General features: G+C 45.2%; 4 protein-coding genes across 4 annotated transcripts; 2 read left to right on the top strand and 2 right to left on the bottom strand.

The window, feature by feature from the left end:
• Nucleotides 1-121,477: 121,477 nt before the first annotated feature.
• Nucleotides 121,478-203,365, bottom strand: ADCK1 (aarF domain containing kinase 1). Its single transcript, XM_082485388.1, has 11 exons — nt 203,323-203,365; nt 200,289-200,426; nt 195,819-195,902; nt 170,745-170,948; nt 147,233-147,391; nt 143,342-143,500; nt 140,000-140,116; nt 128,207-128,356; nt 127,763-127,960; nt 123,901-124,094; nt 121,478-122,492 (listed from the first exon to the last, which is right to left on the bottom strand). Exons 2-11 carry the CDS (start codon nt 200,412-200,414, stop codon nt 122,321-122,323), a joined length of 1,563 nt encoding a protein of 520 aa, XP_082341514.1. The 5' UTR covers nt 200,415-200,426; nt 203,323-203,365; the 3' UTR covers nt 121,478-122,320.
• Nucleotides 203,366-218,044: 14,679 nt separating this feature from the next.
• Nucleotides 218,045-235,817, top strand: SNW1 (SNW domain containing 1). The gene is made up of 14 exons (XM_082485590.1): nt 218,045-218,099; nt 219,134-219,287; nt 221,728-221,889; nt 227,064-227,159; nt 227,252-227,358; nt 228,188-228,292; nt 228,386-228,455; nt 229,151-229,216; nt 230,490-230,606; nt 230,963-231,104; nt 232,781-232,877; nt 233,681-233,798; nt 234,815-234,978; nt 235,056-235,817. The coding sequence occupies exons 1-14, from the start codon at nt 218,086-218,088 to the stop codon at nt 235,258-235,260; spliced, it is 1,617 nt and encodes a 538-aa protein (XP_082341716.1). The 5' UTR covers nt 218,045-218,085; the 3' UTR covers nt 235,261-235,817.
• SLIRP (SRA stem-loop interacting RNA binding protein) lies at nt 235,750-239,977 on the bottom strand. Its single transcript, XM_082484799.1, has 4 exons — nt 239,847-239,977; nt 239,639-239,697; nt 237,770-237,877; nt 235,750-235,874 (listed from the first exon to the last, which is right to left on the bottom strand). Exons 1-4 carry the CDS (start codon nt 239,938-239,940, stop codon nt 235,815-235,817), a joined length of 321 nt encoding a protein of 106 aa, XP_082340925.1. The 5' UTR covers nt 239,941-239,977; the 3' UTR covers nt 235,750-235,814.
• Nucleotides 239,978-240,002: 25 nt separating this feature from the next.
• On the top strand, nt 240,003-254,873 carry ALKBH1 (alkB homolog 1, histone H2A dioxygenase). The gene is made up of 6 exons (XM_082484800.1): nt 240,003-240,150; nt 243,770-243,878; nt 247,875-248,037; nt 251,382-251,472; nt 252,649-252,842; nt 253,372-254,873. Exons 1-6 carry the CDS (start codon nt 240,025-240,027, stop codon nt 253,793-253,795), a joined length of 1,107 nt encoding a protein of 368 aa, XP_082340926.1. The 5' UTR covers nt 240,003-240,024; the 3' UTR covers nt 253,796-254,873.
• The last annotated feature ends 2,605 nt before the right edge of the window (nt 254,874-257,478 follow it).

Here is a 257,478-nt window from a genome sequence, read left to right as displayed (position 1 = left end):
AGCCAAGGCAATCCCTTTCTAGCTGTTTTGAAGGAACACGGTGCCAGTTCTATTTCAGAAAAGGAAGAAGACACAAACAACATGAAATACAGGTGTCACTTCTGGTTGCTTCATTGCCTTTTAGATACTGCAGCTCAGGTTTTGGGAAAGCTGCCTGCACCCAGCCACAAGCAGGCTAGGGCCATCTGAGGCTCCTCCTGAGCTCTGTCAGCACCCGTCAATCCTGACCTATGGCTATTCCAGTTTTGTGTCTCATGCAGTTCAGCCTGAGCAAACCTCACTGCACAGTAGCAGGGTCTTCAAGAAAAACTCGGAAGCTCCAGTGTCCTTTTTAACAGTGGCTAGGATCTGAATCCCAACATCAAGAGAGTAAGTTCTGACACAACAAATCTGTGCCTCACCCATTTCCCACAATGATCCTCCAAGACACACAGAGAACAAATAATTTTCTGCTCTCACCATTTTATTTTTAGCGTAAGTACTACCTTAGCAGCCTCATACAGCACACTGCTACCATAGCAATACATTACAGTTTGGGACAATAACTACAGAATCCCATGGTATTTTCTTATTTTATCTCTGAGAGATCTCAAACTTTGTCACTGCATGAACACATCTGACAAAAAAAAAAAAAAAGACTTCATGAGGGACACTGCCTGTTCCAGTCATGAATTAGCAACACCCCTGTTCCAATTCCACCTATTGCTCACACAGAAAAGCAACATAACGAATCTTTTCCATGTTATATTTTTGGCTTAATGTGATTTAGCAACACGAAACAAGACAGGTAGTCTGATGTGATTAGCCCTTCAACAAACCACTAGACGAGGTCTTTGAAGAGCATTTTAAACACTTGCTACCCTGAAGGAATGAGGGAGCCAGCAAGCTATCTCCTCCGCACCTCCAGCTGCCTGTACCACCTCCCTGGCCTGCTGGAGAGCTGAGACAGCAAGGAACCTGCACGCTGAACAGACGGCTCAGCATCTCGCACACGCAAAACCCACTGTAGGAAACACACCCACTTGCACTATTGAAACGTCCCACTCACAGGGCTGATAGAGCTGCACAATTTCCCAAGCAGGGGAAGGGAAGCAGGCCCACTGAAGTGCCGTGGGCAAGTGTTACCCAACCACCACCCACCTTCCCAAACTTGAGAGCAGCCTATTAATGCCAGGTCAGAGCCATCTGCTCAGCAGCCCATGGAGAGAGTCTCACCCTTGCTTTGGAGTGGCTCTCAACTGCTTATCAGCTGTATGCAGAGAGTGAGTGACATTATCTAATTGCCAACTAATTTCCATAATTACTGACTGGCACACTCTGTATGCGGGGTTAATATCTTTGCAAACGTCTCGCAATGCACCTGCTTAGGAAAGAGTGTGAAAGCTGGGCACAGTGCTGCTCTGCAACTTATTTACCCAACCGCACAGGAAGGTTGCAGGGGACGGGTTTGTCACTCCCTGCCCTCCCTCCTCCACTACCTCCCTCTCTGGCTGCTAATTGCTTGGGGATGGACTTTTTTTGCATTTGAAAGTGTAATTTTCAACAATTCCTAGTGCAGAAAGAATAACAGAGTTAGATGAAGCCAAGGACAGGATGGCTTCCCTCGCAAACCCCTGCCACTGAAGCCCAGTGCAAGTGAGTCTTGTTATTCCACTGAAGGATGCTGGACAAAATCCCACTGACACGCCGATGGGAAGGGTTTATAGCCCCCGCCCCATCTGCCACTCCCTTCCACAACCAAAACTATTCATTATGTCATACTTCATGTGGGGGGAAAAACATACATTGGTGACCTAGGATCCATGCATTTATACTCCATGTGAACTCACCCTTGTCCTTGCCTTCAGTGTAAAAAAAAAAAAAAAAGCAAAATCCAATTGCTTTATTCCTCAGGCCCTAATGAACCAGAGGAGGGTTAGGAAGGTGTAAACAGGACCCTAATTTGGCTCTGTGTGCATGTGTGTTCCCTCAGTCGGCCCAAAGCACAGCAATCAGATCATTGCTCTATGACATACACTTCTCAAAATGCTCCAGTGAGATTCACAATCAATAATTGATATTAAAACCAAAGCTTGCCAGTGGCAGAGAAACGGGGAATTAACAGTATTTTTTCAGTCTGCCTTCACTCATCCAGTTCTCTAGTAAGCAACGGGCTCCTTTTGGCTCATGCCTTGAGTGCAGGTCGCCACAGAGACTCCTATCTCTTAAGCAGAAATCTTTCTGCCTGGTCTGTCCCCAGCTGAATTGTGGCTAAAAAGAAGGGGGAAAAAAATAACAAAATACACCCTTCTGATGAAAAACACAGATGTGAAAACTGTGAGTTGCTACTGTCGCTGGGGAAAAAAAAAAGAACATAAAAATCATCCCACCACACAGCCTCCTCAGCAAGAAGGCATGGTGAGATGCTTACAGAGAACTGAGAGGGGACATAGAGGCTTTGAAATTCAAGAGACTAGAGAAAACCACATAGATTAATTTAGTTTTTAATACCTCTAGCAGCATTTGCATCTCGGCTATAAATCTGGACACTAGCATCATCCCCTTGCTGGAACAGAGAGGACTCCAGGGTGGTGCCAGTGCAGCTGAGCTGAAAGAACTAGGCTGAGGACAGAAGTGGACAGCTATTCTATGATTCTATTACCCAAGGAAAGTTTAGCGGCACTACACTGCTCACAGGGGTCAGGGGAAAGGCAAGATGGGGTCTCCTTAGTGAAGTGCTTAGGCTGGAAGCGCAACTGAAGATGGGGGCTTTGCCTTGCAAACCCACCCAGGTCCTGATGAAGTTGGCAGAACTTCATGCAGCATCTTACGTGACTGGCTGGAGGGAGAGAAGCAGAAGAGAAAACAGAGAGATGGGGCTTTATCTTGGATGTAGAGCCACATGTGGGCATGAAGGCCAGCATGTTAAAATTGGGGATTAGGGGTGACACAGAGCACTTGGTGACCTCTTCTGGATGGTTTCCAGGGATATAGTATTCATGCCAGTCTCTCACACCACTGTGAGAACCACATGTGCCTTTACCCCACCTCAAGCCCTAGGAGAAGACGTATTCTCCTACATTCATTTGTTCTTCCCACCACTGATATATCTTGCAGGCTTAGCTTTTCCATTCTTGAAAGCGGATATGGAGTTGCTCAATTCTCCTTATCTGAATTCAGCACAGAGCTCCCTAGGAGACGGTGGCAAAAAAACTGTATCAAAGCAAAAAGCAAGAAAAGGAGACGCTACTGTTCGGGGAGATCTAGGGTTCCAAACCAAGAGTGTCCTCTTAAAAGAAAAAGAAAATAAAAAAGCTAGACTAAAAAGCTGGAATTACTTTGTCTTTGCTCCCCTACAGTGGGTTAGGACATACACATGTACATGCATACACAGTCAGTTGTGATCTGCAAGTAGGTGGTTGGCTGGTCAGTTTCCTGGTAGCTGGTCATGTGATTTGCAATCAGACAGGTTAAGCCCATTGCCCTTCTCCCTGTCCCCAGTTCTCATGTGGGGAGAGCAAGAACGACTGTTTATGACAAGTCTACTCTTGGAGCTCATCTCCAGAAATGTTGTGTAATACCCAAACTAGGTACTTACGCATGGGGAGCTGAGCTCACATGCAACTCGCAAGACACACAGCTGAAATGCCACCAGCAGCCTCAGAAGGGATATGAGCAAGCTAGTAATGCATTCCATTCAACAACAAGCATGAGACCATGGCAGCGCAGCCTTACACTTCAGAGCTATTAGGCTGGGAAGCCATCTGGCAACTGGAAGAGTTAATATATTATCATAATTACCCTTCAAGGTTCTCACCTCCCAGGCCTATTTAAACAAACTTAATTCAGAACCAGAGCTCTTCAAATCTACATTGGAAGAAGAGGGTTAATAAAGCCACAAGGGGCAGTGTGACTCCCTTCTTAAACACTCTCCCCACCCCATGAGAGGAGGCCATGTAGACCACAAGAGTGACCTTTAACTAGCCTACCTAGCCCAAGCTCAGCATGAATGCAATTTACAGACCATTTCAGCTCTCCAGCTTTCTTAACACAAAGAAGAAAAATCAAAACCCAAGCACAATGGAAAAGAAAGAAAGAGAGAGAGAAAATAACCCCGCAGAGCAATCATGTCTGGGGCTGCTCTGATGGCTTTCTGTTCCCTTCCAGGACACAGAAATGACTCCCAGTGTGTTAATTACTCCCATTACCACAAACTCTCCACTAACAAGGACTAGCTAAAAGGAAGCATTGGCAGCAGCTGAGCAGTTATTCCTCTGTACTGCCACGCAGGAGAAACCAGACTCCCCCATCTCTGAGCTGGTACTAACCAGGAGAGCTATTTCTGCAAAACTCAACAGCTTTTATTGTAATTCCCAAGGCAGCTGTGCTGGGAACACTGGCCTTCCCTCAATTCCACCATCGTTAAAAGAGAATAAAGAATACCTGGCTTTTCTAAAGACTTTGAAGTTCAACAGTTGGAGAGCTCTGAATCATTATCATTTATTTTACTCCTTCTGTAGTTGGTTTGCCTCCATCCCCCGCATCCTCTCCTTTCTGCTACCAAGAAGCCTGGACAGATCAGTAGCATTGTTGATTCTACCTGATCCTAATATAACAAATGGAAACATCACAGCAGGGAATGTTAGCAGGGAATTCTGTGAATTCACAGTGCTGGTGTTACTGATAAACAGCAAAACTTCTTCCAGATCCCGTATCTGACACACACATTGTATTTCCACTTTCTTTTAATAAAAATCAAGTCTTTTAAAAATGCGCTTATCATCACTGAAAATTGAAGTTTGAGCATGTCATCAATGCCTGAAAATGAAGCTGCTTCCAAGAAGATTTTCCTAAGACTAACAGCCTGGAATGGGTTTACTTTTCCCAAAAAACTTATATGATACTACAGAGACAGACTAGTATTAGACACTCCTCAGAGGAGAGACACAGTTGGAGTGGGGGAGGGCTCAGAACACTGAAGCAAGAAGAGGAAAAAAAGTCACTGTTGCACTCTTCTATCACCTACTTTGTTTTAGAAAAAGATACAGAGCATAAAAAGCAACAACAAAATAAAACTAATGGCTGGGACACCAACCAATAACAACTTGCCTTTCCTATCTGTCTGTCTATCCATCTGCTTCTTCCTTTCATATGCATTTTTTTTTTTAAGTTCTTCATGAGCAAGAACAGTTTCTTTTCAGTTTGACAGAATCTAGCACAACACAGTCAAGAATAGAGCTCCCAGGCACTGCTCATGTACACATTAATAATTGGGATTTTCTGTACTTCAGTTAGCACTAAAATGCCTCTAGATTCCCGCTAATGTATAGTAGTTCCTTAAAAAAAAAAAAAAGAAAAAAAAATCAATAAAGGACTATCAGAAAGACTAGAATAAGAACATAGGTGAAACTTATTCTTTCCTTCATTTACAGATCACAGTCAATGAGCAATTTGTTCAACACATTTTTACACTCCTGAACCTCATTTCCAGTAAGTCAGAGAAGTTTGCATGTTTTTAAATGTTGTGATAGTATATTAGAGAGAAGGGAGACAGATGCAATCAGTTTGGTTATTTCACTGAAAACATAACATACCTAGAGGGGTACACTGCACCTGGCCAGATTTCCCTGTCATTTGTATGGCCAGTAATTCATTTTGGTCATTCCCTATAGTCTGCTGGCTCATGGGAAGATAAGCAGAATCCACTTACACGGGAAATAAAGGGCCCATGGACATCTGGAAATTTACAGAGGATTTTCCCATTATGTAACGTAGCACTCACTATGTTTTATTGCAACTTCATAATCTCATGCAAAAAATTTCTACTCAGCTTCCCACAAAGCAAACACAAACACCCAAACCCAGCAAACAGGTGTGATAAGCTGTCCCCAGTGCAGGGAACGTTCAGCTCGGTTCCTAAGCTCCTTAAATAGCTGATGCTCTGCTTGCAGACCAAATGGGAATGCCTTTCAGGAGCCCCATTAAACGTCAGAATCGAAGTGTGAGGGATCCATGTTCACACGGCTCTCACAGTGACTGGTGCTGAGCAGTGTGAGGGAGCAAAGACACTGCTGACCTGGTAAGCACTCTAAAAGTCTACAGCCACTGGGAGATTAGGTGTCTGCTTTCTGAACCACACTCCCTTACCACTAGCTCCAGAAACTTGTTGCTTTTTGTGGGTATATATGCAACAGCAGGCTGGGAATCCCCCGCCATGGGAAATCACTGCGTTCTTCCAGCTCTCTGCTCTTTTCATCTTCTGACATACAAAATTCCTGCCAAAATTCACTCCAGCCCATTCCCCTCCCCACTTCTACCTGAGGGTTATTGGGAGAATGTGACAAGAAGTTATGCATAGATAGGTTTCTCAGTTCTAGCATGCTAGAGAATGGAAGTGGAAATCTTTGCCAAGATAGACTGCGAGCAAAAATCTTTAAGCATCAAAGCCTTGGCTGGAAAAGGATAATACTTTAAAAGGCTCAGGATATTGAAAATTTTCCAGATCATCAAGGAAATGGCTTGTAGCTTTGCTCAATAGGGGCCAGTTTCTAAAGTAACCAGCAATTATGGCACAGGTAAGAAATACGCTAGGCACGCTGTACTTGCAAGGAGTCATTTTAGCCTGGCCTGTGCCTGCAGCACTACATGGTGACCTGTCAGTGTGCACCAAGCAATCCTCCGCCTAATCCAGACAGCCTGCTGGCAAGGCTGGAATAACAAACCTGCCGCTCTGCTGCAGCAGTGGCCTCACAACCAAGGACTAAGACAGCTCCAGTAAAGGCTACCTTGGCTCCCAAGCCCTAGGGACCCTCAAAGCAGAAATACAGTGCTTACGGCAGAATCTCTTTTGAAAGGAAGGCTGTTGATCAGACCAATTTAGGCTTAAAAGCCCTGTGAGCCCAAGAGCCCAGAGAGTGGGAGGAGTTACACACAGGACAGGGGTTTCATTATTGGTTTTTAATTCATGTACATCTTCCTGGATTGTATTTCTGTGTTTCGCACTATTTTGTCCTATAAGTTTTCTCTCTAGTTATGCCTTTTCCTCAGAGACTTGTTACTGTGAAATGTAGAAACACTGAGACGTGCAAAACAAAAGGATTTTTACAAAACTCAAGTATAAAGGATTCATCTGTTTATTTTAGGGAAACACCTAATGATGAGTTAATGACATTTCCCAGAGTAAGTAAAACACAAGTAGTCAAAAAGTCAGTGAATGAGCACATGTAGCAAAGCGTAAGAGGAATCATTGTAGACATAGGGTGACAATGAGGCAGACATTAGCTAAAACCAGAGTCCAGCACGGACATCCTGGGCTGTCAGAAGTACTTGGGCATGACTGCAGGAAGGTGGGGGGAGAGCACAATTGCCTGATACAGTTTAAAATGAACCTGGATAAAGAAAACACTAGGAAACCGTGTAACAGGGAATAACCCTTCACCACCTGAGAAACAGGTGGTGCACCGCACCAGCACTCTTCTATTCTCTCCCTGTATTAAAAACTCATTGCTGAAAACCCCAAACCAGGCAGCAGCACGCCAGGGCCACAGACTCGGGAAGCAAAAAGCCTGTCAGCCAGCTTAATACATCACGTGAGCCCAGGGGAAAAAAAAGCGCTAACTAGCAGCATTATGGAAATTAACACCTCTAGAAATTATTTCAAATTTTCTAATGGAGCGTTTTAACACTGCTGGAAAAGATATGTCTCTTTATTTAAGCATTAGTTGCTACATATTGATAAATCAATCACACTTGGTAGATTTAGAAAGACCTAAAAGATATATATTCTCCTGCAAATGTTCCTTTAAAAGTCAGATGGTCTTTTAAAGAGCTTCCAGCCTTGGGACTCACAGTGCAGTGCCCTGGAAGACAATTGACATTCTGAGTGACTGGGCTGCGAATTCAAAATCCCAACTCGACCTGCTCAAGCCAGGACTCAAACTCACATATTTTAAAAATAGGAAAGAAAAAAATAGAAGAAAAAAAAAAAAAAAAAAAGAGAGCGCGAGGAAAAGGCTTGAATTCCTGCAGCTCCCCAGGACAGAATCTCTCCGGGTACAGATGCAATAGTGGGTCAGGGAATATCTCTGCACAGCATCTGCATGGGACATATTTTGTGCTTTGTTGTACTAAATATGAATATCCATACAGTTAGCAATACAGCTGACAAAGGACAATTGTTGGCTAGCCACTAGTAAAAACAAAGAAACATTTATTGTATTGAGGCATTTTCATTGAATTTTCTGTTTTTAAATTAAAAAATTAAACATTCTCATTTACCTGGCTTTGGTTATAGTAACTTCCAGTCATTATTTGCTGTTTCCTTTTATTTCTTCTGGGAAAGGAGCATAGAACAGGAAAAGTGGGAAAAATGAGACTGCTATATAAATAGCTTCATTCCGAGCAATTGCATAACTTTTCATTTCGAATCAATTTTAAATGTATTTCCCTCCCTTTCAACAAAAAATTCTGAACATTCTGAATAATACATCCTTTCTGCTAACATTGTTTTCTCAGTCTGAAAAGTCATTATTTTGACAAAAACATTATGAGCATTTCTTGCTACTGGCACCCACTTTTTCCCCTTCATACCAAGCCCTGGGCTCAGCTCAGCATCTAGCTGGGAAGTTCTGCATAGCTCCAGAGATCAGTGATGAGAAAGTGATGGGTCTCGCTCGTCTTTGGCACCAATTTTCATCTCCTTCTTCCACATGAAGCTTTTGCTAACTGATAGCAAACTGAGAGCCAATGAGAAATGCTGCAAGATTAGCCCCAGTTTCTAAATTAAACACCACAAAGTCCCTCATCAGGAGCAACAATGATTCTTGTACTGTCCAGCAGTAGGGCAAGCAAGGAAAGAACAAACAGTAAAACACCTAAGGAGACACTCTGCCTAGAATATAGCTAAAACATGTGGGTGGAAAAAAAAAAATTCACTAGTGAGAGCAACTCATTCCTGGGTAGACTGAGCCCTTCCAGTCTCCCACCCCACACCTGTCATGAGTACAAAAATAAGTCTGGGAGAAACCAAGGGAAAAGCTTTTCTAATCAACACTTAAAAGGAAGATACCTGAAGTGCTTGTAATAACCTGGCAGAACTTCTGTTTCCAAATTGCATTGAGTAACTGAGATTTAGAAGTAACTAAGGAAAATGATTACTTGGTACCACGGGCAACAGATGGTTCCCGCAACCTGCCAGTTGCCAGATTCTAGGCCAAACTTCTCCCCTGTGTAACTTCATCACACATTAATTTAACTCATTTTATCTATGGTACCTTGTTATCAGCTGCCAATCTTTTGCTGCTCAGTAGTTCCTCGTGCAGTAAGATTCATGTTCTAGCAGTCAGGGTACATGCATGAGTCAAAAGAAGAAGGCTCATGACCTGTTCACGCGGCTTTAGGCAAAGTGCTCTTTCAGGGGATATAGCTAGGACTACGGCAGCCACATTGTAAAGTTTAATTAGTGATTGTAAAGTGCTCAACCCACTTGAAAGACAAGCTAACATAAGAGCAACCTATTTTCCTATGACATTAATAGTCCCCTTTCAAATTAAGCAAAGAAAGATGCATGTATAAAACGTAGCAGATTCTCTTTTGTTATTCCTGATGGCTCGGCCCCAAAAAGGTGCAGGTTTACTCAGTAGGCAGGGAGACAGGTAAGGCAATGGCAGGGAGGGGGGGAAGCCTTCATCTACCTCAACTCCTAAACCGCTTCCAGCTGCCCTCTCACTCCACCAGCACCAGACAGCCTTTCACAGCACAACAGGTTCCCCTGAGCTCCTCCGCACCAGTCCTGGAGAGCTGACACGGTCTGCACCTCCCCAGGGACTGCCATGCCCAGCCACATGATACCTGCCTCCTGTGAGAAAACGTGGGGAACCGGGGCACTCACCTTCCCATTTAAATACAAATTAGGTAAATCTGTACGTTGGCCACTCCGTGTTTTAAATGGGAATCACAGCCCACGGTTTATGCACCGCTGTCAGGAGATCTGCAACTCCTCTTTCTCCCCCAAACCTCCCTAAGGGATAACTCATCTCTGGGGCTCCAAAAACAGGCAGTAAACCACGAAGAGAAAAAATGGGTATATTTAACTCCATTCTTCACCAGTGGTCATCTAAACCACCTGAAAGGTTCAGAGGAAGGGAAAGGTGTAAAGTCAGGCAGGCTTCTTGCATGCAACACTTCCCAGCACTAAGGATCAGCTAAGTACAACTATTTAAGCTTTCATTATAGACTAGTGTGTGTTCCTCCACTTTTCTGGGGCTTTTAAAAGTAAAAAAATAATGGCAAGTTAAAAAAACATGCATCTAACAGTAGAAAAACCCTCTATGCATTTAATTAAGATCTAAATAAAGGGGGAAAGCTACAAAGTACATACCTGTATATTTAAGTTAGGCTTATGGGAAAATATAAGGGTTTAGCTACATTTAATTACAAACACTGTTTTAAAAAAATGAAAAGCTGCTTTCAAAGCAGCTGGTTTTCAAACATGTGCAATGTGTACTACTGCAAAAAGTAAAACAGCCTCCACAGTTTACAAGAAAAGGAAGACATACATCACAGTAAGCTGCTTTTACACAATCTCTAACATAGGATTTCCTACAGAATTAAATGGAAAGAGGAAAAGATATGGAAAACCCATCAGTCTACTGCAGTCTTCCGATTACCTCACAAACACAGGCTAGAAGCAGTTACCTGTTAAAAAATACATGTCAATAAAAGGTATATAGTTACACTGCAGCACTGAGCCCGTCTGTTGTCTTGGACTACAGCTCACCGTTGGCTTGCTGTCGGATGTCTCCCAAGAGAATCCTATACAGCTTCACTATGACAAACACTGCTCGTCCAGGGCAGCAGAATTAGAGGCATTAAAAGTATATCTCCTAAAATATCTATTCCCAATAGCTTTTTCCGACTAGTGGGAGAGATTAAGATTGCAACTGTACCAAACTACACCTGCCATTCACTGCACAACTAGTTGATTTTAAACCACAGTACTGCGGGCTGTTTCATGATGATGAAAATAAAGTCTGAGGTAACAGTACCATAGAGGCAAAAGTGCATGATTGAGAAGAGGAGGAAGGCAATAGTGTTGTTCAGCAGAATATTTGCTATTTAGGTAGGTATTAGCAATAAACTCAGAAAAATGGTTTAATCAGCACTGGTGGAGAAAAAAAAAAAAAAACACGACAACAACAACAAAAAAACCCCACCACACTGATTCAATTGATTTCACAGATTTCAAGAACAAACTTCCCTTAACCTTCACACCCATAAAAGCTAAGAATCCCAAACCCCACAGGGATTTCTTCCTCTCCAGACATTCATCCCCAACAGACTCCACAACACTAAGCTGAGAAAATTCTCCTGGTGAAGGTTTTTCCCCCAAGACACCAGCTGGATACTGATGCCCCCAGTTAACCCAGCCAGCACACACCCTCTTTCAGTACTTTCACACTCAAAACACAAGACCCTGCACATTGAAATCAGCCTGTCTTTATCGCAATAACCTTGCATTAAGAGGGGCTGGCACATGCTCCCTCTTTTCCTCCTCACCAGATTCTTGCTTCAGTGCTGCCTCATACTGCCCACTGCCAGAGTGGAAGTCTGCGTCCTGCTCAGTCATTTTATATCCTGCTTCTCAACACCTAAACACACATCCACACACTCTTAGTAAAGTCACCCCTATCATCTCCACTTCAGTCTTGGCTATAAGAGAGGAAATGGAGGCCACATCCCCCTTCTCCAGACCACTGTGGCTTTTACAGCACTCCCTGCTCTAGCCGTCTTCTCACAAGCTGAGGAGTCCCCGTCCTTCCAAGTCTCTTCATAGAGATGTCACTGAGGGTCTCATGAACTTTTTCCATACTACTTCTAGGCAGGATCACCAGAATTGCATGGAGCTCATAATTGTATCATATTGAGTTGGAATCTTGATGAGTTTTATAATGCAAAAAGAAACCAAATTAATTTAGGAATAGGAGACGTCCAAAGAAAACCCAACATACCCCAGCATACCACTCAGTCTGATCTGCAGTTCCTACTAACCTGGGTTCTCCTTTGGTTCTTTTATAGCTTAAATCTCAGAGGTATTCAAGTGCATAACATTAAGCAATGTGATTAGAATTGATCCAGTGAGTCTCCTATCCTGCCCCAAGGGAACAATTACACCATATTTAAAGGACAAAATTAAAGCACTTGATTTTGAACCAGAGATCCACAGGTGAAAAGCCATGCTCCCATCCTTGTACTAAATCTCCCAGCCACAAAACATTTCTCCATACATACTGTTACAATAATTATTTATACATATACATTAGTCAGCTACAAAGGTGACTGGTAATACTGATGAAATCTCAAGAGCAGCAAAAACCAAAGTGGCCAGTGCTACAGGTGGGAGCTAAGCTAAGGGCATGGGCCTGCAATGTAAAGCATACACATTTTCCACACTTATCAAAGAAAATATTCACCAATCCATTCAAGGTGATCAGGTGAGGGTTTTGGTTTGGGGATTATTTTTTTTTTATTTTCAGGTAAAAGATTAAGTAGGTTTAAGATTTTTCTGTGACCACAAGCTGGGAATGAGACTACTTTCCACTAGTGAAAGAGATTTAAAAAAGAAAAAAATCATAAGTGGCAAATCAAAAAAGAGTGAGAGTCCCTGGGACAGTAGGTTTGGGTACGTTAAAGATACAGCCTCTGTCAGAGACCAGGGTGGGGAAGAAAAGGCAAGAAGAGAATAACATGAGGCCTATAGTCTCCTGTAAAACAAGCACTTTTACTCATCATGCTATTAACCATTTTATTATTTCAATGACTCCAATATCCCTATTTCATGCTCCCAGGTTGGTGCTTTTCCGTTATCAAGATCTGTCCACAATATCAATGGCCCAGAAAAGAAATTAGTTGCTTCCCTTTTTTAAGAGCTGTGTTTGACTTTAATTACATTTATACTTGCTTGGGAAATCACACTTCACTCTCAAGAGGCTTAAAAGGGGGAAAGGAAAGGGGGAAAAAAGACATGGAGAAAAAGCAACAGAAAAAGGAGAGACAAAGGTAAGTCGGATGAATCCAATTAAAAGTTTCTAAGCTCCTATCCCTGAAGTTTCAGCCAAAGCCACTACTTAGGAATATGGAGAATGTGTTTTTTAATTATTTTTTAACTTTTCTTTTATCGATCATCTATTCAGAAAATTGCTGACATTATTCTTCAAGCAGACACGGTTATCAATCGTTAGAAAATGCTTTTATCTGAAGCTGCTCATAAGAAATTGAAGCCTTTCCAAGATGAATTTAATGCAGACAGATAGTAGTTCAAGAGAGAGGAAAAAAAGATGTGAACATGGAGAAAGTCTGGTTACTTTTTCTTCCACGTGGGTTATTACTCAAGACTGAAAAAAAGGAAGTGCTGCAGTCACAGTGCACAATCAGAGAAGATTCTGCAGAAGTGGGTAAGAAGCAGTTATAACAGAGACTGCTCCATGAAAAATGCTTTTGCTTTTTTAACTTGTTCCTTTCATCTTTTATGACTGAGTTTCTCAGTAACACAACACTATGTTGCTTGTCCAAGGTGTATCCACAAGTGCCAAAATATTAATTCTTAATTGGCTATTCTAGAGCTGCTGATCAGCACTCAGCAGCATGGTCAAACCTTCATCTTCCATTTCTTTCTCCCTCTTCTGCACTCCCCTCTTCCTCTCCTCCCAGCTTTTCATTCCTCTAGCCTTACCCATCCTCATTCCATTTTAATCAAGGTTCTTTCCTAATTAAAACAAACAAATATGAGGAAGCAATTAATGTCTTGAAGGAAGCAGATGGTGGAATAGTGCCATTTCGTTATTGCATTAAGCCTTAACTTGCTATCTCTTCAAACTTTCTGCACTTTAATTAAGCACTGTTACAGGCAAGTTCAATGGGCTCTAGAGTAGGGTTTATCCAATTAGCTCCTGAAAAGCTGATGGTGCACAGTGGCAGGCTGAGCGTGCTGTGCAGTACACAGCTGGGAAGGGCAACCCCAGGGCCAAAAGGGACTAAGAACTTCCCTTACACATGCAGCAGGCAGGAAAAGGAGCAAGGGGGAATTGAATATCCATGATGTGACAGAAATGTAAACTACCCCTGCCCTACCATGTTCTGGCAGAAGTTTTTTACTGCCCATGTCACAGGACTCAATGATCATGAATTCTATGTGCACACATTTTAAGGGGCCATGGTGACTTTCAATGTCTATGCCATCTTCCCAGAGAGAGGGCAGGAGTGAAGAAGATCTCAAACAATGGTCAGAGAAATTATTGATAGCTTTCAGTTCCATTCATCACCCCACCATCTCCAGCATTCCTGCCACTTCAATCGTCGACTTCCTTTATACCCTCAGATACAATGGGCCGAACTGGCAGTTAAGAAGCTTAAATCAGCTATAAAAGTACACCCAGAAACAGAGGGATTATTCTTCCTCCTCCCCCCCGCCTCATGTTTCTGCTTGCAGTCGGCCTGGCATTGCTGAACACAGGCCTTTGCAGATGAAGTAAGCATCAAAGAACAGTTGTGTTGGCCAGGGTCATCCTCTCACTTGGCTCCACAGACACATGCCAGAAATGTGGGCAATCAAAAGATGCAGTGATCCAATTTACCTCTGCCCTACCACATTCTGGCAGATGATCCATTACTATTCAAGACCAGAGAGATGAGTGTCTCTGAATACTACTTGCAAACATCTGAGGGAAAAACAAAACATCCAGCAGGACTCAGATGGACACAGCCCTACAGATCCCAAGCTTCTCTGCACAGAAGCATCTCAGTTCTCTACACCCATATGAGGAAAAATACATTAAAACCAATTTATAGATAGGAATGCGAGCCACAAAAATTTTTTGTGATTCCCAGTGTAATACAGGGACTTCGAGAAGGAAACACTTTTCTGTTTCTCTCAACTAAAAATCATCTTTTTTGTATAACCAAGGTTGGAATGTGACTCGTGGAGGATTCACAAATTACAAAGCCAGACAACATCCCTAGGGGTCATCTGGCCTGAGAACTTCTCTGAATTAATTTCTGTTTGAAGGAAGCGGGGGGGGGGGGGGGGGTCCAACCCTGCAACCCTGTCTTAAAAACTTCTATTAATGGAGAGAGTTCATAACAACTGCTAGAATGTTTTTTCAGGGCCTAATTATCATAGTTGTTAAAGATGGGCACCTTATTTCTAGTCCATATTTGTCTATTTCAGCTTCTAACCACTTGAACTCGTTATATACCTTTGCTCAACTGCAGAATCTTCTATTGTAAAAGCTCCTCTTCCTCTCTTAAGGATAAAAGACAATACGCAACACGCATTTGCTGAGGGATGAAACTCGTATCATAGTGTCCTGGCATCTTTTCATTCATTTAAGTTTCAAACTCAAATACAGAAACCATCAAACACAACACTAAGAAACGAAACCACAGCATGCTATAAGTGATGTTTTCCTTGCAGGTCTCATTTTACAATTACACCACATACAATCCAAATGTATTTACTATGTTGAGTATTTAATTGTGTAAAATTCAGAGACTATGAACATCCAGTTCCCACTATAACCATGATTTAGCCCCAAGTATAGATGTAAGATTTTGTGTTTTCCTGTGGATTTTATCATAATTATGGCTTAAACACACCATACGGAGAAGAGAGTTTATTAGTGTTATAGGAACAGAAACTCTCAATTTCTTGACTTTGGGTACTTAAATTCTCTGTTATATTATCACACTATAGGGTGGCATTTACACACAATAGGATTATAGAACCATAGAGTCATAGAATCATTTAAGTTGAAAAAGACCTTTAAGTTGGAAAAGATCATCAAGTCCAACCATAAACCCAACACTGCCAAGTCTACCACTAAACCATGTCCTAAAAGATGTGTCTACACGTCTTTTAAATACCTCCAAGGATGGTGACTCTATCACTTCCCTGGGCAGCCTGTTCCAATGTTTTACAACCCATTTGATGAAGAAATTTTTCCTAATATCCAATCTGAACCTCCCCTGGTGCAACTTGAGGCCTTTTCCTCTTGTTCTGTCACCTGTGAGAAAAGAGACTGACCCCCATATCGCTACAACCTCCTTTCAGGTAGTTGTAGAGAGCGATAAGGTCTCCCCTCAGCCTCCTTTTCTCCAGGCTAAACAACCCCAGTTCCCTCAGCCGCTCCTCAGAAGACCTGTGCTCTAGACCCCTAACCAGCTTCGTTGCCCTTCTCTGGACAGTCTCTAGCACCTCAATGTCTTTCTTGTAGTGAAGGGCCCAAAACTGAACACAGTATTCAAGGTTCAGCCTCACTGGTGCCAAGTACAGGGGAACAATCACTTCCCTAGTCCTGCTGGCCATACTATTCCTGATACAAACCAGGATGCTATTAGCCTTCTTGGCCACCTGGGCACACTGACAGCTCATATTCAGCCAGCTGTCAACCAACACCCCCAGATCCTTTTCCACCAGGCAGCTTTCCAGCCACACTGTAGCGCTGCATGGGGTTGTTGTGACCCAAGTGCAGGACCCGGCACTTGGCCTTGTTGAATCTCATACTGTTGGCCTCATCCCATCGATTCAGCCTGTCCAGATCCCTCTGTAGACCCTTCTTACCCTCAAGCAGATCAACACTCCCACCCAACTTGGTGTCATCTGCAAACTTACTGAGGGAGCACTAGATTCCTTCATTCAGGTCATTGATAAAGATATTAAACAGAACAGGCCCCAGTACTGAGCCCTGGGGAACACCACTTGTGACTGGTCACCAACTGGATTTAACTCCATTCACCACCACTCTTCGGGCCCAGACATCCAGCCAATTTTTTTACCCAGTGAAGAGTACACCCATCCAAGCTATGAGCAGCCAGTTTCTCCAGGAGAATGCTGTGGGAAACGGTGTCAAAGGCTTTACTAAAGTCTAGGTAGACAACATTCACAGCTTTTGCCTCATCCACTAAGCAGGTCATCTTGTCATAGAAGGAGATCAGGTTAGTCAAGCAGGACCTGTCTTTCATAAACCTATGCTGACCAGGCCTGATCACCTGGTTGTCTTGTACATGCCACATGACGGCACTCAAGATTATGTGCTCCATAATCTTCCTTGGCATCGAGGTCAGTCTGACAGGCCTGTAGTTCCCTGGATCCTCCTTCTGGCCCTTCTTGTAGATGAGTGTCAAATTTGCTAACTTCCAGTCAACTGGGACCTCCCCGGTTAGCCAGGACTGCCGATAAATGATGGAAAGTAGCTTCATGAGTACATTTGCCAGCTCCATCAGTACCCTTGGGTGGATCCCATCTGGCCCCATAGATTTGTGTGTCTCTAAGTGGTGTAGCAGGTCACTAACCATTTCCCCTTGGATTATGGGGGCCTCATTCTAATTACATTCATTCTTCATTATCAACACAACATTCAAACAGTTTGATATGTATATGTAATCTTACACTAGAAGTGCATTTATATGTAGCCGTATCACATATATCTTTATTTAATGCATGTTCAGGTTCATAGGTGAAGTATCACATACACCTATACCACATTCTCAAAACACAGATGTGTTCAGATCCACATACCATCAAAAAAAACTGTCACCCTCAATTATGCTAAAGGAGGACCTATTTTGTACTAAGAGTATTTTCTATCTGATTATTTAACCTCATAAATCAATTTGGCTGTGCAATTACATTAGGTAGATGCTTAACATAGATGCACTAATAGGAAGCAGCGGCATGATTTCTATATTAAATGTGAGTTGCCCTCAATCTATGGGGCTGAGGAAATCCCACCAATGCCTCTGGAGCAGGAATTGAGTCCATGTTGCCACAAGGACAAACACCCATCATCCATGCCATGCAAATCAGATCCTTCTGCTTTGTAAAACCACACAAGCTAGAACAGTTTGTGCAGAGATTTAAAACACAAGGGTTCTGTGCTGAGTCCTGACAGGGGGATCTGCACACAAACCTGGCAATGAGTTGACTTACAGCAGTACCCAGAGGCCCTAACACGTCTGAGGCCTGCCTCCAACCATCATGCCAGACACTGGTTAGGCCTGCTCTGAAACAGCACATGCTCACAGAGGAGGAAGCCAGACTAAGCAAGTTTCAAGAAAGCCCCCAAGGATGAACCAGACAACCCAGAGCCTATTTCACAAGAAGAGACTAAGACAACACGGCACTTTTAGCCTAACAAGGCGAAGGCCAAGAGAGATGACTACTGTCTATAAATACTTTGAGGACAGGGAAGAAGAGAGATTTAAGCTCAAGAGCAATACTGGCACCCGAACAAAGGTGTATAAACTGGCTATAAGTAAGTATATACTGGGAATTAACATAGCAGAAAAGAAACAGACATCACAAAAGTAATGGGGTTTATTTTCTTTCGAAGATATACAGCTGCATGTCATAGGACTCAGGAGGTCCTCTGCAGTCCTGTGTCCCTACCCTGCTCAAGGTAAATATTGTAAAAAACACATGGCAAGGCACAGTCTGTGCCCCAAAAGGCCAATAACTATTAGAAAGAATTTAAGATGAAGCTGAAGGATGGCAAGGGGACATAAACTGTCCCCAGCATACTGTTTCCAAGAATGTTTTAAGTCTCCAAAATAGCTTCATTGTATATGAGCATATGCTGTAGGTCATACATCTTCCCCCATCACACAGGCAATTGGAGTACATCATTATAATGGCCACTTCTAGCCTTAAAATCCACGGACCACAAGGCAAGGTAAAAATGATACAAGCATCAACAGAAAACCTGAAATTCTACTCCCATTCACTCAGCACTTAGAACCTGACAGCTGATTTAGATCTCAAATATCTTCCTAGCCTGGAAACACAGCCTGACCCAGGGCTCAAACTCCAAAACGTCTGATCTGTATTTCATAAGAGCCCAAGGACACCTTCACAGCACTTGTTTTTGCATTTCTTTGTCATCATTTAACACGATCAGGAGAAACGTCAGTCCCTAGATAAAAGAATACACCACCAGAAGTCAAAGGTACAAAGTAAATATAGTAAACATAGTTAACATAGTTTAACATGGGGATAAGGGTCAAAAAGCACTTACCCTAAGAAAGCATGGACAGACTGTGCAGTTGAAGTCTTTCAGACAACTTTCAAAGCAAAATCATCACTACAACTTTTAGAAGCCCTTCCATAGGAACAGGCAAGACAATTCCTGCCTCACCCACATTTCACCTCCTGCAATTATGGTCCATCTTTCCAACTGCCCCCCGCATGTTCGGCTGGCATGCTCTTCAGCCAGTCAGCCTTGCTGACTGCCCAACTCCAGGGACAAAACACATTGAATCCCTTAAAAAAAAAGAGTACAGTGACCATTGAGCTGCTTCTAGAAAATACCCTCAGAGAAGCACAGTCTCTAATGTGGATGAAGTGGGCAAAACAATAAGGATGGGCAAGGGCCAGAGCACACAGACTACACTAATTCAGTGCACCTTACTTTTTGAACTCCCAGACAAAATTCAAACCTTCCTTGCCTACAGGTAACCAAAGAGAGCGCATTTACCCCAAAGGAGAGCAGACTCCTACAGAAGACTTTACATGCACACAAGTCTTCTACGTGGCTGAACAGATGCCAAGTCTGAAAAGAACTTTGGGGATCTACAGATGAGAGAGAGTATCTAAAACCTGCACAAAACAAATATTTATGGTCTATAAATAAACACAGGCACATTCCTCCTCCTCCAGAGCAGAGACTCCCACTACAAAGTGTCTTGCAACATGTCAGACATATTGACAAAGCAAGCAGAAGTTTGGTTTTTTTCTCTGCTCCGCATAGCAAGGCCATGTTCTTTATTCCTACTCCTCTGATATTTATCCCTCCCTTTCTTCTCCATCTTCTGCCTCGAGCCAGAGGCTTGTCTGCTGTCTCTTCATATTGGAAACATGCAAGCTTGTTTGGATTAAAAGGTCAATCACAGCTTGTTTGTACTAAGTCTCTGATGCAAAAATCTCTTACTATAAGCACGGAAAAATACTGGAGAAGAGACAGTGTTGGATGGAGGAGTATGAGTTTGGGTAATATATTAGGGGCATAGACACACAGTTAAGGCACTGTGGCTTACCAAGACTACACCCATCTACTGAGGGGTTCACAGGTTTATGTTCTTGATCAACAGCAAATAATCCAATTTAATTCAGCTCATAACATGAAAGACTTAAGCCAAAAGGAGGTTACCTCATATTCATCATAAGCTAATAGCAGCCACAAGGATGGTGACCATCAGACCAACTGATGCCTTATACATTAATCTAAAGCAATTGACTGTGCATCACAAAATTTAACTCCTCAACATCAGGAAAGGGGCTAAAAGAACACTAGCTCTGTTTTACAGAAGGGGAACGGATAAAGCTATTAAGGCTGACAGTTCCATGATCGTGGGTCATGACACAGACCAGCACATTTTGAAGATGTTGTGATTAGTTTGGGGGCTTTTTTTTAATGCATATAAAAAGCTTTAAAAATGCAACACAAAATTTAAAAATGTATGTTATCAATGGGATGTTCTACTTAGTTTAACGGCAACAACTATCTTTCAAAATGAACTAGACAGAGTGTTTGGTACCACTGTTTAATTCTACCCAATTTGGCAATGCTGAACTGTGTGTCATAAGCTCCCTATATGTAACAGAGCAATTCAGTGGTCAAAAGCAGTCCAAAGCTGAAGTAGTGGATCCTATTCCCCATTTACCAATGGTTATACTGCGTAGCTACAAACTATCTGCCACATCTTTCAGTTTAATAAAAGAAGGTTACAGTTGTTTCCTCTTTCCGTTGCCTGCCAGGGGGGTATCATTGCAGAACCACATATTATTGTCTTGATAGCTGATGGTACTGCTAAGGCAACTCTATGATATTACTTCTTGGCCTACATCAGATGCTGTGAGGATGAACACTATCCTCCACCACTGGAGGACACCCTGAACCCCAGAGCCGGGTACCAGCAGCAAAAAGCCCACCAGGAAACAGAGTAAGTGTTCCTTCATGTCACACACCCCACAAACCACTTTATATCCACATTTCTGTGCTCTCTGTGCTGTAGGCCATGGAATTCATTTGCTCTTTCCTCCTCCCCTCAATTGTCAGAATAAAAAGTATTAATTTCCTTTTCCACTCCCAGGACTGCCCCTCCGCCATCTTCCAAACCAGTTGTTTTCCATGGCATAGCCAGCCTCCCTGGTCACTCCAGAACCTTAAGCGAAAACCTAACCAAACCACAAACTGTCAATTCAAAGACTAAAAACAGGTTTTGCTTTTAACTGGGTTTAAGAGGGACCAGCTCTTGTTACGTTATTTACAACAGTTATTGATGGCCTTTCATAACACACTTAAGGACTCCACTCTGCTCTGCCACTTGAGAGTTACAAGACCATCAATAACAACGGAAAATAATGTACCCTGAGAAGGGCCAGAGCAGAACCTCCTTCTCTGAAATCTTTCTTTACCTATGTAGTCTGCAGTGAACCACAGCACTGGGTAGCTCAATAGTACAGGCTTCAGCTGACACCCACACGCCAGAGAGGAGCAGCACTCCTCTTCTGTAAGTCAGCGTGTTCACTCTAAAAGAGGAAAAAAAAAATTCCCCAAGAAAAATAGTACAGTTTCATTTTTCTTCTGTGTGAAAAAGTGCAAGTCCTTGTCCTGTATAATCAGAGACAGCCTTGGAGCAAACACCCACATAGCACCCTGCTGCTATTCATTAATCGCTCCGGCGGCTCACAATGAAATCCCCAAAGAAATTTTATAGCCTTTCTGTAACTCTACACGTCTGCTTGAAGAGACCCCAAACAGACACACACAGAGGCACTTGTCACACACTACCAGATATTTGAGAGCTTAGTCCCTGTGGAATATCTGAGGTGCCACACATACCCGCTCCCACAAGAGACAAGAAGTAGAAAATCAGTGACCTCCACTTACTCACGGCACATGGTGAAATACAACTGTACAAACCGTACCTGCCTGCAGAGGGTATCAATATATTTATTGCACAACATGTCTTGGGAAATTCCAGTGAAGTATATGACATTCGAGGAGAAATGCTTCAGGAGCTAAATATCTAAGAGCAAAGCAGCCAAGAGGGTGCAAAGAAACCAAGCACAGATGTTCGTTACTCCATCAAAACAACAGGAAAGGCCAGAAGTCACAATTGCAGCAGATGATAGATCCTCCCTCAGTTACTGTTCTCAGACACACACAGTTCTAGTGCAGAGTCTACGTTTTATTGGGGGAAGAAGGTGCCTAATGCTATCCAAAGAATTAGGGGAAACAACGTAATATTCGGGTCTACTGAAGTCAGAAACAATCTTCATTGATTTCAGTAAGGCTAAAAGGTACTTTTTTTTATCCTAAATTGTTTATTAGATGCTTAAAGGAGGGGATATTTTATAGTCAAAGACACCAACAAGCCCTGAAGATGGAATTTTGAACTGCTCTTTTTTCCTGAAGTTTAACTTGGACATTTCCGAAAGACAAACAAACTCCGTGTTCTGTTGAGATTTGGAGCACAGGACAAAGCCTCAAGGATGCCTACACCACAGCAGATGTAAACTGCCACAGAAACTCTCACTCTTCATCTCCAGTCCAGCACCCTCCTGTTCTGGTTCACATCAACCGTCTGCGTCCTGTTTCAGAAACTGTGATTGTAGATAAAGACATAAAACCTGGTTAACTCTATTAACTTTACAACATCATGTCATGAAATGTCATCTTAGTTTCCACTGCTGTCAATTTATGCCACAGCCCTTCTGGCCTGGGTTGCTCTTGCTGTTTGCATTCAGATGTGCACTGCAGGCTGCAGCCTTTTTGAGCTACCCACCTTACCTGTGCACATGCACTCTAGAATAATATGAATATTACATGTAGCAGCATTTGCAGCAAAGGATATATTAAGTCCTATATTTTTAATGCCACTTTTAGTATGCCTATAAAAAGATTCTATGCAAACGACTGGATTATGTATTTTTCTGCTGTATGGGAATAGGGTACAAGCGAGAGACACAGCAAGTGGGAATGCTCTCATCCAGATACAGCAGCCTTTGGCAACCAGCATCTGCATGGGATTTGCAGAGAATGCTATGAAACTTATCTTCGTATGAGGACCACAGCCATTTGAGCCCATAGGATTTTTACATCTCAGGAGGCTTCCAATGGTATATCATATGAGAAGTGCTGCTGAATGCTGTCCCTTGCAGTGAGTGGATTACATGCTGCTCTTCAATTTCTCTGTAACCACTCAAAAATGTGACATCTTTACATCTCATTGTATGCCCTCCTACAGCTCGTATTAGAGGGCCAGAAGGAAGAGGAATGTTTGCCAGACATTTTTAACAAAATTTGATGATATTTGGAGCCTTCTTTCATATTTGTCCTTACTTCTAACTAAATTAGAGCACAAGTAACAATTACAGCTTCACAAGTGTCTTACCTTCCTCTGCATTACTCCTGTTACTGTACTTCAGTTCTGGCCTGAAGAGACTTCCCCAACAGCAAAACAACATTTAACCTCCATGATCCTCACAACGTTTGGTTTCCTTGAGATAGCAAACGTACAAAACAAGGAGGACTGGGACCACTTAAAAGCATGGATAGGTGAGATTACTGCAAGGCCTTTTTTTTCCCTGGCATGACATTCCAAGAGGCATGGTTTCCTAGCACCGCTTCTGCCAAATAACAGAGAAACTTACCTGGGAATTAAGTCATTAAAACAGAAGGCCTGACTCACAATGAGAGATGGATCGATAGGTGACCTTTGACAGATTGGAGCCACTGATCAATGATTACTTTTTTATTAAATTATTCTTTTCCTGTGCCAGCAGGGAGTCCTTCCCTCACACACAGCATTAACATTAACCTTTGCTGCACAAAGTTTAAAAGAGACAACACCACAGAGGACTGTCATGGAAGGAGTGAGCAGTAGGAAAAAAGGCAGAACAGCAGCTCAGCCCAAGGAAACACACTCTTCCCCTCTACTTAAGAGGGTTAGCTCACGCTGCCCAATTTCACCATTGCTACTCCACCCTCCTCTATTTGTTGTCCATAAACACTGGCAGGTCACACAGAATCACAGAATGGTCAGGGTTGGAAGGGACCTCTGGAGATCATCTAGTCCAACCCCCCTGACAGAGCAGGGCCACCTTAGAGCAGGTTGCACAGGACGCCATCCAGGCAGGTTTTGAATGTCTCCAGAGTGGGAGACTCCACAACCTCCGTGGGCAGCCTGTGCCAGTGTTCTGCCACCCTCAAAGTGAAGAAGTTCCTCCTCATGTTAAGATGGAACTTCCTATGTTCAAGTCTGTGCCCGCTACCTCTTGTCCTATCACTGGGCACCACTGAAAAAAGACTGGTCCCATCCCCCTGGCACCCTCCCTTTAAGTATTTATAAGTATTAATAAGATCCCCCCTCAATCTTCTTTAGACTAAAAAGACCCAAGTCCCTCAGTCTTTCCTCATAAGAGAGATGTTCTAATCCCCTAATCATCTTTGTAGCCCTTTGCTGGACCCTCTCCAGCAGATCCCTGTCTTTCTTGAACTGGGGAGCCCAGAACTGGACGCAGTACTCCAGATGCGGCCTCACCAAGGCAGAGTAGAGGGGGAGGATGACCTCCCTTGACCTGCTGGCCACACTCTTCTTGATGCACCCCAGGATGCCATTCACCTTCTTGGCCACAAGGGCACATTGCTGGCTCATGGTCATCCTGTTGCCCACCAGGACTCCCCAGGTCCCTTTCCACAGAGCTGCTCTCCAGCAGGTCAGCCCCCAACTGTACTGATGCATGGGATTATTCCTCCCCAGGTGCAGCACCCTACACTTGCCCTTGTTGAATTTCATAAGGTTTCTCTCTGCCCAACTCTCCAGCCTGTCCAGGTCACACTGTAAGGTGGCACAGCCTTCTGGCGTGTCAGCCACTCCTCCCAGTTTTGTGTCATCAGCAAGCTTGCTGATGGTACACTCATCCAGGTCATTGACGAATATATTGAACAGGACTGGACCCAGTACTGACCCCTGAGGGACACCACTTGTTACTGACCTCCAACTAGACTCTGCACCACTAACCACAACCCTCTGAGCTCTATCTGTCAGCCAGTTCTCAATCCACCCCACTGCCCATTCATCTAACCCACGCTTCCTAAGTTTGCCTATGAGGATGATGTGGGAGACAGTGTCAAAAGCCTTGCCGATGTCAAGGTAGACAACATCCACTGCCCTCCCCTCATCCACCCATCCAGTCACACCATCACAGAAGGCTATCAGATTTGTCAGACATGATTTCTCCTTGGTGAATCTGTGTTGATTACTTCTGATAACCTTCTTTTCTTCCAGGTGCTTTGAGATGACACCCAGAACAAGCTGTTCCATCATCTTTCCAGGGATAAGAAAGAAGGCAGCTCTCAATACGATTAAAAAGGCTGGGAAATGAGGCATACCCAGTGAAGGCAGATGGGGCAAGGTGACACACAATATGGCCGTAACAGCATAAATTACCCCCAGCACCACAATGAAAATCAAGGCCTACAATTCAAAAGGAATCTGTGCTGACCCACAGCTCCAGGCCCTTAACTGATGGCAGACACAACCTGAAGCCTTTCTATTTCAGTCTGGCTCCATCCCAAAACAATTCTGCTTCTATCCATGCCAACCTGTTTGACTTCAAACTATTTGCTTCTCTTGAGTGGACATCATCAGTCACACCAATCTGTGAGAGCTATTTTGTGAGATGGGGAAAAAAGCCCCTTAGGGAGAAGCACAGCTCATCAAATGTGCTGTGCCTGGGACTTGGATTCGATCTTAACTGAGGTCTCCTGGGGTGACCCTGTACACTAATCAGGTGTGCCCTTTGGCACTGTGTCCACAGCAGAAAGACCAGGTGGAAAGAGATTTTAAAACCTTGAACAGATGAAAGACTACAAGCATGACACAGGAACACAAAAAAACCCAGCAGATGGCAGGGAAGCAGCTTCTTTCTGCTTTTGAGGGTGGCACACTCCAGCATGGCACACTTCAGCGTGGCTTTTACTATGAAGGCTCTGCTGCCTTCTCCACATACTCCTTTAGATGATATATCTCACAGGAACCAAAGGGAGGATCATGTGTTTTCTTCTCACACAGTCTGACTTCATTACTCCCAGTAAATGTTGCACCATAGTCCCCAGTAGAGCAAAATGTCTTTGTCTTGGTGCAGTGCCAAAAAACAAGTGTCATTTGAGCCTCAGATGAGAAGAACATGCTACAGGCATTGCAGCCCTCAGCAAAAGGAAACATTTGGCTAAAGAGAAAAACATGGAAACCAGAGAACAATATGACAAGAAGTATCTAGTTCAACTTCACTTCATACATCTTGCATGTGTGTAATTCACCACCATGTATTTCAACAGCTGACACCCAAGGAGAGCTCAGACAAATCCGAAGTGTCTCCCCCCTCTCTCAAATAAACAGGAGACATGCTTAGCTGAAGTCCACCTCATCTAGCCATTACCAATGCAAAAGAAGCTGCACCGCTGGCAAAAAGGCATGCCCTGTCCCTTCTCCTCTGGTATGGTCAGTTGTTAATTCTTTAAGCCACCAGCTTGATGTGTGAACCAATAACTCTGCACGAGCCCTCTCTGTCAGAATACGGTGAACGCCTGCTATCTCCAGAAGAGAGACCTGTACTGCCCTCGTCATTTCATGTTGGGTTTTGTTCATGCAAAAAGAAAGGCAGTATGGAAGAAACGGATAGGAAGGGGATGGAAACAAACCATGCCTACTAAATCAGAGAAGAATAAGACAGCAGAGTGCTAACCATTATTTAAAAAAAAAAAAAACAGGTCTCAATTGTTAGGGAGAGATTGGGAAGCCTCACCAACTACTTTGCACAGAACAATTCCACGAATGTGCTCTCAGCTGAAGAAGATAGTATGCTCTCAAGTATTCCCATAGTCTGGCTTCGATAACACATTTCTTGATCTTGTAGGCCTCATTTCTTTCAACATACTTACATGCTCACTGGTGTCTTCAAGGTCTCAATCTGCATGCAGTGTTCCCTTGCATACTCAACCTCCTCTCCTCCCTCATCAGAGAAGAGAGGGGAGTGATCACAGGTAGATCTTATATTTTAAATTTACAGAATTGTTGCACAGACTAAGAAATTGCATCATACACACCATTTCCAAGTCATTCCAATTTTGTGCTTCCCTATTACTCTCAGCAGAGTTGCTGGGCCTCACTCCTTTCCCAGTCCCATACCAACTTCCACAAAGCAAGCCTCTACCTCCTCATCACAACCAGCACACATTACCAGCCAACATCAGCTTCCCAAGAGACCTTCCGCTACGACACCAAGCAGAGAAAGCCGAGCTCTTACAAGCATGAGCACAAGCCTCTACCTCTCCATCCAGAGAAGACAGAGAGAGATGAGGACACACAATTACAGATTCTAGCCTCAGGCTGGCCATTTGATGGAAGGTGTATTTTTCATTCCTAGTTTTAACCAAAGAAAATGTGATTAAGACTTTGAAAAGCAGTGGCATTCAGAAGAAAAGGGGCAAGGGCCAGCATGAATCTTTTGTTGACTCCAGTTTCCCCCAGAGAAGGAAATGAACCAAGAGCAGATGAAGCTAGGCCCAGGAAAAAGAGGCAGGACTGGCTGCAACAGACATCCCACAAGAGAGCTGCAGAGACCCACAGTGCAAAATGAAGGAGTAACACCATAAAAATGGTATCTGGAGTCCATACCTGGGGCTGTGCCCACAATATCCTCCCTCCCCAATCCATACATCCATGCTTTGTCCTTCCAGTCACCAGCCGCACATCAAGTGCTCCCCAGGAACTTGGTCAGACTTGAAAAGCAGATGAAAGAAGGAACATTATCCCCTTATTCCATGCAAACCTGCATCCTCCTCATTTCTTCACAATGCCTTTTCATGTTCTTCATTTCCTGCAATCCTCTAAGTAGCTGATTCGTGTGTTTCTACTCACAATGAATTATTAACCTGCCCAATCATTTAAGTGGTCCGAAATGATATGATTCCTCAAACCTTTTCACCATGGACACAGATTTTGGTATTAAAAAAAAAAAACCCACACAAGAAAAAAAACTGAGTGGGATCAAGGCAGTTGATAATAATTGAATAAAAAATGGCATTCAATAAAAAAGTTGGCCTAGCAGGCTTTAAAATTTAGAAACTTGCACTTGTTTTTAAACAGATCTTACACTGATTTTAAGCACATTTAAAATTAACGACAGAAACCTACAAAGCTTTCTTGCTATTTGTCTTTGATCCTTGTCATTGGCAAATTATATGCCATTAAAGGATACTACCAATTAAAAAAAAAATCATTATTGTATTTGAGTACTTTTTTATTTGCTATGTTACAAGCAACACCTAAGATTAATAGAACTGAAGGATTAGAAGGGAAAATGCTTTTCACCTAAATGCTTACTCCATGCATGTGACAGCATTTTGTGTCAAGTCAGTGACACTGTTTGTCTTGTAAGCAGTCAGATCCCCTGTTAGTTGAGCTGGATTAGACCCATACAAATAGGGAAGGAAAAATACATATGGAAATGTAACTGCAGAAATTCAAATATTAGCAAGTGAGCCCAAAGAGAGTACTTCTTTTTTCAGCTAAGTAAAATGAAGCTGCTGGGCACTCCTTAAACAACACACACGCACTGAAAATTCTCTGCCTCAAATAAACACACTTTTCCCATCAGGCACAAAAACATATTCAACATTCAGCAGACAGTGTCAATACTGTCTACGGTCTCTTTTTTCTTATTTCAGTAAAGCATGCAATCTGCTTTTTCACACACTCTACCCTAGAAACATGAGACATCTATGATTCATTCTGCAACCTACCTCTCCAATCACACACCTAGGGGGAAGGCATGTTGAATGTTTTGGGGGTTGTTTTTACGTCAAAGAATAAAAACATTAAAAGCATTGCATTTCTTCTGGGATTTTGTTCCTCCTCAAAAGGAGTCTCATCACTTAATTTTTCCCTTCCGCATTTCCCCAACACTTCCCCCACGTCCAACCCACTACCTGGCATTCTTTCCCTTCCCAGAGATTGTCTCCTTGCCCACCTGGCTCCTTCCAGACACCCCCTCCAGTGCTGCCTCCCAGCTCTCCCCTCTCCCTTTCCATGCCAAGTCTGCCAGGCTCTTGTGCAGTTTGTGAAGATGTCAGTGGGGCCAGCACACACATGATGTTAGACGTACACTTCATAAAACAGAAAGCTGCCTTCTGCTCTCTTTATTCTCTCTCTTCACTCAAAAACTTTTTCTCCAGTCCTTCTCCCTCCCAGCCTCTCCTACTTCCCTATATCCTTCTGCCTCACCTGAAAGCTTAGTAACTTTCATCACGGTTTTTCTCTCTTGCTCTTAAAATTTCCTTTTTCTTACCTATTCTCCACCCACTTCCTGTGGCTTCTTTTGCCACCAGACTGTCATCTATGCTGTTAGCCCCAACCACATCTCCAGTACCTCTACAGTTAAAACCTTTATTGGACTCCTTTAATTTTCCCCATTGGCTCCTTTGAGTCCCACCACTGCCAGTTCCCAATCACACAAACACCAAACCCATACTCTGTCTCCTCCTCCTCTCAAATAGCACAATCTTTCACTGGGAACTGACTGCTTATATAGGAAGCAATTACCAAACCTTTTCGCAAGGGTGCATGATGATACACCAGTGTTAAGAAAGTGGCTTACTAAGAACTGATTGGAGGAGCTAAGTCAAGCCTTGATAATCAAGGCTGACTCCATTTGAAGCTCAGACAAAGGTTTGTGCTGACTATTCTGGGTCAACTTACCCCTAGAAACATAAGAGAAAAAAGATTCAGGTTAGACATTTTGGCTGTGGACAGAGCTAAGTAAGGACACGAAGAAGTTACAAGGCAAGAGGAGTTACCCCAGCAGCCAAGTACCAGAGCAGCCATTTACCTCTTCAGAGTTCAAACTCTACACGGAGTCAGCATGCAACTGTGTAAGGCAACGTTCCAGCTGCTTAAAGAAGCTAAGAGCAATGAGTCACAGGGGCAGCATTTATGATGCTAAGAATTTCACCTGGAAAACAAGAGGAGAAAAGGAGAGTAACACCTGCTCAGTAGGCTGACCAATAAGGCACACCAGCAGACAAAGACACACATACACACACACCCCAACCCACAAGTACTGAGTCAGGATGGAGCCTTTCAAAATCTGATGTGTGAGACACTACACGAAAGTTGCTTGCAGTGACCTGTTGCTCCTGTACATCATAGGAAGGTTGCCTACAGCATCACCCACAAACTTATGGCAGGTTACACTGTGACATGACACACTACCCAGCCAGATGCAAAGGTGTGCATGTGGGTGGCAGAGGAGACGGCAGGCAGAGAAGTGAATGAACATGCAGGCAGCTGTGATTGAAAACTCTGAAAGTCTAAGGTCTCTGCAAACGCCCAAGTTAAAAGCAGAGGCAGTATCCTGGATCGATTATGCATGCACGCCACTGAAAACACAGGCTGCTAAAGTGCCAGAGCCCTGCTGGATAATTTATAGGCTGATGTTAGTATTCACAGAGCAGCGGGCAGAGTTCAAAGGAACAAGGTGGAGAATAAAAGTTTGAGCCTTATGAAAACACTGTCACAACCAGCATGAGCCTCAGCTCTACAAGGGGCTTCATTTGTGCTGGGTACAGGCAGAAGCCAGCAGATATTATCACAGCAGGAGCCAGCAAGTGCCATCTTGGCACAGGGGCAGACAGTTCAGGGAGGGTGCGCAACCAGAGCATGCAAACGTGCAATCTTTGCAAGTGTCTGAGCACATGCCTACTTGGCTTTTGGGAAAGTATGGGAGAGCTATGTGCCAAACATCCCATGACCCATCTTCTCCCATAACCCTTCCTCACATTCGTCTTGATTCTTCTCAGCCTGCCATACATCAGATTTCCTGGGCTACTTCTGCTGTAGTGATAAACACCAAACAGGAAATAACTGAAGACCTTCACATGCCTTTTTCAGTTATGGTCTCACCAGGAATTTGAAGCCAGAACTTCAGGGATGAAATTAATCATACTAAGCCACTCAAAATGCAAGCTTTATTTAGGTAAGCTTGAGTTTTCCAGCTTTATCACTGCCTGAGCCTCTTAGCCATCTAGTTATCAGGACAGAAAGATGGGAAGACAGTGAGGTCATCAATTTACTAAGCCCTATGTCTGCTCACGTTTGAGATTAGACACACCACCAATGTCATTAGAATAAGTACTATGTGGTTGACTTCAGCAGAGATGTAAAGCAAAGGCTGTCTCACCTGTCTTCTCTTCCCTCCCTGCTAAGGCTACTATAAAACCAGACCTTACAGACAGACATACAGGTGCATACCATGTACTGCCACTATTCACCATAACCGTCTAGCACAGGAAAAGGAGTACAAGAGAAAGCCCAGTATACAGACAAAATTAATTAGGGGGTTTAACCATTGTTATCCTATTGCACGCATTCCTAGATACCACCTTTAAATTCCTTGTCATAGCACCTTTCCACAGTGCTCAGAATACCCCTCTCCAGCCTTATTCATTCCAGAAGAGATTTGCTTGAAGGTACAAGTAATTTTCTGACCTAGAAACTTCTCTAAATTGAGCTCTCTGCCCCTTGCAACACACACCTGAACTGGAAAGGCACACAGGAATTTGGTATCATACTGCGTGCTGCTAGTATACCAACAAGCACTCATCTCACTCACTTCTTCCTGCAGGTTACAGTCTTCCAGGACATTCTGTCTAGGTGCAGTACTTGAAGCTCAATCAATTATAGAAAGATGTCTTTATTAGAGGCCACAGAGGAGCATGCTTTAGAGACATAAATCACTCAATAAAAACTTTTTGTTCTACATTTGGACAACACCACACAAAACAAGATTCTTGTGTGTGATGGGGGAATACAGTAATATAATTAAATAGACTAATAGTCACTAGAACTAGCCTCCTCTCCATACAATTACAATATAAAGTGGGATTTTTCTCCATAGAGTCTGGACGACTGGAGTATTGATAGATGCCCATTGTTTTAATCACAGGAGGTTTGGGGGGGGGGGTGTGAAACAAGGAACCTGTGTCTTTACTTTTTTGAGCAATGGCACAGAATCTCTGTGAAGGACTGGCAACACTGTTACATGGAATACCTAACTTGATTAGTTCAGTTTCTAAATAGGTGGTTATCATCAGGGTCTTGGCAATTAATCTATAGTTAGTCCAAAGTATCGCTGGATTTTCAACAGCAATGTTATTAAAAGCCTGAGGATTAAGGTACACACTGCTGTGGTGGGTTGAGTCTGGCTGCCAGGTGCCCACGAAAGCCACTCTATCACTCCCCTCCTCAGCTGGACAGGGGAAAGAAAATATAATGAAAGGCGCCAGAAGCCTGCTCCATTGTGAGCTTCCAACAGGGTCACAGCCTCCTTTGGGCATCCACCTGCTCTGGCATGGGGTCCTCCACAGGCTGCAGGTGGGTATCTGCTCCACTGTTAACCTCCATGGGCTGCAGGGGGACAACCTGCCTCACCACGGTCTTCACTGCAGGCTGCAACGGAATCTCTGCTTTGGTGCATGGACCACCTCCTCCCCTCCTTCTTCACTGACCTTGGTGTCTGCAGAGTTGTTGTTCTCACATGTTCTCACTCCTCTCTTCTGTTGTTGCCCCATTGGAGTTTTTGTCCACCTTCTTAAATATGTTATTCCAGAGACGCTACCACCACTGCTGATGGGCTCAGCCTTGGCCAGCAGCGGGTGCATCTTAGAGCTCTGTCAGACATCAGGGAAGCTTCTAGCAGCTTCTCATAGAAGCCACTCCTACAGCCCCCACCACTATCGAAACCTTGCCACGCAAACCCAATACAGGTGCACAGCACAGAATTTTGAAGGCTGGCAGCATCTGCTAAGTTTGACAACCATTAGCTGAGAGAACAGTTTGGGATAGAATCTCAAACCAATCCTAAGACGAAGAGTGTACTAAATGTGATTAAATAAATTGGTCTGTTGTCTATGATCTTCAACAAAAAGAATTTAAACTCCTTCTATTGAATTTGAGACCCATTTTAGAGATAAGAAGTAGAGATAGCAATTTGCTTTTGTCATGAAATAACTCAATGGCAGAATGAAAAAAAAAAAGTTTGTGCCTCCTGCCCTTTCCATTTGATTGTTTACCTCTGACAGTATAAAGAAGGGAGGCATTAGGAAAAAAATGAAGAGAAAAAAAGCAATAAACAAAAAAAAAAAAAACGTCAAATAAAGCTCATGAAAATCTAGACAGAGTCCCACAAAAAGAAGCTATAAAGCAGACAGAAAAGACTTACATGGAAATAGGGAGGAGAGGTACAATGTTTTTAACATGGAGAGAGACAAAAATTACAGAGAACAACCAAATGACATATACATCAGTTTACAAACAGAACCATTTTCCAAGCACCATTATGGTGACAGAAGAATCACTAGAGAGCTTTAAGAAATCATTCACTGAGCACTTACATGGGATAATCTAGCAAAGGGGCCCAGGAGACCTGGTTGATCTTAAAGAACAAACTCCTCAAAGCACAAGAACAGTCCAATTCTATGTGTGGGAAGCCAACTGGGTGTGGAAAGCAGGAAGCTGAATGGGAAACTCCTGGCAGAGCTCAAACACAAAAGGAAGCAAATGGAAGATGAAAGTGGAGGTGTGCTCCCCAGGAGGAATACTGAAACTCTGCCTTGGCATGTCAGGACGAAAACTAGAAAAGCTTGAAAAATCACAAAATGTGAAAGGCAGCAAGAAGGGCTTCTAAATGCACACTGGTAGCAAGAGGATGACTAAGGAAACTGTAGGCCCAAAGCTGAATGGGATGTGGGACTAGCAGTAAAAGGAAAACACTTCGATCCTCAATGCCTTTTTTGCCTTGGTCTTCACTGGCAAGGGCTCTTCTCAGCCTTCCTGTTCTATGTGCCCAGAGAAGGTATCCAGGAGACTGAAAAAGTACCCACAGCAGAGGAAGACTGAGTTAGAGACCATTTAAGCAAACTGGGCATACTCAAGTCCCTGGGACCAGACAAGATGCCCCAACAGCACTGAGGGATGCAACAATGGCTGATGTCACTGTGAGGTCACTCTTGGTCACATTGGAAAGGTCACAATGATTGGAAGAGGCTCCCGATGACTGGAAACAGGTAAATATCGCACCTATCTTCAAAAAGAGCAAGAAGGAAGAATATTCAGGGAATTATAGACTGGTCAGCCTAACATCAGTCCCAAGGAAGGTTATGCAGTAAATCCTCCTGGAACCCATTTCCAGGCACACGAATCACCAGAAGGTGATTTGGAACAGCCAGCATGGATTTACCAAGGGAAAAAATCAGCCACATTGCCTTCTGTGATGAGATGCCACACCCAATGAAGAAAAGGAGAGCACAGCTTTTGAAAGAGTCTCCAATAGTATAATTGTAAACAATGGTATGTAGCTGCGTCAGGGGAAGTTCAGATTGGACATTAGGAAAAGATTCTTCACAGAGGGGGTGTTTGGTCACTGGAACAGGCTCTGCAGGGAGGTGGTAAGGACACCAAGCCTGTCAGAGTTCAAGGAGCAGCTGGACAATGCTCTTAGTAATATAGTTTAGTTTTAGGTAGTCCTGTGAGGAGCAGAGAGTTGGACTCGATGATCCTTATGGGTTACTTCCAATTCAAGATATTCTATGATTCCATGATTTACAGACAGCCAGAACCAGATGGGTGTACTGCAAAGCACATGGAAAACTGACTACACCACTGCACTCAAAGACTAGTGGCCAGTGGTACAACAACCCAATGGCAGCCAGTTACTAATGATGAACCTTAGGGGTTCTCTGCTGGACTTGCTGCACTTTTTCAATGTCTGTCTTGTACTGGGGTGCCCAGAACTGGGCGCAGTAAGCAGATGTGATCCCACAAGTGCCAAGTATGGGGAAATAATACCATCCCTTGACATGCTATCTATGCTTTTGCCAACACAGTTCAGTATATGATTAGTTTTCACCACTGCAAGAACCATCCTGATGGTTCGGTGGTAGAGCATGATATGAAAAGAAGCTGGGAAAGCTGGGTATGTTCAGCTCAAGAAGAGCTGAATATTTGTTCCTCATTCTTCATACTCTTCAGCTCTGAACCTAAAAACTCTACAAGCAGCTATGAAACCTCACCATCCATTAAGTGAGCATAAAGGACAAAATGAAGCCCAGAGACATCACGAGCCAAAAACCACAGTGCTTTTAATTACTTATTTCCAAAGGTACACAGAATTCTGTAGTAGAGTCAGGAATAAACCCCAAAACAGCCAACCCTTATCCATAAACACTGCATCTAGTGTCCCACGATCACTTCTGGGCTGCTGAACAGTAAATGGTACAGCTGGCCAAAGTGGGAGATGGGTGTTGGTAATGTAAAGGTTAATAGGAGGCACATTTACAACATGCCTGATGTTGGCATACTGTGTGATGATAACAAACCATACAGTAAAAGAGAGAGGACATCACAGCACCACACAAAAAAACCTACCTTATGTCTATCCTGCATTTTGTAACAGTCTCAATGTAGCACCCAAAACAAGACACATGTGTGAACACAGCCAGTGGCATAGGCAGAGCCCCTAAGGCCAAGTATGCCCAAGTTCCCCAGCAGTATGATACAGCCACACATCTGGAATGACTGCTCATTGTGCAGCTGACTCAGAGCCCTCCACACTTTCAGGCACTCTTGCACTCACCAATATAAAGCACTAAGAGCAAACTATACGAACAAAACTGTTGCCTGTGAATGGCACTAGATAGTTTTTGCATCACCTTGGGAAGACACTTCAACCAACAAACCTTTTGCATTACACCACTTACTTCGGAGATTCATCCTGCTGACATCTGTCAGTCTTTTCCCAGCATCCTTCGAAAGACACAGCATCAAAATCCTGTACTTACTGTGTCATTCTCTTTCCATAATAAAAAACTAGTTTCCCTTAAAAACCGCAGTGGACACTTCATTGCTGGACTAGTGTGTCTCCCTAACTACACCAAATGAACGATGCGAAGTTTTGGAACGGAAAAACCTCATCAAGTGAGAATTAAGCTGTTTAAATAAAACAGATGGAAGATGCATGCATAAAAACACCGAAGCAAAGGCCGCAGCTTGAATTATTGTTGTAATCCTCTGCCACATGCCTACAGAAAGCTTGACAACAGCTAAGCTGTCAACATGCTATCATACCACCCATCCTGCTGACCAATCTTTGTTTTTCTATACTCCCCCAGTTATCTGTGTCCATCTGTTGTCTCCTGTCTCATCCTTAGCTTGCTAGCTCTTTGGGGCAGGGAACATTTTTTGCCCGTCATTTGAACCAGGATTATGTAGGTGCTACCACAATAGGCAGGGATAATAATAACAACAATAATTAGGTTCGATCTTACTATCTCCTTGGGTTGGAATGTTTCCCTCCTGACTTCACAGCAGTGTTCATAAACAATTATTACTTGGTGCAATACAGGGGCTCATAAACAAATAATTACATCCCAACCTACCTTCGACCATTTCACCAGTCACCTCTTGAGGCCTGAATCTGCTGAGCTCCCCATGTGCTCCAAATGGTGAGTGTGCATGAACTCAGCTCCAGAAGAAGATACCAGCCTTGCAGTGCAGCAAGACTAACACCCTGCATATAACCCTTAGATTTTCCCTGGACAGAACAAGCTTCCTACACACAAACTGTTGCCTCCTACTTTTGTGTGTCAACCACTCTGAAGAATGGCAAGAGCCTGCAGTTACAAGTTTATGTAAGGCAACAGAAAATGGTTATATTCTAGAATGTGCACACACATAGTAGCCAAGCCCACCATTGTCCAAGTTCAGTGAGCATACATTCTGGATGTTCTGTTAAACCAAAAGGAAGAAACTTCCTTCTTTGAGAAGATTTGTTAGGGGAACCAGTTTTCTTCACTGGAGATGCTCAGAAATTCACGTTTAGGCCCAACTGGCTCCAGACAGGCTGTTTGCATAGATCTGAGATTCAGAAGAAAAGATATAAGTAACACACCACATAGTATGTCTTGGGTTACTTTCTTGTAGCCACTGAAAGGTTTTGCTGAACCCTCAGGGAAGAAGAGTCCCATTCCCTGAGTAACAACATCGTCTCTGGAAGTGCCATGAGCCCCCTTCACAGGTACTGAGTATACGTCTTTACTGAATCACGTGTTAAGACTCCCTTTTCTCAAATCCACGGGGTACTAACACACCTCCTTGCAATGCCTAATCCACACTTCTTCCAGTTGCCTAAAGCAGAGAAAAGACGACACAGAGAGGAAAATCCTTTGCCCTTGTTCACTACATTTGACAGAAGAGCACAGAAAAATCATCTTGTAGCAACTGCAACACACCACACAAACCTGCAGTGGTTTTTGACAGGTGAAAGCAGAAGTCTTCTTTTCCATCTCCAAATCGTATCTCCAAATCTTCCCAGTGTTAATTAATCAGTAACCAGGATAAGAGTCTCAAATAACTTCCATTTCCTAGTTACGAGGATGCAGAAAGCTGGGCCAACACTCTGCTTGTTATCTGCAGAAATAGAAAGGCTTACAGTACTGGATGCTAACGTGACACTGCTGAATGCACAAGCTCCCTCAGGCCATTTCTGGGACATGCGCTGTAAAACCACATCATACCAGGGGTATGGAAGGTGCTGCAGGGGCACTTGCAGAGGGACTGTTTTGCCCTGGCCCTGCCTCCCCACACTCGCACCACAAGAGCCAGTGAATGGAGAAGCCTGCCTTTCAGGGAGTGCAGGATTTGTTAGGAGCAGACATCTGGAGTTCAGGCAACCCATTCCCCTTCTGAACCAGTAAAAACTATAATAGAAGAACCTAGAAAAATTTGGTGTATCTCTGTCTCATCTGCTCTTAAAACTTCCTGTGACGAGGGCACTACCACCTCTCTCAGGCAGCTGTTTTCATGCTTAACTATCCAAATACTCATAAAGCTTTTCCTAGCAGTTATCTCCACATCTTCCTTGCTACAAATTAAGCTGATTACTTCTCGTCCTATCCCCAGTGGACACAGAACAATTAATCATTGCCTTCTTAAAACAAGCTTTTAAATATTGGAAGACTTTTTATGTGCCTCATCAATCTTCTCTCTAGACTAAACCCACCCGGTTCCTGGAGCCTCTCCTCGTAGGTGGCACTTGCCGCTCTGGCTGCCCTCTCCTCATCTCCTTCCACCATTCCTGGCTGCTGCTTACACTGGACACAGTGCTCTGCTGTGGTTTCAGCAGCAGCTGCTAGAGTAGAAAAACTACTGCCTGTGTGCTACACGTGACATTCCTGTTAAATATACCCTAAAATGAGATTTGCTTTTTTGCAATGTCACCACACTGTTGACTCACATTCAGCCTCTGACTCACTGTAGTGCCTCCCAGATCCTTTTCTGCAGTTCTGTTGCCTGGCTTGTTATCCCCCATTTTACATGTAGGCATTTGATTTCACCTTCTCAAGTGCAGTACTTGTCATTTGTCATTAATAAATTTCTTCTTATAGAATTCAGACCATTTTCCAGTTTAGTAGGTATATGATCTGTGTTGTGCCAAAAAAGCAGATCAACTTCCTGCCTCGTGTTACACATCGGCAACAAAGAAAGCATAGAATGAAGAACTGCTGTGTTCAGGCAAACTTCCTAATAGAGTTACTGTCTTATCAAAAGCAAATCCTTTTTCACTCTGCATTTCTAACTGATACACTGTAGTCTTAGTAAACAAACAGTAGCCCACCCTAGCCTCATAAAATTCAATGAAATTACAATCTGCTGCCACAGAAGTACTGAAACATCCCAGGCACCACACCATTCTATGACCCAAGCCAGTACCAAATAGAGCTGCTTAGAAACTCATTAACTGGGTTATATCAACCAACAAGGAAGACAGGGGACACATTTAAAAAATTAATTATATCGAGTTAAATCTTTAAGACCCACCTGGCTCAACAAAATTATGCCTTTTGGTCCACCGTTGCTAGATACACCCCCAATATGTATTTCATTATTGATAGATGAAATTACATCAAGGGTCAATTTGTTTCCTTGTATTTTTCCATAAACCCCTTAACATTTGATTCCCAGATATAGAGCAGATATTTTAGGTGCATGTATCTGCATTTATATTGTATCATACCCTCTTTCAAAGGGCTGCATGAGCTGACCAGACAAGCCAGCAGATTTTGATTCCAGGACTTCAATGCAATATCAGGCATACAGAGTCCCTCAAGGTTTTCCTTAATCCCATCACAGGATTCCTGCATTCCCCATGTCTGTCCCCCAAAAAAAGTCAGAACTATCAATAATTTAAATTTTCTTTCCTTCATGGTCTACAAAAAGATTGCGGTGTGTAACCAGCCATAGTAACAGAACAATTAAAGAAACTGGAATTTCTCTCTTCCACAAATTAAGAAGGATGTTAGATACTTGAATGCATCCAGCGGAGGGCAACAAAGCTGGTGAAAGGGCTGGAAAGAATGTCCTATGAGGAGCAGCTAAGGACTTTGGGCTTGTCTAGTTTGGAGAAAAGGAGGCCAAAAGGCAACCTCACTGCTCTCCTACAGCTTCCTGAGAAGTGCATCAGTAGATGCTGAAGGTCAACCTGGCTGAAAAGTAGCTTTGCAGAAAAGGACCTGGGAGTCATGGTAGACACCAAGTTGAACATCAGCCAGCAATGTACCCTTGCACAAGAGAAGGCTACTAGTATCCTGGCCTGCATTAGAAGTGCTGCCAGTAGATTGAGGAAGGGGATCCTTCCCCTCTACTCAGCACTGGTGATGCCAAACCTGGAGTACTGTGTGTAGTTCTGGGCCATCCAGTACAAGACAGAGATGGACATAATGGGGAGACTTCAACAAAGGGCCATGAAGAGGATTAAAAGCATCTCTCATATGCGGAAAGGCTAGGAGAGCTGGGATTGTTTAGCCTGGAGAAGAAAAAACTTGGGGGGGGAACTTATCAATGTACATAAATACCTGAAGGGAGGGTGCAAAGATGACAGAGCCAGGCTCGTTTCAGTGGTGCCCAGTGACAGGACCAACTGAAAAACAGGAGGTCCTGTCTGAACATCAGGAAACACTTTTCTTATTATGAGGGTGATCAAGCCCTGGCACAGGTTGCCCAGAGAGGCTGCAGAGTGCCCCTCTTTGAAGATATTCAAAAGCTGTCCGGGTGTGGTCACCCTTTCTACATGGCCCTGCTTGAGCAGGGGGTTGGATCAGATGACCTCCAAAGGTCCCTCCCAACCTCAACCATTCTGTGGGTTTCATCAGCCATCAAGTCAAAAATCTTCCTGGAAAATAGTTGTTCCATGGCTTAATCTGTTCCTTTTCAAATGTGTCCTGATGCAGATCCTTCTGTAGTCCGGTATTGCAGATGGTACAGAAAGGAATTTAGCAGCCAGGATGGGTTCCTTCTCACGACAATGCTGCCATTTCGCTTATTGCATTAACTGACCAAGATCACTCACTGCGAGATCACTTTAATTCAGACTTACGCAATGCTCAGAAAGGTCAGACAGGTTATTCCTCCTTTCCATTATTTCCCAGAACTAGAGAAGACAGAAAGCACAGTGGTCAAAATAATTCAAATCAAACTGTTTATTGCCATAAGGATATATTGCTTATATCAGCAGAGAGGTTTATTCCAGATAAGATCTCCAACTAAAGCAAGGACTCTTATCTTCCCTATGCATCGCTAACACCTGGAAGCACAAAAGGAGGGCAGCATAGCCTCCCACTGGCTCTTCCAGTCTAATGAACAGAAGACAGTTCAACCAAGCAATGGAGGGAGATATCACAATCTTGTTTCACCTTCCAGTGCTCTGAGGACCAGAAGAGAAGCTGTTAAATGTGCACATGTACCATGTTCAGCAACTGACTTATCCACGTGCAGTAAATGAAGGTCAGTTGAGCTACTAGATATCTGCAAGTAATGGCAGCAAGTACACCATGATGACTGGTGCCTGAACTTGCACCACAGCATAATTAATTTATAGATACAACAGTAACTACAAGAGTAGAAAATCAGGAGAGCCAAACTGAATAGAAAGTCTCTGAAACACTAATATGTCTTGGAAAAAAAAATATCTCTTGCCTTTTTTTTTTTAATAAAAATGAAGTATTTTACTATTTATATTTTGTAAGAAAATACAGTTGGCTACCTGATAATTCCTTAGCACACATCTGTTGAAAACTGTGCATTTACAGAAGGAAAAAGATTCCCCCTTAAGACGAGTGAAGGATTCTAAACTTAAGGTGAACAGCTTTTTCTCCTTTTCTTCAGCCCTTTCCTTGCTTCCTTCCATGACTGGTCATGAAGATAGCTGACAGAAGGTCCTTCCACACACCCCTCACCAGATCCCGTTACTCCACACTCCGTTTATTTTCTGCAGTTCAAGCAGATTCCTTTTTCCCCTGAAATCAATGTTTAATTAACACATTATTGGAAAAAAAAAAAAAAAATGGGCTGCAACAGCAGACTGAAACGAAGCCAGCACCTCCCTGCTCTGCAGATGCAGCTGGTCCCATCAGACAGTTACCCCGCTGGAGAGTTCTTCCTCTCCTCATCCTCCTTCAGCTGCCAGCAAACATCATTCTCTTGCTTAGTTACCTTCCTTTCCATCCCCATTGGATTCCTCCCCTCCTTAGAAGTGGTTCACAACAGCAGGAAAGACAGAAAGTAGAGGGAGAAGGGGAGCAAGTGCTCTCTGTGTAGGCCCACGGTATGACCCATGCCTCACCTTTAACCCTGCCATCCCCATGGGAGCAGCACACCAATTCCTCTGACGACACCCACTATTAACACAGCCATCGGATCAGCAGTGCAGCAGAAACAGGACAGTATGCTTTGCCATGAGCACAGAATGCTCCCAGGATCAAACTTATGAACAGATTCTGGGACTACGTGCAGCTATATGTACCCAAAGGCAGTGGAGAAGGTACTGGCAGCTTCAAAAGGTTTACATCATACCTCCCCCCACCCTCATCAATTATTATTCTATCCCATTCCTTGGCTCTCATCCGGCTGCTGGGAGGTACTTGGATGCAGGGGATGCTGCAGCACTGTCAAGGGCATTATGAAGCAGGCCTAGGCCTCGGGCACCGTCCCTGCTAAACACACAGGCACCCTCACTACAGGGTTGGTGCAGCAGGCAAAAGACAACGAAGTCCATGAACTCCTGGGCTGGGCTGCCCTAGTTATGAAGGGACACATCAGGATCTTTCAAGAGAGTCTACTATCCTAGCACTGTCATTCCCAGGATCCAAAGCTACTAGTGTTAATTAGTTCCCGTGATGTGATGGATGACAAGCAGCAGGGCCAGGAATGACACAAGCAGATTGTGTTCAAAATAAGCTGTCCCTCACCATCAAGGGCAGAGGAAAGGAATTTGGAAAGGACAGGAGCTGAGCACACTGCTGAGAGACGACAGGTATGCTGACAGAGCCCCCTTCATCCCTGACATCCCCTTACCAACACCCTGGCTCACTCCTGCTGCCAGCAGACAAGAAACAGTCAGAGGAGCATGCCTGGGAAAAGAATCAGGCACAGGGCTGTGAGAGACTAGGGAAAAGATCTAAGAGACATGGGGAAGCAAAGCAGATGAAGGGCTAATCTGCTCTGTAGCACGGGGCTACATTTCAGACAGAGTTGAACTTTTGATTGCTGCAGACGCAGCTCCACCACCCTCTGCAAAGCCACATAGCGATGCCTGCAGCAGCCCAGAGTCCCGAGAGGCTGCAGGTTTTAGCCCAGACAGAGGACTCTGCCAAGCTAGCTGTGTGGTGTATGGTTCTCAACAGCTGTCCACAGTACTGAGAGTGCGCCTTTTTCTGTGAAAGGCAACAAGAGAAATTGTATCTTGACTTTCCACTAAGGAAGAATGCAGGGTCTTCCAACACCACCGGCATATTTCCACTTGGAGTCTTATTGCTCAACTTTTCAGCCACTACAGAGATACCTCACTTCGTCATTACTAGACCTCAGAAAAACCATACTTGGGCTAGTCCAACACAAAGTCATGACTTTTCCATGAAAAAAAAAAAAAGTACAAATGCAGAGCACTAAAAATGCCATCCACTGCCCATAACAAGGAGAAAGGCAGAACAAACTTCTCTCATGCCGCCTTTCTACAAAGATATCTGCTTGGCCGTTTGGATTGGCAGTGAGAGGTCAAAACACCATCTTTTATTCTGAGTCCTTTACGCACATTAATTGCCTTTGTCTATGCCCATGTGCGAAAGAAAGGAAAAAGCAAACGACCTGACCAAAGATTATGCAGTGTGCTGGTTTCATGAAGCTACCAATCCCTCTAGTGTCTTGGTTTCCTAAATGCAAAATATTTTCCTCACCACTTGCTGTATGAATTAAGAGTCAACTCTGCTAGACTGACAGAATCTGCTATTAACTCGAAGAGGGGGATGAGGGGGAGAAGAGAGCTGACAAAAATTTCTAAAGCTCAACCAAAATTTGGGTAATTTCTGGCTCCAGCTGCATTGGCAATAGTCCAAAAATAAAGCCTGTCTCGTCTTCGTGCTGGTGGGGGCAGGGACAGATAAAGTTAGATGCATTTTGTTTTTAAATTAAACACCATGTCTCTTGAATCATCATCAGAAGCCATCTCTTATCCTGGCTTTTGGTCATCACAAAGCTTTTGGCTCCTTCAGTTTGTTCTTGGCCAGATCACTATATGTCCTTATCCTCAATACAGCGTATCACAGTATCCAGACATCCACTTGCACATCCCCAGAGCACTGAGTTCAGGAAAGGGCAAGGGAAAACAGATCAAGAGAGAAAAATATGCTCCACTTCTCAAGACAGGTAAACTCAAGAGCCCTGGAGGAGGCTGCAAAAACAAAAGCAAGAAGTTCAGTAGATCCACCACTGCTGCTACAACAACAAAGGGACTAAATTCTCCCTTCCCAGGAATTTGCCAGACAAGAGCCAGAAGATCTTACGGAGTCTGAAGGTCTCCTCTAGGTTGAGGGTTTAAATCCAATCCTATCACAAAAAGAGTAAGAGTTGCCTGCACCTGATGGCTTGGTAACTGGCTTGAAAAAGAAAGTAAGGGAGGGAGGAGGCATACTTATTTCCTTTTTGCATAGGGACTTAGGTCTTAAAATCCACCATCATCGCTACCACAAACTACTCCTGGCACCACCTCTCACCCTCCAAATGCTCTGCAGTAACTGAGTTCCCCTCTCACCTCAAGGGTGAGGGCCAGGAATAAGTTCCAGCACTATGTGAAGTTTGCTCTGCTTTGTTGGCTGTGCAAGCTCAAGGAAGGACAAAACACCACAGTCAGAGACTGCTGAGCTACAAAACTCACATTGCAATCATTGAAGTTTACCTACAATAATGCTTTTCTCCAACCTTTCCTATTCCTGCTAACAAACAACTCATAAACGAAGGCTCACTGTGCCACAAGAGCACACTAGTACCTTAATCACTGGGGAATGGAGGAACCATAAAACCAGGGACCACCTTCACCCTGCAGGGTACAAGGGAGGCAGTCTCCAGGGGGAAACAGGCACACGGGCCCTGCAGCACCTTCTGCATCATCTTCGACAGCAGCCATGGCTGGCCGACAAGCACGGGAGCTGCAGCACAACAACCATTTCTGAAGTGAAGGTAAAGGGGAGAGCAGGGAGAGATCAACAAGTAACTACTGGTGAAGCTGGGCAGCTGAGGCAAGACTGGCTATGGCAAGCACAAAGCAGGGGAGCAAGGGAAACTGGTATCTCTCTGGACGTCACCCACACCAACAGTGTGGAGCACTGGACACGTCCCTGCCCCATCTTCCTGGCTGTAGTTTACCATTGCACCTCAAGGTCAGAGAGAAAGGAGAAAAGCAAACGACAATAGCCCCGGACAGATCTATTTATTCAGGTTTTGCAACTGCTCCATGAAGTGGAAAGATCCAGAAACATGGAGACCTCGGAGCAGGCACAGCCACACACAGGAGATGAGAAGCAGTGGCTGGTGGAACCGCAAGAGCACCTTCCTCCCCCAGCTCCCCTCCGCCTGGGTGCAAGCAGCCCGTGACCAAGCAAGGCGGTCCTTCACACCCAGAGAAGGAGAGTGCTGAACAGGTCTGCGAGCCTTGAAGAGGGTCCTGACCTGCTTGAAACCTAGGAAAAGCCTCCCTCTCACTGCCTCGGCTCCCCCACCCCTGTGGACCAGCCACCCGCAGCCACCCGCTGAGGCTTTCTGGGCCCTTCCCCATGTTCTAGCTGGGGGAAAAGAAGGAAGGGAGGGAGGGATGGAGGAAGAGACTCTCGTCTTCCTTTGCTCCCCCCCCCCCCCCCCCCCCCCCCCCCACCTTGCGAGCCTTTTCCCTGCTCTACTTAGACCTGTAAAGCCGTGGCCCTCCTGTATATCCTACAACAAAATACAGGGAGCTTTTTCCCCCCCCTCTCTCAATTCACCACCCTCCAAGCAGGGACTGCATGGAAATGGCGATATTCCTGAATCATCTGGATCAACAGCACAGATAAGCTCAAAGATGGCAAGGGAGAATGGCACAGGAGGATGAAGCGGGAAGGCTTTGTTTGGTCCTGGCTCCAGTGCAGCCCATCCCCTCTCTCCATCGCAATGCCCTCCAGCTTGGACATGCAAGGAAGCATTGGGAAGGGAGGGGGCCTGGGGTGCTTATGAATTTCGTTTCCCCCATCAAGGGGACGGCTCACTCCCCCAAGCATGCCTGGCTCTGCTGGAGCTCCCTGAAGTAACCTTTATTCCAGTGTGTCGCAAGCATGTATTTCACGGATGGTTACACTGAATCATTATCACCAGACGTTCATTTGACCAAAATAATGTTATTAGCATGGTCAGGTCCATTCCCCCCCCCACCCCCCCACCCAATTCCTCCCTCCCCAGTACACATACGCCCCCTCCAACCCCCAGGCCCCCACCATCTACATAGGGCACACCCCTCCCCGACACAAAATCTCATGATGTGTGACACAATGTCCAGGAAAAGAGAGCGGCAAGATGGGCTGGCGAAATGGATGGACGTGCCTTCGGCATTTACTGCGTTCCCTACCCTCTGCCAATGTTTATCAGCCGCACACACACACACAAAGACGCACACGCAAAAATCAGAATTAAATCACGGCCTGCCCTGGGTACGTGACTACGAGTGTATGACTGTGTGCATGTGTGCCCAAGCTGTGGTCACAGTCCTATCGGGAACCTGAATCTGTGTGGCATGAAGCAAAGGTCATCGTGCCACTGTTGTGATGCACTAAAAAAAAAAGCCGCAGAGCCATCAGGATGTAACACAGAATTTTCTCGTCAAGGGACGAGAAACCTTCGGGGGGGTGGGGGCTGGGAGGAGGAAAGCGGGTGTGCGGATAGGGGGGATGGGGGGAAATGGCAGAAAATGGGAAGGAAAACGAAGAATACAAAGCTCCACTTCGCTAATCCAAGATAGACAATCCATCCCTTCCCCCTCCTCTACGCCCTCCCTCCCTCCCCCCCAAAATGTTGGTGCAGATGGATTTCTGTATCTTGGTTTTGCAGCAGTGGGTCTAATGACTGCCATACCAAACCCCCTCGCTATGATAACCCCTCCCACTATTTTTTTTTTTTAGACCGGGCTTAAGAATAACGTGTTTTTAGAGATAATGGGTTTTATAAAAAGAAAAGAAAAAGGGACGCAGCACAGACATTATGCGAATAAGCTGCTCCCCGCATCACCCCCATCTTTCCCCAACCACACATCCTGATTTCACCCCCTCCCATCATTCTCCAGCCTTCCCCCATCAGCTCCCCCAAGGAAAGGAAAAAAAACCCCACAACAGGATCTGGGTAGCCGATCTCAAAATCCCAAGCAGTAATCCGCTTGAATTTGTTCTTCTTCTTATATAAGCAGCAGCACGTCAACATGTTCACTGGAAACGCAGCGTAAAATGAGGCCAGGCTACAGCCATGGAACAGGGGTGATATCGGCAGATATCGCTTCTATCGAGAAGCCATCACCACCACGATGATGAAATCAAGTATTGGGCTTTTAGCCATTCCTTTCCTTTATTTATTTATTTTCCAACGCTTACTCTAATTTTATTTTGTTTCATTTTGGTTTCGTTCTACTTCATTTTTAAAGGACAAAATTGAAATAAATAATTAAAATCCTAGAGACGTACCCCATCGGAAGGTGCCCGAATGCTCCAGAAAGAGAATCCTCACCTCCTAACTTCTTTTTTTTTTTTTTAAATAAATAAATACAGTCCTGTTGCTCCCGTTATCCCCAAACTTCCAATGTCCCCAGCTGCACCTCCCTACTCCCAAAAAACAGATACTTTGTTAGAGACATGAATGTTTAAAAAACTGCCAAAGACCAAAATGAAACTGATAGAGAAATGGAAAATTATGTCTATACAATAATCTAGTTTGTTCAGCTGATAAAGTGCGCCCAGTCCCAAAACCAAGAGCAATAATCTTTGCAACCTCCTCCCCCCCTAAAATAATACTAACCCTTAAATAAACTTGCCCACCTTAACACTGATGACCATTTTAACTTAAACCAGTGACAGACGTAACACCCTTCTGGTTCACGTTACAATTAATAACTGACTGTATCATCACAGCAAACAAAACCTTTTGTGATCAATTTTTCCCCCACTTACTCAACATCTTTCTTCGACTTTTCACTGGTCTAGTTAAGAGTTCATCCCCTCAAAAAATAGCCCCTCAAAATATGCAATAAGCAGGTATTGGTGAGCGGTTGTTTCAATAGTCACCTTTTTAGGAAGGCTGTGTGCTTATCACAGAACAATTGCGTGCAGTAAAAAATACAGGAGGAACAATTAATATTTAGGAAAACCAGAAAAAAAATTCTTAAAACTATTTGCAACGAAGCGTTGAACAGTTTGATGACGGAAAGGTGGAAAGAGAGCTTGGAAAAGCGAAAGGCTGAAAGTGTCCTTTTTATAAACGATTCGATGTTTTTAGCCTGGGTTCAGCCTCCCTGATCCTTTGGTTTTTCTGCCGCTGATCTCATGTCTAATGTTTTTTATTGTTTTCTTTGAGGGAGGGGAGAAATCAGAAAAAAAAAATTGTAACAGTAAGATTTAAATTTTAACAAAATGCATCCTCGAAGACTACTGGTTAAATATGTTACTTCCTAGCTACAAAAGACTGCAATTAAAATAAATTTAAAGAGTAAGCAAAAGACAAGTCACCTGCAAAGCACCAGAGTCAGTGCCCTTAGGTAGGAGAATTACATCACTCCCTGACTGAATGATGTTTCCTTTTAAATTATAAAGCAAGTGGATTTTTTTTTGACAGAAAAAGGAAAAAAAAAAAAAAAAAACACCCCACACTGGTTATTTCACATACATCTTGCACGAAGAAAGCATTGAACCAACCTTTAAGGTCACTCACTGCCTGAAAACCCACAGCAGTTGCTCACGGTGGAAGTTTTCAGGCAAGACGGCTACTAAATCATTAATACAAACAAATGGAAGGCGGGGAGGAAAGGCGCTACTGTAATAGATCCGAAGACTTGGAAGACGAAAAAATATTAAAGAAAGAAAAAAAAACTTTGATCTTCAGCCTCTCTTCTCAATTTTTTTTTAAAGAAATCCTTAAGCTTTAGTGAAACAGCAGGCTCTCTCTAAGCGTCTCCCTGCTGTAACTCAGCGTAGTGTCTTCTTCTGTTTCGCGAGGCCCCCCCATTTTCCACTCCGAAAAGCCCCGCCGTGGGAACTGCGATTTCCCAAAAAGTCGGGCAAAAGGAGCCGGGGTCGGAGCGTCCCGGGGGGTCGGTGCGCGCCCACTCCGCCCGAGCGGGCAGCGCCCAGCCCCGCCGGGGCAGCGGGGAACGGCATAAAACGATCCAAAATAGTTGTCGTGAGGGGGGTCAGGAGAAACCCTCCCGCGGAGCTCCGGAGCGGCGGCGCCCAGCGCCGGCCGGGCGGGTAGCCCCCGCCGATCCGTGCCGTGCCTTGTCGTGCTGAGCCGGGCCGTGCCGTGCCGCCCCCCGCCCGCCGCCCCCTCTCACCTCCGCAGCCGGGTGGACGCCTGCCGCCGCGCCAACTCGCGGCTCGCCTCCGCTGCGGGGCAGGGGGCTCCAGCGTGGCCCCAGCCGCGGGGGTCCCGGGGAGGCTGGGCTGGCCGAGCCGAGCCGAGCCGTGCCGTGCTGTGCCGTGCCGTGCCGTGCCGTGCCGAGCCGAGCCGAGCCGAGCGAGCCGCGGGCGGAGCTGCGCAGGGCTGAGCGCGCCGCGGTGCCGGAGCAGCCCGAGCCCCGCGCACGCCGCCGCCGCCGCCGCCGCCCCCTGCCGCCGCGCCCGCCCGGCCCGGCCCCGCCCGGCCCCGGCTTTTAAAGAGACCGCGGGTCCGGGCTACCGGTCCCCCGACACGGTCCTCCCGGCCTCGGCAGCGGGCACGGCCCCCGGGCAAGGGGCAGCAACTCTCCGTCGGGCTTCTCCTCCCGGGAAAAGGTTGGAGGTTATTCTTCTGCCTCCGGCCACTTCGTCGTCTCCTTCCCGGCGCGCTGCATCCGCCGGCCGGCACAGCCAGGCGCCGGTTTTGCCCCTCTGGTCCCAGGCAATGGGAGGGGGGAGATACCGCTTCTTTTTACCTTCCAGGGTTTGCCAACACTACCCAAGCGAGCAGGAGGGAACGCCTTCCGCAGACGATCACCTCCGTGATCGCCCCAAAACCCTTAAAGTTCACGAAGATTTTTTTTCCCCTTCGAGCTCAGAGTTTGACCCAAAGCCACTGGGTGTTTCAAGTCAATTTATACACTGCCCGTTTCAGGTAAACAAGCCACGAAGTTTCCTTGTGACCTTACACAAATCTCTCAAACTTTTTATCCACTCGTTTCCTCACTCGTAAAAGTAGAGACAATGCAACGGACACCACTGACTGTGCTGGGGTCAGCACTTCATTCAGAGTGTATATCCTAAATATTGTTATTTATCATTTTATCACCACTAGCACTTAGCACAGTAAACAACATGATTCGGAGTACCTTCTGCAGGGAACATCTCTGTGAAGATTTTTAATGTGTTATCATGCTGAAAATTCACCTCAAAGACGACTAGCAGGCAGGAACATCACGCACATGAAGAGCACACAAAACCAAAACTGAGAAATCAAACCTTCTGGCTCCTCTCTCCAGACCCTATGATCTTGTAAAATTTGTGTACAATGCTCATACTGCAATGCCAGACACTTAGAAATGCATTTGCCTTAGGGACAGACTGGAAAGCTATTTGCCTTTGCTTCCCCTTCTGATCAAGTATTCAAAGGTTTTTGTCTTTTTCTTCATTTTGCATAGCAGACAGCCTACTCACAGCACTCGATAAATAATAAATACTAATTATTTTATACAGTACATATTGATCACTATTCCCACTATCAAAATGCAGCAGTGTCTGAGGTGGATAACAGCCACACAGAAACACTAAATAATAGTTTCAAGTAGTATTAGGAGCCCCCTGGGAAGTTTCTCTGGAAAACACAGTCCTTCGCATGCCCTAACAAATTCAGATACATGCACAGAGAGGATAACGGAGACCTATTTCAACAAGGTGACAATGGTCCAGCAAAGAGGCATCTTCCTGACTCAAAATCAGCATCCCAAGAGCAAGAATTTATCCCTTTAGATATCTTTGCAGAGGCAGGTTATTGTTAAGCTCCCTGTTTTATATGGACAACATAACAGCAGTGAGAACTATCAATCCCTCCTCAGGGCATGGGATTAAATCCTGGTCTCAATTACTGTGAAGAAAATCAGGTATTACTTCGTTTACTTCAATAGTTAACTCCAGATTTAAAACGTGCAACTGGCAATAAAATCTGGCTTCTAGTACCTTTCTTCCCCTGCTGATAGTTCTGGCAATCTAGCATTTTGTAGCTTGCAGTTTATCAAAGTAATGATTTGATGAGGTAGTCATCTGAAACTGCACCACCTCTGGCCCTTCACTCTCCAAGGTCTTCTAAGACCACGTACGTACTTGCATCATAGTTTGATCCAGCTGCCTATCACCAGAATATCTTCCATGTAAAATCAATGACAACAGCACAGTCTCCACTTCTAGTTCCGAGCTAAACCTCTTCAGTTTGGCAGACAGAAAACAGCACGTAACCCGAGAGAAAAAACAAACTAGCAATGACAGCTTATAGCCAGCTGAATCACAAGTGAGCCCAAGAAGATTTGGGGAAAACAAGCTAGTTTTCATCCACACACTGTTCTCTAAAGCCAAAAAAGAAACACCTAGGACCCTCAAATATAGAATCATAGAATGGTTTAGGTTGGAAAGGACCTTGAAGATCATCGAGTTCCAACCCCCCTGCCATAGGCAGGGACACCTCCCACTAGACCAGGTTTGCCCAAGACCACATCCAGCCTGGCCTTGAACACCTCCAGAGATGGGGCCTCTCAACAACCTCTCTGGGCAACCTGGTCCAGTGCCTTACCACACTCAGAGTGAAAAATTTCTTCCTAATGTTTAATCTAAACCTGCCCTCTTCCAGTTTAAAGCCATTCCCCCTCATCCTATTGCTACATGCCCTAGTAAAAAGTCCTTCCCCAGCTCTCCTGTAGGCCCCCTTGAAATGTTTGCAAATCAGAAAGGGGGATAGAAGACTTCATCTAACCGAGGAGCTTCTATTCAGAGTGCTATGTATGAACCAAGGAAGATAACAACTACTTTGAAAAAAATCTTACTGTGCAAAACTCGGACACATAGACCTCTACTTCTGAAAAATTGTTACAGTTAGGCACCAAAATAGCAGACATCATTTTATAAATAGGTAGAGCATAGTGAGAAAATATTAGAAGAGCAGAGAAGTTTCTTTAAGGTTGTGAGACACATCTTTGCTGGGGTGTGGAGCAAAACAGAGGCAAGAGGAAAGCAGTGCAGTACAAGAAGTTTTGTCCAGCAAACAATACACAAATTGCTCAATAGGAGAGCAGACTTTTCTGACTAATTCCTCTAATTCTTTTCTTTCACATCTCTCACTCTAGCCCTGCAGTTTGCAAACAAGATGTGTGGAGAGGAAGGAAAAAAAGTCGTTACCACAGTGAGGTTCGCACCAGCCCCCTCTAATACTGTTCCCCTCCCCAGCGTATGCCACTGGCATTGTGGTGACACTTTTTCAAATGTATTACATGCTCTAGATAAAGTATTTTGTTCCCGTCTATTAGATGATCAGGAGATACATCAGCCTTTTCTGGTGTCTTCATTAAGAAAACAGACAGTTCCCTTTCCAAGGTGCCTTGTAAATTAGTAGTGGCACAGATTTATACACCGGGGCACCTGGCCACTCCCTCCCGACACAGGCACTGCGCTCTCTGCTCCCACCACCGGAGAGAAGAGGCAAAGGCAAGAATACACAGGCATAGACATGTTATACATTTTCTTTTGCTTGCTCCCTTTAGAATAAATGTCCAAAACTTTACCAAGCACATGTGCTTGTTTTAACTGAAAGACACAATGCTGTCAACAATTCAGTTGGTGCAATTTTCAATAAATTGCAAAGTGGGACTGTTCATCTTCGAGGTACTTACTCTGCTCTGAGATCTGGGCTTGCTAATTCAGGGCAGTGGCTGTAGTACCCACAAGACATAGCTTTTGCTTACATCTTGCTCGAGGAGCGAGCTGGCTCACAGGAGCTACCTAACTCCCTGATGCAGTAGAAACCGTGTGCACCATTATTATCAGTTCCTGCCCCCCGTCCCCCATCCCCCCTCCCCTTTTCTGTCAAGCAGGGGTGATGAGAGAGAAGGATCAGAGCCTGGAAAAGGCTCTGGAGACAGAACAGGCAGGAGTTAGAGGCATCATCCATCACGCCAGGATGTCCAAATGCTGTAACATAAGATCTAGAAGATTCCATCTAAACTAATGCCCCAAGTATGGCAGCAGGCGATGGAGAGAGAGGCTGCACTGCAATATTTTCCCCACAGACTACAATCTCCTAGGCTTTTTCCTTAGGTTCTCTGAATGGCATTCACCAAATACTTGAAATCAAGCATTTGTATGGCACTGTTTAATGGAAATGAGGCTCAAGGGGAATTTGCCATTGAAACAGTGGCAGAGAAGTCTGTGCAACAAGGCAAGAATGCAATTTATCTCTCTGGCTTTTTTTTTTTTTTTTTTTTTGCCATGTTAGCACTTTCAGTGTCTTTTTGCCCAGAAGTTAATACCCAAGGAGAATTCAGAAGCTGCAGTCCAAACTGTGATCAGATCACCTTGGTTGTGCCAAATGAAGCTGATCTTATCTCACTGGTGACCTTATCCTACTTAAGAGAGCAAAACTCATTACAATAATAAGAAATAACAGAGACAGGAAAAGAGCAATCATGACGGCACCTGGTCAGAATTCCCTTTACCATCATTTCAGAGGATTAGTTCTAAGCCCTTCTTCTGTAAACGTCATTTTTCACTCCAGCAGGAGGTTCAGCCTTCAAAGTTACTCTGGCCACTTGCGGGACATGTCTGTTTATTCTTGATTCACAGGCCTTCTCCTCCTCCTTGTGCGTTCTATTGAATTTATTTAATAGCTACAGAGAAATTCTACAGTGTATACTGCTTCTGAGCACCACTTTGTTTAGCTGAGTGTACAGGGGACAGGAACTACACAGACACACATTTGAGTGTGCGGCAGTTTATGCGTGGGAGAGCATGTGCCAAAAAAACTGATGTGCATACCCAGGTGTGTAAGGATGAACCCATTCAGATGGGAGGGTTCCTTGAAGGAGGAGTGCATAAGAGGGCTTAAGTAAGAATAGTGTGTGTGCCAATGCTGCAGGAGCACATTCAGGGCAAGACGTGTAAGGAAAGGGAGTATGTTTTATTACATCAACTAATATATTTGGAGAAAAAATCATGCAAGCCCTTCTCCAAGTCTCATACAGTGTTTTCCACTATCTTTAAAAGCATCATTGATGAGAGGGTGTCTTGTATATGTGTTTATACTTAGGAATACATAAGCACAACAGCAACAGATGAGACAGATGTGTGTGCACACTTGAGTGTGCAAGGGAGGGAAAAAAAAAAAAAAGAAGAGCTGTACATTCTTTCAGCCAGCAATATAAAATTTGATGGTTGTCACTTTCGCTTTATGACCTTTACTACCAGGTACACATACCTACACCTCATTCTAAAACAGACATTTTAAGACAGAAAAACATCCATTACTGTCTCTCATTGTCAACAATCCCACTGTGATCCTGACTGAGTGCTGGCCCAAAAGGAAGACAACCGCTTCTACAAGCAGCAGGTAGCATTCAGCGAAACGGTCAAAACCAAAGTCACAGTTCAGAGTTCACACACAGCCTTCCAAGTATTTCCACCAGTTTTGAACTCCATCCGTTCTTGCTTCTTGAGTCTCCTAACTCTGTGGGATCACTCCAGTTTCTGGGATGCTATCAGCCCCTTCTGCATTAAGACTCAGCAAATCCTTATTCCTTACTGCCTCCTCTTCTTGTTTCTGAATCTTCAGATGGAGCCATGAAAATGAACCAATGACATCACAGTGTGCTTTCCTGGCAACAAATACCATGTCATGCCTGCTTGTCCATCAGCAGGGTTGGGTAAGAATAGGAATTGATGAGTACTGAAAGAGGAAGTGCATGGAAAGACCTGCGATCAGAAAAGCTAGATTTAACATGAGTGATAGATAAACCTCTCTTTAATCAAGTGCTCAGCCAATGCATCCACAGGAGCTACTCCTTGAAGAGCTCCACCGACTCCTCAAGTAAGATTAAATATTATTTCCACTTTGCCCTTGATCCCTTCAGCGGCCCTGAAGTACAGACACCTTGATTGCTCAAGGCCAGTGGTACAAAATAGACACATTTCCTGCTGTAACCACTAGATAACATTCCTCACAGGGTAGGAAACATGGATAGTTTGTGGGTTTGTATCTAGTCTTGTGTTCTTTCTTCAGCAACCTCACATCAAACATTACCCGTAGCTGGCTGCTTATCCACACAAGACAGTAACCCTCCCTCAGCCAACAAGAGCAGGCGGAATAAGGACATCAGTGCAGAACAATGGCATCAGCGCAGGACAAGACAGGCTGTCCTCTTTTTCTCTCAAAAAGCAGCCCCCTCACACCCACTACAGCACCCATCTCATGACTAAGCTCAGATGTGCTCCACAGCATTGAAGTCTAAGTTTTCTGAGCAGAATTTCTTTTATCCCATGAGCTCTCAAAAGATGCTTGCAGGTATCTTTTTGTAACTAACTGATCAGTTGGGAACCTCTCCAGATAAGGAAGATTTGGCTATCTCATTTTAAAACCTTATGCATTATTTTAGACAAACACAATAAAATGAAACAATGTGTTATTTTCTCTATTCACATGCCAGACAAACACAGTGCCATCAAAGTTTGTTCTGTCCAGGTAAGGAAGTACTTCTCATTCACAATCAGATGATGATAAACATCTTTGTCTTACATGAGTCTATAACTTGAAGATTTTAGGTGAGATGAGGAACCCCAAGCAGAACTCCAATAAAACTGAGGTAAGGGAGGAAAAATCTCTCCCTGCTGCTATAAAACACTGGAGGGGGGGAGTGAGAATTTTCTAGCATAAGCAAAATGGTCCAGGGGGACAAAAAGATCAAAACATACCTTCTTTCCACTTAGTGAATGCTATTTTTGACAAAAGCCTTTTAGCCTGTGTTTAATGATAGGCGCGGTGTATCTCCAGGGCGAGCTTAAAGCACTGCTTTTGACCTTTAAAGCTCTATATGCTCCTTTTTCAAAGTTAATAGGCATTAGATATCCACGCTATTTAAGTACTTTCCGAAAATCCTACTGGGTACCTATCTTGGAAAATCCAACCCTAACTGAGTTTTGGAAACCCAACCATAAGTGGCTTGAGTATCATCAACTGTTTTCTCAAAGGAAGTTAAGCTCATACTGACTCCCAACCACACAAGCATGACCATAATGAACTAGCAGCCAAGGTTCTGCCCTACGCTGCTTGCAAGACTGTGTCCTTCCACATGTCTTCCCTCCAGACCCAGAGAAAGGCACTGACTGAAGCTGTGAGACTGGCAGCAGGCATGTTTTGTCCAGTAACAGATTCTGCAGCCATCACTGTGTATCAAGGCATGTTCTTGCATTTTCTGAGCTCAGCCTAGGCTTCAAGACAGGCAAGTTGGAAAGCTAGACAAATGCATATATTTGAAAAAGGGACAGCAAAAGAATGGAGAGCAGTTCCCCTTCTATAGCCTGGCCGCTGTGTCCCAGAGCAAATACAAAGCTTGCTTTAGGGCACCATATAAATTGGTATTATAAATTCAGATGGTGCACCAGGGAGTGCCTCATTCTGTGTGATTGGAGTCATTCTCAGGAGCAGTTCAGGCACTCAGCCTGCCACATGCGACTGCTGCCCCAAGGGCTGCCATTACAGATGCATTATTACAAAGCGCTGCAATAAAGCATGAACTAAAACAACTTCATTGAAATGAAGATTAATACGGAACATGTGTTCACCCCCGTACACTCAGAAGGAACAGTCCAGCAAACACAAGCACCACAGTGCCGGCGCTGATGGGCTAGGGGAGCAACACAACTGGCCAACCGCCGCTATTGCTGAAGGCAAGAAATACATTTCCATAGCATCTTTTAAGTGTCCACGGATGGATTTAATGCAGCAGCTGTGAAGCAGAGAGTGAGGCAAGCAAAACATGTGGAGTGCTGAAATATGCAGAAAAGTGAACTATCTGAGGCAGAGAACAGAGAGATGCTTCAAACCTAGAAAAGCAATACCACTAGCTGCAGAATGATCCATGTCTTTAGTTATCACAGGCTTCAATGGATATTGATGGATCTTTTCAGCACTTCAAAGTGTTGTATCCACATGAGAGTTACAGGGGAGAAAGATCAGCTAAAGTGATAGTTCATCCCTTCCCCTAACAATCAGAACAGGATTATTACCCATGATCTATTTGTTGGTGCCATTGCTGCCTCGCTCAAACTCTCCCATGCAATACAACACTTATACTACCTCCCCCTTCTGATGCCCTTTCAGAGCCTCACAAATTTCACCTCATAAATTGGCAAAAACTGAGAGCCATTACATCTATTTCCCTGCTCAAATTAAACTCACGATACCCTGTTATGGTTTAAGGGCCCAACTTTCATGCTTCCTTCTCCTGCCGTAGGTATTTCATTCTTCCTTTCCTTGAAATCGGTGTAAGGCTCTCATCAAAAACTGGCTATGACTACTGACTACAGGTCCCAGTGGATTCCTTCCTTCATTCTATCAACCAATTCAGCCCTGAACTTACAGTAGTAAGCATAAAGGCATCCAGGATAGACGCAATCCATCACATCCAGAATAAATAAATGCCTCAGTCAGTCCTGGAAGGTACTGAGTACTCCTAGATCCCTTTGAAGTCTCTGAGACATGACCCTGTTTGAAGGCATTGAGGGTGAAAGGTAGCACATCAGGTCTTCCAACTAAGGAAAAAAAAAAAAGCACAGGGGAAGGGGACATTTCATGACAGAAAATGAAGGGTTGGAGTTGTAATATAGCAACCAAAGTAACAGATTCATGATTAATCTGCATGATGGTATTTGGCACTTTAAGGAAAAAGCAACAATCTTCCCTCAGGGCACACCTCACTGACTTTGACCCTTGGGAATAAACTGCATGCAAAGGCTTTTATTTATCTTTTAGCAGTGCTTAAGACCTCGTAGGTGGCCTGTCTTTGGCATAACATCCAGATAGGTACGTTGTAATGGATGACACAGGTAGGGGTTATTTGGGTTTTGTCTGTGGCTGTTTTGGGGTTTTTCTTAAAAAAAAGACTGACGCATCTCTGTATATGGGCTGGAAGCAAGTGGGGGGAAAAGACTAATTAAAAGTAGAGAACAGATGCCCCCGTGATGCTGGCATCTCTATTGCTTTCTGTTTCTGGAATGAAAAAAATCATTTGTCATAAAAATAAATGAACTGACATCAAATATTTAAATAAATAAAATTTAAAAAAAAAAGAAAAGAAAAAAAGATTGAAGGGGAGATAAAAATACACAGTAAACAAGCAAAAGCTCCAGTTAGCAGGTTTGCTTTTCCTCCCCAAGCTGACTGGCACTGCACCAATGCAACTCAGAGAGAACGAGGTCTGATGCATGCAAACGATTCCTAACAGAGCTGAAACTGCACTGAACATGGATGAGCAAAGGTTGGGTAGCTGCCTTTAGATAAGGCTGCCGTGTCACTGCCCATTCAAAGGGCAATACTGTAAAGAAATGGGTATGAATTTTATTATTTCACAGCAAGGTGCCATCCATTCCTCCTAGCACTGCAATTTTATATCCCAAAAATAGAGTAGCCTTCACAGCCCTCCCACAGCGCACCTCTCATGCCACCACAAATACAACTCCACAACAGTCCATTGCCATCAATATTCCCCTGACTGAAGATGACTTAATAAAACATTCTTAGAAGCCAATCAACATGGCTTATAATTAAAAAGGAGCCAATGTTAAGCTCCTTTGAATTATTGCTTTCTCTCAGCTCTCCATACTTCTACTAAACCAGACACCACACTACATCCTAGGATGGATCTATGCTTAATGTCCAGCTCTCAATGGAGAGCTCTGCAGATCTCTGAAGTGGCAGGTTATCTTCTACAATTTTAAAACACAACTTCACAGACTTACAGACTTAGATTTAGACCACATATAGAACCCAACAAAGCTCCATATATTGATGCCTAAATGCCTGCGTAGACCTGACTCCCATCATGCAGAAAGATATGTGAATCCTTATGCAGGCTTAATACAGAATGATCATTAAATTTATGTAACAAGCAGATTTCTATCAAGCAAAATGCCATTTGGATGCCTATACTTATCATTGGAGGCACTGACACTTTATACTCTTCAGATCTAGGATCAGGATGTGAACTGCAATAAAACAAAGGGTGTACCTGGTTAAACAATAAGGCAGTGCCTCTCAGCATTGGCCTCTTGTAAACAGAAGTCAGAATCTTATGGGAACTGATCTTGCAACTGAAGAGAAGAAATAGAGTCAGAAGACCAGGTCTGCAGTTGATACATTTCATACTACGATCTTAATGAACGAGAAGGTTTCTAACAGGTTCTTAACAAAGTTCTGCCTAGCCTGTCACTGTCTCAGCAAGACACCCAAGGGGTTAAGTCAAGGGGACTATTACAACCCAAACACAGCTAGGTGAGTGTCAGTCACAGATGAACTGCAGTGTCTTGAACAGACTGCGCTCAACTCTATGCAAGGCATCACAGTGATCACATAAAGCGTGCTTATGATCACCCTATGCACAGGCAAATTCATAACAACAGAAGACCTCATCCTTCCCCTAGCCAGCTACAAATCACAGCTGATTGTTAAGATACTGACCTGCAGACAGAAGACATTTATTATCTTGTACCTTTTTGCCAGGCACCATCCTAGGACTACAGCTCAACCTACTTGCAGTGGTGATCAGTACTGCCACAGAAGCCACCATGTCATCTCTAAGTTCATCACAGTATCTGCAAGGATGATGCAGAAAGTGCTGCATCCCAGGTGAATTATTATAGGTTTTGTCTGAAACAGAGTTTTACTGGGCTTATCAGTATAACTTCAGAAATCTTGTTAAGCAAACAAGTGTTATAATTCCCCGTGTAGATGCTTGCTGCAGAATAGGAGCTGCTTTTTTTTGTTTTCCTTAGCTTAAGCTCCTTCCGAAGTGATGCAAGCTGACCTGTGAAAAGTTATCTTACAAACAAACAATGAAGTTATACCAGCATATCCATTTAACTTTGCACTTATACACACCAGTATCACTTCTCCAGGCAGACAATGTATTAGATAAGGGACTTTCATAGCATTATCAACAGCAAAAGGGAAAGAAGCTACATCAGATACCAGCACTGACAGAGAATTGGGGTCATCTCCTGGGTCTTGTCTCCTACCTCTGGAAGGAAATCATGGTTTGGTGTCAAGCTGAAATGACTGAGAGCTGGAACTTGACAGTCCAGACACCTGCAACCATGTCTATAAGCCAGCCTCCTTCCCTGAGCCTCATCTTATCCAACTGTAAAATCACCTCTCCAACCTCTTCCCATGTATTTTACAAAGGTTAACTATTTAATACTAAAAATAGCTTCTACAAACAAAAATTAATGCCACACTATACATGAAAAAATCTTTTGAGGAAACAGATGAGTTACCAGCTTGACTGTCAATTTTTTTAGTTTTCTGTTTCCAAGTAAGTTACTTATAGATACATGTACCAGTTTTACATGTTGCGGGCTCTTTGTCAGTTTTGGAGCCAGAAGCGTGGCTACACTCCATCTCTAAAGACCACCCATATTAACAAAACTTTCCCTACTGTAAAACATTCAAAGTTATTCCTCCTCTCTCCCTCTATCTCAGGAAAAAAAGAAAAAAAAAAAGGCTCTTGCAAGGGGTTATGATGCATCTTTAATGATGGAGCCGAGAGAAGCGCCTGCCATACAAAGAAGCTAATCAGTCAATCAAGAGCCAGCTCACCAGACAGAAGCCGTCAGTGCCTAACTGCTCTGTCTCCACCTGTCCAGGGAACAACAAAACAGCATGGGACACGCCTGACAATTGAGTGCAAAATAGCACACGTATTTATATATTTCTAAGCATTAAGGGTGCAAGTTGTTGCTGCAAACTAACATTTTCAAGAATAAGAATAACAAACCTAGCACCATACATGCTGACGTGCATTTGAAACAAGACTAGTGACTCTCTTATCCTTTCGAAAACAGCAGCCATCCTCAGCATACAGAAGGGCAGTAGGAGAGACTTGCTATAATTAGGCTAGCTGGAAAATCCTTTACAAACCTAGATCAGTTAAGTGAATGGTAGTTTAGAGAAGGAAATGTATCTCTTAAAACCAAAATGGGAATAGCTATAGGAGCTGTATGGCTTTGTATTAGTGACAGCACAAAGGTCATGGTCCATATGTCCCAGGTCTGACAGTGGCTGACTGAACAGGCTTAAGAAAACCACATTATCCTTATCTGACTCAGTTTCCCCAGCTGGAAAAGGGTAATGAAATTCACCTCGATTATAAAGGGATGATTGGTTTTGCAGCTGGCTTCATTAATATTCATAAAGTGCTTGGAGACCCTTGCATGAAAAGTGCTGCCCAAGTACTGACTGTTAAACTTTCCATTTCATAGAATCATAGTGTAGTCCACCAAATGGTCCATCAAATCCATGTCTCCCCAATTTAGAGACAAGGATGTTGTGTGGGACGGTGTCATATGCTTTGCACACGTCCAGGCAGATGACATCAGTTGCTCTTCACTTATCCACCAAAGCTGTATCCCCATCATAGATGGCCACCAAATTTGTCAGACACCATTTGCCTTTAGTGAAGTCATGTTGGCTATCACCAGTCACCTCCTTATTTTCTAAGGGCCTTAGTATAGTTTCCAGGAGGATCTGCCCCATGATCTTGCCGGGCACAAAGGTGAGACTGACTGGCCTGTAGTTCCCCAGGTCTCCCTTTATTCCCCTTTTAGAAAATTAGGGTTATGTCACACACACACACCTTTTTTTTTTTTCTGAGTGCTAATGTAAAGAACTTAGAATTTTTTTGCAATTCTCTTCAAACAGGTGGGTGTTTGGCAAGCATTTGGCATACAAAGAGTTTAAAGAAGCATGCAGTGGCTTAAAACAACACGCACGTTATTCCGCGGTGGCGCGTAAGGCTGCAGGAAGCGCAGCGCGGCGTCTGGCTGGCCGCTCTCCGTGGTGCTGAACGCGAACGGGCTGCCGGCGGCGCCCCTCGCCGCCCTGCGGGGCGCTGCTTGATGCCGCCCTCCGCGGCTCCACCCGAACGGGCAGGCTCCCACCAGTACCCTTTCTGTAACTGGGATTTGCTCCGCGTTGTGTGCTGGCTGGGCTGCATCACAGAGACACTGCAAATAACTCTGCAGTGCGTCGTTGGATTATTTCAGACCTACGGGTCTAGGTTCTGTTGCTTAATAGCGTATCCCAGCCTATCCTCACTCACTGGCCTGATCGCCCCCTGATGAGACACGTGGCTCAGGTCATAACTGATCTGTGATCTCACCAGACTTCACAGTACAGGCGTCTTTCCTTTCACCTAAGTCACAGAGAGTTCTGTGCCTGCATGGGTCTAAATCTTCCTGGGTACAGAAGTCTGCTGTGGAGCACTTTGAACACAACTTTATGCACCCTGAAGTGTGGCCTTATTTACAGCTTTACACATTGTCCATTCCTATGGCAGGGAAAGACAAGAGGAATAACTGTACTCTAGACTGCAAAATATATATAAAAATACTACGGGGGGGGTGGGGGTTGGGGGAGGGGGGTGGAAAGAGGGATCTCTGTGTCCCCAGATTATATACCTTTTCTTTTTATTCTAAGTCGCCACCTATCTAGTTATTCCTATGATCACAGGGGCTTGGGCCAACAGCAGGCGTCAGAGAAGCTGTGCAGCTCTTCTTCAGGAAACAGCCTGAAAAATAAGGGGAAGTGTATCTCCTCTCTTTCATCAAAAAGCAACACTCAGGTGAAAGGAAGTGCAGGCTTCCCATGTGCACTCCACAGCTAGGGCTCACATAACAGGAAAACCTGCCTGAGCAGAGAATCCTACTGCCAGGCAGGAGGAAGGGGGGACAGGCCAGCTGCCTAACATACAATACCCCATACAAGAACAAACTTGATATTTTTTTCATGAAACATACAGCGACTGGCCCCTTGTTCTGCCCGATCTCTGCAGTCACCATGAGCAAGGACAGCAACAAGGGGAAATGCCCTGTTTCCCCCAAGTTTTTTGAGGCTCATTAAATTACCAATTGTTTACTAACCTGGATATTTATGCCCTTTCCTCGTGCAAAAGGATAGCAACTAAAACTGCAATCCCCAGTGCAAGGGACAAACTAAATCTCCCCAGTCTTGTACTTCTCTCAGGAACCACTTCTAGGCATGAAAAGGCAGCTGGGAAAGTACTTCACAGCCTCACAGAGGTGATATTAGACTGGACTAGACATGTTCGTAAGGCTCAGATATTACAAGAATGCAGGTCATTGAAAAAGCTTATCAGGAAAATTAAATATAGGGTTCTCAGTGCCTAGCTCTAATCTTAGGAACTCTCAGGATGGGGAAGAGAGATAAATAAAATCATACTTTCTCTGAGGGTTAACTCAGTGTCATGGCTAAAATCCAAATTGAGTAATTACATTCTGTCTCCTGAGCCTGCCCTTGAAGTTTCTGCTAAGCATGTGACTTGCCTTCACTTCCTGTTGCCAAATTTTGTTAAGTGTGCCTAAGGATCAGCTCTACCCACCCCTATGACCTGATCCACACTGCATCCCCCACTATGAAATCTTTTGATGAAAGGTCTTGTTGCATTGACATACCCGACATAGCTCACATGAGTTCCAAAGGCATTTTGTTAGGGCTGTTTCATTATTAGCAGCGATACCATATTTGCTCCATAGCACATTTTATAAATACCCTTTCCTGGTGACAGCAGTACCATGTGCGTGCCAAACCTCTAATATCCACAACACACCTCCCTTATTTAACAGAAATGCTGAATAGCCTGAGAACATGCTGGCTGTTTGTTTTCAGCATGGGGTTTTAAGGTAAGGTTTAGCATCACAGTCATTCCCTGAACTACAGCAAGGGCCTATGGAAACCCAAGACAAAAATCTCCTTGTGATACTAACAGAACCATGAATTGTCTCTCACAGACACTTTTATACATCTCTTTATTGTATATTTACTTAGGCTTCCTTCTTTACAGCACATTTTCTCCTAACGGGAAACATGTTTTATACCCCTCCAACGTTACTCCAGAGAAACCAGGATGAAGATGAAGTGAAGACAGCATCTACTTCTCACAGGCTGCTTGATTTTCCTGGAATGCATCCTAACCTTAGAAATGCTGGGAAGGCAATTGCTGGTTAGGGTCTGCTCAGATCAGGAATCCAGGAACAGAGAATCCCTAACCCACAAGATTTTAAAATGCCACTGGGACAGGAAAAAACATACAAACAAAAAACCAAACTCACTTCCCCCAACTAGATCCCGAATCTTAAGGATATATAGGTATCTTATTCAAACCAAAACAGACTACAGGTAGCCACTTGAATATTCAAATATCTGGGCCCCAAAGTCTCTATTCCTTTTTTCACTTCACATCCTCGACCCTGATAGCCAAGATACAATATCATCTTATAAAATCCTGCAATTCACAAACAGAAGGCTTTCAAAAGATCTAAAAATGCACACATCCAAACAGACTACCTACATTTCCTGGAAGCCGCAAAGCAAGAGAACTTCATTCTGAAGTTAAATCAATTACCAAGGGGCTTCTTAAAAAAAAAAAAATTCCAATATTAAGCAGCAGTAGGAAAGGTAGCTTTTCACTACCAGAAAAACAATAAAAATAATGAAGTGTAGTTCTTATTAATGTTTTCCATCCACACAGTCTGTAACCTCCGTTAACAGAAGAGAGGTCTGTCTTGTAACGTGACACTCCAAAATGCTGAGACTCCATTTAGCTTTAATAAAAGTTGTGGGCAACAAAACAAAAATTGGTCCAGGTCTGTCTGATAGTATTTTGCTATACTGGGGGCAAGTAATTCCCTTCATCCATAGCAGAAAAGAAACCTGGCATTCCAAATGACTTCAAGCTTGAGCTCATGCACTAGCTACACAGAAGGCTGGCCACTTGCTCTTGAAGGAGAAAGATGAACAAGGTACTTGAAATCCACCCTCTGAACACAGGCAGAGCAACAGCTGCAAAAGAACAATCAACATGCTTGAATTGCTTACTTGCAGGAACAGCTATGAAGGAAGAAGGGGCAGCTAGTCCTCTGTGGCTCTTGGAAGTCTTCAGCTGAAACCAGTCAAGGGAGACACTATCTGGACTGTCAAGTCTCTATGGTGCTCACTTAGTGACTGGAAGATGAATACCACTGGTGACTAACCACAGTGACTCAGGAAATACATAGGCAGCTGACTCCAACACCTCACCAAGAAGTCCTACTTCTCTGAATTGCACCTACTTTTTAATAACTTCACCCCCAGGTCAAGGTGCCTGTTCATACAATCCAGACCCACTGCTGTCACCTATAAAAATGAAAGCCATCTCCCCAGGAAATGCTGGAGAAGTCCCACACAGCTGAAGTCCTTTGGCAGTAAGAGTAGAAATATTCAGATGTTCTAGGACAATATAGCACAATGACAACACAGACTGACATGAAACATTCTCTCTCCAAGAGAGCATTTTGCTGCTTTACACCTCCCCCCCCCCATTTGCAATACATTCCGCAATCTCAGTAAATGACCGTTTTCCATGCTTGACTCAGACCAGCTACAGAAATGAAAAGGCAGGAGCTACATAAAGAGTGACATAAGTGAATGAGCCATCTGATGACTGCTTACTAAAAGAGAACAAGGAACCTCGTGATCCCCCCACTCCCCAGTTTTGACACTGTACTATACAGAAGGATAGGATAATAAAGTCATAGCACTGCACACTCAGAGGATTGATGTAAAATCCTGCAAGACGTCATACACTCTGTTCATACAGGATAGTTTCCTAACTAGCTAAAATGGGCTTCATCCTTGCTTTGTTCCCTATGTTGCCTATCTCCCCTGTTGGACTTTGCCTCAGTGAACTCCCATTGTTCACAGCAGAACATGAAGGTTGATGAATTTATCCTCACATTACTCTCTGGAAGGCAGAGAAGTGTCAACTTCTCATCTGCAAAAGGGTGATAATTAAATGCTGAGAGAATAAATGACTTGCACAAGGTCACTTGGGAAGTATGTGGCAGAGCTGAAAATTAAATGCAGATCTCCAGAGCTGCAGGTCAAGGCCCAGAACACAAAATCTTTCTGCCCTGCTAGCACAGCAAAGATCAGACTCCCTGTGTATCATAAAGTACTCTGTAGGAATGTGTGTATTACAGGAGATAAACTGCACACAAGAAGTTCCGTTCATCTGTACGAAGAACTGGATAAATTTCAGAGAATCAGGTAAATATCAGAGATCAAGGAAACAGGAAAGCAACACAGAATCTACCTGAAAAGCTATGAAATGCTTTTTCAACATCTTGTGTAAGATGCCCTTGCAGACTTCTTCTATTGGACATACTACTAGTCCAGGGGAAGATCTGATATCAACACCATGTTTAATGTGCAGAAGTCACAAAACACAGCCATGGAGATATCTTTCCAATTTAACATGAGGCTTGTTAACAGATTAAAGATCTTAGTAGTGCTACAGATTGTGTCAGGGTTACAGTTTAATAACTATGGATCTGCACCTTCTTGTCTTCTCGCTTGCTATGCAAACTCCTGCTAAGCACCCTCTTTTAACCTCCCTTCTCTTCTTTCATTTGCAGATGCTTCCGGCTGATCCATATGATCACATTTATCCCTTTCCATGCATGTAACATGTTTCCTTCCTATCTCTCCCAGGAAGCTTTCTATCCTAAGGCTTTCAAAAGGAAACAATCATCTTAGCTGGTAGTTACACGGGTCCTCCTTCTTGTGTTTTTTGAAGCTAGAAGTGACACAGCACATATTCCCCACTGTCTCCACAGAACTGGAGGGGAAATGCAGGGGCACTGTAACCTATAAAGTCTCCTTAGGAGACTTTAATAGGCTGTCAGGAAGATGGCCAGGGAGCAGCACAGGGCTGAGCTGCTATGAAAGCAGCACTGAGCAGGCAGGAGGTACTTTTGAAGGCACCAAGAGAGGAGCAAGTAAAAGAAACAGTGGAGAGCTGGGAGAGAAAGGAAGAAACTCATTCAGGTGGACACCTGCACCACCTGGGTCCCAGGCCCATCTTTGATTTCAGAACAACCAGGCAAAGCACAACAGTATTCTGCAATTCCTTGATTGTTGGAGCTGCTTTTTGAGAGGTATCAGCACCATGACGGATTTTAGTGGCCCTTCCCATCATGAATCCCAGGTGTCCACCTGACCTCAGCAATGAATCTTCCTCATGTCTAATGCACGTAGCTGCACTGCTTTGCTGCTGCCTGAACTCTGCTGTGAAGTCCCAGAGTGGCCCTTGTTCTTAATGTGTGCATAGAAGAAAGCAGATGGGTAAAGCTTAACTCTGACAATAACAATAATAGTTGGGCTAATAATAATAAATCAAATGCTGTCACCATAGTTCTGGCAATTTCTACCGATTTCACAAAATTTGTTTGTATTAAAAAAAAAAAAAAAAACTCAATTCACAAAGTTGTGGCATTAATTCCCGGCTTCACCTGGACAGGTCAGCTTTTCATATTACATCCCAGTTTCTACATAATTTCATAGTGTTTCATCAGACAAAATATATGGAAAAAAATTCTAACTATAATATTTTTGTTCCAGACACACTCCACCATCAAAATAAGAGGGTATTTGTTTTGGTATTTTTAAAGCAATATAAGCATTCATGGTAAGGAGAAGTATCTGGAGTAAAGATCAAATCAAATGGCTATAAATTATAGCCCAAAGGGGATTTTAACAACCATAGTTCAATTTTCCTAGTAAATTAAAGTATTGAGGAAAATTTTCACCCTGAAACAATGTATTTATTGCTCTGAAATAACTGAAAAAAAACCAAATTTTTATGTTCCTGGACTTTAAAAAAAAAAAAAAAAAAACAACATAAAAACTGTTGCTTAATGCTTTTAACCCGGTCACTAGAGCGTGTATTTCCAAAGCTGTAATTTGATGACAATCAAGTTTGGATCATCCTAAAGACTTAATTCATCCTAAAAAGCATCCCCAGATGAGACATCCAAATTCGCTCTCTATTCTCGGCTGAATATTGCAGAGTGTCCATAGACAAAACTCTGCTTTACCGCCAGTGAAATGTATATGCTGCTGCCCTGTCTTGCTGCGGTATTCATGTAGAGATTTTGGTTAAAAAAAGAACAGAAACAAAGCCAATATCCCTAAAGTTCTTCTTGCCCTGTTCTTGGAGGATGTATATGCTGGTACATGAGGATAAACTCAGACATTTTTATTAAAATCTCAGCAGTGCAGCACTGTATCCCAGTCAGTTCTACGTAACCACTGCACACTGACTCCAATCATCTGTTTACAGTGTCTATACACAGATAACTTTGGAGATCTTACAGACAAGAACTGCCAATGGCCCAAAGGTGATCACTGGATTTTGCTGCTAGAATCAAAGCTGCATACCCCCTTCACAGCAACATCACTGCTAACGAGAAAGGGAAGAAAGGCTCACCAGGCTGGTATCATTAGGGAACACACCCTTTCCCTCCTCTGAAAAAGTATTTCTTTTTTGTCTTTCTTCCTTCTCCAAATCCACTGCTCTTTGCCCTAAGAAGCAAATTTCTATAGGACTCCATGTAACAGCTATTCAAAACAAATAGAAAAAGCAAAATCCAGTAAGACTAGATCAGCAACTAGTAACATCCATGGAAGAAGAAAACTAAAATACTTTCAGTATTGGTAGGGGAACTATGGAAGTACAGACTGCAGGTAAGTGCTCAGTTGCAGTAGATTTCTGTGCACAAGCCACGAATAACAGTTCTGGCTGCCCCACTGCAGACACTACCCCAGTGGATCTTATGGCCATGACTTGACAGTAATAACGAAATGGGACATCCCTCCCTGCAGGCTGCTACTCTAACTCTCCTCTGAGCAACAATATGCATACAATAATGGGACAGCCTAAACATTAACAAGAGAGGAGCCCTGGGAGCAAGGCTGAACGCAGGCATACACTGCCTGAGAGACCACCAGATACAACACAATGCAGTATCCTCCTCAGTTCAGAAAGAAGCGTTTCGAAGCATGTGAAACAGACCCAAAATGCCCCTGCGCAGAAGATGTGCCCTGCATGGATGGACCGATTTTGCAACCATGAAAACACTTGCATGTGTTAAAGGAGGGAGATGCTGCAGATGGGGAAACAAAGTCTACATTTCCATGGAACATTAGTTTGAGGGGTCCTGCAGGGCAGCATGCATCATTTTCAACCTGCCAACCCCAAATGTGCAAGGCATTTTGTGACAAAGACTCAAAATCAGGCACATAAAAGTGATTAACTTTCAAATCCTGGGGGTTTCTCCCTCAGGTGTAAATAGCTCTTCCTGTTGCTGCGGCTTCATTTTTCTTTGCATTCAAGGGAAACAGACTTTGATGATTCCAGTGAAAGAATACCAAACTTTGGATGGGAGTCAGAGCTTTGAAACCAAAGTGAGCAATGCCCCTGCAAAATTAGGTACAAGCACAAGCAGACTCACAGCTCTCTCTTCTTTTGTAATCTTGCCTTCAACATGCTCACTCTTCCCAGAGACAAAGGAAGGCACACTATGATGGCTTCACCGTGGCCTTTGCTGGGATTGGCAGCTTCATGCTATGCGAATACCACCTCCTTCTCTCCCTGAGAAGGGATCCCGCTTTCCATCCTCTGGTTAAACATCATCCCCGCTCTCCCCATCACACTCTTTCTCTCTCAGATGCACTTCACCATCTCAGCCTTTTTCCCACCTTTTGTCACCTTCTGCCCTCCATGCAAGCCCATTCCCAGCTCTTCCAATCTGCTCCCACCTACACATCTCTGCTCTCCCACTCCTTAGCCTTAACCCCTCTCTTTCTAACCCTTTAGCCCTAACACCTTTCTCTGCTCTCCCCATGCCCATAGCCTTCCTCCTCCCTTCAGCTGTACTCCATTCCCCAATACTCTTGCTCTCTCAGCTCCTGTTCCCTGCCCCACACCTCACTTTCTCTCCACAGTTCCCATGCAGGTGCTTGTCAGGCTCTCCCCACTTCACCCTGGGGTTGTCCCTCCCACTAGGCCCAGTTTGCTGCCTTTTGTTTACATGCAGTCAGGTCTTCTCTCCCTAGCTTTGCTTCTCAATCTGCCACGTTTATAGAGAGTCACCGTGACCTACTTAGGTTCCCTGACCTAGTTATAGCAGAAATACCAACTCTAAACACTTGAGAAAAAAGGGCAGCAGGAGGAGGGAAATATTATCATTATTGTTTGAAATGAAAACAAACTCACCAGCACAGGGCTGCTGAGTTATTCCAGCTCCAGCCATTCCTCAGGGAAGCAAGATCAGCAGTTCACTTGATATTGCAATGCCAGTCTGGCCATGGATCATCCAGGTCTAGATATTACCTGGAAAGATGGTCTGTAGTCTCTTGTCAGCATCCCATTTTCTTTTCTTTTCCTTATTCCAGCCTCTTTCTGTCTGGTCTTGCTCACCCAGAGCTTGTCTCCAGCTCTACCCAAGTATTTCATAGCAAATCTGCCTACTAGTCTCACTAGTCCTCTTTGCCTGCAAATCTAGGCTTCAGCTGTAGCTCTTGTTTGCTCATGAACAGCATTTTCTGCAGCTGAGTTTCATTTAGAAATCAAGTAATGCTCTGCATCTGCTTGGTTGACCTCCTCAGTCCTTTTATCCTACTTCAACTATCATCACAGCTGTCTTCTCTTTTCCCTTCCCTTCCAACCTGTGTCATTCATACACTTTGCTTCTCTACCTGGCTTGGTGTTGCAGTGCTGCCTCCTCTTTTCCTTACCAGCTCTGGAGGTGATGTCAGCAGTGCCAACACTGACACTGAGCTAGTAAGCCTGACTGGAAGCAGCAGATGTTCTCCACAACTAGTCAGGAGTCTCTGGCTTAGCAATGCCCATTTACTTGAGTGCTATATACTGTGCTTACGGCTTAATGGCCAGCAACTACTGCTCTGTGACAGCTGGGTCTGTGATTTGCTCCCAGCTCAGTTTTTATTTTAGTCACTGTTAATGGGTTTCCCCCTAGAGTTTGTATTTTAGGAGTCATATTGTCCCTGTAGTTCTGTGGATGAGTTCATGAAATCAAATTAACTTCTCCTTACAGCTGATGTTTTGTGGTGCTGCCCCTCCCTGTTTAGGGACAGCACCCTGATTGACACTGCCCTGCACCCTGAGCTCTGGAGGTACTCCCACCACCACTACTTCAAATCCCACCAAATATTCCAGCAGAGACTCCCCCTCCATTGTCAAAGCCCCATCAGAAACGTGTAGCTGACTGCACTGTAGCCCTCCTGCAATTCCACTAGATGCATTTGTACAGACATTAGAGTGCAGCTCAAACTGCATCTGTGTGAAACAGGCAGTTTTCGGTGTCAGCCACAGGTGGTCACTAGTCATTCTGCATCCATTTACTGTGATTTTGTACCTGTTAGCCAGCTTCAGCATAAAACACTTTTTGTCTATTGATTTCCTGGGTCACGCACTAATCTACTGTGCAAATGGCTGTGGAAATTTACTGTGGAGCACCCAAATCCCTATGTTGTCATCAACCACTGCCTGCTAAATGTGCACTTGTGGATATATTAAGCTGCAGCTTGGGCTTCTGCATTTCCTTTGTAACTGATTTCCCAGATCTGCCCCCCTACCTGCTGGTTTTCTGCTCCTCACTGCACTGTGTCTACATTTGGGCATGGTCCTACATAGGCACTGCTAAAACACAGGAAGTTCAGCCACTCTCGGTTGTGACTAACAGCATCACCTGCCTCTCTGCTGTGTCTCCCCATACATTTAAGTATGCCTCCCAGCCTACATTGCCACCAGCCAGCCCAGCCACAGGCCTCCACACTGCTCTGATAGTGCCTCTCTCCATTGACTTGCATCACATCACGTTTAGTCAGATCAATACTGAATTCTTCTAGCATGCAGGACTAACATGTAAGGTCTGCGATTTCACCAAGTCCTGAATCCCGAATACACTGAGAAAGTGGCTCACACCTATAGCCACGGGCAGGAACACCTTGAGTTAGCATCACCCCCTACCTCCATTTATAGACTACTAAGAATGGATAAGAGGACTGAAAAAGGACACGGTTGTGCCAGCACCAGCTATGCACAGAGGATCCCTGCCAGCTTCTCAAGACAATATAAAACCAATGAATTAAGACAATTCCAGACATGCTGATTACGTTTGCCATTGCAATTTCTGATGGGATTTTCAGATGTCTCTGAGCATTCTCTACCTGGCGTGTGTCAGCCACACTTCACTGCTGCCTTTATGTTATTAGTATTGACAGCCACTCAGTTTAAATGGAAGTTAGGATTGAAATCCTGTCTGTTTGCTTATCTCTGCCTTTTTATCTTGTTTGTTTCCGTTCATTATGGAAAAATCCTCCTTTTCATAAAGCCCTTTGAATCCCTCAGCAAGCATGCAAACACAATGCTAAATGGATTAACTGGGAGGTACTGGGGTCTGAAGCCTGACTGAATAGATGCTCCTGGATCAATCAGCTCTGCATACCAACACTAATGGTCTGAGTTCTTCCTGATCTTTCTGGGGGTCTTTTCTGAGAGCAGGTCCAGTGGCATGCTGGGTAAAACTCTTTCCTTTCAGGAAAGGCAGAAGGGAGAAGAATATCTGTAAGAGGGAGCCAATTACTCAGTAATATTACGAACCACTGCTGGATTTTAACACATGGCAATGGCAAGGGAGTGGGTGTGTCACGACTGCAGATTATTATGCCAAATTTTATCATTTTACTCTTACCTTGTCCTCTCCCCCATTTTATGGTTAATAGCCACATGTTGGGAACTGTCATCTTGTTCTTTTGAAAGGTGTTTTGGGTAGGGACTGCATTTCTCTTATGTGCATAGAGAAAGCTCAGCAGAGTGGCACTCAGGTCCAAAAATGAGACCTCTGAGATGTTACTGCAATATAAATAATAGCAATAATGCTCTTCCATCTTTAGGTCCTTACAGCACGTTTTCCAGACATGATTTTAGCCTCCAAAGATCCCCTGTTGGTTGTTGTTATTGTCATGTTATCCATCTATATTATACCAGTTATTTTAGTATCTAGTTCATTGTGAAGCTGAGACACCTGAGGCAGGGACTAAAGCATCCCTACACCACAGCACCTGGCACAATCAGAAAAAAATCCATGCCCACATTGGCACTGAGCACGGGTTCATATGTCCAGCTGGCTGGGAGGGCTTATGAGCTGGGCTGCAGTGCCCTGCTGTCAAACTGGAGCCACACTCTCCACAGAGCTCTTCTCTGCCCCAGACCAAGCAGCACAGGCCAGCTGTGACTTTCAGTGGCTCTGTGCTCAACACTCCAGACATCAGAGAACTGCCCTCAGAGACTCACACACACTAGCAGCAAACAGCAGAGGCAGGGGAGGCATTACGACACCAGGACCAAAGATGGGCAGTGGGATGGCCTCTGCTACTTCAAACCTTCTCTGTAGACCAAGAGCAGTGTGGGAAAGACCATCTTATTTTCTTCATGGCAATAGAAACCCTTCAGAATGAGCAGCAAGGTCTATTCAGCCCTTGACCTTTGCTAATATGGACAAGGAATTTACCACAGCGCACTACAGTTTGTGAGGGCTTTGATACACTGGAAACAGGATGAAGCACTGCTCAATCAGGTGTTACAATAACAGCTGGGCCAAGGCTTGCCATATTTCTTATGGGGACATAGTAAGGATGGAAACCCTCACCAGAGCCACTAGGTTAAACATACAGTCTCACTCTGTGCTAAGGTGGGGTGGCAGACCAGAAATTCAGCTTTTCAGGGAAATGGGAGAGAACAGTGTCTCTGATTTGCTCAGCACCATGATGGTAAGTAAGATGCACAGCTGCCTACTGTGACTGGTGGACTGGTTGTATATTCCACACTTCAAGTGCCCGCATATGATGGTATCAGCCCTAGCAGAAAACAATTTTGCCTCAAACTACACAAAAAGAAGGTGGTTAATGACAGACGATAAAACAGCTCATCACAAGAAGTATACTTGTACTTACACTACTTAACTTAATGGTTCAAAGATCAAGTACACGGCCAGCATAGGTACTGCTATCTAAACAAACCTGCTCTCTAAACAAAAGGTTTCATCCAAACCAAATCCATATTAATGTTGATGCTCTCTAGGTCTTTGATTACTACCAAACCCTAATTATGCACCAGCCTGTCTAGTATGCACATGAGTCTCTCTCACTTTTTAAAGCTACTAAGCAACTTCCTGTAAGCCAGAACGTGGCACAAGCCACCCACGCTAGGAACCCAGACTGCTAGGAATGACAGTCCACTGCATATTGTTTTCTAAAGCACACGTGAAGCAGGCAAAGTGTAAATTTAGTGCTTAGAATAATACAGCTCATAAATACTATCTGCAGGCTCACCCAGCAACACTGAACTTGCTTACTTTCTTCCAGCAGCTGAATATGCACATCTGTCTTAGAAAGAGTGGTACATGCTAAAAATCTAGAAACTGCATTGAACGAAAACTGTTGGTGCATCACTTGATGCCGCACACCAACTAGTGTGAACCATCCATACACAATTGCCTGGACTGGGCCACTGGAAAGCAGTTCCAGGCAATAAAGAAGTCACATAACAAACCAAAAACATGTGGCATTCAGGATACAGACACACCACAGCTGTTGGCCAATTGAAATGCCCCAAAAGCTTTCTTGCTACAACAACCATTTGAAAGCCCAACAAAGGCCACACAACCAGAAACATGCCATTCACAATTCAATGTGTTTAATAAGGGCCTGGTAATGAGCATCAATGCTGCCTAGGGACATCGGAACAGAATAACTAAACTGGAGATTTTGAATCTTTTTTGTATAAGAGTAGGCATAACAAAGCTGTTACAAGACGAGGGTACTACTCTGACAGAAAAGACACACGTAAGCGTGGGAAAACACAGGCGATGGCCTGTGGGCTCTAGGAGGAGCTGCAGAACACAGAAGACCCAGACACAGTTACTCATCAGATAGCATCATTTCCTGGCTTTGACATATTATAGGGTTGTGGAGGAAGGATACAAAAAGCAGTTGCTTGTAATTTGCACAAGCAGAAATTGATGAGGTGTGTGGTCAGGCTAGATGTGACCTTGCATTTCAAAAGGAACCAGGATAGACACAGACCACCTTGGATTTTACCTGGAGTAGTCCCTCCAACCTTGATCAGCCATTTTGATCATTCTTGAAGTTCTCTTTCTCCTACGTATTAATGTCTTGATGATGAAAAGTGACAAGCTGCCTGATGAACAAAAGCAAAAGAGCAGTTCCTATCAGAGCAGAAGGAAGATGCCTGTTAACTGCCTATTTCCCATGTCTGAGGGTAAAAACCCACCCTCAAAGTATGTAATTTCTATCTGTTGATAGAGCCATTTTGGTGTCATGGGCAAAAACAGTTTACTGATTTTGAGGGGAGGCGGTTCAACCAATGTAATTTACTGCCAATGAACAATGTTCTAACTATTGATTCTGATACTGAAACAAACAGGCACACAGTGAAAACACTCCTTGCATCTGCCAAACCTTTCTTCCCTACGTTCTGCACCCCGATCCCCTCCCCACACATTACACTCTGTCTCCCTGACAGGCACTGACACTAAGCCCGGGGGCAATGCAGGAAAATGGGGTCAGTGCCTTGTGCTTCCCCCAACAGCAGCAGCAACAGCCCCTTCAGAAGCCGTACCTCCAGGCCGCAGCCCGGCTGGCTGCCTTGGCTGCTCCTCTCCTCATCCCGCCTGCTCCAGCATGGTGGTCTCTGTCTCCAGCCTCCTCTCCCCTCCTGCTCTGGCCTCCTCGTTCCCTGCACACAGCGCTTATTGCCCTTCTAAAACATGCTTTCACAGAGGTGCCACTAAGTCCTCTCAGGCTGCTGCAGAGCCGCCGCCACCTCCCCTCAGGGCTGAGCCTCGTCCTGCCCTGGGGCTGCCATGGCGCTGGTCGGAACCGGCTGTGACCGGTATGGGGCAGAGCCGGCCCTCACCCACAGGGGGCGTCCTGCAGCCCCACCACGCCCTGGGGAGAGGCCTCCTCCTGCCCTGCGGTCCAGCAGGCTGCCAGCTGAGGCCTGCTGGCTGCAGGTTGGAGGTGGCACTGCCACCAGCCCCTCTGCTGAGCCCTTAGTGACAGGCCACCCTGCCCTTTCCCCTCCTGCCGAGCCGGGCATCCCTGAGGGGAGCTTCCAGCCCCCACAGACCTGCTTCCCTCCCAGCCCCTCTGGGCCTCAGCAGCCCCCGGCCCCCCGCAGCCACCTGCGTGGGTGACAGTGCAGTGGGTTTCGGGAATGGCCCCCTGGGCCACTGGTCACTCCCGTTTTGACTGATACATACATTTTCTGCCTGTTATACGTACATATTGGTTTTCAGGGGGAAAAGCATTTATTGCTTTTAGCACACTTAGGAGTTTAAATAAAAACAAATATATCTATATTGACTGTAGTTATTATGCTTGGTTTCATACAGCGTAAGTGGTTCAAATAAAAATAGATTGGTTGGAGTGAATGTGCATCAGTTCCAATAATAACACAGGCAGCTTCAAGAAGCATATAAGTTTCATTTAATGTGCACAGGGCTTACAAAGAAGTGGGAAGAAACATTGGTTTAGAGCAGCTTTTAGTCTACATTTTCTGTCTAAAGGCTTCTGCATTTACCAGATTTCTGAAACAGAATGAAAGTCCATAAACAAGTGGAGAGAGGGGTTTATTAGGAGGCCCAGAGGGGTATTACAAAGGGAGAAAGTCATAAAACATGACTCTGAGGTAAAAATTCCCAACTATATTACCTCTCAACAGTTAGTCCCCTATGTGTGGTATTATCTCCCCACAGGAAGGCCAGGCTTCAAGCTGGAGCAAACAAAAAGTTGGTATTAAAAAGGATTGTGGGTTCTGAGAGAACCGCACTAGCCAAGGGCTAGTTTTCAAAGGGAAAATTAAGAACAAATAGGAACTGAGAGCTTAACAACCTTCTTGGGTCTAGGCCATACACCTGGAGAGAAGGCTACAGGAAACCAGAGGAGAGAAGGAGAGGGGATGCCTTGGGCAGGATGCAGCCAGGCTTTCTGCCCCCGGTGTTATGAATCCAGCAGCTACTATGAACACAACAGCTCCAGGGCAGATAAACAGAAAAGGAAGAGACATCTCTTTGAGATATCATATGTTCTATGGAACAGATCCAGGAAACGATCATGGAGGCAGTGATTCATTTCCAGGAATTGTTGCTGATGGTGAGGGGATCAGTTAAATCCCGCACCTCTATTCTCCAAGGTGATAAGACAGAGCAAAGCTGGGACTGTAACTTAAGAACGAATATTGAAGAGAGACTTCTTCAGATCCACATTGACTCACAACATACTCTTAAAGCCATGCATTTACACCCCAGTCTCCAGCTGTGATGGAGATCCACAATGGTCTTACCCTGGGTAATGCAGGAGGCATACTGGGGGGCAAGAAGCCTTTTGGGAGGTACCAAAGAAAAAAAGCCTTTTGTTCATGGTCTTTAAGTCCATGTGTTTCACCTATTTCCTTCTTCACTCCTCAGATTTCTTCTATGTCCAGCAGAAAGGGGGACATTGCCTCTATGTTGAAATCCCCTGCTTCAGCGTGGGCTATGACAGTGACCTACCTACTCACACCTGATGGCAACAAAGAGGGATTTTTCATGGCATTAGAAAAGTACCAGAGGAGAATGCTCTCACTGTGCCTTTAGGACAGGTCTTTGAGGTAAAGGGTGGGATCCCATGTGACACCAAAAGACCCTGGAAGTTCCCAGCTCTGGGGCCATCTGTCCCCCGTGGGACCATCTGTTCCCAGTGAGCAACACCCCAGGAGAGTGTTTATTAAGCCTAGCAGATTGAAGCTAGGCAGGGTCTGCAAGAAAGCAACAGAAGGCCTTTAAATGCAGACTTTCTATTTGCAGTATGTGAAGCATGCACGTGTGTGTTTCCTTCAGCCACCCATATAGCACTGGGGAAAGCATTCAAAAACAGGACCCAAAAATAGAAGAAATTGTGACTCACAGCCCTGCCACCCTGAGTTGTATGCTCACCAGAAATCCCAGGCAAAGCAGCAGTAGGTACTACACACCCTCCGCACTCATAGCTGCAAGTGACCCCAAAGGAAAACCTATACTATATACATCTAACAATACATCACGTGATAAAGGCATCTCACTCAACAATGCTCTTACTTCCAAGTGGGCACTGCTGCAACACCACAGTAAGAAGGTTTGGATCTGCTAGCTGTGCAGGTCTTCTGATAAGAAACAGCTGAAAGGACCAGCTCCCTCTGGTTTGTGCAAAGCACAGGCCTGGGTGCCTGCAAGGATTAAGGCATGACACGTAAATATAGAAACATTGACACCGCTGTCCTTTGCCACATTTCTGTTTCCTTGGGATTTTCAACTAAGAAAGCTATTCTTTACTTCTGCTCTTGAAACATGTTGTGTTCAACAGTCACCATAGTCCTCCCACAGGTGTTCATATTTCAGAGGTCACTGAATCGAGTTTTTGTCTGTAGAGACAAAAAGATCATAGAATCATAGAATGGTTTAGGTTGGAAAGGACCTTGATGATCATCGAGTTCCAACCCCCCTGCCATAGGCAGGGACACCTCCCACTAGACCAGGTTGCCCAAGGCCACGTCCAGCCTGGCCTTGAACACCTCCAGGGATGGGGCCTCCCAACAACCTCTCTGGGCAACCTGGTCCAGTGCCTTACAACCCTCAAAGTGAAAAACTTCTTCCTAATGTTCAATCTGAACCTGCCCTCTTCTAGTTCAAAGCCATTCCCCCTCGTCCTATTGCTACCTGCCCTAGTAAAAAGTCCTTCCCCAGCTCTCCTGTAGGCCCCCTTTAGGTACTGGAAGGCCGCAATAAGATCTCCCCGGAACCTTCTCTTCTCCAGGCTGAACAGCCCCAACTCTTTCAGCCTCTCCTCATAGGAGAGGTGCTCCAGCCCTCGGATCATCCTCGTGGCTCTCCTCTGGACACGCTCCAGCAGGTCCGTGTCCTTCTTATGTTGGGGACTCCAGAGCTGGATGCAGTACTCCAGGTGGGGTCTCGCGAGAGCCCCCACCCAGGGGCAGAATCACCTCCTTTGACCTGCTGGCCACACTTGTTTTGATGCAGCCCAGGATACAGTTGGCCTTCTGGGCTGCGATCGCACATTGATGAGAAGCTCAACATGAGCCAGCAATCAGCCCACCCAGGTCCTTCTCCTCAGGGCTGCCCTCCAGCCATTCCCCGCCAAGCCTGTATTTGTGCTTGGGATTGCCCCGACCCAGATGTAAGACCTTGCATTTGGCCTTGTTGAACTGCATGAAGTTGGCTTGGGCCAACCTCTCCAGCCTGTCCAGGTCCCTCTGGATGGCATCCCTCCCCTCCAGCGTGTCTACCTCGCCAAAGAGCTTAGTATCATCGACAAACTTGCTGAGGGTGCACTCGACCCCACTGTCCATGTCGCCGACAAAGACGTTGAACAGTATAGGCCCCAGCACTGACCCCTGAGGAACGCCACTCGTCGCTGCTCTCCGGTTGGACATTGAGCTGTTGATCGCAACTCTTTGAGTGTGACCGTCCAGCCAGTTCTTTATCCACCAACTGGTCCATTTGTCAAATCCACGTCTCTTCAATTTAGAGACCAGGATATCGTGTGGGACAGTGTCAAACACTTTGCACAAATCCAAGTAGATGACATCAGTTGGTCTTCCCTTGTCCACTGTTGTTGTAACCCCTTTGTAGAAGGCCACCAAATTTGTCAGGCATGACTTGCCCTTGATGAAGCCATGCTGGCTGTCACCAATCACCTCCTTGTTTTCTATGTGCCTCAGCAGAGTTTCCAGGAGGATCTACTTCATGATCTTGCCAGGCACAGAAGATGAGACTGACTGGCCTGTAGTTCCCCAGGTCTTCCTTGTTTCCCTTTTTGAAAATAGGAGTTATGTTTTCCCTTTTCCAGTCAGCAGGAACCTCTCCAGACCGCCACGACTTCTCAAATATGATGGATAGTGGCTTAGCGACCTCATCTGCTAGTTCCCTCAGGACCCGCGGATGTATCTCATCAGGTCCCATGGACTTGTGCACCTTCATATTCCTCAGGTGGTCTCATACTTGATCTTCACCTACAGTAGGCGTTCTCCATTTTCCCAATCCTTGTCTTTGCATTCTGCAAGATACACGATAATCACCAGTTTTTGCCTGGGTAATATCCACTTTCCTGTCAGATAAACAGCAACCAGCTGGAAATTTTCTCTAGAAATATATTTCTAATAAAAAGGTTTTTGATTTTTTTTGTAAGACTGTCCAGTGTTTGAATATATTTTGGCCTCTACTGAAAGAACTAAAACCAATATTTTTTTAAGCAAGAATGAAAAAAAAATTAGGATTTTCTTTGTCAAAACCCAAAAGTTGTGAAGACAAGTGTCAGTCAGAAAAGATAAATAAAAATTTTTATTTAAAATTTTAGCGTGGGAAAAAGATCATTTCATGATCAGCTCCAACCATTCCCCTTTGCACCATGTTGGCCAGGTGGATTGTGTGATACAAACAGCAAACAGGTTTTCTGTGTGTACTCATGTCTCTCTCTAGTGGAAAGCCCTCATCACTGCACAAACACAGATAAGAGGCATGGGATCTTCAGTTCAAGCAGGGGAGACGTGCTCCCCAACAATGCCCTGCATCTCAGAGGCTGACGCGGCCCCACGGTTGGGGCAGAGCTTTCCCGCCTTGCGTAGGAACCCATTCCTTTTGCCCCTTGTCCCCAAGCAGGGCTATGCTATGGTTTAACATAACCACAGTATTTTGGAGAGGTGGAGACGTTAGCATCACACCCAGAGCTAAATCAGTACCCAAAAAGTCTTAGCATTTAGGGATTTGTGTCAGATCCATTTGCACTGTGAAGAAGGACAATAATTAAGAAGTCTTCCCCACAGAAAGAGAGAGGCATCATCCAAATTCTCACAGTGCACCCTTGGAAATGCAGCCAGTGTCCATCAGCTACCAGCCCACTCTGCCCAACTCCTCCTGTGGACAGGGAGGAGACGTGTCCCCGCAGATCCTGCTGGCCTCAGCTTGCCAGTCCCTGCTCACATCCCTAGGCAGCCACCCAGAGGCTCTGCTTTAGGCTGGGATGCAGCAGTTCTGAGCCTGCTGGCAGGAGGCACGCGCAGCCCTGACCCTTATTGCACTGCGGCCAGCGCTGCTGCAAAGAACCCAGGGCAAGCAGCGTGGAGTCCAGCAAACAGTGTCGTGCTGCATGCTGGCAAGTGCCAAGCAGAGGCAGCCCGCCGAGCAGATGTCAGGCTTGCACGTGGCTGGGTTTTCCCTTCCGTGGTGACAAATAAGCACCATTAGACTGGCAGAGGTGGGAGCTGTACAGCACAGAGAGGGTGGATCATGCTTCACCCTGTCCCTCTGCAGAGCCAGGGGAAGCCAGGCATTCTCTGCTGACCGGGGTATTTCTCCCTGCATTGCCAAGCCCAGCTCAAACATGCTGCCCCCATTTATTCACGAAGGGGCAAGCAGCCCTGTGTTGCATTTGCACAGGATGACTGTGGAGCATTATTAATCTGGACGCCATAGAGCCAACAGAAGGCATCCAGGGGCCCTGTGGGCAGCCAGTGTTTGGGCTGGTCACAGACTGCTTTCTAACACCCAGAGACCTTCTCGATAGCAGCACCAGGGTCCATCCCTGTGTTGTGCTGGGCCTGAGAGCATTGTCCCGTAGAAACCATGGGATGGGTGGAGGCTCAAGGAAACCACAAGGGCTTAGCCACACAGCTGGAATGAGCAGCCTGTGACAGTACCCAAGACCCGGCTTTCCTTAGGAGTAGCAAGTCACCCAAGGTTTCCCTGCTGCCATGTAGTGTGAACAGGCTATTCTGGCGTGGAGGCTTCCTACTAATCTGTTAATCTCCTGCAGCGTTGCCTCTGTTTCACAGAGGTGGAAACTGAGAGGCGTTGGAAGCAGAAAGCCCCCATTATAACTGTGAGATGCCTAACTGCAAGCTGACTTGATGAGCAGATGTGCAGAGCCTTGCTAGGTCCTGCTGATGGAGGGGCATCTGCAGGTGCTCCACCTGTTAGTTATCACTAATGAGGCACTCCAAACAACTGGGCACTTTTGAAAAATCTGGCCTAAATAACGTGCCTGGCATGGCAAAGCGTGTGCGAGGTATAGCTGGGAGCAGCAGCAGTCTTCAGGCAGTTTTCCAGGTCTAACCACTAAGCCTTCTTTTCCTGTGAACTCACCTTTGACTGAAGATCTTGTTATCAGTGGTTTTGCTGCTTACACGAAGCTCTGTTTTATTTCTATATAAATATATTAACATAGATTCCATGATAGAGATCAGTATCATGTTTCTAAGTAATTGTATGTATTTCTAAGTATTTGATATATGTTGAGAAGAGGGCAGTGGATGCAAATGGGCAGTATGGGCACCAAGGCCCTTGAGCTAAGCAGCACCCACAGGGCCCTCTGCTTACACTCAGCAAAGCTGAAGACTGTAATATACTTTACATGGGAGAGATGACTATCACGTATCAAACATGAGCTTTGCATCAGGGAGTAACAAGCATAAGGCTATTTACTCATTTCATTTGAGATACAACGTCAAGGGGCTACTCAAAACAAGATAAAAACATTTCAGAGAAGTCTTGAAACTCCCCTTGCCTTGTCTGTCAAAAATTGGCAGAAAATCTAAGTGGTACCTTTGATTGCCTAATTTGTAATATGTCTCTAACACAGGATGACAGCAGGAACTGTCAAGGCGGGTGCCTCCTTTTCTTGAATGCAATGTTTGTCTTCTACTAATAAACTAATTGATTGAGCTTGGCTGTTGGAAGCCCTGAGTTTTGTCCACAATGAACCCTGTATGTATTTAATACCTGTCAGCTAGAGATCACAAATAAAAGGTATTTTATCTCCTCCTTTCCTTCCCAGTCAGAACGATTTTGAAGTGATGGGTTTAAAGGCTCACATCACTTTTTGTTTCCTAAACAATCATTTCCCCACTTTCTTTCAGTTACCCTTTATCTCCAGCAGGATCTAAGCAGCAGCTATTGAGCCTGACTTTAAATCTCATCCAGCCTTAGCATTCCCTGTGGCCACAGAGGGAAATCTTTAGTGCCAGCCACTCTGCCGCTTCACCTCCTGACACAATATTATTTCATCATAACCTGTCCAGTGAGCAAATTGCCTCTTTGGCCCCCTCGCGGTCTCTGCATGAAGGCTGGGCTATTGATCGTGACAGTGTGCCAGTGCGCATGGGGCGATTCCTGGAGAGAAGGAATCGATGGGAGCATAATTGCTACCTCGCCAGCAGCAACCAGGGAAGGGGGGCTGGAGCACAGCTCAGCAGCAGAAGCAAGCTGACACTGCTTCTGGAGCATCTTCCTTCTGGCTGAAGGGTGCCCTACCATAGGGTGGGGGACACAGCTATGCCAGGGGAACAGGTGGCGCTTATTCCCATGGCAGTGATTTTGCAGCCGCTTATGGAGAAGTAGAGAACTGCAGACAAGGGTAGAGAAGGGATGAGGGCTTTGCATCTAGAAAGAAGGCACCAAGGGAAGGGTTGGTAGAGACAGTGCCATGGAGCTGCAAGTCGGTTACTCCTCCAAGGTGCACGTGCATTACAATCACAAAAAATAGGTCTGGAAGGAAAACTTCAAGGGTTGTATAATCCATCCCCCTTGCCCCAAGGCATGACTGACTATACTTACACCACTGCAAGGCTGCAACTCTGGCTCAGGACAGCACATAATGGTACAAAATGGACCAGAAACCAACATTCTTACCTTTAATGCAAGACTGTAAGCTTCAAAGACTTTAGCAAGCAGAGTGACCAAAACTGTGACAACATATTACATGTTAGAGGTCCATTTTATAGGAAGCATCTCTGCACTAAAGAAAACACAGGAATCTTCATATCTAATGAGTCCATTGGTCCATCTTATTGATATCTTCCATGTTCATAAGTATCAGATGCTTCAGAGGAAACTTCAATCACCAAGTAAATAATAACTATTTAACAAGTTGCCTATCAGGAAATTCCTTCTTAACACCAAACAACAGCTAACACATGCATATTTTTAACATACTGTGACTGCAAATATTTCCATTATCCAGATAGGTAATAACACCTTTCAGTGTTCTGCTAAATTCTTGCTCAGATCTTTGATAGCTAAACAGATGAATGTCACTAAGTCAAAACTGCCCTGGAGTATAAAATAAAGATTAATTTTCTGATAACTTGGAGGTGAAGAATCCACAGTGCTGATCAGAGCAGTGACAGTGATTCAGTGGCTAATGCTGGGGGTGTCATTTCTCCACTTTGTGCCTCAGTTTCCCCACCAAATAAATACAAAAACCAATGCTCATTGATTAAATAGAGATGCCCAAATTGGTTAAGTTCTAATAAACACAAAACGCTGATTTTACTATCCAAATTAATATAAATGACAACAAATTTTTCCAGAAAGCCCTGAGATGAGACGTCAGTAAAGAAGCAGCTGGTTTCATCCTGGGTATGGCTTTATTACAACATATCAGAAAGAAATTCTACTCAAGGAGAAGTGAACGACCTTTGAAAAAGACTGCTTTTCCTTGCCTAGTAGATATCATGAGCTAATTAAGTGAAAATGTTGGCTGGGTTTTAATTTTTCTTATTTATTGTCATATTTATCCTCTTAATTTTCATCCCTGCCTATCATCAGATAAGTCTAAATAAATAACAATAATGCTGAGCATTTAATACAGGGCTCTCAAAGTCCTTCACGCTACAGACAGTGTCTTAGTCTTGCCACCGGACAAACAGGGAAACTATGGCATGCACAGAGGGAAAATACGCATCGGACAGCAGAGGCAAGCACGACATCCAACAATGTAGGGAGATTTGTTTGGGTAATATTTCTGAACTGTTGCGAAGACGAAAAGTCCTAGATTTTCCATATGATGCTTGGCTCATGGGCTTCAATTTCAAAGACTCTTGAGGAGGCGGTGGCTACAAACAGTGGTTCATGCCCTCTGCAACACTGCCACCTCTGCTGAGCTTCCCAAACACAGATGCAAAGTCAGACCTGCCAAACACATCAAAATCTGGAGAAACTTAGCTACAGCCAACTACAGCATATCCCCTACGTCGGAGACACCAGCTGCGCCAGCCACAAATATGATAGATTCTCCTCCCCATTTAACACCTTTCCACACATTGGCTTGGATGTTACCACAGCTCAAGGAGAAACCTTGACGTGGTGCTCCCATTGCATCCATATTTGTGGGTGACTCTCACTGACACGGCCTGCTGTTGCACTTCCAGCTTTACAGACTCATCCAGGGAGTAAATGCAGGTGATTTATTGTCTAAGCACCTGGTGACAGCTGGGTGCCCTCATGCACTCACACAGCCAGGGACGGAGTATTTTTTTCTCATCTCAAATCAATCAACAAAAGCCTCTGATACAGGCTCACATCAATGATGCCCAGACAGGAGCAATGGTGGTGGCAGAACAGGGCACCGAGGTACAAGCAGGTAATGACTTCTTAGCTCTTCTGTGTACTCCCACAGCAAGGAATGATTGGGGCCACAGCGTGGACTCAGGAATCCTATAAATTAGGTCTCCTGGGGCCAAAATAAAGCTAGATTCAAAATTCTTCAGAGTATAGCATTAGACCTGGGGACTCGATCTCGGCTTGCTTTTGTCAGCACTTAAAATCATCAGGTTTTTGACTGCAACAACCACGGTATTTCCATAGTTGGAAAAACTTTCCCAAGCTCTGTATAAACTACTGCTGTGTTCAGTGCCTCAGTGGAATATTTTCCAGACTTTGCCTCAGAGATTGGTGTAAGCTCCGGGGAGCTTCCACAGGAAGCCAGACCTTGCAGGAATCAAAGCCTGCTGTCAGAAGTCAGGTACACTATGGCTAAGTCGCACCTGGTTTCTTCTCTGTTTTTAATTCCATTGCAATGTCACAAATTAATTTCTACCACATTGATGATGCAAAATCATGGCATTAGTAGCACAATGCCAAAACTCTGAGGCTAGAGCATTATAGCAGCTCTCAAATCTGTGTGGAAAAACGCATCTTCAAAATTCAACAGTGACCTCACGCCAGCAAGCAGACATCCAGACAGCCAAGGGCCTGAGGTGACAGCCCTTTTTGCTACCGATACTCATGAGCAAAGCGGTATGTGCACCATCCCAACTTTGCAGAGCTTCATGTATTGCAAGAGCCAATATTTGCTGTAAGTGCTGCCTTTGTCACCCTGGCAGGGACTGGAAGGGAAAGAGCCAACACGTTGCTGGTATCTCCAGTTCCACCTGGAAGAGGCAGCACCAGAAGTCCTGCCACAGAGCATCAGGCCTGGCAGAGGACAAGGAAACAACGTCGGCCTCTAACCACCCATGGTGGGAGACACAGAAGAAGCTAAGCAAGGAAGGCCAATATTGACACAGCAGCAGTGGGCTGAAGGAACGCACCAAAACACGGGTCTCAGCGGCCCAGGCTTTTTCCAAACTAATGTGGAGTGAGTGCAGAAGAAAATGGAACCCAGCCAAACTCGAGCTCTGCCATTGCCCTGCTGGAGAGCCTGTCTGCAGGACAGCTTGCTCCACACATGCTAGAATAGAAAGACAGAAATTGCACATGGTCTCTTACATGAGGTTTAGAGGTCTTTCGTCTTTTCACTTGTCACGTCACATCATCCTAGGGACTGGCATGCTACATCTCCATATGTGGAGATATTGTAGAGACGCAAAGTCACTTGCTAAAAAAGATTTAACTCCCCAACTTCCTCAAGCTTCATCCAAGTCTGGCACAGACAGCAGCAGGAAGAGGAAAGAGGCATGTATGTCACTTCATGTTTTGATCAAGGATTCAAGTTTGTTATTGATTCATCCAAGCCCTTTTACCTCTCTCCCACCCCTGAATTCTTCCCAGCATCACTGACTCTGTCTCCAGTACTTATACATCAAGGCAAAGAATTTCCTCCTCAAAACTGTATGCTGTGAGAAAGAAAAGGCAATGTATCGCTCTGAGAAAATCTGTGTTTTCGATCACACACTGGCCTCCTGCCTTCAGGCTGAGCTTGCAGCAGAGAACGAATTTGTCATCACTTGTAAACGAAGTGCTTTAATGCAGACACCACTGAGAGAGAATAAACACAAACTGCAGTGCTGTTTCAGTTACTTCTCTGATGTTCCCAACAGTATGTAGTGCTCACGTGGTGCTTTGTCTCCTAAGATCTCAAAGCAGCAGACTTGCTGTCAACTTGATCGTGAAAAGGGCTTCTCCCCACACCTCAGTCCCAGAATGGGATTAACAGCTTAGAACAGACTTCAGAAAAGAGCAATCAATGATGATGGTACTGAAGGAGCTGATTTATAAGTTAAAATAAAATAATCTTGCAATAGCTGTAAAGCTCAGTTAGTGTACCTGTGCTACAAGATGTTTGTGATAGCAATTAATAATATTACCATTAACTAACCATACATTATACATAATAACTGTATGATGGCAGAATAAAAAGACAACCATCTCTAAATCTTGGCAGACTCTCTGAAGAAGAGATAAGGTGTTATAGGAGGTTAAATCTAAATGGAAAAGAACAAGAAGAAGGTCATAAAATAAACCCACGATGAATGTTAGCATACATTTGTTGGAAATTCATCTAGTGCAGGAATCAGAACTGGAGCGAATAGTTCAGTTTTTGCTACAAGTCCTTATAGTTTCTGAAGCTAAATACAGAGGAAGATGCCCATGGCAAAATAACTCCCCAGGCTGGTGTGGACTGCATGCTTCACCCATTAATAGGGTGACCAAGCTGCATCAGTCTTCTAGTGAAACCAAGCATAATTCTTCATGGAGACTTGGCAATGATCTCATACTCAATGTCACATCATGTTTAGAGAAAAAATCCAAATGGATTGCTATTCATATATCGGATGGGCAAACAGACACCAGCTGCAGTGTCGCCCACTTACTCTGAATTAGCAACGACTGTATTGCAATTCAGCCTTTGAGCTTTTCTAAAATACAAGCAGGGAGAGACCATCATAATGTCTGTGATAATGACTGGGTGTGTGGATCATGGAGCTGAAAATTATTTCTCCTAAACTCCCTTCTTAGAAGAGGACATGTGTTCAGATTTGGCTGGTTTGTCTGAAGCCATGCCTGTGTTCATTCATTTCTGCTACCTATCCAGTTTGTGCACTGGGATGTATTACCATTCTGATTTCAGTTCAACAATATCACATCAAAGAGGTAAAAATCACACCACAACCTTAAACTAACCTTCCACTACTCCATTATTTAATAATTTAATATACTACATTAGTTAATAATTTAATAACAATTTTAATCTTGTAATTACAATTATACTATGTAGAAGCCTGGGTAAGAGTGCCAGTTTGATCGAACACTCAAAATACATCCACTTTTCAGAAACACAAACAAGTTTCTATACAGATTAACATTATGGGCTGAACTCTCACCTAGCATAACCTGGTAACACCACTGTGCTGCGCCGATTTATACCTACTGCAGAAGATGTAGCCCGGTGACTTTAAAATAATTAGATCAGCAATCCCATCCATAGTGCTTAGTAGAACCCTACACAGGTTTATATTACACATGCCCACTCACTATGGGTTATGTATTTACAGAGCAAGCTAACTGAAAGGAGTTAAGACTGTGCACTGTGATGCATTCAGTCCTTTGATGTGAGCAACAGGGGTGATGGTGTTATATTGGAATCGGATATGAAGGCATGAATGGGCAGATGCCAGCTGTGCTAATACTCAGGCTTGTGTAGTGCAGGATGTATGAGAATTTGTGGTTTTCTTGCACCGAGAAAAGACTTTCATCAGCCTCAGCTGAAGCCTATTGGTGTCTGAGGACAAGGGGGGAGCATAAGCATGTCCCCATAACATCCCTCCTTGCAGACTGCACCTGGAAGGTTGGTATGTCCCCATAACTCTATGGGCTAAAGCGGCACTTTTAGTGGACGCCAAGTCAGATGAAAAGGAGTGTCTTGGTCTTCCACATTCAGGACTGAGCAACAGATCAGCATCCTAGCCTCACAGGAAAGCTTAGGCGGGAGGTAGTCTCTCCCTTGTGCAGCTAGACAAACAGAACAAGAGAAGTCCAAGTCTGCATCTGCAGTGCACACCTTGGCTCCAGCTCTGAGCCAGCCTCCCACTCTCCCTTCCCATCCCACACAAGCAGTCTAGTGCCTACAAATACCTGCACAGGCAAAACCAGAGCTTGTAGCATTTGTGCAGGCTGCCCGACCCGGTCAAACACCTGGCTGCTCCAAGAGCGTAACCAGGTACAATCAGGAGTGCTGAGCACTGAGAGTGTAGCTTTGCCTTTACGTCTAATTAGCAATGCAAAGTTGCACCCGCAGCAGAGTCTGCCTAATATACAAAAAAAAAAAAAAAAAAAAAAAAAAAAAGTGGCCTATTTTTTAATGCTCTTATTAGCACTGAACGCCTTTCCTCCCTACCCAGACACATGGCTGGGAGAACAAGAGACAAGGGCTCTAGCCTTTGCGCATAATTGGGCAGTATCTGACCCACGCGTGCCTCCACCTCCCCCTTTCCAGTTAGTGCTTTCGTCATCCTAGCTCCTGCACTGTGGTTTCCAGGCGAATTTCCACTTGGTGCTCAGAGAGCTGAAACCTTTAGATTAATCCCAGATCTGTCAGCCTCCATCATTTTCAAGCAGGGCTGTGAGCTCCAGGGCACTCCGTTACTTTCTCTTGCACTGAGGAGCCTTAAGCCTCTTGCTTTCACTCTCCTGGAGAGTGGGCAGCCCTGTTCCTCTCCCTCCCCAACCTGAGATGACCCTGACTCTGTGGCCAGTCTGGTTGCAACAGGATTCTCTGTGAATCAGGTGATTAATTTGTTTCCTTTCCCTCAATGAATTTCAACTTGATCTGTGAAGTTCAAGCCAAGTAGGAGCCAAAGGCTACCAGCAATCCCCTTGCTCCCTTACACATGGCTGCCCCAGCCCCTGAGCTGCAGCCACTCTGGCTGGCACCATAATCCTGCCTGTTTGCTGCAGGTGTGGAAATGAGCCTAAATACCCTACAAAGAAACTCTTCAGCCATTTCACCGGTAGCTCAACACTCCTAGGCTAAACCTGAGATTTTGCTCAGATCTGGCTTTGGTTAGACTGAACCTCTCTGATTTGTCTGTTGGTGACCAACTGCCAGGGAAATCACTTTCCCCTGCTCCAGCCAACCATCATTGCCAGTTATCTAGCCCTCATCTCTAAAGTAATGTTCAGCAGTCATTCAGGGACTTTGCATCCTTCCCTCCTGGCTACCTGTCTTGTGCATTTCGCTCTGCTGCAGGCAGCAGCAGTGGCTGCTGACCTAAGGCTGCAGTGCCTAGGACTATGCAGCTTGGTCCCCAAGATCTTTGTGCTCACAAACCACATATGAACACAGGGACCATGGAGAACACCTCCACCAAGCTCTTCACCTGCTGGAGATGCTGCATAGCTAATCCAGCACCAGCAGGACCATTGTAAGTGGCAGGCATGGCCATCTGAAGCAAGCAGAAAGGAAAGAGGATTTGTAAAATTACTCACTAATGACTAAATTCTGGGATCAGTGCTGTACAAAGCACAGGCCAAGAACCGGCCTCCACTACACTGACCTATAATCCACCAAAACATTTCTTTCCAGCCTGCCCCAGTCTATGGAAGTGGGATAAGCTTACTCAGCCTGCAGCTGGCTCTGCTGGATTTCCTCCCTTGCTCTTGAGCATGGCATGGGGATGGAAGCACTTTGCGGGAGGCTGAGCCCTGCAGAAGTCACCACGGGTAGAGCAAAACAGTCCTGGTCCTGGCTGCTTGGCATTCAGGAGGAGCTGTGAGGAGCTGGCCTGAACCAGAGCATGTGTACCCCTGCATGAGCTGCCCAAAACTGTCTCAACCTCAAGGGCCAAGGCCTCCCATGTCTGTGACAGCCCTGTGCTTTGACCCTGCCAATGGCAGGGGAGTGCCAGGCAAAGAGAAGAGCATGATGCTGAAGCCCATTGAGGAGGCAGGAAATGAAGTAGAAATAAAACACAGAGAGGGGTTGAAAGGTCTGTCCCTGAGAAAAATCCTTGCAGATGCTAAGAAAGCCAGAGAGAGTGAGCACAGCGGTGCTGATAGTCACTGCTCAGGACTCCACAACTTCTTCTGGTCTCCTTTCCTTCACACAGGTGCTCTGAGACAGGCTAAGGAAACCTGGGAGAGGCCCCGTGGGCCCCAGGCCATGCCCCTGCCACCCAGCACCCCTAGGAAGAAGAGCAATCCTAGCCATGGGTTTAGCCACGGAGTATTTGAAGCTCCAGCCACAACCCAGGAAGCAAAGCCCCATACCCCCTTTCCAGGGTGCTGAGGAAACAGTGGTTTGCGCTGACCCCAGAGGAGCAGGTGATTACCTAGCACTGCAAGGAGGTCTCCCAGCCCGCAGCCCCTACAAGTCAGCCATGGGCAGCTGCGATCCTACCTTCCGCAGCCCTGCCCAGCAGGGACACCACAGCTCCTCCAGGTGCCAGGCTCACTGCTTAAGCAATTATTCTTTCTGTGAATACCTCCTCCTTGTGTGTGGAAAGGGGAGATACTCTGGGGCTGGGCACTGTGGAAAGAGTTTAACCCTTTGGCACATAAGAAATAAATCCCATTGTTCCAGCTCCCTGGCTAGCGGTCCCTCCAGCCTGCGCTCCCCAAATCCCTTTCGAGAGCAGCTGAATCAATGTTTGACTTGTACAAACAGCCGCCTGACTGCAATTTGGAAGGGATTCAGATGGGGATTACGGCAAGGCAGTGGATAAAAATCTATTACGTGGCAGTATTTATTCTAGATCCCTGTGGCACTCAGTGTGAACTCTGGCAGCATCTCTTGTTCCTTATTCAGTGGCACATGTGCTGGGGATTGAGAAGAATCACTTTCGGGAGAGCGTGCTGCACAGCAGTCAGAGGAGAGGACCGGCATCCAGACTGAGTACACATTTCCAAGCCAGACTGATTTGGCTCTGCAGTGTGTCCTCCCAGGGGGTGGGAACATCTTTAGTTTTGAGGAGAATTTGACACTGGTGAAATTGTATTGCTTTGATAGCCCTAAGGCCCTGTGCCAGCTCTGGCTTACCAAAGACCAATGGTTCTGGCTCAGTGCAGCTGTATCTGAGATCAAAATCCGATCCTGCCTTCTCTCTTTGGGCACAGAAAAGATCCGAGCCCCAAGTCAGCAGTAGGAGCTCCCTGGGTGCAGAAAGCCTGTCTGATCTCGGACCGCAAGAGCGACATTGCAGCGAGCCCCACATTGCTGCTCTCTACTAGCAACCAGCCTAGCAATGAGGGGAGCAGTTCAGGCAAGGGCTGAGGGGCACCGGAGGTGGCAGTCTCTGAGATGAGGTGACCCAGGAACAGGACTGCAAACAACTCACTCGCAGCCCTCAGGGGTCACCACCAAACCACCGCTGTTGGCCCAGCCTGGCCCAGCTAGTCAGGAACAGTCTCCCAGGACAGGCATTTGGCCCCAGTACCCTCAGTCCTTTTCCAGCACACACGCACGCAGTCCGCTGGCATGAGGGAGCACAGGGAGCACCAGGGCAGTACTGTGAGATGCCACTGACTTAACAGGCTGTGACAGGGCTGTCCAGCAGCAGAGAGAGGCAGAGAAGCCACTGCTCTCGAAAAAGAAACAGAGATAGGGGAGGGGTCTAAAGGGACTGAATACCCATCCCCAGCTTCACCTGTTCTTGTGTTGAAAGTACCACATTTTCATCTGCCAGAGGTACATCACGTGTCAAGGGAGACAGACCTCTCTACACAAGCACTGCAACATTTTCTCCGCAGGGTGATAGTGCTAAGAGCAAAACGAGCACCGGCCAAGGCCCCCTTGCCTTGCTGCCACCGACAAGGCAGCGCATGCAGGCACCCTGCTCCCTGGCAGCAGCGTTTCTGGGCTGAGCGATACGGAGATGACAGGAACAAATGGACTGGAGAAGGGCTGGAGGAGCCAGCACCAGTTCGGGCAGCCCCAGCGATGAGGGACCTGCCCTGAGCACAGCCACAGACTTCAAAGCCCAAAGTGGCCGTGTCCTAAACGCTTAACAACTCCCTCTGGGGACTGCTCACGTGGCTGGATCCGCACTGGAGTCAGCCCCATGCCAGTCAATGAATGTCTCCTACAAGGTGCTGGAACAAACACGAGGTAGCAGTGTTTGCTAGCAGGGAGCACCATGAGCCTCCTCTTCCTCAGCTCTTCTCTGGGCACAAGTCACTGCCCCTCCTGTACAGCTGCACAGGTGACTGCCTCAATGGACAGGCTTCAAGTTAACCAGCATTGCTGGGGCCTGGGATGCCGGGTCATTTTCTCAGCTTAGTCATTTGGACTTTTAGTTTAAATTTTGCTATCTGTAAACCAGAGATAAGCCTGACCTGCAAAGATACTGGGAAACTTAATGAATGGAAAGCTTGCAACGTGCTTTAAGATCACCAGGAAGAAGATACAAGAGACAGGCAAAATATTTCAATACATATAACATTTTATCAGATTATAACAAATTTTAAAGTACTTCATTCACCAATCTTATATAAAAATGTGCTCTATCATACATGATGTCTTACAGGACCCAGACTGCATTAAAAAAGAATTAAACTTCTAGAGAGAAACTAGCAAGAGGTCATAACTTGCAGATTCCTGTCCCCTAGACTCATCCCCTTCCCACAGTCTTTTTTTTTTTTTTCTCCTCACTTCGTCTTTCACTACAATCCACACTTCTGTTATCCTCCATTTCACCCTGTCTTCTTCTGTCTGCTGGTGTGAACTTATTGCTCACTGGGTTTTGATTTCATGCAGTGGCCAAAAAGCCTAAGTAACCTGAAGCCCCAGAGGCAGCCACACCAGGACAGCAGCATTCGCATCCAACTGCCTTTGGGACTCACAACAGGGCTACGAATCTGGGACTCCAGATTTATGTGTCACTTCTGTGGCCACACAGGTTTTCTGCAGGGACCAGGCTGAAGTCCTCCTCAAGGAGAGCTTCACCTTCATGCCGCAGGAGAGCCTCCATCCTTGTGAGTGTAATTTGGTCCATCCCAGTCCCGAGCAACCCTCGTTTCCCTGAGCAAGCCCTGTTCTTTTGCCCAAAGGCAGACACTCCGGCACTACATTATATATTACTGCTAATGAAGTTGCTTTGTTTGTTCTGTTGCTTAGGGGAATAACTTAATGTCTCAGGATGCCCTTTAACAATATTTGGCTTTGTTTATTAAATATTTATTTTGCAAGATAAACATGGATAAGCGTTTCCTATTGGGATTCCTTCTGGGAGGAGGGAGTGTCCAGAGTCTCAGAGGATAAAATAGGTATAGAGATCAAGGTTGGGTTCTTATCCAGAACAGCATATAGCACCCATTCTTCCTAACAGCATAAAAGATAAAACAGTTTCATCTTCCTAATTCTCAGTTTATTCCTAGCAGCCAAAAGAAAGTCGATCTGACATGCTGAGGGTGCTCTTTGCCTGGGGTCTGACACTCCTTCCCTCCTCCTGGTGTAAAATGACTACGCTTCCCAAAACAGGAAAAGGGAATCCTGCAGGTTGCCATATCATTGCTGCTGCTACAGGAAGGGTTTGGCAGGGCGGGAGGGGAAAGCAGGATGGCACGGTATAGGAAGCCTTCAACAGCAGTCTGGAGGGAAGAGGAGAGGGGGAATGGCATGGATGGAGCACAGCTGGGATTAGCCTGTTCAGAGGTGAGCCTGTGGGCTGCGTACACACCTGCTGAGCCTTTTTTTGGGTAAGCGAATGGCAGAGGAAATACAGATAAATGCAACCAGTTAAGCGGTTATGATGAGAAGTGAGCACTATAGGCTATCCTGAAGCTTTGCAGCAAAGTCAGGACAGCCACCAACCCCCTCCCCAGCAACACTAGCAGAGTTTGATGAGTCCCTGCAGTCACTCTAAGGCTCACAAGATTTAACTTACAGGGGGTTTACAAGTGCCCTGTGCGATGCATCCCAATTCAAGTACAAGTCAGAATGAAAATGGCATCTCCTTTCTGCCCACGCACAAGGCTGGCATTTCAATCTGGCCTTTCTGGTCAGACCCCACTGCAGCTGTTTGCGGAGAGAGGATCACCCCCATGGTGTCCTCCCGTTGGGAGGGTGACTTCCCTGGCCTCTCTTGGCTGAAGCAGCTGTAAGGGAGGAATAGCCGTCTCTTTCTGATGTACGTGGGAACAGAGCTGAGAGGGAGTGGTGTGGATTCAGCCTCCAGCCACCTGCTGTACAGAACGGGCAGATCGTTACCCAGAGAGCTCTGTAATTTTGCTTTGCAAATGCTTGCCCACTGGCGCAGAGCCTGAGGAGGAGAAGGGGGAGAAGGGGGCTGCTCACAGCTCTGCATGCCAAAAAGGCACTTTACCACGCATGAGGCCACCAACACTTTTGCAGCCGTGAGACCTCGCAGGCTTAACCCTCTCTACTGCTCCCCCAAGCCAGCTTTTTGTAAGAGGGGAGGAAGAAGTGGCAAGAGGAGGCAGAGAGGGAAAGATGAACAAGGAACTCTGGGAAAGAGTGAAGAAAGAGCAACACAGGGAGGGGAAGATGACATGGTGGCTAGGGAAAGGAGAGCATGCAGGCCATGGAAGTATGTCGAGACAGGAGTCCCTGCAAAAGTTGACAGCATGAAAGGGAGAAGACTCCATCCCCACGGTCTCCAAAGCAGGCAAACTGTAAGCATCCTCTGGGAACTAACAGCAAGAGCAGGGAAGAACCTGCTTGGGACTTTCTAAGTGCACTAAAGCTTTGCAGAGCCTGCTTCCCAGGGAAGCCTGGCTCACATAGATATACTGCTTGCAACTACAGCAGCCTGCCATTCCTCCTGCCTCCCCCACCTCCCCAGAGCTTTTAAGTTTGTGGGCAAATTTCAGCTAAATCTTTGACATGGCTACATCTCCATCTGGTATTATATTTTTACAAGTTTCATGAAAACATGCAAGTGGGTAGCGGAGAAAAGCCAAGTTTCTATGGCGGAACAAGCTGAAATGTGAATTCAACAGTATTATCATCCAGCAGAGAACCCAAACAGGAGAGTGGTGCTATGAACAAGTATCACAACAACGTTCAAACTCCAGCTCTCTGAATAGTAGTTTTTTGGCCAGCAATTGTGCAAAACCACTCCTAGAATCTGTTCCATGTTGATACCTGCTCTCCCTCTGATTTTGTTTGAACCCATTCCCCAGGGATGTCCTTTCTGAGGTGTACATCAGAGAAGGCAGCAAGTTGAACCCGGCTGAGAACAAGTGTAAACCCAAGTCTTCATCAATCATTTTCTTTGAAGCGCTCCCTGCACTGCAACCACTGAGCCCACACACACACAACCAGAAGATGGCTGCATCTCTACACAGAACTTCCCAGGCAGGAGGGTCTTGACTGCATTGTCTTGCAATGCACCAAGAATAGGTGCAGCTCTGACAGAGGTATGGCCCGAGAGGTTGCATGTGGCTAGGGGCTGGTTGCGCACACCAGCAAGTGGAGAGAGGGGCTCTACTGCCTTCCACATTTCCCAGTTGATATTTTTTTTCTCTGCTGCTAGGTCTATGCCCAGCCAGGGAAGATGTTTTCGGTACAGAAGGGAAATAAGGCTCAATTGCTCACACCCACATCCAGCTCCCACTACCCTAGCAAGCTGGGAAAACATGTTCTTCTAAAAGCACCTCTAGAAGTTCCTTCTACATTCAGGTAGCTCCAAAAAGGGCAACACTTCACACTTTTCAAATACCATTCTCCAGCCTCACCTTAAGGGCTCTGGCCTTAAGCAACATGCCAACATCAGAAACATCTGGGGAAAAAAGTATCAGTCATAAGGAAGCAGGTCTTTGGTATCCATAGCCAGATGTTCTCCTCTTTATAACAGAGCACCTGTTTTCTACTTCGCAAGTACTCTTGATTTCTAACAGAATAAGCCACAAGAAAACTAGATCCGTTGTGGCCACCTGATCTATTGTAGCAGCAAACACACATCCTAATTCTGCTGGCACTATTACATGCTCCAGTAGCACCCATGACTTGCAGGATATTTACTGGACTTAAAGTCAATTTAAGAAGCAGCAGGATAACATTTTTGCATGTAATTTGATGACATTTTGATGAGTCACACCATTCTATCACAAATTTGCATCAGCCCTTATTTTTCTAATTATTTCTAAAAGTGTGCTATGAGTTTTTCAAGCATCTAATTAGGGAATCGTTGCCCTGAAAAGCTCCAGTCTGAGCCCCTTGATCCTACATATATTCATGAAAGCTTGAGTTCAACGTGAGGGTTTCAGATATAAAAATGGACAAGAGACAGGCATGATGGGGACAAACCCCAGAATGACTAAGAGAGCGTTCTACATGTTGGTTGTTATGATTTTTTTTCTTCCCTTTCTCCTGAGTTTTCCATCCAGCTCTCACCCACTCACAACATGGTGCAGTGACAGGTGAGTCTTTCCTTGGCAGAGCTAAGAAACTGAAAACCTTAACTTTAAAATGAAAGAGTCCCTTCAGCCACACTAACACTGCCCAGCGTGATGTTGGAATACAGCTGGGAATTAATGGGTCAGAACAAAAGATTTTCCCCAAACTGGAAAAAAAATATGTATTGCTGTTGAATTGCTTCATTTCTTTCCTAAGTACATGAGGCAGAGTTCTCATCAATAAGATTTCAAGAAAAGAAAAAAAAAAAAAGGTAAAAATAAGCTGAGACTTTCTATATTTAGTAGCTTTTGCATTTTGGCACATTTGCTTGCTAAAAATACCTAAATGCACTTATTGGTGGGGTGGGGGAATCAGCATTTCTGCTTTTTACCATCCAATTATCCCAGCAACAAGAGAGATAGACAACTGCAATTTGAGATTCTCTGACAGTTGTCTGCTGAATGTACAGCATTTAAATGCCTGTGTTCGCAGAAGGCGCCGAGGAACCCAATCCAGCAGGTTGACGCTGGGGTTAGCACGTAGCCACAGTGCTCGGTGACACACGTGGGTGTGCCAATGCTCAGCCCGGAGAGCCAGTGGTCTGAAGTACCGCTCCTCACCTGAGGCAGAGAGATGGTACCCCCGTCTCCCCCAGGCAAGGCAGATGGGACGGGGCCACAGGCCGCCACAGGCATCAGCAGGGCATGCACAGGGAAGGAGGACATGCCTGGAGCAAGGTGCCTGCCCAAACTCTCAGCTCAGGATACTTCTGAGCAACTGGGATGCACAACGCGATCCTCATTCCTGGGTTGGGATGCAAGTTATTCCTTTAGGGAATATGGGACTATGCTTACACTGTTTCTTTTAGGCACTGCCCCTACATGGTGCTTGTTAGGTGGCCCAGTGCACAGCACAGGTGGGGTTGGTTGCCACAACCAGCCCCATTTGGTGGCTGAATCTCTGAAGAAAGCTGCTGATGCTGCTGCAGGATTGTGTTGCCCACACGCACAATTAGGGCATGCATTCTGGCTCACCCAAGTTACATTTTTGGACTGGGACCTATGGATGAGTTTCCTTGGGTCAGTTCTTAGGTTTAACCTTCTTTGCATGTGACTGATCAGGTCAACAGGACTTCCTGGGACTCAGCCTTCCCTTCAGTATAAAAAATATAATTAGTGACTACCTCCAAGCATGAAGTGGATTTTATGAGTATACTGAAGCTGCTGAGACCTACTGGTTTAATGCGCTGAGCCACATCCTTTCAACACAACAGGCCCTGAACCTAAAGTAGAAGTTATTCTTAAAAGAAGCATAACAGCCAAAATGGATTTGCAAGAGCAGTTCTAGTCACAGTAATCTAGTTTCCTTTTCCAACAGAGTAACATGGTTTGGGAGGCAGCGGGTGCTATGTCTCGACTCTAGTGAAGCTTTTGACATTTTGACATGTGACTCATGACATTCAAGAAAAAATTGTCTAGGTGAACCTACTGTGGGATAATAACATTTGGTTAGAAAAACATTTCTTGAAAATAGGTATCATTATTTCATTGCCAGATGAAAGACGTATTGAGTGGATCCTACAGGTGTTTGTTGGAGGGTCCAGCACTAGTCAATGTTTCTATTAATGACTTGCATAATGGAATAAAGAGTATACTTATTAAATCTGCAGATGACATCAAGCTGGGAGGGACTGAATACGCTGGAGGACAGAAATAGAATACAAGACAATCACAGCAAATTGGACAAATGATCTGAGAACACAAGATGAAATTCAACCAGGACATATTCATATAATTAGACTTAAGCAGGAATAATCAACTTCATAAATACAGAAAAAGGACAGCCAGCTAGGTGGCAATTCTGCAGAAAGGGGTCTGGAAGTTACTGTGCATCGCAAGCTGAAAAGCAGTAAAAAGACATGTCTCACCACCACAGGACAAGCAAGCATCATATTGGGACACTAAGGTTAGTCTGACAGACAGATGTAGGTTTTTCCCAGGATGATTATGTCCAGTGTTGGGCTTCCCACTCTGAGACACAGGCCAATTGGAGAGAGCCCAGGACAGAAGAATGGGAATAGTCAAACATTTAGAATCCGTGGACAAGAGCACAGAGGTTGTCTGGATAAGATGACTGGGAGAGGACACCATAACAGTTTTCAAATATCTGAACAGCTGCTCCAGGGAAAAGAATGTTTTCCACACCCATGGTGAATAAGAGGCAATAAGTTCAACTTCAGCATGGAAGATTTGGGTTATCTGTTAAGAATAGGGAAGCACTGGAATAGATTGCCTCGAGCTCAGTCAAAATGTTGTCAAGGGCAAAGGAGGTGCAGCTGAACATGCCTAAGGCAGGGAGATGGACTAGATGATCTCTAGAAGTCCCTTCCAATCCTATTTCCTATAGCTTTTTTGATCAGTAGTAGCAAATTTAAAGAGAGAATTCTCCATTCCCTTTCCCTTGTATCAGATATTTTTCACAATGAAAAGAGAGAGTTTTGAAGTTTTTACAGTGCAGCAAAACACACACACCAGTCCCTACCTGGCTTCGGCAAATCTATTTTCTAAATACGCCAGGCACACATTTAGGTACTCTCAACCCTATGTGGAACAGAGCTTGAGACATGAATCTTTCAGCAACAAAAGCACAGTCCTCTTCTAACAAGCCTGCGTGACTGTTCCTAGGGGTGACTACGGAGCCGCGGAGCCCCACGGCTCACTGCACATGCCTTCCTCGCTCAGGAACTCCGGCTAAGAACAGTGCTGCATCCCAGGCTCACCAGTCTGTGCAGTCCTCAAAATAAAGAGGTTTGGGGGGAAGGGGGTGGTGTTTTAATATTTTCCTGTAGAAACTCCCCATACATTAAATCTCATGCACTCACCCAATAAAGTAAGGTCACATCTAAAAAGAGTACAAAACCCTAAAACCAGTATTAGTCTCAGATTCCAAGCATAGGGCCAATGGTAACTTATGTTTGCAACATCTGTATTTGAAATCAATGCCCTGCCTCTTTATGAGAAGAGGAGAAGCCCTTCTGCCAAGACCCAGAGCTGCTGCAGAACCCATTGGGCAGGCAGACGCCAGGCTGTCCTGCTGGAAGGCAGAGTATGGCCTTGGAAATGGGGAGGGAGCAAATGCTGAGGACACGGTGCCCTGCAGCCCTCCCAAGCCGAACAGGACATGGGTTATGGATGTGTATACTACCAGGAGAAGAAAAAGCAACCACAGGGCTATAATCAGCAGAAGTAGGGCAAAGACCTACCCTTTCCTTCTTAAGTGATTGTAAAACTTTCCTGGTATTAAGATGATCAGGAGTGCATGAAACACCCTCTCCCATGCCATAGATGTGTGTCCATATGGATCCATGGCAACTCTCTCCGAGGTCATGCTCCCTGTTCAGTCTGCCAGCGATGAGGATAATTAATGCCATTTCTTAGATCAACCATAAAGTCCCAGACCAGCACCTAGCAAAGTCAACGAGTAATGTATTTTGATGCTAAAGAGGTTCTGAGAGAAGCTGTCAGCTGGCCCCGGTTGCCCCAGCTCCTCCTGCAGGGCCCCAGCTGCTGCAGGGTTTCCCTCCCAGTGCTTGGGCTCCGTCTGCCTGGCAAGGGGCTAATCCTGCCCCACGCCGAGCACCCCTTGCTCCGGGGGATCAACGGGAAACGAGGGCTCAGGGCAACCCCTTAGGGTCGGAGTAATTTTGGTACGAGACAGAACAAGCTCCCACTGCGCCTCGTCTGGGGAGATGCGGGTCCCCGCAGCCCATCCGAGCGGCTCTGCTGCAGGGGCAGCGCACAATTACACTTTTCTGATCAGCGCGCTCAGGTGGGCAGCGGGGACCCGCGGGGTGGAGGACGATCTCTGCGGCTGGCCATCCTTCCTCGCCCATCTCTCGCCCACGGCATCTCTGAGCGATGCTCCCATCGCTGGCTGTGCCCCTGCTGCTTGAGTTAATTACAGTAATTATACCTGCGCTCCTCAGCTCCAGCTCCCTTTTGTTGTCACTTCCCTGCCCGTTCATTTGCAAATCTAACCGCTCAGTGGGTTTTTTAAAAAGAAAAGGGGTAGGGAGGGCAAAGATACGAATGAAGAAAGAAAGCATGATTCCTGAAAACAACAATACAACGGGAATTGAGAAGCCATTGAGCAGCACCAGGTGTTTTATTTAGTGCCCCTGCGAGGGCTGCGTGCTGCTCCCGGCTCTGACAGCCAGGCCTTTGCTGAGCTACAGCACCAGACCTGAGCGGGGGGGGGGGGGAAGAATTGCATCAGCCTCCCCCAGTGCCTGCCAAATTGCCTCGATTGAGGTTCACAGCAGAGCTCAAGATGCTGCTCAGTGCTTCAGAGCACACCTGCAGAGGGGCAGGAGAGCTTCCCCAGGCACCCAGTGCTCCCAGCACGCCTGGCATGGCAGGATGTCCGCATGGGCACCATGAACCTCCAGCAACTGCTCTTCTCAGTGCTATGTCCTATCCGTTTCCTGGGCAGGTTTCCTGTGGGCAAGGGGTGCTACGGTATCAGCTGTGGAAATACAAGTCTCCTCTCATGCCTGGGAGCAGAGGCTTTCCAGCGGTGACCGTGGAAGAGACACTGCCAGAGGTGAGCGTGCAGTTTGGGTCACCTGTCTGATAAGGACAGATTTGAGGTTGATCCTTTGAACAAAGTGGAAAAAAAGCGTAACCAGAAGAAAAAGGACAGAAATGGCTTCCTGACTGTTTTCAGGTGCTCTGAAGAAGAGGAAGCGAGAAGGGGAAGCCTCTGACATGTCCTGCCAGCTGACACTGGGACCAGTGTTATATCATTGTCACTGCGCAGCAAAGTAGAGCAGTGGGTTTTGTTCCCTTAATACTGTGTATACAGTTTCAAGGAGAAAAGTACAAGACTCTGATTTTTGTCTTTTCGGGCCAATAGATAGAGACAGTGAAAGACTGCAAGGGGCAAAGAGACGCTGTGGTTCCTTTGCACTAAGCACAGCAATTATATTATACTGAACTGAGGCACCTTCACACCAGCCCTTACACCAGTTTGTCCGTGTAGCCACACACTTCTGAGCTTGTTCACGTTATCATCCCAGATGCTAGAATTTCCCACTGTGCAATGTTTTGCCACTTGGCACTAGGGTTGATTTCTCTCATTGCCCATGCTGGAAGAGTAGCCCAGGTGGCTGCAAAAGTCCAGGGGTTTGAGAAGGCGAGAATTAAACTAACTTCCCTGACAAAATATTAGAAGAACAGACTTTTTGTTTGTTTGTTTGTTTTAAGAAGGGTGAAAATAGGTGATTTTTTCATTATTAGAGTAGATGTTTCTTATCATCATATATTTGTACACAGAACATTTATTGTTTTGCATAACTGCATAGACAAGAAAGCACTTCTAGAGAATGGACAGGAGCAAGAGGTAGAGACCTTCTGGCCGTGATGGGCAGGCAGCAAGGTAGTCAAGGAAACAGGTCAGAACTGTAAAGCATTCCTACTTTGAGGCAATATCCAACTGGATTTTTTTTTAAGTGAAGCAAGAGCAACGAATTAATTTTAATGTAACTGTGAAAAATATGCAAGCCCCCCAAAAGTAATGCCTTGTTTCCAGGCAAGAAATATGAAACAAGTACTGCACAGATCTGAGCAACATGTAACTGCAGTGTGGCAAACTAGAGAGTCTCCAAGTCCTTTAGATGACGTGCTCGAAAGGATTTTCCATCTCCCAGGAGGCTGATTGCAGAGGGAGGAGAGAAAGGACCTGCAATTAGGTTGATTAAAATAGTGGTCCCAGTATGGTCTGTTCTTCACTGTTGCCAGGAGACTAGAAGGCTGGGATGAACTGTTCAACCTTTTTGTAACAAAAATAGGTGTTTACTTCCACACCGTATGATCTTGGCCCTCTCCAAGGCTGTGCATTCTCTGTTAGTCCTCCACAAAAAAAATCCCAACCCAACTTCACTTTCTTAGACCTGTGTCAAGATGGATTTACCACGTCCAAAACCACACTGATTCTTCCCTGCCTCCATCTTCCCAACCCAGTGCCCAAGTCCAGGCTCTATGCTAACCATTCAGTGGTTGTTCTTTCATTTATTATAATATTAATCCTGTCTTTCCCTCCTGATCTGGATCCTAGGCGCAGGCAGGCAGGGCAATTCCAGGTTACTCACCCCCACCACGGGATACACATCTGGCTCAGCTGATGGGTGAGGACATTGAGATGGGCGGCCACTCGCGTGTTACTAAGTGGACATGCACTACCCACAGTCAGTGACTTATGCTGGAAAAGGATACCATAATACTTCTGGAAACAGAGGATCTCAGTGTAGAAACCAAGCCAGGCTACCTTACCAACTTTCTCTATTTTTCCCCTCTCTTTTCACAGCTGATACAGAAGTGAAAGGAAACACCGAGTACACTGGTGGGAGACGGTTATAGTCTAAAGTGAAGCCCTAGTTTTTCCTTCAAGCCCCTTTTGGGGACCATCCTAAAGCATACTGAAAAAAAAAAAACAAACCCAAAGAAAAAAAAAAAAGTCTGCAGCAGTAGCTATTCCAAAGTTAAAAGCCTGAAGATCTCCACGCATTCGAAGCATCTCTATAGCCTGATTTAGACCATTTGCTTCAAGAGAAGTCTTATCTTTCCTAAAGCCAAGTGCATTAATGAAACTGAGCCAATGTGCCTTTTCTGTGGCTCTCTCTTGTTCTATCTGTTGTTACAAAAACTGTGTGTGCCAAGTGATGCGCTTGCCTTTTAATGCCCCAATGCCGACATCCTGAGCAGGAGGCAAGGGGCTGCGATAGACGGATGGACAGCAGGCATGATGGTTTTGGAAAGGAAGGACAGAGATGACAGTGAAGGTAGAAGACTGCAAAAATAGCAGCAAAATTAGCTCAAAGCTTAAGCCTCTGCTACAAATGCTGTAGCGTGCATGTGGGGGAAGGGAGCCTGAATGCCAAGAGAGAGGATCCTTGCTCCTGTTAACACAGCAACAACCAGGCAATAGCTGGAAAGAGCCATTTAAACCTCCCCGTGTAGCTGTGTTGTAACACAGCACATAATTACTCATCATGCTCCTTTCCACAGCCTGCGCAGGCTGCCGGCTGGAAGAGCTGTACTGCGTAGCCATCTCAGCACGGCTTGCCTGCGTGACTCCTTGGGTACCCTCCAGATCAGGCAGAGAGGATTTCATACAAGTACCGGAGAGCTTCCTGGCTAAATCCCCTCACACGCACAAAGCTTCCGTCGTCACCACACCAAGCTCTCTACCTGCTTGCACTTGGGTGGAGAAACGGCATCGTTCACAGGGAAAGGTAGCCTGAGAATAAGGGCAAGCAGCAGGAGTGCTACCAGAAAGTCTAGTTTGGTTCCCAGTCTTCAGGCCCTTCACCAGACTCAGACTGGACACCAGCCCTGTTAGCACCTCTCCCCTGAGTCTGCTCCAACACACGCACCCAGTATTGCAAACAAGGATCTTCAGAGAGGGCACACACATCCAGGGACTCTGAAGGGGCTCAGATGGGAGCGCAAAGGCACAGCCACCTTAGTGAAGGATAAAAACCTCACTATTGTTAGCACTAGAAAGAGAGCCCTGGGTTTCCCACCAGCATTTTAATAGAAGTGTTTCTGCTTCAAAACCACCTTGACTGGATGTCAAGGACACATTATAAAGGCGGGTCAATCCAGGTGTGAAGTAACATAGCATAGAGATAGCAGTTGGAAGATTGCCAGAAGCACAAAAACTAAGAACACACCCAATAACCTTAAAACCAGCAAGCTCACTCTGGAATTCCTAAATGAATTGCTTCCTGAAACCTCAGATGCTAATTACTTGTGTGTTTTAATTTTTGTACTTAACATTCTTCTGTCCAAATTAAAGTAAATCTAATTTAATGCCCTAACACAAACGGATTCCAAGTGTCTTTTTCCTTGAAAGCTTCTGCTAGCCAGTACCTAGATACCGAATCACACTAGCATTATTTTAACTTTTAAGTGGCTTTTGTCTTACGTGTTGTGACCTGGGAAGACAGACAGAAGAATAGTGCAAGAGGTAGAGAATGCGCCTTCAATCCTGTCTGTCGACAACTGTAAATATCCAGCTTCAACAAAGGCTACTGGGAGGGTTGTAGGGCCCAGAGAGACGCACCGCTATATGTTAACAGCATCCAGCAGATGATTCTGATCAGGAATCTCAGGACTCAGGACTGATGCAGTCCTGAGTAACGTGCTCTAGGCAATCCTGCTTCAGCAGGGGAGTCGGACTAGATGATCTCTAGAGGTCCCTTCCGACTCTGAAAATTCCGTGATTCCATGACTCTCCTGACTCTGCGGGAAGGGAGAGCCACAGAACCCAAGGGTGCTTTTCTAGCTTATCTTCAACAATTCCTTTCTATTTACAAACTCTTCTTGGATAGCAGCCTCCTAGCCTTGCTTATACTCCTTCCATCTTGGATATCACCCCTCTGACATTGTTTGTTCCTCAACTTTCTAGAGGGTCCTTGCAGCTAAGAGAAACATCTGCCCCATTTGTTGCAGCATCTCCAGCCCCAGTGGCCACACAGCATGAGGCATGGAGGAGCCCAGGGAAGGAAGGAAGGACACAGCATGGGTTTTCTACAGAACCTGAAGAAGTCAAGACTGCTTTGAAGGATCTGCACAAGCAAAAACTGTTATTTAGCTTCTTGACAGCAAAGCAGGTGGTGATTTTACAGAACTTCGTCGCCCTCCCAAAACAGTTTTGCCACAAATCTCTGTCACTTCACAAAAGCTCTTTGCTTCCACCTTGATGACAACCTTTGCCACTGATGGGAGGAAAGGAGGATGTTTGTGTCAGCAGACAGATGGCTTTGCAGATCCAGAGGAATCTGTGAGGTTATTGAGTAGCTGACACAGGGCAGGGGATTAACAAAAGCACAGGTTATCTTTGTAATAAATACAGCCTGCCACAGGTCTCCATATTTAAGAGCAGCCTCTCAGGGTCAATAGGCTCAGTAGCTTTGGTCAGTCAATAAGACCTAGTATTAGCCTCAGCAAAATTGTCAATTCCTGCTTAATAAAACATGGTTTATGTTTTGAGTCTCCCAGAGACTTTTCTACTGCAAGCTTCTCCTCGCGTGGCTAAATCTCACCAAAGTCCCAGGGAGAAAAATAGAGGTGCTGGTGAGCCAACAGGCAGCAATGTTTTGAGCCTGTGTGAGCAATGCATTCACGCACAAAGTCAAAACTGTCCTCATTGACATGGGGTGAGGAGGAAAACAGGCAGGTAGAGACCTCCACAGAACACAGCATTCTCCAAAAGCCTCAGCGCTGCTTTGCTTTCCTCACACCTTCTCCCACCTGTCCTCGGCTGCCATCACACATCATCCCAAGCCCACAAGCTACACACAGGACAGGATAAAGGTCCCCTCCTTTACCCATTGTCAGGCTTACAAAGAAGTCCAAGGAGAGATATACCATCATGCATTCAAAAGCCACCACCATCTCCAGAAGCAGGACTTGCCTCAACCACCCTTCCCTTGGCTTTTTCCCAGACAGAGAAGCAGGGAAATACTTGCCTTCCTCCAGGGAACCAGGCAAAACACCCCCCTCCTTGTGGCAACCTCACTGCTTCTGGCTCTGCCCCTTTCTCCCCTTCCTTCTCCACATCACCCATGTGTCACACCAAACGAGCTACCACAGCCTTCAGCAGATGTACTCATTACCTCCAGCAAGAGAAAAAACAGTCAGGACCCAGAGCTGCAACCTCGTTACAGTTTGTCATGAGCTAAGGGGAAAATATTTCTGCCTGATTAGAATCCTTAACTAGCTCCTGATTATTATGAGTGGAAGCTGGCTGGCCTCCCATTTTGTCCCATCTGTAATGGCAGGACAGCTTTTAGCATCCCCCGTGTACCTCTTCCCCTCAGCTCAGCAGGAAGAGGTATAGTCACTCTTCACCAATCTGTACTGCTCCCTGGCAACAGCAAAAGAGAAATACTGGTGGTATTAATATATCAGCCCTTGCTTTAAATCAAGGGTTAAGCTTTCTGCTGCTTGGGAAAAACCTTTCTTTAGTCACCAGTGATGTCACCGAAGATGCCAGCCAAAGACACTGAGTCATGTTGCGCCCCAGAGACTGGTTGGGGGTTTTCAGACCCTTTAACAAGTGCTTGGAACCAGGATGCTCTTTTTCCATTGTATTTTACCTATTCAAAAATTGTCGCCCTCAAGCAATGGGTACCATCAGGTGATCTCACTAGCAGAGGAAAATGGCAAAATATGTGTTTACAAAAGAGCATGCGGTCAATACTGCATGGTAAGCACAGGGCTGGGGTCTCCCAAGGCAGAAATGCAGATCAGGTGCTGCCACACTTCCCCCAGGTGTTCTCCCTGCTGGCAGCTTCAGGAGGAGGGCAGAGAGGCTGGGGTAGGGAATATCTTGTCATCCCAAGGGGGATCCCTGCAGGGCAGGCTTGTGGTGTACCTGCAAGGCTGCTCTCTGAATCACATCGAGAGTTTTCTTGTCTTCATTCAGCTCGGGACCACAGACATCCCCATGAGACTCTGCCCCCTGGCAGCCTCCACATTCCCCCAGCACTGCGGCCCACCAGGCAGTGGTGATCAACAGAAGGATCCATCCCCTCTCCACCCCACATGTAAAGTCTGAGACTTTATATACCATGGAAGAATCCTCCACCTTCATCTCCTGTCCATTTGCCTCCACCTCAAGGCCCTCTACCCTGCCTCCTCCAAATTCTTCAGCCAAAACCCTTACAGCCCTCGTTCTTGATTCCTTCTCCAAAAGCCATGACAGCCAGAAGTTACTCTCATCAAGCTATTCCTTCTTCCACAGTGACTAGCAATGTCTTTTCTCTGGCTTCCCAACAGTCCTTTCTACAGCCCAAGAAACAGGCCAAGGTGGGGGACGGGACAGGAGAGGTTCTTCAAGCCCAGCTTACTGATGCGATGGTCACAGGCATTTTGAGTGGAAGAAAACCAACCCAAACGTTAATCGCTCTGATTAAATATTAAAGATGGAACATACCTTTACTGTATTTTAAAAGGCCATCTTTGGAGTTTACCTGCAGTTTATGGGAGCAACTGAACTGATCTTGGGAATTGCGATGCCTCATGTGGTCTCGGTGATTCAACTCCAGCCCACATAACTCAAGTGCCCAAGATGATCTGGTGATGTGACGGAGCCAGGTGACTCATAGGACCAGGAGGGCTTGGACAGGACACCCCAGTGACCACTGTGACTCAGTCTTTGCCATTGTTGTGTCACAAGGAAGGGCTGGGCCCAGATAGACACAGTCAATTGGTTAGTCACTGTGCCCTGCACTGGGTATAAAGATTTCAAGGTACTCAGTAATTATTGAAAACAGGTGCAGTTGCATTGTATGTAAATCCATACATATACATTTGTGTATGTTAACAGAAGAGACAGAAACTTTTTTATTAAAAGTTGAGACCGGCTATAAACAGAAGTATGGAGTAGGAAGAAACTTCTCCAGCTGCATGTCTTAATTATTGTCCATTTGTGTGGCTTTTTTCCACCCCTCCCTGGGCCAAACTACTTTTGGAGGCTGCAGTCTGGACTAGATGGAACATTGGTCTAATCTGGCCATTAAGATTCCAGTTTAATGTTAGAAATGATGGCTTTTAATTATGACTAGTGTCAATCCAGACATCACCATTGCCCTTCAGTCTGTGTAATGCAAGATGTTCAGGGCATGTGGTTTGTCCTTCCAGCAAAGGAGAACTAGGAGATTTGTGCATGGAAATACTCTACAATTTTCTCTATACGTGCAGCCCTGGAGCAGAGATGGTGAAGACCCTGCAAGGGCTCTGTCGGGCACCTCAGCCCAGGACCGGTGTGGATTTCCTCTTGAACTGACATTAATAAAAGACCGAACAGTGGTGCTTATAAGGATCTCTCTTTAGGGGTCCTGGCTCCACCCCAAAACTTGCAAAACCCCCATGCCACATCACATCCTTCTATGGCCACACATAAGAAAAATAACTTGGAAGACTATGTGTAGTGGGATCATCCATTGACATATGCCTTAACAATATAAACATGTCCTCTCTCTCAACACTAGTTATACGTTTTTTTAACAGAGGCATTAATACCCAGCACTTGTAACACGTTTAATCCATATATATCAAAGCACTTCTGTGGAAAGAGAGATACTGCATAGGCTGGTAAGAGCCTAGAGATAACCCATTAAGATTTGGTGATAGTGGCTAATATACTCATTGACCCAGCTGAAGATGTACAGAAAAGTGACAAATCCCTCTGCCCAACGTGTAGTTGGTTCGGTGTGAAGCCCGGAATGGCTTCCCTGGAGTAATGTAGCATGGAGTTCAAAAACATCTTTCTGTGAATACTGTAGTATCACTGAGCTGCCTTTGTAAGTTAAATTCTCCTGCTTCTAAGTATATTCTCCAGCAGAATCTGTTGTTTGAATCTGTAAGGCATAAAATACCTGCCTGAGCACTTCTCCGTGCCATCCCAATAGAGGCAATGGGGGCAGAGATTAAACAGCACTCTGCTCTCCACTTCTGCCATTTGTAACCATGTGGCATTTATTTCTGGGCAGAGGCTGTGCTCTCCCACTGTGGAGAGATTGTGGGCAGCTGTTCTCCATTGAACATGTGAAAAATCAATGACCAAATGAGGGTGCTGGTGGAGGCTGAGTCCCATCCTGCTGTAAAACACCCAGTCCCTTTCTGTCCCTAGCCAAGCAAGAGCCCTTAACTTTTTGCTCTATGCTTTTATTTTCACTTTTGTTTTTCTTCCCCTCCAAACTACACTGCTCTCTCTTAGAGTTGTCTACCGTCTCCTTCTCCGACCGCTGTCCATGCTCAAAGCGATTAACTCTGCCGCTTTCTCTGGGTCTGCTCCTCTGAAGATTACTGTCTCGTGTTTGGAGTGGATAATCCATCAACCAAATGGCCAGCTGCCACCCAGGGGTCTGACGCAGTCCTTTCGCACTCGCGCTGGAAGGTCTCGCTGGCTGCAGGGCCGGTGGAGCGTGGAGAATGCAGCACACCGGGAGCAAAACCGGCAGGGGCTGGAGCGTTCCAGCCAGCACAGACACACATCGACATGAGCACACATGTGCATGCTCATACAAGCAGCTCCACAGCCTCAAATCTCAGACGGCCAGAAGAAGAGCCCAGGAATGAACCAGCCTTCAGGAGACATCTTGCCTGCTCTCACACTGCAGAGACCTCCCTTTGAATCAGAAGGGGGAACGCTCCTTACCAAGAGCCGGGGAGGGTTCTCAGATGACTTATGGGCCCTGCACAGTGTTATTATCTGAAGCAAATGAGAAAGTGAACTGAGGCTGAACATCGTGCCCATGCTGAGCCCACCCGCTGTGAGCACACAGGGTGCCTCGAGCTCTGTTCTTGCAGCAGCCAGACCTCCCTGCCAGACCTGGTGGTCCTGCCAGACCTGGTGGTCCTGGCAGCTGGCTGATGGGCTGCAGCCTGCCCTGGTTAGCACAGCATCTCCTTCGCCCTGCTTACAGCCCTTCTGCACACAGAGCCCAGGTCATCCTCTCACAAAGTGGGGGATGGCACCTCATGGCCCAGTTATGCCGCCACAGACCAGGCTCTCAATATAGCCTGCCTAAACGCCTTCAGCCCGACTACTGTGTCTGTCCCCGCCACCTGCCCAGGCTGAGCTGAGGTCTGTTTAACACCAAACTATTGGTCTTTGGAGTGATCTAAAATGCACTGAACATCCCTCTGCAATAAGGTTCATTGACAAGCAACATCAGCATCTTTACAATATGGCCCAAACCACAGCCAGGCCTCCTTCAGCCCACCAAAAATGTCTTGGAGAGGCAAACCAAGAGTGACAGAAACGTCACTGCTACGGAGTGGGTTTCAAAGGCGGGGTCCAGCAAGTAAAGCAAGAGCGAAATGTCTCGGCACATGGATGCACCACGCAGTCCGCTCTGGGCAGCTGGGAACAGCCCTACCAGCTTCATGCAGCTGAGATGGGGCAACCTCTGCCCCGTGGCCAAAGCACAGACCAAAGGGAAGCTGCGTGCCCCGTGCCAGTTGGCATTCCCTCCCTGTGCCCCGTTTGCCGTGCCCATAGCACTGGCCAGCTGTGCCACGAGGTGACAGCACATGGGCTGTCAGTGCAGCAGAAACTGGGGAAAAATCAGGCTGAGAAAACCGGTTGCAAGTGGGAAAAATATGCAAGAAGAGAGGCCAAAAAGCGAGATGCAGGCTCCTTGCTGGGAGCGGGGCTAAGATGGCCAGGCTGCTGGCAGGGAGAATGGACATCTGGCTGATATAACAAGCCATTTAAGAAGTCCAGTTTCCTCTGCTTTTCACTATCTTTTCTTTCCCTTCTTTCCTTTATGTTTCCCTTGTTAGTCAGTTTTTTAAGGGCAGACAGCTTTTCCCATCAAGCTGCCCTGAGAAGAGGGACCGGGCTGTCTGACCCTCTACCAGTTTCCTACTGACAGGCATTTATTCAAATACTTCTCCAGTTTCAACTAAGAGAGAGGCATAGAGATCCCAGAGATAATGAAAGGCCTTTAAATTTAATGTAAACAGGTAGGTGGATAGACAAGAGAGGACTCTCTGAGCGTCCCCACTGCGGGAGAGATTGCAGTGTGAGCTAAAATACCACGCACCAGAAAACCTTCTTGGGAGAAACCACGTAAATACCCCAGGCCACAAGAAACACATTGAATCCACCTCTGCACTCAGAGGGGCGCTTGGAGCCGGACACGGAGCAGGGGCTGCAGCAGGCGATGGAGGCAGGCACAGCCCGGCAACAGCTGGATCAGTGGCAAGTCTCCGTTCCCATAGCCTCTGTGCAGATGGAGGGCATGGCTGTCTGGGAGCAGATGCATCCGTTGCACCCTGTCTGCTATCGTGTGGACCCCCTTCCTGGCATCGCTGGTCAGCACTGAACTGTGCATTTATGTCTGGGACTGCCAAAAGTGCTTAAAAGGCCTCTCCATCTCTCACAAAGGACAGAGCATCCTCACCCCTCTTTACACCTGTCCCAAGGAGACTGTATCCTCTATGCTAACGATGCTGGGCCAGCTCTGTAATGAAGCCACACTGTGCCGCTAATGCTCCTGCATCCTCTAGGCAGAGCGAGGCCAATGAGCCTGCTCTCTCCGCAAGTCTTCCCACACCCTCTCCGCAAATAAGCTCATGCCAGGTCATAGCCTGACTCCACTGCTGACTTTGCTGGCACGTGAGTGCCTGCCGGTTCCTTCAGAAGCTGCCGAACTATATGAACCAGGCTTAATGATGGATGCGACTCTTGCCTGCTCCCTGCGGATTTTCTGTACCCTGCTTGGGAGATCCCGTTTCCCCATCCAAAGGAAGAAGGCAGCAAATGGAAGGGCATTATCCCTCCCATTCGCACTGGAACGTTGGCAGTGCCAGCACATAAAAAAATTGAAGGAGCCTCATACTTTCCTCTTTTAAAAACAGAAGGGCCAGGATGCTCTCCAAGCCTGGAAACGAACTTAAGGCCAAGGCTGACACTTCAGGGATCGTTGCCAATTAACTTAATGAATAAAATTCTCCTCTCCAGCCATGCTCTGCGCATGCAGGAGAGGAGCCCGATTGTTTTCCTGCCCCAGTTCTGGATAATATGGATAATAATTTTTGCTGCGTTCACTCGGAGACATCTGTCTGTTTTCATGCCTGCAGTGTAAGCTGGTGTTGAAGTTGCATCTGCTGAGGAGCCTCTCTGCTCCCCATCCTGGGGGCTATTTCAGGGAAAAAACATCCATTAACAGCTTACACTGAAGCACACACTTAACAAAAGCATGAGCAAAGAACATAATGATGCATCGAGCTCTGCATATAACTCGTCGACTGCCGCTGTGCCCGGAGAGATGGAGGGAGCGGCGGTCTGGAGCAGGGTGGCTGGTTGTGCCGTGGTGGCCAGGTTGCACGGGCTCCCCAGCATCACGTCTGCCCCATGGCCTGGCCGGCGCCGCTCCCTCCTGGAGCATCACAGCTCACTCCCAGAGCATCACAGCTCGCTCCTGCGTCATCGCAATGCAACCAAAACCTCCAGCGTGCACAGTGCCCCCACGCAGCCCCCCCTCCCAGGGCTGAGGGGCTTTCAAGGCAGCTCTCCTCACCTGCCGGCTGGCGCCAGGGAGACACATGCTGCTGCCAACCCCTGAGGTCCCACTCCTTCCCTGCGGACCCAAATCCACATCACGTTCAACTTCCTGCCACCGCCAAGGCCCGAGCGGTGCTTCCCAGCCTCACGAGCGGCTGTTTCGCCAACCACAACTTGGAGATGCTGAATAAAAGAGCAACGAGTTCCCAAACCCACTATAAAAAGAGAAAGGGAGCAAGAAAGGGTTGGATGCGCTGTGTGTTTCAGGGTGTGTGAGTGACTGGAAACAAACCCCAAATCCCTGAAAACTCAGAGCAAACAGGAACAAAAGGTGGGAGAAAACCACACAAGCAAGGGGGAGGTGGTGAGGAGAGGGGCTATTGATGTTTGAAACGGGCTCTTTAAAATGGAAGATAATGACACTGAAAATTATTCTGAGCTTTTCAAAGGCATAAATGACCAAACTGCCTCCTGACTCCTGAATTACATTATCCAGAAAGAACTTAATAGCATGTTATTATCGCTTCTCCTCGCTGACAGGATTTCGGCACTGAAAAGACAAACAAGAAGTGCATTCATAATCGCAACCGCGTTCACCTCTGCGACGCGCTGGCCGCAGCTAATTTCAGGTAAGTGTCTCGGTGGCCATCCGGGGGAGCTCGGCAGCACACTAATTGCCTTTGTTGCTGCCTGAGGGGGACGGGCTGGATGTCCCTGGGGGGAGGCCAGTGCCGAAAACCTGCTGTATGGGGGAGAAAGGCATGGCCTGAGCTGGCTAGTGGCAGCTGATGGGGACCTACCCCGCCGTGGGGCCAGCTTGTGCACATCATGGTGCTCCCCATCCCTGTGGGTACCTGTGAGGGGCCCGGGGCTGTGCAGGTGGCAGCAGGGTCCCCATGTCTGCTGCAGCGCCAGCTCCGCTGGCCTCCCAGGAGCATATAAGAATGGAAGCAAGGCAAGAAAGGGGAATGTAAGGATGTGTGAGGGCTGGGTAGTGAGCAAACAACCTGGCCTGAGCTGTCCAGGGACAGCCCCGACCCTTGGCAGTTGTGTACGGTTACTTTTCAAGAGCAGCAGTCCTGGAGATAGCGGCGCCGGTGATTTCCAGAGCCGGGCTGCCTGGCAAAGCCCCTCTCCCCCGGCCCCTGCCACCCTATCCTTGTACCCCGCTTCAGAGGTCGGAAGGCAGCTTGGTCACATTGTGCTCCCGACCGGCCCTCGTGCTCTGGCCATGCCCTGGGATGGGCATTGTCCTGGTGTACGCCAGGGATGACCCTGGTGTCATGCAGCACCACGTGCCGCTGTCTGAGGGGCACCGCAACACAGCAGTTTGCTTTGGGCCATTCCCAAGGCCTTTACATTTTCCTTGTGTTTTATCAACGTGAGCCACTGCAGTTCAAAACACCTCTCCCAGGAGGTGCCCCATCTCCTCCTGAGACACCCAACATCCAGAGACAGGGCCAGCTGCAGCTATGGCAGGGCAGCACGGGACCCCAGCCCGGACAAAGAGAGACAGAGAAGGGAAAGAGGTTGGAGAACCATTTTGTGTGCCCTGCTCGGCTGCTGCTGCCACAGGACGCATTTGCACGGGGCCACCCGGGACACAGAGTGTGACCCAGTGGGGTCCCTGGGCAGAAGACCGTCCCTGCTACAGCACTGGCGTGACAAGGCCGACCTACACCCCAGGGGCAGCTCATGTGCAGCGCTCTGCGGCCTGCTCGTCATTTATGTCCTAGGTTCAACCACATTTTGTTTCAGCAGCTGTGCTCCGACATCCGTAGGCCCCTGAGCAAGTGGAGGGGGTAACGGCCAGCGCTCTGCTCTGCCACCTGCTCGCTATGCGTATAGTCACGTTTTTTTCCCCTGGTAGCACAATATGGCAAATAAATAATCCTTCTCCACTCCCAGCAGCAGACTGGCTGTGGAGAGAGCTTCCGCAGTGCACCCATATCATTGGGGTGGGATTCCCCAGCCCCCTCTCTGTGGGATGCTCCGGGAGAGGGGCTGTAGGAGCACCCGCTCCCATAGCAAAATTCAGGTGCTGCCAGGGACAGGGCACGTGGCACAGGAGCACCTGAGCAGCTTTGCAGCCCCATACGCTTCCACTGAGTCTCCTCCAGGGTCCATCTCATCTGGCCACTGCTTGGCAGGGTGTGTGAATGAAGCAACTAAAGGAAACCACATGGAAAAGACCTGGGCTGGAGCTCCCAAGAATAAGAGCATGGAGCAGACTCCAAAATAAAGGTGTTGCCTGAACTGCATAACCCCGGCAGGGTGAGAACTGAAGAGCAAACTGCAGGGAACAGCCCTTGGCCAGCGAGGGCTGTGAGGGCGACCTTGCACAGCCTGTGCAGCTCTCCGTCCCATTCCCCAGCTTCGGTAACTCTCATTCTCTGGTCACACAATTGGACCATCAAGTATAATTTCTCCAGGGTGAGACTCTTCTCCCATTAAACTGGCTGTTCAGCCTGCCATGCAAAGTTAGCAGTGGTACCACACTTTTAGCTGACTTCCCATACCACATCAATCTGCTTTCTTCCCTCTGTCTACCTCTGGAATTCTGTCCAGCTCACACCAATGTGTTTTAGGTGTGTTGATCATAGAATCATAGAATGGTTTAGGTTGGAAAGGACCTTGAAGATCATCGAGTTCCAACCCCCCTGCCATAGGCAGGGACACCTCCCACTAGACAGGTTGCCCAAGACCATGTCCAGCCTGGCCTTAAACACCTCCAGGGATGGGGCCTCAACAACTTCTCTGGGCAACCTGTTCCAGTGCCTTACCACCCTTAAAGTGAAAAATTTCTTCCTAATATTTAATCTACATCTACCCTCTTCCAGTTTAAAGCCATTCCCCCTCGTCCTATCACTACATGCCCTAATTTACTTTGATACCTCAAAGTAAATCCCCATCCCACATCACCTCATTGCCCAGGTCTCCACTCCGGCTGTTGCAGAACAGCCATTTCCGTGCTGACCTTCTGCTCCCAGTAGCTATGTCAACGGGCTCGTCCTGCTCCAATTTACCTGATGGTCCCACGATGCAGAGGAGCAACCGCAGCCCCAGCACAGACTGGGCGCAGCACAGGCAGCCACGGCACTGGATGCCCTGTGATATATGCATCTTATATTGCTGAGTTTTCCTTTCAGCCTTATCGGCATGATGGATAGTTTAGCCATAGTGAAGTACAAGATAGTAATAACAATGGCCATGATTACTATTTTTCATATTTTCTTTAAGAGCAATAAGATATTACCAGGCTTCGTGCATGTCACTTTGTTTATTAGCTACCATTTAGTAATCTCTTCCATCTTTGCTTTATTAAAGTTAGAGGCGCTGTGAGGCTGTGGGCTGAGAGGACAGCAGGGGCTCACGGGGCTGCCACCCTGGGGAGACACTCACTTGCTCGCTTACATCCACGCCGAGCCCGGAGCTACAGGCCTGCAAACCACCAGCAGCACCTCCCCGGCATTTGACGTGCCGACAAATCCTGCCAGGTCAGACCTACATCTTGTTCCCTTCTTTGCAGTGCTCCAACCATAAGAAGAGGTTTTATGAATGTTATTTATGCTCATACGTATCAGAGTAGGGAAAAGTAGCCTCAGCAAAAAAAGAATTGGAATCAAATTAAAATAAAGTAAAAAACAAAAAATAAAATAGTAAAATACCAAAGCTCCTCTCTGCTCCATGCTGCTCGTGCAGTCTGGGTGAAGAGTTTTTACCAGACCACCAAAAAGCAAAGTGTCTGGGTTACAGCGAGCAGCTCAAGAGGGAAGCTGTGCACAGTGATCTGTCGCATGGGCTGATCTGGAGCGCCACGGAAGATGACAAGCAGTGCGATGCTCTCTGGGTCGCACAAGCCGACCCAGAAAGGCTGTTACCCTTTGACAAGGTCACCTTGAGCCGCACAGGGTTGGCGGGAGGTGCGCGGGTCACATCTTGCCCAGGGCTGCCTCAGGCACAGCTGTGGGCAAACGCACGGCAATGATCCCTGCAGGGAACGAAGACGCAGATCCCTACCCTGCGGAGAAGCGGTGGCAGCTTTCCAAGTTGGCGTGGGGGATATCTCTCAGCCAGGTGTAGCTCCCACTACCCCGTGTGCTGAATGCCCTCAGCCAGGGAAATGCTCAGCGTTGCCTCTGTGGGGCCTGACCACCATCGCACAGAGGCGGCTTAGCATCCCTCCAGCCTGCTCAGGAAGACTTCAGCTGGATGCAAGCAGAATTTACTCCTGGTTTAAAGCCTGTTTAACGCCTGAGGTAGGCACAGCAGAACCCTGGGAAGGCACACACTGCCCCTTCTCGGGAAGGCACCTCGACGTGTGGGTTTTGCCCAAGAAAGATCTGAGAGGCAGCTGGGTGATTAAAACTGCAAGGCAAGCTACCCGGGCTGGCGTTTGCCGGGACAGGCAGGCTCACAGCCCCGGCGCTGCCACCAAACCAAACCAAAACAGCTGGTAAGCTCAGGCCTGGGCTTCAGAGCACACATCAGCCCCAGGCAGGGACGTTATCTCGTGTCTGAGCACAGACACTGACACAGAGGGAGCGCTGGGAAGACTGAAACCCAGAGCCAACGTCACCCCTCAGCGCTAACCCGACGGTGGTGTGAGCCACCCCCCTGCCCGCCCTGCGCCGTGGCTGTACGGCTTCACGGGCAGGCCGGCTGCCGGCGGCCGCAGGGCGTCTGTCTCTGTCTGCCCTCCCGTTCCGAGGGAGACTGTCACCAACAGGAGAGCCAAGCCACAGTCTGGCTGGCGAGGTCCTTGAAGCTTCCTGGGATGGTGACCCACTCTGGGTGACATGTCCTAGCTCTGCACCACCCTCCTGGTGAAAAAGTTCATCCCTGTGCTCAATCTAACTATCCAAGCTGTAACTTGTGGCCATTGGCCCTTGCTAAGTCACCTGGCTGCCCTGAGGGCTGTGCCCCTCCAGATATCCCTCTCTCTGCTCCCACCTGAGTGTAGGGTGGTCCTGGCACAGCCCACCGTGTGTGACGGCTCCTTGCATGCTCCAGGACCCAGCAGCCTGCTCGCATCCCTCAGCAATCAGGGTACAGGCAGGGAGAATGGTGCCGGGGGGGACACAGAGATACACAGTGGTGGTGGGGGAAGAGCCCCACCAAGCGATGCATCAGAAGGCAGCCCCAGTGACCCAGGGGGAGTCATCTGTGAGGGAATGACTTTGGCACTGGCCAGGCTGTGCGCTGGTCACGGTTCATTTGCTATGGGAAGCAGGGAGTGATTCATTTGGAAAGCTTCTACGCTGCAACTGCACGAGGTTTGTACGCCCCTGAGATGGCAGAGGGCACCATGCAGCTTTGATTTGCAAATCTATATGCCACCCACTTGTCATCATTAAAGTTCACTGGATGTGCTAGGTAAAGGCTGCACTAATGCTCTCTCTGGCTTTTTCTTCAGCTGGATATGCAAAAGCGTGTTCGCTTCATTCCCTAAATTCTTGCAGTTTTGCATGGCAACGTCATTTACCCTGACTGCCCCACTTTCCACCTCCAGCCAACCTCATGATGGCACATTTAAATGCTAGGTGCTATCTCCCCAACACTGCCGAGACCACTGAGACCCTTTAGGATGGGAGATGCTACGAGGCTACAATACAGTATTTCATATTACAGGAGCTGAAAGTTGCCCATCAGTTTTGCACCTCTGGCCAGAGCTCTTACCCTCCGCTTGCCAGTCTCGAGAAAGAGTCGGTGGGCTCAGGGCTCTGCTGCAAGGCCACCATTTAGTGCCTGCACCAAATTTCAGTTCGCTCGCCGCTGAAGCTGGGCAGAGAGCAGCCCGTGGGCCGCCTGCAAGCAGAACAGCAGAGGCTGTGCTTGCTGGTGGTGGAAACACCAATAAATGCACGTTGGAAGGAGAGGCCAAGTGCACAGAGCTAATCCAGGTTACCCATGTTTGACAACCACAAATTGGGATGAGAAAGCGTCTTTTCAAAACCCTTTTAACACATTCACCTTTAAGAGCTTTCAGCAAAAAGACAAGGCAGGGATGTTAAAGGGTCAAACTCCGGGTGTTTGCTTGTTCTTTCCTCAGGCAAACCCTCATTGATTGACTGTGGGAAGGGCGAGAGCTGAGCACAACTGAAGGAGGAGTCCCACTGCCAACACTGAAGCACACAGCCTCCTGGCAGAGACTGATGTTAAAAGGCAAAGCTCTTCCAAATACACCCTCTGCTCTGCCTGCCACACACTGCCAAAAATGACAGTCCGAGGGGCTGCTGGTTCCCTAACACTGGTAGAACCAGAACCTCCCTCAGGCTACGGGACTAGCAGCCATGGGGTGGGATTTTGGAGGCGTGAAAGAACAAGTGTGGCAGAGAGTGGGCTGGGGGCTTGGGAGTAAATGCCAGCTGCAGGGAGCCTCTCCACAACATGGGATCCTCTGGAAATGAGAGATACAACCAGGGTCTTGCTGTGGGATGAGCTTTCGCACACAGATGTTAGTGAGACCCAGACACTGCTCTGGTCAGTATATTCAGACATGGACAGGCAAAGGCATTTGCAGGGGCAGCTGCAAGATGAGGATGTGCAGTCAGTGACCATTGCTAGAGGGTCTCCTGGACTTTACTGGGTGCAGCAGGTCAATTTTCTGAGTGGAGCTCTGGTTGTGCAGACATCACAACAGGCCCACCCACGCCAGCCAGCCTACAAGCTGTAAGTGCCTGAGCAAGGCACTGATTCAGCCAGACTGCTCACACGAGCAAAGATTACTCATGTAAAGGCTGCAAGACCAATACTCCAGGGCCCCTGTGACACTGTGTCGACTCAGGAGCCTCGTCACTGCAATTACCACCACTCCATTCCCTGATGCCATCAGACAACTCAGAAGTCAGGGGAATCTCTGACCTGTCATTGCACAGGCTGGGGACAAGCTTTGTGAGGACATTCAGTTTTACCGGGGTTTCTTTTTTTGCTCTTAGCAAAGATGGGAGAGCACATCGCTCCTGCGGCTTGTCCCACAGTAGGAAGGCATCAGAGAGCTAACGCCAGGGTCAGGCGATTGACTGCACCGCAGACCAAAAACCCACATTCAGTAATTCCCCGTCCACAACTCTGCCAATCACACACCACTTCTTGACAGTCCTGAACCAGCCAGCTATGCCTACACTCTTGTGCATGTACACAATTGCTGTGATAAGCCACATGTCCATAGTGATTAACTTACCATGCCCAGGCATACCTGCAGTCAGGTACCTTTTCTGGATTATATCCCTTCCCTCTCCCATACAGACAGCAAGAGAATCGGTTCCTCAGGGACTGACACACGCACTCAGCAACGCTCTGCCCCCTGCTTCCCTTCCTGTGGAAATGGACTCACTGCGAGGTAGGGTCTCGCACCCATGCAAGCTGGGAAACTGCATGCAAACTGGGAGAGTGCATGGTCATCTTGTGACTTGGTCTCAGGCACAGCCTAGTGCCTGAGTAACAACCTTCAGCTTAGCACGCTTGCTGGCACTTGAGGCACAGTCCCATCCTGTCCTTCGTGTTCCCTTTCAACGAGGCAGTTTGTGAAAAAGCTGAAATGATCTGAGTAGTCACCTCCATCCACTCTTCCTGGCTACGGGAATCCTCACAAGCAGCAGGGACGTCTCCCAGGATCCCAAATACGTCTCATGTAAAGGAGGCCTCTGGGTGAGACTTCCTGGTAGCCATCCCATAGCTGCAGAGTTAGAGCCACCAGACCTGTCACTTGCACCACAGAGCAAGTGGCAGGCTTTCGTCTGCAGCAGGAGCAGTGAAACATCACAGGCAGTGACAATGTGAAATGCTCAGGGTGTGGCACGGGCATGGTGATGTCTCACAGATGTGCTGCAGCGCGCTCCCGCGGGCAGGGAGGAGGGAGGCTCAGCATGGCTCTGGGTGGCAAAGAGCAGTGCATCCACCCAGCAGAATGACGCCCACTCCTCCATCCCATCCCAACACACATCTGATGCAGCACCAGAGGACTCAGATGTGGAACAAACCTCTCAGGAAGAGGAAAGACCAAGAGGCCATTTCATCTGGCTTGCAGTGAGTTAACGGCACTGCCTGGCATCACTCAGTGGAGAAACGGAAACAGGACTGAGGTTAGAGGCAAAAACATCACCCTGAGTACACAGCCAGGCATCCCTCCCCCAAAGGTCTTTGATACAACACATTTATTTTGCTGTGTGGCAGTACTGTACAGTACACATACATTACCAGCAGTTTCAGAGCCCTGAGTTGTCATTCCTCCTGCCTCCCCTGAATTTCGCAAAGAGGCAGGACCACTGTCCCCTTCCCCCATTTCACCTGCAAGGAAACAGGCCAGGAAAAGTCCAAAAACACAGAGGCACTTGCTGACAGGACTGGAGACAAACCTCAGAAAGCCGGACTCCCAGTCCACCACTCTCACCATTAGGGTCCCCTTTCCCTGGTGCTGGGAGAGGAAGCCCTAGTGCCAGCTCTCCACAAAGTCTCACTCCTCTGAGAAACTCTCTGCACATCTGAACAGAAATCAAACTAAGGAGATTGCAAAAACTAACATAAAGCCTATTAGATTTTAAAGGGACTTACCACCTCTTTCTGAGGGTCTGAGAAATGTTTTGGGGTATTCTAGGCAGGGTTGGGATTCTCTTAAATTCTGGAAGATTGTTTAATAAAGAGCCAAACAGAGGCTCTTGCTTTCAGTGCAGACCCACTGGAATCTGAGTGGAATCTTCCCTGCTCAGATGGGGAAAGAAAATATCCTGCCCTTCCTGATACATGGTATCCCGCACCTCCTTTTCCTAAACCACGAAACAGCAGAGCACCAGTGTCAACTCCACCTCTCAGTGCCACAGAGAAAAGCTAATGCTGTAACAGGCAAGGACAGTGCAGCATGTAACATGGAACAAGACCCAAAAATAGCCCACAGATTAGACAGAAACAGTCAGAAAGGCAAACGTGCTGTGGAGAGCAGAAGGGGGGGGAAAGGGGGGAGGAGCACCCAGGCCTCTCCCACCAGTTCATGTCAGTACACGGAATGGTGCATCCGGCTCAGGAGAGCAATGACCCAGTTCCCCAGCCGGGACCCCTTCAGCCACAGGAAGAGTTCGTACAAGTTGATCTGCCACAGGCTCAGGGCTTCTGTGAGTGAGATCTGGGTCCTCCTGTAAAGTGAGTGACTCTTGCTCCTCTGGTACCTAGAATGAGAAACAGTCGTGTTAGATCCAGCAGGGTGCAGCCTGGTGGGAAGGAGGCCTGTCCTACATCTCCAGTACAAGTGACCCTCCCCAGCAGTGGGGACTCCTGGGAGTAGGGTTTTTCTCCAATTACTGTTGCTGAGGAGCTGGGGACTGACTTCCTAGCATGAATCTGGCTGAAGAGACAGACTGCTTCCTTGTGAGCCCAGTTCTCTCCCCACTACGCAGAGTGACCCTGGGCCATGGCATCCTCTGCTTCTATGCTCAGCTTCACTTCAGCTAACAGGGATAGGTGCACACCCCTACAGCCTTTCCTGGTAGCACAGTCATAAGAGTCCAGCAATCCTGACACACTGGTTCCAGGAAAAGTAATTCACCTTTCTTTAGAAGCAGAGGTTAACTGGGCTTCATAGGTCCCTCATCAGCCAGAGATATAACTGTTATTTCTTCTGCAAGGAGGAGGAATCTGAGGCAGAAGTGCATTGACGCATAAGACTCACAGATGGAAATCGCTTGCGTGACTCCTGTTCCTGGCTTTTAAACATCAGCCTGATCTTCACAGTCAGCCCTAGCCCCTCAGTCAGGCTGCAGAAACTGGCAGCAGTGAACTTGCAGATCTTTCCTACTCACAAATACTTCCCAGTGGCAATGCCTGTAATGGGCAGGAAGCCCCTTCTCGTCCTCTGGAGGGGTCAAACCCTAAACCCTTACCCTAAGGCCTCCAACTCCACCTGTCCCCAGCCCCAGGGCACCAGACCTGTCCTCTGAAGAGGCTGATGGGTGTGAGAACAGGACAGATAGAGGCTGAGACATGAAACCAAGCAGGGGTAGGACCAGCAGATGTGCTAATGAGGGGGAGAGGTCCACAGCTAACAGTAAGAGGCCATGAGGTCAAGTTAGGCCTTGTCAGGGCCCTGCATGGGGGTTCTAATAAGCCTTAATGGCCCTGACTAGCCTGGGACCTCCCCCAACCCTCTGCTCATACGCCCAGGAGCTCCAGTTAATCTCAGTCCCTGCCTGAGCTAGACTGGAGGAGTAACGGTCCCCAGCTCATGCCCTGCTATGAAGGCCCTTGACCTGGACCTCAAGTCACATACTGACCTCCTGGCTTGACCTCAGCCTTGTCTTGTCACCATGGACCTGCCTGACAACCACTGGATCTGATCTACAGATTGACTTTCTGCTTTAACCTTGGACCTGCCTTGTCACCACAATGTCGCATTATGATATGGACTTTTGATTGGACCTGATCACCATCTCAGGGTCTTTCCTGCTCACCTTGCTCAGCTATTGTGGTACTGGGCCCTGGCTGGCCTGCTGGCCCTGGTATCCCCCCCGGGTCCTGGCCCCCAGGGACAGCCAGCCCCTGCTGCTCCACGTGCCCCTGGTGCCTGGAGAAGAGACTCACGTGGAAACGGCTCTGATGCAGCAGCGAGACATGTTGAGGAAGGAGCTGGCACTGGCCCGCGTGTGTAGGGCTGACTCAATCCCCCTTAACAAGTCATTGGTCTTCAGCAGCAACAGCATCTGGCGGGGGATGTTGTTGAGGAGCTGGGTGATCTGGGGTAGGTAAGCAGCAGCGTTGGACCGGATCTCCACGTCCTGCGGCGAGCCAGGTCATGTCACAGAGAAAGAAGAGAGAAGCTGAGAGCACATGGGAGACAGTGTTTTTCCAGACCATGACTCTAGGCCAGAAGCTAAAGAGCTCTTTATCCTGCTTTCCTGCAGACACCTGGCTGTCCCAAGCACTCACAGAACAGTCACAGATCACTCTTGCCATATCCCACCTGCCCCTCAGTGAGATAAGGCCCTGTCCCCTCACTTGCAGGATTAATAGCCTCTCAGGAGAACACAGTACTCGCTGTTGTCTCAGTTCTTGGCCCCAGGCAGCACACAGCAACCATGTCTCACTTACTGCCCTTGCAGCCTTCTAAGTCTCACCTCACCAGCCCCAAAGCTGGCAGGGCTGCAGGTAGCATAGGACTGTTCAGGAAGGTGGAAGCATCCTGCAAGGACAACCAGGATGCTCCTTGTCTTGCTGTCCCATGCAACTGATGGCTTTATGCTATGCTGATGAAGCTGTTTCCAAGGCCCAGTTTAGTCCTCTGTCCTCAACAGAACTCAGCAGAGGTGAGAAAGCATTATGCAGTTAGGCATCATGCTAACCTAAAAGATCAAAAACTGTCAACTGTCAGATTAGGGGTCTATCTAGACCTGTACCCTGACTGGCAGCAGCCAGTAGCAGATGCTTAAGGACAGAGTGTAAGACCAAGGCAGACACGGGGTGATTCTTCATATTCCTTGGTTCCCCAGGTTCCAACAAATACATTGCCCACAGTAAGATCCCAGTGATAACTGATGGGCTACAGCCTGAGCCACTTAAGATGGGCTCCCCTCCAAACATGAGCCACCACAGCATGCAAGGCAGCCAGCCTCCAATCTTCTGCCTCTTTTTAGATCTGAGAGTTCCCCCACCTTCCCAGCAAATGTAGCACAGTGTGGTGTGGAGCTGATCCCATACGCACACTGTGTCCCTACCTCTTCCTACAGAGGCCATTACATGAATCAGCAAATCCAAACAGAAGTCCCTGAAACATCTGAAATCTCCAGAATCCAGCAGGACACATGCAGAGGGAAGTAAATGACTTCTTACAGGAGGGAGGCTCCTTTGTGGGAAAGGGAAAGGACAGCTCTAAAACCTTCTCTCCTCTGGAATGAGGGACAGACGGCCTATATGGGATCTCACACTCACTCTTTGTGAACTTCAGACTTATTATAAAGGAACAGACCTGCACAAATCAAGCGTGCAGGTTGTGATGGTCAGCGATGTATACAGCTCACACACCACCATGGTTGCTTTGCTGCTGACAAATAAATCTTTGTGTCCTCCTGCCTCCGTCACTGACCAAATAAACAGCGTTTCAGCAAAAAGACACTTGGTTAAATGTTTTGTTCCATTATTTGTTGGCAGAAAATTCTTCCCTTGTTATCTCTTATCCCTTATCCTAGCCAGCATCACTGCAGAGCCTACTTTATTTTCCACACATAGGTTTTCTTTTCTATTTCTTTTCTTTTTATTTTTAGCTCCAGCTGCTTGTCCACATCACAAAACAACCACATGATCTGTCATCAGAACTGTCATTTTCTGTCAAGGGCGAAGCCTGTGCGCAGAGGAAGAAATGAGCTATGCCACAGGACCTGAGAAAAACCCCTTGGCTGCAGTCGCTGAGGCTGCTGCAGGATGCAGCAAAATACAATCACAAAATCAGATGAGATGAGGCCAGCAGCCACCCCGAGCAGTCAGCTGCCTGGCCTTGGCTTAAGGCAGGAACAACTACACCTGTGGCAATCCTCACACATTTGCCTAGCCTACTCCTAAAACTCTCCAGTGATGTGACTCAAAGCCTCCCCAGACCATCTGCACCAGCGTTTCAAGAGCCTTACCGTTAGAGCTAGCTTTTCTCCTGTTTAACCCCAAACTCCCTAGCTGACTTTAAACCCATTACTTCTTGTCCTGTTTGCAGCGTTCTTTAACAGATTTGAAAATCACTACTACAACACTTCTCAGCCCACACTTTTCTGGACTTTTTCTGCCCTAACTTGCTCAGTCTTACCTCATGGGTTGCATCTGCTTGACCAGTAGTCCTTGTAGCTTCCTACTGGACTCGCCCCAGTTTCATCAAACCTTTCTCAAGATGCAGTGCCTCAGAATGGATACAGCACTACAGATAAGATTTTGTTTGAAGAGGGTTGCTTCCTTGTCTCACAGGCTACTCTCACATCTATACATCCTCGGGCACACTCTCTGTGCTGCTGGTACCTGCCTACGCAGGGCTTGGCTCTTGCCGCTGATACAATCTTTCAAATTCACCTCCAAAGTAAGGGCAAGCAGCAGCTCATTTCCTAATGCCACAGCAAATTTGCTCAGCTCCCCATTATCTGCTGCAGGATTATCCAGTTTCAGCATTAATTGTGTCATGTAGGCAAAGACAACAGAAGTGGCTCCATACACACAATTCAACTCAATGACAACGTTCATTAGCCCACACAAGGCACCATGCAGCTGCAGTTACACCACTGGCATAACCTTCACAAGCCACTTTAGGATAAACATTACTTGGATTCAACGCTAGCCTTGTAGTATTGGAGCCAGCTCTGTGTTGATTCACTTTGGTGCCTCTGAATTTTATTTTGGAGCTACCAGCTCTAGAACTCACCATATCAAGTACCAATCTGCTAGACAGTCACTATATTATTTCTGATATGCAGAAAATTAACTCAGGTAGGAAGCAATCAAATTACTGGGCGGGGGGGGGGTCCATTACCCGAGGTTTCTGACCTACTCATTGCTATGGATAATGGCAAGCCAGTGCAGCAAATTCTGCCACATCCATCAAAATGAAACGCCAACCCGAAGGAATTTCCAGAACAGACTTTCACAGAAAAATATTATAAAGCTCCTTAAATGAATTTCATCCTCTCTTCTCTAAATACATGCAGATAAAAAGAAACCATAGGATACAACATGTTTCTTCCTACAGACACTAGTCCATTGGCAGAAATCACATCACTATATGCTCATCTCCAACAACAGCACAGTTGGCAGGGGCTGCTACTACTCTTAAGGCGATGTGTGCGTGTCAGGAGCGCAAGGAGGCATGAGAAGGATCCCGGCATGTGCAGATAGGAAAGGGTGAAGAATGTAAGTGGCAATTTCCGAGATTTGTAGTGATTGAGTTGACAGGATCTGCAGTTAAGCAACCTTGACTCCAAGTTAATAGGGTTTCTGATTGGGAGGTAATTTCCAGAGGTTTTTAGGAGTTTGTATCAGTGCTGATAGTCATTTACATGAATAGTGATAATGCATTATCCTTCTCATGTCTTTCCACTAAGCCTTTATGTCTCCTCTACCTTAACCTATCCTCCTTGATGGTTCCCTGCACAGCTGCATTCAACACTTTTTTAAGAAAAAGTTGATCTACAAATGTTTCCCCTGCCAGAACTGGTGAACACTTAGCCATTAAAATATTATACAAAAATTTAAGCAGCCCAGGACAAGTGAAACTGGGAAATTAAGTTCAGCCACTATAAAACACATTGCAGAAGGAGTCCTGGCTTTTTCTAGCTCAGCTATCAATGCAGCATTTGCTACAGAGCTGCCAGGGGTTGCCCAGCACCGCTGCGATATCAGTGGTGCAAGTGGTTACAACAAAGAAAGGTACTCAAGGAGAAGGAAGGGCACATGATAGGGAAGGGCACAGAGGACCTACCTCACTGGCTGAGATTGGTGACCGGTCAATGCCCCTGTTGACGGACTCCCAGGATCTGGCAGTCAGCATGCAGGCAAAGAGAGGGTACAAATCCCCTGCCCCAAGCCGCTGGCTGTACTTCTGTACTCTCTTCATATCGGCCTTAATGAGAGACTGCCAAAGGCGGCAGTAGTCCATGCGGAATGACTCGCTCAGCACCTGGGAAGGAGACATGGCCCCCAGAAGTCCAGGGAGCACAGGGAACTGGGGGGAAAGCCTCGGCCCCCTAGGTGTGCCCCATCCCCCATTTCAGAGCCAGGAAATATCCTTGGAGGGTTACGGCAGTAACAGGAAAAATGTATTCATATGGGCTTAGTGAGGCAAGGCTGCATCTGGGTGTGCTCTTTTAGCCTGAAACTCACAGGCAGCCTCACAAGGTCCTGGAAGCCCCCCATAGCTACATACCTGGTAGAGCCCATGGTCCAGGAGGATAATGTGGGCCTTCCCAGAGGCTGGGCATTTCTTGACTAGCACGTTGCCTGGGTGCGGGTCACAGTGCACAAAACCGTTCACAAAGATCATTTCGCTGTAGAGCTTCCCCAGGTTGCGAGAGATCTGTGAGGAGACAGAGACAAAGATGGCCACAACACTGCCACCCACAGCAGGGTGCCTGCCAGGGGGGGGAGGCAGTGCCCATATACCAACATTGCAGGGAGCAAGGGTCTGGTACATGCCAATGTCCCTAAACAGAGCTCTTGCAGCTCCTCACACTGACAAATGTACATGGTGGCTGCTGGCATCTACCACGGGGCTTCCTAGGTCATTCAGGGAAGGATCCATGCAGGGGGCAGCATGAAGGTGTTTGTGGGGTCAGGGGCTATTTAAGGACACTTGGCTGGCATAAAAGGGAAAATACCTGTGAGTAGGAATAGGGTTTCTGGTAATAAGGAGGAAAGTGAGACAGCAGATAAGGGCAGACAGGCATTCACAGGGATGGCATGAAAAGAGCTGCTGGGGTGGGTGAGAGACCACTTGGAAGAAGACTCAGGTGTTTCCATCCATGGATGGCAGCAGGACCCAGCAGAGAAGGGGTGGGAGGAGGCTCAGCCTGTCCATCCGCTTACCAGAAAGAACATGGGTTCCCTCTGCCCTCCCTTCGTCACACTGTCCCACGCTTTCCCCCTTCCTTTCCTCAGACCCACGCTAATCTGATTTGCAATGTTTGTGAAGATGAAGCAGCACAGAAAGGCTGTTTAAATCATTCTGTCACTGCTGTGTCCCTCCATGCCACTGCTCCTTATCACCAAGAGATGTTATTAAAGTTAAAAACCTCCTAGGAGCAAGCAAACATCCCCAGGGCCCAGAATCAATCCCTCGCCAGGCACTAATGCAGCAGCCTCACCCTGACATCCCATTGCTGGCCCTCCCTGCCATCAGAGAGCAGCACAGTGTTCCACAGTGGAGTGCTGAACAAGCAATTAAAAGACAATCGTTATAAATTATTCTGAACATGTCCCCAGACACACCGTGTAAGCAGCAAACAGGCAGCTGTCCCCATAAGCAGAGGTGGTAGAAGAGGTAACGGGGATACTAATGACAGCTTGTCCTGTACAGAACCAGACAGCCAGGGAAGGGCTTGCTTTACTCACTTCTGAAATGTGGCCACCTCCGAGAAGAGCATTCTTTATGAATGCTGCCCCAGTAACTACAAATGAGGAGAGAGAATAGGAACGCTTCCTGCAGCACACCAGCAAGAACAAGTGTAGGACCAGGTGGGACAACCCTCCATCCCTCAAGTGGACCCTGGAGCCACTGCTGAATCATTGAGAATGCTGCCCCCATGCTGAATCACCCACACAGGTGGCACAGCCCAGCCCTGCAGTCTCCTGTAGTGCAGCTCCCTTAATGCCACACTGGCATTATTGTAAGTACTGACTGAGGGGAATGATGTTTCCCTTCTGAATCACCAGCAGAGATCACTGAAGCAATGAAGTCACCCTTATAGGTCTCCTAGATCAACAAGCTCTAAAATTGGATAGGACCAAAGTAGCAGGTGCTGTGACCTCCCAGAAGAGCTGAGTAGCACTTGCTCAAAGCCCAAGGACGTGCCAGATAGTCTGTTTTAAGTCACTCATTCACACAGCCTCTCAGGGAGCTGCACACCAAGAGAAATGGACTTGAACATCATAACTGTTCGTAGCATCAACCACGACCCCTGTGCACACAGAGCAAACCACATTTTGCCCTCTCTGCCTCAGCTGTTTGCCCTCCAGGGACCTGGAAGAGCACAGAATTACTGAAGATGAGGACTTAGGGACAATCTGGGGCACAACATGATGTCTCATACCCATTAAACACAAGTCCAGACAAGGGCTGGCAGTTCTGCAAACCTGTTGGTTGGTCATGGCTAAAGCCTGGAAAGCTATTAATTTGGGGCACTGGAGTATGGGCTGCTCCAAAGACAGCAGATTCTTCTTCTGTACTGCGGTAATGACATAGGTTGGGAAAGTCAAGCAGCAGAACAAGTTGCCCAGAGAGGTGGTGCAAACTCTACCCTTGGAGGCTTTAAAGACCTGACTGGATAACACCCTGAGTAAGCTGGTCTGACCTCATAGCTGACTCTGCCTTAGGGTGAGGTTTGGTAAGTGACCTCCTGAGGCCCCTTCCAACCTCAAATATCCTAGGATCCTACAAAAACAACTCTCATCAAGTTATCCACACCACCCTCATAACAGCATCTTATGGTATGACTGTAGGCTCCAGGTGCAGGGAAGGTCTGCCCTCCTAAGTCACTGTTAGCAGACAGGTTACTAAATGGATCTGTGGTCATAGCCTTTTGCAGCCCACGATGCAACAAAGACGAAGCTCGGGATTCATCTTCCCATCTTACCATGAAGACAGAGGGGTCACAGCCCTGTTCAGACCCACATGTTGGGTCATAGGTACAAGACAATCTTCACTGCAGGATCCACATCCCCTCTCCCCTCCCTGCTGTACTTATATTTACCTCTTCCCCAGCATACAACCTTGGGTATCTGCAGTAGTGAATTCATTGAAACTAGACTTTATGGCTTCTTTAAGAAAGAGGAATGCATTCTATATAATTTAGTTAGCATACAGAAGATACGTTACAGGGATTTACAATATGAGCATATAAATAGTCTTTACTTCTTGAAAAAAAAATTACCCAGTTTAAGATATGGAGCTGTGCTGCACACTAAAGTATTTTCGCATATTTTTGTCTGTTGGCATACCTCTAAAACAGGATAAAAATTAAATTAAGATAGAAAGCACCAATACTGTCAAACTCTAAACAAAAAAGGAAGTTTATATTTCTAGGGCTTAAAGTGTAATATGTGAATAGTGACCTATCATTATAATTCAGACAAAAGGAATTCATGTTTCTATAGAAAAAAAATAGGAAAAAAACATTAAGCCTTTATAAACTTGAATTCTGCAGTACTGTGCCCCTTTACTATGGGCCTCTATTCCACCCTCATTGAGAAGGCCACTGCATAAATAATACATACAGAATTCACTTTGGAAGAATGCAGTTAGGTGAAATGAGAAAACAAACGTGTGAAAACCTCTACTCAGGAGAAGGGAGGAATTCAGCATGCATTTAGGCTGTGTAAGACCTCGGGGTTGAAGGTGCATCGCAAATTAGACAAAAGGTTGCAGTGATTTATGGAAGCAAAGACCAAAGTAAACACACAGGTATTTTGTTATGACATGGAGAGGTCATCATTCCTCTCCCTGTTTATCATCCAACAAAACAAGGTCCTTATCATTACCAGGGTCTCCCAGCATTGTTCTGCTGCACGTCATAAAAAAATAATAATCACCCTTGGAATCCTACATTCATTCACTTCCAGACACCTCATTAACAGAGAGATGCAGACTACACAGAGTGAGTTCAGAGAAAGCAAATAAATGAGCAGGATGCAGGAGGAATTTACTTGGGAAAAAAGATTAAAAGAGCTGAACGTTCCAAAGTTGGCTAAGGAATGGCAGAGGAGGGGCAAGTCTACCAACGTTAGAAGGTTTGAATAGAAAGGAAGCAGAAGCACTTGTAGCACTGGATGTGCTACAAGAAATACAACTAGGCACAAGAAGGTATAATCAAGAATGGTGTAATTTAGACATAACCATAAGAAAAATAACTATGCTAGTCAGCAAGCAGAGCTGAGCTTGGTATGTCAGGATGACACCAGACTGGCTCTGGTCAGAGGCATGTCCTTGCCTATAGCCAGAAGGTGTGTTATTGCCTAAAAGAAGTTCAATTTGTCTGTCTGTGCTGCAGCAGAACAAGATGACTACAGTCACCATGTGAGCCTGTAGCCTCACATTCAATGCAAATAGCTACCTGCCATTGCCATATTACGTGACACGACCACGACACTGTGTCAGGCAAACTGCACATTTTCAGCCCAATGTTTTCACTTTGAAAAGACTGTAGCTGAGGAATAAGCAGATTGCAGACAACAAAATGGAGAGTCAGCAGCCTGGGCAAAAACGATGGAGTGACAGACACATGTATAACAGCCAGACTTGGAGTAACTCTTCATCAAACTAAGTCCACGAAGTTCATTTTATGTACTCAATATGGCAAGGTTGCTACATGTCACAAATTATCCAACGTGAGTTACAAGCCAATACAGAAGAAAATAAGAATGCAGAGCAGACATTAAGGATTGTTATTGTACAATATCACAGTCTCTCTATAAACTGGTTAAGTTCACTGGAAATATGTAGAAAGCATGACTTTGGAGGCTGTTCCAAAACTTCACTCTTTAGACAGTCAGAACCTCTCCCATAAATCCCACGCTAATTTTAATGATGTCCAGTTTAAATCATTTCCTTAGTTAACATAACCCTAGAGTTTAACTAGTTCCTTCCCTCTCCAGTATTTACTACTTCCATGTGTTCACCAGTAGGATGATTATCAGCATAAATACAGCATAAATACTGCCCCATTTCTACAGGATGCTCTCCTTTATCTGATGCGTGCTAGGAGTCAACCTGCCTTTCACACAGTCACACTGCACTGGAAATACACACTTACCCTGCAGTTGACTAATATCCCAAAGTTAATTCTAAGATGTCACTTCCCTCTGATAAACTCCCAGCATATTTAAGAAACTCTTCTTATTAGTTTTTAAGCGCATGGCTTTTCACTTAGTATTGCTCATTTTTATCCCTTTCTATCACTTCAGTCCGCAAGGTCACCAAGCGCTATTGCTACTTTGGTCCTCCTCTACAATGACAGAACCTCCCAACTTGGTGTCATCAACAATCTCCTTCACACAGTTCCGTTTCTGTCAAGGTCATCACTGAATTTATTAAATAAGATCAGTTTGAAAAGCAAACTGGCTCCATCCTCATGACATTCCCCCTTTATATATTTATAAACGCTAATAAGATCACCCCTCAGTCTCCTCTTCTCCAAACTAAAGAGACCCAGCTCCCTCAGTCTTTCCTCATAAGGGAGATGCTCCACTCCCTTAATCATCTTAGTTGCCCTACGCTGGACTCTCTCCAGCAGCTCTCTGTCCTTCTTGAACTGAGGGGCCCAGAACTGGACACAATATTCCAGATGCGGTCTCACCAGGGCAGAGTAGAGGGGAAGGAGGACCTCTCTCGATCTGCTAACCACCCCCCTTCTAATACAGCCCAGGATGCCATTGGCCTTCTTGGCCACAAGGGCACAGTGCTGGCTCATGGTCATCCTGCTGTCCACCAGGACCCCCAGGTCCCTTTCCTCTACACTGCTCTCTAACAGGTAGCTCCCCATCCTATACTGGAACCTGGGGTTGTTTCTGCCCAGATGTAGGACCCTACACTTTCCCTTGTTGTATTTCATTAAGTTATTCCCTGCCCAAATCTCCAGCCTGTCCAAGTCTCTCTGGATGGCAGCACAGCAGCAGTGATACATTTTTTCTTGTATTTGTACACAGCTGCAAACTGTTGCTGCCATCAGTTTTGAAAGCCTAGACAACCTGTTACACTCGCATGAGCCACTAGGAGCTACTTTTGATGAACCCCTACTATATTCCTTTGCATACAGCCCCATAGCAGCAAACTCCTGGGCACACACCAGCCCCTGTACGCAACTCTCCTCTTAAGAAATCAGCACACCCAGCTGACAGAGCAACCTGATGATAACAAAACACTGGAAAGTCCATCACAAATTAGTATCTTTACAAACACCAATATGCAATAGTTAGCAAGAAACCTCTCAGAAAGACTGTGTGCAAATTTGAGCTTATGAATACTCTTACAGTAAAAAGATGGCACATATGTCATGTTCATGGATAGCTGCAATGTAACAAACCAGCCTAGGCTATCCAGGGAAAGTCACTGATGCTTTCCTGGCCTTGTGAGCAAGCTGAAGTGGCCCTGGCTCCATGCCTCCAACTGACATGAAGAAGAAAGTGAAAGAAAAAAATCCTGTGACATGGTCCTGTAGAGCTGATCTCACCGCCTGCCCAAGATAAGTCCCAGATGAAACTGCCTGATAGATCATCATCCCTTCCTGTCCCACCTTCATGTGTGACTGTCTCTTTAGATCAGGAGCAGATACTAGTCTCTTGCCTTAATTTGGCTGTAATATTTGCCAATTATTTTAAGAGATGGCGACACTAACTTCCATTGATCTCATTAAAAGTAAAGGTCGTCGTGCAGCTCATTTCTCAGGGCTCAATATTACCTCCTTGGGCCAAAATAATAGCATTGATTTTAGAACCTTAATCGAAGGTTAATTGGATTGAAGAGTGTATTGGGTTTTTGCTTTCTTTTGTTGTTGTTATTGCAGCCATCGTCTAAGGGTTTGCTTAATCCTGCTAGGGCAATCCTGCCCAATTAAACTGGTGTCAAATTAGCAAAGGGTGCAGATGGAGAATACCCACATTTTGGAGCCTGCTCTGTGTCTCTGCTCTGAAATGGCTCTGGTCCATAGCAGATTAAGATGGTCACACACAAGAGATCCTATTTCACACTCTGCCTTCTGTGATCCGGTTGTGAGGATCAAAACACAGAGCTCTGTAATGCAGTACTATCACTAGGCACTGATCTGGCATCACACCAAGGTGATGTCTGGACATACACAATGTTATTAAGATACAGGAATAGTTTTTAGGACACCTGGAGTGTACTCCTAGCATGCCCCATACTCCCTTGCTGGGGACTGAGGAAATTATTTTCCTGCTAAATGCCCCATCTTCCATAGCATTTAAGTGGGGAGAAATATTCTGACTCATCTGCCCAGGGAACTGAAGGACTAACTTGATAAATTTATACAGATTATCAAAAGGACACAGGTAGAGAAGACCAGTCATTTATTTAATTGTTTCCTGCATCTCTGTCAGACCCAAAATGGCCACAGGGATCATTTTCCCTTGGCTTTAAATGGAGTTGTACTTCATTGGATTTAATGTAAAGCATCTTGCTTTGATTGCTTAAGCAACTGATTGACACTGATGCTTGAGACTGACTTTCAGTGAGAAACAGGATCATGTGTAATTTAACTCTTTTACCTGGTGTCTTTGCATAGTTCAGAAGCTGGAAATGCTGGAGTTCACTTATTTGTGCTTACCAGTGCTTTGTGAATTTTCATTAAGCTTCAGACAAGAAGAAATGTAGGAGAACCTGCAAGGAAACCTCTCCCCTGACTAAATCAGCAGGTGCAAAGAGCAAGAATAGCCATTTTCTCCAGAAACAGTGTTCTTCTCCATGCTCCATTTCATCTAACACTTGAGTGTTATACGCACAAATACTTGAGATATGAGAGGTTTCCACACTTGTGCTGACAAAGGGATCCCACCCTGGGAAATCCCACTTAAATTTTAGCAGCTACAAGGCAGCAGCTCCCGACTTTTGGCAGAAGGGTAAATCCCACATTGAAAGCATATTTCAGGTTGCAAAGCTGTCAGCCATGAGAAGGTAGCTGGGCTCTTTATTGAGCTAAGAGATACCGTTCCGGTGCAGAACCCATTTAGTAACAGAAGGAAGCAAAAAGCCACAGTAGGATGGGGTGACAGATGGCAATAATTGTGCACAGTAGCTCATCTTAAGTACCTCAGCTGTTTGCTTTCACTTCTCAGCTGGACAAAACACTTCCCTGACTTCTGAATCATCCACGGCTCATGACCAGGCTCTTAGTGAGCTGAAGTACACAGCATCATTTCCTTTCCCCAACTCAAGTCCAAGCCAAGGCAATCATGGGGGACTCTCCACTTGGCTACCTGAGCTGGCTGGTTAGTTGAAGGTAATACAGCACATGCCACGAGTGCGTCTGTAAGCTCCACAGCTCCCACAGCCTGCTGATCTAGCAGCTTCTGTGGAGAAAGGTAGAGCATCCACAAGGAAGGACAGGGAGGAGCCATGCAGCAGATCCGAGATAATGTTAAGATTTGTATACAGACAAGGTCTCTCTAAACAAAGCAAGTAAAATCAGAACGAGTGCAAAAGAAGCATTTGTGCCATTTGGGATCTTCTTTACAAGTCCATGCTCCAAGTAGCCTTGCTATTCTTCCTTCTCTCCTACATACCGTATGCTACAAACATCTTGAGAGCCTCTCAATCTATTTTCCCTCCATTCCCTGTTCTACCTGCCTCTTCCAAATGTATCTTCCCAACCAAGACTGTAAATGCCCTTGTGCCTTGAAACAGGAACAGCCCAGTTTCCAGGTGGCCCCCCTGTTAACCCCAACATGGCCTGGTCTTCCCTCAAAATTCATGCCAGCTCATTTCTTCATAACTCCCCTCTCCAGGCTTCCCTCCCACTGTCAATATCCTAGCTGCATGCTCAACCTCAGCTACACTTGCACATGAATAAGTAACTGTTCCACAGGCAGATATTTCAGTGTTTGCACTTGTCTTTAGAAATCAAAGCCTTCTCTGATTAAATGCCATTACAATCCAGCGCTTGGACGGATCCAGAGAGATTAATGTGCTTTTGGGCAGCTTTAATGATAATCCTGCTACAGATGGTATTAAGTAAATGTCAGTAACCTGGTTTGAAGGGAGCTTTCACCTCAGGGATCCTTTCCATTTAGAGGAGAGAGGCTCAGCTTGCTTTTCAAGGCTGCATTGTCACACAAGAGAAATCCTGCTTAGCGAAGACTCCTCTTCCTCCGCCCAGTAAAACAAAATGGAATAAGATGATAGAGGGGTCGACAGATAAATAGATTGAGGTGATTTATAGGGAGTTAATACATCTCTTGAAAGCCAGAACTGCTGTATATTATAAGCCATGTCATAGTTTTGAAACCTGGGTTGCCACCCGCTCCTCGTGCTCCTTTCAGGGTCTGCTGCCTTTTGCTCACTTCACCAACATGCTATGCAGTTCTTTACCCAGGGCATCAACAGCAGCAGCTGATAATGGACCTTAGTCATATTTGTCCCCATCTGCTGTACCTCGCCAGAGGAGAAGTCTGGGGTGTTCGCTGCTCCTACATCATCTTACTGTGGACATAATAACAGACCTCATTCCCCATCCATGATTCTGACAGGCTGGACATTCCCTCCTTTCTACTGTTGCTTTAGTGGCAACCAGTAAAATTTAATCACTAATTTCAGAGGGTGGGAAGAGAAAAGGAAGAAAGAACAGCTCAGCGCAGCCACTGAGAGAGTTTACAGAAGCTCAGTCCTACCACTGAGCTGAGTAACTTCCCAAACCTGACAGATTGCCACAAACCTCCGAGGCTTATTCTATGCAGTAGTAGAAGTCTGTTGACAACTTTTCTTAAATTACATCTTAGCCACCATTTAGAGACCAGCTCAGAACCAGCAAAATATGTGGTTTCATTGCTGCATGGAACCTATAGTTCCAAGATGTCACAAAACAACCTTCCCAAAGGCATAGATGAACACAATATGAGCTGAATTTTCATCCTAAATCTCTCTTATCACAAACAAAAGCCTCTGCAAGTTAGAAAAACTGAAATTAGCTACTTCTCTACTTTATTTTGGCACACAGAGGCAGCAAAATATCCCACTGAAAGGCTGAAGTCACTGAATTTTCCACCCTGACTGGCTGGAGAAGCTATGGAAGATTGCAAACAATGTTTTTCCCTGGGCTTCTCCAGACAACATTGCTATCTCCAACAGTTTGAGAAAATTCAAAGAAGCAACCAAAGTCCCAGGGAGATACACTATGTTAGCTACCTCAATCTCAGAATGGATCTGCTGTCCAAGAACTGTGAGGAAGTCTAGCTCAAAATCTGAATGTACATATTGCTCGAGTCCTCCTGCTAATGGATGAAAACAAGCCTTTCTGATTGGCTATTTCAAGACTTGAGGAATATTCACAGTTGTATCTGAGCACTGTGGGCTACATTTGACTTCTGGCTTTATAGCAGAAGAAAAGGATATGATAAATTCACTCAAAGAAACTACTCTCTTGCTTTTGACCAGTTGACCTGTCCAGGTGAATGGAGCTGACTGCATGTTCTGCCACGGACAAGGCTTTTAAAATCTCTCTTGATAGGAAAGTCCATGAGCTACCATGTTCTCAAGAGTCACACTATGGTGCTCTTTACAGACCAGGTGCACCATTGAGACGCCTTGGTAAATACAAAGAAAGATCATCAGCACAAAATACACACAGAGCAGGAATTGTGTCTACCTCTGATCAGCTGACAATGACCCGTGTGATGCCCTGATGAGAAGGAGGAGGAAAACCACTGACCCAAATGCTCCAAATTCTTCCTGGTGGAGACATGAAAGGAGAGAGACTGCACTATCTACGGTTGAGGTTGTATTCATTTAAGAAGTCTGTCTCTTGAATGAAAAAGGACCAGACATCTTGCAGGGAAGAGAGCATCATTCACTATTACCCATTGACCTTGGCTTGTTCATCACAATTACAATGGAAAGACAGTCTCAAAATCTGCTTTAACTTTGGACCTTCATTTCCCATATTTCAGTGGAGAAACACGAGAAGGTGCCTGCCTTTCTGCCTGCAGAGGTTACTAGAAAATATCTAAATGACTTCTGCGGACTGCAAGAAGAGGCAAAGAGAAACACGCAGGTTACTCGCTCCTCCACCTGTAATCTGGCTGAGCTCTTTAGGCAGAGAAAGAGCTGTTTGCTGTCTTAAGGAGGCAGCTGAGAAGATACACTTAACATTTTCTCCTTGTGAAGCTTACCAAACTCACATTTTCCCTCCCTTGAGAGGTCTCTGGCATGTCTCTAACTGATGCCACACATACTTTGCCATGGATAGAAAGGGAGCAGAAAGAAGGAAGAGCAGAGAGGAAGTGTTCAGATTTTGGAGGTAAGAGGATGGACAGATTAAGTACAATTGATTTTATGCTGTACCTCTTTGATAGGCAGTCAACCACGTGCAGCTTTGAGTCCCATTGACGGTGCACAAGGGGAAAGGCAAGCAGCAGTGCCTCAATCAGCACTCACTGACGGGGAGGGGTGGCTTGACACACTGTCCAGTGGCTCAAAACCATTTCCCTTGGCATCTTCTTGGCCTTTCTGGGAAATAATACCTTCTGTTCCTCAAGAATCCCTCAGCCACAGAGAATCCAAAGTGCTTTCCCAACTTCATGCCACACATACAAACTATTTCATTAGTCAGGGAAATGTAGCTTCTCTGTAGGATGAAATCTGCCAGCTGCTTAATGAAGGACTGCAAAACTACACAGTAATGTAGGACCAGTAAGCAAAGAAGAAAACTGTTGCATCCAGAAGAAAAAGGGAGATTTCGGAAAGCAGAAGAGAACAACCCATGTCAGAATATTATGCAAAGCACCATGGCTGAGCCTCCAGCACTCTAACAACTATGATGATATAAGACCTATGATTTATATCTTCTGCATAAAGTGATAGCTGTTGGGATATAAAAGCTACATCCCATGCATTTGTCCAGGAGAAAGTTAATATAGAAGAAAGAGAGGGAAAGAAGAGAGAAAGAATCAGAAGCTAAAATTGTTCTTTTAGGATAACAGGAACTGCCATCTTGGAGCAAACCATGGGTGGATATAATACAAGAGCATAGCCATCTTTCACTGTCTCCTTGAAGATCTCTCTAGCTGTGTAGCCTACAGGACAGTGTTCCCCAAAAAGGGTTATGTACTTTTCCCAGAAGCACAAGAACAGAGATTGATTGCTCTGTTCACATCTGTATGTGCTCCCTTTTCTGCTCCCTCCTGTCCTGTTAGCCTCTGTTTTGCATCAACGTCAGTTGATGTCAACATCAGTTTTGCATTGGCCACTCGCCCAATTCAGAGATGGCTGAGAAACTACCTCATTGACATTGATGCCATTCTTCTCCATGTAGGCCCTGTCGTTCACCTGTCCCCCTTCCATAAATTCCATGAGAAGGACACGCCTCGTTGAGAGCTCCCAGTAGATCCTGGGGACCTGAAATAGGAACAGATGGGTTACGTCAAAGAACAGGCTGGGAAAGCAAGAAGAATATATTACACGCAACCAAAAAAAAAGGAGTAAAATTGGAAGGGGCTGAAGTGAGGACTTGGGTTTTTCCTGAGCTCAAGGGAGGTAAATCCATCTACCAGCCTCATCCCCAGGACAGCAGCAATGCATGCAAGGACAACACACCAACTCAACGGCAGCAGGATCTGTCCTCGTGCAACATTTCTGGCCATGCTCTACAAAGATTTTGACCACCTTCCACTCCCACTTACATCTGAGAGCTTTCTTATCTGCTCTGCAGCTCCTCTAGCTGGGCTGTTTAACTAGTACCTATTGCAAGTTTCTGAATCATCCACTCAGCTCCTTTAGACAGGAACAGCATCTCGTTTGCTACGTACAGGGCCCACTTATGTAGCTCTAAATATGATAAGCCATCGTCATAAATTGTATCTCCGCAGTGCCCCTTGGGATGCCTTTGAGCTGACAAACCCAGCATACTTAGGCCATCTGCAATTGAACTGGGAGAAAAATCAAGTGTCACAAATACAGGGCTTGTCACAGAAACCCTGGGAGACCCTTAACTATCTTATCGCCAACATGGCACAGTAACAAGTGTAAAATGGCAAAGCACTTTTCATTCAATCTGCAGTAAATCAAGCTGAGTGAGGTACCAGTAAGAGGCCTGGTGTTACCCAGGGAGGCAGTGATGCAGGCGTCACTCAGGCTGGCTCCCCCTTTTCCAGCCTCTCCAGCCAAATTCTTACCATGCTGAAGTCCCTACTGTCAAGAGTCCTTTTGCTGAAGTTGCCTTTAGATATTCCTCACATCACTGTGCTGACCAATCTCCCAAGCTGTCCAGATTTGCCTTTGCACATGGGTGCACAAGTACATTTCACCAAAGATATAAGGGAGTTCCATCCATTCCCATTACTGCGCCCCAGTACAGAGATACACATTTTGGATCCTGTAAAGAGAGACCCAGCTGTGCAGCCCCCTCTCCTCACCTGCCTGACTTGGCCATGGACTCAGGACTCGCATGCTGCAAGGGTCCAGCACCTTGGGGCAGGACAGGAAGAGGTAAGCGGTGTTGTCCATCTAGTGCGACCAAAGCAAGGGGACCCGGCCAGGCCACTGTAGCTCATCATAACTACTGAACAAGCCACATTTATTTTATACTCTGCTTGTAACCACTGACAGTGTCTCAGTCCCTCACAAACTATCTGCCTCCCTCACTGTTCCTGCCCTAGAGAGACCGTTTTCCCAACGTCACCCACTTCTACCTTGCCGCTTTAGATCAAAGACTCCTTTGCTGAGCGATTTCAGTGTCCCTCAGTCCCACCATTTAACGCTCCTGGCATACTTTGCACATTAACCTTGCACAGATTTTGATGCCAGAGAACCACTATGGGCAAGGGGGATTCAGTTCCTTGCAGCCTTCCCAGCTCATCTGGATGTCCATTCTTTGCAGTTAGATTGGTGAGAAAGCAAACCAAATCCAGAACTAATAACGACCCAGCCCATCTAGCTCACTGATCCCTGCTGCATTAGATCATTTCAGATGACGCTCATTCTTGTCTCAAGATTTACAGGGGCAAGTCAGCGGGCTTGTAAAGCCCTACCCATGCTCTCGGAGATGCATCTCTCACTCACAGCCAAATTCTTCAGTGATTTTTTTTAATTACTCACAGATGTTTGGCTGTAATGCTAGTGCATGGAAACAATTTATCTCTGGCTTTAAAAGCTCAAACAGGTTCACAGCACAAAATCTACTTCTCAGCTTTCTAGCGTGTTTAGGAAAATTAATGATACAGGAGCCCAATTCTTCCGTTGCCTTTGGGTGATGAACACGTCTCTGAATTGGCAGGTCAGACAGGAGGATCCATTATTTAGCCATCTCAAGCCATTTGTTATTGTTACACATATTGATATCATGATAGCTCCTTAACCCAGCAAGGAGGTGATTGGCCGTCTCCATGGGGATTTACTTCACAGTATCCTAGTTACAGCTGCAACGGATACAGCTCTCCAAGGTGTATCACTTCTGATAAAGGCCCACTCAGCAAAATCATTGGCCTTTGGCCATCTGTAGCCCTGGTGGCTTTTAGTTATCTGTGCCTATGGGAAGGCCACTGCTGCCACTGGGATCCAAAAGGACTGCCCCAAACCTGGAGTCAGGTGACAAGGAATTACAGCCATTGCATGGAGGAAGCAAGAAAAAAAAATGGATGCATCAGCCTGTAAAGTCTAACAAAAACTCACCTCATTTCAGACATCTGTCTCTTCCATCTTGGGACTTCTGCATAAACAGGAGGTGAAAACCTCATTTTGAGGTGTGTATGCAGGAGGGTCCAAAGGAGGGTGCATTTTTTGCTGCCTTTGTGTATATGCAAACGCAGTTACATCAACGAGTCTGCCCACTGCACTATGTGTATGTCCAGACTGCACACAGTGGAGGCTTGTGCCTCTTGTATGTCAGCAAAAGATTTGTGCACGTGCGAGTTTGAAGATGTGAGCTTATGTCTTTCCAAGACTGAGATGTGTACATGCCTGGTTGTACTCGAGACATTTGTCAGTGACCTTAGTCAGTGTGCAGCAGGGGAGGTGGGGTAAGAGTGTCAGTGGGGAAGAGCACAATATGGTTGCAGTTGAGTTTGTGTTTGAAGGTAATATGAATGCATTAGCCATGGATGTGTATGAAGGATGTATGCCCAATTCCAGAGTGAGAACGTGCTTTGTTGCAGGAGGAAGGATTCACGCGATCATGCTTCCTCCTGAGATACCAAGGGTCCCTAATCCTACTTGACATCATCAGCTTCAGTCTAGCTTTTCTGTTTTATGTCCATTTCTCTCCCTCAGTTGAGATAAAGCCCAGGAAAAGGTACGATCAGATGGCTCAGCAAAGAATGGCAAATTCACAGGTCTCTGGACAAGTTCAGAAACAGTGTTTGGGAAAATGAGTAGCAGGCTCCAGAGACTGCTGGCCCCAAGCCACCACTCCTCATCCAATATACGGTGCCTACAGTAGGAAAGAGACAAGGAGGAAGCATGTCTCAGAGCAGTTTCTGGTCCGTATCAGCAAAGCAGTCTAGGATGAACAACACAGAGGGAACACTGGACTCTGTATGGTTCCTCCAGGTGGTGAATGAGGTGCACAAGATGCATAAAGTGAGACTATTAATGCACATACATACACAGAAATATGTGTTCCCTCACCTTCAGGAAGTCAAAGTTCTTGAGCATATGAGCAACCTTCTCAGCATTTCTGCCTTCATTGAGGAAATCCAGCTCCAAGGGCAGATTCTTCTTAGCTTCTTCCACCAGCCACATGAACTCAAAATCTGGAAAGATCTGCTTCACAACCAAGAGGAGAACCTGAGAACAAGGACAGAGACAATAAGCTGCATCCTGGCTCCAAAGCCACGCAGCTACACACAGTGCTGTTTTGATAGGATTATTCTGTGTAACTTACAGACAAAACAAACCCAACAACCTGTACCCCAAGTGCTCGTAGGGTTCCTGCAGTATCATAACACAACACATGTTGTCATGCCTTCGTCGTGGAACAGAAATTTTGGCTTGCCCTTCCACACAGGCACATCTAGGAGTTAAACGATGGCACAGACACCAAAGGGAACCCAGCTGCCTGCTGCTAGCAAGAGAACAAAGCCCTGGAGAAGAGACCACATAGCCAGATCTTGCCAAGGGCATGGCCCAGGAGCGACCCTCTTCTTAGTCCTACAATTCTACAAGTCACTGTTTGGCTTCATTCGAACAGCCCTCAGATAATGCAGAAGGGGAGGATCTAAAGTAAGACTTGTCGCCTCTGTGTTACTTCTTCCACTGCTGAGCAAGAATTTTACTAGTACAGAAAATCCACTGGGCAGTTCAGAGAAGACAGTGGAGTTGGATAAAGGTAGCAGGCTACAGACCTTTAAAGGACACTTCCGGTGGGGGTCAGAGGGCAAGTTGCTCCCCAGCATCAGTCACAGACATCCTCAGCAAGGCTGAGGTGGTGTTTTCTAAGTATCATATAACCACCACCTGGCACCCTCTTCAAAGGGATTAGGTATTCAGCTGCACAGGGCCTTGAAAAGCCCAGCTGAAAAGTTCCTGGAAATGTTTGCTTAAAGCAACATTTAAGGGCAGTCCTTGCTGAAGCAAATCAAGATTATGTGACTGGATGGCATAATCAAAGCTGCACACCAGCCAAACATGCTTTCTGTTCAAATGACGGGCCAGTTTCTCAACCAGTGTCACAAATTTACACAAGCTGACAATTCGGACCACATCTTAAGGAAAACAATTTGTTTGGCTTTTTTTAACAACTTGAGTAATAAAACAAGAATAAAACATAAAAATGCAATCCACTTTGCTGTCTTTATCTTGCTTGCTCTGTACATCCACCTGAAAATGAAAACAGACTTGTCAGTGTGTGTTCCTGGACAGTTTCCCTTTCTAGATCGCCACCATTGGGGTGGGAATTCCGGCACTGCAGGAGAAACATTTAAAATACATACAGAAAGCTGCTATCACTGAAAAGTATGACAAAAAATAAATTTATGAACCATCACTGCTCCTGTTCAGCTGTGTGAAAACGTTTGTTCTCCACCCCTCTCTCTACTTCTCTTATCTAAATGTCAGTTCCAAACTCAATGTTCCTTTAAAAATGTAATCACCAGGTTCCAGACACTATTGAATGATTTTTCTACTGTTATATCTAGAGGCATAAATCCTTTCAAATTTATGTCACCCAAATGAAATGTAACCAGCCATCTTCATAAACGTATACATAAACTTGATAGGGGCTGCAGGATTTTCATTGGTGCCTGATGTGATAAAATTCATGCATTGTTTTTTGCTTTCTTTAAATGCTCTTTTAAATCAGTTTGCCAACTTGGCCATCAGCAGGGACAGACTTAACAAGTACTTGGCCTGTCCCTCTTCTGACATCTGTCTAACATATTGTCTTGAAATAAGTATTGATATAAGAGCAGCAGTGAGGTTTCTCTCTCTGGATTTACCAGATGCTGTACTGACTTTTAAAGAGTCAACACTGATGCTATGAAACCTCAAGTGAATTTAGGAATTTTCCATCTAGCTTTTCCCATTCAGATTCCTTCCCATCAGTCTCTAAATAAGACTATCTCCATCAATATTTAAATCAACCTCCTACCTAGCTGCAATGTCTGTCTGATTCTTAAAGGACTAGAACCTCAGTGAACATAATCTGGGCTTTCAGTGCAGCCTACACAAAAATAGTCCCCCACAAGGCTATGATGATGCATGTAAGCCAACACTCCACAAGACTCTGTAAAAACAAGACTGCATGTGTCATGTTGTGAACTACTTTCTCGTAGCTGTGCGCACACAACAGATCTCGAGGATGACAAACTAGACTGTAGAGAAAGGACAATACTACATTGCCAAGAGGAAACACACTTTTACTTTCAAGTTTTCCAAGACATTTAGTCTAAAAACAGAAAAGACAAGAATCATTCTAAAATTATTTGTTTAAACTTCTCTTACCAGTATAATCAGTAATCAAAGCAACATAGTGTGAGGGGGGATTTTTTCTGTGATACCCACTGTTAAAAGGGCAAATGTCCCAAGGTGGATCTAGGTTTTGGCTCATTCATACACAATCCTCTTATTGCCCTGGTCTCACAGTCTTTCATTACCTGCTCACCCTTCTTCCTTGACTGCTTAGTATCTGCCATCCTGTCCTGGGCAGTACTGAAGGACGTCATAAACCCCCTGAGAACTGCTGTCCATGTGATGGCTCACAAAAGCAAACTCATCAGGCAGACTACTATAGTCAGTCCTGGAAAGGACCCAAATCAAATCCAAAACTAAAGCTGGACCCAAACCCAGTTCAAACAGTTCTGTATTCTCAAACCACCACTGAAACAGACATATCCTGTCTTACTGGGATATCTTTACTGAACCCAAAAATTTCTTTCACTATGAGTTCAAAATAAATATTCAGCTGCAAACTGATGTGCTTCAGCTGCAACCAGCTGTGCTTCTTTGCAGGCTAGTCAGGATTGCTCAAAGCAGGGTGTTTTAGCTGCCTAAAGAAGCTTCAGTTATGTGCTCCTCTGAGAGGGTGCTGGCAGGATCTTTGATTCTTGATCTTCTGTGATGGAGAACTATGTGTCATTGCATTAGCAGTACCCTCTAAACACTTACCAGACTGTCCCAGCTTAAGCTTCCCTTCTTTAGTCCCATGCACATACTTGTCTGCCAATGGATGCACACATTACTGTACTATACATACAGATATATGATTATTAGGAGTGCTAAAAACTTTAGTGTTACCATTTACAGACCTACTCCTTCCCCTCTCCCTGACCTCAGCCCCATATCCATTTCCTGTTCCCTACCATACTGCTGGCATCTTTGACTACTGCAATGCAGGGCAGTGCCACAGCTTTTCTCCAGTTCCTCCCTTCAGTGGGCTAGACTTAGAAGTCTGGGAGAAGCTACAGCATTGCACTGGGAACACAGTGATACTCACCATTCAGGAGAGGAACAGGAGACAGGCATTGAAACTTTCTTCCCAGCTGAATCCCTCATTTGTGTGTCTGCCCCTGTTAGGTGACCCTCTCCATATTTCAGTGGCTTTGCTTCCAGCATGAATCAGCTCAGCATTAAGGAGCTGAGCAAGAAACAAAACTGAATCACATCAACCTCAGCCACTGTTGAATTTAACTGAAAAAAACATGCTAATCATGGAGAATGATTTTTCCTTGGCCACACAGCCCTAAATGCAAGGGGAATTGAGACCAGTTTAATCAACCAGTTAATGGGCATACAGGCTCTAGTTTTTAAATCTCATATGGACTCACTCTGATGTCATCCATGTTTACCTGTCTTCTCCTTCTGCCCTCTTACCTTCTTGTTCAGTCTCTCCGTGCACACAATTGCCCACATTGCAATCCTCACCAACTTTCTGTATTATCCCTGTAAGACAGTGTTTATCTCTGTGGAGGTGTCAAAGCTACAAGACGGTGTTGATATACCTGCTTACACCATGGGTGAATGCGGTCCCCACGCATTTCAATGGCAATTGCTCTGTAAGTCAAAGTCAACATATAGTTTTACCTCCATGAGCAAAATATCCTTGGAGCTCTGAGCTTGGACCTTTGGGTGCTGGATTTTCACTGCCACTGTTCTCCCATCCTGCAGCACTGCCTTGTGCACCTGGGCTAGCGATGCTGCTCCCAAGGGAGTGTCCTCAAAACTCACGAAGAGCTCTTCTATCTGTTGGGAGAAGAGAAAGAGGCATCAGCCTGAGGTGCCAGAGACTATCCTAAGGAAAGCCCTGCCCACAGGCCATAGACAGTATGTGCCAAAGTTGGGCAGGCTCAGCCCTTTCATCTTTCCTCTGTTCCCTGCCTGAGCCTTGTCACTGCTTGGCCTCCCAGTGAAGCCTGCCAAGCACGGCAGAGCCCTGGAGATACTCTTGCTTATGGAAACCTGTGGCAGAGCCCCAGCAGCACATTTCATCTAGGACATGGAGTGGCCAGACAGCATGTGAGGGTCCCCTCCAGGCTGTCCTGAGAATGGGTTGGAACCATTATGGTCAGCATCCTTTGTTGTTACTGGATGCAGAAACCAACAGCTGTCCCTTTGCATGTATTTCTTGTGCAGATTTTTAATACCACCCACCATCACGCCCTGAAACCTGACAGTCCCATGCATTACAGCAGCGTCAGCTAGCTTCTTTGGTGAAAGGCAGCATGTGACCAGGAACAGTGGTAAGGGCTGGATTCAGGGCAGGGGGGCAAAAATTGCAGTTTGCACCTCTGACGACTTGGCCTGAAAACGTGTTTTATGTGATGGACTTTCTCACATCTCCAAGAAAAGCGACCAGTGCTCTCAGCTCAGACAGCAAAGCACTTTATGGGGAGGAGAGGAAATTATTAGCAGTTCTGGCTGTGAAACTCAGGACTAGACTATAAAGAAAGTTGCAGATGCAGGAGATTTGCCAGGGGGATGTCCAGGAAGCAAAAACCTAGACAGACATGGATGAGGCAATGGGAGATGGGCACAGGCCCGTCTGCCCTGCATCATACAGCATCCTGCTGGAGACCCTCAGTGCAGCACCAGGCAGTTCAAGCCCTGAAAACACTATTACCACAGTAGTGTGGTATCAGTCTGGCTGACTAGCCATGCCCCTCCACACAGTTAATTAGCTCAGAGGGAGTGCCAACATGGTTACGTGGCTTCAGCCACGGAGCTACTTCATCTAATGCTACTTGAGGGTTTCTGTCCTGCTCTGTAGAGCAAGGTGCAGACAAACTCTGAGGTATCCCAAAGTCAGCAAAGGGAACCTGTCCCACACTTCCCACAGGCTGGACTGATTTCGGGTGAGCAGTTGAGAAGCCTGTAATTTATGCAGTAACAAAAAAGAAAGAATGTCAGTGCATTTTTATAACCTGCTTTTTAAAAGGTAATTAAAGATGGGAGCTGCAGCGAGCTAGTAATTAAATATGAATAAAGGCCTTCTAAGCAAAGTCTTCGTGCAAAGCGTTAAACGAGTATTCTTTTTGCTGACAAGGAAGAAAAATACTATACAAGGAGCAGCCTGTTCCCTCCTGCAGCTGCCAGGGAATGAGCCCCCTCCCACACCACCCTACCCTTTCTCTCCCAGCCCCTTCCACAGAAAACTATTGCTAGCAAAAAACTGGAGTCTTTGCAGCAATTAGATTCCAACAGAGACTCAGCTGCCTCCAGTAATTCACTAGGAAGGTACATTTTATTTATTTATTAAATTCCCTTTGGTCCTGGCGGCAAAATCAATTAAGTAAAACAACTGCATTTAAAAACAACTAGTTACGTGTTTTTTAATTACAGCAGGTCCATAATTCAAACCTATTGACATTTGTGTCTCAAGACAAAAAAGGTTCCTCCCCTCCCCCCCCCCCCCTTTTCTCTTCTGGATTTTGAGATTCTTGTTTCAAACTACTATAAAGAAAGAAGCACCTACCAGAGGGCTCAGGGGACGTGTTCAAGACACAAGGACTTTTACCTTTATGTGAAGTTTGTTAATCAGCTGAAGAGAGGACCTGTTAAGGGGAAGAGACTTAAGGTGGCCAGGAGCATACTGGGCTACAAGAGCTGGTAAGGAAGGAAAAAATGCAAACAGAGAACTTACCACATGAGGTCGAGCTGGGGCTTTCAACTCACTACCCTACAAGCTCATATTAAAGGGATGTACCCTTTAGAGAGTAGCAGCCAATATTACTAGTCTAACGGTCATAAGGGTGGTAACATCCTTCAAAGGTTAAAGCAAATTGGGAGTTCATTGGCCTAAATCCAGTAAGGTACATTTATAGTAAGACTACATATGAATTCAATAGAATTCCATCTGCTCTGGATTTCAAAAGCTTTTAATTGCCTACACTGTCAATCCAACCATTTTCACCAGTATTGAATGCATGCAGGGAAAAAAAAAAGCTGCACATATTCCCTCTGGCAGGAATAATATATACAACATTCTTGTATGACTAAGTTTTCTAAGGAAACATCACCTGAACAAAGCTGCCTCTAGTTCTTTTGGGCAGAAGGATTTCATTTAAAAACTTGTTATTTAGGACATGGAAGCCAGGTTAGCTAGTCATGTCTGTTAGAGCCAGCCGAGAGGCCCTGCTGAAATTCGAGGGGGAATTTGTGTGTGCCCACAGGCTGCAGGCGAGGGCAGCAAGGCGAGGGACTGCAACAAGGCCAGAGAATTGATGGCTCCTCCAGGAGCAGAAGGGTAGAGCGTGCACACAGGGGAGGGAGCGGATCACAGCCGGGCCATTACATGAGCAGGTGTGAGACTGAGATAAAGCAGCAGCACAATTACGGCTGGGCTCCAGGACCCCCCACTTAGCAAATCACCCTCATTCATTATGAAATTGTCCTTTCACAGCTCGCTGGAGGCAGCTAGTGCCTCTGATGCAGGCTGTGTGTCCCAGACAGGCAAAAGCAAGCAAGAGGCTGTATGACACAGAAGCAGAGAAGAGGTGAGCCGGACTCCCACACTGAGAGCAGGGAGCAGGGTCCTCCCCAAGGGAAGGTGGTTGCACCCATTTCATGCAGACAGAGAATTCTCTGAGCAGGCTGCTGGCTCATACTGCTCATAAGCACCCAGCTAATAAGCAGCCTTAACAAAAACTCTAACCATCATTTCCAGGATGGATAATTAGCATGCAAAGGTCTGGGATGGTCTCAGAACCCATCCAACATGGTACTTAACTCTCAAGCTTCTTTCAGGCCACAGCTGGTCTCAAAGGGCCTTATCAAACTGCCTTTTACCATCTGTAACCTTGGCAGGAGATGACAGAAGCATAGTTTCCAGAAACGTTTAATAAAGGTTTTAAAGTGAGAAAAGGAACTTGCTCTTTCAAAGGAGCAGGACAGCCAGCTGCAGGTTTACAGCTGTACAGATGAGCGGTGCCCATGCCTGCCGTGGTTTCCCTCACTGGCCTTCTGCACAGCCAGCAGCCCATCGGGCACGTGCTCAGGCAGCAAACAAATGTGTCACTGCACTTCACTGGCTGGAAACACAGCCCTGACTGTTTAAGTCTAAAGAATGAAGCTTGTTTAATTTTAAATATGCAAAATCTTTTCATGACTGTTGGTATTAGTATTCACACCTCAGGGAGCTGATATAAAAGCTCTTACAGGATCTATCTACTTAGACACTTATTAGTCTGTATTTGTGCTAAGGTTGCACCTAGAGACCATCATTAAGCCCAGAGTGCCATTGTAGGAGGTGCACAGTGACCGCAGGCCCTGCACAAATTCATGCTTTCCAGGAGTCCCCATTTGTCCCCCACAAGCCTCCTCACATGCTGAAGTGCCTTCCCAAAGCACACACTGCTTTGCCCGAGATCTGTGGTGCACATCAGCTGATGCCGCAATGCTGAGCATCAGAACGCCTCAGTATTTTTTGTGAATCCTGTCCTTAAACACTTAGGAAGTTACTGGAAGCCAATTGGATTTAAACTCCCAAATCCTGAGTCCTTTCTGAAAGTATTACCTTACATGACCTGCCCAGCATGTTCGGAGAAGTCTTTGACAGAGCTGGGATTTAACCCAGATAGCCCAGGTTCCAGCCTGATGTCTTAATCTCCAAACCACAAACGTTAAATGTGCATGCCTTGCTAGCTAATTTCTTTTGAAATATACTGCCTCTTAATCCCAACCTTTTTATATCCATATGCTGCAGCAAATGATCAAATATTACTGCCTGGTTTCAACCTGCCCACCCCACAGAGAGGTATGTTACCTTCCCTCTACAGAAAGGCTTCTAACAAAGTACCCTGGCACAGAAGCCTAAGTCATGGAGCCCCTTCCTGGCCCAGCACTACATAACATCAGGGATGCAGGATCACAAACATGTGTCCCAACAGCCCAGCCCTATTTAGCTGGCAGGCTGAACCCCTTCCAGCACGGTGCTCCAGACCCCTGTATGTGGTGCGGCCAGAATGAGACCACTATGGGGTCTAAGTAAGAATATTTTGCATTAAAAGTTCTATCCAGGAGGTTTCCAGCATAGTCCAGGACAATTTTGAAAATTCTGGTTTTCTACAACCACTTACAAAGAACCTTTCCTCAACTCTGCCAGACGTGAACCAGTCCAGTACAGGTTGTGTGAGGAGACTTTCAAATGCTCAGCATTTCCCAGGGGAAGAGAGTCCTTCACCAAAGCATTTAAAAACTGCCTTCAAATATTTCCCAGGACCTCAAAGGACTCTTCAGCCTGGAAAGAGAGACAATGGGGAGGGAATGCCACAGAGATCTATAAAATCACTTCTGTCATGGAAAACGGGATTGGGAACAGTTGTTCAATCCCTAGAACAACTCAGGAGCAGCAAATTGTCAATTAGCACACAAGATTACCAGATGGCAGGATTAAAACAAGCAAAAAGTATTTTTTCCCCACATTAATTAAGCTGTGGAACTCATTGCCACAGGATGTTATGAATACCAGAAGTCCAGGTGGGTAGATAAGTCAATGAAGAAAATCCATCACAAGTTATTAAGCACCAAGATAAAAATCTCTGGCCCAGGATATCTCTAACCTTCAGATTACTGGGAGTGGAAATATCATACCAGTTAAAGCTGTATGTCTGCCATGCTTTTGTAGTCTTTGTCTCTTAGCCAACACTGGATACAGCTGGAGACAGTGGGGGACTTCACACTTTGGTCTGATCTGTACAGTCATCCTTATGTTCTTCAGAAGCTTTTCGTACCAGACTGACCAGTCTCGATGACAGGAGGATGGACAATGGAGGAATTGTTTCACTTGCTGCTAGCCTGGGCCTCAGTTGCTGTTTGACAGCCCAGAAAGATACTGATGGACCCTGTAAGTTTCTGAGAGTGCAAAGGGTACAGGGGAACCACAGCTGGAAGTGGCCCAGTCTCCAGGGTAAACCCTGAGCTCTGGTAACAGCGCATCTTCCTGAAATGTCTGTCATGTAACTTTCAGACTGTGTAAATATGCCCATGTCAGGGGACTCTGTCAGAGCCTGGCACATCTGGGGAACATGCAGCAGGAGCTGAGACCATCTCAGACAGAGGCCATCTCCAGACACTTCACTGTGCTCCACAGTTTCACCAATTACAGCCGCTCAAAATAATTCACAAAAAGGGGCCCAACAGGGATGATCATACTCTCTTATCACAAAAAAGCAATGCAAACTGAAACATTCAAAACCTCAACCAAAATCTCACAGCAAATCTCCTCTTCTGATCACAGCATACTGTAATTGCTCCGAGTCTTGCATTTTGTATTTGGAGATAGCAATCTATGAGATGTCCTGCTATTTCAGAAGGGGCTGACTAGGCAACACAGGATTAACTTGAACTTCTTGCCTCCAGGATACTCATCACAGGCCACGATACAACAGAGCTCCATTAACAACAGTATTTTGTTGTGATGGCCAGAAGCAGCTCGCAGTCTCCTAGCATTTTGATGCCATGCAGCAGCACAGGAAGATGCACATGGGGAAGCTGGTATAAACCCATTCAGGATAAAGGGAATCATACAGTTGGGAGACATGTCCATGGCAGAAGCTGCCAGCAAGAAAGTGATTAGGGTAGGTAAATTTTGCACATCTCCTTGTGCTGTGATTCTCCAAGCTGGAATTCCCTTGACAAGGTGACTCGATTCACCTGTTTTTTCCATTCCTGATAGAGACAGCACTGAACAGTCCCTTCTTAGTCATGGCTCCATGATGGCAATTTGCTAAGGTGAGCTCAGTGTGCAGGAGCTTTCTGAGATTTACACAAGGATCATGCTGTCTGCAGCTTCCCAGCCGAGACTGTTGGGCGTCACTGTGATAATGGGATTTGTGAGCTTGCTGGAAAACAGACCAACACAAAACCACTCTGGGAAGAGAGCAGGTTTCCCAGGGAAGTTTTGGGGGCTGCAGCTGCCATCTTAATACTACCTAGTACAATATCCCCTCTATTTCATGTGGCAGAACAGCTGAAGAGTTACTCAGTTCTATATCTGATACAGCATTTCTGAGGCTTGTGGCTCCCAGAACTTTTGGAATTCACTTTATCGACCCTAGGATGCTATTGTTCTCAAAAGTCTGAATGCCTTTGCTGGACTAGGTTTGAGGGATGTGAACCTCATCCTAGGCTGATCATCTTTTCAAGAACACACATGTAACTGTCCATAGCACCGAGGGCTCACTGATCCCCACAAGTCTGCAAGACCAGAGTTAGGAGTGAGAAAGTGTTACCTTGGAGTAGAGTGATCTACTTCCCAGACAGCAAATGAGGGTTTTTTCCATTGTCCCAGCCTTTCTAACCCTCTACGAAAACAAAATGTCTGAGTGTTGCTTCGAGAATTAATAAGACAGCAAAAACTGAAAGATTAGATTTATCACGGCAGACAGTGGATTATGAAGAATAATTCATCAAACGTCAGAACAAACAGCCCACAATTTATAGGCGGCTTTGTTGAGTCAGTGAAATCTGATTGGACTTCTCCCCACCTAATGAATGCCAGGCCTAATTGATGGTTCCTAAATGCATCCGTCAAAAACATGTATTTATTAACTCAGTATTTTTAATAATATTGTAAATACATACAGAATAGTGGTTCCCTTCTGAATGGATTCCCTGGTGCTCATATTACATATACACGTAAGAGTGCATGTATATAGAGGTATACGCTGCATCCAAATGAATACAGGTAAAAGGTATGTGTGTATTCTGGTGCACTCAAACAATTACAAATGGCTTATTATACAAAATCCCTGCGTCTTTCTGTACACAGGATAGCAAAGCAATGTGGTCCATTTCAAGGGAAGATGTGTATTAAGGTGCCTGCCTAGACTTTGGAAGAGCTGAGCTCTAACAATGGCTCTCCCTGCTATCCCAAATGATGCTGGGCCACACCATGTCACAGAGCTCATGCATGGATGAGCAGAATTAGGACTCTGCAGTCAGCTATAAATCTGCCCTTATGTAATTTCTTAGGAACAAATTTGTAACTTAAATATATTTTTTAAAATGTGTCTGAATAATACATATACAGCAGTTATTACACACACAGCTACAGACATGTAACTTCATCTGCCAATGGTATACATTTGCTCCTGGCATGCTGATCACTGCTAACTTGGTCAATCACTGCTAACATTGCACCACAATAGCACAAAACCAGGGCTATCCATCAACCATCAGCTTTTCTTCTGGGAAAGGGCTGTGAGCCAGCTGGGGTATGAAGTTCATCTTTTCCCACTATTCCTACCTGGTACCACTTTGGTACTCTGCAGCCAACTACTAACTATACCACTGAGAATCTTCTCTGGGATCCTACCAACAGCATTTCCCAGTCACGGAGCCATAAATGTTACAGAAGATGAACTCTGCTAAAGGAAGAGTCCCTGATCCCATCATCCAGAGAACAAAGCTGCCTTACTCATTCACGGCCTGATATCGAGGGCTATTCCCTGTTCTGCTCACCTACCATCCTCCTTCTGTATTCTCTTCTGGCTAGAAAAGCAGTGGGAAAGCCTACATGAAGCCACCCTTGCTTTCATCTCATCCATCCACAGGAACAGTATCAGTCTAGTTGCTATAGTACCTTTAATTGTTACAGAGCCATACTTTGAGGAAAAGCACCTTTTATTCCATCCCTGATGACTCCTGCTTAATAGTCTGTGCTCAGAAACACACATGGTCGCTTCATTTATTTTCCTGAGTAAACTCAAATCCTTAAGACAAGGCGGAACTGTCCGAGAATATCACTCAGCCTGGATCGAAACCAATCTCAGTGGTGACAGCTACAATAGGCAGTAACAGCAAGGAGAAGACAGAGCTGATGTACGTCTTCTGAGACCCTACCTGTGAGGTGGACCTCCTCTCCCATCTGTCTGAAAGGTAAGCCACTTACCCATGGCTCCCACAAACAAACAATATTCAGTCCAAGAAAAGCAAGAATTGTCATGGCCAGACTGGAACCTAATTGGCTCAGGAATATCCTGAGGATGCTAAGACTAACAGACTAGCTCAGCACCCTGAGAGTCAACACTTTCAACAGTTGGAGTTCTACAGGTTTTACACTAGCCTCACCACAGCCTCTTCCACGCTTAGCTTCATTCATCTGTTCTTTGTCCAGGTGCTGGTTTCACAAAGCACTCTGAAAACAGAGAGACTGCACACTAGAATTTTGACATCAGGCAGATATCAAGCTGGATAGTAGGAAAGAAGAGACCAGACATTACCTGCAGGGCTAGCACATCATCTTTGGTAGCAAAAGCAGAAACGGCAAACCAAAGAGAGGAAACAACAAAGCTGGGATGTCTCAGAACAAGTCTCTAACCCATCCACCAGTGTGAACATTACTCCTGGTCAAAGTACTCCATTTCAGACAATGCAGATAGCTTTCCCTCATGCCTGTAATCCCATGCTCAGAATTAAATTCCAAGAAGCTCTTTCTTTCCAAAATGTCCATTACCAAAGGAAAGATTTTGCTGTTGGAAGCTGCATCATAATTTTAAGCTGCAAGTCCAGTTCATTTCCCTACAGAGAAGCTGGAAGGTGGAAGAACTTTGCACCACTGAAATCAACGATTTCCTCAGGATCCCCCTGAGTGATAACAAAGTACCAGTCCCTCTAACCCTCATGCGGCCACTGGGAAAATGCTCATTTCCTGTTTCCAGATGCAGTTGATCAGCACAACAACCTGGCTTGTTCAGCACCCCACTTCTCTTCACCTCAGAATAAACATCTTGTGCAGCCAGTGATGTTCCTGTTACCCTAAACCACTTCCACAACCCAGGCTGTCTGTGACTGGCCTCCAGCAGTACCCAGTGGTTCCTGATCCAGTGAGTTGAGCCAGAGTCCCCCAGCCACTACGCTTGTGTGGAGAGAAAAGGGGGAAAATGATAATCTCTCAAAGTGCACACTAAATAGTGTCACCGTGCACTCTATTTTGCATTATATAAGCATCTTATAGTCTAGGCAAAATGCACAGACTAAAGCAGGGTATGTACATACATATATATATTCCTGTTCACTTCCATTCCATCATGCTGAAAAAGAAAGTAGTGATTCGTGAGTTACTTATTCCCTCCAATAGTGCAGGCTTTGAGGCAGACAGTCCAACCTGCCCCACTTTCCCCGCCCTCCCCTTGCACATACAAATGCTTCCTTTTATCTTAATTTGCTCTTTCATCTTGAGCTGTCGCCCACTTGAACAATGCTCATTAAATCCAGTCTTTTCTCTGTCTTTTTGAGAAATATTCCTTCACCTGCATCTCCTGTTTGTGAGGATGGAGCCACACTTGTCAATCATTCAGACAGATTGGAATCACAGTCCTTCAAGAGCACACAACTTATCCACTCCTAGCCATTTTTTGTTTTAATTTAAAGCACTCGCTCTCTTTCTTTCTCCCCCTGCTAACAAAGGAGGCTTTCACTTGTTATACTAGTACGCAGTGAAAGCAGGGCAGAAGACAACTCTCTCCTGCCAAGAAATTTCCTTCTGCATCCCATCTGCCCAAAGGGACTCTTATTCCATGGTTCAGGAGGAGCAGTAGTGGCCCCTTCCTACTGAGATCTTTGAGGTTTACCGTGTTTTCCGCAGCTTTTCAGCTCCCAAGCAATAGAGCTGAAAGCGCTAACATACCAGGAACATCCCTGTAGTTCCTAAGGAAGGGAGCAGTTTTCTCAGCCTTCTGCTCTTCTACTGGCTCTGTTAATGTGTCTGGGCAGCTTCCTTATCCCTTCCCCAGATTTCTGAAGATGTCCCACAAAGCTCTGCTCACAGCCCCTAGTCCCACCACTGCATCTGGATAATAGCTCACGTAAAATTCCCACCTCCTTTCCGGTGACTCATAGTTCTACTTCTGTACTCAAGATCAGCCTGCTTCTAGCCAAACTACAACTTCAGCCTGTCTCTCAGACATCTTCTTTCAGATAGTCATCTCTGTTCAGATTCAAAGCTAAAGCACAGTTCCTAACCTTCTCACTCAAACCATCCTTCCTGTCTCCTTTCTCATCACAATGGACAATGCCAGCAACTTTCTGTCAAGCATGGCTGCAGCCTTGGCCTTCTGATCAACACTGACCTCCCTCCAGATCTCATTTCCAGGCCAGATCTGAATCTAGTAATAGACATCAAGTACTAATGCTCACGAGTGACAGGTGACAACAATCCAACGGTTCTCCGTCTCCCCCTGCTAAAATTCCCATTTTTCTTGAGCCACGCACATAGTAAGACAGGTGGGGGTCCCCAACATATCCAGAACCCCTTGATCAAATTCCTGCAGATATGACAAATGACATATCACCCCTAGCGATGCCAGCAGCCTGCTGCAAGGACAGCACATTTGGAAAGAATCAAATCACAGAACAGCCCACATTTGAAGAGACCTCAAAAGACCATCTGGTCTAACTTTTCATGGGAAAGGGAGCCTAGATAAGATTATCACATCTTGAAAACCTCCAGTGATGGGGACTCCACCGTGTCCCCGGGGAGGTTGTTCCCATGATTGATAGTTCTCAATGTAAAAAAATTCTTTCTTATATCAAGATGAAACCTCTCCCAAAATGCCACAGAGAAGAAGAAATGCCACAGAGACGGGGCACATTAAGCAAGAAGATAAGATTTAAGAAAGTACCCAGAAGCAAATTAATTTCCAAGACCATTTTGATGCCAGGCATAAACACATCCCTGCCATGCACTGGTTGAAATGTGAGTAGGAAAGGGTGAATAGACCCACAGCAAACAGGCTCTACATTAGTCACAGCCAGGCAAAGGGAGGCTCTGCCAAGGACTGCAGAGATGCCCCAAGGGCCCTGTCAGCTGTAAGCCTGCACAACAGCAGCAGCCCTGTGAGAAATAACCAGCTGCCAGAGCCTGAGGATATATAGGGACCTTCGGGAACACACATCACCTGTGCCTCATCTCAAATGCCTCTGATTCAGCTCCAAAAGCCTGGGGGCTTTGAGAAGTGTATGAGAGAAGGAGTGGTGGGGGACAAATGTCTATGGGCAGGTTTATGTGACTATACAGAGTGGTTAGGGGATGTCTGGGGGCATACGCTTGGAAGAGGTGGGCTGCAGGCATCTGATGGGCAAGCAAAGCTGTGCCAGGGCTTGCGTACAGAGTTAAGGAGGAGGCATGGAGCACTGCATTTGTGCGCACAGGTTGTGTCAGGAATGGTATGCAAAATCCTCCATTCACCAAGGGCCACGTGAAGAACAGAGTGAGGACAGGTGTTTGTGTGTGTGCAGAGGCAGGGTGTGCAGGGGGAGTGGAGGGCTGCATTGCAGGGTATGTATCTGGCAGGACAGCACTGCATATATATGAGTATATGCTACACTGACAGACCCTTCTACTCCAGGTCCTAAAATGCAGAGAGAGAGGCATACTCCTGTGAGTACTATGTGGGATGCTTTTATGTGTCTCCTCATAAAGGAATGAGGGAAGTGTTTCTAGGCCTGGGACAAAGAGCAGGAATGACAGAAGCAGCATTGCACAATCCAGCAGCCTGTCACCAGGGCAGACAGAGGCACAGTACAATGAAAACATGCAGAAGGCAAAGGCTGGTCCTAGCCAGATTCTGCCCAGCTATGTCCCTTCCTCAAGATTTGGTCATAATTACATCGATGCAAGCATGTTAAAGTTTTATTGAAGCACATCATTGCCTCAGAGTAATAGGACAGGGAAGTAGGAGAGAGGATCTGAGGTGGATGTGGAAATACATGTAGCCTGGCAGATGTGGGAAGCTCCACCTGAATTCCCTGTCTTGAATTCATACCAAGAAAGGGATATAATGAGGTCGCTACATTAGAAGAAAGATGCTAAAAAGGTAGTAAAGCCCTGCTGAAGATGTAAAGCTTGTAAGCCAGTCGTGTGCCTTGATGGGATACTGAAACACCGACATACCTGGCAGGCCAGTCAATGTGAGAGGCACAGCTGTACAGCAGTCCACACCACAGAGAACAAGATACAGAGACTGAAGAGAAGCAGAGGTAGAAAAACTTACAAAGAGATCTGGATGGGACCCTGGAGTTTGTATCCTTTGCAGCCTACTCAGAAAAAAATGGACAGAGATCCAGAAGAATCATTTGAGAGAGACAACTGCATAGTAAATTAAATCCACAACTGACTCTGCCAAGAGCATCACTGGCACCATGCTGGGGAAGGTGTTCCATGCATCTCCTAATGACCGGTCATACAAACCCTGGAGCCCAGAGCTCTCTCCTCTCCAGAGAGGAAAGTCCTACGCTAAGCCAGACACATAATTTCCTGCTTCCTTCTTGTCAATCTCTCCTTTGAATATCAACCTCTCCTTTCTTCTCCTGCCTATATTTACCCTACTTTTCATGTCTCTGCTCTGATCCATCTGGTCCTTCTACATTTTATTTGTTATCTGTCTCTTCCTCCTCTTCCTTCCATGTTTTTTCCCTTGCCCCCAGACCTTGTTGGGCTGCCAGGTCCCTGGTTCGGTGGTGTAACTCAGCTGATTTACTCTCCTTAAAGCAGTGTCTGCTCTCATGTAAATCACCCTCCAAACCCAGCCTGTGAAATGGGCTTGTTCACTAAACTCTATGAATAGGAAAGTAGGCACAGCTGGCCTATTCATAATCAACATAAAAAATAGATTAGCACTTTACAGATTAAACATTATCGTTTCAACAGTTAACATAAATCAACTACACTTACAGGCCTAGCATTGCTGCTGCCACTGCAGGGTGACAAGCATTGCAAAGGGAAGAGCTGCCAGTCCAGGGTGCAGTGGGAAACAGCTCGTTTGTCTTCCACCTTGAATGTAAGTTCTCCTCTGGCACCCCCAGGGTGTACTGCTAGAGGTTGTTACAAGGAGACAAGTGGGCTAAGGAAACAAACGTAGGGGGTTAATTTTGATTAATTCACATGCATTTCTGAGCAACCCAGCAATTCACTATTCTAGAGCCAGAATCCAATTGCCTTACTTCCCTCCGTAGGGCTGATGCAGCTCAAAAACAGATGGAGCAACAGAGTCAGCCTCTGGAATAGGAACAGGACAGGGAGCCTCTAAACACGGAGTGGTATCTAGCTCTGTAGAGCCTAAACCATGACATTCCTGTAGTTCAAAATCATCAGGCTCCTGTGGATGAGGTAAAGCAGTTTGGTGGATTCTATCTAATGTAATCAGGGGCACCCATCTCAAAAAACACCTCATCATAACCCAGGCAGCCACCTCACCAAAGAAGAGCCGAGGACTGAGATCCACTGACATGCCCTGAGAACAGCAAAGCCAGGAGAGAGTAGCCCAGAACCCGCTACTGGTCAAGCTGCACCTCCTCCTTCATTGCATACAGGACACTAAGTCACTGGAGAGGTTCAACCCAACACACTGTCATCAGTATGCTACGGGTGTGTAGTCAACGGAGAGATAAGGCCACAGAACAAGTACATTCCATACCCTTCTTTTCCTCCCTGCTCACTCACTGAGAGCTACAGTGTCTCAAATGTTCAGCTTGGAGCAGCCAACCTGCAATTCCTGAGCTGGTCCTGATGATTGCAAGGGATTGGGAAATGCCTTTGACAGGATACCCACTAAGAACCAGTCTCACAGCTCTTTCAGACAAAAAGGAAAAAAAAAAAAAGAGAAAAGAAAAGGAAGAGGTTAGGTTATGGTCCAAAGGACAAAAAACAGGCTAGGACAGGAGGCATGGGCCAAGAGGTTTTCTTGGCAGCCAGGGCAAAGAAACTAACAGTTGACAAAGGACAAGGCAGCAAAAGTTACATGGAGAGACTTTCTTAGTATAAACCCTCTTAACAAGCCCTGGTAATTTTAATTGCTACAGCCTTCTTCTAGCCTTTCTTGATAAATGGGAATAACAGTTAATAGACCTGAGCCAATCAGTTACATCCAATAAGGTGTTTGGTAAAATTAGCTTTGTTCTCCACTCACAACTGATACCACCTCAGTTGCATTCATTATCTGGAATGAGCCAACTAATGTATATTTTCTCCCAATAATTTGAAATTTTGAAGAGTTGGTGCTGAACAGCCTCTTCCAAGAACTTGCCAATTTAAGATGAAGTGGTTATATGAGTTTGTAAGGGAGAAACTCATGGGTTTGCTTCAGCTGAGCTCTCCTGGCACAAGCAATAGGTCATGTGAGTTTATTGCTTCAGTTCTCACAGACAGTTTCACAGGTTTGGCTCTGAACCATGCATCCTGTAAAACCAAAGCACTGCAAAGCTTACAGAAAATAAGTGCAAATTGTGCTTAATGTTCACAAACATAACTTGATTTCCAAAGGGAACATGAGAAAACCTCCTCTCTCTCAGGCTGGCCTGCCTACGTGGGACTGAAACATTTGGTTCACTAATGGTGGAAAGACCTTTGAGACGCTTTAGATGCCAATTTTTGCTTCAATTCTCAGAACAGAAAAGCATGTTGAGTGTGAGGCTTCCCAAGAGGAGAATTTCCAGTGTTCTCACCCAAAGCGTTTTCACAGGGAGGAAAGCCTGCAGGCAGGGTTGAAGTGCTTTCTCCAGCTCAGCATCCTTCCATGGAATCAGGAGCTGTTTCTCAGACAGATCCCAGAAGTGCCATAAAGCAGAGCTCATTAGATCACCGTACATCTTAAAAAATCATAAAAACGCTGTGTCTATTCTGTGTGTTAGGAAAATGCAGATATGTCAAGGTCAGGACCTATAACTCCTTATTTCATCTTATGTCATTTGTTTCATCTACAAATAACCTATTGCCAAAAGTCACCAGACGCACTGCGTCATGTTTTCGTGTTCTTGATGGGTCAAGAGCCAAGTAACTGGGCAGACATAAAATTCTGAAAGAAAACAGGAGATGCTCACCAGGATATTATATCAAGTAAGATATTAAAAGATCAGTGGGCAGGCAGATGACAGGATTCCCTGCTCCCTCAGAGAAAAATCAGGCATACTAAACCCAGCCTGTGTCTAGATCAGAACATCAAGAATATTTCTGAGTGTATCAGCAGCAGGCTTTGAAACAGAAGCCAGTCCCTCCACATGGCAGTTCAGTGTTTCTGCCCCTGCCCAGACCCTGTTGTGTCATAAATGCATACAGATTGCTGAGCAAATGAGACACACCATGTCGGGGGGGGAGGGGGGGTCTGCAACTCTCCATATGCAAGAAAACTACATAAGGACTATTAATCCCAGTTACAGATAGAGATTTCCAGTGATTGTTTGGAACTGGAAGGGTTACCCATGTGCTGAGAGGTGGTTTCTGCCAATGGCTAGAGCTGCTGTGCAGCACATCCACCACCTCCACAGGACGTGGACACTGAACACAGCCCAACACAGCTGTGGTGTGCATTGCCAGCCAACATTTATTTGTATCAGAGCAACACTTCAGGTGTCATCAAAGCTCTGAGAAAACCATACTGAACAGAGTTTACCATCTGCACACAAGATACTGTGAGCCAACAAATTCCATGCAGATATGTCATACGTTAACCCCTAGGCACCTAAAGAATTTGTAAAGTCAAGAAAAGAATGTCACTAAGCATGGAGATCAGAACTACTTACCAGGCCACTACCCATTGCATTTTCTGATTTCAAATCTTTCTCTTCTTTGCAGAAGGCCCTCCAAAAAATCCTTCAGAATATCCACTGTCCAGCCTCCTGAATTGTAAATCTTATTAACCTGAAGGAAGCCAGAGGCGATTATCCTCTAATCTATCCACAAAACCTTCCCTCTCTTGGGCAATGGGGCTTAGAGCACCCAGGAAGAGGCTGCCATGAGCAGGACTCAGCCAGATCCTCTCCCAGGAGCTGTGAGCAGAGAGAAAACCCACGGAAGGAGGGAGTACTCTGTCCCAAACCTCCCCCAGCAATGACACTGGGTTGTCCTTGGTGTGACATTAAGGGTCAGTAACACCAAAGCTTGCAAATGGAGTGAGCAGGGACACAAGGGACAAAGCAAGGTGGACCACTTGAACCACACAAAGCTCCCTGTTTGCTTTCCCCATCTGCCCTTGGCAGTGGAGCAGTGGTTCTAGGCAACTCCTGCCCACATGAGGACTCGGCGTAGAGGCAGCCACACTGAGATCTGCCAGCGACTGTGGCCTCTTACCAGAGACAGGGCAGGGAGAGCACGGGGAAGGCTGCAGCAGCAGCGGGACCCGCACAGGCAGCTGCTCCTGCCTTTCAGTTGAGTAATGCAGGCCCATTTGTTCTGGGTGACATTAATGCTATTTGCCATCCATCTCAGACTCTTTAAATTACCTTTTTATGGCCAAAATCCTTTTCATAATTGATAAAAATCTCTTTTTTATATCCCGAGTTATTGAAAAAAATGTGAAGTTTTTTTATTCCTCATTATATTTTTAATACAAATGTGTTTTTTATTGACGGCTGCTTGGAAGCCCTGACGGGCCTACTGAGAGAGACTCAGAGGGATGGGAGAAGGGCCAAATCCTGCTGTCCCACTCCCCAGCCCCTCACACCGTCAGAGTAATGCGAGTAACACCACAGCCCAGCCTCCACTCAGGTGGGTAATGTCATGCCAGAAGAGGAGATTTCCTGTGATGGACATAACACCCATAGCAGGCAGAAGGGGCCCTTGCTGACCTAAATCTAGTTTCCCGGTGTCTGTTAGTGATTTACACGAGGGCCAACTTCACAGAGAAACACAGCACAGCATTGCTGGAGCAGGGTACTTAAGGACAGAACAAGGGTCACAAGCTATGGGAGACCCAGGTGTTCGGCAGAGCCATTCAGCATCAGTCCCACAGCCCCAAGCAACCATGACAGCAACCATGCACTCACTGACTGTGCCACACGTCAGTGCTTTTGGGCAGAACACTCGACCAGAAGGCTGTGCAACACCAGAGGAAGCAGGCACATGTCTTGGCATCCTGGGTGGGTTAGACAACACTGCCAGCCTGGGAAGAGGATTTCTGGGGCCATAACAGGATCTGCAGCATCATGACCTGAAGACCTTGTGATCTAGCAGGGTAAACGAACCTTCTCCAGGGCAGCATATGGTGCCAGCTACAGATAGTGGCTCATATTCCCTCGGGAACAACTTGGATGCTGTAGGACATGCAGTGTAATACCCAACAGCTTATTGAAGCCCTAGCTGCTCTCCCACAGGGCTGAGCACTGCTTCAATAGTTCTGCAAATCAGAAGTAAGCATATGTCTCGCCAGAGCTTAAAATGCTAATCAAGAGTTCCAGAAGGGAATCAGTTTGTCCTTCTCCCTTTCACTGGCACAGCAAAGACTGCCATGCTGTACCAAGAGTAAGTACAGAAATATGAGTAAAAAGAGGAGTCTCTTCTATTCCCTCTGTCTTTTCTCAGACTCCAACAGTTTGAGGGCAGGGAAGTCTCTTGCTGTGGGGATTAGCACCTTGCTGCGCTCTCATTTGAAATCTTTCCCATGGCAGGTTCATATGGGCATACGATTCCTCCCTGTCAAATGGCCGTGTGGCATGGCTGCACATCATTGCAGTGACCGTGCTCCCAGGTGTATATGGGTACATTTCAACAGTGGATGAATAAAACTCATCTACCCAACCTAGAAAACACTTTGGGAACCTTTGGAGCAATTTAAGGTAGAAGGACAAAGGGCAGCATTCTTCTTAGCCACAGTTTTGCTGCAGGGACAACAACTTCTCAGATGAGGAGTATCTGTTCCTTACTGCACAGCATTGGTGCCATGCCAGGTAAAAGGGTAGGAATCCAAGGAGAGCAAAGCCCTTTAACAGAAGGCAGGGTCCCCCAAGCATCACTATCTGTACAAATGCATCCTGCTTCACAAACCACAGCACAGGAGGTTCCTCTACCACACGTGTTTTGCTTACAAATCACAGTCAACGCGCTGATGTACCCTGCCCTGCTCAATCAGCAAGCTCCATTATTGTATGGCTGCAGGAGGCTTCCTGCAAATGGCAAAATAGTCCTTGAACAACAGGTAAAAGCCGCAATTAACTGTGGATGAAAAGGATGGTCTCCTTGGAGGTGCTGGCTAATCAAGCAATTAGAAACTACTTCCCATTACCTGCACTCCCACAAAGCAGAGCTGGACTGACATCCTTCCAAATGACCGTCTTTCCATCAATTTAAGCCCTTCATACAATTTGGCTTCAGCAGAGACAAGCCTCGACCTTTGGGCTCTCCCAAGACCTTTCTCCCAGCTTTGAACAAAGCAAGCACTGGAAGCAACTCATTCAATCACTGGTGTATTCTCCCTATGGAGCCTGTTTTGCCTCTCAGCCTTCCTGGAGCACAGCAAACTCACCAGCAATGGTATAAGTGTGTGTGCAGGTGTGGATACCTGGGGTCTAAGCAGAGAGCTGGTCAGGATTTCTTGGGATCCCTCAACTAATAGCATCTGAGATTGCTTAACTTCAGCAATTTCCTCTCATCTCTGTGACAGCTTCAACAACTGTTAGCAAGAGGCCAGAGATGTAAGAATAAGTCAAGAGGCAAGGAGGAAGGAGAGACCCTCACTCCCATGGCAAGCGAGGCCAGCCCTGTGCCCTACACCAGCCCCTCACCCCCCAGGCAAAGATGCAGCCTGGACACAGAGCACCCGTGGCAAAGACCCTAACTGAGACCATGCTGGCCTCACAGCGATGCTAACATTATCCTTGCCCTAACCTGCAGACGCACAACCTCAGACCAGACATAAAAGCAGGGACTAGAGGACCAGCCTGACACGAACCTGCCAGAAAGGAGCACAGGTGCAGGAACTGGGATGCTTCTGGAGGAACAGTGGTGAGATGGGTGGGGAGGGAACATCTCCCACTAAGAACAATTACCTCCAACGTGAGTAAAAGCCTGGATAGAGCATTGAGTACACAAACACACTGAGGGGGAGAATAAGGAGCCTTGGGGAAACAGTCAGCAAGTTGATTACAAAATGCCAGTGAGTAAGGATGGGCTGGAAGCTGATGAGTAATGGGCTCTGGAAAGTGACATCTTGCTGTACATGGGAGAGGAATTACAGTGGTGGATAGAGCTATGCTGTGACCTACTGGGATGTGCAGATCAGATGGGTGACTGCAAACCAGGAGGTATTTTAGGACTAGAAAGAGGTAAAAGCATGTGTTGGCATAGATAGGAGTACACAGTGAAGTCAGGAGATGTCACAGTATCTAAACTCATTATCATTGCACAGTGGCAGAGAAGCGAGACCCACAGAGCCGTATTAGGACTGCACTGGACAGTACTGAAGCCAGACAACAGAAAGACACCAAGGATATTTGGAAGAGCAGGGTTGTAAAAGCTGCCAAGTCATTCTGCAGCCACCCAGTCCTATGAGGAGGGATGCTGTGGAATGGCCTTGATCAGAGCAGAGCAAAGCAGATGTACTTTTGAAAGGGGAGAGTTTCACAATAACCCGATCACTATTAGCAATGAGTGATAAGCTCCTCTGAGCACCTTGTCCATGGAAATCACACACGGAAAGACCTACAGGAAGCCTTTCTGACAGGCACCAAAGGGTTGTCGGGTGGAACTGGCTTGGCCAAACTCAGAGATGCCCTGGGTTCTGCACCTCTCCTCTGGGACCAAACTGGCATCACCTCCCCAGTATCCCTATATTCTAAGGCCACAAGCCAGTCTCTTCCAACAGACCTGCCAGAGGGAGGAAACGCACCTAATCCCAGTGCTGGCAAAACATTCCTTCTGTCATGTCTAGTTTCTAAGCACAACGATTTTGCATTTTTAAGGTGCGGCTGCACTCAAAAAGATTCATCTTCCAGAGCCTCTCATCAGTCTTTCTCCCTAAATGTCTAGTGTCCAAATTTCACCAGAAGTTGCCTGGCTCTGCTCTGCATGCACCTTGTTGAGTTAGAAAGCTTAGCTGAACCAGCTATCTTTCCCTGTGTCATTAATAGCCCTGCAGAGAAAATGACAATTGTGGGGTAGGGAACATATTCATTTTGCATTCATTTTCCACGCCTGACACTTTTCACTTTCAGAACCTTGTTCAAGCAGGGAAAATGTGAATAGAGGTAGGAGAGACTCTTTCATTCATATCTCATCACTTATCCTTATGCATACAGCTTTTCCCAACTGATCCAGAATTCATCCAGAACAAGCCCTTCCTGTGGTATCTCCACTGTCTCCCCAAAAGACTCTTACTTTGTGATCTTGCTGGTGAGCATTTCCAGGAGTCATTGTAAAGATTTCTCTGTTCAGCCTCTCCCACTGCTACTATTCATGTTGTCTTGAGAATCCTACCCCCACCCCAACCTCTTGCATACAACACTCAAGAGAATGATCACCTCCCACCATCACTTAGCCAAACCACTACGGCTGAGATTAGAAAGCCAGCATCTGCTCACTACTGATTATTTTTATCCCAATGGTCCCTGATAGGTACACAGATTCACCCTAGACTTGAAACAGGGTTTGACAGGGCAACCCACTAGTCAGCATATATGATGCTTCTCCTTCTGCATCGGATCATCACACATGCCATTTGCCTTTAAATCAGCACATTAGCCCATGCAGCAGAGCTACACGCTGCAGCTCCAAGTCTCCAGCCACGATGCTGGCCTAGAATGGGAGTTCCCCCATCAGCAGGGTGTCACACAACTCTGTGTAGTGACAACAGAGCCATGTTGAACTGCTGTAAACCCACCTCACAAGCCTTCTGCCTTTGCTCAAAGATCAGTCCCATTGGCATGCTCTCCATTTACACCAGTTTTCCCACAAACCCACTCCATTTGTCAAACATCCAAGCCTCTGATAAGATTCGCAGGAGTAGGTCACATCAGAAGACAGACTATTTCTAATTGACTAAAGATACAATGCTTTTACACGCGAAATTGGCTTTTTTTGATCTTCATGCCCTTTTGCAAGCTCTTGCCTAATTTGTCAGCTTGTCACATTCCTCCCTAGGTACCTCTGTATTTCCAGTTGCTATTTCCCCCATTTGTTCTGCACTGATCCAAACTGTATGTAATTACTTCTTGCCTACACTTGAGATTCATCTGAGAAGCCTGCTCTTGCACCTGATGGGAGAACTGGAAGTCTTACCACTGAATTTGAGAGCAGCAGGGTTAGGCCTAGGCCCCCCTGGGAAGGTTCCCTCACTGTCATTTTCTCTTCTATTTGAATTCATTTGCAAGTTCCCAGATGTGATGATGGCCCCAAGGGGGAAGGTTTCAGGATCGCCCTTTGCACTCCCCTCTGCTCTGACACTCCACCTTGCTGTTCTGCCATCTATATTTCAGCTAAGTGTATTGTATTTAGAATGTACTGAGGATGTAGCTACACTGGAATTAAATTTGTTCCTGAAGTAGCCCTATTAAATCCTCTGGGCATCAGCAATGACAACTTTGGTGCGTTAGGTTCCCCAAATGCTTTTTGCTTTTAAATACCTTGATTGGGTACTTTGTAACTAGTGGAAACGGGAATTTACCTTGACTTTTAATACTGCCCGGTTTCATCAGCTCCTTTATTTTTATACATGTCATTCTCTTCTTTTCTCTCTTTTATCACTGCTTTTCTCTCATTAGCATTTCCCCTCTATCCCTTTCTTCCCATTTCTACCTTTTTTTTCTCCCTTTCTGTCTCTTTAAATATTGCCCAGCACTGCCCATGTGGGTGAAGTGAATGCTAAGAGGGAAGGCTGCTGTGGAGACTGGATTCGAGCTGCCTCACTGGAAATCAATGAGGCATGGAGGGCTCGTCTAGCTTCCAAAAAGCTGAAAGAAACCAGGGCATATCAGTGCCAGCTGAACACACACTTGAGAGAAAAGGGCCCACCTTCGAGCACCTGCCTCAGTTTCTGAGAGATGCCACACAAACTGAGCCAGAGGTGGCTGCTGTAGTAATTTAATGGGAGCTAACCTCAGGGTGGCTTTCCACAGCTCCTGCAGAGGGGAGATTGCCGGATAGAGGCCCATAGAGCAGCAGGGGTCTGCAGCCAGCCTGCCCTGCTCCATCTATCCACTGAGCTATGAAACACAGCTGGTACCAGCCATGCTACAAGGATGCAGTGCTGGGAGAGGGAGCATCTTGCAGGTCAGGGCCTGACATTAACCCTGCCGTTTAACTGCAGGGAAATATTAATTGTCATTCCTGACTAGACAATACCTAGACCCTTAAACTACACATAGGCAGACCCACCCCATCCAAATCTGCCCATAATATACCACTAGGTGCAAAATACTTCACTTACACCCTCGTGTTTCTCCCATACCTCCTTACCACACAGTCAGACAGCCCAGAACAACCTAAAACAGCCCCACAAAACACTATATATGAGCAACAAGAGATGTACACACTACTTCCCTTCTTTAACCTCCTGTCTTCCTCCCTCTCACATGCACCTTCTCTACCATTGCCTTTGCACGCTGCTGCCTCCCTCTCACCATTTCAGTTGTGATCCCTGAAATGCCTTTCCTCAACCTGGGCTGGAGTGTGAGGGGACCTCTTCTTATAAGGGGCAAGATGCAAAGTAGCAGAACACCCTCTCTAAATACTACAGTTATTTCCCTTATATCTAATGAACACAGGCACTTACCTCTGATCTGCTGTGGGCTGCTGAGGGTTAATGGTGACACAGACTCCTGGGCTACTGTGTTACCTGACTGCAAGCACCAAAAGTGATTTATGCTATTATTTTCTTTGGGGGTTAATTAGGGGCTCAAGAAAGTAAAGGGCTGTCAGTGCTAGCTGGAATTGGTCTGGTGCAGCCAGGGGAGAGCAGTCGTCCCTCACAGAGGTCTGCTAATATATCTTTGTCCTGAACATCAATACCTCCAGCTCCCACTCCTCAGTGTGGCAGACGGCCCTCCCACTCCTCAGTGTGGCAGACGGCCCTCCATCCTGACCTCCAGCAACCCTGTTAGTCTTAACACAACCTCTGCGGCATGCTGCTCTGCCGAGTCCTGCCATTTCCACCCAGAAGCTTCCACACCATTAATATTCTGTTATTTTCTCCTTTCCTAAGCTTGCCAATACTGCCCATCAATGGACAGGGAAAATTCGCATGGCATTCTCCCAGGGGCAAGGAGGACATACTTCCCCTTGGTACCTCTTGCAACTGAGAACCACCAGGGACCTCCTTGCTCCTGTTCTCTTTCCTCTAGCTGCCCAGGGCTTACTGATGCCCAAGAAGCCAATACACGCTACAGCTGCCCCTACCTCCTTGCCCAGATCCTCACGGATAACTTGCTCAATCTCCTGTCTGGTGCTCTGTGGGGCCTGGCTGTGCAGCACTTTGAGGGTGCGGGTGTACTCTTCAGGCAGCAGGTAGTCAAGCGCTCCCAGATGCTGTCCCACCTTGATGAAGGTGCCTCGGTTGGCACAGCACAGCTCCCGGAGGCGCTCAGCAGAGCGCAGGTGCACCTGTGGAGAGATCAAAACATCAGCCAAGCGCTTTTGCTGTCTGTTGCATGCACACACCCACGTATGTACCTTTTATTGTCCAGTATTTAAACAGACAAGGGATTTCCTTTCTTGATTTTGGGCATCATAATCTAATGTGTCAGCTAAGTACTAGGACTCTGGCATGATTTAGAGGGGCTGAACAAGACCAGGACAAGATACTCCAGGCACCATGATCAGTGACAGCACATTAGTTTTTGGCTCTGTCCAAGGCTACATCCTTACACAGAATAAGGTGTCAAGCCATAGGGCAGCATTGGTTTGCCACTGTGATTCACTGCTACAATGCACAGTTTGGGAACCCCTTGTCAAAAGACCAAAGTTAGGACCCCAACCATGTATGTTAGACTCTGAGTGTGATGAATTAAAGTGAGAAGAAAACCACAGATATCATCCCAGAATCTTCCAGGAACTTGGAAGAAGAATCTATTAAAAATCAAAACTACAGATGTGTAATTGGCAGTGAGGAGGACAGTATGTAGGCAGCCTTTTATCCTCCTCAGCTCACTCTGACACACAAGGGGAAACTACATTCCTCCAGCCCTGCCAGGTCTTACTGCTTACATTGCCAAAAAAAGTCTGCAGTGACAGTGGTTTTAGAAACCAAGACGACCTGCCAGCTTTGCTGGCCAAAATGCAGCCATCAAATAACAAAAACCATCACCAAACACTTGCCTGGTTTGGATTTCAGCTCCTGAAGTTCATTCTGCCTCTCAAGAACAGACCAGCCACCACATCCTTCAGTGACAATGATTTATTCTGCCTTTATTACTCTCACTAGAAAAGCCTCCTGCCAAGGACACAGCTATACTCAATATTCTTTAAGAAACTTCAGATAAGTTTACACTGATCCATTAACAAAATCTAAGCAAATCAATGACAAAAAATAACTCTGCACCCATCTCCTGTTAATGCCTGACACCTATCTGCACTGAGGCTTCTAATTCCTCTGACTTCTGTGTCAGAAGTCACTGAAGGTCAAATCCTGTGTCTGCAGACCTCATCTGCACAAGATCTTGTGGTGAGAGGCTCCACCAAAAGCACTGAAGTACATGGCAGAAAGGAGCATCACCACAAACATGCATGAACACCACACATACCCACACACCCACCCCATTTAGTGGCCATCTTTGTCCTCCATGCCAAGCAGCGCTGTGACCATCATGGGACAGAGCGAGTGTCTCGCATCTGGGAATGCATCAGGGGAAAGACTGGGTGCTGAGCTGCAAGTGCATGAAACAGGCCTACGGGAGTGTGCGGAGAAGGCCTGATGTGCAAAGATTGATGCACACATACACACACACACACACACTTTCCTAGGTGGGGACACACAGACAAGCGTAACTTGCGCTAGGAGAGTGAGCTTCCCCCCGCCTATTGCCTGCTCAAAGGCACTCGCAAATACATAGGCAGAAAATAACATCCACGAGCATGCCTGAATTCTCCCACATTACTGTGCTGCATTTTGCACACCAGCTTTAAAGCTCCTGCTGTAACAAGCAAGCCTCTACCCTGCCTGTTTCCCTGCTCTCCTCCCCTTTGTATGGCGGGGGCAAAAGCAAGCCAAAAGGGGACAAGGAAAGGAAGCTGTGAAAGAGGATGAGAGAGCAAGAAAAGCAGGGAGGGAGTAATGGGATGAAAGAGAAAGGCAGTGGGAGGGAGGGAGCCAGAGCAGCTGGGTAGTTTGTCACAGCACTGGGAGTGCAGCCCATTACAGGGAAACAGCTTTTATGCAGCTCTGATAATCGCCCTCTGCCCACTGTCTCCAGCCATGGAGGAAACCCCCTGCCAGCAGCAAAAGGAAAGGGGAGCAGCAAAGGGCAAGGGGAGCAGTGGCCAGCCACCCCCTCAAGGCGTCAGGCAGCCACAGCACAGGGCACAGGTGGAAGACAGTGGCAAGACTTCTTGCAGATGTGCTCCAAAAACCCCAGCACTAAGCACAGGCCAGCACAGGGCCCTGCAACCTCCCACAAGCTCAGCAACAGCCCACCAAATGATTCCAAGGTGCGGCACAGCTCAGGGCAGAGCTGCAGCAACCTTGGGGCTGTAGCACAGTGCTGGACACAAGGCCAGGCAGCCAACACAGGGTAGACGTGCTGGCTCCAATGCATCTACACACTCCATAAGGATTGCCAAGGGAGATGGAAAAAACAGGATGGAAAACTCATGTAGCTGAAAATGCAACTGGTTGTAGCCACACTTGGATGCAGGGTGTATCTTCATGTCAGTCACCACTGAGAAGGAGGCAAAAATAGCCCTCTACCACAAGGACAGAGGAAATTTTGGCCCTCCCAAACTTACCCACCCTGTAGAGAACCCAGTTGGCCTCATGGACACAGCTGTCCTGGCCAAGGGAGCCAAGAGCATCCTTAAATGATCCAGGAACAAAACAGAACAAACCCCCTGTGCACAGCATCTTCCACCATGCTCTCACAACTGACTTGGCTAAAACTCCTAAGAGACAGCTGCCTTGGCTGGCTGTCCAGACCAGGGAATGCCAGCTCCTGCCCCTGCTGGAGAGACAGAAGATGACCAGGCAACTTGTCTCAGAAGAAGGAAATCTATCTGTAGCCCTACATCTTACAAAACTTCAGTCCACATTAGAGGCAGAAGTACAGTGAGAATGAAGTGGGACTGTGAATGCAGCTTCCAAGGTCTCTTTTCTTATCAAGCAGGTCAGGATTTCTAGAAGAAAAATGTTCATAACACTATCTATTAATTGCCTGGATTTCCCCAAGCTAGGTCACAGTCAAGATGCAGCACTTGTTTCTGATAGATGACCTTCTCCAAATCATAGGCAAAGTAAGAATGCCACATTCCTATTACTGTGTCCAATAATGCTGACCCACATTTCTGTCCTATTCTGTTCAGAATAAACTGCAGGGTAAATGGAAACCCCCAGAATGGCTCAGAGCTTTTCTCCAAGAAATCTCACAAGATATTGCTCTTTGTTGCACAAGCAATACCTTGAAGATGCTTCTTATCAGGAAAAAGAGCTTGGAACAACAGCTAGTTAGACACAGACCTGCTTGTATGCATCACGCCTGGGAGCATACTGCAGAAAAAGGAAGCATTTCATGTACCAAGGATTACCAAGAATAAGCCTCCCTTGGGAAGCACTTCAGATCACAAATGCTGTCTGAGTGTGTATATGGTTCTGTCCTCAGTCCACATAAGCATCTCTTTCTTTCTCAAACCTCTTCCCCGAATTTCAGCAGGACAAAATCTCCATTGGCCCACAGTATGACTATCAGACTCGTAGTTTACCTAAACCCTGGGTAGATTGGGATTAACACTGATTATTAAAATTGTTCCATATGGGCCATAGTGAAAGTAACAGCTGTCAGATATGGAGAGGAGGCACCTCTGGGATGAAGCAGAGCTGCAGAAGGATGTTTTTTAATTTACCCTTGATGTACAAGCAGACCTGGCTTCACAAGTCATTTTGATGCTTTTGAAGGAGCCTTTAACTCACAGAAGCCTTGGCAAAGAACTGCTTTCAGAGCATCAGACATGCGGGTGTAACAAATGCAAAAATACTAATCTGGTCTTAAAAATAAAAGAATTGATTTAGAAGAAAATAAATACCAAAGTTAAAATATACTGGTGAAAACCTGAGTGTCTGGTATCTGGTGACAGACCTGGTGACAAAAGTGCTCAGAAAGGTCACTAAAGACAGTAAGGTAAGTGGTAGAAGCCACTCCTTATATGAAAAATCCTTCAGAAAAGTCATTCCAACCCTGAAGGGCATACTCATAGCTGGCAAAATGTGAAATGAGGATTAGGAATGCAGAGAGAAAATTTGAAATGCAATTAGTCAAAGACATAACAAACAAGTCACCAGAAATTCCTGGTGATGAGTGCTGCCTCCAGGAACAGTGCGAACACAGACATCTCACAAAGGACGTGAGGCTGGATTTCACCCAGAGGACAGGGCTAGAAGGGCTGCTCTTCCTCTCACCTCCCTGCCGGAAAGCACTCTTGTACAGGAGAGCAGGAACAACTCCCCTCCAGGTGGTGACCATTCGCATCCCACCTACTCCCAACCTGAGCAAGGGAAAGGAGTCAACTTCTCCTGGTGCAGGCAATTCCCTTCATGGGGCAGGATGCCGAGGAGAAGCCTGCCCATCACTGCTAACAATGGAGATACACTCTCCAAGACAATATTTCAAGAAAGACGTCTCCAGAAAATACCTTGAAAACTTCAAACATATAAAAATTACAGATTCATTCAAGAAGTAGCTGAGATGCTAATAATCATAATAAAAAGGGGATTGCACATTAAAACCATTAGCTTCCAGAGGACTGAAAGGGAACAAATGTTGCCCTGTTTTTAAGAAAAATCCAGAGTAATCTGGGAAATTATAGTCCTGCAAGCTTTTATTCTGTATCAACTAAATTAGCTGAGACAATAATTATAGAGAGTACTAAAAATCATCTAACTAAATGTGATATAACTGGGAAAAAAAAAATGCCAGCAGGGATTTTGAGAGGAAAAAAATCATTCTTCATTGGTCCACTAAAATACTCTGAGCATGTTAATACAATGGTCAATAGAAGTGAAAAGGGAGATATTTATTGGGATTTTCAAGTGGCTTCCAACAAATTCCCTCACAAAGTGTGAAAAGAAAACTGAGTAATTATTGGAGAAGATGCAAGAACATCACTTGCTTATTTTATCCCATTGCCAGCTCAGAATTCCCTCTCTGCAACATCAAGCCCAGCACTACAGACGGCAGTAGTGGGGGACTCTCTACTTATGACCAGGCTGCAACATTTAGTGACATTTTTACCACAGCTTCATTTCAACCTGCTCTGAGCTCTTTTAGATGAAGTGATACTGCAGAAGCCCTGTCTACATTAGCACCTGCAATGTTGTTACTTGCGGTGAGGCTGAACTAGCACTGGAATCACTGAGAAATGTGATTAAAAGAGAAACAAGTCCAGGTAGTGCCCACAAGGCAGAAGTGGCTCTCTACTATAAACAGGTTGACCCACATCCCTGTCAAAAACAAACAGCAGTGTCCCATTACACCCATTCTTACATCTAGGTTTAATCTCCCTGCTAGTGATCTGGCAAAGGAGAGAACGGTGCAGTGACAGAAATTCCATGAGATACAACATAACTTATTCACTACTACGGAAAAATAATCCCTGCCAAGTCCCTACCAAAGACAGGTGGACAATCAATAGATTGGCATAGCATAGATGGCTGCAAGGTTACACATATTGGAAGGTGCAATTTATCCTGCCCGCACACACTGATGGGCTCGCTCTAAATTAACTGTAACCACCTAACACTTGCATCACATTGTTGTGGGTGGCTCAGTGAAGGCACCTGCTCAATGCACAGTGGGGGTCAGGAAAACCCAAACAAGCTGTTTGACTGTGCTAAGAAAGGAAAAGAGAAAAACATTAAAATATCAAAATGCCATTGTATAAAATTGAAAGCACAACCTCACCTTCTATTCTGGACATCCCATCACAAAAAGAGAAAGAGGTACAGAATAGAAAGAAGATGACAGAGAAGGACAGGGGAAAAATTATCATGGATTTGAAGAGTCTATAAAAAAAAAAGAGATCTGAAATGTTAGGGGACTGTTTAGATTAGAGAGTTGATGCATAAGAGAGAAGAGTTATATGAAATAATAAAAGAAAATCTCCCATTCCTATTTCCAGCTCTCACAAAACAGCAAATAACAGAGCATTCCACAAAGCAACAACCTTTTTTAAATTTTTTTACATCCCATTTTGCACAATACAGCATTAACCAGTGGCACTCACTGTCAGAGGATGGAGAAGGCAAGAGCTTAATGGAATTCAGAAAGGCTTTAGACATTTATGATAAAACAACCATACCTGATTTTATATGGAGCTTTTCATCTCTAAAAGTGCTTTTACAAAGCTCTTTACAAAACTCAGGATCGCTATCCTCCATTTTACAGACTCATAAGAACATTACGTGTAATAAAATGTCTAAAGGGCTTTAAACACTCTTGCTCAAGGCATCAAGACAAAAATTACCCTATTGATTGGCCACAGTGAGAGACAGAATGCAAACACGGTGCACTGATGCTCCCAGCATCCTTAAAATCTTTAAAGAACCTATTTGGTCTATCCAGCTCCCACATTCCAGTTAATCTGGTCACCCCTTCTGCTGGGGTTCAACCTGCTTCTAAAGATTTACTAAATTACCTGCCATTGCAAGGAATAGGGACATTGGTGATGGACTCTTTCCTTCTTCTCATGGCACAGCAGAACTGCTGCTTATGGTCTTTCATATTAAATATTAAGCCTGTGGGATGCTGGGAAGTATCTTGTGGCACACAGTGTGTGGGAGTGTCCCAAGCATATATGCTGCCCGCCATCATGTATGAAACAGTTCTTCCAGGAATGCCTGCAGTAGCAGGAGACTTGACTGGAAGAGCCAGGCTGTCCCTTGGACTCCATAAGAGGGAAGAGAGGATTTCATCACACCTCTGCAGTGGGTATCCACAAAACATGGTAAGTCAGGGAGGGAGAAAAGACGTGTCAGAGAAGATAGGAAAGGAATCTGGCCAGTCCTTTTCTGTTCCACCCTGATAATTACAGGGCCACACGCACACTACTGGTGAAACTACGGAACAGCTTTAGATGACCCAGGACAGCACAAACGGTCTTTGAATGGTCATGGAGAACAGGAGAGGTGCCTGAGGACTGGAGGAAGGCTGACATCACTCCGATCTTCAAAAACGGCAAGAAGGAGGACCCAGGGAACTACAGACCAGTTAGTCTAACCTCTGTCCCTGGGAAGGTAATGGAGCGACTCATTCTGGATGTCATCTCCAAACACGTTGAGGAACAGGAAGTTATTGGAAGTGGTCAACATGGATTTACCAAGGGTAAATCATGCTTGATCAATCTGATAGCCTTCTATGATGTTATAACTGGTTGGCTGGATGAGGGGAGAGTCGTGGATGTCATCTACCTTGACTTTAGCAAGGCTTTTGACACTGTCTCCCATGACATCCTCATTAGGAAGCTGAGGAAGTATGGGCTAGAGGAGGTGACAGTGAGGTGGATTGAGAGTTGGCTGCGGGACAGAACTCAGAGGGTTGTGATCAGCGGCACAGAGTCTAGCTGGAGGCCTGTAACCAGTGGTGTCCCCCAGGGGTCGATACTCGGTCCAATTTTGTTTAATATATTCATTAATGACCTGGATGAGGGGACAGAGTGTATCCTCAGCAAGTTTGCTGATGATACCAAACTGGGTGGGGTGGCTGACACCCCGGAGGGCCGTGCTGCCATCCAGCGTGACCTGGACAGGCTGGAGAGCTGGGCAGAGAAGAACCTAATGAGGTTCAACAAAACCAAGTGCAAGGTCCTGCACCTGGGGAGGAAGAATGCTAGGCACCAGTATAGGTTAGGGGTGGACCTGCTGGGAAGTAGCTCAGAGGAGAAGGATCTGGGGGTTGTGGTAGACAGTAAATTATCCATGGCCCAGCAATGTGCCCTTGTTGCCAAAAAGGCCAATGGAATCCTGGACTGCATAGGGAAGAGTGTGGTCAGTAGGTCAAGGGAGGTCATTCTCCCCCTCTACTCTGCACTGGTGAGGCCACAACTGGAATACTGTGTCCAGTTTTGGGCTCCCCAGTTCAAGAGGGACTCCCTGTCTTAAAAAGCATCTGCCTTATGAGGAAAGGCTGAGAGAGCTGGGACTCTTTAGCCTGGAGAAGAGAAGGCTGAGGGGAGACCTTATTATGGCGTACAAGTATCTAAAGGGTGGGTTGAAGAAGGATGGAGCCAGACTCTTCTCAATGGTTCCAAGTGACAGGACGAGGGGTAATGGGCACAAGTTAGAACACAGGAAGTTCCGTTCAAATACCCGGAAAAACTTCTTTACGGTGAGGGTGACAGAGCACTGGAACAGGCTGCCCAGGGAGGTTGTGGAGTCCCCTTCTCTGGAGATTTTCAAGACCCGCCTGGATGCAGTCCTGAGTTGCTCTAGGCAATCCTGCTTTAGCAGGGGAGTTGGACTAGATGATCCCTAGAGGTCCCTTCCAACTCTGAAAATTCTGTGATTCTGTGAAACCAGAGAAGAACGAAAGGATGTCCACCTCAATTTAACACAGTGAGAGATTGAAGTCAAGTGCCATTGTCAAAAGATCTGTGAAGGGATCTGTGAAGCTACTGGTGAAGGGAATAGGGTACTTGGGTGCTTTAAAAACAGCAATAGAAAACCTAGAACCCATCGCAATGACAGTGTAGTTGTGTCTAAAGAGCTGTTATCTCCTCTTTCAACAAATCTGAATAACCATACAGTTAATATAAACTACTATAGCTTTCACTAACACTATCAGCCTGGTAATCAAACTGAATGACAGCAGGGATGCTGCAGGGAGACATACAACTCTAAATGGAATTCTTATTGCTTCCTTTTTGTACCATCTTCCCTCCCTGCCTTTTACAAAAGCTCATTCCTAGGCACACTATATATTTCCCATTCAAATGCTTCCCTATACCCATACTAAATGATCACAGTGCTGATCACGGACAGATCCATGGAATTGGAATAATATACCCCACTATCTAATAATTCATTATTTGTGTAATTATGTATAACATTCCTAAAGATTTACCTATGGGTCTCTGCCTACCCATATGAGAGTAGAGCGTTCTATATGTTCCCACTTAGGCAGGTACATTGTTACCTTTTCAGACCTATACTTTTTAGTCAGTTGCCCTTGGTGCAAGCCCTCATTAAAAAGGCATCTCCCTAATTCTCAGTTTTGACTTCCATAGTTCAAAATAGTCCTAGTAGAGACCAAGATCCTTCAGAAATTCTGGCACAACAGTTGATTGCCAGTGGGACAGCCAGGAAGCGAGAGAGCCAGCTTTATAGCTTGCAAAGGATAAAAGACAGAGATGATCCTCCAGACTAAAGCAACAACTCCTTAGCGTCTCAGTTTCACAAGATGGGAACAAGGAGTCACACAACTAGCAGGATGGCCAGAGAACTCTGTACAAATGGAAGGATATACACAGTGAGCCTGCATCAGACAGCTGAAATCTGGTGTTGGTGCTGGAGCCTTGTATCACCAGTGGTAAAGGCAGCTGAAATTAAAGCAAACACGTTTCATGATTTGTGCAAGACTTCCCTGGAGATCATGAGGGACTTTTCCAAACCTAAGCCAGCCTATTTCACGCTGAACAGATGTGCAAGCTCCCACCCCCCGAGCCATCAGGACTCCCACCTACGCTACACATACTCCCACACTCTTCCCACTAATACCCCAATTCACAACACAGTTCCTAGCAATCCATACAGGTGACTAAGGAGTGGCCTAGCAACAAACCCCTAGTTTGAGTTGCCACTTGGTTCAGGAAACATTTACGCTGCGCTGAGGTCCATCTCTTCAGCCAGTCACTTCCCAAGCTGCTCTGGGAGGAGAAAGCAGTGTTGCTCAACTGCCATGCAGAGCACCAGCAGTCACCTTGCTGAACCCTGCCCTTGCTGGCTGGTGCATGCACAACCAACACCCGATCGCCTGCTCATGTTCCATCTTCATTTTGCTCCAAGCTCGGTCATTTGTGCTCTGATTATCTCTCATTACTGACGACCTTGCTGTAATGAGTTTTAATCTGCCTCATATTAATTAGAAACATTTTCATTAGCCAACTCAATTTTAGGTAAATAGCTAATAGAAGCAACTGAGCTGCAATTAGTTATCTGTGGGGCAGTTCAGGAGGAAAATCGGAAGGGAGCAGCTGTTTCCCCTCTAGACACCTCTGTGATACAATGCACTATTCTGTCTAAGTCTCCTGAACAGGGAGAACAAGGAGCACAGGGGAGGGATGGTCAGAGATGAAGGGAAAATAACATGCTAAATAACTGGAATGTAGCACTTCTATGGCAATAGCAGTACCTGTCTATTCTTTCCCACTAACAGTTCCAGATCAAACTGTTGAATACAGGAATCTGAGAGTCAAGCTGAGTCCTTTACACATACAGACATCACCTTCAGTGAACAAGGTTCTGGTCTTGAAGCTGTTTTACACTGTGGCTATACAACAGGTCCTTCACACATGCTTTCTTTTGGGGCATGTACGCTTATGTGAATGGTACTTACACATGAGGATAAGATCCGATCAGATTTGCATGAGAAGGAAGGACCAGACCTATTTATGCACAGATGTATACTACTTGCAAAGTCAGCAGGTTTCCAAAAGTACCCAACAGTGCTTTGTTGCCCTGATAGGGTTGGTATAGAAAGAGATCTGTCCTGTGCTTTGTTGCAGAGCACCCATGGAGGATAGGAAGTAATTCAACAACACGGCTGCAGAGGGCACAGAAACATTTACAGAAGCCGCAGTGAAATTAGGCACGTATCTTGATCCATTGATCACAGTGCCTGCAGCTCCTGTTACGGAGGCAGGTGAAATGATAATAAATTTGACACAGCATCTCTCAACATCTTGCTAACAAAATTAATTCAGCTCAGCTTAGATCAAACCATGTGGGATGGCAGTGAAAACAAGCTGAGGGCTGTAAAGACACCATGTTATCTGGCCTTCTGTTTAGCTGTAGTGGGGGGCTCCCAGCCATCAGTCCTATTAAGCCCTGCTTTATTTGATATTTTCAGTTGCTATAAGGAACAAAATCAACTGAGATGTGTGTTATATTCAGGAGTGTTCCCTAGACAGGAGCTGCTGACACACCCTACAGAAACCATAGACTATAGACTGAACAGCAAGAGATGATGTTGTGCAGCAAAAATGACCTGAAGGAAGAATACTCCCCAGACACCTATGTCTATGTAAGGAGACCCTGGGAAGGCAGCAGCATGGGAAATGAGGGCTGGTCCCAAGCCATGGGGAGGGTTGGGGGAAGAACTCAAACAAGGCCACAGTAGGAAATAGCTCTCACTGAAGCTCTACAGTTATGGCTATGCATAGGGAGGCTTCGCACTGGGGAGAGGGGTGTAGAGATGGTCTCTTCACTTAAAAAAAGGCCTGAAGTTCCAGGTAGAGTAAAGAGAACAAAACAAACAATGAAGGGTACATCAGGAAGCACTGCCAAGACAGATGAACCAGTATAGTATAAAAGCAAGAGAGCTTCACAATTTGTCCTCAATAATAAAACGAGATAGTGGCAAGAAGGCTGACCTGGTAACATTTTCCAACTATACAAGACCTCAGACACTGTAAACAGGAAGGGAAACATACAGGGTGTTACTAGGGTTAGTGAAGAGGTGAAAGATGAGATGAAATGAGTATCACAGGAATCTGTTCAATCCTGAATATTCCTGGCCTTCAAAGCAAAGTGAAGGATCCTTACAGCAGCGATGAGGATGGACATCTGACAGCCTTTTCCCTTAGGCCCTACACCCCATCCTGCAATAAAATGGAGCTGGAAAAGCCACGGACTCCACAGGAAGCACAAACTGACAGAAGATACATTGAAAGACACACTGAAAGGTGAGGTTTATCAAGACAGATGGCCTAAGCACCGAAGGAAAGATGGAGAAAGCTTAGCTAAGTCTCATCTAGTTCAGCAGCTGAGGGTCAAGACAGGGTAGCTTCACACAGTCTGCTCTCCTAGTGTGGGCATGCAGGGAAAAAGGAAGCACAAAGGCAGCCATTGCAGCTGGAGGGAAGAAATCGTCACATCCACTTTGTCAATGCCAAAGAATATGAGCTGACGTTTTTCTCTTCCCAACAGTCGAATCCCACCCTACCAGCTGCACGTCACAGCTGACCTCCAGTCAGGACCTATCTGAGTCAATGTCAGGTGATTAAACCGTGCAACAACAGCTTCTCTCCCTTGTACATATGCAACTTCTCTCCTGGCAGGTCACTCCAACAGCCAGGGGAGCAGAGCAAGCAGGGTCCTTCTCTCAGAGCCACGCAGATGGGCACCAGCATTCACCTTGGCCACAGAACCCAGAAAGAAGGGTTTCCATTGCAGTCTCTCTCAAGATCTCAATACAGCCCCTTACCAAACTGACAGAAGCAGACTCCTTTCCCCTTCTTTAATCTGAGAAGCTCTGACCTTTAAAGTACAGACCATCTTCCAGGATGCCTGGAGAGAGACAGTAACATGTGAAATACCTAGAAGTGATTAAATTAGATTGACGAGGAAGTCAGGAAAGATAACAACCATGGGATTACACTGTCAATTACAAAAAACTGCAGTGACTGTCATAGCACGCACCACATCCAACAGACAGAGAGTGGCTGTGGTGCCAGTAAGTCATCATCAATGGCAAAGTGTAGTTCTACTTTTAATAGTGCCTATGTTGGAAAAAAAAAAAAAACAAAACAAAACCCAAGAAATGTCCCCTTGTTACTCAGCAGGTCTGTTCCCTTCTGGGTATCAGTCAGAGTTGCTGACTTCAGAGAAAAATATATATACATAAATTATTCCAGCTTTTTCATCCAGTTAACAACACACAGCTCCACACCAAGAAAGGCATTTGGTGTCTGTTAGCATCCTAGCAATGTCACCAATACGGGAGACTGAGCTGGTGTCTCTTCTGATTCATGCACAATCAATTGACTTGTTAAACTGCAATTAGAAGGTCAGATCCTTCCTTGCAGCCACTCCTGTGCTTTCTCACTGAAAACAACGGGCTTGTGCAGGTGCCACTGGAAGTAGAATTTGGAAAAAATGTGCTTATGTGGGTGCTAGTGAAGGTAGCATTTGGTCTACTGAATCCTTACAGCTGCTAGGAATGCAAGCAACAGAGAGAACCTATATTGGCTTTGAGAGTGCCACTTTAAAATAGCACGAGATAGCAGTTTAATAAAGTAAAACATATGAATATTTGACATGGCACCACACTGAGATGAACAAAAGGAGAGCCCAGGTGAGGCTGCATGTTGGTTATTCATTATCCGGAATAGATTACTTCTGCTCCCACAATAAGCAGAAGGAATTACCCCCAGCAGTACCAGAGGCAATTGCCTTTATTGCAGCTGGTATCACAATGAGCAATATTGTACGTGTCTGCCCTGCACTTGGCTGTGGCTCACCAAGGTTGCGAAGGGAATAAAACTGAGATCACCTTTATATACGATTACGTATTCAACATTTTGCCCTTTCCATTGCCAGTTGTTGAGTCTTCTCTCTCATCTAAGAGATGAATGAGCATCCACGAGGCAGGGATGCTGCATTTGTAAATGTCAAACATATTATAAGAACCTAGACTAAAATAGTCAGTAAAGCTGTTGGATGTCTTGTCTCATTCTAATTCTAAGAAAACGGAGTGTCCCTCCACCTGCAGACTCACTGTCAGCCATTATTTTATTTACGGGGAATTGGGTGCAACAGGAAACATTATCAGTGTATGGGGAGCTGGGCACACAGCCAAGAAGAAAAGGAGCAGAAAGCCTCCACCTCCAGGTTACCTATCCCAACAGGATCAAAGTGACTGGTCGATATTTAGGAGTGGTTCAGCCTAGGACATTATAAAATAGATTTCTGCACAATTGCCTGTGACTGAATATCCCTACCCTTATCCCTCGTCCTTCCAGAGAAGCAACTACAAAAAGCAAGAATTGGGCTTTATCAAGTAGAAATATATTTTTTCTTGATTTAAAAGATGCTCATTACCACAGATCACCTGTGCAAGTACCCCAAGGGGCAGGGTAAGGGAAGCCTGGCCCATCACTACCCAGTTGTACCCAGTTACAACTTCTCTGTGGAGAAAACTGCAAATTGGGCAATGCTTGCCACAATTTAAAAAAGAAAGCACCATCTAGGAATCCAGAGGTTTCAGTCTGAATCTCACATAAGCAAAAGTTAAGGCTCCTTTATCAAAAGGGGAAGAATCTGGCATGAGAGGCTAACACTGGACAAGAAGAAACGAAGATAACACTGCAATGGATATAATAGGCAAGAGGCAATCTCCATCAACAGACTCATCAAAGATAGCTGATTTCTAGCCTTGGCTGGAAGGTAAATAATAAACTCAGGACAAAAGGCCTATGACAAAGGTAATCAGTGCAAAACCTGACAGAGAAATAATACTGACGAAGATCCTCCAAAGAATCAGACGGTGCTGGCAAAATACCATCACTGTGGATAGCCCCAAAACAAAATTTGCATGCCAAAAAGGACTATAGAGAATTAGCACTACACAAGACAGACATAAAGCAAAGCAATGAAATCAGATGTTAGTAATCCAAAAGCAATGCTGTCTATGACTTCTAGCCTCAAATATTTAATGTTAAAGCATTTACATATTCCACACAGAGCTACAGAGATCCCCACGAGGAAGGATGAAGTCACAGTGAAACTGGGAGTTGACGTCAGCAAGCAGGAGAAGATGGAAAATGGGATAAACATCGTCTTGATTCGGTCTCTGGAAAAAAGTGGAGCTTCACTGTTCTCTCATTAAGATCATGGCACGAAGAGGGGCTGTACGTTGATTATCACTGAAGATTTGTTCCTTTCCTGGGTAGGGACAGAGTGCTACATGTACAAGCACTTGACTGGAGGAGGCAAGAGGGGACTCCAGTCGCAACTAGAGCGATCCTTTGCTGAGTCACTACTGCCTGACAACTTGAGTGAGACATCAAAGAAAGCAAAGCTGAGAACGTGAACAGGCCTCCTCCAGGAGCCTCTTTAAATCTACATTATGCCTATTCTGAAGCCTAAAATAGGCTCCTTTTTAATCGTGCGCTCATCAGCACCTGGGATTCACTAGCATCCCATAGTAGCCAGTCATCTATGAAATATGTATCTACCTGCCTCTTTGAAAGCATAATTACCGCGTCTACATGAACTGCTGTCCTGACTACACATAAATTGGGTGAGCTTCTAAACACAGCCATGAGCCATCCAGATACATCAAACTCCTCCGCCCCTGGGCTTTGATAGAATGGTTCAGTCACAGGGATGCAGGGTGCCTCAACCACCTCCACTACAGGAAGGCAGCCGTCTATGGGCCACATCACAACAGTCCCCAGAGAGCACCCCACAAGAATAATTTGAGGCAGGCAGTCTGCAACTTCCAGGGGGACAGAAGCAGACAGAACATCATTGGCCACTTGGAACTCAACCAGCACATCAGATCTGACCTCCCTGACACAGGGAAGCCTTAGTGGTAATAAAGCAGTCCAGATAATGACTTTATGTCTTGTTCTAAAATCCATCAAATCCACAAGTCCAGCATTCCTCACTTCCAAGCCTTCATGATGCTGCTCAACCATGACCCAGAGAGAAGACATTGGTCCAATACCAATCATGAAGACCTCCCCTCCATATGGTAAAGCCCAGGCTCAAGCTCATTTTGGCACATGATATTAGGAAACCAAAAGCTCAATAAAAGCAAGCTTGGAAACCCACTCTAATACTCTAGTCATAGTTTTGCAGATCCCCCATCTCCAACAAAATACATGTTGACTTAGAGAAGCGCGTGTTTCTAGCAGCTTTACGGGAGCTGTTAGATTTTACTATTCAGTTCCCTGAAAGAAGAAAAAGAAATCTCCTCTGTTGGCCTATTAATCTGTCATAACGAGATTCTTCATAATTAATTTGTCCCTAACAGTTGCTTTATAATGGTAGCAAGAGAATATTTCAGGAATGGCAATTACCTCTGGTGTCAAAATGATGAGCAAAACAAATGTTCAACCATCAACAAAATGCAGTGCCTTTTCCACTCCCACCCGATGGTGGGTGACAGCACTGCACATCAGAATTACAGTGCGCTTAATTACTAAGCATGTTGCAATTGAGAATTCATTTCCCCTCTTGAGATGACATTTGTTGAGCAATGCAGGTGGAAGGAGGGGCATATGCCACTGGGATGGGGGGGTTGTGGGGAAGTGGTCTTATCTATACATTGCTGCTTCTTTAATTTACTACACACATGTCCAACAATTATAAGCAGTGAACACTATTTAAAGGAACTTTCCTTCATTAGTTACACATACATCCCACCATTTCAAAGATTTTGCAAAATGACAGAGTTTGACTTTTGTTATTGCTTTATTTAAATTTAGTATCCTTCAAACATAAATCACATGCCTGCATTAGTCTTTCAATACTGATATGAAATATAAAGGGTTTCTAGGCTGTTTCTAAACGGAAGAGTTCCTTGGGCTGTGAGCTCATTGGATTTCAGCATGTTACGGAACCTGACATCTGACTGTTTCTAGAGTGAGATTTTGTGGAATGAAGCTAAACCACACACAGTGTGGAGCTCATCTCTACAGGCGAGGATCAAGCTCTGCCAGAGCTGGGAAACCTACTCCAGAAGGGAACTGGGAAGGGGAAACCTGCTGGCTCGGCTGCCATTGACACAAGTGTGCAAAGCCGCAGCCTGGGACAGCTGCCTCGCCTGGGGTTGGCAATGAATCCACCCAGTGCCTGGGTCTCGGTTTTCCCAGAAAACTAAGACTGTGGCAAATCTTTGCCATGCGAGTTACTAAGGAATACACAGCCAGGTGGGGTAACTGCTGGTGGCATGGCAGGGGCCAGGGAGGTGGCAGCCAGGGCTGAGGCATCAGTGGGGATGAGGTACAGGCAGAGCTGGGGTGGGCTGCAGGAGAATCAGGAGAGCAGGAAGCTGATTCAGGCCTGGTACAGGATGGCAGCGCCAGTGAACAGAGATATCAGCTGTGCGGGGCCAGTGTGGGAACCTGCATGCATTCAGACAAGGATATACCAGGAGAGGTATATGCGTGAAGCTGCTTCAGCCTGCATTTTGCTCAGTCTTCAGCTACATCACCAAGCACTTACTACCTTAAAATCAAAACATACCTTTAGAATAATCAAACATCACCCTCACTCCTGGTACAGACTCAGACCTTAGCCTGTGGAATTTGGGGCCAGCAGAGGTAGAGAAAAGTTGCAGTGAATCTAACTCTGCCAGTCAGGGAGGCAGGAGCTGGTATAGCTCTTTGGACCCCTTCATGTGCGTCAGGTTGCAGACACTTCTTGTCTTCAAGCTCTCAGCCCAGTACAAGCACCAGCTCAGAGCAAGGAAAACACAGTTCCAGCTAACAGCCTTGCTGTTTCTCACTCCCCATTGCTCAGGAGCCATCATTTCATTATAACAATGTTCCCCAGTCAAGGATCACCACTCCATATATTGGCAGCGAATAACTCCCAATTCAGAGTGCCACAGCAAAACCTCAGCTTACTGCAAGAAATAGAAGCAGGGCGGCTGACCTGGAGAGGAAGAGGAGAGACAGAACAGGCGATACCAGGGCACTGCAGAGATGAAACAACTCCTGCTTGACTCTGGAAATGCCCAGCTGTGCTCCCTGACTGTGAACGCAAAGGAAAGGGACTAAAGGAGGAAAGTGTATCTTCCCTACTTCTCTTCACACAACAGTTCTATGATAAACAAAATGGCAGTGCAAAGCCTGCTGCCCTTCGGCAATCCTGCAAAAAACAACTTGTGTTCAGAGCAACCCTACAATAACAAACAGGCTGCACAGTTACAGAGTTTACAGGTGACTCAAAACGAGTACATTTTCAAACAGAGACTGCAGGGGCAGTAAAGACATTTTAGGAGCTGGGGTTTTTTGAGAAGCAATTCTGCTAGTGACCTTTTCAGTAAATTTACCTCTAAATTCAGCAAAGCTGGCAAGACAGCAAATGGATCCAGGCTTGGCAGGAGGCATTTCATAAAGCACTGTGCATGTGTGTGTATGTGCAGGCTCACATGCAGATTCATTATTAAAATGGAGCTAGGAACAGAGCGGAGGCTGTATAAAGATGACCCTTGATCACTATGTTTATCTGCTCCCTGTGGGCCCCTTCCAAGTCACATCAGCTCAATACACTGACAAAAACAAGTTGTTACTGGTGTCAGACCTGTCAAGATGATGATGCTGCAGAGGAAGGAGCAGCAAGCTGCTCTGAATGGTACACCATCAGCAGAATTTGCAGCCACTGTGACTGGACACTCAAGTCAAAAAAGAGACAAGAAAACAAAACAAAACAAAAACAGAAACAAACAAAAAAACCCCCACACCCCGAACCAGTTCTATGGATTCACTCCTTCAAAGCCAGCTTTGAACCTTTGACCCCATCTTGGAAATGGCTACTTCAACAGAAGTACTCACACCTGAACACACAGGCACACAACTACAGGCAGAGGTGCCTGTCCGGATGTACAAAAATAGAAACATGCCCACATCACCAGATTTCTAGACAGGGCACCTGAACACCCTACTAAATAAAGTAAGGGGTAGCTTCCAAACCTGCCCCTGAACTTGACGTTTTTTCCTAGACTAAATCAGCAACTGTTCCAACTCAACAGAAACATTGCTTCCTTTTTGCCTAGTCCCCGGGGCTTCCTCAGCCTGGTAGAGTCCTGCCTAGTCCTGGGGCACCAGATGGAGGAAGACAGCAGAGTTCCTTTCAGAGACACCTTTCCCTCAAGTATGCAAGCAGGGTGGCCTCCACATAGGTAAAGGGGTTTGCCTGGAACCCACTAAGATGCCTTCAATGTTGCCAAGAAGTCCAGAGAAGAGTTTGCAAGACACCACCCACTACAGCAATTCCCTCAACACTGACTTAACAGACTAAATGAAGACACTAGCTTGACAGGTAAGATAATTGTGTGCTACCCTCCAGCACATTCTTTTATCAGATACACTTTTGAGTAGAATGTGATAAGGTCACTGGTTTAGCAGAGCAAGTCTACAGTATTCAGTCCTGCTCTGAAATTCCAACCTGGCCTGATATGTGAAATATCCTCTACATGCCACACTAGTCTTTTCACTCCTGTTTTTTCATCTCTGTACTCCTAATTTGGGGTCCTTCAAGCTAGTGTTTCACTGCAAGCTACTACAGTAACCTTAGAAAGGGGAACAGAATCCACAATATGGGTCTTGTTAAGGACTCAAAGAACAAACAAAACAACACTTGAGAAGCCCAGTTTGCCATTGCAAGTACTGGTGTGTCTCTATCCTCAAATGAATCCTTTAGGTATCTATTTTTCCTAGTCTCAGATAAGATTATTTCAATTCTCAAGCCAGCTGTCTTCCTATTCTTAAAATAGGTAAAGCATTGGCTACCAGTCAGCTCTACTGATTTTGCAGGTGGCCTCCAACAACTGGCCAGTAGTTCAAGGCTACACAGTCCTTCATTAAGAAGATAACCCTAATTAGGGCCTGATCCAAAGTCAACGGGACCAGTGTTAAGTTACTTACAGTGGCATCCTAAGCAATTCCTGCTTTTCGTTTCCTTCCCTCTTTACACAGGCCTCCAACCTTCTGAGAAATACTTTGTGCAATCTATTTGCATCACTCACATCTAGCGTGAAAATCTAGGCAAATAAATAAATAAATCTCAACCATGAGCTCTTCAGAGAAGATACCATCTCTTGCCATATCTCTTGACTTTGCACTGTTGAGTGTTCATTTCACATTGGGACTCAAGGCGTAGTCCAAACACTAAATAGAACAAGATTATTTCTTCACTTTCCATTTGCTCTTTTTATAGTTCTCCTCATGGCACAGGCTTCTTGCAGCCTACATCCTTCAAGGGCTTCCTAATGGTTTCCTCACTTTATCAGTTGAGATGTTCTTCAGCTATTCCTCTGGTATTATGTACCTCTTCAGCAGCTATAAGGAAGCAAATTAATGAGATCTTCAGGGACTCAAATGAAACAGGATAGCCCCACCTGCAGGAGAGAAGGCTAAATGTTCCCAAAGCCCACAGTTTCACTCCTGCAGGGGAGCTGCAAGAAAGATGCAGGACCACTTAGGTAAGTGGTGTGCCTGACACCTCACACTCATGCTCCTGGAGTGAAGCATTTCAGGGACGAGGGTGCACAGCCAGGAAAAAATGTGCAATAAATGAGGCACTGCCACTTTCCCCTCACTTCTCCCCTTCTTCCTCCTCCAAAAATGTCACAGTGCGATGGCCCATTTCTCTGAATGGGCCACTGCAGAGGACTGAAGAACATCTTGTTTCATAGGCACACATCCCCAGAAAAACGGACCTTCCTAATGCTACAAAATTAAAACCTAGAGATGCCGTGGCCATAATGATCAGCTGACACCACTCTAGAAAGCAGAAGGAGGAAAAGGAAGTGTCTTATAATTATAAGATTTATTTTACAGCTTGTTACGCGTTTTCAGTGCAAAGCTTTCATGCCTTATGTGTTGGCAGGAAGTTTGCTAGACAGCAGCGCTGAAATGTAGAGTCATCAAGCCACCAGCTGGCCCTGCTAGTAGCTTTTTTAGACTGCATTAGTGTCGACCATGCCTTTTAGATTAAGAGATATCCTGGGGAGTACATAATAGGGCAACCAAACATGATGAGCTCAGAGACTGTGGCTGGGCTGTGAAGCTCTTCACCTCTCTATTAGTGGTTCCCATTTAGCTTGGTGACAGAAAGTCACTGCCACCTAATGGCTATTCCATGTCTCATAAGGAAGTTCATTTGCTGCTTCTCATCCCAGTTCATCACAGGTTGAAGCACAAGCAAAGACAGCCACCACAGCATGCGCTGTGGTGTAGAGCAGCCCACAGTCCCCATTCACAGTTGCCTTTTCAAAGGAATGCCATGGAGAGCTCCTGGGGATTTCTGTCTGCAGATCCCGTCCACCTCCATCACAAAGAAACTATTTTAGGACATCATTTCCTGTTATTTCAGGCACACAGTGTTACAGAATCACAAGGGAAGTCCAAAGAAACAGGCTATTTCATTGGTCTGAAATATCCAGAAACTGTAGATCATTTTCAAAAAACACATGCACATGTACACCCACTCATTTTCTTTCCAGGATCCTTCAGTTGGGCAACTTCACTGTGAGACACAGTCCATTTTGAAAACACCCACCCCACCATGAGAAGCAAACACAACAAATGCCAGGAAGAGCCTCCAAGGAGTAAGAAATCATATTCTGTATAATGATGGCACAAGGTTACGACTTCCAAATATTTGCCCAGATACTGACAGCCCAATAACCAGCAGTTTGAATGAGAACATCCTCATTCTGCTCTCAAAAGGAGAAAAGTTAATTAACCTCCCCAAATGGCTTTTCCCTGACAAAGCAATTCTGCAGCCAACAAAGCCAATTTAAGAATGGATTCCCACTGTCTCCCGAGACACGTTGACCACAGATCCTTTCTCTCCTTGCTATCTCCTCTCCATTAAAAAAATACCTGTATCCACATTCACAGTGGTAATCTTTTGTCTTATATAGGAAAACAACAACAAAGTGCTCTGCTCAAGATTTTAAACTGTGGCTACTAGTGCCGAAATCTGCAAGATAATTGACCCACCGCAATCCTCTTACTACACTGACAACAACTCAGACACCCATTGATCCCAGCCCTTAAACAAACTGCATGTTGTGAGATACCTCCTGACTAACAGCAGGATCAACAGAAATTGATGCCAGCAATAGAAGAGGTGTCAACCAAGACATCCAGGTGCTACAATAAGAGGCACACTGGAAATGTCTCAGGCTAGGCTGACCTGAGACTGAGGAAACAAACACTCAAGGAGGCAAACACACAAGGGGGTGGAAGAATGTCAGAGAAATGCAGCCCTCTACAGAATAAAACAGTTTGTTGAGAAAGCAACAGGTAAGGAAATGGCACTGAGCAGGCTGCCCCGCTTCCTCCTCTGACCCAGTACAAGCAGGAGCAGAAACAGGAAGAAATGCCTAAGATCATGTGTGCAAAGATGGCTAGAATCATTTAATGAAATAGACATGAAGAAAGCTCTTATCTCCCCTAATGCTCCTGACACTAGATCTATAGACATCCAATGTCTTGGAGTTAACCATGGCTACCACTGGCCTTGACATCAGTACATTGGCATTATTATCATATGCAGGAAAAGGGCAGACACCCCAGGAAAGGAGGTTAACTCAGGAAAAAGACCAAGTTACCTATGTGGTCCAGCCACCAGTAGTGAGATGCAGCAACTACTGGGATGGACATAAAGCCTGACCACTTAAGCAAGTTTATCCCTGCTACACGCAGGAGAAGGAATGGAAAAGATGACATTTTTTTCTCTTGATTGTTGCTGAGGAAGGCTGTGAGTGCCATCAGGAAGGTGGATTCTTGTATCTCCTGGCTGACGGGAGAACCGGAGAAATGCAAACCAACCCCAGGGACACACAGTGTATTTCCAGCTACTGCTTCCTGCCTCACGGAGAGTAGTAAATACATACCCAATCTGCTGGCCATAAAAAGGTGCTGAGAACTGAGTGGCTGAGAGCATTAGCATCAAAAGCAGCCCATGAGGGACAGAAAAACAGAATAAGATTGAGGAGAATTCCTTGGAGCTAAGTAGGAACCTGGCTAAAAGCCCCTGGGGAAGCAACTTCCTTCTTAATTTGCTTTGCATTTAATTGTTTCCTAATTACTATGTCCCTGTTTGGCCCCAACAGGCTCAGGGGCTGGTGCTGCCACTGGTGCTTCCCATCTCTCACCTGAGGCCGTGGGTAATTTAGAGGGTCCAGTTTAATGGCTGACTGGGAATCCATGGAGAATAAGTTAAGCATTATCATTTGCACTGGAGTAGCACCCACCAGTATGCTGAGTACCAGGAGGAGATACACAGAAAAAGTGGTTTTCTACTCCCAGCTGCAAGCCCATCCCAGACACATGCAGCTGCACCCCCTCACCAGAGACAGAGGCACAGCAGCCACACCCAGACCTGCTGGAGCTATCCACAGTCACCTAATCCCCACCTCACAGAATCTCTATTCTAAGCACAGCACCAAAAGTGAGGCTGGAAACTTGTAACCAATTCATACGCACGTTTAAAAGAAAATTCCAAACTTGCAGCTTATGAAGAGGAGGTTAAGCTGTCCTCAGTCAGATGACAGAAAACCAAGAGAGTACAATGAATGCCTGAGAGTACCAGAGATCTATCCAGGACACAGGCAAGAGAAGCAACATCTGGATAAGTATCCTTCACATACAACACTTACTTGGGAGGGCCATTCACATCCTCTTGGCCCCGTCCAGTGACTAACCTTTAGTACCAACTCCAATGGGGGAACTTCTTAAAAGTTATTCTGAGCTAGTCTGAGACCAACAAAATCAGCTCCCGCAGTGCTAAGAGCTGCAAGTTGGAAGACTTGGTTGCCACCCTGAACTGCACTGAGATAAGGGGTTTGCAATTGCCTAGGCCCAAAAAATTCTCCTCTGCCAAGCTGATGCTTTGCTGGCACAAGCACTACAGGGATGTTGCTGAGGAATCCACAAGGGCTGTCACTGTCAGGCTTAGTGGTGGCTCTCCATAACACTTGCCAAACAGCAGGACAGGGCTCCACAGGCCAATGAGTTTTGCTATATGATGCTACTCCTGCACTTACTTCCTCCTCTCTATCTCTCAGCTCATTCCTCTTCATACAGCCAAAGGCTAGTGCTGGCCACGCCGACATGCTGCATTTGCCACTGGCTCTGCCACGCACAGAGGCTGACTCAGCTAGTCTTGGCTGCCAAGCAGGAGAGCACAGCTCTGTGCCGTGCCAGCAAACAGGACCCTTTCCGGCTGCCTGGGGCATGAATTGACAAAACATCAAAACCTGCATGACAGAGGTTAACGAAGCCATAGAGAGATACAGCAAAAGGTGAGGAATTTGCAAGGGCCGCTGCAAACTGCTGCCAAATGACAAGCTGTCCACAGCACTGATAACTCCATAACTTGGGTGTCACTCAAGAAAGTTACAAGCAGCTCTTCTGCAAACCAGGTTTCAAAGGCATGTGGCAGACATGGGCAGATGGAAAGTGAAACTCCAGACTCCAATACAACTATCTCCAGTTTATGCCAGGGCATCAATGCCACTCACCTGGGATGAGGACCTACAGCAAAACAGCTTAGCATCTTTAGACAGTCTGCAAACTACCACAGATACTCTAAGACCATACCAATGATGATGTGGATTTTCTGCCAGAGGAATGCTAAAGCATGCTGGAGTCCAATGCCACTGATTTCGACCTGGCCCACCACTGTTGCCAGCTCTAGAGTCCCTCTAGTCTGAGAGTCCCTGTAGAGCACCACCCCATGCATTACAACTACACCACTGGCCTAAATCTTACATGCACTAAGAAGAAAAATGAGGTTAAAGACCTTAGTTCAAACACACTATGCAGACTGGCCTAATCTGGCACAAGCTATGTTTCCTACTCCAAAGAGGCCCTGAGCTGGAACAGCAGACAGACCCTGGCTACATACACCACATGCACTCAAGTAAAACTCAGCGTCACCCACAGCTCAAGGTATGGCAGGGCTGTAGGCTGGAATGAAAGGTGCAGCACAGGATGGAGAGAAGCAATGGGGTGCTTATCTTACTTCTCACTAGCAATGCTTTTTCTATTCATGTTAAATAGTGATATCAAAACACAGTGCTATGTTTTGCAGTGAGATGTACCTTTCTTTGCCCAATTTTGATTTCTTCAGAAATTTGCAAGCCTGATTCTTCCCCATTGTTTCCCCTCCAACAAAATCCTTTTACTAAAATCCCTCAGCCTTCATGTTACGGCCATTACCAGCCAATAAGCAGGTTAAGAAACCACTGCCAGTCCCCTCCCAGCAGCTGACCTCTATACAACCAGTCTGGGCAGCAAAGAACCAGTGTCAGAGCCCAAACACATCCCATACACTGCGAACTGGAATTTCTAATGGACTTAAGTGAGCACTGGTTGCACGAGGCTACTTTTGTTGAGGGATCTTCTCAATTGGCTGATGCAGGTCCTGCAAGAATCTTATGTAATATGCAGCACGGTTTGCCTCTGCTGTTACCAATTTGGTTGAAGGCATTAAGCTTACAGCTGGATGGTTTGCTTTACAGCAATAGCTTTGGCAACACACCGGTGCCTTGCAGTTTCCAAGGAGCACAGTCCAGTGCTATCACCTACCTGTGATTTGAGGAAGTCATATTCCTCTGATCCGTATGGGACGCTCCGAAGGGAGGTGAGGTAGTCATAGGTGATCACTGCTGTCTGCAAATGAAACCAGAAATGTTGAGCAAGCTCTGCAGCTATCTTGGATCACAACAACAAACCTTCTGTTAGGGAGAACGTATACAACTTAGGTTGCAAAGTTTTTGGCTCCACAGTTGAGTTTACGGTAACAGACTCATAAGAAATTAAATGAAAATATTTACATTTCAATGAACATTTATAGAAAGCAGTTCAGGGACCTCATTAATATATAACTTTTAAAAATAACCAACACTTGGCGCTCCTATACTATCTTCCATTTGAGAAGCTCAAAGCATTTTCATAACCTCTGTACAGCACCTTCCACAGCAGACTCCTGTTCTCTGTCAGCTTCCACAATAAGGCCTGCTGCTAGTAATAGAGGCCCTGTTTGTGCCCCACCAGTTATCTATCCCATGCTTCATCTTCACACCTCCAACCAGGCTAACCATACTGGTGCACAGTGAGCTCAGTCTGGGTAGATGGTTCAGCTTGGAGCAGAGTGGCTGAAGACAAGCTCGCCAATTAGCACAAGCAGTGGTACTTTTGGAGATATTCAACCGCACAAAGGACTAGAGGGCTGAAGGATCAGATACCCAACTACAAAACAAAAATATGGGGATCCAGTTAAAGCTTATTAGCTAGACGTAGCCACAGACAATGGAATTAGATTCCTAAGTGCCTTAATGATTTCTGAAAATGAATCTAGGGTATTTCACAATTTTATCTGACAACTAAAATTCCTCTCTTTCCACTGGCAGCAAACAGAACAGAAACATACAGGTCACATTCCTAAAGTTTACCTGGGGAGAGAGAAGGGAATGTATACCTAGATGAACCTGTACACTAACCTAACGTTTGAACTTCAAGATCCTTGCCATAAAGAACCATTTGCATAACTCAGATCTAAAGTCAGATTTCCTACTGAAGGGGTAGCATTCTGGATACTGTCCCCCCCATTTTGCAAACACGCCTAGTAATGGCATAATGCACAGCCGATGTTAACATGAAAGCCAGGAAGGCAAGGGGATCAAATCTGGTTTGAGATGAAGTTGCTGGAACTGACAACAGGGAAACAGTCAAAAGCTCAGAGATGCACTGAAGAGGGGATCAATTTGGGAATCAGTTACACACAGACACACTCCTTCCTCATGGAGGTTAGGTTTCTCACATGTCCTGTTTTCCAGGTTGGAAATTGAGCTTTTCAGGCTCTCTTGCCCCTGGTGAACTCAGGAGCTGCACAGCTACACAGAGTCACATTCAGAAGAAAAAATTTCAAAGCATTTTCCCAACCTCAAAGAACAACTTTGAAGTGGAGGGAGGTTCAAATCAGCCTTGCATGAAGGCTTGAGTTGGTTCTTATTTTATCTCTGGTCCACGAGGGTAATTATCACCTCCAACTTGAAAAGAAGCAGCTAACAGATTGGCCTGTATTACAGAGGAAGAGGGAATTAATTAAGCGGTTGCTAATTACATCGTAATCTTAAACACTAAATTAGTATTATGATGATCCTGATAGGCAACTCTGACATTGCCAAATCCCTGCTAGTGTCTGAGATGTATTCCAGCTACTGCACAAAACGTTCCTTCCATATACCCAAAACATCTGGGATATACCCTCAAAGAAACACAGCAAATGCACAACTGCTTTGCCTGATTTCTAATTTTACCAGAACATAGAAACTGTCTGAAACATGATGGGTCCAGGCCACTGACTTCATTCCCATCCAAGACTAGGGCTGTTATTCATGTTACAGTGTGAGATTGAATCTCAGAGACATAAAAAGACCTACAAGATCAGCTAGTGCCCCCCCTTACAAATGCCAGATTACTTCTTTAACTGATCTTGTATCCAGTCCAGTGTTAAGTGTCCCAAAGACTTGGGGTTCCACTTTGTATCAATGAATTCTCAACAGCTTACACTCTTCCACCACACCTAAACTATCCTACAGATCTCACCAGGTCATGGCACAATGTTCCCTCTGAACAGTTGTCTACCCACACATAAGCAAGAGCCAGTTCCCTAAACCGAGGCTCAATAAGAAATTTTCTGCTAGTACACTTCATCAAGTTTCTTAGGAAAGTCTGCAAAGGACTGCTGAACCAGTATGCTTGAAATACAAGCAGACTCAAATCTTTCCAATCAAACTCAGATGAAAGCTGTCCAGAGTCCTGTAGTTCTAGGTCAGGTTTGTTGACCTCCATGTGTTCTTTTCTCCAGGCTTTTGTTTCATTTTGTTCGCCACATCATAACTCATCTTAAATTTTCGTGTCTGCTGCTGCTGAACTTAGCTCTTAAGGATTACAGCCTCTTAATTACAGCCTGGCTATGGTGCAATGAATGAAGCAAGCATCCAGATAAGAAGCTTGAGGGGGGCTAGATTGAAGGACAGACACTTTAGGTCCATGTACGTGCCACCAATATCCAAAGTCGCTTGTTTCCTACAGAGTCTCAGCTTTCATTTGCAAAAGAAGCAAGCCCAAGAAGCTGAGCTTCTTAGAAATGAACATGTCTAATTGATCTGCTGGCTTCATCCAGTCTATGGCTAAGGAATGAGAGAAGTGTGGGCTCCCAGTGCTCAGATGAGACCCGACTTCTGCCTTTCCAACAAGGAATGATGCCAAGCTGGGAAGGCAGAGGTCACTGGTGCAGCAGGACTAGAGGAACAACCTAACTATATCCAGTCCTATATAGTAGAGGGAAGAGAGAATTCAGAGACAGAAAATTTGTGTTTGAAAAATATACTGACACACAACTATAAACACATGCTGCCATCACCTACAGAACACTGGCAGCATGTTTTTGGGGGTCACTGCTTGCAGCTATGGGTGCAGAACTTTCTGATACATTTCAGAGCAGGGCCAGTGAAATGCTTCACAGCCCATAACTTGTGACTTCCCCAAAGGCAGAGAATGTGAAAGTCAAGCAAGTCCTGAGATTTGCCAGCATCTAAAGCAAAGAAAATCTCCTTTCCCCTACTTCCTATTAGTCAGGAAAGTAATCTCTCACCATCACTCAAAACGCAGACTAACTGCACAGTTCTCACTTATTTTTGCCTTAAACAAAAGATAGCCACAAAAAATACTGGCATCAAGTAAGATTGAGAAACACTGGTCAAGCAGGCAGAACTCAAGGGCAGACTGGAGAGCCCAAACAGCCTGGATAGCAAATTCCCCTCCAGCCACAATACAGGCTGTGTTCCATCCCCATGCCTCAGATTTCTGTGCAGTAGAAGGGAGAGAGCTGCTCACTGCCACCAGGCAGCACTGCCTTATGGTCAGGGACAGAGCACGAAGCTTAGCACTTATGTAGCACTTATTAGCTAAGAAGGAAAGATTACAGTTTGCATTTCTGTCCTCACGCTTTCAAAATAAACACTCATTTTTCACAATAGTTCATGGTGCAGCTTGCACATATAAATGGCACTGCACCTAAGCCAACCCACAGAGCTTGTTTCTTATTGCATCTGCCCTCGGGAGCTGATTCCTTGTAAAACTCATTAATGAAGTGCTTAAAAGTCATAGAATATGCAGACAGACAGCTGCTTACCACTGGGGTTCTGTAAATGATGGAGATTGTGGCCTGAAGTGACAGATGTATAATGCAAGTGAGGTACAGGGAGACTGACACCCCCTCCTGAGTCTCTGCTCTCCTTGTTCCTGGCTGCTCATGGATTCATCAGTGAATATCCTCAAGGAGAAGGCAGCAACCTGTTTGGCTGGCAGTCTCCATTCTCAGGTTTTCTAGAGTGGTGATCAACACATGGTTGAAATAGTGGTGATGCTAGGCAGATGTAGTGTTTATTTTACAAATCTGGAAACCAATCGAATCTCAGAAGTATATCATCTCCCATCCTCACTTTACCCTTGCTTTGAGAATGATCCTCAAAACACCTGCCCTCCTCGCCCCAAATCTCTCATCCTAAGGGTCACAGGGCATTGGCTACCATAGCATACCAATAATTCACAATCCTTAAAATGTTCCAATGTAAAAAATGGCATATGCAGACAACATGGTTTTAACTAAGTCACTGTTAAAGGCAGCAGGATACCGTACCGTACCTGGGTGACTGACCTTGAAGGGTGGCTGATGAAGACGTGGGCCCAAAGTGAGCCCTTGCTCTGAAGACCCCACCCTATCCAGGGAAGCAGAATCAGTTCCCTGCAGCCCAGTATCTCTGTTTATTTCTTTCAAAATGTGCAAATGACAGCTCTATTCCTTCCCTGCTTTCACCTCTTCTTTCCCCACTGACAACAACATGAAGAGCTCCCTATTGACTTTCTGACAGCTGGAGCCAGCTGCCAATTGGAAATGCAGAGGGAATGCAGGAAATCCCAAGTTCTTATGAACTCCAATCCCCTTACCCACCTAGGAATGTTCCTGCACATTACTAGGATGAAACTTACTGTGGCAATGGCTCGGCCCACACGAACAACTCCAAAATCATTGGGATCCAGGAACTTGTTGCCATACAGATAGATGCCAGAAGTAGCTGCCGCCAACGAGGCAAGTTTCAAGGCCCTTCGAGCCATGACTGATGAACCCTGCCAAGAGACAAAACAGCAACTGTAACATCTGAGAAGGACGTAGTGATCTGATGCCTGCAGCCCCAATGGACCTGACAATCCAAGTTTTAATTGCTCCTTTACTAATGATGCATTGCTAGCACTACCCCCAGACAAGAACTCAAGTGATCACGCAGCAAGCGAACACAAGCTCTGACTCCATTGCTATTTATAACTCAACCATGTCTACAGGCCATAAACCCAGAAGCACTCTCTGTGCTAGACCATGGGTACTCACAACAAAACATTTGTTCACGGTCCCAAAGGCTTTACAAGGACAAACAACAGGTAAACAGAGACAAGGGAGCATGTGCTCAACAAAAGTCAATTCTGGTCACAGCAATAGGCCGCCTCTTCAAATGTTTCGAAGATATCACAGTGTAGACAGATTGCAAGGGGATAATAGAAGATATAAACAACCAGGGTTTAAAAAGAGCTCTTGCAACACCAAGAGCACCCAAAACTTGTTGGAAACTCTGACAGATTATTTGTGAAAGTGCCTTACTGCTAATGAGTGGTGGGAGAAGAGGCAATGCACCCCTGGAGGCTGCATGCAACTCCAGTGGCAGACAGCTCCATACAACACAAGGGATGGGGGACCTGATCAGAGTGACCAAGAAAGACTTGTTTTCTCATCATCACCGTCCCCTTCAAGCGCCAGGCAGGGACTGCAGTGGTAGAACGGACATCTGCAAAAATCAACAGCCTAATTCTGGCTCTGGCACAGGCCCAGCACAGGCCCGGAGTTAGATACTTCTCTCCTCACTCACTTTTTCTCTGGAAGACGAGGGTGGGGAACGAATGCATTTCCCACACTAAGCCCTTTGCAGCACTGCATTCATTGCTTACAGTATATAAGGTAGTGTAAACATGTAATTCATTACACATGATATACATATTATGATTCTTTATGTCACTTTAGAGGATTCAGACCTGAAAAAAAAAATACAAGTCAGGTATATTTTTCTTTCCTTTCCTTTTGGCTGGTATTAGATACAAAATACGATTGACCATTCTTTCTTACGCCACAAATCAAGAGGCATGGTTCACCTACTCTGCAAGTGCTCAACAGCATCCACAACAGAGCACTGGCTTTTACCCCATCAAGATGGAGTTCACAAATCCTCCTACTCTCAGACTTGACTGAGAAACTTTCCTACTTCTCTCTGTGAACCTCTAGCTGGGTCAGGCTGGCTTGTGCCTTTTCTCTTCAAAGCCTTGTAACCAAAAAATACACGCAGTGACATGGGTCAAGCCTTTCAAAAACAGTTCACAAGAACACAATCAGCAAAATAGGCTAATATTACACAAGAGACCTCTGTACATGAACCTTAGCTAAACTTTATTATTTCCTTTTATTTCCTTACAAGACCTAGGTAACTTTGAGGCAGAAAAGTCAAGATATATTCTGCCAGCGCCAGGCACAGCTGCCTGCAGTACCCCAGCTCCTTCTCCTGTCAGAAGGGGGAGATGGCTGATCAGGAGTCCTCTGAACCTACAATCAAACTCAAGAGAAAATAAACCTGGCCCCTTGACTGCAGCCAAATGAGCACACACTTCCAAAAAAAAAAAAAACAAACCTGCCCTCCTCCCCCTTCCTCACTGAAATTCTAGAAATTTTGGGGGTTCTTTTGGGAGGACTGCTCTCTTTTGTACAGAAGTCTCTTGTATCCTCTGTCACCTTCAAAAAACGTTTTCTGCAAAGTGTTTTAATTAAACTATTTCTGCTCCTTGTATGTTTTTGTAAAATTTCACTCACTGGAAAGTGAAAGGTGCTAACAGTGACAGTTTTTTAACACAGAAAATATGCCTCTCCTTTTTATTATTTTTTCTTTCACTGTCTTTATTACTAAAAGAACATTTGCTTGAAAGCAGGATGCAAGTCCATCTGTTCTTACATCTTATTCCTACCTGAAGCTATAATCTGCAGTTCGTGGCATCATACCTATTGCCATACCCGCCAGCTGTACGTCACAAACACAAAATGGGAACTTAAGGTAGCAAGTAAACACGTAGAGCAGCTGAGTGCTTCAGCAACAAAGTTCCTGCTTTCGTGCTTAATGCTTAGTACCAATAAAAAGGGAAGAATTAAAACCCCTCCAAATATAAGGTACGGAAATGGAATTGTCAGAAATGAATTGTATTTCAGAGTTTTGCATAAGGTGTCGAGGAGCCTTTTCCATGGAAATGAGCCATTATAACACCCCTAGGGGCAGCTCACAGACCCCGTCAGCTGCGAAATACGGTGTCACGGCCTCTCGTTACTAAGGCCCGCGTTGATGAATCACCTCCCGCTCCTCCTTCACCTGGCTGAGCCGGGCTTCTCTGACTTTCGCACACGTAAGGCGCTCTTTTCCTCACAGCCGGGCGCCATGACTCTCCTGAAGCCACTTGGGGCGGGGAGGGGCGCCGGGACGGACGGGAGGTTACCGGTTCTCCCGGAGCCCGGGAGGTGACTCCCTGGAGGCCCAGCACCGCCACCTGCCCCGGCAGACCGCCCTCTTCCGAGGCCCGGGGAGCGCTGACCGCCCCCGAGGGCCGCCGCAAAGCCCCAACGGGGCGGCTTGGCCCCCCGCGGCCCGAGGTCTCCCCGTGAAGGACGCGACGCGAGGAAGTGGCAGCGGCTGCTTTCGGTTCTCCTTCAGGCGTGCCGTGCCGTGCCAGAAACAACCCCGGACCCGCCAAGCCCTGCGGCAACCGGGGCCTGCGCCCGCGCCGGGCAACCGTCGCCTGGGCCCGGGCCTGAACCCCTCCGGCCCGGCGGCACCAGCCGGGGTGCGGAGGGGCCGAACCGGGTCGAGGCGCTTGAGGCCGCAGCGAGGGTCCCGGTCGCTCCCCGCTAGCCCCTCCGCCGACGCATGGAGCCGGTACTTACCGCCTCGCCAGTACGGCAGCACTTCAACTCCCGCGCGCCCAGCCGCCCGCTCCCCCTCCGCCTCGCACATGGTGCGGTCCTGTTTCGCGCGGCATGCTGGGATATGTAGTCTTCGGCCGCGGCCACTCGGAGCGGCGGGGGCGCGGCGGGACTGCGAGGGGCTGCCCCTGGGCGAGCCCACCGGGGCAGCGGCGGGGGGGGCAGGGGGGGGCGGGGGCAGCCGGGCTGCTCTAACGCCTCTACCCCAGCTGCGGGGATGCGCGCTGCCCCCCCTTGTAGTTACAAAAGCGGAGGTGGACTGGCAGTACTCTGTCTTCAGTGTACCACAGGGTTACACACTCTCCCATGTAGCAGCGGCGCTCCCAACCCGGCACCGGTGCCCAGAAAAGCCGTCTTCTGTGCTATTTGAAAAGAATAAATAAATAAATATATACATAGAAAAGAATAAATAAATAAATAAATACATACCCTGAGACCAAGGCAGCAGGAAGAGGCTCCATTGGAAGTGGTTGATCCCCTTCCCTCCTGTCACCAGGCGGAAGGAGAGAACTTAAGGGATAAGGAGGAGTGGAGTCAGATCCCTCCCAGGAGAGGCAAGCGGAACCTCTCGCAGCCCCCCTCACCATCCCAATTGCCCTTGCAGAATAGGTATGGGGCTTTGGAATTTGAAGACCAGGCGATCGAGGATGGAAAGGATGATCCATCCAGTGAGGCGCCCAGTGCTGGGCACTCACCCCGCCGCCTCAGGACTTCCTCAACCAAGAAAGAAAGGAAGGTAATTGTGCTAGGTGACTCCCTTCTGAGGGGAACAGAGGGCCCTATCTGTAGACCGGACCCATCCCACAGGGAAGTCAGCTGCCTCCCTGGGGCCAGAATTAAGGACATAAGGAGAAAACTCCCTTCCCTGGTTAAGACATCAGATTACTACCCACTACTGATATTTCAGGTAGGTGGTGATGAGGTAGGTACCAGAAGTCTAAGGGCAATGAAGAATGACTTCAGGGCCCTGGGACGGCTGGTTAAGGGATCGGGAGCACAAATAGTGTTCTCCTCTATCCCACCATTTGCAGGGGTTGACCAGGGGATAAATAGGAGGAGTCAGGAAATTAACTCCTGGCTCCGAGACTGGTGTATCCGGCAGAACTTTGGCTTTTTTGATCATGGGCTCATCTACAGGAAACCAGGCCTGCTGGCAACAGGTGGGGGAAGCCTAACCCGAAGGGGAAGAAAGATCCTGGGACAAGAGCTAGCAGGGCTCATCTATAGGGCTTTAAACTAGGTTTGAAGGGGGATGGGGATGAAACCAGGATTACAAAAGTGGTGCCTGGGAGAAGTGTACCAGTGCTTCTGGGTAAAAGTGTTAGCAAGGTCTTGCAGCCTGTCCCAGTGGTGGTGGGGGATGGTGAATTGTGTGACAGCCAAGGCACGAGGGGTAGTGATAATTTGGTAGCTACAGTAGTGCCTGAGTATGATCAGGTGCGAATTAGGGCTTGTCCCCCCAAGAAAGTGGCAGGGCAATCAGCCCAGCTGAAGTGCATCTATACTAATGCACGCAGCATGGGAAATAAACAGGAGGAGCTGGAGGCCATTGTACAGCAAGGAAACTATGATATAGTCGCCATCACAGAAACGTGGTGGGAGGACACACACAAGTGGAGTGCTGTAATGGATGGCTACCAACTCTTCAAAAAGGATAGGCAAGGAAGAAGAGGTGGTGGGGTGGCCCTCTATGTTAGGGGCAGTTTTGAATGCCAGGAACTTAACAGTGTGGATGACAACACTGAGTGTGTATGGATAAAAATTAAGGGGAAGGCTAATAAGGCAGACATCGTGATGGGAGTTTGTTATAGACCTCCTAATCAGGATGTAGAAGTCGATGAAGTATTCTACAAGCAACTGGCAGAGGTCTCACAATCATCTGCCCTTGTTCTTGTGGGGGACTTCAACTTCCCAGACGTCTGCTGGAAATACAATGCAGCAGAGAGGGAACAGTCATGGAGGTTCCTGGAGTGTGTGGAAGACAACTTCCTAACACAGCTGGTGAAGGAACCAACTAGGGGAAGTGCCCTACTGGACCTACTGTTTGTTAACAGAGAAGGTCTTGTGGGGGATATAAAGGTTGGAGGTCGCCTTGGGCACAGTGATCACGAAATGATAGAATTTTCAATTCTTGATCATGTAAGGCGGGGAGCCAGCAGAACTGCCACCTTGGATTTCCGAAGGGCAGACTTTAGCCTGTTTAGGAGCATGGTCGAGAGTGTCCCTTGGGAGGCAGTTTTGAAGAGCAAAGGTGCCCAGGAAGGCTGGGCATACTTCAAGCAGGTGCTCTTAAAAGCTCAGGAGAAGGCCATCCCCTTGTCTCGAAAAACGAGCAGACGGGGAAGACGACCAGCCTGGCTAAATAGAGAACTTTGGCTGGACCTCAGGAAAAAAAGAAAAGTTTACATTCTCTGGAAAAGGGGGTTGGCAACTTATGAGGATTATCAAGATATAACAAAGCTATGTAGGGGGAAAATGAGAAGGGCCAAAGCTCAATCAGAACTCAGCTTGGCCACTGCAGTCAAAGACAATAAGAAAAGGTTCTTTGAATATATCAATAGAAAAAGGAAGACTAGGGAAAATGTAGGCCCGCTGGTGAATGAGACAGGTGCCCTAGTGGTGGAGGACGCAGAGAAGGCAGAGTTACTGAATGCCTTCTTTTCTTCGGTCTTCACTGCTAAAGCTGTCCCTCATGAATCCCACCCTCTGAAGGCAAAGGGGGAGGTCTGGAGAGTGGAAGATTTTCCCTCAGTTGAGGAGGACCGGGTCAGAGACCACTTGGCCAAGCTGGACATTCATAAGTCCATGGGCCCTGATGGCATGCATCCGCGAGTGCTGAGAGAGCTGGCGGATGTTATTGCTAGACCACTCTCCATCGTCTTTGAACGGTCATGGAGAACAGGAGAGGTGCCTGAGGACTGGAGGAAGGCTGACATCACTCCAATCTTCAAAAAAGGCAAGAAGGAGGACCCAGGGAACTACAGACCGGTTAGTCTCACCTCTGTCCCTGGGAAGGTATTGGAGCGACTCATTCTGGATGTCATCTCCAATCACGTTGAGGAACAGGAAGTTATTGGAAGTGGTCAACATGGATTTACCAAGGGTAAATCGTGCTTGACCAATCTGATAGCTTTCTATGATGTTATAACTGGATGGCTGGATGAGGGGAAAGTCGTGGATGTCATCTACCTTGACTTTAGCAAGGCTTTTGACACTGTCTCCCATGACATCCTCATTAAGAAGCTGAGGAAGTATGGGCTAGATGAGGTGACAGTGAGGTGGATTGAGAGTTGGCTGCGGGACAGGACTCAGAGGGTTGTGATCAGCGGCACAGAGTCTAGTTGGAGGCCTGTAACCAGTGGTGTCCCCCAGGGGTCAATACTTGGTCCTATTTTGTTTAATATATTCATTAATGACCTGGATGAGGGGACAGAGTGTATCCTCAGCAAGTTTGCTGATGATACCAAACTGGGTGGGGTGGCTGACACCCCAGAGGGCTGTGCTGCTATCCAGCGTGACCTGGACAGGCTGGAGAGCTGGGCAGAGAAGAACCTAATGAGGTTCAATAAAACCAAGTGCAAGGTCCTGCACCTGGGGAGGAAGAATGCTAGGCACCAGTACAGGTTAGGGGCTGACCTGCTGGGAGATAGCTTGGAGGAGAAGGATCTGGGGGTTGTGGTAGACAGTAAATTATCCATGGCCCAGCAATGTGCCCTTGTCGCCAAAAAGGCCAATGGAATCCTGGGCTGCATAGGGAAGAGTGTGGCCAGTAGGTCGAGGGAGGTCATTCTCCCCCTCTACTCGGCACTGGTGAGGCCACAACTGGAATACTGTGTCCAGTTTTGGGCTCCCCAGTTCAAGAGGGACAGGGAACTGCTGGAGCAAGTCCAGCGAAGGGCAACTAAGATGATTAAGGGCTTGGAGCACCTCCCTTATGAGGAAAGGCTGAGAGAGCTGGGACTCTTTAGCCTGGAGAAGAGAAGGCTGAGGGGAGACCTTATTATGGCGTACAAGTATCTAAAGGGTGGGTTGAAGAAGGATGGAGCCAGGCTCTTTTCATTGGTTCCAAGTGACAGGACGAGGGGCAATGGGCACAAGTTAGAACACAGGAAGTTCCGTTCAAATACACGGAAACAGTTCTTTACGGTGAGGGTGACAGAGCACTGGAACAGGCTGCCCAGGGAGGTTGTGGAGTCCCCTTCCCTGGAGATTTTCAAGACCCGCCTGGATGCAGTCCTGAGTAATGTGCTCTAGGCAATCCTGCTTTAGCAGGAGAGTTGGACTAGATGATCTCTAGAGGTCCCTTCCAACTCTGATGATTCTGTGATTCTGTGAAATAAATAAAATCTCTGCCTTTATGCCCCTCTACAGAGGGACTTGGATAGATTGGATCATTGGGCCAACATCAATGGTATGAGTTTCAACAAGGGCAAGTGCCAGGTTCTGCCCTTGGGCCACAATAACCCCAGGCAGTGCTACAGGCTTGGGGAAGTGGGGCTGGAAAGCTGCCTGGCAGAAAGAGACCTGGGGGTTCTAATTGACAAGTGGCTGAATATGAGCCGGCAGTGTGCCCAGGTGGCCAAGAAAGCCAACGGCATCCTGGCTTGTATTAGAAATAGCGTGGCCAGCAGAAGTAGGGAGGTGATTGTGCCCCTGTACTCAGCACTGGTGAGGCCACACCTCGAGTATTGTGTCCAGTTTGGGGCACCTCAATACAAGAGAGATATCGAGGTGCTGGAGCGAGTGCAGAGGAGGGCAACGAAGCTGGTGAAGGGCCTAGCAAAGAAATCATATGAAGAGCGGCTGAAGGAGCTGGGACTGTTTAGTTTGAGGAGGAGGAGGCTGAAGGGAGACCTCATTACTCTCTACAACTATTTGAAAGGACACTGTAGAGAGGTTGGTGCTGGTCTCTTCTCACAGGTAATTAATGACAGAACAAGAGGGAATGGCTTCAAGCTCCAACAGGGTAGATTTAGACTGAACATTAGGAAAGAATTTTTCACAGAAAGACTGATCGGGCATTGGAATAGACTGCCCAGGGAGGTGGTTGAGTCACCATCCCTGGATGTGTTTAAGAGACGTTTCGATGTGGTGTTGGGGAATATGGTGTAGGGGAGAACTTCGTAGAATACGGTAGATGGTTGGACTCGATGATCCCAAGGGTCTCTTCCAACCTAGACAATTCTATGATTCTATGATATTTTGATTAGTTTTCAATGTTTGCTCACTGAAAGCCCTGCAGCAGGGAGAAGGTATGTATATATGTATATGTATATGTATATGTGTGTGTGTATATATTTATACGTATATATATCTCTCTCTCTATCTCAGAAATCATGAGAGGGGGCAGAGATACTGAACTCGGATCCCAGGGCATCCCCTGTCTGCACCTAGGAGAGGTGCTGGAGGGGCACCGATGCTTCTATCACCTAGAAATGAGAACTGTGCTTTGGTGAAGAGTGTGGGTTTGGCCAGGGCATGGCAAACAATTTACCCGGTGTGTGTGGCTATGGCGAGACAGCAGGATCAGGTGTGAGCACAGGCACTGGCACAGCCCTAGCACCCCAGCCGGCAATGCCATCTCCCTTCCCAGTGCTACGGGAGTGCTCTCACCACAGAGATTCTGGCAATTGGCATTGAACATTTTTGCCCTGCTCCCATTGAACGTGAAACAAAGTTGTCCGTCATGTGGTCAGATCCTCAAACAGCGTAAAATGGATAGCGTAAGCTATGCAGCTATACTTAGCTTTTATCATTCAGTGAAATGCATGCATGGCTGTCTAATATCAGCTTATATTTAAGGGTATAATTCTAAAGGCCAAAGAGATATGTATCATAAATATCTCAGAAACTGCAGTTCTCTGTCCAAGAGAATGATCCAGTACAACTGTGTTCATCAAGAATAAAAAAGCTGTGGGCAACAAGGAAAATAATTGCAGAATAATAAAAAAAAGCTTTCTCTGCAGCTAACCTTTTGTTCCTTAATATAAGAAATGAAAATGATAATAAATGTTATTGTATTCAAGGTTCAATGCAAAACCAATCTCTTCACCCAAGTCTCCTTGCAATAAAGATTACAATAGAGAAAGAACAAAGCAGAGAATGAAAATTGTTGCTGAATCATCATCAATATTGTAAAACATTCATATTCCCCGGAGCAAATATGTAGTTTGACAGTCGCCCACTTGAAACTTAGCATTTCTGGTTGAACTTTCCTCCTAGCATGAAAAGAAGGAAACTCAATGTTGTTTTTGAGTCAATATCTTGCTGATAAAGAGAACCTGCAATTCAACACCACTAGGGAACCCATAGTGGAATATTGTAACGATTTGGGACAGTTAAGGACACAGCTAACACAATTAGTCCTTAATACATTAAAAAGGATGCCAGAGACCAAAACCAGAATGTGACCAAAAAGATCTTAATAATTCTTTGAGAGTTAACGTTTCCAACAAGATTCAGTAAACACTGAAACAAAACCAGGAAAGCATCACCACACTGTGTTTCCATCCATATTTGCAGGGATACAGTTGCATGCAAAAAGGTAGAGACAAGGCAAAAAGGCATCTGGAAATACTCAGATTATGAAGCAAAAGGTCTCAGCTTCTAGAAGAAGGAGTAATAAACCAGGACATTGTGCTCAAGGAAAGATCCTTATGACCAGCCTCTCTTCCAGGATGGCCAGGTTTTTCATCCAAGCCCCTGCAGAAAGTGCTGCAAAAGTAACCTGTCCACCTTCTCCCTGGCTGTGGGACAGTGGTATATTGAAGGTTTTCCTAAAAGATCAAAATAATACTGGAAATATTTGCTGGGTCCCCCTTCTTTTTTCCATCTGGCTTCATTTCAGTTTTGTTTCCCCTACTTGTCCCCCACAGCAGACATTAACATAAACACCTGCACAAGGTGGGCTTCCTGACAAAGCAGCTACAAGTTCGGAAGGGCAGAGTTAAGGGCGATTAACCTGCCAGCACACTGAGGATACAGGGCCCACATGGGCAGTTGCATCAGCCATATGATGGCAAAACTGACCACAATCCCCTAAGTTTCTTTCCCTTCTTGGACAGATGGGAGCTTTTGAATGGATGGGGTGCAGTGAAGCATCCCAGCTCAGTCTTGGACCATTACAAATTGTGCAGGAAGGACTATTTGTTGGAAGGAAGCTTTACAGTTTAGAGGGTGATGTCAAAAGAGGAAGAAAATAAAAAGTGGAGGAGATGTGCACGTGATGTACTACTGAGAAAATGAGAGAGAAATGAGTGCAGGCTGAACATGAAGTAACCACTCTGATTCACAAAATAAAATAAGCTTAGAAATACAGGAAAAAGATCTAATCCTGTATCTGCTACAGCCTGTGGAAGTTTTGCTATGCATTTTTGTGTTTGCAAATTCACGACCTTCATGGCTCAGACTGATCCTGGGCATAACAGCGGGGTATCCATTTAAAGCTACTGTGCTACTGCATATAAAAATAGAGACTGTAACCTCAGCACAACACTGATTCCTGATCACAGCTTGCTGCTTCTACCCGGGATGCTTAAGACTGCGGCCCAGGCTATCAATCCCCTGCTTTAACTGCTGGATGACACACGTTGGCAAAGCTCCCAGCAAAGGGAGTGGGTCAGTATCTGATTTTTGCTGGCCTCTCCTGGAAAAGCTATGGGAGGTTGCTTCAGATTAATTCTGTTCCTTGCAGCTCTCAGTTAAACAGGCTGACGCTGGGTCTGCTGCAGAGAGGGGAGGGAAAAAAAAAGAGGCTTTTGTAGTATAACAATGCCGTATGCCGATGTGCAGTGGGCAATTATGTAACCAACGCTAAATCTTTCCATAATTAGAACAAGCACCTAGTTAGAGTGATCAGAGCTCTTTTGTGTGAGCCTGCACCGGGGTACGCAAGGAAGAGCTTGGCTCAAAAGAAAGATGCTGGCTTGATTTCCCTTTCCCTTTCAACTGGTGAATAAATTAAATCTCAGATTACCCCAAATTGCTGTGAAAGATGAAAAGCAAAAAGTGTTTTCTTTTCATTCTTGTTGACGACATTTGCATCCCAGGTGTGAATCTCATGAAATGCAGAAACAAACCCAAAGACTCAGGCCTCTCTGTCCCGAGCACCAGAGCGGGAATAGCAGTCAGACCTCTTGAATAGAGGACAGAAGGTCAGTAACAGCTCTTCCTACTGGGAATCAACCTCTCTTTTAGATTCCTTTTGATGAAAAGCATGGAAAGATATCTGGAAAGTTTCATTGATACCAGACATTCCTCATGTACAAGAGGCGGCATAAGAAAAGATATCAAAACAGTCCCAGAAAGCAGATAATCCTATGATTTTGTGGACACAGAGAACTAGCTTAACAAGGAGACGTGAAAAGGTGTGGGGAGAAATTGCTACCAGTGCAGTGGGAAGAACAGCTTGACCCAGCAGATCCTTCTTCACTTTTCTGATCTGTCCTGCCACTCTGTGGATGGCCAGCAACAGAAACAGGGGCAGATCCATCTTCTGCAGTTATAAACAAGGTCAGCTCTAAAAGTCACTGTAGCAATGCCAATTTAAGCAAGTTGAAGATCTGGCTAGTGGTATCTCTGCTGCTAGAGATATGTATTTATGAAATATTTTCTGATTCTCTTCTGCTTAGTTCAGGTCACCACAAGAAATATTACCAATACATCTGTATAAAGGTGGACAGATGTGGAAACCAACATGGAAGATAGGAAGCAAAACAACCTATCTGGAGCTAATTCCAGAAGATAGCTTAACATACTCCACAGGTCTCCTGCTAGGCCAAACCCACCCACGTTCTTGGTCCAACTTAAAACGGAGATTGGCAGATTTTGTCTTTCTACCAGCACTGGAAAGCTCAGAGCTGACTCTGGGAGCCATCCAACTTTAGAATCGGATCTTCTTACCCATCATATTGTACAAAGCCAGTATTTGGATAAGATGGCTCTCAAAAGTAACATGCTTATCGCCCCAGGTCAGCCAGTGCCCTCAAACCAGTAGTGACCAATGGCTGAATGTGACAACAGCAAGCAATGTACTGCTTGAAGGGCTGTGCTTTAGAAGAGCTGCAAAATTCACTTCTACTAGTATTTTGTTCCTTCAAGGCCTTTGCTCAACCTCGTTGCCCAATATCAGTTTAGACAATCACATGGCACCTCCGTACCTCTCTCTTGTAATTTCTATTGGCAAAAAAAAATTCCCCTTCACTTTGTTTCCTAAAGCTGTTGGTGGCTAAAGGATACTCCACTTCTTCTTGCAGGTCATTGGGAAGTGTCTGTGGGCCACCATGTTAAAAGAAGACGTTTATCAGCCAGGAGTGGAACGCTTCCAGAACATTCACAAAACACCCGGGTGTCTGGAAGGTGTTGCAGAAGTACATGAGATCATTTTTGCCTATCGGAGAAAGTTTACTTTTCTACAAAGTATAACAAATAATAGAAATTAAACCAGCCTCCCTTTCAGTCATTCCAGGCAATACAGACATGGCTTGAAGAATTTAAAAATTTTTACAAAAGCACTAATAGACCTTCTGATCTTTTCCCCCCAGCTATAATTATTCTTTCTGAATGCTGCCTGTAACCCCTCAGGGAATGTGAAATGCAGGGGTTGCTGATGTGGCTGAACCTTTCCATCTAGGTAAATCTCTTCTTTTTCCATTGTTTAGCATCTTACCTGTGGCATAATTTATCCCTTGAGTGAAGAAGTGTCATTTATTCTGATCATTTTTATCCCACAATGTGCAGTGACTGTTAGGCATACAGATATCTGATATTACCAATAGCTTATTCCATTACTTTGTATTGTCATCTTCATTTGTTACAAGATATTTCATGAACCATTTAATTCTGCATTTGCAAATGTGTAAAGTGCTGAAGTAGATGAAAAAGGTGCAGAGGATTTAACAGCCTAATTCTACCCCAAAAGACTCCTTGGAATACATCAGAAATATGTTCTCAAAACCAGTTGCGGTATTTGCAGCAAACAAAAAATGCCCCTGCTGGTGGCCATGCCAAGGATTAGCTCCTCTGCAGAGCCTGAACTCCTTACGCACTGAAGAGAGGGTCATTTTGGTGCGCTTGTGAAAAGCAATGTATGTGGACACCTGACAGCGTCACTCCCTAGAAATGTTAAGCAAAAAAGATCATGGTAGAAATAAAAAGGAACTCATCCTTCCTTCTTAGAGACAGGTTTATATTTGGGGAGAATGTGTTTGAGGATCTCAGAACCGTTCCTTGCCTAATGTTACCTCTTATCAAAGCTCTGCCACTGCTGGCATCTTTGAACCACTTCCAGGTCTGGTTCAGAGAAAGTCCAGATCTACGAGATACGTGAAGATGCACAGAGATGATCAGTTCACAGGGCCAGAAGAGAATATTAACTTTTCTTGTCAGATGCTGTATATATATTGTGGGACATTGAGTTTTACATGGCTATTCCTGTACGGGTCCTGGTTGTTCAGGCTTGTAATAATGAAAGTGTCTCTTCCCAAGATACTTCAGCTTTGATTAGAAGATAGTAAGGGATGGAAAAGTGACCACTCCCCACAGCTTTCCAAAGGTTAATCACTCTCATTGTAAAATATTTCTGCTCAATTTTTCATTTGAATTTCCTTAATTTCCACTTCCAGTCACTGGTTCTTGTTTTGCCTTCCTCTATGAGATTAAAGAGTACTTTCGGATCTTGCATTTCTAACTTGTACAGGTACACATACCTGATGATTAAATCTCTTCTCAATCTTTTTACAATGAGAAAAACATGCTCAATGTTTTAATTTGCTCTCTCAGATCATTTTTCCTTGTAATGAAATTGACAATAAGTATAGATAAATGGAGTTTACCTCATTCTACTCTGGCAATATAACATTTACCTCTTAAAAGTTCACAACAAAACAAGTTTACTTATTTTATTTCCCCTACACTTCCAATTAACACTAACTTTATGTTATCTTTGTAGCCTTCTAACCCTCGTCAATCTTCCAGCATTGTTTTAAAAACTGGAACACCAGGACAATACAGAGTCCCTCTACAGCTCACCATGTCCCAGCTTCTACATCCCTGGGCTGCACAAGGCTTTTTGTTACTTCATAGCACAAGAAATTAATGCTAAGCTGCTTCTCTCTCATAACCCTCCTGGATCTCCATCCACGTAGCGTATGTCTTCAGGTGTTGCACAGTGCTAATTCTTTAATTAAAATATCATGAGAAGCAGAAGACAGAAGTAATGGGAGGTGTACCAGGCCAGGTTCGAGGACAACTATGTGAATAATGTATTTCTTTAGTCTGGTGGCTAATCTAACACAAAATCCAAATTGTCTTCTCACTTCAAGAAGATAATTGGGGAAAAAAAAATCACAAAGCAAAACACCATTCTACATGGCACCAAAAAAAAGTATTAGATCAGAAATGAAACACTTTCTAGTTTAAAGAATTTTTCCATTTTCAAAAAAGGAAGCACATTCAGCCTATACTTGGCCAACAAACACTGCTTTACACCAAAGATCAAATGGTCCATTTTGAAAATGTTGAAAAAGTTTCAAACTTTCCAAACTTCCCGCATTTTAGAGTTAAGAACTTCTAAACATTTTTTTTTTTTAATTCCAGTAAACATTTTTGACCAGTTAAACCATGCATGTAAGCATTTTCTAGGTTTGGTACGTGATGGGTAATGCAGGACAGGGACAAGAATTTATTCACAGCTGGATTAGCAGCACATGCATATAAGACTTTGATATGTTTACAGAGCCATATGCTTTTGAAGAAGCTTGTACAGACCCTTTGTACCATATAGTCCTCTCTATTCAGTGCTAAGAGCCTTACATATTCACAAACTCAAAATTAGCCAACTCAGACATCAAAATTAAACCAAAAAGAAATTAAAAAGACAGAGGTTTGAGGGGATGAAAATTAAGTAATAAAGCAAGCACAAATAGGTGCAGACTCAGTGTCTGCAAAACGAGTGAGCGCGCAGTTCTAAGAACAAGTCATGAGACTGAGGAAACCAAAGGAGCATCTCCCTAGTGCAGGAGATGAAGCATATTGCTCACATGCAATTGTAACTTCTAAACAACAATTTTGTATTGTGGCTGTCATGTAAACTGTGTTGCAAAATAGCTCACAAAGTTGTATATTTACCATACAGCGTTAAATAATGCATCACAGCAAATGAAGAAAGAGAAACAGAAGTAGGAGGGAGAAAAGATAATTTTTCAGCTGAGGCTAGTGTAACAGCTGGAGACAGAGACCGTGGCAACTGCTTATGGTGAGAGAAGGCTCCTGAATCAGGAGGCAATATTGCCAGATGTGACAACAGCAATTCTGTTGCTAAATGACTGACAGAAATGGGTAGGAGAGATGACAGATGAGTTTTGCTCAGGAAAATTATTGATAAACGATATATGTCAAAGTCTTGTATCTTTAGCTTTGTCTAAAATGCTCAATAGAGGCCAGCTGTCTCAGGGAGAAGGGGAAGTATCTATCATCCAGAGAGGTGATGACAGAGCTGCTGTCACCACAATGCAAAGCCGAAGTCTGATTCCCACTGGAGACGACGAGAGTTTTGGCATAGGACTGCAATAGGCCTGTCCTTACCCCCCGCCAAATCCCTCCCATCCTAGAAATTCTAGATGAATTTAGTCTGCAGGACTAGGCTGTCCTGCAGATTAGAAGATGGTAAAACAGACAAAACGACTAGAAGACTGCAAGACAGACATTTAGTCTGCCTTATAGTCTTCCTGCCTCCTATGGTATGGTTTTTTTTTTATTTCTAATAAAAAACTGTGTTTGTTTCTTATGCATTCTACCCTTTTCTTCTCTAGTCAGCTTCTGTTTCTCTTCTAGATGAACCATGCCTAGCACAATGGGACTGTCCTCCCTTTGATTCACTAGATGCTAACAAAACGATAGCAGTTACTATTTAACAACTAAATTTCTTTTTTTCTATATGTGCCATACATCACCACTTCAAAACGAATAGCGACTTATCCATGTAAAGCTCCACGTCATTCCCACCACAATTCTCTGGAAAGTATTTTTCCCTATTCCACATTTTAACTATACTCTAAAGACTGCATCTCTTGGCTTGATTTAAAAAAACTTCCATGTAACATATGGATGTCCATTACACATATACAGTACAACTCTTGGCATTAAATACAGAAGTTTTTATTTTAAATCAATATATTTTTACAGCACTTTCAATCTCTCTTCTTCCTGTCTCTCTCATGTCCCAATTCAGTGCGATCTAAGTAGCAGATATCAGAATAAGAAATTTTATTCCACTCCATTTGCTCTGAATTTTCTGCTTTTTACTTGTACACCTTCAGCAGGATGAACCATAAAGTTCATACTGAACTTGTTGGAAATCATCTGAATAGACAGGATAGCATACCGAGCTCTCCTCTTATTCTTTTTCTTCCCATTGGGCCTCAGGGATCTGTATTGCTCTTCTGTTTCTGGTGCAGCCTTGTTGGGACTGCACCGTTTCAGTTGGGTCCGTCTCCTCTACCCCAGTTTGCTGAGGCCAGCAATGCTTGGGGAGGTATCCAACTGGGACAAACCACAATTTATTGTCATTTAGACAATTATTCTCTCACCTGATGAACCCTCCCCACCCAGGAAGGGGAATCAGAAAAAACAAGGAAACCAAGGGTTGAAATGTAAAGAGATTTAATAGAATAATAATAAATAATTAGCATTAATACTACTGAAAAATCAATATTGATGCAGATACCAATATAGAATATGCAAGGACTATACTCAGCCAATTCTATCGGTAGGAATCTGTGCACTCCCAGCAGTGGACAGCAAATGTTGGACACAGTGAGTGCTACGGCTTTGGGAGGAAGGGAAGGCCTCAGGGGTACGGCACCGGGGCAAAAAGTTCTCAGGATGGCAGCCATCAAGGAAGAGAGAAAACTTCTCAGTAAACTTTCTAATTTATATTGAATGTGACATTCATGGTACGAAATAATCCCGTTGGCCAGCTTGGGTCAAGTGCCCAGGTCTTGCTCCTCATCCACACACCTGCTGAGCTCGAAAACGCTGAGGCCTCGAAACCCACATACCACAGCTGGCTATAAAGTAAATGTTTTCACAAATTCAGACACTAGAGTCTTCTAAAAATGCAGTTCTCCCTAGCATTAGAAGAGACCTCACTGAAAAGTAAACTTACTGAAAGAGAAATTAATCCTGTGCCGCTCTGACGAGTGCAGGAAGGCGTCGTGCGCGCTGGTTGGGGGGTGCACTAGACTGTGGCCGTCAGGCGGCAGATCCCGGCCCGGGCCGGCTGCCGGGCCTAGGGGCGACTGTGGCCCGCCGCAACCCACATCTCGCAGCGGCCTTGAGGCCAACTCGCACGGACGGACGGACGTTGCTGTACCCCCCAACCCTGGGTGCCCGGAGGCGGCCCTAGAGAAGGCAGACGCCCTCAGGCCGCCCCGTCCGTCTGCAGGGCCGGCATGGCCAACCCTCGCCTCGCCTCGCCCCGCCCCGCCCCGCCCCGCCCTGCCTCGCCTCGCCTCGCCTCGCCTCACCGCCGCGCCCCGAGCGCCGCTGGGATGGACAAACGACGCCGCCCGTGAGGCGTTGCGGTCTGTGACGTCACCCAGACTACAATTCCCAGAGAGCCGCTGGGCGGTGCGGCGCACGCGCAGCTGCTGCCACCACCCCCCTTCCCCCCCCACCCGCTCCCGGCGGCCTGGCTCCCGAGAAGACGACGTCGGAGGCGGCAAGATGGCGCTCACCAGGTGGGTTTGTCCGGTCCTGTCCCGCCCGCTTCGGGTGACTGCTTTCCCCGGTCTGCTCTGCGGCTTCTCAGCTGCTCTGCGAGGCTCCGGCCGACGAGAGAGGCCGGGCTCGGGGAGCGCACTGCAGGGCTGCGGCCTCTCCGGGGCGGTGGGCCCGCTGGCCGGTGAGGAGGCCGGGCCGCGGCCTGGGCCGGGTCGGGGCTGGGGCAGCTGCCCTGGTCTGCTTTGTCCTGCCCCGGCGGGAGGGGGTGTTTGGTACTGCCGCTGGTTCAGGGCTGTGCCTCCCTCGCGTGTTTTCTACGGGAAGAAGGAGCCCCAACACCTCGGCTGGGGGCGTATTGGGTCCGTGGGGTTTTTGTGGGGGTTTGCCTGCCCTGAGCGGGGGTGAGAGGGCTTTGTTAACGAGCTGCCGCGTCTCTCGCTTCGGCCGCTGCCCCGCAACGCCGACTTTTTCGGAGCTGGACGCTTCCTTAAAAAACGCGTAAAAGGGCCCCGTAGTTTAGACGAGCTGAAAAATGGGAAGTCAAGAAATTGAGTTTCGACTAATTGCCTTTGGCTGGGAGGTATCTGGCTTTAAGAGGGGAGTTTATTGACAGATCTCTGTGTGAGCGTTTGCGTTGAGAAAGGAAGGGGGAGTCGTTGGCACTAAGGGCCTGTTTTCTTTTTCTGCTGTGTAGTGGAGGAAAGAATACACAGTAGTGCGTAACGTTTCTGTTGGAGAATGGGCATTGTCACACATTCCCGCTCAAACAAGATGTGAATGTGGATGAATTTAGCATCAGGTTTTATAGGGGTCTTCCAGAATGCCGAGATAGCGCACGTTGCTTTTGCACCTATAATCTCAGAAGTTACTGCACTCAGGTTTACGATCACAATACTCAAATTTCATAAATTTTTGCTTAATCTGCATAGAGTCATTGCAGAGAAAGTAATAATTTTGTAGTAGACTTGAGCATAGTTGAGTGTCATCGAGTGAAATTATAAGAATTAACTTTTTATGTCTCTTTTTTTGGTGGCTGTCTGTGGATATGCAGTTTTTTACCAGCTCCAACCCAGCTGTCTCAAGACCAGCTAGAACTAGAAGAAAGAGCAAGAGCTCAAAGATCTAGGCAGACTGCTCTAGTCTCATCACGACGGGAACCTCCCCCATACGGGTACCGGAAAGGATGGATACCACGAGTGCTAGAGGTAGATATTTAAATTCAGACTGTAGTAGTGTGTCTGCTTAATGGGGGGGGGAAAAAAGTATATTTTCTGGAGTAGAAATAAACTCTGAGCATCTTGAGTGTAGCACAGAGTTGTGTAAAGCTTTAACAACATGCAGAATTTCCGTCCAGATGGATGGGCGTATTCTTGGGTTGGGGGAAATTGTTCTATTCACCAGACGACTTAAAAAGTTTAATGTTAAACAGGATGTTATAAGGATTCTTCCCGTCATAATATAATAATCTCTGGAAATAGGTCTGTGGTCCTGTCATCTTACAATCTGTGAAGGCAAAGATCCTCTGAGAAAGACATCTGTATTGTGCTGCTGTCATAATTTGTTAAATACACGTTCCAGATTATAACTGGAATAAGTGAACACATGTATATTGGAGAACAGAGTGATCACGTGTATTCTGTTCTTAGTGTAACAAAAGATAGCTGCTATTTGGGGAGAAAATTGTTAAGAGTTGGAAAGAAAACTTAAAAATTTGTTAGGTATTCATTGTCTAAGTATGTTACTGGCAAAAGGGTTTTGGACAATGTTGTGTGTATTTGGCTGTAATACTTGCCAGTTTAACGTAATTTCAACTGGAAATGTAGATAGGCAGAAGGGAAAATACAGGTGTATAGCTCTGATTACAAAACTGTTTTAGTACAGGTTCTTACCGCGAGTCATAAAACCTTGCAGATTTTCAAATGCTACTTGACATAACATCTGAGACCTGCTGGTATGAGTCAGAAGCCAGTGCTCTCAAGACAAGGCATACTGTTGAGGTTTTGATACAGTGTTTCATGTGTGATCCTGCGTTGTCCCCAAATGCCATCCTTTTCTGAGCTAGTAACAGCCTTACTGTCTCTTATGTTTGAGTACCATTTTCATAAAGATTGATCCAACACTGTACTATGGTAATCCATTAGTGCTAGGTAAGGTGACTTTAAGTAGTAGTTCCAGTGGTTCCCTAAAATAAAATAAATTTATGTAAGTTCAGCATTTAAAAAAACATATGATGTTAAAAAGTAAACCTTCGTTATACCCAGTGTAGGGTTCCATCCCTACACTGTTGATTACTAAAGTTACTATTTTAGTGGGTTTTCTTTATAAATGTTAGCCAAAGAACTTCTTAAGAAGTCAGGTGATGAAGGTTCTCGAAGAGTTTCCAGCATCACTGGGCCACAAAGTGATGCACATCTCAAAAAGACTGTTAAGGACTCCTTTCTGCCTCATAAACATGGAGATTCTTCAAAAGTGATAAATGTTTCCAAAGCATAATACTTGTCCAGTGATCTCAGAATGCCATCATTGGAAAAACCAAAATCTGTTCTTAATAGATCAAGAGTTATGCAAAAAATTTTGAGAAATGACTGACTTTTGTTCTGGCTAATACTTTAACACTGATTCTGTAACTAATTGTTAAATGTGAGACATCCACTGGAATACTTTAAGTAACTGAAGCTGTATTTTAGTGAGCACTTTAGGATGGCATTAGCATGTTCTTCTTTGGAAGGAAGTGTTCTGCGCATTTATTCCAGCCTCAGTGCATGCTCTGGTGGCAGTGGTGTTAACCATTTGGTCACATTGTGAACACAGAGGGAGATCAGGCTACCTAAAGAACCAGGTTGAAGAACAACAAGAATGGGTTTCTTATCAAACTCCACATAAGCAGTGCCATTGCAACAGAGGGAGGGGGAGATGCTCATGCTGCTTTAAGCAAATGCTTCCTCTGAAGAATTGCACTTGAAACTGTAGCCTGAAGTTGTTTTATGAATAGTACCAATTCTGTGCATCCTCAGTGTTAATGAGTCAGCATGGTCTGCTTTCAGAGGTCTTTTGGTTATCTGTTCATTAAATGCTTTTACAGCAACACATTGACCAAGAGAGGAAATAAACTTTAAGGATATTGGGCTGTTGGGTGCTCGCCCAGTTTTCAGTGTATTCACGTGTGAAAGTAGGGAAATGGGATAGCTTGGCATTCGTACCATTGTAAAGCTATGAACAACAGGCTTTGAAAGGAGTGGAAGGCTTTTCTTAAATTCTTCACTTCATTATGGTGTGAAAAGTGACAAATAATCAGTAGAAATCTTCATTAAAAATGCTGCTCGTGTAATTTTAGTATTTCCACAGTTGCTTTATTATGGCAGGTAATTTTTGGAAGTTCTAATTAATAACTCACATGTGAATTAAATACTTAATCATGTATTGTCTGTAGCATAGTAGTGCCTGCACGTTCTAGTCTGTGCAGAGTTCTCTAAGTAAGTTCTCTAGTCCGTTGCTCTCTTACCAGCTAAAATAATCAGTTAAGAGCATTCTGGCAATGTTTCATTATGTTAAAATCAGTCTACTCTTTCATTGCATTTCCTGCCCGTGCAAATAATATACCATGTTTTTGTCATTCAGTCATTCACTACTTTTTCTTTTCTGTAGGATTTTGGAGATGGGGGTGCTTTCCCAGAAATTCATGTGGCCCAATATCCATTGGATATGGGCAGAAAGAAGAAAATGTCCAATGCTTTGGCTGTCCAGGTGGATGCAGAAGGAAAAATAAAATATGATGCAATTGCTCGACAAGGACAATCAAAGGACAAGGTAATATTTCTTCAGATATGTATACTGGCATGTACACCTGGAAAAGTTGTATGTATACATTGCATATACTTAAACTCATTGGTCTGGCATTAGCCAAATGGACTGCGTCCTATTTTCTTACAGTTTAAGAACTGAAATCATGTCGGACAAACATGAGCATTTTGACAGGGATCACTGTGTGATCTTCTTTGTTGTGTAATTAAAAGGTAAGGCAAAAATGGTGAGAGTCTCTACACAAAGCTTACTTGATAGTTTAGCAGTTTTCATTAGAGAGCTTTCCAGTGAAGGCAAGAAACTGAAAACAGGCCTGATCACAGGCAGCCTCATTTCAGTGTGTAGAGAGAAAGACAGAAAACACAATTTGGCTTTCAATTTGGCTTTCACAGTACTACACTTTGTGTCTTACTAATTCAACATTTGAAGCTTCTGGCTGCTTTCAGTATTGTTGGGTGCTCTCTTTTTTTTTTTTTTTTTTTTTTTCTTTTTTTTTTTCTTTTTTAAATTGCAGCAAGAAGGTATTGCCAGTGGTTATACTCCAAAATTTTTATGCTAAGTTCATTGATGGCAAGATTCTCATTGAGTTTAATGGGAACCAACTTCAATTTTCTGTGTGCGGTAGCCTTTCTAAAACAAAGAGATTACACTTTATCTTGAAGTCCTAACTAGTATTGAGGAGACCAGGTACTTGGGTCTCCTAAGTTCACTTTGAGGAGCATCTACATCTGCCGTTTCAAATGTAAGAAAATGGACTACATTAAAATTTTAATTCTTTTAAGGAGGTGTTGGGGTCTGGAAAACTGCTGAAGCATGACCAAGTGTATGACCAGCTGCTTGTTATAGCAAGCATCTCCTGTAAAGACTAGAGTAACCTAAATTAAATCTAAAAAGAGGGCTAACTACAAAGGGTGTTTCGTTTAATAGATATGAATAGTATTTTTCAAAATAATTTGACTTCTCCATCTTTAGGATGACTTGAAAAGCTCATGGGTATGTAATATGCTCCGTGTCTTACTGCAAATGAGGAAGGGGGAAAACATATCTAAACAGAAAAACAAAAGGTGAACTTCACCTCTCAAACAAAAAAACAGGGTGAGCATTCTAAGAATGTCAGGGGAAATCTTTCTTTTTTAACAGATAAATTTTTTGTAGTTTTAAATTGATTCTACAGTTGCCAAAGTTGTAGAAATAAAATCCTACTGGCATTCTCTATTTAACACTCTTGAGTGTCAAAAAGTATCACATGTTGTTCGTTCTCATCCTGTGTGTCATTTGATTTCAGATCAAACTCCATGCTGTCATGCAGTAGAAAGTAGCCAGACTAACCAGAAACAACAGCAGTGGCAATATTTTTATTGAGGGAGCTTTCACTGGGCTTCCATCAGACTTTGTGTAGTCTCTTGAATTATTTGTCAAGAGGAAGCTTCTAAAATATTAATGACATTTAAAGAATTTTGTGACTAAATATTTGATACTTTATACTGAATAGAATTTGACTTATCCCAAAGCATAAAAAAATAAATTGGAGTGGATAAATAGCCAAGAAGTAATAATCATACTGTTTTGGGGGAAACTGTAGGGCAAATGAGAAGCAAAAAAAATAATGAGGGTTTAACTACACTAATTTTATTTTTTTACAACTTGTCAAATACTTCTTTACCTACCTGTAGGATCAGATTTAACTTGATTATAATAGAACTGTTCAGATTGGGATCTAAGTATATTTGAAAAAGAACTAGAAATGATCATAGGCTTTAGGCAAAAATTACTAATCTTTTGCTGTGCCTTGTTTGGTTCAGAGTTAGGAAAATACTTAGAGCAGGTAAAGTTAAATTTAAGCTGTTAATATTTGTCATATTTGATTCATGAAGATCTGTACCAGCATTCATTCTCTTTCCATATGGCACCTATAATGAAGCAGTAATGTTCACGTTTTGTAGCCATACTTACCAGGATGGAAGAGATGTGTGGCTTTCCCAAAACTGTGCTGTGTAGAACTGGACTTAGGGTTTCCTAGCCCTAAGCTCTGCGTTCTGAGTCAGCTTGATTCTGATTGCATCCAGCTGGATGTAAATGCTGTGACTAAAGATGAAGTATTGTGATTCAAGGGGGAGTAAAACTAGGGGAAAATTAGATATTTGAAACAATTTCACTGGAAGTAGCAGAACTACTATTGCTTGATTTTTGCGAGAGAGAGAAAGTATTGGCAAAAATGTCATAGGGAGCAGTTGTTCAGTGATCTATATTGAGTTGAATAATGTGGAATGTTTTTTGTAAGAGCGAACTTCTCATAGTACTGTCTCAGTAGGATTACACACAGAAGTTTCATTATACTGAGAGCTGCAGTCATAATTCAAATTTTTCTGCAATCTTAATTCTAAGAGCTACGTGAAACAGATACTTAGCAGCCTGCCAGAAATGAGATAGAGTTTCTGATCCTATTCTATGAGCTACTTGTTTGGCCTGAGTTAAGAAGCAAATTTTGCTTTTGCTACAGCTTATGGATTTTTTGAAGTTGAATTTAGTATTGTGCCTTCTTGTAGAGGCAGCAGTTCCATTACCCAGACCCTATATCTATATGGCTTGTCAGCAGTTTCTGTTGTTGCAGTGGTTCGTCTCTCTTGCATCTGTTGCTTCAGAGAATTTTCCTTGAAAAATGCTGACATAAACGAAATAGTCTAACAGGCCTCCTGTTGGGGGCTGGCAGAAAGTCTGCTAGACATGAAGTACTGGATAACGTTGAATAACCTCGATGCACAGCCTTATGGATTCAAGGATGGGGTTCCGTCTGGTTGTCCAGATGAAGGATTTCCAGCATTAGCTGTGTGGTTAGGTCTTGTGCTGCTATAGATTCTTCCATTACTTTCTCTACTCGCATGACTAAAAGCCAGGCTAAAATAATGCATCAATAATTAATATATTTTGGTGAGACTGATGCTCTGTCCTCTTATTAGGAAAATAAGGACCTATAATTGCTTCCTGTGTTTTTATTAAGACAGGAGAGAGAGTGAAATCAAGGAATGGAACTATTAGGTCCATTACTTTTTTTCTGGCAAGGATGATTTTTCTGGGCAGGAGTTGGATTTCTTCTTGGTGGCCCAAGGCTGCAGCTTAGATGTTAAAGGAGAAAAACAGAACCACAAATCTTACCTACAGTTTTTCTCAAGATTGTAAATTCAGTTGAAACATTTATGAGAGAGTAGTTCCATTGTTGAAGGAACTCCTGTCACAGCAATGGAACAGATCAAGGTTCTCTTATCAATATAACTAAAATAATCAAAAGTATTCTTTACTCATAATGTGTTTACCTTTGTGGTAGAGCTTGGTTTGAGAGCTTACAACCAGTTTTTTCTCTAGTGCATGTGCCAGGCTTACAACCAGGTAATTGTAATGACTTCTAAAATGTTATACATTTCACATGGAGAAACCATTCTTTGACAAAGAAGGTGCTTGATTGTAGCTTCTTGATTTACACGTAGGATTGATGAGCACTGTACAGGGCTACTTTGGATATATAGAATAAAATATGTCAAGGGGAGAGATTTGCGTGTTAAAAATAAAGAAATTTGTGTCATGACATTTGCGTCTGTCAGGTGTCTTGTAGAACTCTGAATGTCATTGAAATCTAAATCCTACTATGAGCTACAGTATCTTACACAACTATTTAGGTAAGATTGTTCTCTTTCTGATGGCAGTGGCATGTGGTTTTCTATTTGCTGCCTGTTAAGGCTGCCCCAGCCAGAGAGGGAATCATGTAGCTGTACCAAAAATTGAGCATTTTGTTTCTGCTTAGAAGGAGATTCTGCTTTTCAGTAGCAATCAAAACAAAATATCTGAAACACAGCCTGCTACTTCCTTTTAAATTTCGTAGATGAGAAATGGTAGTGGATGGAGGTACTACAATATCAAACAATCCCAGTCTCCTGTTTATCTGAGATCAATAAAATGTCTCAACATTACTGTTAAAATAAGGTAAATATCTAGAAAAACAACACAGTGCACTTAGATGTTCCAGTTAGAACATGCAGGTGTAGCAAGTTTTTGATGGAGACAAATTTTTTTGTGTCTTTAGGCTAGTTTAATCTATACTATGGATTTTTTCCGTATTAATTCAGCTTGCTATTTACATACAATACTTCAGAGTTTAAATAGCTCATGTAGTCATGTGTACCTCAGTGTACTGTAGGTTTTAGAGCACCTCTTAGACTTTTTTATTTTCTGTTTTTGTCTTCTGAGATACACTGAGCTCATTCAGCATACTTTGTTCCTCATGCAGCAAGACACTTGGACTTAAGATTTAATTACCTTAGAGGAACACTGCTCTTCAGATGTCCTTCATTCAGCATCTGAGGAGCTAGGATATTATTTGTACTAATTCAGAGGATGAAAATTTTAGCAGTGAAGGCTGAGAAGCAGTAAATGGCTCTTGTGTGACAAATTAATGGTGAGGCTAAAAGTCAGTTTCGTAGTTGGACATGCACTTTATAATATACTTGAAATAATAGTTGTAATGACTTTTAACCCTTTGAACTAAGACTTTCTGATGTTATTTTGTTGGACAAATATGAAGCGTTAATGCAATACAATACACTTTTTCCCTGTAGTCATGTAATAGTGTTCTTTCCCTGTATTTAAAATTGGGGCTTAAAGCTAATGACAGCTAGCTGCATGCTGTATGAGGACTGAAGTACCTATATAAGGGAAAGCATCAAGAACAGATTTCTCAAGTTTTGGGTTGTTTTTTTTTCAAGAAGATAGGAAATACAATGAAATGAAAAAAACCCAGATGCTGGAAAAGACTTGTATCAAATCCTTAAGTAATCCTTGAAAACAGAAGTACAAAGGTGGATTTTTTTTGTCTGTCTTGGGGACCCTGAAAAAGGAGACGAGTAGGAAAGGGAAGCAGGAAACTGGTGTTTAATCCCAGCTTTGAGAGTGATTTACATAAATACATTTAATCAAATTGCTTCTTTTCTTTGATTATTCTAGCTGTAAAATGGGGTTCAGAGTATATTCTTGTTCTATGGGAGTCATTGAAGAATATGTAATTGTAATGCATTTAGAGGTGTATAAAGTTTTCATTAGTACCTAAAGTATAATTTAGGTCAGAACATTTCCTTTGATATATGTATGTTTATTCCTGTACACTAGCGCTAACAAAATATAATGTATTCCAGGTTATTTACAGCAAATACACAGATCTTGTGCCAAAAGAGGTCATGAATGTGGATGATCCTGAACTGCAAAGACCAGACGAGGAAGCAATTAGAGAGGTATTATATGCACTGATGTACCTAGTTATCAGTTGTATATTGTATGTCTTGCATATGTGATGAGATGCATCCTGTGGTATTTTTGTCATTAGATAACAGAGAAGACAAGAGCAGCCTTGGAGAAATCGGTCTCCCAAAAAGTTGCAGCAGCCATGCCGGTTCGAGCAGCTGACAAACTAGCTCCTGCACAGTACATTCGGTATGTAGTGCTGGTGTATGTGTAAGATGTTGTTATGTATAAAATTGATAAAAATTGCAATATTCGTTGAATTTTTGAGAACAGAAATTCCTCTTGACTTCTGTTCTTCTGGAAGCAAGATGAAACTGGCTTAAGTATTTTGAATTAACCCACTGATGATAACCTGGTTTGAAGTGTGTTGAAATATATCTTAACATGTCACATATTGTGGCAATTTGTGGAGGGGTTATTGTTTTAGCAGCAAAATATAGATTTGTCAGGGAGCACTATTAATGATGTTGCCCTGAAAACAGAGTCTTTACTGGGAGTTTCAAGCCAAGGGCAGGCATGTAACAAAGTTCTTCCTTCATCTAAAATGAGCAATTAGATTTACTAGGAGGATGATACTTGTTTATGATGATTTTCTGCTGCAAACACAGAAAAAAATCCATGGCAGGGTTAGACTTGGCCTGAGGTGAATTCTGAAAAAAGTATGTGAAGAGGTTCTTAATAACCGGTAAGTAGTCACTAGGGATTCACAGACATAGGTAAAGAGTATTGTGACGTGCTCTGTGTACTCTGTTAGTTCCTTTCTTCTACTTCAGAGTCTTGGTTGAAACAGGAGACTATAGCCCTGGGAAGATACGCTCTGCTGGTATAATTGATTCTCTGCATTCAGTCCAGTATCCTCTGCGCAGTTACCTGCTCCTGGCGTTCACAGTGGAAAAATCTTAAACTGGTGTGGATAAAATGAAAATGCAGTTAGAGCAGTGAAATGAGTAAAAATGGAGGTGGGCAAGGAATATCTAGCTGTGTGCAGAGAACTGAGTGCTTTGATTATTTCATTCAGGTACACGCCATCCCAGCAAGGCGTTGCCTTCAACTCTGGAGCAAAACAGAGAGTCATTCGGATGGTGGAAATGCAGAAGGACCCTATGGAGCCTCCAAGATTCAAGTAACCATTCAAAACTTGTTCATGGCAAATGGAAGATTCTGAAGTGTATTTCTATACAGCATGCTGATTGTAATTATTTTCTTAATTGTTCAGAATCAACAAGAAGATTCCGCGTGGACCACCTTCTCCTCCAGCACCTGTAATGCATTCTCCTAGTAGAAAGGTATGAAATACCATAGTTGTTCTCAGTTTTGAATTCTAGATGACTTCACAAATTGTACTTTGATCTAGTTCACTTCTGTGCACCTTCACTTTCTTCTGATGTGATGTTCAGTGATAAACTCGGGGCTTGGTGCAGTCTTTTTTGTTTATTAGTTTGGGCAGTTCTGAAAGTAGCTCTCTTTTTGTGTACCTTGTCAAAGGTTGAGTAGGTTTCCCATATTTTATGCAGGGCTGCGTTGCTGGAGTTGTTCATGGCATAGATTTGTGACTGAGGCTTTAACCTTGGTATACTGATGCTGCTTTTACACAACTCTATTAAGCTAAGCCTTAATAACGCTAACTTGTGTTATTAAGGATTAGCTCCTTCTGAGAGATGAGTGTAGTGGTAGTTCATCAGTTTCCTACAACTTGAACTGCTATTGAGTGTGTAAATGTTTAACAAGCTGGCTGTGAGTTCTGGCCTGTGTGACAAAAGTTTAAGAGGATGGCTGAAAAGCTGTTGTGACTTTATTCAATGTTGGTACTGTGCAGAAATGAACATCTTATTGCTGCTGAGAAGACTTGGGTTTTTGTAGTAGTGTCCTGAACTTTGTACTTTTAATTTATTTCACTAGTTTCATAGCTGCCTTTGAGAAAGAAAACAGTATTTCCTTTTGCTGTAAATCTAAAGATGACCTTGCTTCCTCTCTAAATCAGATGACTGTGAAAGAGCAGCAAGAGTGGAAAATTCCTCCATGCATTTCAAACTGGAAAAATGCAAAGGTAATTAAGTTGTCATAAGTTCAGCTTTCTAATGTCGTATTGTGCTGGGAGACTTCTGTGAATGATTTAAGCTTGAATAACACTGGTTTTAAACCTCTAGAGTTAGGTAGACTGGCTGCTTCCAGCATGGAGAACAAATGATTGTACCATTCAGTTTTTATCTCTTTGGCATATAAGGGTTGTCAAATTGACAGGAGTATAGAACTGCAAGAGAACGTAATACTTCATGGCAGAGATTATGCATTTTGAGAGGAAAATCAGAATTAGTTAAAATCCCCATAATAGTGCAGTATGTGGAATCTGAAACCAAAGTCCCTGGAGCTTACAAAGTAAAGCCATCTAAACTGAAAAAGGGAACGGTAATTTATAGAAAACCAAGCATATTTCTTTTCAATACTGCAGTCCAAATTTCTGAAAAGTTCTCCTTGTTGCATTCTTTCACTAACGAATTTTCATCACCGGTTAGCTTAGCTATTTTTATTCCTTGTTTGAGTAGGTATGTCCTGTCCGTTTTGAGTTTTATCAGCCAGGAAGTTTATGTTAGAGAGAAGGTATAATTTATAATTTGCTGCAGTAACTGGTCTAATCGTTCTCAAACTTAGCAAGCTGTTGTTATGAGGCAGCCTCTTCAAATGGAGGAAGTAAAAGCTGCATGTTTGGATGTTTATTTATTTTTTTCTACCCCAGCACAGCTGTATAACTGGGACTGATGCTAATTAGTAGATCAAATTTTAGGTTACAGATGCTAAAATCAAAGCAAAAATTTTGTGTAGCTCGCTAAATAATCTTAAAATATCATCTATAAATAATTTTAGGTTTCAGCTTTTGAAAGCAAAATTGGCATTTGGTGTCTCTTGCTGGCAGCCCTTGCTACTTACTTTCTCATTTTGAATCAGCTAACGTCTTAACAGACATGAAAACAGTTTAGGGAAAACAATTTTTAAGCACAAATGGTAAAACAGCTTCGAGACTGAGAAAGCTGCTATCTAGTTCTTAACACAAACCAAAGAGTAGACCTTATTGATCAAAAATTGTCATTTGTACTTGAAGGGAACTTGTGATTCAGGTTTGGGGGGAGTATAGAATTGGAGCGATGCTTAGTATTACCTGGAATGAATTTGAAGCATGTATAAAGGAGGTCCATCAAGGCATATTAATGATGGGCTATGAGTTTTGTGTATGTTTTTGTTTTCCTACAAAATAAATGTAATAAAGTTTATTATTACAGGTAAGTTAGTTTCTGTGATTAACTGCCTCTCTGTTTCAACTATAGGGTTACACCATTCCATTAGATAAGCGTCTGGCTGCGGATGGCAGAGGATTGCAGACTGTTCATATTAATGAAAACTTTGCCAAGCTTGCTGAGGCTCTCTATATAGCTGACAGAAAGGTCAGGTGGTTGTTTAAACTGTTTTGTTCCATTTGGTTTTACCTTCTTTGTATGTTTATTTCCTTGGGGAAATCAACTGTGAATAGGCTATAGCTTTTTGATTTGTCCTGCTTCTTGGCTCACGTAAGACACGAGGTCTTATCCCCAATATCTTTGAATCAGTGGCTCGGTGTGGGTTAAATTACTGGAAGTCATGGGTCTTGTTTCTCAGCTCTAATTTCTGTGGTTGTCTGGCTTTGAATTCCCTCTTTATGGCTTGATTCCTGCCCTGTCTACTGGATAATTCCATGACAGAAGATCTGCTTGCATCTCAGGTGCTAGTTTTCTCTCTCTTTAACCGTGTCTTATGTGTGCAGGCCCGTGAGGCAGTAGAGATGCGTGCTCAGGTGGAGAGGAAGATGGCTCAGAAAGAAAAGGAGAAACATGAGGAAAAGCTCCGAGAAATGGCTCAGAAAGCCAGGGAGAGAAGAGCAGGGATCAAAACCCATGTTGAAAAAGGTACATTTCTGTATTATTAAGATGCTATGGTTTTTCTTAGTGTTCTCTGAAGTGTGGGTTTGGATAAACAACCTGAGAAATGATAATACCTAAATATCTAATTGTAATTTCTAAGCATGACATCTATTCTTCACTTCTTTACTTGATCAGCCGGTGAATTTGGTTAATTCACTGACTGGTTTGATGTGATCTGGATTTGAACCTCACAGCAGTATGTCAGTGTATAAGGTTTAGGTTGTAGTTTTGTTGTAGAAGTAATGGCTTTCATGGACTGTTCTAAACTAATTATTTTTTTAGAAAAAGCTTGTTGCAGATGAAGAGCATCTTTGTTTACAAGAACTAAACCATCTTTAACTTTTCAAAGATGGTAAATGGAATATTCTGTCTCTTGCAGAACTCGCAGTTCTGTTTGCCACTACACCCAAAATCTGCTAACCTAACTAAATCATAACCGTTGTGATAGGTCTTATGTTTTTACTGAAATGACACTTCAAAGATCAAGATGCTGAACTTAAAGAGCTATTATGATCTCTCTAAAAGGTGGAGGATATGGTCATATAATGCCAAATCCTGCAGCTGGGATGGACTAAGCTCTTCCCAGCAGGCTGGGGACTGTCTGTCTGGAGAGCCACTCTGTTGAAAAGGACCTCGAGTACTAGCGCATAATATGCTAGTCATCCAGCAGAGTGCCCTGGCAGCAGTAATGCTAAGGGCATATCAAGCTGCATCCACAGGAGTGTAGCCAGTAGGTCAAAGGGAGTAACGATTTCCTTTCACTGGTGACCCGTTAGAATGCATCTGGAATACTGTGTGCAGTTATGGGCTCCCAGGTACAAGATAGACATTGATAAACTGAAGTGAGTTTGGTGGAGGGCCATCAAAATGGTCAGGGGCCTACAGTATCTGCCTAGTCAGGAGATGCTGAGAGAACGAAACTTGTTCTGCCAGGAGAAGATGTGGCTTTGGAGGGACCTAATTGGAGCTTTCTCGTATCTACAAGGAGATCCTCAGAGCTCTTCACTAAGCTGGTGGAAGAATAAGACAGTAGTCAAAAGTTGAAGCAGGAAGTTCCAACTACATGTGAGGAGAAAAATTTTCATTGTGAGGACAAGCAGGAGTGGAACAAGTTGCCCAGGGAGGCTGGCAGTCACTGTCCTTGGGGGTTTTCCCCACCTGAAAGGGCGCAAAGCCCTGAGCAACCTGGTTTGAATTCAGCATTGATCCTGCTTTTCAGCAGGGGGTTGAACTACAAATGCCCAGCCTGAGTGATTCTCTGGTACTTAGTAACAGAATCTTCTTCAAAGCACTTAGATGCCTGTGTGTTTGAATGATGTTTTTACACTTAAGAGATAAAAGGATGATATGATGATCTGTAGGTGTTTTAGGATATAATTCCTAGATGGACAAGTATTCTAAGCTCTTGAAAGTTGAGAAAACAGTTGTTGGATATATTGGCTTTAACTCTCCTGTCAAGGACTGTTAATTGGTTGTGGCATAAGAAAGCTGTGATTTTTCCACATGTTCAGTTTGTTTAAAGTGTAACATTTTAAATAGTGCTATGGATCACTTCTCTTCTGTAAAAGAATGCTGAATTGAATTATTGTGCCAATGTCCGTGGCACAGTTAATTCAAACTTCAAATATTTGTCTGTAATGAGCAATCTTGTATTTGTTCAGAGGATGGAGAAGCTAGAGAAAGAGATGAAATCAGACATGACCGGCGCAAAGAGAGACAGCATGACAGAAATCTTTCAAGGGCAGCCCCTGACAAAAGGTGAGTCACAAAAGAAAGTCACAAAGTGCCTGTACTGGCACTGGCTTCCCCACTAGGGAAACTATTACACTGGGCTTCCTTTTGCTTCATGTGAGTGCCTGAATTTTACCTTGTGGAGATATTCACTGATATGAAGCACTGTTCATTCATTGTATGAAATGGTATTACTGTGTCAGCATACTGCAGTGCTCTCTTCTAAATTTAGAATTTTCTAGATGAATGAAGGAGGGGGTGTGTGTTGGTTTTGCGTGAGTTTTTCTTTAGCAGAGCTTCAGTATATTCAGATTTGAATAATGTTGACAGCAAAGGTTAGAACCTGGATCCTGTAACTTCAGTGAGGCCAGAGTATCATTAGCTCCTTTGTTTCTTGGAGCTGTTCATTTGAAGTAAGCTTAGGTTTATGAGCGTAGGCTGAAGTACTTTTGCCCAAGCCAGTGAGATTTCTGAGCATGAATGGATTTTGGAGGCTTAAAATCTCTAATATCTTACAACTAGCTTGCTTGGCCTTCCCAAGAATATAATTACACTGGTTCTTGGAAAAAATAAATACGACATTTTAGACCAAGTGAGCTTGATGTAAATTGCAAATAGTGGAAAGCAAATGTGAATGTAATGCTCAGTTGAACATAACTTCCCCAAATGTTTCCTTTGCCAAGAGACAAATTTTAAATGTTACCTAGTAAGGAAGGGCAACATCAAAATCTGGCTCCTGAGGCACATTGTTAGCAACTAATACAGGATCAGGTTGCAGTTGAGCATGTCAACAAATACGGTTTACTGACCTAATAAAATTTTTCATTCAGGTCAAAGCTGCAGAGAAACGAGAACAGAGATATCAGTGAAGTTATTGCCCTTGGGGTACCTAACCCCAGGCCATCCAATGAAATCCAGTACGATCAGCGGCTGTTTAACCAGAGCAAGGTAAAAATACCTTTTCACAGCTGTGTAGCTTTCTGTGAGAACATGCTCGTCCTTCCTTAGTGGGTATGGCTAGAATAGTAAAGGGACACTGTTTTCATGGTTGGTGTGGATACACTCAGAAAGAAGTCTCTACATAACTGGTTAGATCTCCTTTATCCATAGCTGATGTAACAAAAATGGAATATTCTGAATATATAACTGGATTAAAATTATTTTGTTGTGTTTTTTCTCACTGGGGAGTGGGGAGAAAGAAGCTATTTTGTCTCCAAGCTGCAGTGACCCCATTTTCTTCTGTTGTACAAATGTACTGACTGAATACGGGAAATTTGCTCTGAGAGAAGCGAGTAAATACTTTCTATTCCCATTACTGCTTATGTTAAAAGCCCTTCTGAAGATATAAATAGTTAACAGCAACATTTATTTTCCCTGAACTTTATACTATTCAGAGATGAAAAAGTAGATTAGCCTTCAGAAAGTCTGAATAGACCTGCAGTTTGTCAATCATTCGTTTTCATGTCTCCAATGAAAGACTCGCAGGCAGAAGGGAAAGCTGATGAATCAAAAGTGAAGAATAAGCAGGCACTTCTACTTTCATAATTTATATAAGCCTCTCTGTGATTTGGATCAGTCAGCTTAAATCATGTTTTCCAGAAATTCTGAATAATATACACTTCTGTATGGTTGCACTTGGCTGTTATAGACAGCTGTACTTGCAGGGCAGACTGAAATGAGATGTTATTCTGAAATATGAATCCTTTCTGTTGCTTTCTGGAAGAGTAGAATTGGCCCCAACTGAAGTTTGTAGTAATGATTGTGTGTCGTGTTTTCTGGCCTTAATCCCAGACCCCAAACCACTCATATCCTAATGAACTGCTTGAATTCATTTGAAATCAATAGTAAATCACATGATACCATCTTTGTCGATCTGTGTGACACCATCAGTGTATCTTGATGTTAAAATAAATTAGATCAAGTTTTGCAGGCTCATTTGTTACACTGCTGTTCTTTCTTCACAGGGTATGGATAGTGGCTTTGCTGGAGGAGAGGATGAAATTTACAATGTTTATGACCAGCCTTGGAGAAGTGGCAAGGATATGGCCCAAAACATCTACAGGCCGAGTAAAAATGTGGATAAGGACATGTATGGTGATGATCTAGAGGCTCGAATAAAGACCAATAGGTAAGAAAAAGTTATGTAATATTCTTAATCAGTACTTTGAAGTTACAGTCAACTGAGTATCACGTCTTCTCCTGCAGGTTTGTTCCTGATAAAGAGTTTTCTAACTCAGATCGTAACACCAGAGGGAGGGGCAGAGATGGACCAGTTCAATTTGAGGAAGATCCATTTGGTTTGGACAAGTTTCTGGAAGAAGCTAAGCAACATGGTGGTTCTAAACGGCCCTCGGATAGCAGCCGCCCTAAAGAACATGAGCATGAGAGCAAAAAGAGGAGGAAGGACTGAATGCCTCTGCTACTTGAGAGGTAGAGAAATGGACTACAAGTTTGGACTTCGTGCAAAAAGCATTTTTATTATCAGAGGGGGATGGCGTTTTAATGCAGCAGTTCACAGGTCTAGTTGTATGGATAAATATACATGCGCTAATTCTTCTACATAGGACAGCTACCCCTGGAGAGTGGAGGAATGGAGACCACTTTGAAACATTTCACAAGGGAATTTAGCACTTTAGCAAGTGCTCTGACTTTGCTGATTCCCAGTTGCCCAGCATCTCAGGGTAAGAATGGAGCCCCTTCCTACAGCTTTAGTTTTTGTAGGTAGTTAAAGCTTTTACTTAATCTGTTAAAAGCTTTCCTGCTGTATGTAATTATTGTCTTATGCTGTAATGGATGCTAGGGAGTTTATGATTCAGTGTTTCTTTAGTGTCGCTACACCGTTTATTTGAACAAGGAGGGGGAAACAGCTGGATTCTGTTTTAAAACAAATACTCATTCATAGTTTCTCAGTAATCTTTATTTTAGTTTGTCTACATTTAATGAAATAAAGCCTCCTTCCACCGCTCACTCACTTTGATTCCTTCTTTGACTGCGTCTTCTACGGGGCTGCTGTTTGAGAGCGAGCTGAAAACAATGGTAATTATTCAGATTAGTTAGGCAAGAAGGTTTGATATTTTTCATTTCTGATCTTCTAAAACATTAAAATGGAAAGCGGAAGATGGGTTTACAGCCAGTAGATTTCACAAGCCATAACCACAAAGGCTAAGCTCCTGACTGGAAAGCTGAATATAATTTGCACGGCAATTGCTAGTCCTATCAGGCAAAATGCATCTTAAAAGCTTGTGCTTTCAAGTGGAACTAATAGAAGGTAACTGTCTAAACCAAGCCTAGAACAAAGTGGGAGAAGTGCTTGTGTATTTTGCTTTTAGAGAAAGTTGCATTTTTGAAGAAGTGAAGAAAGCTAACTACTGCCTGCCTTCTGCTTTTTATTTCACTATAAAGCAGCCTCTTAGCTCTTGCACCTCTTCTGAGAGTATAGTCCTTGAAGCCTAGGCAGTTATGGGAATGTGCAGCTTCAAGAATAGAAAGCAGCAAAATAAATTCCAAGAAATTGACACTAAATGCTCATCTATGTTATTGGTAGTACTTATTTTGATAATTGCATGCTGATAACATCCTAGTTATTTTCAGCCCAATTTATAAGGGATCAGCCTATTGCCTGGCTTGTCACAGTTTAAGACTGAAGTCAGCAAACCACTCCTTAATTTCTGCTTCCATTTTTGCACCGCAGTTGTAAATTACAGGTGAAGCCCTCCTTAGGAATAGGTACTGAAGTAACCACAGCCAATGAAGACTTCTGCAGTGGTATGAACTACATCAAACAAAATACTTTGTTACAATCAACATACTGCATCTCTGAAGGCTCTTGCCGAATCATCTTACTCTTACTGTCTCCTAGCATTGAAAGTGTCAAAACAAGAAACTAGTTGTCAGAAGGATATTGAATTCGTATTAGTTAAAGACATGAATCGATCATGTCTGTTTTGCTAGCCTGCTTGTTGCTCATGGTTTCATGCTGTACTACTAAGTCTGAGGAGTTATGTCAGCTGAAGCACACGTTAAGTCTACGAGAAAATTACCTTAGTAACCTGCCCCTATTTAGTGAACATACTAGATGCAAGTTTCTAACGATTTTGACGTCAGACCTGTTAATTTATTAATGGGTTTGGGCAGCCATTGACTCACTGCCCTTTTATCCTTATCTGTTAACATCACTGCATACTAAATGTTTTGAAAGCGGTGGGATAGCCATTTCTTTGCTCTATTTATTTGCTTCAGTGAAGCTAGATGATACAGTTGTCTGGCACTAACTGACCTGTCAATGACAGACACCTTTGTATGGGTACTAGACCAAAGGTTTTTAACAGGTGTATGCTGTCTCTCGATACCATCCACTAATGCACTGAGATTGCTGAAGTGTCCTATTTCTTATTTATTAACACTTAAAACATTAGAAATTAAGTAAAAAACCCCAAACAGCTACACTAAAGCTAATTTAAAGCAGGCAGCTGATTTTTCCTGTACAAAACAATAGCTGAAGAAAAAAAAATTTCACTAAAGTTCAAAGCTGAGCTTTACTTTCTTTGTAATTTTCCCCCTGCCAATCAGCATCCAAATTAATGTTGGAATCCACCTGCAGTAACCTGTGTTATAAATAATAACTAGTTGCCTGGCAGTTCCTGAATAGCTTTATTGCATTCATATTTCTTTAGCTTAGCATAGTAGGAGGTTTTGATCTCTGTGGTATCAATATGGTCTTGGACCCTAACTAGTCAAAGTTGGGAGGGGGGAATAAACAAGAGTGTTAATGATTTAAAAAACACTAAAAGCACACTAAGTAGCAAAATGCTTAATCACACTTGGAACAAGTATTACAATATTTTGTTGTTACTGTGTCCAACCAAAGGCAGAATTAAAGAGCTCAACTCATTACTTCATTAAAGGAATTAGCACATTACCTTGGCACCTTCAAGTATGTGGAAGTCCTTCTGAAACACATTCTGCACATCTTGTGGAGTTGAGAATTTAATCCAGCAATAACGTCTGTGAAAGCCTGTATCTTTGTCCTAGGTAGCAGTTTAAAAAAAAATAAAATCCAATTATAGTAGAAAATATTCACATAGGCTGTTAAAAAACTTTCTACAGGTATTCAAGTTAAGGATTCAGAAGTTCCCAGATAAATCAGCACACTTGCTGTTTCAGAAGCCTTTTTCACACTTCAAGACATTAACTCTCATTGACAGCATGCGGGGGCCTAGCAGAGGCTGTTCTGCATCCCTTTCTCTCAATTTGAGTCCTGCAATCGTTAAAAAATTTTAAGTTATAGTTGAAGACTGGAATAATACATAGCTGGTTGTTTCAAACTGCAGTAGTTATCTACTATTAAGCCAGTCACAACAGAACTGACATTTAAATGGTTGCCTGATTGGAAAATAAGCCTGCCACAGTACTTGAAAAGCATTCAGCAAGATAAAGCAGCTGCTTAAGACCCTACGAAAACAGGTGGCAATCCGAGATGACAAGCACTAACTGTACTGAAAAGAAAAAAAGTTACTTTTAAGAATAATTTGCCAGTCAGAAAAAAAAAGTTGTCAATAAAGAGGAGAAAATGAAGAAAATCTTAGGATTCCAACTCTGATCCCCATCAGAGTTGACAACAGCTCTGCCACTGAATTCACTAATCATCAGGCATGATTGGCAGCACCTCCAAACACCAGTGAAGTTTTCACCCACAAGGTACTGTATGCAGTCACACTGCCCGGTTTCAGTATCCTAGTGCTGTCTTAATTAGGGTGTCTTACGCTGCTGGCAGTTTTAAGCATTAATGAGCGCTCCTAAAGTAATCACTGAATCAAAACATACACACATGCATCAGTTCAGCCTTAATCTGTGATGAAGGCAGGTTTACAGTAAGCTGCCAGCCTTTGCAATGAAGCAAGGCCCAAGGAACAGCACATGGCAGGCGGACACCTAAGCTTTGGTGTTCAGAAATAACCAGACTGTTTCAAACTATCTTTCTCCATTTCCAAACTAGTCCTCAACTGATAGTGAGCCCATCAGCTCGCTAACTGAAGTTCACTATACATTGAGCTTAATTTATAGACCATTAGTTCACATGGTGAAACATGAGCAGGCAGGAGAACCTCTACCCCTTCAGCAATGACCTGCAACTTATCCATAACAAAGTGGGAAAGGAAGACTTTTTGACTGTTCATCTCTAAGAAACCGCACTAGATACTATGATCCCTGACCTATGGGCTCAGAAGGCAAACAACCAGCTTGGGAGCATCCTAAAGAGGTTGTGGTTTTTGTATTAGCTTCACACTCTGGATGGGGTACGAACCCACAGTAGGAAAAGACCATAGGTTCATATCCACACCTTTAGATTTTTTTAGGCCAGTGAGCCCAGGCACACAAAAACTTTATTCTCTGCCAGAAGAAAGATAACCGGACGATAGAGAAGCTCAGAGCACTTTTAGGTTAATTATTCAGAAATGGCAGCGTCAACAAGATCAGAGGAATGTGCTCTCCAAAGCTCTTTCAAAGCCAATGGAAACCAATAAGCTTCAAAGAGGCCTATAGCTCGCAGACAAGCGGCGGCACCCACTGGCAGAAGGGAATAAGGGCGGAGAACACCGAAAACCTGACTAGAGTACAAGAGGCTTCCAGAAAGCAGCTCCGAGGGAGCGGAGGGGGGAACTGGCTTCGGGGCAGGGCCCCGGCGGCAGGACCGGCCCTGCCGGGGCCCGGCGAGCACCAGCCGGTGGCTCTTCCCAGTGTCACCCAGGAGAGATGAACAGCGGCCTGCAGGATGAGCGGGTACTTACAAACGGCAGCTGGCACCTCTGTACTGACCCGAACTGGGAGAAGTACTCCTTCACCTCCTCTGTGGGGGAAACGCACACCTGGTTACACCGGCCCCGCGCAGCCGCAGCCGCCGCCATGGCCTGTGCCGGCACACGTCGGCGGGGCCGCCTCCTCCCGCACCAGTCCCAGCACCGGTGGGGGAGATGAGGGGGGGCAGCACAGACTCACTGCTCGACACCGTCCAGGGAACTTCAGCCACGAAGATGTCGAAGAGCCTCCTGGACCGGCGCCCCGCTGCCCGCGCCGTGCTGGCCGCCGCCATCTTGGGAGCTGCGGCGTGAAGCGGGGCGGCCGGCTCGGCCCCGCCCCGGCAGTGCGCCGCACCGCCCGCCGCCCCCTGCCCAAAATGGCGGCGGCGGCCCTGACCCGGGAGGGTGGGGAGGATGCTTTCCGCCGGCTTTTTCGCTTCTACCGGCAACGTGACGCGGCGGACTTGCGGGGCGTGGTGGATTTCTCCGTACCGGGGGCCCAGGTAACGCCGGGCTCCTCCTGCCCTCGCTCCGTGGCGACGAGCTGCGCGGCGCGGTGCGGCGCGCTGCGCTCTGAGATCGTGCCGCCCTGTGAGGGGTGTCGCGGTGTTCCGGCGCGGTGCTGTGGCGGTGCTGCTGCAGCCTGTTCTCTCCACCTGCTGCTTCCCTTCGTGCTGAACACCGCGTCTCTAAAACCGTCCCGTTACGGGCTGGAAGACGCCGCCCTCCAGCGCTGAGCCTCTGGCGGGTCACTATAGCTTTAAAAACGAGCTGCCTGGCTGGAGACGAGCGGCTGAGGGAAGGCGAGTGGCTCTGAGGGCCCTGGGCCCCTCTGCCCGGAGGACCCTGTGGCATGCTCGCCGGAGGCCCCCCTGGGCCGGCAGCAATTATGGGACCTTATCCCAGGGCACAAGGTGCCCTCCGGGCCGTCCCAGGCCAGCGCGCCGCCTATTCACAGATTTACCACTTTCACTTATGTTTGTTTCTTTCCTTCATGTTTAATTAGCTCTCTACGCTGCGGTAAGTGGTATCCAAAGCCTGTAATAGAACCACACGTTACTTAGGGGAAGTAAAGGAACACGTGGATGGGAAAAAGCAAGTTTCACTATTGGAGCTGAGACTTGTTTCCTGGGCCTGCTGTTTCTTGTCTCAGCCCTGAAATACCTGGGGCAGCTGGAGAGGGACCAGCTTCCCCCCCCCCTGTGCAGTGCGTGCCCAGGGTTCTTGCGATCTTCCCTGTGGTAAAGTTTCTTCTCCTCTCTTACTCCCACGTAATAAACATACGCCTCGCCATCATGGCAAGTCTAGCCATTGTAGTGGATTAGGGGCGTGCAGTCAGGAGCACATCTGAAAGTCGTAGCTGTCATGGTTAGTAGTTAACCATGTCTTGAGTGATGAGGAAGTGATCCTTTAAACTCATCTTCTGATAACGGATGTCTGCTGAAGTCTTGTTAACCAGAGATTTTCTCTGTATGAGTCTGTAGGAAAAAAGGGAGTAGGGAATATAGCTAAAATGAAACTTGGCCTAATTTATCATAGTTCGAGTGCTTAGCCTTTTCTTTTTACTGTTCTATTAGAATATATATTTTTCTATCTTTTCAGACTATAATTTTGATATTGTTAATGGGACACAAAACCTGACCTGTATGAAATCGTTCAAGGTGTTAGTATTGAACAAGGGAGTTGTTAACATTTCAGCCTTTCTTGAGATTGCGGCAATCCTTTATCAAATAAAGGATTCCAGTATTACAGCCCTTCTGGGAAATTTAAAGTACTTGAAAGCATCACAAGCATCTGTCCCATCTCCATATCATTCTTTTTGTGCCTGCTACCTTCAAAGATCAGTTGATAGCTTACTACTGAAAGCATCCTTTATTCGTCTTTCCCTCAGGTTAAAAACATCTGGCTTTTCTGTTTGAGAAGAGCTACAGGCCAGGCAGATTGTTCCTTTTCTCTCAGAAAACTGCTTCAAGTGATTGAGCTCTTCAGTGAAGCATGACATGCCCCAGCTGCCCTGCTATGAGGATTCTTTAACTGATTCAGCACATGTAATTCTTCAGCATAGAAACAGCTCCTGTTCTCCAGAAGCCCTGACAGCAGCTGGTGCGTAAGCAGTTTAAGAAGGCAGAGAGATGGCAGAGTCTTAGTCAAAGGAAGAGCCTTCTTGGGGATGTTCTGCAGACAGGACTCTGAACTAAGCTCTTCTAGGCTGGCAGTTGCAAAGCTACTTTTGCCAGAGAGCTGAAGAATTGGTAAAACTGAGCACATTGCCAGAAGCTGCTGCCCAGCACTAGTTCAGAGTTTTCTTACAAATTCTATGTACATAATTTAGACCTGTTGGTCAGAAGACGTTAACCAGAGCTGTCAGCCTACAGAGAGGCTGGTCTACACATTCACCACTGCACGGTCTGCATACAAAGGCCTTAATTTCATATACACTTTAAATTGTCATAAACAAAGTCTTGCCTGTCTCTGCTTGCTTATTCCCACTGTGCCTGGCCAGCTCTTTCCTTCTACGAGCCTGTAGTTTTGCACAGCCATGTGGAGAGCTGGACTGGGGAACTAAGCGAGAACAAAACAAACCTGCCTCTACCCCACCCTCCCTAAGACAGTTCCAAGTCCGAAGAGAAGAAGGGAGTGTGAACACAGTGGATGAGTTTGTGTTTTTTTCAGCAAGTGTTGGCTTATTGCAGCTTAAAGACATGTTATTGTGACCCAAGAGACTACGTCAAGAAAATGTATCTTGCTAAGACTTGAGCTGTTGATGCTGCTGTTGAAAATAGAAGTGGCAATGTGGTATTCAGAATTTACAGGTTTTCTACAGTCCTTCACATCAGACAACTTTGTCCACTTCATCACTGTACTACTTCTCCTTCTGTAAATTACAGATGATAATAGTCGTCTACCCTGTAGGATCATGAGCAACTTGTATTTGGAACATTCTTTGAAGGTATAAAGTGTTATGGGTTCTAAGTACTGCTCTCTAATGGAGATTGATAATTATCAGAATGGTTTGTAACGATGAGGCTGTACTGTGGAAATCATGGAGTTTCAGCGTTGGAAGGGACCTCTAGAGATCATCTAGTCCAACTCCCCTGCTAAAGCAGGATTGCCTAGAGCACATTACTCAGGACTGCATCCAGGCGGGTCATGAAAATCTCCAGAGAAGGGGACTCCACAACCTCCCTGGGCAGCCTGTGCCAGTGCTCTGTCACCCTCACCGTAAAGAAGTGTTTCCGTGTATTTGAATGGAACTTCCTGTGTTCTAACTTGTGCCCATTGCCCCTCGTCCTGTCACTGGGAACCATTGACAAGAGCCTGGCTCCATCCTCCTTCAACCCACCCTTTAGATACTTGTACGCCGTAATAAGGTCTCCCCTCAGCCTTCTCTTCTCCAGGCTAAAGAGTCCCAGCTCTCTCAGCCTTTCCTCGTCAGGGAGATGCTCCAATCCCTTAATCATCTTAGTTGCCCTTCGCTGGACTTGCTCCAGCAGTTCCCTGTCCCTCTTGAACTGGGGAGCCCAAAACTGGACACAGTATTCCAGTTGTGGCCTCACCAGTGCAGGGTAGAGGGGAGAATGACCTCCTTTGACCTACTGGCCACACTCTTCCCTATGCAGCCCAGGATTCCATTGGCCTTTTTGGCAACAAGGGAACATTGCTGGCTCATGGATAATTTACTGTCTACTAGGACCCCCAGATCCTTCTCCTCAGAACTACTTCCCAGCAGGTCCACCCCTAACCTATACTGGTGCTATAAAAAATAATGGACAAATAGTCCTGATTTTTTTTTTTTTATATTGGCATAAATTGTTTGGGGTTTGGTTTGTTTTTTTTTTTTTTTTGTGAACAGAGGACATCTCTCCTGATCCCTAAGTATTGTAAAAACTGTAGGTACCTTTTGATTCTTGTGTTGAGTACATGCTAGCTCTGTTAGCAGTGTCCCTTGTTCTGGTCGCAGTTTCACAGACAACTCTGTGGTACAGTTGGCATTTTCACAAGACTTGCCTTGGAATACGGTATCACTCTTTATAGGTGCTATTTTTGGATGAGTCTTGTATTTCTTCCTTTCTTTTTTCTTTCTTTTTTTTTTTTTTAACCAGATCTGTTTTATTTTGCCAGGTGTTCAGATCACAGCTCAGTATTTCTTCAGTCAGTGATCAAGATGCCTACAGAGCAGGATTACAGCCAGTTAGCCAGTGGAAAGCCTATGGCCTCAATGGATATCCGGGTAGGTACTTCTGACTTCAAGAAAAATTAAACACAACCTCGTTGCTTTGGATTCAGTCATCTTCCATCTTATCCTCCTTGTCCTGCCTGAAAAAGCTATTTTGGTTTGCCTAAGTGTAACTTAATGTTATTTTAAATACAGGAGAACAAATGAGTCAGCTAAAGGGTGGGATATGAAGGTGAGAGCAGAAGGGCTTGTTGTTTCACAGTCTCTGATCACACCATACCTTGTGAGAATGGATTCCTTTTGCCTTTGATAGACATTTTATATTTCTGTAGCATCTACTTTTCCTCAACATAGATCATGAAAATTAGATAAGTGACTGAAATAGGTAATTTCAAGGCATCTACTTGCTGATGTAGAACACTAAGTACAATAAGTAAATAAGAACCTCTTGTCCTATTCAAGGTACAGAGTAATATCATTAGGTTGTTTCAAAAACTGAAATGGATCTTAGGTTTGCAGGTCACCTAGTAGAATCACACAAAGGTGTTAGGTTGGAAGTGACCACCAGAGGTCTAGTTCAACTCCCCACTTAAAGCAGCATCAAGCTAAAAGTTAGATCAGGTCACTCGGAGCTTTGTATGGGTGAGTTTTGGAAATCTCCAAGGATAGAGATTACACACCCTCTCTAGGCACCTCTCCCAGTGTTTGGGCACTCTAGTGATTTTTTTTCACCTTGTATCCAATCAAAATTTACCTTGCTGTAATTTGTGACTGTTGCCTCTCTTAATCTTGCTGTGCACCTCTGAGAAGAATTTGGCTCCACCTTCTCTATAGTGCCCCTTTTGCTAGCTTATACTAATACAGGCCAATGTACAATCAGCCTTTGTTGCTGCAAGAGTGCACTACTGATATATACTCAATTTGTCCTTCAGGACCCCCTGGTCCGTTGATATAGAGCTGCTCCCTGGTCCTCAGGCTGTAATGTTGCGTGGGGTTATTCTGCCCCAGGTGCAGGGTTATCACTGCTGAACTTCCAGACGTCCTTGTTGGCTCATTCCTTTAGTTTACTGCTGCACTGAAAGGGACTTCACAGCCTGCAGCATATCCCCTTCTGCCCTGGTTTAGTGTTATCTGTAAGTGTGATGAGAATAAACATCCCATTGTCCAGGTTGTTGATGTAGTTCTCAGTCTGAAGAACACAGCTCATAACAGCTACTGGTTAGACTTTGAACCATCAAATCACTATTCTTTAAGCCTGATGGCCCAGCCAGCTTTTGCTCAGTCTTTTAATTTACGCCTAAAATCCATGGGTCCCCAGTTTGGATCCAATGACACTGCAGGAGACCGACTGGAAAACTTTGCTAAAGCCAAGATAAATGGCATCCCCTGCTCTTCCCTTGTCTGGGTATCTCACTGTAGCAGGCAGTAAGGCTGGTTAGACAAAATTTGCCTTCAGTAAACCCATGCTGGCTGTTCCCAACCACCTTATGTCTGGAAACGGTTGTCATGAAAGTTTGCTCCATAATCTTACCAGGGGTTTTGGTAAGGCTGATGAGTTTGTAGTTCCCCAGATCCTTCTTATTTCCTGGATTTTTGTTTGTTTGATTTTGGTTCTTCTCATATTTCTTTTGGTTCATTGTGACTGCAGTTGGTGTCTTTGTGGGTTGCTATGAAGCCAGTCTGCGATTTCTGAAACTGAGGCAGCCACACTAGCTGGTTAATATACAGGGACTTTAATAACTTCAGGAGAAAGGTTTCCACCTCTTCTTGCCTCTATAAAATTTTCGTTTCTGTCATATTATAGCTGCCCTTGCTTGGTCTCACTTGTCATTTTATGTCATTTTATGTCTGTCTAAATGTCTTTCCTACCAATTACATGGAGAGCGAACCATAAGTGTTCTACTTAACTGCGTTTTTCTTCTGCTTTGACCAAGAAAAGCTTTCACTAAAATGAAAGTATCTGTATCTACTGAATGAAATCTGTATCTACGATACAGATCCCCAAAGAATTCGTCTTTTGCCCGTTTCACTCAGACCAACTCTTTCAAGGCCACGAGGTTCAATTGTGTTGCCTTCAAAGCTTGTCTGAGCTGGTTCTTTAGTCAGCTCAGAACAATTGCTACAGAAATATATTTCTTACTCTTCTCCCTCCTGCATGTGATAATTCACTGATTTCTAGCACTATTGGCCTTACCAGGAACTATTAGTCTTGAACATTAGTGTAGAATTTTATAGTAAAACTCTGCAACTGTTAGAAATCCAGGGTTTTCTGCCTTTCTTGGCATCAGAAGCATAGCAGTAACCCACTCGTTAGTGTTCTTGGTTTTGTAAATCTAGACTAATCTGGTTTCTTAGGTGTAAGCAATGAAAGGTTTGGAGAGACATGAGCATGTTCTAAGCTTCTGATAAGAGTCATAACATTTGGATTATTGTTCTCAGCTCTGTGTGTAACTAGCTCTCCAGGCTTCAATTCCTTCATTAATACCTGGAGATAATACATACATAGTAGAGCGTAATTTCATGAATGTAGTTAAGTGCTTTGAGAACCCCACATCAAAAGCTGTAGATGGGAAGGGCAATACTATTATTATGTTCTATGCAGAGACCAACAGAAAGTAAATCTAATGCTTGTGGCAAAGAAACTTTTTGTAACCAGACCTATCTGAAGGCTGCCATAGTCTGAAGGTGCACAGAATGGATTGAAATGAATGACAGTATGTTATTAATACACTGAAGGTTCTTTTTCTAACCAGTTAATTTAATCTTGTGAGGTCTTGAGAGATATGCCGGCAGGAAGCTTTTTCTGTGCTTTTATTACCACTTTCATAAGGCCACAAGGCAAGTTTGTATCTTACTGTGACTCCTAGCCTTGCTTCTTCCTTTTTCATCTATTTTTGTCTCTGTTTAACTTGATATGACTGAGAAGTTCAAAAAGACACAGTTCAAAAACCTTGAAGCCTCCTTTTCCTTTGTTCCTTATATACCCTTATCTCTCTTTGTATGTGAATTTTGTATTGGTGAGTCTTACTGAATTGACTGTCTTTGAGAGAGTGCCTTGATTCTCAGCGTAGGTACAATACAGATTAATAGCATCTTCCCATCAGACACTCCTTCATCAATACCATCAATCGTGGCCTTGAAGGAAACACCCCTGGGGGGCTGGGGAGAAAATTCCAGTGAAGAATCCTGTTAGTACTCCTGGTGATGGCAGATGTTATGTCAAGGACTCTTGTCTGTTAAGATACAGACCAAATCAATCCATTACATCTCTGCTAACCCTCTTATTTGGGCTGCTGCTTGAACTCTGCCTGAGGTGCCTGGCTAAATGAATGTGCAGGCTGGCTATGTGTTTATTTTGTTTTGTTAGTTAACAACAACTGCAAAGTATTTGCAGTCAGCAGCAAGCAGTTTGGGATACAATTTGACTTTCATCCCCTTTGATGAGTATTACCATACCAAAATACAAAGATGGATACAACCAGACTTGCCTGGAAATAAGCATGAAGCAAAGGAGAGGACAGTTTGTCAACTCACAGACTGCTCTCTGCAGTTCGTGACACTGAAGTAGCAGTAAGAAGACAGTATGAGTTCAGAGGCAGCGACAAGGTTAATTTGAAGTCTAGTAAAACTAGGCCAGAATTACTTTAACTTCACAGAATTCAAGAGAAAAATCTTGTTGAATCATTTCAAAATCAAATTTACTTCAAAGCAATTGGCTTTCCAAGTTCCTACTCCTTTATCTACCTGCAATCAATATATGCCTTACACAGATATGTCCTTTATTGTCATTTTTTACTTGGGCCAGCGTTGGCTGCCCTCCCCGCCTTCTGCCTTATGGCCACCGTTTGTTTGTACTGAAAAAAACAATAGGTTTTAGCTATTCAGACCTGTTAATAGATTTAATCAGCTTACATGCAAAGTCAGTGGTTGTATGTCTAAGGTGTTTTTTCAATACCTCTGACCCCTGTCCGTTGCTCTAGTTATAGAAAAAAACAGCTAAACGCCTAATCATACTTTCTCCCCATGCCCTCCTTTATTCTCTGTTGACAGGTTTTATTTTCATACCGAACCCTTTCCTTCCGGGCTGCCAGCGTCACTGGGTGAAACAGTGTCTCAAGTTATACCCCCAGAAACCCAATGTCTGCAACCTGGACCTGCACATGGCTCCTGAGAAGACCATTGACCTGTGGGGACAGAGCAAGGAGCAGCTGAGGTGAGTCCACAATAACCTTTGGTGGTCAAAACTAACAGAGCCAGAAGGTCTCGGCTCTGAGAAGGTCTAAGAAAAATGAGTCGGGAAGGGAAACTGAAAAAGATTGCATACATGCTGGCAGTATACAGATGGCGTCAGACGTGCCAAGTTAAAGATGGATTTTTTCTGGCTTGATGTGCATCTGCGTTAATTCTCTGCTTTCACGCTCACAATGGGATTTTCTAGTAGCAAATTATTCCAAAGCCATCAGTCAAATGTAAAATAGTGACCCTGGCTGATATCATGGTGCTTGGAAGCTTGTGAAGCTTAGCTACAAGTGGAACCATGAGGTCCCTCTAGGCCTCAGTTTTCCTGAGGCAAAAAGGATCCTTTCCAAACACTCCACTCATGCTAGCTCTTCTTCCCAGTCGGCTGTTGGCCCTAGTATACTGTAATCAAAAGGCTGTTATCTGCACTTTTTTGAACTTCTCAGTCAGCTAGTTTCTGTGGTTTTATTTTCCAAAGTATTTCTTTGGTTTTGGGTTGGGTTTGGTTTTTGTTTTTGTTTTTGTTTTTTTTCATTCAATCTGAGATAGTGATTAAACGTACCATTTTCATGGCAATCCTGTTTACTCTGAAAGATTCCTCCAGGTTCAGAGTTCTGTGGCTGATGCAGCTGCCTTTCCTCTACCTGATTCGGAAGTTAGTGGAGAATTTGTTCAAGTTTTAAAGTCAAATAGGAAGTTTCAAAGACTTTTTTTTTTTAAGTCACCTGTAAAAAATACATACAAGATAGATGCTGTTTACGTTACACAACCTTTTAGTTATTCGGGCATTTATCATTATGTTGTTGATTTCAGTGCTCATTTTTCATAACAACTGTTTCATGTGATGGAATGACTAGTGTTCCCTAGAAGTCTTATCTTCCACCTCAGTCTCGTAGTAAAATTGACACGCTGAGATTTTTCTTCAAAAATACTCTTAACATCTACAAAAGCAAGATTTGGACTTTGAAATATTTGCACCTAGGAGAAGAGTTATGCCCCCACTTGTATTTTCCAGGCTCAGTCAGAATTAGTTACAGAAATTCAGACGCCTTTTTTGTGTTCCATAAAGTATGAAAAAATGTTGTTTGAAAGTATTGTGCACTGTGCCCTACAACTGAAAAAAGTGGGGTACTTGTTCCAGCTTGGCAGGCCTTTCCCAGCAGCACCTCCTGCACGCACAGAGAATGATCAGAACAGAGGTTAATTTGCAGCTGAATCCAGTTCAGTTGAAAATAGTGTTTGGAAGAGTGATGGCTGGCAGAAACACTGGCAGTTTTATTAAGCACTTGCCTGAGTCTTCAAGTGAGCAAACTGCTGTATTTGTGCTTTTACCTAGGGGACAGCGGATCAAACTAGCCAACTTGTCTAGTATCTGGAGTGAGAGCCTTTCAGGGAGGGGAGAAACAGTGGTTAACTAAAAAGTGGTCTACTTCCAAGATTGGACACAACTTTAATGCTTTTTAAAGCCATCAGGAAGATGTATAAATGTGCTTGGGTCATGGCTTATCTGCTCTTTTCAGGATGCAGGAATCACAAGGTAGGGAAAGTCCATACAGTTCCTAGAAATGTATGCTATGTTTGGGTATTTTCTTTAGTGCTGGAGACAATTAAAAGCATTAACAGGGGGTAGAGCATCCCTACAAGGGATATGTATATCCTTGTGTATAAGGAAAAGGCTGGGGGGATTTTATAGATTCAATCATTTACCAGTGAATAAAGAAAAAAAGGAGCTTCAGACAAAAGCCCCCCTGCTGTTCAGTCTTGTTCTCTTTTTAACATAGTTATACCAGAATTTCTCTGCTTTCTTGTAGGAGCATCTTCTGCTACAGCTCTAGGAACTCAGTTTCCAGACACATAACACTCAGACTTTCCTCTCCTTAGCAATTACATGCAATACGAAGTGCTAGAAATAAGGACCTAGCAAGCATATTAGGGTTCCTGCTGTTGTGCAAACACTCTAACACTGTAGTGAAAGGAGGGGGACAATTTCCAAAAGCATGTGCTAAAAATGTTTAATTATGAACATTAAGTATGTCGATTGAACGATGTAGAGGAATGAGTTTGGGGCTCTTCCTTTTCTAAATGCTGTGTTACCTGCTTGTAGGCTCCCTAAATTATACCAAGCAGCATGTATTTGACAATTACTGTGTTGCTGCATTATGGTAATTGCAGTTGCTATTTCCCTGTGACAAAGATGAAAACTGGAAAGATTACTTTCTTTCAACAATCAGTGAGCTATGAAAAATTACTAAAGGTAAAGAAACTGGCCTTTTACTCCTGTTCCTGGTTTAGCTTAGGATCTATCAGTATGGTATAGGTGAACGGCAGAAACAAGCTGCATATCCAGGTAGAAATGCACATTAAATGCAGATGCTTGACTGAGACTTGATCATGGCAGCACAAATATGAATCCTGTTTTGTAAAAGGCAGCATGTCTTACTGAACCAATGAGACTATAAATGAAAGCCAGCCATCTGGTGCTACTGTTTATCATGATGTTCCAAGTACTTTTCCCTTTTCTTTCTTTCTGTCTTTCTTTACCATAACACATGATTTAGCTTGAGAAAATAAGCTGGAATTGCAGGAATAAGTGGACTAGAAGACAGATGTATACCTTCCTTTTTGTATTTGTCACTAGCATGTTTCTATCTGATTCACTATAGTAATACTCTTTGTGACTTTTTAAGGACTGTTCTGTAGGCCTGCATAGCAGTTTGGATAGGAGACATCTGCGATCTAGACTTCTTGGCATTTCAAGAAGTGTATGGTCTTAGCTAGAGCAGTCTTGCTTCTTACTGAACATTGAGTCAGTCTGTCCTAAGGACTTCTTGTAAAAGTACCAAGTAGTACAACTAACGGTCCTTTGCAGTATTATGCAGCTTGATATGTTTCACTGTCGGGCAAAGCATTTTCCGTCCTTGTCATTTTCCATTAAGTGCCTAGAATACTTTTTCCTTGTGTTTGCAGCTTTTAGATCTTCACAGATTCTGTGTTTTCACTTTCAGGTGCTCAAATAGTACATGCTTAATTCTGACTTCTAAATCTGCACCCGTTCACTGTGTTGTCTCCATCTGATAACCCATTATGTACTGTGTTGAAGCTTTCAAACTGACAGCAGTTGGCAGTAAGCGCTATAGCTTGCACAAATTGCATGAACTGAATTTTCAAGGTCTTTGGAGGAAAAAAATAATGGCACTGAAAAGTTTAGCATTCAATAGGCTGTCATATGGATGAGTTAATCTCATTTCTGCATGCTGCACTACCAGAAACCATCAGAAATTAACACATATCCTATTTCTTTCCATTTTGTCTTTGCAGAAGGAAAGGTTCCAGTAAACGGGAGCCCAGAAGCTTGTTGGAGAAGCTGCGCTGGGTGACCCTTGGTTACCATTATAATTGGGATACTAAGGTACTGAAATTAAATTCTTCTCCATTTGTCCTAGCTGTAAGCACTCAGAATGGCAGACAGAGGAGGGTATCATGGAATGAAATGCTTGTGATCCAACAAAACAGTCTTGAGGAAAGACTCTAACAAACCATGCTTGTAAGAACACAGACTCTAACTAACCATGCTTGTAAGAACACTTTAATCTGTATTAGTTTACTGTGAAGGATTTAACAGCAATTCCATTGGTGCGTTCTTTTCTTTAAAAGGTAACGTGGTAGCATATACTCAGCTCTAACCCTGTGACTATTTCAGGGTCAGTGAGCATTTTTACCCTACCAAAAGGGATGATCACAAAAGCATTGTTAACTACCTACAGTGAGAATGACCTTGGTGCTTGAAGACAGCTACTTCTGAGACACTACTACTCTGTTGAGGGGTGCATGAGAGCCTGAAGAGACTGCTGCTGATGTGACTTTGACCTTAAGAGTCTGAACCAGTATAGTACAGTCCCACCAACTAACAGCTCTTTTGGGGCTCCTGACCAAAATAAACTTTTTCATAAGACTGAGTCAGGTGGAGGCTGAGAAAGGATGGCAGAGTGAATATGCAGTCTTGTCAGTATATTGTAGATACTTAACCAAATCTGCTTGCAGCCTTATATTTACCAGGTCAGCCTATTATTGGGTGGCCTTAATAAAAACTTGGTTATTCCTTTCCAGTCCTTTAAGAGTCACTCATGGGAGAGAGGAAAAAGTAGGTTTGCAATTGATTCCTGTTTGTCTTATTCTTCAAAGAAGGAACAAAGATGCTTGTTTTAGAGTTCTGTTGATGAGATACAGAACTGTCTTTCCCTTGGCAGCTTTAGGTAGTGACCAAGTAGATCCTCAGGATGTTGGTAATAACCTTAGGTGCTAATCTTACTGACTTCAGGTTTGCCATCCAGATACAATGATTAACTCCACGATTAATTAATGTCTAGCAGTCTTAGCATAGGCCCAGAATTAAATGATAAGATGTAAACTTGCTGTGGTTCTGTCTATGTTGTAGTCATTTTCCAGGCAAACACGATGTCCTCCATGACTTATCAGCCAAACTCTGAGTTCTCATTCAATGTTTGTTTCCAGTTGTATTTGCTTCTCTGATGTTCTGGGTATGGTTTTTTGTTTTTTGTTTTTTTTTTCACTCTCCTTCCTCCAGAAGTACTCAGCAAATCACCACACTCCTTTCCCCTCAGACCTTGCATTCCTGTCGGAACAAGTGGCTGCAGCCTGTGGGTTCCGAGGTTTCCAAGCACAAGCAGGGATCTTGAACTACTATCATTTTGACTCTTCATTGGGAATTCATGTGGATGAGTCTGAACTAGACCATTCTCGGCCCCTTTTATCATTCAGGTGAGTCAAGGAAAGCACTTGAGTCTTGTGGAAGGATTGGTGGCTTTTTTTCTGTGGTTGCATATGGTTATAGGAAGTCGGTGTGATGTAGTTTGCTAATTAGGTATATAATCTTCACTCTCTGAAGACTTGAATAGTAGGAAGCTGTGACTCAAGGGCATGGGTTTTTCTTTGAAGACTGTTTGAATAGCATGGATGTGGTGCCTGGAGTGGAAGAGCACCTTGCACAGAGCACAGTTCTGCTCTCAAGCAGCAGAGTGGGAATTGGGTACTAGCAGGCAAGGGTGAAATACCTCAGCAGACCTCGCAGGGTGACTGCTCACAGTATGCTTACCTTGAACCAGGCCTCTTAGTCTGTTTTCCATGTTCTCATTGTAAAGTTGTTATAGACTTCCATCTGGTTTTCTTGTTTGGGATTTTTTTTTTTTTAATAAAGAGATTTAGCTGCTAATATTTTCTTACTGTACATATAATTGTTCTCTACCTGAATTTTTTTTCTCTTCTCTCTCCATCCTCATACCATCTCTAGTTTTGGGCAATCCTCAATATTTTTGCTTGGGGGCCTGAAGCGGGAGGAGGCCCCAACAGCAATGTTCATGCACAGTGGAGATATCATGGTGATGTCTGGCTTCAGCCGTCTGCTGTACCATGCTGTTCCCCGGGTGCTCCCCAACCCTGAAGGGAGAGCTTTGCCTTCGTGCCTGGACCAAGCACTTTCTTCAGACCTTCCTGTTGGCTCAGTCATTGAGCACAGCTCTGATGAGGATTGGCAGGTCTGTGCCAAGTACTTGCAGTCTTCCCGCATTAATATGACTATTCGGCAGGTGTTGGCTGAGGGTCAAAAATTTCCAGAGGAATTGGGGATGAGCGGAAAGGGGCAAGCACCTTCTGAAGACAGTCACCATCAGGAGAACAGCAGAGCCAAGAGACATAAACCAAATACAGACAGCTGAGACCAGGAGATCATGCTGACATGGACTTGACAGGCAACCTCCGTATGGAATTGGGAACTAATGTAATCATACTAGAAGTCACTTGTTTGTGTTGGGACTAATAAATTTCCACAGAATAAATGTAGTCTTTCTTCCTGTAAGAAATAAATTGAGGGAGGAAAAAAAATTAAAAGAAAAAGAAGGATAAGTTTGGGACTGGGACTCAGGAGATGAACTCCATTGCCCTTTTGTCGCAGATGTTTACTGGACTTGGTTCCCTTTAAAATACCTGTATGTCAGAGAATTTTAAGATTGGTTTAGTACTGCTCATAAAGTATTTTGAAATCATTGGGCACAAAGTGCTAGCAAAAAATACATAATTGCTGTGTGTTAAAGAATCCTATTGGGCTTGCAAAGCTCAGCTGAAGCGCAGTAACAAGTATGAGAATAGGCTGCTATGGGGTTGAGACTACCTGCAGCATTTCCAAGAGAATTACCTCTACAGCAGAAATTGGTTCAGTGATCAGAAACTAGCAGCTGCTTCAAGCAAAACCTGCTGTAAGCTTGCTGTAGTCCTGCACTGTCCTTTTGCCTGCTTGCACTCCCTCAGCTGCAGCGGAAACTGCTCTTGAGTGGAATTGGACTTTTTTTTGCATACCTCAGATTTTAGAGAGAACAGTTGGGGGCAATATCTACTGAGAATATCTAGTAGCTCCCAGCTGGGTCTCCTCCCAACAGTGTATGTGACTGAGCCCTACGTCCCCATTCTTTCAAAACTGCCCCCTCTTAAGTGCCTGCAGGTTATGGTCCTCCAGTCCCAAGCTAGCATCTTTAAGGAACAGAATGACTTGCAAGTAGAAGCAATGAAGTTTTAAATTAAGTACCTAAAAAATTAATCAGTGACTATCTCTGTCACCCAAAGATAAATATATTGAAACAAAGAAAAGCACTAGCTTTTGTGCCAGTTCTCTTTAACACTCAGACCTTCCAATCTGCTTTTTAATGCAATTTTAATTGTTGAAGTGGAATGCACTATCCCTGGGGTATTTTGTTGCACTTTCCCAATGAATAAGCTTACCCAGTTTTTAAATTAAAGATCTCTATCAGTTTTGAGCTGGCTTTTTTCTTCTTTTCTTTTCCTCTCTCTTAGTTATTTCAGTGTATTGTTAATGCTGCTGCATCCCTTGAGTTGTTCCCTCCAGGCTTCTTTTGGATCTACTACCTCTGCCATCTGCCAGCTCCGGTGGAGGAGCCCTGTGTATGTCTGCAGGGCTGCTTTGCTTATGGGCAGTTCAGGGTTTCTTGGGCAGTTTCAGAGAGGTGTTGCCCACAGTATCAAAGTCCAATTTATTATGTATGTGGCAGCTTTTCCTCATGGGGAAGGTGTGTCTGGTCTGCTTATTTCATAGCAGGTGAATGTGTGTATGTGTGCAATTAATTCCTTATATAATTCCAATACTGCAAAGAGCTCCAGTAATTTAATGTCTAAAATAATCAGATGTGGGTTTTAATATCTTATTCTATGCCAGAAATGTGTCCTTTCTGTATCCTAGGCCTGGTGTATTTACAGCTGAGCCCTAGGAGAAGGAATACTATTGCGCAGAGAGGTTACAACATGGCCAGAAAGGAAGGTTGACTGAGTAAGGCTCAGAGAACAGCAAAGCTCCCTTAGTGCACCGGAAGGGGAGAGGAGTATTTGTTTTCCTGGCAGTGAGAAGGCAGACTGGCTGTTCCTCGCTCTTGAGAGGGAGGCAAAAATCTGCCAACTCACCCGGCACCAAAGATGAGAGATGGAGTCATGGAACTAGATGGTCACAAACTACAGCTGGCTTCTTCATGTTGCAGGCTGAGGTTTAAGTCCATGGTTCTCATTTCTTAGGTCTTCAGTCCCCTACAAATATATAACAAATGACAAGCAATCATTATTCCAGGAGTCAATTATTCCTGTGTTTCAAGGATAAGAAACCATACTGTTTATCCTCTGCAGGTTGAAAGCGTAGTAAATGCTGCAAACTACTGATAGCAATTGGTCATGGGAAGTATCCCGTCCATTGAAGCCTTATGTTTAGATGTGACTGAGTTGAGAATTTGCTGAGTTACTGACTTGCAGTCAAGCTTGTTACCTAATGCCAGTGTGAGTGAGAGACAGCCCTCATCCAATTCTGTATCAGACACCCAGAAAATGAAAAGTCCATGACCCAGAAATGGGCATATGTGAAATGACCCAGAAAAAATAAAAAAAGTCATCCATGTACAAAGAGAAACAACTATAAGAAGGGAGAATTTCCGGAACTGCTGGCCTAGCAGGAGCATTGGTTCTGTGACCACAGAAGAGTGGAGTACAAATGAGCAAATGACAGGACTTGTGTGAGCTCTGAAAACTGTGCTTCCAGAATGTGATTTCAAAGAGACAGCACCAGCCCTGGGAAGAAGGCAGGGAATAGGGCTGCATCCAGTGATACACTCTGCTAATTTTCCTTCTAGGACAGAAGGATTGGGAACCATTGACCTACTCTACACAGCTCTCAGGCTGTGCCATTGCACCGCACTTGTTTAGGTTTGTGGTGACACAACAGAATTTTTCATAGCATTGATCAAATTTTTTTTATCTATAGGTACGACAAATATTTGCTTGTGTTCATATAGGTGCACGCTGAGATAATCTCTGTAGCTTTTAATTCCTCTAAAGGAGAAGTACTGCCCAAGGGCCACAAGCACAAAATTGCATCAATGGCATAGGCAGCAGTGTTCTAGGATGTCCTGCTGTGCACAGCTGAGGGGAAGGAAAGAAGAGGTCATCTGGACCAATTCTGCAAGAAAATTAATGTAATGAGCTGATTACAGGAAGATAATCATGTGTTTAACTCAAGGCCACCTGGAAATGAAGCATGTTGTTTACCACATGTACCCTCTTCATTATGTGATCTATATATAAAGCTAACTGCCCAACAGAGTTTAAACAATTCCTATTTTTTTTATAATCAAGAATAAAGGGAAAATAAAATCTCCAGTTAAATTAGAATCAAAGCAGAGTGGGATGAATACTGGAAGCAGAAGAGGAAACCGCATGTACAAACTTATAATTTTAAGTCCTCTTGAGAGTACTGTGCTAGAGAAGTTCAGTGTTACAAACTGGACTGCTGGCAGGTGCCCAAAACAGATTTACTGCATGCCCTCTGCGTGCCAACCAGGCGGTAACTTACAGGCAAAGCAGTCCCTAGAGCTGTGCCTGCTGCTGGAATGATGCTGATCTTAGGTGTTTTTCTTTTCTTTGAGAGCTTGTTGACATTTTTTTCTTCACTGTTCCACATCAAATATTTCCACAGGGAGTGGTAAGGTGCACCTAAGCTCCTCTATTTATGCTACATGCTCTGCTGAGCTAGTCGGTAGGGAGAAGCTGGTAGGTAGGGAATACCCAGATAGCAGCACAGTATCTCACTGCTATGGCAGGTCCTGGTTGAAGCCAGCTCACATCTTGTGAAGTGCAGACGAGCTAGGATCTGTCTTCATCTATTCATGCAAGTCATTCTCATTCTCTGCATCACACCTGAAGCGGGATGAATTTAACACAGAAGACACTTGTTGGTGACAAGACTTGTCTTCCACTTAATTGGGATGCAAAATTAATTGAGCTATAATCCAGTGTGCTCTAAGCATACTTTCGTTCCGATTAAATCATAAAACTTGCCTGGGTCTGAACACAT

Source organism: Vanellus vanellus (assembly GCF_965231255.1).
Source record: "Vanellus vanellus genome assembly, chromosome: 6".
Taxonomy (NCBI): domain Eukaryota; kingdom Metazoa; phylum Chordata; class Aves; order Charadriiformes; family Charadriidae; genus Vanellus; species Vanellus vanellus.
This window is presented reverse-complemented; position numbering and strand designations above follow the sequence as displayed.

What these genes read in the sequence shown, in the direction of transcription:
- ADCK1 (XM_082485388.1), bottom strand. Translation starts at nt 200,414, where the DNA reads ATGGCTCGAAGGGCCTTGAAACTTGCCTCGTTGGCGGCAGCTACTTCT. An exon ending in ATGACTTCCTCAAATCACAG is followed by an intron (nt 170,949 to 195,818) that starts GTAGGTGATAGC and finishes ATCTCTCCACAG; the next exon opens with GTGCACCTGCGCTCTGCTGA. An exon ending in AGGATATTTTGCTCATGGAG is followed by an intron (nt 143,501 to 147,232) that starts GTAAAACTATAT and finishes CCTTGTTCTCAG; the next exon opens with GTTCTCCTCTTGGTTGTGAA.
- SNW1 (XM_082485590.1), top strand. An exon ending in GCTCCTGCACAGTACATTCG is followed by an intron (nt 227,359 to 228,187) that starts GTATGTAGTGCT and finishes TATTTCATTCAG; the next exon opens with GTACACGCCATCCCAGCAAG. An exon ending in TGCATTCTCCTAGTAGAAAG is followed by an intron (nt 228,456 to 229,150) that starts GTATGAAATACC and finishes TCTCTAAATCAG; the next exon opens with ATGACTGTGAAAGAGCAGCA.
- SLIRP (XM_082484799.1), bottom strand. Translation starts at nt 239,940, where the DNA reads ATGGCGGCGGCCAGCACGGCGCGGGCAGCGGGGCGCCGGTCCAGGAGG. An exon ending in TCCCTGGACGGTGTCGAGCA is followed by an intron (nt 239,698 to 239,846) that starts GTGAGTCTGTGC and finishes TTTCCCCCACAG; the next exon opens with AGGAGGTGAAGGAGTACTTC. An exon ending in ACATACTTGAAGGTGCCAAG is followed by an intron (nt 235,875 to 237,769) that starts GTAATGTGCTAA and finishes CATTGTTTTCAG; the next exon opens with CTCGCTCTCAAACAGCAGCC.
- ALKBH1 (XM_082484800.1), top strand. Translation starts at nt 240,025, where the DNA reads ATGGCGGCGGCGGCCCTGACCCGGGAGGGTGGGGAGGATGCTTTCCGC. An exon ending in TCTCCGTACCGGGGGCCCAG is followed by an intron (nt 240,151 to 243,769) that starts GTAACGCCGGGC and finishes TTATTTTGCCAG; the next exon opens with GTGTTCAGATCACAGCTCAG. An exon ending in ATTATAATTGGGATACTAAG is followed by an intron (nt 251,473 to 252,648) that starts GTACTGAAATTA and finishes TCCTTCCTCCAG; the next exon opens with AAGTACTCAGCAAATCACCA.